Source organism: Plasmodium brasilianum, chromosome 11 (genome assembly GCF_023973825.1).
Source record: "Plasmodium brasilianum strain Bolivian I chromosome 11, whole genome shotgun sequence".
NCBI lineage: Eukaryota > Apicomplexa > Aconoidasida > Haemosporida > Plasmodiidae > Plasmodium > Plasmodium brasilianum.
The window spans coordinates 1,364,612-1,596,033 of NC_090124.1; the positions used below are offsets into that span (position 1 = coordinate 1,364,612).

At 27.5% G+C, this 231,422-nt stretch overlaps 51 protein-coding genes and 1 pseudogene across 52 annotated transcripts; 25 read left to right on the forward strand and 27 right to left on the reverse strand.

Annotated features, from left to right (window-relative positions):
* Positions 1 to 241: 241 nt before the first annotated feature.
* MKS88_003757 (ribonuclease P/MRP protein subunit RPP1) lies at positions 242 to 1,288 on the reverse strand (the record flags this gene model as incomplete). The annotated part of the gene is made up of 1 exon (XM_067216879.1): positions 242 to 1,288. The coding sequence occupies one exon, from the start codon at positions 1,286 to 1,288 to the stop codon at positions 242 to 244; it is 1,047 nt and encodes a 348-aa protein (XP_067072569.1).
* Positions 1,289 to 3,078: 1,790 nt separating this feature from the next.
* MKS88_003758 (inner membrane complex protein 1j) lies at positions 3,079 to 4,983 on the reverse strand (the record flags this gene model as incomplete). Its single annotated transcript, XM_067216880.1, has 1 exon — positions 3,079 to 4,983. One exon carries the CDS (start codon positions 4,981 to 4,983, stop codon positions 3,079 to 3,081), a length of 1,905 nt encoding a protein of 634 aa, XP_067072570.1.
* Positions 4,984 to 7,828: 2,845 nt separating this feature from the next.
* On the forward strand, positions 7,829 to 9,672 carry MKS88_003759 (protein SYS1; the record flags this gene model as incomplete). The annotated part of the gene is made up of 4 exons (XM_067216881.1): positions 7,829 to 7,939; positions 8,737 to 8,897; positions 9,083 to 9,198; positions 9,515 to 9,672. The coding sequence occupies 4 exons, from the start codon at positions 7,829 to 7,831 to the stop codon at positions 9,670 to 9,672; spliced, it is 546 nt and encodes a 181-aa protein (XP_067072571.1).
* A 686-nt stretch (positions 9,673 to 10,358) lies between these two features.
* MKS88_003760 (mRNA-binding protein PUF3) lies at positions 10,359 to 12,293 on the reverse strand (the record flags this gene model as incomplete). Its single annotated transcript, XM_067216882.1, has 1 exon — positions 10,359 to 12,293. One exon carries the CDS (start codon positions 12,291 to 12,293, stop codon positions 10,359 to 10,361), a length of 1,935 nt encoding a protein of 644 aa, XP_067072572.1.
* A 2,174-nt stretch (positions 12,294 to 14,467) lies between these two features.
* Positions 14,468 to 15,358, forward strand: MKS88_003761 (pyridoxine biosynthesis protein PDX1; the record flags this gene model as incomplete). Its single annotated transcript, XM_067216883.1, has 1 exon — positions 14,468 to 15,358. One exon carries the CDS (start codon positions 14,468 to 14,470, stop codon positions 15,356 to 15,358), a length of 891 nt encoding a protein of 296 aa, XP_067072573.1.
* Positions 15,359 to 17,711: 2,353 nt separating this feature from the next.
* On the forward strand, positions 17,712 to 21,725 carry MKS88_003762 (uncharacterized protein; the record flags this gene model as incomplete). Its single annotated transcript, XM_067216884.1, has 1 exon — positions 17,712 to 21,725. One exon carries the CDS (start codon positions 17,712 to 17,714, stop codon positions 21,723 to 21,725), a length of 4,014 nt encoding a protein of 1,337 aa, XP_067072574.1.
* Positions 21,726 to 22,474: 749 nt separating this feature from the next.
* Positions 22,475 to 25,051, reverse strand: MKS88_003763 (uncharacterized protein; the record flags this gene model as incomplete). The annotated part of the gene is made up of 1 exon (XM_067216885.1): positions 22,475 to 25,051. One exon carries the CDS (start codon positions 25,049 to 25,051, stop codon positions 22,475 to 22,477), a length of 2,577 nt encoding a protein of 858 aa, XP_067072575.1.
* Positions 25,052 to 29,991: 4,940 nt separating this feature from the next.
* MKS88_003764 (DnaJ protein) lies at positions 29,992 to 31,074 on the forward strand (the record flags this gene model as incomplete). The annotated part of the gene is made up of 1 exon (XM_067216886.1): positions 29,992 to 31,074. One exon carries the CDS (start codon positions 29,992 to 29,994, stop codon positions 31,072 to 31,074), a length of 1,083 nt encoding a protein of 360 aa, XP_067072576.1.
* A 614-nt stretch (positions 31,075 to 31,688) lies between these two features.
* Positions 31,689 to 32,585, reverse strand: MKS88_003765 (uncharacterized protein; the record flags this gene model as incomplete). The annotated part of the gene is made up of 1 exon (XM_067216888.1): positions 31,689 to 32,585. The coding sequence occupies one exon, from the start codon at positions 32,583 to 32,585 to the stop codon at positions 31,689 to 31,691; it is 897 nt and encodes a 298-aa protein (XP_067072577.1).
* A 1,085-nt stretch (positions 32,586 to 33,670) lies between these two features.
* MKS88_003766 (cleavage stimulation factor subunit 1) lies at positions 33,671 to 35,545 on the reverse strand (the record flags this gene model as incomplete). Its single annotated transcript, XM_067216889.1, has 1 exon — positions 33,671 to 35,545. One exon carries the CDS (start codon positions 35,543 to 35,545, stop codon positions 33,671 to 33,673), a length of 1,875 nt encoding a protein of 624 aa, XP_067072578.1.
* Positions 35,546 to 38,778: 3,233 nt separating this feature from the next.
* On the forward strand, positions 38,779 to 40,014 carry MKS88_003767 (merozoite surface protein 10; the record flags this gene model as incomplete). Its single annotated transcript, XM_067216890.1, has 1 exon — positions 38,779 to 40,014. One exon carries the CDS (start codon positions 38,779 to 38,781, stop codon positions 40,012 to 40,014), a length of 1,236 nt encoding a protein of 411 aa, XP_067072579.1.
* Positions 40,015 to 40,847: 833 nt separating this feature from the next.
* On the forward strand, positions 40,848 to 43,268 carry MKS88_003768 (uncharacterized protein; the record flags this gene model as incomplete). Its single annotated transcript, XM_067216891.1, has 1 exon — positions 40,848 to 43,268. The coding sequence occupies one exon, from the start codon at positions 40,848 to 40,850 to the stop codon at positions 43,266 to 43,268; it is 2,421 nt and encodes an 806-aa protein (XP_067072580.1).
* A 1,382-nt stretch (positions 43,269 to 44,650) lies between these two features.
* On the forward strand, positions 44,651 to 45,445 carry MKS88_003769 (uncharacterized protein; the record flags this gene model as incomplete). Its single annotated transcript, XM_067216892.1, has 1 exon — positions 44,651 to 45,445. The coding sequence occupies one exon, from the start codon at positions 44,651 to 44,653 to the stop codon at positions 45,443 to 45,445; it is 795 nt and encodes a 264-aa protein (XP_067072581.1).
* A 531-nt stretch (positions 45,446 to 45,976) lies between these two features.
* MKS88_003770 (ATP synthase-associated protein) lies at positions 45,977 to 46,499 on the reverse strand (the record flags this gene model as incomplete). The annotated part of the gene is made up of 2 exons (XM_067216893.1): positions 45,977 to 46,284; positions 46,421 to 46,499. The coding sequence occupies 2 exons, from the start codon at positions 46,497 to 46,499 to the stop codon at positions 45,977 to 45,979; spliced, it is 387 nt and encodes a 128-aa protein (XP_067072582.1).
* Positions 46,500 to 48,993: 2,494 nt separating this feature from the next.
* On the forward strand, positions 48,994 to 50,403 carry MKS88_003771 (PIMMS43 protein; the record flags this gene model as incomplete). The annotated part of the gene is made up of 1 exon (XM_067216894.1): positions 48,994 to 50,403. One exon carries the CDS (start codon positions 48,994 to 48,996, stop codon positions 50,401 to 50,403), a length of 1,410 nt encoding a protein of 469 aa, XP_067072583.1.
* Positions 50,404 to 51,126: 723 nt separating this feature from the next.
* MKS88_003772 (splicing factor 3A subunit 2) lies at positions 51,127 to 51,822 on the reverse strand (the record flags this gene model as incomplete). Its single annotated transcript, XM_067216895.1, has 1 exon — positions 51,127 to 51,822. The coding sequence occupies one exon, from the start codon at positions 51,820 to 51,822 to the stop codon at positions 51,127 to 51,129; it is 696 nt and encodes a 231-aa protein (XP_067072584.1).
* Positions 51,823 to 53,409: 1,587 nt separating this feature from the next.
* On the forward strand, positions 53,410 to 61,319 carry MKS88_003773 (uncharacterized protein; the record flags this gene model as incomplete). The annotated part of the gene is made up of 4 exons (XM_067216896.1): positions 53,410 to 53,625; positions 53,814 to 59,573; positions 59,799 to 59,861; positions 60,048 to 61,319. 4 exons carry the CDS (start codon positions 53,410 to 53,412, stop codon positions 61,317 to 61,319), a joined length of 7,311 nt encoding a protein of 2,436 aa, XP_067072585.1.
* Positions 61,320 to 62,680: 1,361 nt separating this feature from the next.
* On the forward strand, positions 62,681 to 65,278 carry MKS88_003774 (F-box protein FBXO1; the record flags this gene model as incomplete). The annotated part of the gene is made up of 3 exons (XM_067216897.1): positions 62,681 to 64,039; positions 64,252 to 64,741; positions 65,091 to 65,278. 3 exons carry the CDS (start codon positions 62,681 to 62,683, stop codon positions 65,276 to 65,278), a joined length of 2,037 nt encoding a protein of 678 aa, XP_067072586.1.
* A 424-nt stretch (positions 65,279 to 65,702) lies between these two features.
* Positions 65,703 to 68,487, reverse strand: MKS88_003775 (uncharacterized protein; the record flags this gene model as incomplete). The annotated part of the gene is made up of 3 exons (XM_067216899.1): positions 65,703 to 68,001; positions 68,080 to 68,345; positions 68,458 to 68,487. The coding sequence occupies 3 exons, from the start codon at positions 68,485 to 68,487 to the stop codon at positions 65,703 to 65,705; spliced, it is 2,595 nt and encodes an 864-aa protein (XP_067072587.1).
* Positions 68,488 to 69,288: 801 nt separating this feature from the next.
* MKS88_003776 (acyl-CoA synthetase) lies at positions 69,289 to 73,513 on the forward strand (the record flags this gene model as incomplete). Its single annotated transcript, XM_067216900.1, has 2 exons — positions 69,289 to 71,419; positions 71,505 to 73,513. 2 exons carry the CDS (start codon positions 69,289 to 69,291, stop codon positions 73,511 to 73,513), a joined length of 4,140 nt encoding a protein of 1,379 aa, XP_067072588.1.
* Positions 73,514 to 76,049: 2,536 nt separating this feature from the next.
* Positions 76,050 to 78,998, forward strand: MKS88_003777 (cell division cycle protein 48-like protein; the record flags this gene model as incomplete). The annotated part of the gene is made up of 2 exons (XM_067216901.1): positions 76,050 to 76,350; positions 76,840 to 78,998. The coding sequence occupies 2 exons, from the start codon at positions 76,050 to 76,052 to the stop codon at positions 78,996 to 78,998; spliced, it is 2,460 nt and encodes an 819-aa protein (XP_067072589.1).
* A 2,992-nt stretch (positions 78,999 to 81,990) lies between these two features.
* MKS88_003778 (uncharacterized protein) lies at positions 81,991 to 94,183 on the forward strand (the record flags this gene model as incomplete). The annotated part of the gene is made up of 5 exons (XM_067216902.1): positions 81,991 to 87,480; positions 87,545 to 92,585; positions 92,880 to 93,481; positions 93,656 to 93,742; positions 93,929 to 94,183. 5 exons carry the CDS (start codon positions 81,991 to 81,993, stop codon positions 94,181 to 94,183), a joined length of 11,475 nt encoding a protein of 3,824 aa, XP_067072590.1.
* A 553-nt stretch (positions 94,184 to 94,736) lies between these two features.
* MKS88_003779 (uncharacterized protein) lies at positions 94,737 to 98,433 on the reverse strand (the record flags this gene model as incomplete). Its single annotated transcript, XM_067216903.1, has 2 exons — positions 94,737 to 97,642; positions 98,004 to 98,433. 2 exons carry the CDS (start codon positions 98,431 to 98,433, stop codon positions 94,737 to 94,739), a joined length of 3,336 nt encoding a protein of 1,111 aa, XP_067072591.1.
* A 1,146-nt stretch (positions 98,434 to 99,579) lies between these two features.
* On the reverse strand, positions 99,580 to 100,873 carry MKS88_003780 (uncharacterized protein; the record flags this gene model as incomplete). The annotated part of the gene is made up of 3 exons (XM_067216904.1): positions 99,580 to 100,030; positions 100,250 to 100,499; positions 100,651 to 100,873. 3 exons carry the CDS (start codon positions 100,871 to 100,873, stop codon positions 99,580 to 99,582), a joined length of 924 nt encoding a protein of 307 aa, XP_067072592.1.
* Positions 100,874 to 102,213: 1,340 nt separating this feature from the next.
* MKS88_003781 (uncharacterized protein) lies at positions 102,214 to 110,478 on the forward strand (the record flags this gene model as incomplete). The annotated part of the gene is made up of 14 exons (XM_067216905.1): positions 102,214 to 102,395; positions 103,041 to 103,166; positions 103,453 to 103,586; positions 103,948 to 104,096; positions 104,306 to 104,411; positions 104,685 to 107,689; positions 107,925 to 107,999; positions 108,188 to 108,278; positions 108,461 to 108,528; positions 108,943 to 109,004; positions 109,140 to 109,290; positions 109,421 to 109,836; positions 110,117 to 110,219; positions 110,401 to 110,478. The coding sequence occupies 14 exons, from the start codon at positions 102,214 to 102,216 to the stop codon at positions 110,476 to 110,478; spliced, it is 4,746 nt and encodes a 1,581-aa protein (XP_067072593.1).
* A 767-nt stretch (positions 110,479 to 111,245) lies between these two features.
* MKS88_003782 (phosphatidylinositol N- acetylglucosaminyltransferase subunit GPI1) lies at positions 111,246 to 115,788 on the reverse strand (the record flags this gene model as incomplete). Its single annotated transcript, XM_067216906.1, has 7 exons — positions 111,246 to 111,371; positions 111,724 to 111,734; positions 111,828 to 111,944; positions 112,298 to 112,368; positions 113,101 to 113,202; positions 113,406 to 115,390; positions 115,636 to 115,788. The coding sequence occupies 7 exons, from the start codon at positions 115,786 to 115,788 to the stop codon at positions 111,246 to 111,248; spliced, it is 2,565 nt and encodes an 854-aa protein (XP_067072594.1).
* A 1,463-nt stretch (positions 115,789 to 117,251) lies between these two features.
* Positions 117,252 to 120,690, forward strand: MKS88_003783 (heptatricopeptide repeat-containing protein; the record flags this gene model as incomplete). The annotated part of the gene is made up of 2 exons (XM_067216907.1): positions 117,252 to 118,897; positions 119,220 to 120,690. The coding sequence occupies 2 exons, from the start codon at positions 117,252 to 117,254 to the stop codon at positions 120,688 to 120,690; spliced, it is 3,117 nt and encodes a 1,038-aa protein (XP_067072595.1).
* A 556-nt stretch (positions 120,691 to 121,246) lies between these two features.
* On the reverse strand, positions 121,247 to 122,441 carry MKS88_003784 (trafficking protein particle complex subunit 6A; the record flags this gene model as incomplete). Its single annotated transcript, XM_067216908.1, has 2 exons — positions 121,247 to 121,278; positions 121,559 to 122,441. 2 exons carry the CDS (start codon positions 122,439 to 122,441, stop codon positions 121,247 to 121,249), a joined length of 915 nt encoding a protein of 304 aa, XP_067072596.1.
* A 2,403-nt stretch (positions 122,442 to 124,844) lies between these two features.
* MKS88_003785 (rhomboid protease ROM10) lies at positions 124,845 to 127,008 on the forward strand (the record flags this gene model as incomplete). Its single annotated transcript, XM_067216910.1, has 8 exons — positions 124,845 to 125,104; positions 125,366 to 125,474; positions 125,646 to 125,692; positions 125,860 to 125,947; positions 126,144 to 126,256; positions 126,388 to 126,437; positions 126,627 to 126,705; positions 126,918 to 127,008. 8 exons carry the CDS (start codon positions 124,845 to 124,847, stop codon positions 127,006 to 127,008), a joined length of 837 nt encoding a protein of 278 aa, XP_067072597.1.
* Positions 127,009 to 128,131: 1,123 nt separating this feature from the next.
* Positions 128,132 to 129,073, reverse strand: MKS88_003786 (malate dehydrogenase; the record flags this gene model as incomplete). The annotated part of the gene is made up of 1 exon (XM_067216911.1): positions 128,132 to 129,073. One exon carries the CDS (start codon positions 129,071 to 129,073, stop codon positions 128,132 to 128,134), a length of 942 nt encoding a protein of 313 aa, XP_067072598.1.
* A 3,370-nt stretch (positions 129,074 to 132,443) lies between these two features.
* Positions 132,444 to 135,094, forward strand: MKS88_003787 (annotated as a pseudogene). The gene is made up of 5 exons: positions 132,444 to 133,688; positions 133,858 to 133,965; positions 134,162 to 134,275; positions 134,668 to 134,675; positions 134,863 to 135,091. Coding segments are annotated over exons 1-5 (1,704 nt in total).
* A 705-nt stretch (positions 135,095 to 135,799) lies between these two features.
* MKS88_003788 (60S ribosomal protein L27a) lies at positions 135,800 to 136,747 on the reverse strand (the record flags this gene model as incomplete). The annotated part of the gene is made up of 3 exons (XM_067216912.1): positions 135,800 to 135,905; positions 135,980 to 136,248; positions 136,583 to 136,747. The coding sequence occupies 3 exons, from the start codon at positions 136,745 to 136,747 to the stop codon at positions 135,800 to 135,802; spliced, it is 540 nt and encodes a 179-aa protein (XP_067072599.1).
* A 4,041-nt stretch (positions 136,748 to 140,788) lies between these two features.
* On the forward strand, positions 140,789 to 141,620 carry MKS88_003789 (uncharacterized protein; the record flags this gene model as incomplete). The annotated part of the gene is made up of 2 exons (XM_067216913.1): positions 140,789 to 140,792; positions 141,001 to 141,620. The coding sequence occupies 2 exons, from the start codon at positions 140,789 to 140,791 to the stop codon at positions 141,618 to 141,620; spliced, it is 624 nt and encodes a 207-aa protein (XP_067072600.1).
* A 637-nt stretch (positions 141,621 to 142,257) lies between these two features.
* On the reverse strand, positions 142,258 to 144,306 carry MKS88_003790 (uncharacterized protein; the record flags this gene model as incomplete). Its single annotated transcript, XM_067216914.1, has 1 exon — positions 142,258 to 144,306. The coding sequence occupies one exon, from the start codon at positions 144,304 to 144,306 to the stop codon at positions 142,258 to 142,260; it is 2,049 nt and encodes a 682-aa protein (XP_067072601.1).
* A 1,669-nt stretch (positions 144,307 to 145,975) lies between these two features.
* MKS88_003791 (uncharacterized protein) lies at positions 145,976 to 149,623 on the reverse strand (the record flags this gene model as incomplete). The annotated part of the gene is made up of 1 exon (XM_067216915.1): positions 145,976 to 149,623. One exon carries the CDS (start codon positions 149,621 to 149,623, stop codon positions 145,976 to 145,978), a length of 3,648 nt encoding a protein of 1,215 aa, XP_067072602.1.
* A 4,818-nt stretch (positions 149,624 to 154,441) lies between these two features.
* Positions 154,442 to 154,852, reverse strand: MKS88_003792 (histone H3 variant; the record flags this gene model as incomplete). Its single annotated transcript, XM_067216916.1, has 1 exon — positions 154,442 to 154,852. The coding sequence occupies one exon, from the start codon at positions 154,850 to 154,852 to the stop codon at positions 154,442 to 154,444; it is 411 nt and encodes a 136-aa protein (XP_067072603.1).
* Positions 154,853 to 161,553: 6,701 nt separating this feature from the next.
* Positions 161,554 to 161,955, forward strand: MKS88_003793 (histone H2A; the record flags this gene model as incomplete). The annotated part of the gene is made up of 1 exon (XM_067216917.1): positions 161,554 to 161,955. The coding sequence occupies one exon, from the start codon at positions 161,554 to 161,556 to the stop codon at positions 161,953 to 161,955; it is 402 nt and encodes a 133-aa protein (XP_067072604.1).
* A 4,123-nt stretch (positions 161,956 to 166,078) lies between these two features.
* MKS88_003794 (uncharacterized protein) lies at positions 166,079 to 167,190 on the reverse strand (the record flags this gene model as incomplete). Its single annotated transcript, XM_067216918.1, has 3 exons — positions 166,079 to 166,207; positions 166,557 to 166,736; positions 167,080 to 167,190. 3 exons carry the CDS (start codon positions 167,188 to 167,190, stop codon positions 166,079 to 166,081), a joined length of 420 nt encoding a protein of 139 aa, XP_067072605.1.
* Positions 167,191 to 170,370: 3,180 nt separating this feature from the next.
* On the reverse strand, positions 170,371 to 172,922 carry MKS88_003795 (BFR1 domain-containing protein; the record flags this gene model as incomplete). The annotated part of the gene is made up of 4 exons (XM_067216920.1): positions 170,371 to 170,444; positions 170,718 to 171,524; positions 171,837 to 172,239; positions 172,818 to 172,922. The coding sequence occupies 4 exons, from the start codon at positions 172,920 to 172,922 to the stop codon at positions 170,371 to 170,373; spliced, it is 1,389 nt and encodes a 462-aa protein (XP_067072606.1).
* Positions 172,923 to 176,915: 3,993 nt separating this feature from the next.
* Positions 176,916 to 181,944, reverse strand: MKS88_003796 (AP-2 complex subunit alpha; the record flags this gene model as incomplete). The annotated part of the gene is made up of 6 exons (XM_067216921.1): positions 176,916 to 177,003; positions 177,259 to 177,359; positions 177,597 to 177,797; positions 177,984 to 178,152; positions 178,425 to 178,928; positions 179,387 to 181,944. 6 exons carry the CDS (start codon positions 181,942 to 181,944, stop codon positions 176,916 to 176,918), a joined length of 3,621 nt encoding a protein of 1,206 aa, XP_067072607.1.
* A 4,304-nt stretch (positions 181,945 to 186,248) lies between these two features.
* On the forward strand, positions 186,249 to 187,370 carry MKS88_003797 (mitochondrial import receptor subunit TOM40; the record flags this gene model as incomplete). The annotated part of the gene is made up of 1 exon (XM_067216922.1): positions 186,249 to 187,370. One exon carries the CDS (start codon positions 186,249 to 186,251, stop codon positions 187,368 to 187,370), a length of 1,122 nt encoding a protein of 373 aa, XP_067072608.1.
* Positions 187,371 to 188,866: 1,496 nt separating this feature from the next.
* On the reverse strand, positions 188,867 to 193,720 carry MKS88_003798 (uncharacterized protein; the record flags this gene model as incomplete). The annotated part of the gene is made up of 1 exon (XM_067216923.1): positions 188,867 to 193,720. One exon carries the CDS (start codon positions 193,718 to 193,720, stop codon positions 188,867 to 188,869), a length of 4,854 nt encoding a protein of 1,617 aa, XP_067072609.1.
* A 425-nt stretch (positions 193,721 to 194,145) lies between these two features.
* MKS88_003799 (uncharacterized protein) lies at positions 194,146 to 195,396 on the forward strand (the record flags this gene model as incomplete). The annotated part of the gene is made up of 4 exons (XM_067216924.1): positions 194,146 to 194,160; positions 194,273 to 194,341; positions 195,065 to 195,130; positions 195,232 to 195,396. 4 exons carry the CDS (start codon positions 194,146 to 194,148, stop codon positions 195,394 to 195,396), a joined length of 315 nt encoding a protein of 104 aa, XP_067072610.1.
* A 726-nt stretch (positions 195,397 to 196,122) lies between these two features.
* Positions 196,123 to 197,796, reverse strand: MKS88_003800 (malate:quinone oxidoreductase; the record flags this gene model as incomplete). Its single annotated transcript, XM_067216925.1, has 1 exon — positions 196,123 to 197,796. One exon carries the CDS (start codon positions 197,794 to 197,796, stop codon positions 196,123 to 196,125), a length of 1,674 nt encoding a protein of 557 aa, XP_067072611.1.
* A 4,147-nt stretch (positions 197,797 to 201,943) lies between these two features.
* On the forward strand, positions 201,944 to 203,239 carry MKS88_003801 (ras GTPAse; the record flags this gene model as incomplete). Its single annotated transcript, XM_067216926.1, has 1 exon — positions 201,944 to 203,239. One exon carries the CDS (start codon positions 201,944 to 201,946, stop codon positions 203,237 to 203,239), a length of 1,296 nt encoding a protein of 431 aa, XP_067072612.1.
* A 1,365-nt stretch (positions 203,240 to 204,604) lies between these two features.
* Positions 204,605 to 206,689, forward strand: MKS88_003802 (uncharacterized protein; the record flags this gene model as incomplete). Its single annotated transcript, XM_067216927.1, has 1 exon — positions 204,605 to 206,689. The coding sequence occupies one exon, from the start codon at positions 204,605 to 204,607 to the stop codon at positions 206,687 to 206,689; it is 2,085 nt and encodes a 694-aa protein (XP_067072613.1).
* Positions 206,690 to 207,761: 1,072 nt separating this feature from the next.
* Positions 207,762 to 213,049, reverse strand: MKS88_003803 (TRAP-like protein; the record flags this gene model as incomplete). The annotated part of the gene is made up of 2 exons (XM_067216928.1): positions 207,762 to 211,980; positions 212,976 to 213,049. The coding sequence occupies 2 exons, from the start codon at positions 213,047 to 213,049 to the stop codon at positions 207,762 to 207,764; spliced, it is 4,293 nt and encodes a 1,430-aa protein (XP_067072614.1).
* Positions 213,050 to 215,059: 2,010 nt separating this feature from the next.
* MKS88_003804 (uncharacterized protein) lies at positions 215,060 to 215,404 on the forward strand (the record flags this gene model as incomplete). The annotated part of the gene is made up of 1 exon (XM_067216929.1): positions 215,060 to 215,404. One exon carries the CDS (start codon positions 215,060 to 215,062, stop codon positions 215,402 to 215,404), a length of 345 nt encoding a protein of 114 aa, XP_067072615.1.
* A 5,670-nt stretch (positions 215,405 to 221,074) lies between these two features.
* On the forward strand, positions 221,075 to 221,980 carry MKS88_003805 (uncharacterized protein; the record flags this gene model as incomplete). The annotated part of the gene is made up of 1 exon (XM_067216931.1): positions 221,075 to 221,980. The coding sequence occupies one exon, from the start codon at positions 221,075 to 221,077 to the stop codon at positions 221,978 to 221,980; it is 906 nt and encodes a 301-aa protein (XP_067072616.1).
* Positions 221,981 to 222,131: 151 nt separating this feature from the next.
* On the reverse strand, positions 222,132 to 224,958 carry MKS88_003806 (kinetochore protein NDC80; the record flags this gene model as incomplete). Its single annotated transcript, XM_067216932.1, has 5 exons — positions 222,132 to 222,198; positions 222,425 to 222,477; positions 222,824 to 222,946; positions 223,163 to 223,192; positions 223,456 to 224,958. 5 exons carry the CDS (start codon positions 224,956 to 224,958, stop codon positions 222,132 to 222,134), a joined length of 1,776 nt encoding a protein of 591 aa, XP_067072617.1.
* Positions 224,959 to 226,305: 1,347 nt separating this feature from the next.
* On the reverse strand, positions 226,306 to 227,698 carry MKS88_003807 (uncharacterized protein; the record flags this gene model as incomplete). Its single annotated transcript, XM_067216933.1, has 3 exons — positions 226,306 to 226,354; positions 227,034 to 227,272; positions 227,501 to 227,698. The coding sequence occupies 3 exons, from the start codon at positions 227,696 to 227,698 to the stop codon at positions 226,306 to 226,308; spliced, it is 486 nt and encodes a 161-aa protein (XP_067072618.1).
* A 715-nt stretch (positions 227,699 to 228,413) lies between these two features.
* Positions 228,414 to 229,896, reverse strand: MKS88_003808 (pyridoxal kinase; the record flags this gene model as incomplete). The annotated part of the gene is made up of 3 exons (XM_067216934.1): positions 228,414 to 228,487; positions 228,586 to 228,631; positions 228,955 to 229,896. The coding sequence occupies 3 exons, from the start codon at positions 229,894 to 229,896 to the stop codon at positions 228,414 to 228,416; spliced, it is 1,062 nt and encodes a 353-aa protein (XP_067072619.1).
* Between the last annotated feature and the right edge of the window lie 1,526 nt (positions 229,897 to 231,422).

Consider the following 231,422-nt stretch of genomic DNA (forward strand, 5'->3'; position numbering starts at 1 on the left):
GGGCACAAGCTACCTCAGTGCAACAATGGCTACAACAACTGTAGGGGCATGATAATAAATAAGATGTGGAGAAGGCACTAGTAAAAATTTCACGCAAGCAAAATGGATAAAAATGAACCAAAAAAAAAAAAAAAAAAGTTAAGCGCTTGTATTGATTTTTGCAACGGACTAGCACTAAAAATTAAAACGTAATAAGGACTTATAATCTCGTTATATCCATAATATTTTGCGTCCATGATAATTACTTGTAAAATACTGCAGTGTTAAAGGATTTTCTAACCGATGCTCTTTGAATACAAGAGAGGGGTACAGTTGTAATGCATGCCATAAGATCTTTACACGTTAAGGTATTGAAATTAAAAAAGAGTCTTAAAAAATTCAAAGGTTCTATTATTTCACTTTCTTTTGTACTTCCTGAACTGATAATAATTTTATTTAATGGAATAATTGAAAAAATATTATTTATATTTGATGAAAAAATAAAATGTTGATGATCTTCATTTATGGTATTTAACGAAGATACTTCAAAAAATATTCCTTTATCTAAAGCATTTTGTATATCTGCTTTTTTTAAAGAAACAAAAGATTTTTTCATATTAAAAAAAATTATATCACAATCAAATTTAGTCGCTGTCATATCTGCTTCCTCAGGAGAACTTATCTCAATTGCTATCAGATTGAAGTTATTTTCTCTTATTAATTTTTGGTAATTTCCCATTTTTACAGCATCGTCGTATTTTATATTCAGCCTTCTTAGTACATACGTGCTCGTGTTGTTTGATAGGTAAAAGTCTACTTCTTTTGGGGCACAGCTGCTATGTGTCTGAGCACCAGCAGTTGTTATTGCATCGCTAGACGTCAAAGCAGCACTGCTCAACAAATTTGCACGCAAACTTTGCAACTCCCCTTCTGTCATTTCATTTCGTACGTATAACATAAAATCATCGCATAAATTTTTGATGGATAAGGTATTAGGTCTATTAACTAAAATATAATTTTCCTCTATGCTGTTATTTATTCTTAATAAATGGTCATCCATTATATCTTCATCATTCATCTGATCAATGAAATAATTTCCTGATTCACTTTTTTTCGACTTATTCATTATATCAGCAATTTTATATCTAAAACAGTTTATAATTTTCCAAGATTCGTTAAAACTGTCATTAGTATTCTTATCATAGTCTGTACATATAGCAACTACACTATACCCTGAATGGAGCGCCTTGAATATCAACGCTTTTGCATTTTTCTTCGAGGAATATTTTAAGTGCAAATCTGCATACATTTTATATTGCTCAGAAGGGTTTGGGCGTTCTTACGTGAATAATACTGCTCTTTTCTCATTTTTTACAGAAGTGGGCAGGAAAAAAATAAAACGTTCCCTCAGTTAATACGCAGACATGGATTTTACTATATTTCGCTAACCCATTTATTCTACTGTACTGCTATTATGTTATACTTCTATTATACTATTTTGTTGTTTCACTGTTTTACTGTTTCTTCATTTTTTTTTTTTTTTTTTTTTTTTTTTTTTTTGGTACGTATATTTCTATTTTGGCGCGCAAAACAATCCTCTACCATTTCACATTCATAACTCTTCCCTTATGCAAAGCAGTCAAAAATGGCTTATCTCAAAAACATTAAAAAAATATTTTCGAAAAGAGATTAAAATGTTGTAGTTCCTTCGTAATATTTATCGTAAATATAAATAAATTAATAAAATATTGAAGCTTTTTTTTTTTTCGGTCCTATTTTCTCTGCTTAATTTGAATTAATTGTATCATAGAGCCCTAAATCGCAGAATTTTAGTACTCCTCTTTTCATTAAGAACACTGGAGAGCAAAATTAACTATGATAAGTGCATATATATTTTTGCACTTGTGCACTTGTGCACTTGTACATATAAATTTGTATATATGCATTTGTATATATACATTTCTTGCTAGAAAAACAAATTTATCTTTATATGCTTCTGTTTGTGTTTATGTTTAACTTTTTCTTTTTTTTTTTTTTTTTTGGACGATACCGTTTGAAGTGACGATGTTAAGGGAAAACCTTAGTTAAGAGAAAAAAAAAAAAAAAAAAAAAAATATACACCTTGTGAATATGTAATTAATTGCCTCCATAGAAGGGAACAAATCTGTTAGCGGCGAAATTAAACAAACAAACAAACAAACAAACAAACAAACAAACATACAAACATACAAACATACAAACATACAAACATACAAACATACAAACGTACAAACATACAAACATACAAACAGTGGACAAAGCAACGTAAAATAAAATTGGTCAAAGCAGAGTATAGTATATATAAAAAAAAAAAAGTTAGTAAAAACCAGAGGCAACATGGGAGGGCATGAGACAAGGTCAAAAATGTATATATATTTAGGTGTAACGAATATTTATATTTAGGGTTTAAAAAATGTATATATATATTTATATGTTTACAAAGCAAAATAAGGAGCACTAATAAAAAGCCAAAAAAATATATTTGCATATTCATTATGATTTTTAGAAGCAGTAGTAAAATGCCAAAAAAATATATTTGCTCATTCGAAATGATATTTAGAAGTAGTAGTAAAATGGCAAAACATATAATTGCTCTTGCGTCATGATTTTTAGAAGCAGTCGTACGTGAGATAAGTGCACATCATGGAAGGCTGTGCAGTTAATAGAATTAACACAAAGACGTGCATACGTACATACACATTTAAACATGTGCGTACATACATATATATATATATATATATTCATGGGGAAGAACTTCAAAACGAAGGGACGATAGAGGCTAAATTGAAAAGAAACCGTAAAGAGCTGTACGCATATATTTCTCTTTTACCCTCATTACAGTAAAATTGTGGTTGCTAGAGTAATCCATCCAATTCATTCCTTTTTCGTTTGCCTTTTTATATATATTTTTTGCTAAAAAATAGACATATTGTTACGCATAACATACATAGAATACACCATTTTGCAGCTAATCTGAAAAGGCGAAATAAAGCAAAGCGATACATATCCACGTAGAAGATGCTATTCTCATGTAGTGCTTAGCTGCCTTAAATAAAAATCTTAATATATTACTGCATCGTGAGATTCATAGTTTTCATTTATATAGTTTAAGGAAGAGTTGTTGTCATAGTTGATGTAGTCGTCTTGTTGCATGTGATCCATTCCACTTTGGTAGTCGTCTTGTTGCATGTGATCCATTCCACTTTGGTAGTCGTCTTGTTGCGTGTGATCCATTCCACTTTGATAATCGCCTTGTTGCGTGTGGTCCATTCCGCCATGGTAGTTTCCAACATATTTATAGTTATCACTATTACAGTTTTCACCTGGTATGGACGTGAAGGACTTGGTTTGGTTTTTATTATTATTAATACTGAGTTTGTTAAAAAAAGGACTTTGTGGTTGTACATTTCCATGTAAAACGTCATTCATCATAGGTGCAATGAAGCCAGTAATTTTAGGATCAACCCAACCCTCAGAAGTGGATCCAAATAAATTTTGAATGGACGAAATATCATTTTGTTCAAAATTTTCAGGAGGCACTAAATCTAGAAATTTAGGTTTAGGCATATTAGGTACAGGTATAAATTGATGTACTTCAATTGCATGTAATTTGAAAGATATGGAATCTAACTTTCCTCCATCTATTGGTGGCTTATCAATTTTACCTACATATTCAATGGTAGGATTGACAGGACTTTTCTCTATAAAATTACTTGATGCTGTTGATTTCGTATCAGTATATATACCCATTTGTTTTTTGACCTTATTTAAATCTTTTTTAAAAAAAGCAGAAAAATCTTTTGGCATAGATTTAGGATATCCTGTCTGTGGATCTATGTCATTAAGGGAAGTTTCTCCCCTTTGATCCTTGCAGTTGTTGAAGGAACAGAAAAGCCAATTTTTTTTTTTTGTTTTTTTGTTCTTATCCTCTACATTTTGACGTTGCCCATCAGGTGTTAGCACAATGTCGTTCTTATCCTCGTAATCATCCTCAACTTCTCTATAACCGACGACTTCTTTGTAACCATCGATTTCTCTGTAACTGTCTATTTGGCTTTTTTCCTGGTCGCCTTGGTGGCTTCCCAGCTTTCTATCTTTTTTCGATATCAACCGAGCAAATTCAAAGAAAGGCCTTTTTTCAGAAGCTTCCCTGTTCATAATAGGTGCCTGTTGAATATAGGATGTATTATTTTTTAATAGTTCAGGAGGGATATCTATCGCCTTTTGATTTGGATTAAGAACCTCAGAAATGTTTTGAAAATGAACTTCAGGGTATGGTACTATTAAAGGTGGAGGACAATCTAACTCAACATCAATTTTTGGTACATATTTACATACAGGTACATCTTGATATTTTTCTTTCCATTGATATTTGACTATATCAACTTGTTTTTCCATTTCAGTAATTTTAGGTACAATTTTTTCTTTTATATCTACAATGATTTCTTTTTCTACATACTTGTCTATATATTTTATTTGAGGTACTTCTACCTCTATAATCTTTTGCTCTCCTTCATATTTGGGTATAACTCTAGGTATTTCTCTTACATCCCATATAGGTGAATAGATTGGTACATAACCTATTGGTATATCTACATCAACCGGATTTTCCAAAATTTTTTCTTGAGGTATATTTATTTTTCTTTCTTTGTATAATAATTCAACTGTTGGTACATCATGTTTTGTTTCTTGACTATAATATTTTGGTTGTACCACATCTTGAATTTCATATTTTGATGACTCGATTATTTTATCACGCACATACTTATCTTGGTATACAGGAATATTAAACACAGGTTGATCTCCCTTTACATTTATCACTGGTCTCTCACTACTTTGATATGTATAATCATTTCCCTCTTCATACGCTTGATCACTCTCTATATTCATACTTATAACGGGGGCTGCATAATTCCCCTTGCAGCACTCACTGAGCAGTAGTTTGCACTGTTTATCCTCCATCATTCATACACGTCCCTTGTAATTCCTTCTCTAAATTCGCAAACTTTCCCTAGCGTTTGCACATGTATATGTGTACGTGTGTATATGTGTGTGTATATATATACTTGCGCATAGAAATATACAAACAACAGTTGTTTAATGCCGCGACTTCACTTAAAATATTTTTGTACCTACTTACTTTGCGCTCTTCCTAGCCCTCTTTTCACATTTAATGTTATATTTTTTATTTTGTTTTTTTTTTTTTTATTTACCCAAAAAAGGAATACTTGGAAAAATCATAAACTGCGTATTTCTACAGTCGTTTTAATTAACGTTTTGTGTATTTTATCGTAAAATATTCCAACGACTACTGAAAATGCAACTGTTACTGCTGCTCATGCTAGAAATACTGCATGTACAAAAAAGGGCAATGCTTGAATTCCTCTTAAAAATTAAAGATAAAAATCAAGAATATGTAAAAAGACAAATTAAAAAAAAATAAAAAAAAAAAAAAAAAAAAAAAAAAAAAAAGGAAGACCTTACATATGTATAAACATTACGGGTGTAAATTTAAAATGTTATATAGAACATAAACAAAACTGAAAAAAACAACACAATATAGTGTATATATCTGTCTGTTTGTCTATCCTTTTTTTTTTTTTTTTTTTTTTACGTTACTTATATTTGATATGTTATTTTTGTCTTCTTTATTTAATTCGTCCTATTTTATATTATTTCGTTTTGTTATATATTTTTTTTTTTTTATTTGGGCACTTCACTTTAGTATTGTGTGTGTATACAAAACAGAATAAATTGTTATGAACAAAAAAAAAAAAAAAAAAAAAAAAAAATAAATAATTAAAGAAAAAAATGGCTAGATAAAATAAAATAAAATAAAGAGTCGTATATGACTTAAAATGACAACATAATAATGAGATTAATGACAAACAAAACAACGGAAAAAATGAGTACCAAACAGTGAACAGAATGAGTAGCAAAACAGCGAGCAGAATGAGTAGCAAAACAGCGAGCAGAATGAGTAGCAAAACAACGAGCAAAAGCACTTGCTTAGTGTGTACTTACAACTCATACATCTTTCGTATTTAGAAAAAAAGAAATATGAACTTAAAAATTTCTTCTTTTTTTGTGAATCTTATGAAATAAATTATAGAAAAAAAAAAGGTATAAAAGTTTTGCCCAGTATAACTAATTGTGCACATACATGTAGGACTTATACCTTTTTTTGAAAGATGTATTTATATATATATGTATACACATAAATACGTATATACATATGTACAATAACCTAATTGCTTGCATTTTACGTTGATCTATTTGTGCGAAATGGTATTCACAGATAGTACGAGATATTCTTATCATAAATTTAACACAGGGACAATGAGATATATGCTTTTTCTTTTCTTTTCTTTTTTTTTTTCTTTTCTTTTTTTTTCTTTTTTTTTTTTTTTTTGCACAGAATAGAGCAATTGTTGTACGTTCTTTACAAGTTTTCACACATGAAAGAAAAAACAAAGATGGTTATATATGTTCAAATTACATCGACTATGCGCTCTTATGCACAATAAAAGAATACAGTTGATAAGCTTATAGAATAATATGCTTGCGTGTGGGTGTGTGTGTTTGCGTGCATATGATTCAATGTTTTCGTTGCTTAATATAGAAAATTGTTGAGCTAACAAAAATTTAAAAAGTAAAAATTTACTAATTAACCAGTTGAAATATGAATAATATATGCCTGGTGTGTTTTATTTCTGCACATTTTTAAGCTATTCATGAAACGGAAAAAATTAAAAAAATAAAGTAAAATATAAGGTAACAACATAAAGTAACAAAATAAAGTAACAAAATAAAGTAACAACATAAAGTAACAAAATAAAGTAACAAAATAAAGTAACAACATAAAGTAGCAAAATAAAGTAGCAAAATAAAGTAACAACATAAAGTAACAACATAAAGTAACAAAATAAAGTAACAAAATAAAGTAACAAAATAAAGTAACAACATAAAGTAAAAAAAATAAAACGAATAAAATAATTTTCTTTTCCCAAGTAGCAGATATATGCCAGAAAAAATTTTAGAAAAAAAGGGTACTAAAAATTTAATGATACTGTTTCTTTTTTGGTCCACGCAATTTAACGTCTTATGACTGCTAAGCAACATGGTTGTGCTAAACAGCTTATTGTGCTTATTTATTATAGAAATGTAAATATAATAAACAAAAAAAAAGACAATTAATTTGGTATGCCGTACTGCAATTTTTCTTGCATAATGAAAAAAACATGCTAAAAATGAATGAATAAATATATAAGTTAGAAACGTAGCTCGAAAAAAAAAAAATGCCCAATCTTAAGTCTTAGTTTTATTTCATTATTTAAATTGTAAATATTCTCTCATTCAATTTGAATATAAGGTCTTTCATCTTTTGAAAAATATTTTTTAATGGATTGATTTTTTTATTATTTTTAAATAAAAAGTTAATTTAAGGGAATAAAAATTTATTATATCAATATACAAAAAAAAGTGTACTTCTATTTTTTTGGCTTCACATATATGTATATGTTGTAGCATTAAAAACTGTAGTTGCTATAATCGTGGGAAAATAATTTTTTTGTTTTTTTCTATATTTTTGTTTTTACATTTACATTTTATACATTTTTCTGCCATCTGTGTAACAAAAATTACTTCATTATAATTAATTTTAATGTAATTAATAGAAGGAGGGTAAAAGAAAAAGTTCCTCTATGGTCTACTCCTTTTGTGCAACCTGTTATACTTTCTTATTAGATATGCGTGCTACTAACTCTGATAAAAGATTTTACAATATAGAGATCCATGATAACATTGGAACATGAGATTGGCAAACACGGTAAAGCAAAACAGTAATAATGGTGGAAATAATAGTGTCAACAGTGGTAGGAGTAGTAGTTGCAGCACTTGTTGCAGTAATGTAGAAGTAATGGTACAAATGGCATAACACTAATACTCATATGGGATTTAAAGTTTTGAGAATTAATATTTACACCTAATAATATTCCGCATCATATTACTGCTGCATACTAAATACCTATGACAAAACTTTGTCCGCAAACATTAAATGCGAATTTTATGGTAATGATATTAAAAAAGTAAGAATGAGAAAAAAGATATATTTGAAAATTAAAATTTTTCTTAAAAAAAAAAATGAAATAAATATAATATACATACATTACTTACGTAAAATAAAAATGCTCACAAAAAAAATGAAGAAATAATATAATGCAAACAATGAAATGCAATTAAATAATAATGAACATTTTTATAATAGTAAAAGCAATGCGCAATATGACGTCATGTGTATAACAGTCATTTCTCGCTTATTTAAGTAATTTATTCAATAAATAAACTAAAATCAGTTAAGTTAAAAATATGGAGAATTACGATGGCATTACTTTGGCTAAGGGAATACATATAGTAGAGCAATATTATGTCCTATTTTTTATATACTTAAGTTTCTTCGCCTTTAATATATATATATATATATATACATATAATATGTATGTATAAATATACATATTTTTTTTTTTTTTTTTTTTTTGGAATTATTCGGAATGAGCATTAAATATCACATATAATCATTTATTTGTTCTTATTCTATTCTTATACGGATTTTAAAAAATGAAAATATTATCTTACATTCAACAAGAAAATGGCAGATTTATTTTAGATACTCCAGAAAACCATGTTCATTTCATTATATGGCAAATATTATGTTTACAGGCAGTATTTTATGCTATTCCGAGTACAACTACTTTTTTTATTTTTACTATTGCTGGGTTCTTTCGAAATTTAATTTATATTTTTAATACAGAGTCCTATTTTAATGGAGATATTGCTTTGTTTTGTATTTTTTTTACAAATATATTAAACTCCGTTTTAATGTAAGGATAAAGGATAAAGGATAAAGAAAATGCATCCCTTTTATGTAATGATCCTTTAACAGTTAAAAGGGCTTACACAAGTAGGTGTGTATAAATTGCATATATATATGCGTGTGTAAATACATGTTCAGAAAAATACACACAGATATATTTATATTTATATATATGTTATTTTAATTATATAGATCTTTATTCATAAAAATTGTCGTCAAAAGATCAAAAAAACATTTAGACTACGTCACATCTTACGGTATAATTCATTTATGCCTATCTATTGTGGTTTCGAGATTTCCTGTCTCATGTAAAATAAGAAAAAGTATTGTGTGTAAAACTTTTTTTTTTTTTTTTTTTTTTTTTTTGTATATTGGTTAAATCCTGTTTTAGTTTAATTTATATGTATCCTTTTAATGCACATTTATATGCTCAAGTTTTTATGCGTTCATGTAACTACTTGTTCAAGTTATTACCTGTTCACGTTATTGCTTGATCATGTTATTATGTGTTCATGTTATTGCTTCTTCATATTGTTCGTTGCTCATATTTTTCTATACTGTTTCATTTTTATGTGCCTGCTGTTTTATGCTTATGTTTGTCATATGGAACTTTACGTTTTATAGATTTATGGTATCTAAGCTTTTTCCTTTTTGTCATGATAACTGTGCTTATAAGCGAGTGCCTATGCTACAAGGATAACATTGAAAGAAATTTATTTGAACAACACTACATTGTAAGAAGTAACTATAATGTATATTTTTATAACACGCAAAAACTGTAATAACTTGTGTGAGTATATCCATACTGTTCCTATATTACACAGTCAATTAAGTGCTTTTACTGTTTCTACAACCTACCATTATATATGAATAGATATACACATCGACGAAAAGCACAGAGTAGCTACAAAAACTAAATAAAATTATGCTCCAAGGAAGTCTATAATATGTTTCAACGTAAATGATATTGTTAGGATGAGGAATACAACCTCCTTTTGGTAATAACTGCACACGGAAAATTTAGACATTTGTTATGGGCTACATATGCACGTTAAAGGAAATTACACCTTCTTTTTTTTTTTTTTTTTGTGTGTAATTTTTAAGTGGTATTTATGGATATACACATATTTAAGAGAAAAATAACTCAAAAAATTATAAAATTTTTTTTTTTTTTTTTTATTTCTTACCATATAAGCACAATTTATTCAAATTTTTTAAAGATTTATTTTAAAATTTATTAAATGTTTGATACGTGGAAAAAAAAAAAAAATTGATACATACATATATATATATATATATATATATATATAAACATATACACAAATATGTATTAAATGCCGGGTAATACTCTCTTATTTTTATAACTGCTGTTTACATTTTAAAGCGCGAACAAATAGGCTTAATTAGCAAAAAAAATAAAAATACATGTGCAACACATAGCAACAAGGGGTTTGAAAATTGAAATAATTTATTCCTTTTCCATATTGATATCTACATTAATTAGTTCAAGATACTTATTAAAATACGTTAATTTTGGAGTTGTCTGTTTTAATTCGTTGTAAATTTCTCTATTATTTACCTGACCTGTACATGTTAAAAATTTGTCATACATGTTAATGTCCTTTTGTTTTACAAATATAAATAAGTTGTTAAAAGTTTTAATTAACTCGGATTTCAAAACAATTTCTATGTCAAGAAGAAATATGTTACATAACTTTTCATAAAATGTACAGCCATCCAACATTTTACTTAATAGATTATAACTTCTGGAGGAGGTGAAAAACCTCCTGAACAAGTCATTAATATGTTTGCAATTATACATTTCATTTATATTAGCCTCATTTTTATATAAATATATAATTTGTTCTATAAAGAACAATAAATTTTTTAGCACTTGTTCATTTTGAGTGTATGATAAAAATTCATAAATAATAAAAATATATCTTTTATCCTTTAAATATTTATTTAATTTATTTTTATCTTGGAATACAATTAGTAATTGTTCAATAATGGGCTGTATAATTTCACTTTTTCTTTTGAACCCATCTTTGACACTTTTCACTGCCTTGGAATATATCATATTTTTCCATGTAACATTAAAATATTTATCTTCATTATGTTCATTTATGTCATAAAAAAATTCTAAAATAACATAAAAACCATAGTAATCATTTAATAAGTTTTCAAAATCACTTACAATTTTTTGAACTATCATATCATTCAAAATTTTGGTATCATCCGTAATTTTTAAAAGCCTAATAACTAGCAAGAAGTTTACACTATTTTTACACAAATCTACTATATTGTTTTTTAATAATTTTATTAAATTTTTTTTATGTTTACTAGTACTGTACCCTAGTAAATATATTAAGGCTTTGTTACCAATATTTGTTGATATTAAATATTCACATCCTTCATGTATTATTTCCATTACATTAATTAACTCTTCTTCGTTTAATATTTCACATGCAGCTAGGAGGATATTATGAGAAACAATATTATATAGTAGTTCTTTTTCTACAATATTTTCAATAGTTTCCATCAAATATTTTTTAATCGACATTTTATTTTCTTCATTAAATGTTTTAATCATTTCACTCGGAGCCTTTTTTAAAATCTCAGGTGAAATATTCTTTATATCATTAATGTTTGGAATAAGTAAAAAGTTAATCATTTTTATCCTCATGGCTGTTTTTAACTTTTTAAAAACTGTGTGCCATAATCTTGAAGCAAATTTTGTTAGAAACAATTTCGAATGGTTTAATAACCACAAGAAAATATCATTCTTTATCTTTTCACTTTTTGCATGTTTGTAAAAACATTGAAATATAAGCGAAACAAAATTGCATGTACCAATATTGTTGAAGTGTGGAAATAGACCTTCCCATAATTTATTTTGATCTTCTTCTTCTGCATTTATAATTAAAGAGGACATTACATGATAACCAAGATTCGTACGAGCAAATTTGATAAGTTCAACTTTTTTTAATTCATTCCAAATAATAGTTATTCGCTTCTTTTTTTCAGCTTTATCTTTTGCTTGTAATAGTTCATTAAAATATAATCTCAACTTTTTATAATAATCATAATTTTCTATTACTACTTTTTTTTTACATTCTTTTATTAGTTTTTTTTTTTTGGATTTTGATAAATTTTCATCATTCATAATGTTCTTGCATTTTTTATCTAATATAGTATTATCAACTCTTTTCATATTTTGCTTCATTGTATTATTTTTTCTTTTTTCTTTTTTTTCAAAAAGAAATGTTCCTCCTGTTGTTTCAGGGTTAATCTTGCCTTTCTTCTTAATTTTTTTTACTATTAGCTGCTTTCTTTTTTTTTTTTCACCATTATTTGAAGCATGATTACCACTGCCAGTACTGCTATTATTTACATTATTCATATTTTCATCCCTCTGCTTCAAGATTTTTTTTTTTTTTTTTTTTTTTTTTCCCTTAGTTCCTTTTTGTTAATAGAACTCTTTTCCTTAATCTTTTTACTTTTCTTCATCGCAAAAAGTTTCGTCATTTTCACACTCTTTAAATGGATACCCTAAAAATTTATACAACAATTAATTATACCCTCTTCCTTTCTTTTTTCCCCCCGATGTTGCAAAGATCTCTTTTTTGTAACTATATATATATATATATATAAACGTACATACATACATACATACATACATACATACATACATACATACATACATACATACATACATACATACATACATACATACATACATACATACATACATACATACATACATACATACATACATACATACAGATACTTATATTGTTTTTTTTCTTCTTCAATGCAAAACTTTTTTCCCTTTTAATTGTTTGGGCTCATAACGATAAAAAAGTATATTAATTGTATAAATGTAAGTACATTATTAGAATTCATATTTTTAAGGTTTCTTCTCAATTTCATATTTTTCTCATAATTTGCACAATATACATCCGTAATTTTTTTTTTTTTTCCCTCCCATATTAAGTATCATATATCATTTTAAAGTACATATTTCGTGAACATTGTATATTGCAGATATAATAAAAAATAAAAAAAATAAAAAAATAAAATAATTTTGTAAAAACTTGGCTTCATAACCCCAACAATGAACATGAAAATTTTGGTGAAGATTTTTTAGAAAATTAGTTTACTCATATTATTTGTTGCCCCTGAAAAAAAAATATATATCCGCAGTAGGATTACCATATATATTTATATGTAATATTATAATATATAACACAAATTCATATACATCATCTATATATATATATATGTAAAAACAATCTTCATTCTAATTTTTTTTTTTTTTTTTTTTTTTTTTTTTTTATATTTGCACAATTTGATACCTATTTATAGTTCTCCTTTCCTTAATTCATTTCTATATTTTGTTGAATTTAAGCCCCCCCAAAAAAACTTCTTAACTTTTTAATGGAAGAAAAAATTAATATATTGTAATGCGGAGCGAAAGCACAGTAATCCATGGACCCACTACCCGCAATATATTTATATGCTTTATTTTGCGCCTTGTCATATCTGCAACAATAAATATATATCATCTATCTACATATAATATATATATATGTGCTTAAAGTTGTATATGTATAGGTATATATACATAAACATTATAGATAAATATATATACTTATATAAATATGTACATGATGGTACTATATCATTAAGATATTTTTTTTTATTTTCTGGAAACTATAATATATAAAATATAACAAAATAATTTTGTAGAATGCATTTAAATTTTTTTCTTTTTAATTTTTACTTTCCTTAATAGTGTTAATTTTTAAAGAAGAAAATTTATCCTAAAAAGGAAGAGATTTAAGCTTATAATTTAATATAAAAAATTGAAAGAATAAAAGAAAAAGTGTACAAAATAAAACATTTATTAAAAATAATTTTATTAGAAATTTGTCGTTGAATTATTAAATTGTAGTTCAATGAGTATATTTAATTAAATTGCCTGAACAAGCAATAAAAATATAAAAAGAAAAATATTAAAATAAAAAAATATAAAATAGAATACAAAAATAAAATATTAAAATAAAAAAATATAAAATAGCGTACAAAAATAAAATATTAAAATAAAAAAATAATAAAATACTTGTAAATTTGTCACTTTTACATTATAGGTATTAAAAATAAAAAAAGAAAATAATATTCTATATCTATATTTACGATGTAGTGAAGGATAAAAATTTTATAAAAGAAAATCTCAAAGTTATGCATATGTTATATGTATTATGTATAATGTATATTATATGTATATAAATATATATATATTTGCGTATAATTTTTTAGGAGTAATGCGAATATTTGAAAATTTTAAAAAAATAACTAAATGTTATTAAAATTGAAGTACCAATATCAGCTGAAAAAAATAAAATAATAAAATAACAGAGCAATATAAAGTAAATGTAAAGTAAATATATATGTATATGTATATATATATGTATATGTATATGTATATGTATATGTATATGTATATATATATGTATATGTATATGTATAAAAAAAATTAGGATAAAACGTAGCATTATGCAAGAATTGAAAAAAATGGAGAATCACAAAGAGAGCGACGCAATAGTACTAAAACACGGATGGTGTGAAATGTTGAAAGGAGGAGTAATAATGGACGTAAAGAATGTAGAACAAGCAAAAATAGCGGAAGAGGCAGGCGCAATAGGTGTAATGGTTTTAGAAAATATCCCATCTGAATTACGAAGCAAAGAAAGTGTAGCTAGAAGTGTAGATCCTATAAAGATAGAAGAAATTAAAAAATGTGTTTCTATAAATGTATTAGCAAAAGTTAGAATAGGTCACTTTGTAGAAGCACAAATTTTAGAAGAACTAAAAATCGATATGATTGATGAGAGCGAGGTTTTAACAATGGCAGATGAATTTAATCATATAGATAAACACAAATTTAAAACTCCATTTGTATGTGGTTGCACAAATTTAGGTGAAGCATTGAGAAGAATATCAGAAGGTGCTTCAATGATTAGAACAAAAGGGGAAGCAGGTACAGGTAATATTATTGAAGCAATTAAACATATTAGAACACTAAATAGTGAAATTAAATATGTTTGTGGCTTAGACGATAACGAAATTTACAATTATGCAAAGAAAATAAGGGCGCCAATTGATCTTTTATTACTTACAAGAAAATTAAAAAAATTACCAGTGGTTAATTTTGCTGCAGGAGGTGTAGCAACACCAGCAGATGCTGCCATGTGCATGCAGTTAGGTATGGACGGTGTTTTTGTGGGTTCTGGAATCTTTGAAAGTGAGAATCCCAGGAAAATGGCTGCATCTATTGTTACGGCCGTTAGCAATTTCAATAACCCAAAGATACTTTTAAATGTTAGTTTTAACTTAGGAAGAGCCATGTGTGGAAGTACCAAGATATCAGACAAATGGAAGAATAAAAATGAAGAACAGATCTAGTTTATCATTTACGGAAATTTTAGCTTTTATTATTATTATTATTTTTTTTTTTTTCTCATTTCATTGCGATTTTAATGTATATTTTGCCTTTTTTGTGTCCATTTTTTTACCTTACTTGTTGACATTTTATTCCTTATTTGTTTACATTTTTTTGCGTTATTTGTTTCCATTTTTTTTACTTTTTTTGTTTCAATCTTTTTGCATTTTTTGGATTTTTTTTACCCTTTTTTGTCATTTCGTATTGCTTTATGGTTTCCTTTTTAAAATCTTACTTTAATTTTTTTATTCATCTCTCATTTTTATTTATTAGAACTCATGTGCAGTGCTGTGTATGTCCGAAAATGTAGGGAAAAAACGGTATATGCAAAAAATAATGTAAATATATGGATACATAAAAATATTACGTATGTTCACGTATGTGTGTGCTTAGTAGTTGTATATGTACATTTGTATTTGTATATGTCTTACGAACCTCAGTGGGCATTCCATAAATTCAAAGAAGACATGTTCGTAAAACCGTACCTTTGTATACGCAATGGGGGAATTTTTTATTAGTTACATGTTGATGCCGCGCATATTTCCGATTTTTGCACGTAATACTCTTTTTCCCGTGTTTACATATTTTCATATTACTATTATTAATATCATTTTTATCATATTAATATTTGAACGTTATATAATTAGCTATATTTGTATCATGGAAAAACATGTGTTATGAAAAAATTTACGTGCAAATTTTTTTCAAAGGTTTGCATGAATGTAAAATATGGCCGAAAAATCTTTAAGGGAAAGTCTAGTGACCTTCTAACAATTACATATAAGAGGAACATAAAAAGAATGGTCATTGTGCATTTTTCCTTATATTTTTACCATCACATTGAGAGAAGAGCTATGCAATTCGAAGATATTCAGCTTTAACCTGAAAAGGTAAATATTTTTGAACGGAAATAAGAAAGGGCGTAAAAAACACACACACACACATACACACACAAAGAAAAAGGAAAAGGAAAATTTTCAAAAAATTGAAAATTTAGTCCTTTTTTAACCTTTTGCTATTATCACAACCTTTTGACATATTGTTATGCGTAAATGTTGAAGCACAAGAGTTTGCTTACGTGTTAAGAATAAGTATTTCACTGCACCTTTTGCTTTTTGCATTATTTAAGCATATATATGTAACTACAGCGAAGCGATAAACTGGGGAAGTTCATAGTATAAAAATTTGCATGTAAAGACTTTGTAAAAAAAAAAAAAAAAAAAAAAAAAAAAAAAAAAAAAAAAAAAAAAAAAAAAACAATGATCAATTAACAAAACCATGTGCACATTATGTATGCACGTATGAACATATGCACATCTGTTTGTAGCGCTTTTTAAAAGAATTAAATATACAAACGCGCATACAAATGCGTAAGGGGAGCTATTTTGTTTTCCTTTAAGATTTTTTTTTTTTTTCAGAATGAAAAAGTGCAACAGTATTTTTCTTGCACATTATATGTACACACATATGCACGCATATACACACACACAAATATATATACATATATATGTATATAATCGCGTATATATGAAAATACACATTTTTATTTGTCTGTATTAATTTTTTTGTACGACTTTGTTACGTGACAGTATTTTACTTTTAACGGTTAATTTTACTGAACAGTGCATAATGCTTTTTAATTTTTTTTTTTTTTTTTTTCGTAATAGTGTTAAATTAATACCTTTAATTTAATGAAGCGATGCATGCTTACAAAAAATACAAGATTATGAAAGAGGTATCTGTTTTAGCTAAATTTTGTGTAAGAACAGTTCACCCTTTGAATGTTACTATTTCTGATTAAACGATATAAGTGTGCATAAAAAATTTCTTGGTAATTAAGTAGTTAAATGTACCATTTCAAGGCACGTTACGCTTGTATCTACGCACTTCGTACATGCGTACGCGTACATACATGCATACACACGTAAGTATGTGTATGTAAATATATATACATGCGCGCATGAATGTAACATGCATGTGCTAGTATTTTTTATTTTATTTTTTTTTAATTTACATATGCACACTTATTGAAGAGCTTCCCTAATTTTTATCCTGTTTAAAATTGTGCACTTACGTACAATCACTCGATTGTATGTACGTATACATATACATATATGTATATATATACTCATACGTGTAAATATACGCACAAAGGTGTAAATATACACGCGTATGTGTATTTGTTTATACACCCATGCATTCTCATTGCTCGAGGAAACACTCGAGTGCACGCTTTTTCCTGAGCTCCATTCCGTGCTGCCATTTTTGTTAACACGAAAGGGGGGGGAAGAATAAAATCGGAAGAGAAAGAGGAAAATGATTGGGGGAGAAGTGATTGTTGAAAAGAATCCATCAACGAAATACTGTGTTGCTAGGAAGGAGTTGCTATGTGACAGTATAATATGGGACATGCTACAAAATTATTATAAAAAAGCAACTATAAATGCATGGAAGGAAAATGTGGTACCGTCTTTTGTAACTAGTAATAGCAAGCTAGCTAAGGATTATGCACGGGTAATAGTAAACTATATGAAAGACTATTTTAACAGTAGTGAATGTGATCGTAACGTGCCAATATATATATTAGAGATAGGTGCAGGACATGGTAAGTTTACTTATTTAATATTAAGAGCATTGTCAAAATATAAGAAATTTTTTAAAAGTATGAATATACCTGAACGAGCATTTGTTTATGTATTTACAGATATTGCAAAGGATAATATAAATTACTGTATGAATAATGAAAGGTTAAAAAAATATATAAATACAGGGGATAGTTATGATCAAACATATGTTAGTAAAAACAATTCATATTATGATTCTGAATATGAAAAGAATGAATTGATAAAAAATTATGACTCTTCTACAAATAGTTCCAATTATTCTTCTTCATATAACGAAACGAATTATTCAGATGAAAAGGTAAAAAATTATTCTAATTTTTCTATGCTAGATTTTGCATTTTTTGATGGAAATGAAACAAGTGATAAGATATATTTAGAAGTAGCAAAAAAGTATGTACCATCAAACACACCTATAGTGCTCATATGTAATTATGTACTCGACTCTTTACTAACTGATGCATGGATTGTGAATGGAACAAATAGTTTTAAAAGAGCCCTGTTATCTGTATATTCACCCAAAGAAGAAGAAGACAAAACTAATGCGGACATCATGCTTAGAATGTCCGTTACTTGGGATTGGATAGATATCAATATTGATAATGAAATTAAAAAGGAAAAAACAAGTAAACCATCTGATTATCTGCGCAAGTATGAAGATATATACACTGTTTTGAAATTATACTCTTATTTTAACCAAGACTTATCTTTTGTATTACCAGTTGGAGCATTTATTTTATTTAAAAGGATTCTAAAGCTTAGTAATAATAAACTACTTTGCTTAATAGGGGACAAGGGTTATCAGTCATATGAAGAATTTCGAGGATATAGAGATCCACATATAGTAGTTCATGGTAGTCTTTCTTTTATGGTAAATTTAAATGCAATATGCCTTTTTTTTCTGTCACTGGGTGGGTACTATATATATACCCCATACTCTGATACGTTTCAAATAGTAACTCTTCTGATGCACCCTAAGGGGAATGTACATGTACAGAAGAGTAATATCGAAACATCCACTGGGGCTGTTATGACGAATAGTTGTGGTGGTAGAGGTAGTGGTACTGCTGCGAAGGGTGCCAATGCTTCCAGTGGTGGTGCGAGTGACCCGAGTTGTTCTCCTTCTCATTATAACTCCTTAGCAGAACAACTAGATGATAACACAACCAAAAAAAAAAGAGATCCATACATAATTGAATACTTTAAGAAAAACTCAAAGGATTACCTAAAGAGCAGATATTATAAAGACAAGTGTAACAACTTAACAAGTACAATGACGAAAAGTAGTAAATGTGTTTCTGCAAATTATACAAAATATTGTGCAAACTCAGAAAAAGTATATAGAAAAATGAAAAAAATGAATTTAAAAAATTTGAATGATATGACTATAAAATTTGGAGGTACTATAACATCATTTTCTGATAATGTAGAACAATTTCCTCCTGACCTGTTAATTAGTTGGCAAAAATCTGTCATTCATAATATTAATAATAATACATCTAATGTGAATATAAAGGAGTTAATATCACTCCTCAGGTATTCGAATTATGACTCAGATGTATTCTTTAATATCAGAAAATCTTTTACCAATTTGGCATCATACCCGAATATTAATGGTAGAACCGAAAAAGATATACTACTAGATATAAAAGAATGTTATGATAACTATTATTCATTAAAAAATGATGAAGATATTGCTGATGCGTGCGGTCATATGTGTATGAAATTTGGAAAATTTGAAAAGGCTATTTTTTATCTTAAAGAAAGTTTACGTAATTTTAAAAATAGTAGACATTCATCTACATATATTAATATAGCATCATGTTACAAAGTACTGGGTAACTATAGAAAATCTCTTAAGTTTATCAGGTCAGCTATTAAATTATCAAAAAAGGAAAAGAAAAGGAAAAGTTATCCTTCTAATAATATTTCTCATTCTTATGATTTACTATATAGCATTCAACTATGTTCAAATCCAATTACGTATGCTATCATAGGACTGGGTTACTATATTCAAAATGATGGTCTCTACTTTCTATCATTTGAAAACAGGATCAAGTTAAAATATATTATCCTTCTGTCGAAAGAAGAAGAAAGAGTCTTAAAGTTTATGAACACAAAGTTTAAGCATTCAGATTATGACAGAACTAGCAAACATGTGGACCTTTCCCAAATAAAGGTTATTAAAATGTACGAAGGAAATAGAGTGTATTCGTTGGAGCATTTTGGCTTCTTGGATTATCCCACGAACAACCATATGGACTCCCCTTCAGAAGACAAAGTGGAGCCAGGATTAGAGACAACATCGTCATTAACGGAAGGAGTAGGGGAAGTAGTAGTGGAAAAATTAGGAGGAAATGTAAACAAAATACCGAACTGCTACCCACGCGCAGAGGAGCTTAAAACTAATTTGGTGGAAATACTGGAAAAGCATACCTTCGAATTTTGCGTAATTGATGCCCCATGGGTTATCAAAGCAGATATCGCTGAGTTGATGTTAGATAAGTCTAGACATATATTTACATATGGTACTTTAGCTGATACATCTAAACGTTCTTTAGAAGTTATTTCGAAGTATAATGAAGTTGCTAAGCAAATTAGTTGGGTAAATAATAACTATATTAATGATGAATGCTTATATGAAGCTAGGGAGGCTTTAAACTATATTAAAGATATCACTTCAATAACAGTAACACATTATAGTATGAACGTATATAATAATCAAAATGAATGCATTGCTTGTAGAGACATTCTAACGGATGATTTGTGTTGCATCTTAAATATACTGCAAGTTGTTCTTAGCTTCAACTTAACTGGCATAACGGCCAATTTCTCCAAAGGTGAAAATTTGCCAAGTGGGAATGCAAACAAAGGTGAGAAAGTGCATATAGGTGTGGAGGCAAACGCAGATGCAGAAGCAGAAGCAGATGTTGGTGCAAAAGGTAATAACCCCATAGAGCAATACGTCTGTCTCTCTGGAATTATCATGTTTACGCAAAATAAATCGGTATCAGAAGAAAGGAACATATATGGAAACTACTTACTAATGAACAACAAAAATGAAGAATTTGTCACAAGTATTAGTATCGTTGGGATGCTTGGTTGCTTATGTTTAAAAAAAACATTATCGAATTGGTCTATCCATGTATTTAATATTAATAATGAAAAAATATTTGACAAGTCTGGAAGAATAGCAGCTAGCCAAAATGCCAATGATGTGTTTATTAATCAATATTTAATAAAAACGAATGGAAGAAATAACAACATTAAACATATCAATGAGTATGATTTAAAAGGCTCTTGTAAGGGCTCCAGTGAATCCATTGACTCTGATATTGATATCTTAGAATTTTCTTCTTCCGATGATGATCATGATGATAACGAAAATTATTTAGAACAGGACGTGGAAAAGGAAAAAACTAAAAAAGAATATGACAAAATGAGATCGAAAGAGGTAAATATATCACATCATAAGGAAAATGATTGTGACAACCTGTTCATGGATAGAAATTTAGAAATACTTAAAAACATCCCTGGTAAGAGATTTTATTCAATCGGTAAAGACGTTTATGAAAACATAAATCTTGATGAAAATTTTGTTGACATTACTGTTAATAATATTTGCTTTTACTCAAGAATTGTGGAAGGAATAAACATGTCTTACAAAAAAGGAGGAATGATGATTAACTTTAAGTACAATGTGGTCTAACGCTCATGCGCAATTGCAGTTTATATGCGAACGGGCAATTTCCCATATATATATCCATTCGTGTATGTATGAACACATGTGTATGTTTTTGTGCATTGGAGGGGAGTTTATACACTCACACTTGAGAGCGTCCTATTCATCGTAATGATGCACACGTATCACACGATGCGTATGGACCATACTGCGCATTTTTTTTACCATCTAACATTTCTCACTTTTTTTTTTTTTTTCTTTTTTATCAAAACTTTTGCAATATTTTTGGGTACTTGTTATAATGCATATTTTACGGATACATGTGTAGTCCTAAATAAAAAAAAAAAAAAAAAAAAATGAACCCACAAGCACAAAAAAAAAAAAAAGAGCCAAAAGGGTCAATATCGGCAAAATTGGCAAAAATGAACATTCACAATTTTTTCAAAAAAAAAAAAAATTCTAATTAAATAAAGATGCGTACATATGACCAGGCAGGAGAGGCTGTTCTTTTAAGGAACATTAAACAATTTAAAAATGTACATGAACCAGCATGCGAATTTATAGACAAACGTACTAATATATGTACATTAGAACTTATATGTATTTATATTTGAACATATCGATGCGTTGCTAGATATGCGTAAGCGCAGACGCGCCTTTAAAAGCATACAAAATACTGCTCTGAAATATATACGTAGAACAACGCGTTTCGACGTGTAATGTAATGCAGTGAGCTACAAGTTGCTTCGGTACGCTACATGTATACCCTACGTGGCCTATACAAGTATCTGTGAGAAATCATTTCCTAAGAATTCGCATTGAGAAAGGTTAATATAAGAAATGAGATCGAAAGTGGAATCTAGAGCTCCTTTATTTTTTTTTATCTTTCCAATATAATTTTTTATTTCATTTAAGGAGTCTTGAAAATGCTTTTGGAATTTCTTCGTTGTGATTTTAAGTATTTCACAAATTTCCTCATCTGTATAACTTTTTTTTTTTAAAAAAAGTCCAAATTTCATAAAAATAATTAATTTATTAATTTTTTTTTTCAATGATTTGCAAATAAATTTTCTTAACCCTTTTATTACAATATCGTTGTACATGATATCATTGAAGCTGTTTATATCATCCGAATTTATTATTAAATCTTTATATGTATTTTTTTCTGGATATGCGGAATTGCTGTTTTGGTATGTTATTGGTTTTTCGGAATCAATTATATTAACAACTGAACATAATGCTTTTTCTACTCGCTCTACTGTGAATTTCAGACCATCACTAATTTCTTTTATATTAGGTTTTCTTTCATTTCTTTCTAAAAATTGGTCTTCGAATTTTTTAATTTTATTGTAATCTTTATATGTATGAGGTGAAATAGAAATAAATGACTTATGTTTTTGATAGTAATTATATGTACTATTTTTTGCCCACATATAAACATATTTTGTTAAATTTTTTATTCCTAATTTTTCGATATCATATTTTTTGAACCCATTTTTTACAGCCTCTAAACTTACTAGTAAAAAATCATCTTCACTTAAATTACTGCTGAAATTTACTTCTGCTTTTCTTATAATATTACTTATCAATGGTATAAAATAAAATACTAATTTCTGTGATAATCTTATTTTGTTCTCTAAATTTTTTACCATCTTTTCCTTATCATAATTGTATGCATAGATCAATTCTTCATATAATGGTGGTCTGTTTTCTAATTTTTCAAGTATATAAATAGAATTTTCAAAAAATACAATGTCCTTTATGCATTCCAAAAATTGCTGGACTTCTTTGTTTATTAAATTTTCACAGTCTTTATATAATACTATTTCGTTCTTACCAATTTGGTCAGAAAAAATATCGTATTTGTTACTCTCGTTCTTCTCTACACTAGTCACTCTGCCTTTACCCCCTTCCATATCAGTTTTATTCTGTTCTTTCGGTTCATTGTGTTTACTGTACGCAATCTGTTCACACTGCTCATTCGGCTCATTCTCTTCATTCCCACTCTCCTCCTTTCCATTCTCCTCTTCATTCCTTGCATCTTCTCCTATGAGTCGTTTAGCTTTCCCCTTTGCAAATTTCTTCTTTTTTTCTTTAGTTTTTGTAACCTCCATTTTGTCTTTTTGCTGTACATCCATTTGATTAATGATTTTCTCCTTTTCCTTCTCCTCTCCCGGAATAGTGAAGTCAAAAGTTATAGCATTACCATCTTTGTAATTATCCCTAAATAGTGTGTACATATTCGTTTTATTATAAAAATATCTTCTTACTAACAAATCCTCATCTTCTTTTTGCACTAAATTTTTCATTTTATAAATATATACAATTAATTTTTTTAAATTTTCTACAGATACATTAATTTCCTTTGACCATAAGTCTAGAGTTAATATCTTCTTTTGATCTCTTATATTTTCATAGTATTCTAGTAATGATTTATAGAATAAGTACTGCTTCACCTCCTCCGTTTTTATAGTTTGTCCATTTAGTAACAACATATTCTCCTTAATTTCTATGTCTTTCTTTTTAAATATATTCTTATCCTTTAGTGAAAATAAAATATAATTTAATTTTTTTTTTTCTCTTTCATATACCTCGTTAAGGAATCCTCTTTTAAGCTTTAGTCGAACTTTCTTCTTTTCCAAATCGTTGATTTGTTCTGTGTTTCTGTACTGTACCTTCTCCCCTTCAGTTATGCGTTCCACATTTGCACTGGAATTATCCTCCGTTTCTGCTTTTCCTATTTTGTCCATCCTTCCCATTTTTTCCACATCTTTTTGCTTTTTTTTTTTTTTCTCATTATAAGTTTTTTTCTCTCGAATAATATTACTTGTTAGGAAGCTTATGCTCGGATTTGAATTCAAAACGAAGAAGTTTACTTCCCCATCGTCAAAATTTACATTTCTATCCACGTTTTTATTTAACACATTACTAGAGCATAATGAATTGAAGTAGCTATTAATTCTATGTTGTCTCTTTTTATTTATTTCCCATTTTTCGATGTTCCCCTCAATAGCTTTAACATCATTCTTCATGCTCCCCTTAGCTGCAGGATGTTTATTAAGTCCTCTTCTTTTTTTATATTCAAATAATTTATTACCATTATATTTAAAATATAGCATTTCCCCCTTTCTTCTACCACAGCTAGTGATATTGACAAACTCACTGTTATGAACTAAACCATTTTTTAGTCGGTATGATTGAATAAATATTCCTTCTTTACAAAATAATACTACAATCAATAAACATACATAATACCAATATGGCTTACAAATAGTTTTCTCTCTTTTTCTAAAATTTATAATCGTTATAACTATTAGTTGATATAGAAAAAGATGGATTGCTTTTATTACCATTCCACTAAAAGAAATTCATCGTAACTCTGTGGGGAACAGAACCAATGGTTTGCCTTGCCGTGGGCCTCTACAACAATACAATGCGCGCGTAGTAAGTATACATATATATATGTACGTATATAACATATATCCTTGCACATATACCTATGTGTTCTTGTAATTATTATAGGGCGCTTATCCTTTTTATTTTCCTTCCCCCTTAACACTTTATCCTGAACTTTTTAATTATAATAAAAAAAGGGCTTTAAAAAAGACTCAGTTTCACAAAAAAATTCTCCCCTAATTTTTTTTTCATGTTTCTTTTTTTTTCTTTTTTTTTTTTTTTTTTAATTATTTTATTTTTAGTACTAAAAATTATGCTTTTATTTCAAGTTCTGTTTTGCTTCACTCATGTAACATTTTTACGCTCAAAATATGGTATTATCATATATTTTGTTCATATACCTCGATATTGCACCTTTCTACTAATAAATGCGTCAAGGTATATACTCACATATACACAAGCATATATATGACGAACAAATGCAACAAGTACTTTACAAAATATACAAGAGTTGTATATAACATGAGTTGTATATATTCAAGTAAATACATGCCCATTCACAAATATATTGTATAACTATTACCTTAACAAGTCCTTATTTCTTCCTCCAAAGATGTATACAACTATATGGAATGAGCTTAAAGAGAAAGGAGTCAACTCCTCCCTGTGTGAAATGTTATGTAAATATATATATGTACATATGTATGTTTATGCGTATCTATGTATGTGTATTTATGTATGTGTATTTATGTATGTGCATATATGTGTATGTAATTTTAGCAAATTCTTTTAAAACTCTTTTTGTGAATCTCTTCGGCAAAATGAGGTAATAATTTCATTTGAAAAAAAAAATTGACTACAAACAGGTGTATGCATATGCATGTACATAGGTATGCACGTATACATATATATATCCATACATATATGTAACAAATTATGCATTGGAGTTGCTTGACCATTATTTAAATGCTTCTTGCTATACATATTTAGAAAAGAAGCTCACAACTTCTAGCACCCGTTCAAGAAAAGTATACGATATAATTCTCATGGAATATATATGTACTATTTTTTTTTTTTTTTCTACTTAAAAATTTTGCTGAAGATTTGATAAATTGAGAACAAGAATTAGCAATGAGTGAAGATAAAGATTTTATGTATTTACTTTATATGTTATACAAAAAAAAAAAAAAAAAAAAAAAAAAAAAAAAAAAAATACGCAGAATAGGAAAAATATTTAGCAGTATGTTTAAATGTATGTAAATTTTTTTTTTTTTTTTATAAGTTGTAAAATATTTGCAAAGTAGTTACATTTATGCTCACATTTACCTTTTCTGTATGATGCAGTATTATACCTTTCAAAAGAGGATTTAATATTTAGTCCTCTATTTTGATTCTTCTTATTCATATTCTTTGGCATTGGTATAAACTACTTCATTAGTCTATGATTATAGTAACAATGTTTATTAAGTTTTCAAGTTACAAAATGCAAATTTGTGAGAGGATCGAATGGCCTTATGTTCTGGGTTTATGTGGTAATATGTCAATAAAACAATTGTATTATTATTATTATTATTATTATTATTATTATTATTATTATTATTATTATTATTATTATTATTATTATTATTATTATTATTATTATTATTATTATTATTATTATTATTATTATTATTATTATTATTTTATTTTTTTTTTATTATAAAATTATTTTGTATTTTTTTATAATTTGAACGAAGAGATAAACAACAATTAAAATTGTTCGACAGAATGGCCGAGCGGTCTAAGGCGCTACTTTCAGATGGTAGTCTGTATAAGGCGTGGGTTCGAATCCCGCTTCTGTCATTAGAAATTAAAAAATATTTATTAAATCTTCAAAGATATTAAATCTTCAAAGATATTAAATCTTCAAAGAAATTACAAAAAAATCTACAAAAATCTACAAAAATCTACAAACAAATAAAACTGAAAAGAAAAATAATAAAGTAAAAATAACAACATCATTTATTATTAAAAAAATATTAAATAATTTTATATGTAATTATTTAACGATTGAAAATGGTAATGTCGCAAAGTTTTAATTATTTCACACCAAAAAAAACATGGGTATTATATACTTTTTAAAAATATTAGTATATGAATCGTATGAATCTGTAGAATCTATAGAATCTTCGTACAATTCCGTATAGAAATATATTATAAATAATCTTCTTTTAAAAAAATGTTAAAAATTTGAAATTATTAATTATGTAATATGTTTATGTTCACGCTCATTTGTCATTTTAATTAATGTAAAGCATGAAAACTTACATAATTTGAACAGATAAATTTATATATGTATATTTATATACATGTACCTATGTAAGCGTTGCCAGCTACGTTTTCAATGTTTTAACTCTTACAGAACTTTAGAATTCCAAAAAATAAAATAAAAATACATATATATATATATATATACATGCGGAGGTTGGATAAAATTATAAAACTTTTATTCATATGAAAATATGTAGGAGTTACTCATTTTGAAGGTTGCCTCAAGTATCAGCGATTTTTCTTTCATTATAAAATTGTAAGAGATGCATTACTTCAACACATAATGAAATATTATTTTTTTTGAAGAAATGCTATTTTTTGGTAATTTAACTGTTCTTTCGCTTGCCCTTCATTTTATAATTAAATTAATTTTAAAAATATGCTAAAATTCAGTAAGTTTGTACAATTCAAAACAAATATACACAAAATGAATAAATGTATACTTAATTATGCTTCATCTGAAGGTGTTTTATTGCCTTTGCGTAAGGCTTTATTCTTTTTTCCATATTTTATATACTTTTATTTTGCAATAACGTTACTGAAAGTTTACCCCTAATAATAATTATAATTAAATATTACAATTAAACAACAGCAAATTAAGTAGCAAATTGCAGTGAATTTTTTGGTGAGCATACGATTTAAACGAATTCTGTTCATATTGTTTTAATTATATATTTAAATATATATTTAAATATATATTTTAATTATATATCTAAATATAATACTATTTTAATTATATATTTAAATATACTATTTTAATTATTATTAGATTCATTAGATTATTAGTTACATTCCAAATTCTCCGAACATAAAATAGTTATATTTCATATCAACTTTAGCAAATATATATCAATACATCTTCATCCATAACGCACATATAATATAAATACATTATTATATAATATGTATTTAAATACATTATATTATGTTTTAATTTATTTTCTTATTTATTCATGGGCCACCACCATGGACGATCAATCATGGACCAGCCGGGAATCGAACCCGGGAGCTTTCGCATGCGAAGCGAACGTGATACCACTACACCACTAGCCCAAACATTTCAAAAATTGCAGAATTCATATTTATTAAAACATGGAAAACGTTTAACATTAAGTATTAATTTTTTTTATACTAAATGTTACATCGACTATATTAAATTTAAAAGGGAAATTCCTTTATAAAAGGCTATTTTATTATCATTAATAAAAAATTTTTTCCTCTTCTTCTTCTTCTTCATTTCTTTTTTTTTCTTTTCTTTTGTCAATTTGTTTTAACTACTTTGCAGAAAACTTGCGCGGATTGAACATATTTGAAAAAATAATTATATATTTTTATGTGTAAAATTTTTTTTTTTTTTTTGTTCTATTGCCACTGAGACTTCTCATTGTTGGGAAATCCCTTTCCTAATAGAGAAAAAATTAGTTAAAAAATTTATGCGTAAATATGAAATTAAGTATATCCCAAGTTTTATCATAATTTAAATGGTAGTTACAAATGCTAAGCAGTTTTGACAATAAATTCTTGCCGAATTATAAAAAGTAGTATTAAATGTGTAGTCAGCACTTACTAAGCAAAGAGATGTATCTATTATGTGGCTGAGTGTGTGTGCACATATGCATATATTATGTGTGTATATATATATATATATATATATATATATATTTATATATTATTATATGATACTGAAAAGTTGACTACACACAGAAATATATTATATATATATGCTATTACCTCAGAGCAAAATATTTTATACCCATATTGTATATAAAGTGGAATGAAACAAGGTTAAAAAAAAGAAATAAAATAATACAAAATGAAGGAAAAAAAAAAAAAAAAAATATATAATATATATGTATATATATATATATATATATAACAAAACAAAAAAAAAAAAAAATATATATAACAGAACACAATAAAGCAAAATATAATACAATAAAAATTAATATAACACAATAAAAATTAATATAACACAGTAATAATTAATATAACACAATAAAAATTAATATAACATAGAACAAACTAGAAAGAATTAAATTGAACTGTAAACGATGTGGAAATAATATTGTCATGTTTGCGAATTGTGCAAAGTGAGTAGGTGTTTGTTTCGATTTATGGGATACTTGTGCAAAACTTTTTTGCATGAACAGGCAGTATATTTTAACTTAATTTTTTTTCTCCTTTTTAACTGTGCGCGCTTTTTATAAGGACAAAACTACGTTTTTTCGCTTAATTAATTCGCTTTATTTATTCTTCGCGTATTCGGCCGTGCATTTGTTTCATTAATTTAATTAATTAGTTTGTGTATTTTATTTGGTAATTCATTTGCACAATTTATTTGGGTTGTTCATTTGCACAACTTATTTGGGTTGTTCATTTGCACAATTTATTTGGGTAGTTCATTTGCTCAATTAATTTGGGTAGTTCATTTGCTCAATTAATTTGGGTAGTTCATTTGCTCAATTAATTTGGGTAGTTCATTTGCTCAATTAATTTGCTTTATCCATTTTTATCACCTATTTGTGGTATAATTTATTAGCTATTCCTCCTGTTTACCTGGTATTTGCTCGTTGTCCGACCATCCAATATGACTCACACGAGTGGACAAAAGGAAAGAACTAACGGTGAGGCACGCGTAGGAGAGGAAAGCAACAAAAGCATTATTACGAACGAATTTCCAGCTGATATAGACAGCAACGAAATTTTAAAACTTAACTCAATGAATAGTGAGAATAAAAAATATTTTTTGAATAATTATATAGCAAAAATAAAATATTTGAGTGAAAATTATGCTAAACCGAAATATTATGAAATACTTAATGTTAGTGTAAAATCAGACTATAAAAGTATTAGAAAAAGCTATTTATTATTATCGAAACTTTTAAGTGTTAATAAAAAGCTATCTAGCGAATATGAAGAATGCTATTATTTAATCCAAAAATCATATAAAATATTAACAGACGAATATGAAAGATTTTATTATGATGTTTTGAATAATTATATGGATGAAAATGTAATAGAGGAAGAAAGGAAAATATTAGAGAAGGAAGCTGATATTATATATACAAATAAAATAAACGAATTAAAAAACATATATAACAAAAAGCTTAAAGATGAAAAGGAAAAAAATGGCTTAATAATAGAAAAAGCTTTATTTGGTAACTTGACATTAAAAGATGAATGTATAAATAATTGTTTCAATATTGAACCAATTACAGAAGATCATATACAAGGGCCATTTTTAGATTTAACTATAATTTTACAGTCAAGAGTTGAAAATAGCTCTTTATTATTTAATGATGACTTTTCTTTTGCTTATTTTTGTGAAATTCCAAAACCATTAATTAAAATAAAAAGTGAAACAGAAAAAAAAAAGTATTCGCACATTTTACAAGATACAGAAATGTATTTATATATAAAATATAAATTTTTAAATATTTATCATGAATTAATTGTCGTAGATAGAGCAAATTATACATTACCTGAAAGTGCCCATAGAGTTTTTGGAAATCGTATATCCGGTCCTTTTTCACCTGTCAATGTAATAAAAATGAAACACGTGTCTAATTCTTTGATGGATAATATTTTTCAATTCTTTTCAAAAAATAAATTTTACATTACTTTATTTACAACGGTCATACTTTGTGCTCAGTCCGTTAAGTCTATCTAGTGAATGTACGACATCTAAGAAAAGAAGAAGCACATTATGAAAATACCAGGACAGGGTACAGTGCACGAGCAGAAAGATCAATACAAATTAAAATAAGATAAATTAAGATAAGTTAAAACGAGATATGTTAAAATGAGATAAGATAAAATGAGATAAGATAAAATGAGATAAGATAAAATGAGATAAGATAAAATGAGATAAGATAAAATGAGATAAGATAAAATGAGATAAGATAAAATGAGATAAGATAAAATGAGATAAGATAAAATGGGATAAGTTAAAGTACGTTGAAATATAATAAGCCGAAATACAATAGAGTGAGCTTTTTCTTTGCAAAAAGGTTTTATTTTTAACCACCCAATGACAGTTTTTGCATATGTGCATGTATCACTCCGCCCATCCATACGTATGTATGTACGCATGTACATGTTTATAATTTATTATTCTTTCCGTACCGTTTATTGTACACCAATTTGCAGCACCATGTGCAGCGCTCTATTATGATATCCTATATCTTCCCCATTTTGTATTTTTTGAACAACAACTATTTATCTACTTAATCCTGCTTGTATAAGCATTATAAATATGCGTAGTCATATTTGCATACTCCCTTCTTATGTCGGGTGAAACGCATCGTCGGTGAACTTATCAAAAGATAGATAATATTTTACAAAATCTTCTAACCCTTTTAACAGTTTATTCCAAAGAAGAGAATATTCTTGTGTGCTTGTTTTCTGCATTAATAAATCATGTAATTCGGTTCTAGTTGAATGATTTAGAAAATTTAAAAAAAGACAAAATGTGTCTTTTGTAAAAAAGAATGATGATATATCTGTGTTTGCATTTTCGTCATTTTCGTCATTTTTGTCATTTTTTTTAATTTTACTGAAAATTTCACAAGCACTAAATTTTTCGAATTCGTTTTTGAAAAAGAAATTTGCTATATCGTTACAACAATATTTTTTTTTAACATCCATAATTTCTACGTGTACTTCACTTATTTTATTAGCTAATTCTTCATTTCGTTTTTTGTAAAATAAATTTTCTTTTATTAAATCTTTTTTATTTACATCATTGTTGTCGCTTTTATTTAATTGAAAATAGTTAATAATATATTCGTATGGGTTTTCAATTTTCTCCTTATTATTTATTAGTTCTATGAATATATGCACAAAGGTAAAAAACACATTGCTTTCAGATAGGTATTTTCTGAATTCATAAATATTTTGTTTCTCTTTATCTTTTAATATTGATTTCAAGAATTTTCTCCTAACACCAAGTTCAATATCTGAATGGGACATTTCTTTGCCTTTTTCTTTATCGTAACGTTCTGGGGAAAAATGTGTTTCGTTCTCTTTTTCGTCTGATTCTAAATCTTTATCGTACAACAAATGACTTGTTTTTACACTCGTATCTGAACCAATTGTATCATCTGAGTTATCTGTGCTATTGCTCGTACTGGGAAGGTTTAAAAAATTTTCAAAAAAATCATCAATTTTTGCTTTACTCATTTTTCACTTTTCACGAACTTGAACGTTTATGCAGCTATGAAGCAATATAGCTTCCCTTGCGTCCAGTATCAAGTGGTCACACGCGCCTACATACACATATATATATATGTGAATATACACGCGGCACTGATAATTATTTACTAAAAGTTCCGTAGTTTGTCGAGTAATGTAGTAACCAATGAAGACTACCTCAATTTTGTAATATCTGCATATAGATGTAACGTTGGTGAGCTCTTCAAATTGCATATATATATATATATATACGCTAACGTTTTTTTTGTTTTACAATTTTGTAAACGAAAAGGTTAAAATAACGTTGCGCATGGTTCACATGCTTTTTATATTAATTTTTACAAAGACAGATACATGTGGTGCAAAAAGAGTAAGATAAATATGGAAATATATAAATATATGTATATACATGCAAGCATACTTAAGCAGTTTTTTTTTTTTTTTTTTCTTACACATATTTCTAAAATACCAAAATGGCTAGCTGGTCAGGTAAATTTTTGCTTTGCACAGTAGATTATAAAATTTGTATTTCTATGAAAAAAAGAGGTTTTCTTGTTAACTAAAACTTTTGACCCCACTCTTTCCATTTATTCAAGTATGTTAAAAATACAAGTTTGCTAAATAAAAATGCAAAAAAGGAAAAATTCAAAACTGTAATATGGTAAAATTAAAGAAAACAAAATGAATACTAGAAAATGTGGATAATTTAAAAAAAAAAAAAAAAAACGTTAATTACCAAAAATTTTAGACATTGGAGAAATTTTTAAAAAAGCACACAATATGGGTTAATTAATCAAAATGGGTAAAAGTGCGGCATAACTATATCCATGTGAACGCGTATATGTGTATGTAAATGTTTTCGTGTGTGGATGCATATTCCCACGTATATCTATATATATATATGTACATATTTTCATAATGAACGGAATTAGACAGAGTTTAAAAAAAAAAAAATTGTTCAAATAATAGTGAAGTTATGCATTTTTTTGCATCCACATTATTTACAAATTATACCAAATTCGGTAAACTACACCTTGCTCATTTTACAAAATTGCTAAGTACTTATGTTTTAGCTAATAATCGTGCACGTATTTCTGCTCAATTTTAATGGTCTTGCACACACAATCATACCCAGCTGTGTGCACATTCAACCCATCTTTTGCATTAACAATATCAGATATCTGATCTATGTGTATATCTTGTATGTTATGCTCTATATTTCCAAAATAGGAATTGTAAATATAAAATTTCGATGTAAAATGATCATTTGTTTGAATAATATTAGCTAAGAGCAATTCATCATTCATAAAGATACTTTTATTTGAAGAACATGATAACCCATGTCCAAAGGTAAAAAGGGATTTAAAATTTCTTATATCCCAAATTTTTGTTTGTCCATCAAGTCCTGATGTTATGATATAACAATTTGACTTGTTAAATTTGACTGATTGAATAGAGTACCCATTATGTGCATTTAACTGTGTATGTATTAAATGAGAATTATGACCATCCCAAATTTTTATATTCCCATCAACGGAAACGGAAGCATATATATTTCCATCGGATGTTGCACTAATATCATTAATGGATGAAGTATGATATGTGTTTTGATCAGATGACGTAAAACATGTTAAAGTTTCAAGGTCATATAATTTTAATATATTTTCATTTTTATTACTTGCATAAAGGAAATCACCACACGGATGTACACACATGGATATAAAAGGATTTTTATCTTGAATTATAATATTTCTGAACAGGTCATCATGTAATTTTTCACGTATATTTTTATTATATTTATTATATTGTTGCTTTTTCTTTTTTAAAATTTTATTTACATCCATAATCTGAATTGTACAATCATCGCTTGCTGAAAATAAAATATTTTTCATAGGATGAAATTTAAGGCAATTAATTTTTCCTGTATGTTTATTATCAATAGTAAAAATTTTTTTTTTTTTTATATCATTTATTTTAGCTATTTTTATAATATTATCTGAACCACCTGAACACAAAATATTATTTGTAAAATTTGTTGCACAACAAATACATTTATTTTTATGAATTAATTCAATACGATCCGTAACTTCATAAGAATATACTTTTCTCACTTTTCCGTTTTTTACATCGTAATTTAGAATGCAACAATTGTTGTTGGATATGTTTAATTTTTTATTTAAGATTTCGTATGACGTCAATTTTTTTCTATATTCCTCTTCATTGTTTATTTCAGGTTTTTTAAATATATTCTTTGTAAATAAATTGAATAGATAATTTTCTTCAGCAGTCTTATTTTCTTCTAAATTTAACTCCCTTTTTAAAATATCGAACGATTCAGTTAAATTGTCATCTTTAAGTTGTTTCAAAACAATTTCATAAAATGCAATTTTATCAATGTTCCAAATGGGTCTTTCCATCTTTACAGTGCTAAACGATTTGTTGTACTCCTCTTTTTTTTCTTTAGCCTCTTCTTCATCTGACACAACAGTTACGTCATTATAATTACTTGTTACACAGTCGCTGATTGGTGCAATGTCATTATCATCTATTAATTCATTTTTATATATGTTTTCACTATGATATAGGCTTTCCCCATGATATAGGCTTTTACCTTGATACAGGCTTTCACGATGATATACGTTTTCGCTATGACCTACGTTTTCATTATCATCTACGTTTTCATTATCATCTACGTTTTCATTATCATCTACGTTTTCATCATAACCTAAATTTTCACTATGACGTACGTTTTCATTATCATCTATGTTTTCATTTTCATCTACGTTTTCATTTTCATCTACGTTTTCATTTTCATCTACGTTTTCATTTTCATCTACGTTTTCATTATGCGCGATATTTTCATCGTTCGATATACTACTACCATTATTGACATTTTCATTACTTACAACATTTGGCAAAAAAGAAGTATTGTCGTTAAATTCCTTCATTAAAAATTTATTTTAAATTCGCTTTGTAGCTAATACATTAAAAAAACTATCGTGTGGTGGTGGTTTCCACTATTCCTTATTCTTTCTCTATCTTTCCTTATAGCTATATTTCGTATTAAAATTCAGATATATATAGGCATACCATCTTTGTATTATTCATAAAAATTAAAAAGAAATTATATATTTACAAGGTTTAAACATGAACTGAAGGAATTCCATTCCTCGACAGTGATAAAGAAAAATTATTACTTGTTCGAAAAAAAAAAATAAAGAAATTCCAAATTGCACAATCAAAAAGATCCTGCTTAACCTAAGCCATATATATATATATATGTACATGCACATATATATTATTTTTTATATATATAAAATCAGGTTATTTTTTTTATTTGCCATTTTATTTTGTTCACATATTTTGAACTTGTGGAAATAAATATAACGAGGAATGTATGTACTATTTCTATATTTTCAGATTTCTTATTCTCTTTTTTCCCTCTTTTTTTTCAATAAAAAAAAAAAAAAAATTAAAAAAAAAATAATTTATTGCATTATTTTTGTGCATGTGATTTACACGTAAGGAATATTAACCATGACAGAAAGTTTTGCGTTTACATTTAAAATATATCAATTTGTTTTCAGATATTAAACGAAGGAGCATTATTTTATATATGCATATAAACGTACATACATACATATGAACAAATAGCCATGTACATAAATATGCATATACGCTAAAAACACCTGTTAAGAGCGTGTGTTTCTAGCATTAAAAAACAGCTTCCCCTTTAGAATCGAGCGAATACTGATAAATATGGGTTTATATTATGGCGCATGAACCATAAGAAAATAGTTTTATTTACATATTTGTGTGTAAATTTTTGTATTTTTTTCTTTTAAAAAAAAGTTTTACATAAAATTTTCATCCATTGATTGTACCCAGTTAATAATTATAGGTGTCAAAGGCAATTTGATTAATGAATATATATTTAGCAAATTTTACAACTATATAGAAAAAATATTTTTTTTTTTTTTCAGAAAAAGACATTATTTAATTGAAACAAATTCACACCCTTATAATACACATTACAATTTTGTGTGTGCTATTTTGTTAAATTGAACAGTTGTAAACCTTTTTCATTTTTCATATACAAAAAGAAATTTTTTTTTTTGTTTAAATATGCCAGAATGAAAAACAAAGCTTTCGTAAGATTTTTATATACAAGTTGAAATGATTATAAAGTAATGGTACTACAAAAAGTACTCAGCATAAAAAATTTAAAATATGAGTCGTCATACATTTTATGGAATAAGCTCAATATAAAATGATTCCTCTTCTGTTTTATATTAGCAAGAAAAAAAAAAAAAAAATATATAGGTATAGAACTTAATGTAACGAAAAAAAGCATATATGTGCTTATTCATGTTATGCGTTTATCCAGTAGGGGAAAACTACATGATTACTACGCATTTTGTAAGTGTGTTAAACGTTATTTATATTTGGAATAAAAACGAAGAAAATGACAAATATGCAATGAAAGAATTTTTCCTTTTTTCCTCTTTTACGTTTTTCCTTTTTTATTTTATTTTACTTTTTTTATCGTTAATCATTTTTATATATTTTTTAAGCGTTCACTATTACCATTTAATGGTAAAACTTTCCTGGAAATTTCCTAAAATAAAAGCCCATTTACCAGTTAATTATGAAAAAGATACATATGTGGACAGAGTAATTGTTCTATGAATTTACTCTTACGCATTTTATAATTTTATTGAAACGGCAAACAAAATATGTAATAAGAAGTGAAAAAAAATAAGAAATGAGGAAATAATGCTGGTAATATGTACGTAAACACCACTTGTTTAACTGTTAAATAAAATAAAGTGTACACTATAAAAGTGTACTATATGATGATTATTGCTTTTCCATTTGTTGTAAAAAATAAAACAATTTTAATTTAATTTTAAATTCTTTAATGCAAAAAATTATAAAATGCTTAGTATAAATTTTTTCTCCATTTTTTGGAAAAACCAAAAATTAATTTTTTTAATTCTTTATATTATATGGTACACATTCGTAATTTTTACCATAAATTTTATATTTTTCTGTCCAGTATGGTTGATTTTACAAGAAAGGAAAAAAAAAAAAAAAATGAGTACATACGACCAATGTATTCATTTGGTAATACAATTATGTTGTCGCATTTGCGATTTAGTCGACATAATTTTTAAATTGCTATTTTTTTCAACTTTTTTTTTTTTTTTTTTTTGTTCTTTGTTTTTTTGTCCAATATGTACATGTATATATTTAAATGCTTTACCGTGCTCCTTAGTTTATCATCCAAGTTTAAATTTTTCTCGTCAAAATTTAGAATAATATTTTGGAGAGTTTATTTTTAATTTTTTCTGAACTTTTCTATCTTTTCAGCACAAGAAATTACAATTTTTTAGTTTATTTCTTTTTTTAGTTTATTTCTTTTTTTAATTTATTTCTCTTTTTAGTTTTCTTTCAACTATTTGTATTTGCGAGTAGAAAAAAACAGAAAAAACAAAAAAAACAAAAAAATTAGTAATATGGAAGGAAAAAAATGAGCTGGGAAAAAAATTAATTTTACAGTGCATTATTTGAAAATCGCGTATACACAATTTTTTTTATTTTTTTTTTTTTATTTTTTTTTTATGGTGTTCTTAGTGATTTTGTTTTCTCTTTCGTTTTTGTATTCATTATCCATTTAATTTTCATTTTCACTTTCTTCTTTTTTCATTTCCTTTTTGTTTTCCCGTTCGACTTCTTTTTCTTGGTCGATTTTTGTTTTTCCTGAATTGGTCATATTTTTACGTTTGTATTTTTAAATTTTTGTAATTCCCCTTGACTCTCTGTTAATGTTATTTTGTACTTCAGCACTTCTTTTAATTTTATATAAAATAAGAAGTGCGAATTAGTATAACATATGTATATGTATATGTATATGTATATGTACATGTATATGTATATGTACATGTATATGTATATGTATATGTATATGTATATATATATGTATATGTATATATATATGTATATGTATATGTATATGTATATGTATATGTATATGTATATGTATATATATTTATATATGTACATATTTTTACATGCGTAAACCCCCACGACACACATTTGCACGTGCACGTTTATCCATAATTTTTATTTTTTTCTGACCTTTTGACATTAACTTTTGCATGAACGAAAAAGGTAAAAGATGATTTTTATCAGGTGGAATAAGTCGATTTCCTTAACAATTTTGCTCCTATTATATTTAAACAATGTAATTTACATAAATACAAATGATATAAAAGATAAGAAAAAGGAAGACGTTTCGAACAAAGAAAATAATGCAGTTGATAATGATGATCATGAAAACTTATCAATCGAAGGAGGAAATGGAAATGATAATGATAACGCCTTTGCTGGAAATAACTCGGGAAAAATAAATATACAGGATGATGAAAATGCCGAGTTCAGCCCAACCGGTATATTTAATGCTTTTGAAAAAATTTTTTTAAGAAAAAGGAAAGATAATATAGACGAGAGTGATATGCAATCAGACAATTCGAATGACAACAAAAAGAATAAGAATTCTTTGAATGCATCAGATGATGATGATGAGGAGGAGGATGGAGAAAGAAGTATAAAGGACGAAATTTATCATGCATTTAATTATGTAAAAGATAAATTTGTTCCTTTTTTTTCAAGTAAAAATCAAACAATTAAAGCTGAGGATGATGATACTACAAATCCAACTGAAGATAATAAAGATATTAACAAACAAAAGCAAAAGCCCAGTGTTGACGATGCAGCAAAAAAAGACCCACCTGAATCAAAGGAATCAAACAGTAAGGAAGTTACTAGTCAGAAAGGTGGAGAAAGTATGGCAAATACGTCCCCATATAGTTATGATAATTTTTTTAAAAATAAAGAAACAGGAAAACCCAAACCTGAGGTATCAGAACATATTCAGAAAACATTGTTAAAAGAAGGGAACGATATTAAGGAAACCACTAGCCAAATAGATAATGTTGTATATAATTTTGAACAAGTAATTTTGAAAACAAAATTCTACACTAAAGCTATTAAAAATTTTGTACATTTCAAAATGTACCATATATGTGAATATTCAAAATGTGGAGCTAATGCTCGTTGTTATATTGTTGATAAAGATAAAGAAGAATGCAGGTGTAGAGCAAATTATGTGCAAGATACTTCCGTAGACTATTTTAAGTGTATACCTATGACTACAAAGGATTGTAAGAAGAAAAATGGAAATTGCGATAAAAATGCAGATTGTTCAACTGATAAAAATAATAATATAAGATGTCAGTGTAAACATGATTATTTTGGTGACGGTATATTCTGTGTTATGGGATCTCAAGCAAGGCAATCGGTGTACTTGCTCCTCTTAGTTGTTATTGGTGTTGTTCAGAAATTTCTCTTTTAACATGCTTTAAGGAATACTCTACATGTACAGATATATGCTCATAAATACGTACACATAAATACGTACACATAAATACGTACACATAAATACGTACACATAAATACGTACACATAAATACGTATATATAAATACGTACATATAAATACGTACTTATATATATGCATGTACATATATATATATAATTAAAAAATATTGCTGCATTTGTGGTTTTGTCAAAAGGTAAATATGTTTTGTTTTCCGTCAATGAATGTCATCATCTGTTATCTTTTTAAATTTTACATCTTAATCTCTTTCCGTTTTTACGTCATCATTGTTATGATTAATATTATAATTTCTTTGTTATGAATACTCTGAATAGTGCAGCTACTGCAATTATTGCAGTTATTGCGATTATTTTGATTGCTATAATCGTTATGACTGCTTTGAGTACTATGATTGCTATAACTGTTATGATTAATTTATTATTTTTTTTTTTTTTTCGCGGATACAAAAATCTGGGCATTTTTTTTGTTCATTTATTATGGATTATGTTCAACTTCGCGACTTTGTTTTTTTTAAATTTTCGTAATATTTTCAACTAGTCATGCAAATGACACACAAGTACATATATTCGTACATATAAAAATATGCATATCATAGAAAAAAGGTATACATCGTATAAGAATATGCGAGTAGTATAAAAAAGTACATATATATATATATACGTATATATGTATATCTATAAGTACATAAATATGTATATATATTTATTACGTACTTGCTATCATTGACACGAATGCTACTTACGAAGTTGCTTTCCATTGCCAAGCAAACCGACAAAGGAAACAAACGCCATGATAAAAGGCGTAGGAAGAATTATATATCTTTATGGAAAAAAAAATAAAAAATGTAACAACAGATTTTTCGTAGATTTAAAAAAAATAAATTTCTGCAGTAACACAGAAGGGAATTCTATTCACCATGGCAGTAGTAATTCCTCTTCTGCCCCCAAAAAAATTAGCCCTTTATTTCACCTTTTTCACACGAACATAAAGCCATACTCAACGAGGGCTATCAACGGCTTAGTAAAAGAAACGAAAAAATCAAACATCAATTTTGAGCACATTATAAGAATTTTAAAGTCCTTAAAGAGGGAATATGAAAACTATGATGAAAAGAAAAACTTAGAAGGAAAAGTAAATTTTCTTTTGCCTCACATATTTGAAGAGTCCGAACGGAACTATATCCACTTTGCTTGTATCCTACATAATTTTCATAAATTAAGAAAAAAAATTTCGAACAAGTATAAAATAAAAGTATACAACAGATTTAATAATATATTTCTTAACAATATTAATCTGTTTACCCTAAAGGAGTTAACGATTATATTAAAATGCTTGTCGGAAGAGAAACTTATAAACAGTGAAAAAATTGTTCATTTCTGCATATTTAAATTTATATATTTCTTAACTTTAGACATTTTACATAAAAAAAAAAAAAAAAATGACGTACTTTTATACAACTTTCTTTTTCTCCTAAGTTATAATTATAAAGAATGTGTAAAAGATTTTTTTATCTTAAGCATAGATACTATAAATACGAATGTTGATATGCATTACTTTTACGATTTGATATGTAACTTAAGTGATGAAGACAAAAAAGGTCAAATGTTGTATTTCAAAAATAAATTTTCCAAATATGAATATAACTCCTTTAATTTGCATGATTTGTCGACATTCATGTTTTTCTTAAAAAGTTATCCCCTAAATATAAGAAGTTTGTCTATGTATACATTTTTATTACATCTGTATTTATCCCTTAACTTTTTGGAAAGTATTATCACCACCTCTTTTCATGAGCACCTAGAAAACAACTTTCTGCGGTTCGAAAAAAAGAAAAAATTTGAATTTTTGGAAAAAAAGGCTCCGCGTGAATTAAGGAGCGAGGGAATAGTGAAAGTGGAACAGAACAAAGATGTACAAAAAGAAGCGGATACAGATGCAGAGGTAGACGTAGAAACAGAAGCAGAGGAAAAGGTAGACGTAGAAACAGAAGCAGATGAAGAGGCAAAGGTAGAACAAGGGAGCCGCTGCAATGGCGGGGAAAATAAAGTGGGGCACTTCAAAATGGACAGTGCGTCGGCAGCTAAAGACGAAATAATTGACCATATATCAGATCTAATTGTGAAGGGGGGTGAAGCCAGTTCTTCCCCTTCTACTACCTTTCCAGCAGTACTGAAAAAAAAGGATGATAGGAAAAAAAATAAGTGCATAAAAGAAAACGTGCATAGTATGTCTATCATTATTTATGTTAGCATTAAAAGAAAATGGAAAAATAAATTTCTGTATATTTTGTCAAATTATTTGCTATTGAAATATATAAATTTTATAAATTTATTTGACTTATGTAATATATTTGACCTAATTATATTTGATACCAAAATTTCAAGGAAAAATTTTGATATTCTTTTTGAAAGAATAAAATATTTAGTTTCAAAAGAAACTAATAGCAAAACATTTGCAATTTTTTGTATAAGCATTATGAGACATAAAGAGGATTTAAAAAATCATTTTAATGATATTATTATTTCTATATATAAAATTATATTAAATAAAAAAAAATGTGAAAAGTTGTTTTATCGGGAAAATACAGTAATTTTAGCTAATATAACAAATTTTTTAGAAGATCAAAAAATTAGTTCCTTATTTTATTTATATTATTTAACGAAGTTTACTAATTTTTTAAAATTCTTAATTTTGCAGAATAAAACGAATAACCATAATTTATTTTTAAGTGTAATTGATACGTATGATATCCTTAGAACTTTTATAAACATTTTCAAAATTTTCCAAAAAAATAAATATTTTCATCTATCTCAAAAAAAAAAAAAAGTTTTTATTAATTTTAATTTGTTACTGAGTTGTATGCTTTATTTTTTGAAATATGTATGCTTTAAAAATATAACAGCACAAGATAACTGTCTGTTAAATAATTCTTCACTTACTACTATGAACGATTTGAAGAAAATAAAAATATTAAATAGAACATGTTATCTTTTAAATTTATTACTTCATCTTATTAAAAAAATGCGTATGGACAACATTATTGAAGACTCAAATGCACAACTGTCTTACGAAATTTTTAGCTATTTTAAAAATAGTATATATAAAAATTATCAGCATATCCTTTTTAGTAGTGGGAACAGTAATAAAAATCATGTAAATCATATTTTAAGTTTTATATTCATTATTAGCAATGGAAGTTATATAAAGTGAGAATTTTCAACGTGTAAAAAATCCTCAATTTTGTTATACCATAAATTTCACTATTTTACTACATCAACAGGGGGATAGCTATAAATCGTAAAGAAGAAATAAAAGGAGGTGTATGTGTTTGAAATGTTCATCTCAATTTTGCTCCTTCACAATTTGGTCAAATATTGTCTTATACAAAAATTTATTTAAAAATATACCTTTTTGTGTGTGTGTGTGTGTTTAATTTTTTGGAACCATTCTTCATTTTATTATTTATAAAATTTCATTATGCTTTTTTTTTTTTTTTTTTTTTTTTGTTGTTGTTGACTTATTCGACGTTTGTTTGTTGATTATATACCATTCCCTTTCATTTGAAATATTTATCAGTTTGTTCATTATTATGTATATATTTTTCAAAAATATAAATTAAAGCATGTAATAAAATAACATTTAGACCTTTAGATCATTTTTTCTTTTGAATATTAAGCAGAAAAAGAATTTTTTTTTTTTTTTTGCGATTGACTGAGAAAATATAGTGGAAGCATTTGTTGGGTATGTTTTTTCTATTTTTCCTATTTTGTCTATTTTTTTCGTTTTCTTTTATTTTTTCTTGCACATCCTTAATTTTCTAACATATTTCCACTTTATTTTAGTAGATTTAATCTGTAATAAGCACCCTCATATATTTTTTTATTTTTTTATGAGCAAATTTTTGCGTACATTTTTAAAAAATATTATTTTTTTTAATTTTTCAAGTTCCTTTTAACATTACATATATGCAATTAAAAAGTTAGAAAAAATCGAATTTTTTTTAAATTGACTCTACTTGCATAAGAATGAAAAGAAGACATTTAAAAGATTGCTTATTTACTAAATAAATATTTTTAAACAGAAATAGGATGATTAAAAATAAGCCTAAATTGAACACAGTCTGTGTAAATATTAAGCACACACCTGTGTGTGGGCATGTATATGTAATATAGTACATACATATATATATATATATATATGTGTTAGCATCAAACAAATTTTTATTATTTAAAGAACCAGCATCATATAGGCTTCACTTGTAGAGGGTGTAACTCATAACATCCAAATTCTTCATCTTTATAATGTTAAAAAAAAAAAAAAGGAAAGAAAAAAAAAAGACCTAAAATTATTAAGCAAAGTATTTGTTACTTAGACAGAGTTTACTCTATATGTCGTATGTGCTATATATGTCGTATGTGCTGTATATACCGTATGTGCTATATATGCTGCATATTTGTATATGTCTATTTAATGTTCTTTTTTTCTTTCTTTTTTGTCGCAAAAGCTTTCCCCTTTTTATCACCTTGCCTGTTCATAATTTTTTCCGACTTTAATTAAAATTATCAGACAAAATGTGCTTAAAAAAAAACAAAATGAAGTTGAAGTTATGTATATTATTTCACACATTGTATCTATTCCTTTTTTCGTGCACTTGTAATGAAAATTTTATTTATGAAAAAATAAAAAGAACCGTAAATGAAGCTGAAGAATGTTCATTAGATGATGTGCATTTCATGGACAGCTACAGTGAAAAATTGTACTGGATGTGGACCAGTAATTTTTTCAGATATATAGGTATTAAAACATATATTTATGAAAATGATACAATATACGAAAAAATAAAAAAGGGAAACAATAATTTGTACAATATACTTAAAGATGATGAATTTTTTCATTATAACAATAGAGATGAATTTATATCAAATGCATTAATTATTTTATCAAATGAAAAAACTTTAAAAAAAAATATAGATTTACATATCTCTAGGAAAAAGGTAAAATTCTTTCAAGAATTGACCCAAGAACAATTAATGAATATATTTATTAACGAAAAAAATAATTTAATAAACTCATTTAAAAAATTAAAAATGTTTGAACAGTTTCGAGATGTTGCCAATTCCAAATATTATTATCATAAGAAGTTAATAGAAAATAAACAAGAGTCCAAAATTGATGATGCTATCCTTCCAGATATAAAGGACAAGCATAATAATAATAATAATGAAAAAAAAGAAGAAAATGCAAATATTAAACGAATAAAGAATGTCATCACTTTTAACCTTGATGATATACCTCAAATCAAGGAAGTGTATTTTGATTACTACGACAGGAATAAGTGGAATAAATATTTCTATTTTGATACTAATGGCCTAGAAGCAGATATGTAAAAATTGGTTTTACGCGAGTTTTTCGACCGACGGGGAAACGTATCAATCCTCTTACCATTAATATGTATATACATGTATTAATGTACATACGTTGTGTATGCACACAGCGAACAAGAGTGAACTTTTTTTTTTTTTTTTTTTGCATAAAAATTTAACGAATACTAGTACACATTTATATATTCTTATTTTACGCTTCCCATTCGTAAATAGTTGATATTTAATTTAAAACAAAAAGGAGCATTTCCCCTATATATTAATCTTCGAATGCATGCACTTCGTTATATGTTCACATATATATATATATATAAATATACGTCCTTAGGCGCGTACGCTTATATGTACATAATAGACTTGTTAGCAACTGCGCAATATGCTCTACATCCACACTTGAGGCACATGAATATTCAGACACTTTTTTAAATGGATAGTATTCAAGTATTTAAAAAAAGAAAAAAATAAAACAAAAAGGGAAATTCGAAATATGAAGTGCGAAAAGCGAACTGTGAAATACGAAATGTGAAATGAGAAGAATTATTTTTCCATTGGATAAAAAAATTTCGGAACCATTTTTTTTTTTAATTCAATCTGGTTCTTAGAAAAATTTATAAAAAAGTAATCCCTAATTTTTGCATACCATTTAATATTTGTTAATGCAGTTTTCTTGTTTTCCTCATTTTTATACGCCTCAATTAGGTTCAATGCGGATATTTTATATTTTACATATACGCTATACTTCAACGGATTGTAATCCTTATTATGTAAATTTGTGTTTTCGTCAATATCATCATAAATGGAGTTCACATCACTTAAGCTCAATTCTAAAACATTCTTATCCTTTCCTAAAATTAAAGGTAACAAAATAGCCGATATTGGGCCTATATATACGTACCTACATACACATATACATATGAATGTATTTATGTAACTATCAATCCCCCCCCAAAAAAATGTTTTCTCTTAATTTCCTCAATTTACCAACTCGGATCCTTTGGACTGGCCTTTTTCCAAAGAGCAATGTTTTCGATACTATTCTTTTTGGTATAAGATTTAACATTTATCAAAAACGGCAAAAAAAAAAAGATGGATATAATAAAAAAATGTACTCAATTATACTCGAAAATGGAAGGCGTATATACTTCGCCTCTCTATAGCGCTCTCAAATGTACAAATTATACGCATTCAAACTCGTATACATATATATACAAATACGTATGTATGTATGTAATAGAAAATGCAATTTTATTTCCTATATGTTTATTTATTCTTTGTTAAAGGAATACATGAGTATTTATTTATAACCCACATTTCAATTATGAATATATATTTTTATATAAAAAATTATTTTTTTTTTTTTTTCCATCGTAATGGTAAACATGTTAGAGTTTTCTTTTTTTTTCTTTTATATTGTATCTTTATAATTTACATTCACCATAAACAAAAGAAAACATATGATATATTTTTTCTTCTTCCATGAATTTGAGAGTTGAAAATTTTAACACACTTTTGCTTCGAACAAAATTACAAAAAAAAGCATATTTTTCAAAAAGAAATAAGAGAAAAGAAAATGAAGGAAGCAACTTAATATAGCATAATTTTACTTCAATTTTAGTTTAATTCAGTGTAATTTTAATTTCAGTTCAAATCAATTTGATTTAATAAAATATTTTTTTTTGTAAAATTTGTGCACTCCATAAAAAGGTATAAATCAATTTGTAGATTAAAAAGATGACAGACGTGCAAGGACTACGTATTTTGTTTTCCCAGTTTTGTTGTTGATGGTAATGTTTTAAAAAATGAAACCACTGAAACAGTAAAAAAATTTTTTTGTTATACTGTTTATATTAAAGAAATATATACTACACACACCTGTACATGTATTATTTATCCATACAAGTATCCTTACGAATTTCATGACAAAAGCATAAAATTGAAAACGTTCTCATTTGCATATCATTTATAAATATTAAAACATACAATTTCATAATAAAATTTGTTTTTTTTTTTGTCAACATATTAACACCTTTCATAGTGTAAAAATGAAAAAAAATAATAAAAAAAAAAATTCAAGAAGAGAGGAACCAGAAAATACTTTCATACGGCGGTATTCAACATATACATAATATGTTGAGTGTACAATTTATGCAGTTTACATATATATATATTTATTTATTTATCTATTTATATTTATATTATTTAAAAAAACTTGGAAATATATCCCCAATTAGTATTTATATAAATAGGGGAATATGAATAATTCGTATATTCAGAATGTTCCTTTTTTTACATAATGTTTTTAATCTTTGGGACTTGCTACTATATCTTTAAGACAAAAACGTACAACTTTAATACGTTATACTATTCGATAGTCATACAATTCAAATTGTCAACAATCTTGAAATTCATGCATATGAATAAATTTAGATATGACTATATATCAAAATAAAATAAATCCGTGTAAGAATATGCATTTACAAATATATACCAATGTATGACAGTATATATACCATACCATCGTATAAATAATATATGTAGATAAATATATGAACACACATGTATTTAATATACTTCTACAGTAATAAGTGCCTAATTTGTGTGCGGAGGCATCGAAAAAAAAAATATTATGAACATATATGCTATAAATTTAAAGAATATGTAAGAAAAACAGCCATTTCGTGCAAAAATATGAACAAAAAAAAAAAAAAAAAAAAAAAAATTATGAACATACAGCTATAAATTTAAAGAATATGTAGGAATAACAGCCATTTCGTGGATAAATATAAACAAAAAAAAAAAAAAAAAAAATTCAAATAGCCAAGTTGCAACCAAAGGTGATGAAATAAAAGAGGTGCCATAAAAATATAAGCGTATTCTCTACATACATTTTAAATAATCATTTTGCAACCAAAGAGATGAAGAAAAGAAAAAAAATAAATAAAAGCCAAACGACAACCAAGATACAACCAAAGGTGATAATACAGAAGTGAGGTGTTATAACAATGTAATCGTATTCTCTAGATACATTTTAAGATAACCATTTTGCAGCCAAGTAAAAACAAAATATAAAAAAAAAAAAAGAAAAAAAAAAAGCTAGTTATAACCAATTTGAACAAAAATCTATGAACGCATCTCTTTTCAGGAAAAAAAAAAAAAAAAAACATATATTAAATTAAATTGGCTATTTCCGAATTTTTTAATAAATTTTATTAATTTTAAACATAATGTGTTAGTTTTTAATTATGTTAATTTTTCGTTATTAGAAATATTTGCTTTTTCATTTTTCATTTACAACATATTAATTTCCCCTTTACTTTGGGACTATCCTCATTGACATATATTTATGTACATAAATATTACATATATATATATAAATAAATACATACATATATATATAATATATAAATACTATTTTGTATAATTATACATATCTTTCTAGTTACTATTTTTTTTTTTTTTTTTTTAAATATTAAAAAAACTGTTATTTAACAGCAGAAAATATTGGTTCAAAAGTCTTTCTTTAAATTAAACAGAAATTTTCTTGAAAATCCAAAATGGTTAAAACATGTTATTTCCCATTATTGTTCCTTATATATTTTTTTTTGAATTGTTATGTGATACTCACTGATGGTACTAAGGACAACATAAAAAGTGAACATCATTCATCTGCAGAAGGTAATGATGTCGTTGAACACAGTTTTGAACAAGGAAGGCACTATGATACTTATTATAAACAATCAAGGCAAGAACCCTCAACAGAAGAGGAAAAACGAAAAAGAAAGGAAAATGATCAAAAATGTACACTAGTTAATCAGGAAGACGGTAGTTTAAAATCATCATGTGAAGAACAACAAACCAAGGAAGTTAAGAAAATTGAACATCCTCTTATAGCACAGCCACTATCTCATGATCAACAGTTGATGGATGAAGTTGCACCATATAAAATTATGGATACGAAAATTGCACTTAATAAAAATGCCGGCGCCAAACCAGCAACATATGAATCCAACAAATTGGTAAGTGATGAAGAGGAGAAATACATAAATGATGATGAAAATGAGTTATATGACAGGATGGGTATGATGAGCAGGGGGTTTATAGAAAAACAGGATTTCTTTCATGGTGTTATTAAAACTTTATTTAATTTGTATAACTCAAATATAGACATAAGTAGTGCTAATTTTGAAAATGGTTCTATATTATTCTTTTTCACTTTTTCAAAACATACAAAGAAAGAAGATATTGGTGAGTTAAATATATCGTTTTATGGAAATGTACGAAAACATAATAGCAACGGAATTTCGGAAGGAAGATCAGACTTTACCCTTCATTACTTATTGGATGATATGATATCAAAAAAAAAAACGACTGACGATAATCATCTTGAGGAAATTGATGTCTATAATAGTGAAAATGAAAATGAGATGTTTTCGCAATTAGGTTATGAGAGTCGAGAAGAAATATCAAACAGTTCTACCGCTTCAACTGGAAATTCTTCGCAGGATAAAAGTGCCCTAATTGTACCTAGCAAATTTACGAAGATGTGCAAATCCATTTATGATAGCAAAGTCGATAGTTTTAAACATTTTCTTACGTTAGATAAGCTAAGCGAAAACGAATTTTCCGTTTCGAAGTTGGATGATTTCCTGAACATATGCATAACAAACGCCAGTGACGAACTGGAGGCAGAGAAAAAGAAGAAAAAACTTAAAAAATTAAAAAATTCTGAAGGCGAAAATAATGGTCAAGTGAGCGGGAAAGCAAGCGGACAAGGAAATGGCGAGACAAATGTGCCGAATTTACCTAAATCCAATATTATATTGCTTAAAGAGTTTAAACAGAGTTTAATTAACAAAGACATGGAAACATGTAAAGAAGCTGCCAAGCTGTTAATGGCTAATTCAGCAATTTCTAATTTAGTATATTTCTTTGTAATAATGACAACTGTTATTTTTATGTTTTAAATATCTATGCTTAATTTTTAATCTTGAAAATAATAGTATGTATAAAACATTTTATGAATTTTTTTTTTTTTTTTTTTTTTTATTATCATCTACATAACTACTTTAATGTATATGAATGTACTATGTGTATATATTTGTAAAATACATGCGTACCTAAATCATAATGCATAATTTGCAGTGCATGTATATATGTGTTGAGAAATACAAAAAAAAAAAAAAAAAAAAAAAAAAAAAAAAAAAAAAAAAAAAAAAAAAAGAAAAAAAATTGAATATGCGTAAAAATATAAAAATAAAAGAATGTAAAAAGCATTTGTATATTTTTAATTTTTTTACATGAATGGTTAAAATTTAATTTTTTTGAAATTATTTAGACTCTTTAAATGCTTATATATAAAAAAAAAAAAAAATGCGAAATGCGAAATGCGAAATAAATTATGCAATATGCAGAATAACATGTTGTAAAATTGCAAACATTTAAAAAATGTTACATAAAAAAAATACTTTTTTGTATAACCAAAAAATAAGGTAAAAATCGGGCTAATAATAATGGGGAGGGGGGAGAAAGTATAAATTGGGTAAAAATTAAGGTAAAAATTTGAGTAAATAATAAAGGCATATCTTTTCTGGAATAGATGGTTATCACATTAAAACTCCCTGCAGTCACACCGCTTACTTTTCGCAATGAAAAAAAGAACAACATAATTGCAGTTGTTTTATTGCAAATTACCACCTCATAGGGGGCGGTAAAAAATTTGGATGGTCTCGCATACGTAAATGATCAGGGGTATTAATAAAATGAATTTGCATCACAAATATTTTCTTTTTCTCAAACCATTTATAATAAAAATCTTCATTTTCATCTATATCTATATTTGGAATTTTAAAAGCAATAGTTTCATAAGGTTCTGCTGCAAATAACAGATACTGGTACTTCTTATCAGGCGGTTCAATTTTTTGCTCAAATGAGGACATAAAACGAAATTTTGGTTTCGTATTTTCTTTAATATTAGGAAAGGATAATTCAAATAATATTCCTCGTTGATTTTTTTTATTTTTCACTTTGGTAACATCATATCTTGGTTTTCCGATTTTTATAATTTTTCTGGGTTCAGGTACTACTTTGTCTATCTTATTAGCAGCCATTTCATTTTTTTCCTTTAATAATCTTTGTCCCAAATTCATTTGATGTTTTTTCCCTTGCGTATGACATAAATATGAGCTTTCATTATTATGTAAAGTTAAACATAGTTTACATTCATACATACCAACATTGTTTTTCAAAATATACGGATCTTTTGTAATATCAATATTTTCTAATGCTAATTGTTTTAGTCTTTCTCTTCTTTCTAAATTTATGTCTTCCCTCGTCAGTGGCATACCGCTGCCCGTTTTGTGCCCCACACGATTTTGAAAATCCATCTTTTTGCAACGATATATGCGTATAAATGTATATAAATAAATATATATATATAATTGAAAAATTAACTAATATGAAAGGCTAACTATAAAATTAAGCTAATATATAGCACACCCTTACTAAATTGACACAATAGGATAGACAAACACATAAAAAGGTGCACTATAAAATACCAAAATGAGGAAAGGAAAAAACAAGTTTGGAGAAACAATACATATCCATATATTTATATATGTATATGTTTTTTTTCAAGTATGCTGTAACGACACAGGAACTTCGTGGTGGTGCTATTTTTTCGTTTTGGTTTTCCCTTAAGCGTTTCTTCGCCCTCTGTTTCTTTCCTCTTTTCACTTTAATTCAACAAATGCACACATATATGTACATAATTTATTAAAGCAATTTTCCTACTTTGCTATACAGTTTCCCTTCTTCTTTATATCCTTTTTAAAGAAACAAGATGAATATAACAACTTCATCAAGACACCTTATATAAATTTTCAAAAAAAGAATAATTTTTTAATTTCATAAATTTCAAACTTTTTAACTAAATTTATTCGGTATTTTATTTCCCGTTTAGATAACGAATTACCATGGCTATATTCATTTCATATACTTGTTTTTGTTTTTTTTTTTTTATAATTATATTTTTTTTTTTTCCTTCTATTAAATAACAAGTATTATTACCTTACGAAAAACACATACGTACCATACACAAAATAGTACGTATAATATAGTACATACAGAATGTTATAGGTAAATATAAGTATATATATATATTTTACATGTACATGTATATTATACGTATATATATATATAAATATATATGTATAATATTATACTTATTATGCTAGTCCTGCAAATTATACATATTTTGCGCTTTTGGCATCCGCGAAAATAAGGCCAATATTTAATAAATTATTTTTCCCTACTACATTATGAGAATAAAAAAATTATGAATAATAAATATATAGCATTTTGTCATAATATAGAAACATAAATTATATGAAAAAACTCAAAGTTGCTAAAATAGTAATAATAAAAAAAAAAATATAATAAATGAAATAAATAATACAAAAAAAAGTAAACGACACAATTTAAAACAGTAGTGATATATATATATATATATATATATATACAAACCACTGTTAATCTTGTATTGTATGTATAGTGAAGAGGAAAATTAAAAGAATAAAATACGCGAACATTATTAATATATAACGTGTTAAAAAATAATAGTGAAGATGATTCATATTCAGTATTTTAGCAAGTAAAACATTAGAAGTCTTAGTACAAATCAGTCAAAATTTTAAAAAACGTACCAAATGGTGTATAAGAGGTGGATTAGCAAATAATAGCAGCAACTTCTACAACTGTGCCATTAATGTATGAATTTACATAAGTATTTAAACATATATATATATATATATATATTTATACTTACGTATGATGTACGTAGCCATATTATGAACGTACGTACAACTTAGCATTGTTGAAAAAGAGGCAAATAAATATAATGAAACAAAAATGAGCCATGGATGGCTGTACCACAATTTGACAGTGAAGTAGATTAAGATGAGCTGTATATAAAAATGAAAACATTTGCTTTTTTACACAAACTAAATGTGAACAAAAGAAATAAGCAAAAGGATGTTTTGTTTTTTTCCTTATATATGAGCGATGCTTTTATTTATATCGGATCTACAAATGGAAGGATATTCATTTTTAAGAAAAAAGGCACGCACTTATTTAGGAAAATTATTTTTGTTAAGGTCATTAGAAATTTTACCACCTCCGTTGTAACGAAGGTTAAAAGAGAAAACGCGACTGCGAGTGTATAGTTGCATGATTTTGTGTGTTCTTTTGTGTTATGTTTCTACGTACATATATACCCAAGCAAAGCTTTTTTAAGAGCACGATGTTTCTACTGCCAAGTTCATTATCACTTCTTATACACATTGTTACACATCTACATTTTTAATTTCTTCTCAAACAGATATGCGTCTTGCAAAAATTTAACCTACTAATTAACGGAACGGATAATGGAAATATTTTTCTAATAAACAGTAGAAGAATTCTAAAAGGGAAAGAGGAGGATGATGAAGACGACAACGAAACAGAGGAACATGAAGCGAAGGAGAATGACGTAGGGGAAGAAAATGAAAAACAAAAAAAATACAGAGTTACAAAGTTGACAAACGAATTCCATAAAAGTGCCATAACGAGTATAAATTACTTAGTAAAGGATGAGGAAAATTTGATTTATTTATTTGTTGGAGACCTAGAAGGTGTACTGACTTGCAATATTTTAAAAAAGAGAAAAAAAAAGATAAGAAATGAAGGAAGCATATTACTTATAGATAAATTGAATGGTTGTGTTAATAATGTTGAAATTTTACGAAACTTAATTTTAGTTACTTGTGAAAAATTTAATGTTATTATAAATTTTCAGGATATACTTTTAAAAAAAAAAATGAATTTAAAAAACATAGGGAAAACAGAAAACAGCAGTTATTATAAATCTGTGTTTTGGAATAAGAAGAGAAAGAATATTATGATTTTAAGTTTAAGAAAAAATGGTCGAGTGTGGCTGAGCAATGAGGAGAGAGTATTAAATACCTTGGTCTTCTACTACTCCTTTTATTATTTCTTCTACCTTTTTTTCTTCCATTTAGGGTATGGCGATGGGGGCGATGGGATAAGAGGCCATAGTGATAGCCATATCAGCAGAAGGCGTAAACCCACTTGTGATGAGTTCGCCTCGTTTAACTTGTATAAAAATTACTTCCTGAATAACAAGTACTTTGTCAATTTGTTGGAACACATTTTAGCAAAAATTTCAAATTACCGCATGCCTTTAAAACCAAACTTAAATGTATGCTATAAGATTAATAGCTCATATTTTGTTTCTTTTGAGCAGACAAATCCATTTATCTTTTTGAAGAACCTCAACGAAAATGCTTCTAGCAAAGCTGAGAATTATAACAAAGAAGTAGACGTAGATGATGATGCAAAATTGGAAAGATTGGAAAAATCCAATTTGAAAAAAGACATTAATGGAATTAAGAAATTTTTAAAAAATAAAATGGTAGAGGAAAAAAATGATGAAAATAAAAAGTGCTTATCATATATTATGAACAATTTTAATGACCCAAAAGATATATGGAATAAGTTAAGAAGTAAAAAAATATTTATTATTAATATTAAAAATATTCAAATACACGAAATTTTAGATATTCATGTCAATTTTTCATATCCAGTGGAAAAAAGTTCTACTCCTTTTATTCAAGCAGAAGCAAATAGTAATAATGAAAAACTATTAAATGAGGGAAGGAATAAAAAAGAAGAAACAAATAACGAGAGTGTTATTTTTCAAACCACATGCTTTTACTCACAGGGAGAGGAGTATAATGAACAGCGGATCAACAGCAGGACATGTAGCAAAGGAGAAAATATTCGAAGAAACAAAAATGACAAAGTAAGAGTAAACTCTAATGAATACATTAATAGTAATGAAAACAAAATGAATACCTCTGCAAGCGATGCAGTGCTAAACAGTTCGATTTATGAGAACAATGATACAGGTCAAAATGACAATGATCATGAGACCAACGGGAGCAGAGGAAAAAAAATTTCTACTAAAAAATATGAAGAAGGGGAAAATAACTACCTCAAAAGATTATTATATAATTCGTATTTCAGGCAAGATAGAATTGTCGACTCTTTTCAGTTAAAAAAAAAAGTGTTTCTACTATATTATAATGACAACCTGAGTGACGATTCATATTTTGCGCTCAACATGAATGATGGAAGCCGCATGTTCCCCTCGTTCAAATTCGTGCACGGCGGTCCGAACGGAAGTGGAGATGCGAATTGTAGAAGTGGTAATAGACGCAATGATTATAGTAGGAGTGATGATAGTTGCAATGGCGATGGTAACAACAGCAGTAACAGTGGCATCAGTGGTGGAGGACTCTGCTTTTATTTGTGCGAGGTATATTTCGAGGAGAACTTAGAATTATTTAAATACCTACGATTCCACATGGAAAAATTAAATACATTAGAAGAGTCATCCTTGCATATTTTATATTTATATGTAATTCTATTTCACGATTACTTGAGGGAGAGGAAAAGTATGTATGATAGTAATTTTTTTTTCTTCATTGAAAAAAGCTTTATTCAATTTGATGAAATGCAGCATATAGTTAATTTAAACGATATATTACTTAAAAATATACAGTTGATGAAAACTAATATAAAAATGGTCTTTTCCTTCTCAAAAAACGGAGTAAGAAGTAGCATTTTAACGGACAAAAATTATATATATAATATGATTTTTGCGGATGAAATATATACTAGTAGTAGCAAGCTTCATTATTTTCATTATAATATGAAAAAAATAAAAAAATTGTATAATATAATGAAAATTGTTATTACGAAGTTCAAGTACATATTTTTCAATATTATTAACCACACCGTGTTTGCAAATTTACACCCTATTCAGGGGGAGATAGAGGACAATGCAGTTGGACAAAGGGAGGAAGAGACAAAAGTGGAAGAGGCAAAAGAGGAAGAAGAAGAAGAAGAAGAAGAGGAGGAAAAGAGGAAATCCCATATCAACCTCTTGAAATTTATGATTTTCATTGAAAGTAATAATTATCAGTTGTTTATATTTTTATACTATTTTTATTTATTTTTAAATCTTGAGCTTGTTATTACTACGTACACCTGTAGAAACTTTACGCGATTTACGAATTTTCCGCTGTACCTGGGAAGAAGGGGAAACACTGCAGAGGGGAAGCAGAGTAAAGGTGAAAATAAAAATGAAAATGAAAAACGGAGTGAAATGCCAAGTGAAAGACAAATTGAAAAACCAAGTAAAATTACAAGTAAAATTACGAGTAAAATTACGAGTAAAAGTAAGAATGTAATGCAAGATCAACCACAGAAGGGACCGATTTCTTTCGACGAACAGATGCACAGCGACGGAAAATTCCTTGTAACAAGCAGATACCATGCAAAAGAGTTGTATCTAGGATTGGTTAACGTTTTATCCGAAAAGGTTTTCTGTGATAAGAGAAGAGGCATCAGTGTTAGGGGAGATCAAAAAGGAGATGAGGAAAAACCTACTGCTATAATCGGTTTAACGACAAAAAAAAATAAGACAATATGGAAGCAAGACGAAATGAAGTACAAACATAAAGCAACAGTATTAAGTAATTACTTTCTAAAAAATGAAAAAATATACGAATTATGTTTATTCTCATCGCAAATGTGTGCAAATAATTTACATAGGCTGAGTTTAAAATTAGAGAGAAGGCAGAATAGACAAATGTGTACTACACTGCTAAATCTCCTTGAGAAGGTTAAGAAGAAATATCTTTTTTTCAAATTGAATAAATCTATTTCTACTACTGGGTATATGAAAATTTGCCATAATTTTTTTCTTCTTCTCTTTTCTTTTTATATTTATAAAAAGAAGGAGCAACAACGCAATTTCTCGAAGTTTAATCGGGAGGTGATATTTTCAAAATGGAATAGAAATAAAAAAAAAAAAAAAAAAAAAAATATGATAAAAGTGAACAAAAAGGAATTCATCGTTCAGCTATGTAAAAGGGAATTATTCAAAATAATTTTTTGCAATAAACTAAATTTAAGTAATACATATTACTTTAAAAAAAATGAATATAATTATGATGTTTTACTTACAAATGACCAAGTTGAAAGGAGGCAGAAATGTGAACCAACGTGCACTACCTGCTGTGCAGATATGCTCTGTAAGGACGCTTTTTTTATGAGTGAAAAATATAATAAAATTTTAAAAACGTACCATTTAACTTACCATTTAAGAAAAGCGTATAACAGTAGAAAGTATTTGCAAAATGGGAAGGAAAAAATGAGTATTCATAAATTTTTAAATTTCACAAAAAGGTTATACTTATTTGAACAAGTGATAGAAGGAGTATATATCATAAATTTAAATGAGATTAATCAAATATTTGAATATTTGTTTTTATACGAAACGTTTTTCAAAATGATGAACAGTGATATGCTTTTATTCTTTTTGTATAAAAATTGTAGTTTCAACAGTGAAAGGGATAAACTTATGAGGAACTTATTTCATCATGACCACTGTGATGACCCAAGTCATGGTTATCATCGCCGTACTTTACACATCTTATCAAATAAAGAAATGATTTTTTTCGAAAAATTAAATAAACAGGTGCAAAGTAGTAACATATTACTACTAGATGTCTTGTTAAGTGTTTATCATAATTTATCAACTAAAGCAAATGTTGACTTTAAATTGCTGGTTAGAAAATTTTTAAATTTTACAAATCTGAGTGAATATATTGATTATGTAAAACGGGAAGTAGGAAAAAATTTGGAAGAGGCGGAGGAAGCGGAGGAAGCAAAGATAGTGAACAGGGTGGAAGAACGTGGTGCACAGGACCAAGTGATCAATGTAGCTGACTCTTTTTTGTTCAGCTTCGAGGGTAATAAGTACCACGAAAATTATAGTTATAGCAGTTGTAATAGTGGTGGATATGTAAAAAACGACAACAACGGGGAATGCTTGTACCAATGGAGGAGCAACAGGGTTGTAGTACAAGGACAACGTAGACATGAAAAAGTATATTCATATTTAAAAAAAAAAAAAAAGAAAAAAAATATTATAAAACAAAATGATGCCCATAATATCATGTCACACTACTTTAGTGGAAAATACAAAAAATTGTACATTTATAACCTCAAGGTGTTATTAGATGTATACGTTAAATTAAGCAGTTTGTACAGGAGTAATAATAAAAAAGTTGACCATCACAAGTTTGTTTTCTTTAAAAACTTGAATATTGTTCATTTTGTTAACATTGCTCATTACTTATGTAGGGAAATATACGAGTACAGCTTGTACCTAAAGAGAAGGAAGTTACAAAGAGAAAGAAACAAAAATAGGGAGTCATATAATAATGGTGGCAGTAGTTATCTGCATAAATATGTCTCTACTCGCTTGAGGAAAAAGCATTGTAGAGATAGAGTTATTAAACATAGTGGTATATTCAATTTAGCACTAAGAAACAACCATAATAGTCTTTTTAATTGCTCATATGTATACTGTTTGTATAGGAAGTGGAAATATATATACAGACAGTGCTTGACCCATAAAAGGGTAATGAATAAATTAAACAGTTCACCAAAAATTGGTATGGTGGGGAAAAAGTATGTCACTAAAATTTTATACAATCAGTGGAATGATCACTTATGTTACGAATTTTTACAATATTTGAGAAGACAATATAATTTTATAAATGGGTTGAAAAGAAAAAAAAAAAAAAAAAAAAAAGTCATTTTATATAAATTTATATTCTTGTTAATTTTATTAAAATGGAAGAAGTCCTTGTTTTTGTTGCTACATATATTGAGAAGAAAGCAGCAAAAAGAGATTATTTTTTTCCTGCTACTATTTATTAAATATCCTCTTCAAAAAAAAATAAAAAATAGCGGCGTTAATAGGGGTCTTAATAGCGGTGTTTTTGGTAACTTATATAAAAATAGTAGTAGCAGTAGCAGTAGCAGTAGCAGCAGCAGCAGCAGGCGCAGTGTAGCGTCCCGCTTGGAAAAGTGCATAGATCACCTCTATGGTAGTTGTATTAGTTATATACCTAAAAAAATGGTAAATTTTGAAAATTGTGTCTTAAGCTTGTTATTACGAGTAGGCAGTGGCAGTAGCAAGGGTAGCAGCAACTACTGCTTTGTAATGGTGTTAATTATATTTAACTTTTTTTTTGAAAAATCATTTTTTTTTGAAAATATGGCTTTATTTAGCTCAAAAAGGAAAATTCTCAATAAATACTTTTTGCTGCATTTTTTTTTTTTTAAAAAAGGTATCTTTTTAAGAGAGAATATTTTTTCAAAAAATTTTTTTAGAACATTTCACACGTGCGATAATTTTTTGTTTTCACACTATTCCATAATTCAGGGAATTTTACAATTTTGTTATAAATTAATAAATTTTGAAAATGAAGCAAATTATTTAATTATGGTAAATAATTCCTTATATTTCCATTTTGCAAAATTTTTATCCTTTTTTAACATTGATTGTATATATCTTTTGTACTATCACTTTGTTTTTTTTATGCTGATATCCTATTTGTATATAGGCTATTTTGTATATTTCAAATATTTTTTGCAATTTTTATATGATGCATTTTATTTGCTGCTATATAAGTTAAAAAAATTAAATCGTGAAAGGAACGTCTGCACGTCGGTAGATCATAATAATGAAGAAGTCAATCAGGTGGACTGCAGCATGGACTATATAAGTAATAACGAAAAGTATTTGTATATGAAGAATCAAAATAGTAGTGTATGTTGCGTTAATCACTTTGATAAGGGGAAAGAAAGAAAAGTACAGTGTTCATTCTACTGTCCAAATGTTGAGAACATAAAGGAGGTTTCCTTAGCCACTACTGCTATATCGAATGATGATTGTTCTTTTGTTTACAATGGGAAGGTGGGTGCACGAGTGAAAGGACGATGGAGCGGACAACGGATCGAACGAAGGAATGGACAATCGAACGAATCACAGTGGCCGACGGGGGATAAGTCCAATTACTTTTGCAAAATATTTAACATAAATCTTGAGAAAGACAAGAATAAAAAAGTCGACTTTTCGGATGAAAAGATACTAACGAGTGTAAATTATTTTATTAATTTTTTTTATGAGTTATTGCTAAAATTTTTATGTGAAATAAATTTCAAAGCATGTAATAAAAGGGTTGAGCTCTTTATATTACCGAATAATAAAAATGCAGATATATACATAAAAATTAATGAATTTATAAATTCCTTTTATGGAAAGTGTACCTTAATATATAGCAAGTATAATGAAGAAGAGATTAATAATTTATACCAAAACGGAAAGGCGGATATAAAAAGAGAGCATAGTTTTTTAATTGTACATAGTATTAACGACAACATTTACATATTTTTACAAATATTTAACGTGCTTTTCAGTATTTATCATTGTTTACTTTGTGTAAAACTAAGTTTTATAAAAAAAAAAATGGTTTTTGTAAATAAAAAGAAGCATTACAGAAAATTTATTTTAACCATAATATGTGTATTATTTTTTCATATTATAAAAATGAAGAGGAAAAAGTCGCACGAAAAAAAATATATGCTATTATTTTTTAACAATAGTTGTATTAACAGCAAAGGGGAATGTATTTTTCATATAAAAAAGGAATTAATCAAAAAGGAAAAGTCAATGAGTGTCCTTTGTTGTGTGTTATGTATTGTCCATTTTGTTAACCATTTTAAATATATTAAAAAAAATATAAAAAACAAACTTATTTTTATAATGAATTATTTTCTGACAAATCAGCATTTAATTTATTTTAAGCAAAGGAATAATCCCTCCGCCTTCCCACAAAATATATATCAAATATATAAAACGATTATAAAAAACCTGCCCAAAAATGCAAAATCATTAAAGTGAAGGCAGGAATGGGACGTTTTCCCCTTCTGCGGAAAAAAGCCAGTGCGAAGAAATTTTTCCTTTCGCATTGTGTGCCGTCATTTTGTATTCCCTCATTTGTTACCCCCTTCTTTGTTATGCTGTCCTATCATTTTTTGCACGTGTGTTGTCATTTGTTATTTATCATTTATTATTTATCATTTGTTATTTATCATTTGTTATTTATCATTTGTTATTTATCATTTGTTATTTATCATTTGTTATTTATCATTTGTTATTTATCATTTGTTATTTATCAATTATTATTTATCATTTGTTATTTATCATTTGTTATTTATCATTTGTTATTTATCATTTGTTATTTATCATTTGTTATTTATCAATTATTATTTATCATTTGTTTTTTATCATTTGTTTTTTATCATTTATTATTTTTCATTTGTTGTTTTTCCATTTCCCCCTTTCCCCCGTGACCCCTCAATTTGCACACTTTTACGTTGGCACAATTTTTGCTGAGTTCGCGAGGTATCAGCACATACATTTTCAATGTCAATATAATGCAATAAGAACAGATAAAAATTTTCGAAATCAGTCCCTAGCTTACCATATTTTTCCTTGTTAAATACATTCTTAAGTAGTTCCTAAAATACCTGAATAAATTTCCTTTTTTCAAAATTTTTTTTTTTTTTAAATTCGTACTATATGCAGTACACATGTGCATATATCCTGTACTCTTTAAAAAAAAAAAAAAAAAGAAAAAGGAAAAGGAAAAGAAAAAGAAAAAGGAAAAAAGAATAAAGCGGCAAAAGGTGAAATGTTAACAAGAAAGCCTTAAGGTGAAAAAAAAAGGGAAAAAGGTTACGATGTTAGATAAGAAAAAAACATGAAGGCGAAAAAAAGGAAAAAACGTTACAGCATAAGTAAAAGTAAGAAAAAAATATTACTGTGAAAAAAAAAGAAAAACAAGGTGAGAAAAAAAAAAAAAAAGTTCAGTCCATGAAGAAAACTTCTTTAATTTCCTAGTACAGTACTCACAAAAAGAAAATATTTGTTATCACTTAAAATTGGTGTTTCGTACAGTTAAGTATATATATATGTATAGGTACATATACATATGTACAGGTACACATACATATGTACAGGTACACATACATATGTACAGGTACACATACATATGTACAGGTACACATACATATGTACAGGTACACATACACCCACTTATACATACATGTACTCACATACACACACACACTGCCCTTCGATATGTCACATTACTGTATACCAATACGAGGCTAAACTTTGTGCTTTGCTCATTGTTACCTGTTTATAGCATACGCAGCATTACATACTTGCACACACATAATCTTCTATACCCCTCTACGATGGGAAATAAAATACCTGAAAATAAAAAGAGGCAGTTCATTTTATATAAAGATATAAAAAATAGAATTAAAAAAAAAAATCATATTGATATTAAGAGTAATATATATATATGTAAATTAAATGAAAAAGACTTACAAAATTTTAACAATGAAATATTTGATACGTATAACACATATGAAGAAAACCAAGAGCAGTATATTACGAGTGATCAGGAGGAAAAGGAAGGCACAGAAATAAAAATAAATTTAAAAAAAACGAAAGATAATGAAGAATTTTATAAATGCACACATATAAAGGGAAAAAATAGCTTCATTAAAGGAATATCAAATAGGAAAGAGAAAGAGATAGGAAAAGAGAAAGATAAAAGAGAGGATCTGTGGTATATAAAAAAAAAAGATTATGACAAGGAAAAGAATACAAATTATTTTGAATTAGATTATGGTTGTTTTTATAATTTGGAGGAAAAAACAAAAACACCGCAAAAGAGTTACAGTAAATTCGTAAAAATAAAAAAAAAAAAATCATTAACCATGTTAACACAGTTACAAAATGGGCAAAATTTAAAACAAAAAAATAGAGAGAAAAAGGAGGGAGGAGAGGAGGAAGAAGAAGAAGAAGACGAGCAGATGGTGACAAATAATGCAGTGGTTAACGAAAAAGCGAAATTTTCTTCATTAAAAATAAAAAATAATTTAACTGATGATAATTATAAAACATCTACTAGGAGAAACGAAAAGGGTTTATTTCAAAGTATCGGAACAGGAAATGTACATCCTACTAACAATTCACGCGTAGACGACAAAGAAGAAACGCTTAGGTCGTCTTTTAAGTCGATGGAAATAAAACTGCTACCAGGAGATACTTATACGATGCATAAGAAATGTAGCTCTGTGCACAAAAAAAATAATGCAAGTAAGTGTAACAGCAACAGTAATAGCATCATCGGTAGTAACAGCATCGTCAGTTGTAACAGTATCACCACCAGTAACCACATTAGGGACAGTTGTTCCAGTATTAACAGCGAACGGACAAACGGACAAAAAAGCATATTTCGCGAAAAGCACCAAACAGGTGCACTGATATTTTCGAAGAAATTTTTCAATTTGTTTAAAGAAAAAAAAATTCTACAAAATGTGTTATCATTTTTAAACTGTACTGACCTATTGGAATTTCAAAAAACATGTTCAATTATTTATATATATGTTAGCGATTTTTTGGATTATATATGTTTAAATATATACTCTAATTTCAAAAGAGCTTATGGTCTTTATTTTATACCATTTAATTTTTTTTACAAGTACGAGTACCTCTACACGGACAAGCCATCGTTCCGCATGGACTGCATCCTTATTGCAAAGGTAAAAGAGGAGTGCATGTATAAATACTTGCATACACACGTGCATACTTGCATGCGCCCGTACTTCCTTGCATGCATATATGCACCTTACTGAATGTGTTACACGAGTGCATTGCTGACAAGTGCATTATATTTGTTTTCCTGTTAACCCAATGGCATATGCCAACATGTGAATTGCTTTCACTGCGTTTTGACGCCTTCCCCTATTCGCAGATAGAGAAGGGGTGCATAGGTTATAACAACAGGTTTGGTTACAAGTACAAGTATATATATGACAAAAAAAAAAGCAATTACTATGTGTATTTTAATTTTAATGTACTGAAGAGCAATTCATCAAAAACTATAGAAATCCATAAGGATATTTCATATAATAATGGAGATGACATAAATGTTTCTCATATAATAAATAACGATGTGTGTTCAAATGATTATATATGTATACCTATAAATTTATACAACTTCATTGGAATTGTTGATTTTAATTCTATTAGTTTTATTTCAAATAAGTTGAGTAAATATTTATCTTATAATAATCACTTGGATGACCAATTATGGTATAACTCAGATGAATATAAAATATTAATAAAAGAAAATAATTTAATATCCGCACAATGTTTTCTTCCTCACTTAAAGCATATAAAAACCATTTATTCTGGAATAGATGTCACTGTTATGAAATCCACCTATAAAGCAGTCGAGCCTGGTATTTCAATGCCCACATATTAGTTGCCTTCGTATGAGCGACATGTATGTATGTATGTACGCCTCTATGTATGTATGTATGCGTGTATGTATGTATGTATGCCTCTATGTATGTATGTATGCCTCTATGTATGTATGTATGCCTCTATGTATGTATGTATGCCTCTATGTATGTATGTATGCCTCTATGTATGTATGTATGCCTCTATGTATGTATGTACGCATTTGTAGATTCGTACGTACGCATTAATCATTTTTATATACTCGTCGTACATCTCTGCATTTACATAATCGTATGCACCTTTATCCTTTTCTAATTTTTACCCATTTACGTCTTGACACCTTAACAGGAAAGATGGGCAAAAGAAGCTACATTTTATGGGGAAACTACTTTATAATTGAAAAAAAATTTGATCCAGTCTTTACATTTCTAAAGAGAGAAGGATTACAACACGACTATGTGTACCATAATTTTTATTTAAGAGTAGGTGATTCTATAATATTCTATTTAATTAAAGGAGGTAATAATGATATCTAAATTGTGCGTAGTATAGTTTTTATTGTTTTTTGTTTTCTGCCAAAATTGTGCTTCTCGCTTTGGATTCTTTTGTTTTTACTCTATTTATTTTTCTACTTTATTTTTCTACGTTATTTTTCTATTTTATCTATCATTTTTTTTTTTTTTATTTTTTTTTTTTTTTGTTTCATTTTGACTAATTTTGCTTTACATGATTATTTGATTTCCCATCTTCGTTCATACTACGTTATTATGTATTCACATCACCATGTAATTGCATCTCTACGTATTATTATCACCACGTAGTACCACCCCATTATCACCCCATGCTGTCATGCTAGTTTGCCAAGTAGTGTATTACCTAATACATGACTAACATTACATTTCTCTAATTACACTTTTATATTTCATGTTACTAATTTTTCCCATTTGTCGAAACTAACATTTAGCTGATAAACAAATACCCTAATGACTCCTTCTGAATATTTTTATTTCGGTTTAAAAAAAATTGCAAACTTTTTTCATACATGAAATAATCTAATAAGCTTTTCTGCTCATCATTTGTAAAGTTTCTTCTTTTTATTCCCTCTACGCTATTAAAAAATATTAATTGTTGTGTGTCGTTTAAGCAAACAAATTTGTTGAAGCATATCATTAATAATTGTTTATACAAAGCATCAAATGTTAAATTGTAAAAGTGAACGAAATGAAGAAAAACAAGAATGTCATTGATGTGAAAGGGGCATGCCTCTTCAATATTTTCTTTCGTGTTGTTTTCACTGCTCGCTTTTGAGTTATCACTACGATTGTCATTATGATGATTACTACTCTTGCTACTATCGTCACTAATACTATCATTATTGTTGCCCTTAATATTGTGATTTCTACTGTCCTTCTTTCCTTTGTAGCTATGCCGTGATGATAAATTTAAGAATGCATCAATTTTGTAATGCAGCACTGAAAACAATTTGTCGACTATTTCCACTTTGATAATTTTTCTTTTTAAAAAGCACGTACATATAAAAGCTATATCACCAATATCAAAGGAGTAGAAAATATTTTTATTATTTATAAAAAACCCCATGAACATATTAAACGAGTTTAAGTAAGATTTCAAAATGTGTAATTTTAAGAAGGGAAGTCTTAACATATAACTTACTAAAAAAAAATAATTTTTTAAAATTTTATTCATTATATAATGAAATTTATTTTCATAAAACATGTTTTCATCGTATAGAGTAAAATTATATATATACTGTTGGTTGTATAACAACTCTAATATATCATTCGACTTCTTATCCTTATTATATATTACATTTTCGTTATTATTTTTTTCGTCTAATTTATCCTCATTTTCGACATGTATCATATTCTCAAAAGACATTATCTTTTCATTTATAAAATTATATATGTCTTGTTCAGACAAAATATTCATACTTTTTATGTAATTAATTAACAAAAGTTCAATACTGATATTTAATTTCTTATTGTTATAATAGCATATTTTTTTCATAAATACAAGAAGTATTAAAAGGTTATTACATAAGGCATCATTGTGTTCAATGAAATAATGCACAACGACATCTATAAAATCTTTTATGTAGTAATTTTTTTCAGCTAGTTTTTTATCGTTAATAAAAATTGTTAATACTTCTTTTATTTCAAATGCGTCTGCTTCTCCTGTTTTTTCTGTATTTTTCTCTTCTACTTCCGTCTTTATTTGAGTTAGTAGCGCGCTTTTTAATTTGAGTCCTTCATTCTTCATTTCTTTAATTTTCATCCTTTTTTTTTCCTTTTTTATGTTTAAATTAATAAATTTTATGCTGTCTTTTGATATCAGCTTTTCGTACTTTTCCATATCCACATCTTGTAAATTTTCCAGTATATTTTCACATTCACTCTCGTCCATTTTTGTCAATAAATTATTGCTCTTGATATGTTCTTTTTTTTTTTCATTCAATTTTTCAGTTTTTAAAATATTACCATTTTGGCTATCTTGTATATTTTCTTTGCTTCCATTTCCTGTGATCTTTTCCGTAGTTTCGTTAGAGGAGATTCTTTCCTCTTTTTCCTCCACAACTTTATCGCCTGAACGTTCAGGTGAACTTTGACTTTTTTCATGATAACCCTTATCAGCACTATTAATCAATTTAATTTTATAAGGTAATGGTAAGTTATTTATAGCTAGGTGTAAATTATTATAAGGGGGAAAAAATAAATTAGAAATATTATATGAAAACAAATTATCGATTTTATAATAATAAATTTCAAAAATGTTTAAAATGCTACGAATTATATGCATATCTTTATAATTTATTCTGCATATTAAGTAGAATAGTATAAACAGATCTTCATAACTAAAACAGTAGTTGTTAAAATTTTTCATCAATTCAACAAACTTTCTTTTTTCATTATTGTATATATAAAATACACACAAATGTATAAAATATTTGCTACTATTTACATAACTACTAATGTGCTTAAGAACTACATTATTTAACTCTTTGTCAAATGTGTTGTCATTTATTATATCTTTTAACTGCTTTTCGCTTATATAATCATTTTCATTTAATTTTTTCTTATTATCTACTTTGTGTGCCTCTCCTCCATTTATTTGTTGTAACTTTCTTTTGTCTTCCAGGAATAAATTTCTTACATCCGCTCGGTCAATCACCTTGTATATTTTTTCTTCTAAATAAAAATACTCATATACAATTTTGTTAACCTGTTCTTTTCGATGAGCGCTGAAAAAAAATCTCTTTTCTATGTTTAGCGCACCTTTTAAAAACAATTTTTTTTTCATTTTCCAAAATCAGCTTAACCAGGCAAGGAAAAACGATTTTCCTAACTGCGCAATGCCGTTAGTTTTCGCCTGACCATGCAATGTTCCTAAACTCGCCTGACCATGCAATGTTCCTAAATTCGCTTGACCATGCAATGCTCCTAAATTCGCTTGACCATGCAATGTTCCTAAACTCGCTTGACCATGCAATGTTCCTAAATTCGCCGGATCACACAATGTTCCTAAATTCGCCGGATCACACAATGTTGCTAAAATCGCCTGATCATACAATGTTGCTAAAATAGCCTGATCATACAATGTTGCTAATTTTTGCCATACCGTGCAACATTGCTAATTTTCTCCTGACTATGCAATGTTGTTAATTTTTGCCTGAATGTGAAATTCCACTAATTTTCACCTGACCGTGCAATGTTATTTTCTTCACCATATTATGTGCTTTTTCCAATTTTTCCAATTTTTACCTGCTTTTGCAAGGGTATGTTCCTTTTAAAAAAAAAAAAAAAACCTACCAAAAAAGGCGAAGGTATTATGAAAAATTTCTGTGCATTTTGCATTCTTTACAAGTAAAATTTTGAAGTTTCCACTGTTGCGTATTTATACACATATATATATATATATATATATATGTATATATACAATTGGAAAAAATTATTTTCATATAGTGCAATGGGTGGAGAAAATTGAAATTGCGATTTTCAAGAGCCGCTTGGAGAGTCAACCCTCTGAAACTTTATTGAAAAATAGGATATGGATAAAAGAATCAAACAGTTAAAGGAGTAAACAACAAAAAACAAAAAAAAAATTAAATAAAAAATTGCATGTTACATATTACAAAAAACAAATAACAAATAACAAATTACAAATTGCATAGTACATAATACATAGCAAATAATACATAGCACATATTACATATCGCAGAATATGTATTACATGTTACACATTTAAGGTGTTAAACTGAAATGCCTTGAAATGTAATTCTTTCATTTTAAAAAAAGAGGAAAAAAAAATATACAACAAAAATTTAAGTAAAAAGTAGTCGCACAAAATTAGTAATAATTATAATACACACACATATAAATATATATTTATATGCATGTATATGCATATGAATGAATATACATATGTATACTCATATTTCCCGCCTAACCACCCATACCTCTTTAAAATAAAGCCAATTTCTTATACCCTTTAAGATATAGTAAAACGCAAGCTTCAATATTAAAGAATAATGGCTGAAAAATACACTTTGGAAAATTTTTTGGAACTGAAAAACGTGAATGATAGGTATATTGTTGACCTAAACACAGAGAAAAAACAATTTTCATATAAGGAGTTATATGAAGAGATAGAAAACTTCCTAATTTTTTTTAAAAGTATAAATATCATACCGGGTGATGAGATTTCCATAATTTTGTTTAATAGCATTGAATATGTGTTATCATTTTTAAGCATAAACTTTAATAAGAACATATGTTTACCGCAAAATACAAATCTGAAAAAAGAAGAGTATATAAAATATTTAGTTAACAATTGCAAGTATATAATTATACATGATTATAATGAAAATGATGAAAATTACGCTAGCATTAAAAATAAACATAGTTATTACAAAAATGTTTGTGCATATATAGAGGACTTAGCTGAAGAATACCAAATTGGTTTAATTAAAATAAAAAAGAACAAAACTAAACCGTATTTTACGTATTCATATACAGCAAATGGGATTGACAAAAATGATAGTAAAATGGTAGCTTCAAAGGAACCGCTAAAAGGGGTAGGTAACCCAAAGAATGATATTTGTCTACATTTGCACACATCAGGTACAACAAGTAAAGTAAAAATAGTACAATTAACAAATAATAATATTAAAACAACGATTAGAAATATTATAAATTCGTATTATATAAATAAAGAGGACAACACAGTTATTGTTATGCCTTTATATCATGTGCATGGATTAATTGGTGTGTTATTACCTATACTTTTTTCCAAAGGGAATGTATTATTTCAAGTTGGTCATACGTTTAGTGCCTCGGAATTTTGGGAAAATGTAGTACATTATAATATAACCTATTTTTCAGCTGTTCCTACTATACTTAATATATTGTTAATAAGATATGAAAAAGATTATATAATAAAAGGGAAAAAAAATGATGAAAAAGTACAGCACAAGTTGAAATTTATTAGAACTTCAAGTTCTTATTTAGACGAAAAGTTAGAAAAAGAAATTGAAGAAAAATTTGCAACAACAGTTCTACAAGCATATGGAATGACAGAAGCTTGTCACCAAGTAAGTTCAAATAAATTTATTATGAACAATTCAGAAAATGTTATATCAGGAGTAAATAAAAAGTATAAAAGTGTTGGGATACCAAATGTAGGAGTTATAATATATAATGAAGAGAAAAAAAAAATATGTGATTATAATGAGTTGGGAGAAATATGTATCAGCGGAAAAAATATTATGTATGGTTATAAAGAAGCAAACGATAATGATCATATATTTGTTTATGTGAATACAATAGAGCAAAAAACAAATTATATGATGAAGAACAAATTTTTAGAAATATCTGAAAGGGTTCCTTTCTTTAAAACAGGAGATATTGGGTATATAGATGAAGATAATTTTCTTTTTATTTCAGGAAGGATTAAGGATATCATAAATAGAGGAGGAGAAAAAATTATTCCAAATGAGATAGATGATGTGTTAAAAGGGAACAAACTGGTTAGGGATTGCTTAACCTTTGCATGTAAAGATGATATATATGGTGAAGTTATTAACAGTGCAGTAATTCTGGATGAACGGGGATTAATGATCGATGGTAATGGGGAGGTATATGCCATTCAGGCTGGGCAGAACAGTCAGACCAACCAAACCAGTCAGGCTTGTAAATCTAATCTGAGTATGACTTTAACAACTTCGAGCCTCTCTCCACATGTGAGTTCGGAAAAAAAAGATCCTATTAAGGAAGAGGGAGAAGTAGACGCACTGAAAGAATATGACATTAACATGTCCATAAATCTTAATTTGTATTATTACAAGTACAGAGAAGAATTAATGAGTTACGTGAAAAACCGTTTAGCAAATTTTAAAGTTCCCAAGAATGTATATTTTGTTAATAATTTTTTAAAAACGGACACAGGAAAATTATCCAGAAGAAAAGTTTCAGAGAGTACTGAAAATTTGAAGAAAATGGAAATAAACGTTTTTGATGTAATTGCATTAATTTTTAGAAAGTATGAAATAGATTATATATATGGATTGTATGGAATACCAATAAATAAAATAATCTACAGTTTTATTAAAAATGGTATTTATTATATAAGTTTTCGAAATGAAATAAATGCATCCATAAGTTGTAATTATGTTAACTATTTTGATATGGATCAGAACAAAAAAAAAAAAAAAAAAAAAAAAAATTGGTATTTTATTAACATGTTCAGGTCCAGCATTTATAAACACCTTAAGTGGTTTATATAATGCAAAAATTAATCATTTCCCAATGGTATTAATATGTTTTGAGAATTATATAGATGAAAAAATAAGTTTATTTGAAAAATATAATAATTTTCAATACTTTGCACAATATAATTTTTTGAAAAAAGCAAAAGAAATATGTTTTGAGTCATATCATGTAGATTCATTAGAATCTTTTTCTGAACAATTTCATAACTGTGTATGTACCGCTATTAAAAACAAATATCCTGTATATTTAAATATTGATTACAAGTTAATAGGGGAAAAAATAACAATAGACAATGCTATTAAAACTTTGGAAGTAAGTGACAGAAATGTAGAAGCTTATTTTGGCTATACGATGAACAGAATAGTACCGAATGAAGAGCAGTTATTGTTCGCTAAACTAGTGGATTCCTTTTGTAATATATATAAATCAAATAAAAAGGGAGTTATATTTTTAGGTATTAACTGTAATGAAGGTATTAAATATATATTGAAGATAGCACAACTTTTGAAATTGCCTATTTATACAACTGCTATGGCTAAATCTTTTATAAAAGAAAATTATGTATATAATGTTAATGCATGTAAGTCGTACCTATTTGAAAATATTGATTTTTGCTTTGCTATTGGATCTTTGTTTAATTTTTATTTTAATTTTGGAAATTTTAAAAATTGTAAAAGACAAAATATGATATGTATTGATTTGAAGAATGATCAATATGAACAGGGGAACCCCTCTATTTGTGATCATTATTTTTTTTTCGATTTATATTATGTTTTAAAAAATTTATATCTTAAAATTAAGAAGAGCCCTATCACAATTGATGAGAATGTGGATATAGATGCTAGGAAAAAATGGATAGCAGATTTGGGTGATATAAAAAAAAGAACTATAGACAAACTTTGCATGGATGTAAAAAATGTCTATTTTGGAAAATATGAAAATTGTGGGAATAACAAATTCACGATGGAACAAGCTCTGCTAATTATTCGGAACATTCTGATTGATTATTTCTTTTCAAAAAATGGCATTGATGAGATGTTTAAAAAAAAATATTTTATAAATTATTTAAAATATGTAGATAGTAAGTTAATAGCTGATTTTGTGAACACTGCGCATGATAACAAAAGTGTATGTTCTGACTCCATCAGAGGAGCCCTAAATATGTTATCCCCTTTAGCAACAGATGATGAAGTTCCCGAAGAGGACTGCGACTTGAGTGATAGCAGCTGTGATGAGTATCTGTCGGATGAACAAGTATGGAAGAGTTCTACAGAACGAAATAGCACCAACAACGGTGGTAATAATTGTGGTAGTAATAATCGTAGCAAATGTACGGCATATTCAAAATTCCTGACGAAGGACATAAAAGAAAGAATTATAATCACCAATGAAGGGTCCATAACGTTAATCCTTGGAATATTGTATTTGCCCAAATTTGGTCCATTCAATTATGTCATACCACAGATTAATGGAATGATGGGGATAGCAATGAATGCATCTATCTCTGCAGCTTTGAACAATTCTGGAAATATCGTTTTTTCTATATTAGGTGATTCTTCCTTTGGGTTCACGTCGAACGAAATTGAGACCATGTGCAGGTTAAAGTTGAAAATTGTCCTCATAATTTTTAATAATAATGGCATATACGGAGATAGGGACTACCAAGAGAAGGGGGTAAAGAAGGTGAAAGGAAACGAGAAAGATGACGAGAAAGGAGTTGTGAAAGATGCCTCTAGGGAAAAGGGAAAAATTGTCGATACCAATTTTTACTTGAAAAATCCGTCCTCTTTATACTTTTTCAGCAAATATGAAAATTACATTATTTCACATGGAGGATATGGTTGTTACATTGACAACAAAGAAGAATTTATAAAAAAAATGAAATATGTAACAGATGAAAACTTTAAGAATTTCCCTGCATTGCTTAATGTAATTATTCAAGACAATGGTTCTGTTAACTTTCATTTTGATAAACTTATACAATAATAAACTCACTTTTAGGTTTACTTCAAAGGGTGTAGTAGCGGAAGTAAAAAAAAAAAAAAAAAATAATAATAAAAATAAAATAATGCTACACCGTTCCTGCTACATTGTGCTTATGGCCAAATTATGCAGTATTTATTTTTTTACATATACATGGTCCGTATACACATTAGCTTATCCATTTTTTCTTTAATAGATCAGCAAAAGATGCTTGCATATAATTTTATTTTATTTTGTTTTTTTTTTTTTTTTTCAAACCTGTTAGAGGCGTCTTTTTTTTTTTTTTTACATGTGCTATGATCCTTATGCACTCTTTTTTTTTTTTTTGAATTTTTTTTTTTTTTTTTTTTTTATCTATAATGATGCAAACTGATTCGTTGTGCCATTCAACTAGGAGAGTTCACAAAGTATAAACAGCCGATACCGTGTTTGTCAGTGTACTCACAAATATTATGAATAAAATTATTATCATATTTCAAGGTGTGGACACCACTATGTGTCCCATTCAATGAAGAACAGTAATTGCAACGTCGTTATGTAATTTTAATTTTTTTTTTTTTTTTTCTTCACCTAGGTAATGGCAAATTGTGTCTATTGTGTATTATTTTAAAAAATAAGTAAAATATACAAAGGAAAATAAATGAAAAGAAAGAAAACTAAGCTAAAACGAGCTAAAATTGGTAAATACCTTCACGTATTTTATGAACATATATTTATTAATACGTAAACATTAACAATACATAACGTGTGTTTACAATTATACAATCATGAATTTCGAATTTTGTGTTTCCCTATATATAACATATATAATACTGCTTTCACGATTATAAAAAAAAAAAAAAAATTTAAACATTATGAAAAAATGGTGATAGCAGGTTGCTTCACTTATATAGTAAGAAAGAACACTATGTTTTTTATTTATCTTTGTTAAAAATGACTTGGTTAGTTTATGATTAAAAATTTGAGTAAAAAATATACAAGTAGAATTGCAAAAAAGGTACAATAATATATATATATATATACCAATTTCGATTTGCACAAAAATATTAAACTTTGTCACTTTTTATTTTTTATATTTTTACACATTACTGAATTTTATTACATTTTATTACACTGTACTTTATTTTATCATTTCTTTTCATTTCATATGATTTTATTTTATCATTTCTTTTCATTTCATATGATTTTATTTTATCATTTCTTTTCATTTCATATGATTTTTTTTTATCATTTCTTTTCATTTCATATGATTTTTTTTTTTTTTTTTCTTTTGATTTGATTTTTTTTTTCTTGTTCCAAATGGCAGAATGTGCTATAGCAACGAATATTCAATGTGCCTAGTATTTCGAAAAGCATAATTTTTGGTGAATTATGTGTTAATATAACTGTTTTATGGGAAAAAAAAAAAAAAAAAATCTTATATTAATTTATAAATAGTTTCTTCATCTTTATCTTTTTATTTTTCTTCTTCCACTTTTTCCACCTCTTCCATTTCTTTTTCTTTTTTTCTTTATAAAAGCTTCTTTACCTTTTTTATTCTCCTTATTTTATCATTACGTAATTTTCATATTTACTTCTTCATTTATGTATTTGTGTAAAAAATATTCGCTTAATCGTATTTACATACACATGTATATATATAACGTGAATACGAATATAGTACATACGTTTAAGTATACTTATGTATGTTTGTATGTATATAACGTGTACTATATGTATACATATATGAATATGTACTCGTATATAGGCAATTTATTATTTATGTAGTGAAGTACACGTTTATGCGTACATTCTTGCACAGAATTTTTTCGTTAATACACTACTATTTTGTGGCTATATTTTTTTTATTTTATTTTATTTTATTTTTATTTTTATTTTATTTTTTATTTTTTTTTTTATTTTTATTTTGATATGATAACACTTTAAGTAAATACTGCAAAAAAAAAAAAAAAAAAAAAATCATTCCTTTGATAAAATTTAAAAAGATTAAAAACGATTAAAAAACAGTAAGCATATTTTGACAGCTCAGAATAGTGTTTACTTGAGAAAAAAAATTTACTTGAGTGTATTTTAAAAAAAAATATGATCAAATATACCTTGTTCGTTTATATCTTATATAATACGCAAATGTAGTATATTCGTAAACACATAATTGAATGAATACATAATTATGTAAACATATAATTGCATGAATACATAATTGCATGAATACATAATTGTATGAATACATAATTGCATGAATACATAATTGTATGAATACATAATTGTATGAATACATAATTTCATAAATACAAAATTACATAAACATATTATACATTTGCACTTAAACTTATATTTACTTACCCCCTTTCGACACGGCTTATTACACATGTATTAGGGGGAAATATTTAGCCTTATAAATATTTCCGCATATTTATTCATAGCTACCGAAAAAAGGTGTATGTATTTATGTATATGTACATATACCAACATATATATATACATACATACCAACATATATATATATTTATGTGCATGTGCCCCTTTTTGATGAATTATAATGGAAAACAGCTCTGATATGAAAGCTTTAGCCGATGAAAATAATGGTGAAGGCAAGGTAACTAAAAAGAAAAATTTGAGTAGGCTAATTGTAGAAGAAGCTACAAATGATGATAACTCAGTTGTTGCACTAAATACAAAGAGGATGGAGGAGCTGAACTTCTTTAGGGGTGATACCATTTTAATTAAAGGGAAAAAAAGGCATTCAACAATTTGTATTGTGTTAAATGATAATGACCTAGATGAGGGGAAAATTAGAATCAACAAAGTCGCAAGGAAAAATTTGAGAGTTTGTTTGGGAGGTAAAAAAAAAAAAAAAAAAAAAGGAAAAATAGAAAAGTAGAAAAGTAGAAATACGAAAAACAGAAAAGTAGAAATACGAAAAATAGAAAAGTAGAAATACGAAAAATAGAAAAGTAGAAATACGAAAAATAGAAAAGTAGAAATACGAAAAATAGAAAAGTAGAAATACGAAAAATAGAAAAGTAGAAGTACGAAAAATAGAAAAGTAGAAATATGAAAAATAGAAAAATAGAAAAACATCAAGTAGAAAAATCAGATAAACGACAAACGAACTGAAAGGGGCAATAGAGCAAAAAGCGTTCAGGCGCATTTCCGTTGCTCCATATGTGTGTTCTCCTGCATACAGTTTTTCTTACCCTTTTTGTAATAATACAATAAAAAGAATGTGCACATATTTATATATATATATATATATATATGTATTTATTTATTTATTTATTTAACTGCGTATTTTTTTTTCTCCCCCCCCCCCATAACGCCCTTTTTAGACGTTGTTTACCTAAAGCCATGTCCCGAGATTCCATACGGAAAAAAGATCCAAGTGCTTCCCATTGATGATACAATAGAAGGATTAGCAAAAGATACATTATTTGAAATATTTTTAAAACCTTATTTTAATGAATCATATAGACCAGTAAAGAAAGGAGATTTGTTTTTAGTAAGAGGAGGATTCATGTCTGTTGAATTTAAAGTTGTTGAAGTAGACCCAGACGATTTTTGTATTGTTTCACCAGACACAGTAATTTATTATGAAGGAGATCCAATTAAAAGAGATGATGAAGAAAAGTTAGATGAAATAGGTTATGATGATATAGGAGGTTGTAAAAAGCAATTAGCTCAAATTCGAGAAATGATTGAATTACCATTAAGACATCCAGGTTTGTTTAAAACTTTAGGGGTAAAACCTCCAAGAGGTGTATTATTATATGGACCCCCAGGTAGTGGAAAAACTTGTATAGCTAGAGCAGTAGCAAATGAAACTGGTGCATTCTTTTTTTTAATAAACGGACCAGAAGTAATGAGTAAAATGGCAGGTGAAGCTGAAGCAAATTTAAGAAGAGCATTTGAAGAAGCAGAAAAGAATTCACCTGCTATTATATTTATAGACGAAATTGATTCTATAGCTCCAAAAAGAGAAAAAACAAATGGGGAAGTAGAGAGAAGAGTTGTTTCTCAATTACTTACATTAATGGATGGTATAAAAAGTAGAGGTCAAGTAGTTGTTATTGCAGCAACTAATAGACAAAACTCTATAGACCCAGCTTTAAGACGATTTGGACGATTTGACAGAGAAATCGATATAGGTGTACCAGATGATAATGGAAGATTTGAAATATTAAGAATACACACAAAAAATATGAAACTATCACCTGATGTGAAATTAGAAGAATTAGCTGGTAATACACATGGTTTTGTTGGTGCTGATTTAGCTCAATTATGTACAGAAGCTGCATTAACATGCATAAGAGAAAAAATGGATGTAATAGATTTAGAAGATGAAATTATTGATAAAGAAGTTTTAGAAAGTATGTGTGTTACACAGGATCATTTTAATATGGCATTAGGTACATGCAATCCTTCATCTCTTAGAGAAACTGTTGTAGAAGTACCAAATGTCAAATGGGATGACATAGGTGGTTTAGATGAAGTAAAAAATACGTTAAGAGAAATGATATTATATCCTATTGATCATCCAGATAAATTTGAAAAATTTGGTATGTCTCCATCAAGGGGTGTTTTGTTTTATGGACCTCCAGGTTGTGGAAAAACTTTACTAGCTAAAGCTGTAGCTTCTGAATGTTCAGCAAATTTTGTTTCAATTAAAGGTCCAGAATTGTTAACTATGTGGTTTGGTGAATCAGAAGCTAATGTTAGAGAAGTTTTTGATAAAGCAAGAGCAGCTGCACCATGTGTTTTATTTTTTGATGAATTAGATTCAATAGGAACACAAAGAGGATCTACTTTAGGAGATGGAAGTGGTGCAGGAGATCGTGTTATGAATCAATTATTAACAGAAATTGATGGAGTTGGACCTAAAAAGAACCTATTCTTTATCGGTGCAACTAATAGACCAGAATTATTAGATGAAGCTTTACTAAGACCGGGTAGATTAGATCAATTAATTTATATTCCTTTACCTGACCTAGCTGCCAGAATTTCAATATTAAGTGCTATATTAAGAAAATGCCCAGTTGCAGACAATGTACCTATAGATTTTTTGGCTCAAAAAACTGCCGGATTTAGTGGTGCGGATTTAGCAGAGTTATGTCAAAGAGCAGCAAGAGCTGCTATTAGAGATGCTATAGATTCTGAAGAAATGAATAAGAAATCGAAACTACAACTAAATCTGAATGAGAATAATGAAAATAATAAAAGTAGTGATAACCAAAATCAGAGTCAAAATAATGATGAAAATAGCATAAAATATGAAATTACTAGACATCACTTTAAGGAAGGATTAGCTGGAGCCAGGAGAAGTGTGTCACAAGCAGATTTAATTAAATATGATAATTTTAGAATTAAATTTGATCCCTTGTATAAAACTAAGACAGGTGGTGCAACAGAAGACTTCATTATAGATTGGCCTGATGAAGAAAATAATGAGGAGCCTCAGGATTACAATGTGGATGATGACTTATACTCCTAACTTGAAATATAAATAGTCTCTATGCATTGTGCATGTAAATCCTCTTCAGGCACTAAGCGTGTATATAAGCCATATGAACAACGTGCGTATAGTATTCTCCATTATATGTACGTGTATGTATTCTTATGAAAATCGCAGTTTATGTAGTGTATCGCATATATATGCACATTTAGATGTTTACATATACCTTTTTAATTTTTTTTTTTTTTTTTTTCATTTTTGTTATAATAAGAGCATACATTTTTTAATTAAATAGGGGGCGAAATATAAGGAAATTTTGCCTCCCACATTTTATAAAATAGGAAAAAAAAAAAAAAAATTAAGTCAAACCTATTATAATTTTAATAAAATATATAAGTTGATCGTGTGCTTTCTTAAACATTTTACATCACAACAAAATGTATAAAGTTGTATATAACATGGACGTTTACCTTTTAAATGTAGTTATGTTTTTTTTAAAATAAGTTTATTTGTAGTGAAAACCGCAAGACGGGTGAAAAAATGCAGTTACGGGGAAGTAAACATGCGCATGTATATGTACATATATATGTATGTATGTATATGGAGGAAGAATTATGTATTGTACATGCTTGTAACTGTGCAACACTATTCTTTTTTTTTTTCTTCCCTGACTACAATAAATTAAAAATAGAATGTTATTTATAAACAATGAACTTGACACTTTAGTGTTTTTATGCATTCATTTTATTGTTAACGTGCTAGGCAAAATAAAATAAAAATAAAATAAAAATAAAAATAAAATACATATAGTGAAGCTGAACAAGGTAAATTATTACACCAGGTTGGACGACCTTTTGCAGAAAGAAGTAAAAATATGGGTATTTCTTCACAGGGCATTATATATATTAATATATAAACAATTTTTTGTAATAGCATAAAAATGTACAAATGTCGTAATTATGCTGCCTAGGAATATACTACTGTATATATATATATATATATATATACATATACATTATATGTGCTTATACATGCATATACTTGCACATATATACATTCATGCGGTTAATTCTTATACTTGGAAAGAGGTAAAATTAAGTCAAACAGAATATTCTACTCAACATTTAAGTGGAGAAAAAACTGGAAAGAATAGCTCTATACAAATTACGCTCTCCTAGAACAGTTTCCGATAAAGAATATGAATAGTCAGTACAAAACTGTCCTGTCTTCTACACTCATATATATACACATAAACGTTAGTGAAATATTAATTAATTTTCTGTAAAATTTAGATTGCCTTAATAAAAAAAAAAATGAAAAATGTAGAAGTTATATAATTTCAAATATGATATAAATTGTGAAATATTAGCTAAAGGTAGACTGCTCCTATTTGGTATGTACGCATGATACAGCATACTTGCAAACGTTTATATTCGAAATATTTTTGCAATAACTTACAGGCGAAATAATTTGTAATTCTTTTTGAAACAACTTGTTTCTTTCCAAAATAATGCTTTTACTCTTCGCTACTTGTATTATTATATGCTTATACGAGTATGAAACTACATTTACACAATAAAGGCATATATGTTTTATTTTTGCAAAAAACTCCTTTTATTGTTTTTTTTTTTTTTTCCGAATAACACAAGATAAAAACAAGGAACTGTTTTTATTTTTCATTCTTTTTATAGTGTCATATTTTAAACCTTTTTTCAGAAAAGAGATAGCATCACACTAGTTTTATGACTTGTACATATTTTTTGCATTTTTTATGCATTTATTGTTACTTTTTTTTTATCTTTTTTTTTTTTTATTGCATGTTAATGCAAAACATATGGCTTTTAAGGAGAAAATATCTGTGTATATCTAGCCAAAATGTTAAAAAATATAAGGGAAAATAAAATAATAATAATGATAAAAATAATTATATATGTAAATACTTATCTTGTTCTCCTATATTCAGTGTAAAATGATGAAGAAAGAGTTATTTGTGCATTTCTACAAATGCATATTTGTACATTTGTATATCTGTATATTTCCATATTTCCATATTTCCATATTTGCACATTTGCGTATTTGGAAATTATACGCTTCTTTTAAACTCCCATCACGACAAACGTATTTCAGAAATGTCACTACTGTAATTAAGCTTCTTTAATAACAAGGCGCTCAGAATAAATTTTTCATTCTTTTTTGTTTTGAATAAACATTTTTGAACTGTCTATTTTTGACAAAAACATTTTTGCGTTATATTATTTTCCACTTTTTTTTTTTTTTTTTTTTTTTTCAATTTAAATATATAATATACTGAAACTTTTTTAAAGAGCGCATATATATATATATATGTGTATTTGTGTATGTATGTATGTATGTATGTATATGTATATATGCATATCGTACCTCCAAGTCTTATTTCTTAAAACAGCGCAAGATTAATTGTTATGCCTAATATGCGCTGTCCTGAATATTATTTCATACATATGGACATAAAACGAACTTTACAGTATTTCTATCATAAAAATAGGATCAAATTGATCATTTCAGAATATATATATTTACGTGTATTGTTTTTCCTTTACTTCTGAGTAAGACACCATTTGACCAAACCTAATTGTTATTTTAATTTAATAAAATATATATTTTTTCATAAACATGTATACTGTAATTCCTCAATCTGAGTTAATATTTCTTGCTTAATCGTAACAATCTTTTGATGTGGGAAAATATTCATTTGCAATAGTGCAATGTGTAAATATAAAAAAGGAGAAAAAAAAAAATATATATATATATACACATAGGTGTATACTCTGACGTATATGTAAGAATATATAATAGCGTATAGATTGGTGTATTGTGTTCCTACATAATCAAATACGTACGCTTATACATATGAAATATATGCAGTGTGTGCATATGTTAGATAAACCGCAGAAGGTACTGCAAGTTTGCAAAATTGAACAAGCTGAAGATAAGCAAAGCACAGCAGATCAATGAGTCCATTGCAAGAAAAGGACCACTACATTTCACCGAAATGGATCCTAATAACATAAAGTTTTCAACAAATAATGAAAAGATTTGTCCTAATGATGTTGTGTTTAATAAAGTAATAAGTATGTCACATTTGGAAAGTAAAAAAAATAAGGGTGTACTGTTACATAATCCAAGTATAAACAACCATGAAATGAAAGATGAACAAAATTTCTGTAGAGCGCAATATGTTCTTGGCGTAAATGGGGATAAGTACAGTAATTCCAACAAAGACTCTTCCGAAAACGCCATCAGTATGACAATCAATTTGCAGAATAAGAATGAGCCAAGAAGCTTGCATCATAAAAATGAGGAGACCAATATGCGAGGTAAATATAATACGGATAAGAAAAAAAACAAAAACTACGTGAATATGTTTAAAACTAATATGAAGAATGTTATCAACAATATAATTAATAGGAGTTTAATATCAGGGGAAGTAAATAATAAGGACATAAATAATATAGAAGTGAACAAAATAAGTACAGAAAGAAATAAAGCGGAAAATAGGATACTATACAAACATGAAAGTATAGAGTTGTCTAATACAAATGGGAAAGGAAACGAAGTAAAATTTACACCTTTTAGTTCTGTTAAAACAGGAGAGATAAAAAAAATCAACAATGTAAAAAGTAGCAATAAAGAAAAAGATCCTTTACTTATTAAAAGATCATTGCTTAAATTAAAAAATGACGATAAACAAGTGAAAGGAATAAATATAGGAAAATGCTTTTCCTATAGTACAAATAAGCATATGCTTTTAAATGAAAATGTAAGTTGCAAGAATAATTTGGAAAAAGGCAAAAAGAGTGAGGAGGATGAGAATGATAATAATAATAATAATAGTAGTAGTGCATTAAGGTACAATAATGCAGTAATTAACTATAATGCAATAAATAGAAGTAGTGCAATAAATAGAAGTGGCACAATAAATAGAAGTAGTGCAATAAATAGAAGTAGTGCAATAAATAGAAGTAGCACAATAAATAGAAGTAGCGCAATGAATAGTAGTATCGCAATATATAGAAGTAGTGCAATGAATAACAATAATGATCCTACTACTAAGAGTACTACACTAAATGGAAACAATATGGCAGCAAATGAAGCAACAACTAGCGAACAGAACAAAGTAATTTCACGCATTTCTCTCATTAAACATAACAAGATAAACGAACTACATCCTAATTTGAAAAGAATAGCGTTAGATTCGAACATTTTAAATAATAAAATTAACCCAGCTGCTTGTGCACAAAACAACAGATTAAAGAAGAACGGGTTAAGGGAAAAAGTGAAAGAAAAAAATAGATCTGTCCTATCAGGTATTAATAAAAATGAAAAGATTCAAAATAAAGCTAGTTTATATTGTCCTATGTATATATCAAAAAAAGAAAATTGTCAACGTCAAGAGAAAAGTAGGACGCCTATGAGTAATGACAGTTTTCATAGAAATCTAAAAAAAACATTAATTAATATTATTACGAACTCAACTAAAGACGAAAATGACAGAGATTATGATATAATTAAGAAAGCATGTCCTGATTTTGTAAAAAAAAGCGATAATACTTTATATAAAAGTAGTTTATTAAATAAAGAGAAAAGGAAACCAGAAAGTAAGTACTCTTCACCCTCAAATTTTATTAATGCAAATGAAAGAAAATTGCTACGAATAAACGAAGAAAACGTTGAAACAAAACAACAGTTAATGAGAAGATATTCATCCTTAGTTCACAAGAGAAATTCTATATTTAAAAAAAAAGGTGCTACCGAAAGGTGTAGTGTTTCTATTAATGAAAAAATTGAAAATGTAAGTGAAAATGTAAATGAAAATGTAAATGAAAATGTAAATGAAAATGTAAATGAAAATGTATGTGAAAATGAAAATAGCCAAAATAAACTAATCAATGAGAGGAGTGAATTATCAGCATGTAAAAAGGAGAAAGTCGCTGGAACCAATGAGAAGAAAGCCGAGGACGAAACAGGTAGATCTAACATGATCTTACCATTTATTACAACTCATAAATGTAAGCATGTGTCTAGCGTACTGTTTGAACGGAATAATAATATATGGGGAAAGAAAAATTCCCTATTCAGGAATAAAGAATCAGTGAATGGTAGTTCCCCTTTATCGCTAAAAAAAAGCACCATCGGTAATGATACTAGCATGATCCATACTAGTTCCGTCTATACTAGAATTAGGAAGCCTAGTAGTAATAATGTTAGAAGTGAAAAGCCTTGCAGTTATAATATTAGTAGTGGTAAATCTGATGGCAATCATGTTAGTAGTGGTAAACCTAGTAATATGCAGAGCAGTACACCTAGGGGTAATTATCGTAGTGGTAATATGTATAAACCTAGTGCCAGCCCAGTGAAAGCTGTACAGAATAAAAGTAATGCATTACCAACAAACATATATAAAAGAGCAAGCACAATGAATATGCCAATACAAAAAATGAATATTTTAGATTCAAATAAAGATTTAGCAAATGGTAGGGAAATAGTGAATGCTCCAATGAATCAGAATGCTAATGAACTAAGAAAATGGTTTAATGTTAAAGCTCAAAATAAGTTGACTGGAAATGTGAGGGAAAATTTTACCCCCCAGAACAACAAACGTGTGAAGGATTATTCGGACGCATTAAAATTATCTTTAAGCAAAAAATATGGTGGTACATTAAAGAATGAGCGATACTTGCAGTTAGGTATTAATCATGAAAAAATTTCGAAGCCTAAGGTTAGCGAAAAAATGAAGCATAATGCTGCTACTGATAATGCTGCTACTGATAATGCTGCTGCTGATAATGCTGCTACTGATAATGCTGCTACTGATAATGCTGCTACTGATAATGCTGCTACTGATAATGCTGCTACTGATAATGCTGCTACTGATAATGCTGCTACTGATAATGCTGCTGCTGATAATGCTGGTACTCATAACTCGGTTTATGAGCCAGATGATGACAAAACTGTCGGTGCTAAACATGGCGGTGATAAAATAGACACCACACCACTCAGTATCGATATAAATATAAAGAATTATGAACACGATGCAGTTCTAATAAGTGAAAGAAAAAATGGTAAATATAAAGGTGACATTTCATCAGAACCAACTAGCTTTCACAAAACGTATATATATAAACATACTAAAGAGAATAATTTAACTATGGTAAAAAACAGCCTGATTGAGCAAGGTAATTATATTACAGGAGCACCGAACATAACATATGGAAAAGAAATTGTAACTAATTCGGACCTTAAAAAGTATAACTCAAACAAAAAGTATATAAAAACAGATGATATTCTACCTTATGAGCAAATTAAATGTGTTACCAATATAATGGAAAATGAATTCAAACATGGTATGAACAAAACAAATACTGATAAGGTAACTACAAATTCTGGTGATATAACCAGTTATATAAACAGTTTAACTGATGAAAATTCTGCATTAATATATGATCAACAAAATGAAAAGACTATAAATCATCTGGACCTTGACAAAGCAAACGACGTGTGCCACAGAGATGGAAGTAAATATTCATCTAATGAGGAGCTTATATGTACATACGAGAACATCAAAAGGAAGCATGGGTCTACAGGCGCACGACAAGGTGGCACAAAGGGGAAGAGTTCTAGTGAGAATGAAAAATTGGAAGAAAAATTGGCGGAAAGTTTATCCAAGAAACTACACGAAAATATTGTAGATAACTCTACCCAAAATGATCAAATGAGCGGTACCAAAAATAATTTTACGCTTAATTTGGGAAAAGAAAAAAGGACGGATATTAACAACCTGGAAGCATTTAAATATGCTAAAGAAATAAAAAGTCATTATAACATAGAAGTAAAGATAAAAAAAGAACTAATTGAAAATGAATCAGCTAAGAATGATAACACCGATGCTCTAAATTTTGAGTGTCCTACTAACAATATGGACAAAAAAGAAAAGGAAAAATATGAGGAAAATTGTAACAAAATTGACCATGTATATATAAAAAAAGAATTTACAGTTGATGACTCAGATGCAAGAAAAAGGAAATATTTCATAAACGAAGTAAAAATCGATGAAGGGATAAACAAAGACGAAAAATACGATAAACACGATAAACAGTTAAAACAATTGCTTTTAAATCGTAAAAATAACTTAGAAAAAAAGCTTCAACAAAAGGATGATTTGTCAGCTAGTGATGCACATGTAAATAAGTTAGCTCCTTCAAATGATTATCATATGGAAGAGGTTGTATCGAAGGAGAAAATAAATGAAAAGGAGATAAATTTGTCCAAGGATAACAACAACGGCGTTACAGTGTTGCTCTTAGACAATGATGCATTGAAAAGAAAGAGCGAACAAGAAAAGGAGCAAAAGAATACAGAGAATACTTTAACTGGTAAAAACAAGAGCATTTCAATAATTGGGGGAAATAATAGAACTAAAAAGTTCTTACTGCACTATAGCATATGCAAAATTAAAAAAAAAAATGACAAAAAGGCATACACAAAAAAAGGGGTAAACAAAGGAAATAATGATGAGATAAATGGAAAAAATGCTGACGAAATAAATGGAAAAAATGCTGACGAAATAAATAGAGAAAATGCTGACGAAATTAATAGAGAAAATGCTTACGAAATTAATAGAGAAAATGCTGACGAAATTAATAGAGAAGATGCTAACGAAATAAATAGAGAAGATGCTGACGAAATAAATAGAGAAGATGCTGACGAAATAAATAGAGAAAATGCTGACGAAATAAATAGAGAAAATGCTGACGAAATAAATAGAGAAAATGATGACGAAATAAATAGAGAAAATGATGACGAAATAAATAGAGAAAATGCTGACGAAATAAATAGAGAAAATGCTGGTGAAATTAATAGAGAAAATGATGACGAAATAATTAGAAAAAATGATGACGAAATTAATAGAGAAAATAATAACCCGGTAGAAACAAATGAACGTAGTGAAATTGATGCTTACAGGGATAATATTATTATTCCTATCTCAGAGGACCAAATGATCGAGGAAAAAATTAGTGATTTAAATATGCCACAATCGTGTAATGAAAATTTTTCTTTACATAAATATGGGAACGTTGTGACGAATCCAAATAAGAGCAGTACTTACAATTTCTTTTCAAATCGCAAAAAAAAATATTACAATTTTAGTTTAATTAATCATAAAATTAATGTGGGCAAGAGAGTTACAAGGTTATGGAAAGAAAAACAAAATGAAATGAAAAAAGCAACTTGTGTCTTAAAAGATAAAGCTCAACTGGGAGTTACTAATACAGAGGTATTTCCTGCTAAGAAAAATAATGAAAAAGAACAAGGTAAATATAAGAAAAAACGAAAATTTGAAAATTGTATGACCAATATGACGACTTCACACAAGTTTAGGAAAAAAAAAAAAATTAAACTGAGTTACTATCCATCGAAAAAATGGGACAATGTGTGCAACAGAGATAAAAGGAAACACTTCAAGGAATGTGAAGCGAAAGAAGTGAATGAGGAAAGAAAAAAAAAAAAAAAAAAAAAAAATGTGTAATACCAAGTGTATGCTTAAGTATAAAAAGGGCAATAGTAATATGCAGCAAAATCGAATTTTATTAAATACTGATGAAGAGAATGGAAAGCAAAAAAAAAAAGAAAAAAAAAAGAAAATAAAAAAAAATGAAATAAAAATAAATGAATTAAAAATTAATGAAATAAGAATAAATAAAATAGCAAATGTACAGGAGGAAGTACAAAAGAAGTACACAGACAAGGGTAGTGAAAACATCTTCTTTTATGAACATGAATGGGTAACCATAATTTTGCGAATTATAAATAATAACAATTTCCATTTAGCAGAAAAATTGATGATTTTCATTTTTCAAAAAGAGGAACAGTTATATAGACAGTATTTTATAGAAGCTAAGGAAGAAGCGTTAAATAACAGGGAAGGTAAGAAATGTAACAAAAGCGACTGCACAGGGGTGAATGGATGTATAAACAAGAATACAAATAAAAGCTGCACCAGCAAGAATGGTCAAGATGAAAGATTCTGCATAGGAAATAATGATACTGAAGATGGATATTATGGAGGTTGCAATGATCATAATGGCGATAGTCGTGAGTGCAGAGCTGAGGGGAAGAGAAAGGGGAAGAACCTTTCTCCTTTCATGGAACAAATATTTGACAACTGCCCTCAGGAATGGCCTCTCTTAGATGTAGGTATTCTGATTATAGTTTCTCAAATCGTTTGTTACATTTTTAACATGAACAAATGGGACATATTTTATGAGGGATGTAAAATATTTGAAAAGTACTGCATTGCAATTTTATTAAATTCTTCTTTGATTACATCTAAAAAGGATGGAAGCAGACTATTAATGTTTGAGCATGACTTTTTCTATAAAATAATTACACCAAGGGGGGGTGAGCCTAAAAGCGGTATTAGTAATGTTGGCTATACAGGCTGCAGTGGACGTATGAACAACATTTTGAACTACCACATGAATTATCTAACGAATGACTACCTTATTAAAGAGAAAACCATATTAGATGTAATATTTCTAGCCTTGGCATATTATATAACTGTTAGTCAGAATTTAAGTGAGTACATTGAAAAGAACAATATTCTGTGCTACTTAAACTTTTTTCAAAAAAATGCAGGTGTGAGGAAAAGGGGATTAACGAATGAAGATAGCGAAAGGGGAAAGAAGGAAACAAAAAAGCGGGTAAATATGCCAGGAGATCGATCAATTAGACCAAATGGACCACATGGACCTGATGGATCTAATGGATCCAATGGATCAGACGGACCTAGTGAATCAACAAATAAAACAAAAGAAGCAGGGGGAGTGAACAAAATGGAACTATCCCTTGCTAACAGGCGGAGCATACAGAAAAGCAGATATGCCTTTTCCAGATTTTCCGAAAATTTGCAGAATAGAATAAAGGGAGAACCTCTGCAGCACGAAAAGAGCAAGATAAAAACGTACGAAAGGAATGTGAAAAGAAGGTTAAGCCTTCTTAGAACAACTAGATGTATAAGCGAAGTACAGAGGGGGAAGCATGTAAAGGGTAGTAGTAGTAGTAGCCGTAGAAGTAGCAGTAGTAGTAGATGTAGTAGTAGTAGCTGTAGTAGTAGTAGCTGTAGTAGTAGTAGTCGTAGTCGTAGTAGCTGTAGTAGTAGTAGTCGTAGTCGTAGTAGCTGTAGTAGTAGTAGTCGTAGTAGTAATAATGGTAGCCACGTTAAAAGGGGGGTATACGAAGGAATTGGTAGAGATAGTAGCATTAATGAGAGCTTATATGCTACAGAGTTACTTACGCAAAATGGGCATATAAAGAGAGAGGGAAACACCAAGGAACAGAGGAAATCTAAATCTAAAGGAGAAATGAATAGACAAAATATAGGAGCATGTGATATAGAAAACTTTTTCCTATTCAAGAATAACAAAATTAACACTATTGTCAAATACCATACGAATAGTGCCTTTGAAAAATTATTATGTTTAATAATTATCGAAATTTTTAACCTGATTTATGATACTAGAGAATACTCAGTGGAAAATATACTAATCATTAGAAAATTTTTTCGCGTTTTCCTTAATTATACACAGAAGAGATTTATATATTGGTCAATACAAATGCACTCTGTGGAAGTGAGTGACCTAGTGGAACGTTGCTCACTGGAAATGTTGAATACCATTTTTACAGAAGACATATTAAAAAATATAAATGTACAAAGTGTGGATGGAAAGGCTAGTATCGTTATGGATGAAGAGGAAGGGGGTGAAAAGAGTACAATTAAAAATTATAAAGAGAGTAATAAAATACTACCATTTCCTTGCAAAGTTTATGACAACTATTTTAATATGTGGATGTGGATTGAACGAATATTTAATGAAAATTTTTATGAAATTAATAATCTAATGTACAACAATACATATCATTTTGAAAAGAATTATATAGAGAGCGGAGATATATATATCAACTATGGAAAAATAGAATTAATTAGTCATAATATTAAAAGGTTTTCTTCTTTGCAAAAACATAATTGCGCTATTTTAAAAAAATACTGGATCATATTTGGATTAAAAGTAAAAAACAAAAAAATGGAGAGTAGTAAGGAATGGTTATCCCCCAGTTCATTACTTACATACAACAGTTTTAGGGATACTACTACTACAGCTTCTAATAATAATAGTAATAGTAGCAGTAATAGTAGCAGTAATAGTAGCAGTGATAGTGACAGTAATAGGGACGGTAATAGGGACGGTAATAGGGACGGTAATAGGGACAGTAATAGGGACAGTAATAATGATATTCTCCGGGTAGCTACGCAGGATGCATTTAAAAATAAATCATTTTTTACTTTAGAAAAAAAAGACTACAGGCACGACATACTTACGTTTCATTTCTTATCTTCCATAGAATCCATTTGTAACGTTTATCAATCGATGGAGGAAATACCATCATTCTTACATCTAAAAAATAAAAACCACTTGATAAATTGCATAATTAAGAAGAAGAGAGATGATGACAGTAGTATAAATTTAGTACGGGCGACTAGTACAAATGAGGGGAAACTCCTATCGTTAAGCAGTACCACTTCACTCTTCAACAGGGATGGCAAAGATAACCAAGATAACGAAGGTGACAATGATAACACGGATAACAGGGACCAACATATAGGTAGTACTTATCCCCTAAACGAGGAATCAAATGGCGACATCCTCTGGTTAAAGCAGTTAAAAAGAAGGCTAAAAATCTACGATATACAGTGGCATGAAGAATATGAAAAGAGATATTTAAATTTAGTTATATGTATGAAAATGATGAAGAATAAATTTAAAGACAACAAATTGTTTAACCATATTATGAAGTGTAATGTTTCGTCTATTTGGCTAAATAAGAATCAAATATATCTCCAGTACATTCAAATAGCTATTAACTGTAAGTTCCTTTTAGGATCCTCTTACCATGACATCTACCTGTTCATAAAAAAAAATTATGCATTTGTTCTCAATCTAGTTTGGCGGAGCGTAAATAAGCAGGGGTCGGAAAAAAATAAAAAAAATAAACTAAAATATAGCAATATGGGAGGAAGCAAAATGAAACAAAACAAAGAAACGGAAAGACTCACCAGTGCCAGTGACTTGTGTGCAATGGATGATGAGGCAAATACAAACCTTAACACATGCACCCAATATAAGTATAAAGAAAATTTGATCGATGAAAAATTTTTTGCTATGTCTTGGGAAATAGCTAATTTTTATTTCTGTATTCTTTACTACAAACTAAAACTAAGAAGTATATTAGTCGAGTTATTAAAATGGGTTGAATTTTTTGAAAAAGTAAAAAATAGTATAAAGTTTGAATCTTTTAAGTTTCGCTGCACTTCATATATCTTGCATATTTTAATTTTTATGAACGATTATAAATATGCTCATAAAGTTGTAAAGCATAACTCGAAGTATTACTTTAAAGAGAGTCATCTGAGGAATGAAAAACTAGATGATAGACAAGGAAAAGATGTCTGCTCCTATTGTGGAAGGGACCCACATCTGAGTAGTTACTCAAATTGGAGTAGGAACACCAATGTGTGTAACCGCCAATCAGGTAGGAAGGAAGCAAATAGAACAGCAGGTAATGAAATGGAGGAGGGCGTAAAAATGTACTGTAGTAGAAGTGTCTTTCCGTATGATGACAGAAAAAGCTTATACTATGCACATATAATAAACAAATGTTATTTATACGAAAAATGGATCAATTTTTTGCTGAAAAAATATAATAGTTTAATTACGTATTTACTAATAAGGAAAAACATTATAAAATTAATTCTCTTTAATAGTAAAAATTTACGTTTTCTTATGATAAAGAAAAAGGAAAACATATCAGTAAAGAGAGTTAGTGCAAAAATGGTAAGACTACAACAGGTTATATTATCACTTTATTATTTATGTGTCAAGTTGTATAAAAATTATTATTATCATTCATCTATATTGCATTATAATACATCAAAACAAATTTTAGATGCATCTAGATATTTAAATATTGTTATTAAAAAAAAAGAAATAACCATGAATTATATGAATTTATGTACTCGCCAGAAGGGGCAAAACTTGAAAGAAGAAGCAAACAGTGACAAACCAAGTTGTTCGATTCATCATACATTATCAAATAACTTGCTACATGTAGATACTTTATGTAAGGACAACAACAATAGAAACAGCAGTAAGGACAACAACAACAATAGAAACAGCAGTAAGGACAACGTCAACAATAACAATAACAATAATAATAATAATAATAATAGTATAACAACATTTTTGAAAAATTATTCCTTAAATTATGGACAACATGATTATACGAACCTTACCGATGAAACGTCCACATATTCGAAGTTTCATTCAGGATATTATTACCCAACTAATAGTAAAGAGAACAATGAAAATAACAATCAGGAAGAAAACTCCGACGATATGTTTTATATGCATGCACTAATTCTAAGTATACAAATACAATACATCTTATCTATTTGTATCATTATTTGTTCGGACTTGTTTAATTTTCCAAAAAAAGTAAAAAGACTCATAAAAATAAATGATAAAAATACAAGTATAAAAATTTCAAAAAATATGCACATGTACATGCTCTATGTCCCAACTTTATTTAATTATAAAATATTACGTAAACATTATAGAATAATTAATGGGTGTAATTTTAATAAGCACAAGATGCAAATGAAAAGAAAAAAAAAAAAGAAAAAGAAAAAGAAAAGTACCATTGCTTATAAACGAAATGGTCATTTGGTCAGTACCTATGCACAGAATATTCCTTGTACAGAAAAATTGAAAAAATCGAACGAACATTTCATTTTTGAAAAAAAAAAAAAAAAAAAAAAAAAAAAAGTGAAAGTGAAAGGTTATACTAATAGAATGTATAACGATACATTTGATAACAATGATGATTACTATAATCAGAATGACTGTACGAATCTCACTTTTGTGTCAAGTGGACAAAATATTAAACCTGCTGATATGGTGGTATCTTCAAAATATTTACTGAATCGGACGTACAACAACAGTGCTGATGAACGATATAGCAGGGGGTGGAACTCGGACACCATAGCTGGATCAATGAACAATAAGAAAAAGTTGGACAAATCAAACAGGTCGAAAGCGTTAAACAAATTGGGAAGGTCAAACAGGTCGGAAGCGTTAAACAAATTGGGAAGGTCAAACAGGTCGGACGCATCAAACAAGTCGGACTCGTCGAACAAATCGTACGCCATTTCCACCTTCAGTGACGTCGTTTCTGGTTCACATGGAAATACCATTCAGCCTCTTTTAATAAAAAAAAAAAATAGGGAAAAATATATACATTCTACAATATCAAAAGTAAAAAAAACAAATGAAAGGAATATAAATACAAAAAATGGCTATCACATTTTAGTTAAGATTTCTACGTGGCTCAGCAAAAACTCAGCTTGCCAGCTTACCTGGATAGCACAGGTTTCTTCCTATTCATTTACTGTTCATTCCTTTCCCCCCGTTTTGTTTGTATGTACATTCGCTGTTTGATTTTTTTTTTTTTTTTTCGCGCAAAATGAGTTGTATTCATATGTATATATATATATATATATATATGAGCGTACATGCGTGCGCCAATTTTTGTTTTCCTATTAGAAACTCTTCAAGATGTGTTTGCCCGAATTACTGTGCATCGCTCTAACTCTGCAAGCGAACATGTTTATGAGCAAAAGCATCTTAACGGTAAAAAAGGGGAAGAAACGGAGGAAACAAATATATATGTGTATATACATATATGTATTATCCGAAGCATAAGCACGTATATACATACATACAAACATGTACGCACATATATATATATATATATATATATGTATGTGCTCATACACAAACCTACCTTAATCATTTTTTTTTTTTTTCTTTTGTTAGAACATAAAACGAATTGACAGAATTTTGAGGCTGTGTGCAGAGAGTCCTCAGCTCGTGTATTTTGCTACGGAGTCGTTAAATAATTACAAAAATAAACAAAATTTTAAGTTGTACAGAAATTATTTTAATATAAACAAAAAATATAGAAAAATATTTCTGAAAAAAAAAAAAGACATAAACAATTCTAGAGATATTCTGTACAAATTGTGCGAATATTTTTTGAAGCCAAGCGAGAGCAACAAGCTAGCTAATTAAAAAGAGGCTATACACATACGTAGAGATATGGGTTTGTTAATGTATAAGTATGTATAAATATATATATGTAGGTAGGTACGTGTTAATAATATACATACGGACGCGTACCTAATTCTAGTGCTGTTCTTTTTATGTAAAGAATTTATTTCATTGCACTAATATATACTTTCTTTTTTTTTTTTTTTTTTTGTGTGTTTATTTTAAATTTTAATTTTTAAATCTATTTTTTAAAATTCATAAAATAATGGCGTAAGCTCTCAATATATTTATATGACACTTAAAAATAAACATAGGTAATTAATTTGAAAACGTTTGTAGTAGCCCTAATTCGTATGATTTTTTTAAAGAGAACAAAAAAATAAAATAAATAAACAGGTACATACGTTAATAAATAAATAAACAAGTGAGTGCACGAATAAAACAAATAATCGAAAAACATAAATTTGTAAATAGACGAATTCCACCAAGGAGTGGGCATATTGAAACATCTCCTTGTGTAGTTATCAAAGTGTTCCATATATATTTTTTTTTTTTTTTTTTTTTTTGTGAACTTTCAATTTGCTCCTTCTATAGAAGACCCCGCTAAGGTCATCTGCCCTACAGTATCTTTATTCAAAATGGCATTCAACAGATAGCATTTGATTAAGCTTAAATCATTGTCTATATTGTTTAAGTTGCTATCTAAAATAATTGGTATCAACTTTTGTGAGAAGGAGTAGCACAATTGATTATTTAAAAAATCAACACTTCTGTTCAATATATAAAATAAAGTTAATTCCTGTTCGTTATTCATTTCTTCACTATACAGAGGAATTATCTTGGAAAGGTACTCCCTTTTTTTGTTTTCATCTTTTTCATTTTTTATTTTCTTATATATGTCATCTTCACAATAACTATCTGTACTGTATTCACTATCTAAATTGTCTAGATCTTCATTGTGTTTGCCATTATTAGGATTATTATATTTGGCATAACTAGTACCACTGCTTATGGTAGTAGGCTTACCACTTAAAATGGGTGCGTCCCTTAAAATATTTTTTCTCAGAACTATCTTCCTAACACCATTATTTACCTCTCTATTTATGTTTACATATGGAGTTATCAAAAAGTTAAAATAATGTTCAAGAAGAAAGAAAGCATTTGAAAAGCATTGTATACTTGAATTCTTTAAAATAAAATACATAAAAGACTCACAATATTTTAAACCACCATGATGAAAAATATTGTAAAGTATTATTTGAAATAGCGTACTATTTACACTACCACCGTTTTTTAAATTATCAAATAATTCATTATTTACTTTTATTAACTTTCTTTTTGAAAAATATACATTCAAATCTGTGTAAAATTTACTCATATCTTCTTTGCAAAGGTATAACTTAATATCCGCATCATACAGCATATCGTCATTTCTTGTATTTGCATCTGAATGTGCATCGCACATGTCGTCCTTATCAGCACGAACACCACTGCTTCCACCATTGCTTCCACCACTGCTGCTAGTACCACTTCCAACATTACCACTACGTTGAACAGCTTTTCCTTCATGGGCGTGTCCTCCCTTGCTACAAGATCTAACTCCTTGCCCTTTTTTTACCCCCTCATTTAAAAAAACTTTTTTAATGTCAAATATAAAATGTTGCTTCCTTTCTATTTTGTTAATAATTTTTTCGCATTGCTTATCGGACAATCTTTTATGTTTATAAAAATCAAAATCTGCACAAGTGAAGTAATTACAAAAGTCGACCTTTTCGTTTTTATTCTTATTTTTGTTTTTGCTTTTGTTTTCAATTTCGTACTTATTTGCACTTCCATTTTCGTTTTCATTTTTCCTTTTCGTTTTCGTTAATTTGTGTTCACCCCCTACATAATCCGCATCATGCAAGAAAATAATTTTTGCGCGCCCCTTATCATAATGCCATTCTTTTTTTCTACTACTCATTTTTACATATTTTGTTTTTTCAATTGAATATGGATTTTCATTAAGTAAAAAATCTTCATACATAAACATTCCACCATTCATTAATTTATTATACTTATCTGGTATCTTGTTAATAATGACAAGTTCATCTTCATACACCATTTTTTTTATCTTCGCGTATTTCTCTTGCCATTCTTTAGTTGGATCGACTCTGCTACATGATGTAGTATCCCCAATTTTTTCTTCTTTATCTTTTCCATTTCTATGTTCATAATGTATTTTATTCATCTCATTCGTCAAACCTGAATTGTCATGTGTGTCTTTTGTCTTAACTAATAAATTTTGGCTTTTATGGATCCCTTTTGTGAAAACCGGTATAGTTGAAATTTTTGCACCGTTATCGTAATTATTACCATTGTCATGCATGTAATTTTCCGCACAACTTTTTTTATCATTTTCCTGCTTAACATGCTTCTCCTCATCGACGTCCCTATCAGAGGATAGATTCTCCTCCCCCTTGGCTTTGTTCTTACTCTTAAAAATGGTAAAGATGCTTTGTTTTTTCGCTTGAGTGGATTCAATTTTTTTCACGGACGCTACTTTGCACAAAGGATACTCTTTAACCTCAAATACATTTAACACGTTTGTAGTGATCGGTTGATGCAGTTCAACAATGTCATGACTTAAGTTAGGTAATAGACTTACCTCTTTCATTTCACATTCATTCGTATCCTTTTCATTATTATTAAAAGTAAAGTCCGAAATGTCTTCTAACTTAAATTGATCTAAATACTCTACAACTATTTTTTGATTATCTTGTAAAAGAAAAAAAACATTTGGATCTTTTAAAAATGGAACATTGCCTATTTTACTTTTTCTATATATTTTATCTACGTATTTTGTATACATAAATAATGATAAAAAGAAGGTATCTGATTGTCTTGTATTGATTTTATACCCCTCTTTAATGCATAAAATTTTTAAATCATTTGAATTTTTATTATTTCCGAAATGTTCATTATGTGTATAAATAATGGCCTCACAAGATTCTGATGAAAGAGAGACCAATATTTTCCATTCACTTATATACATACATTTAATAAAATTATTCTTATCAAATTTTTCAAAAAAAAAATCATTTATAGAATAATTAATTCTTCTCATTTCATTATCTTCTATATGTATGTCATAGGTAATACTTGTTATATCGTTCGAATCTTTGTATAAAACGACTATAAACAATTTTTTTTTTTTTTTTTTTTTTTTCTTATCAGCTTCTAAAATCTTGGCACAAATTATACTACAACTATCGTATGTTATATCAATTTCCTTGTTCAGTGGTCCCAAATCGTAAGAACAACTTTTATTTTCATCTTTCAAAATAAACGTTTCTTTATCCGAATGGGTGAATAGGAATACCCCGTTCTTCTCATCCATGTTATTTATTGGTCCATCCAATTCCTGACATTCGTACAACATCTTATCGTTCAAAAAATATATTTTTTCTTCTGCGCTTTGAACCAAGAAGAGAAACTTATCTAAGGGCAAACGGGGAAAAATAACGAAACATCACGGAAATGAGGAAAGTCAAAAAAAAAAAAAAAATTAAGAAAAATGTTAAATACACAAAAAATGCAAAAAATCAACCAAAAGAACGTATATGTAACGCACATCCAATCATTTCATGTGTTTTGGTTACGCGTCTGAATCTGTTTTCTCTCTTCGCGCATAGTTCATATGCTTCATGTAATTTTATTTTAATTCAGATGGGTCCCTTTTCCCCTTTTTATGGGAAGAACATGAACAAATACATACACATATATACGAATATACATACATATATATACCCACATATATATGCACACAGGCTTAGACGTATTCATGTCCATTTTGTCCTACCTATATGCTTCAACCTCTTAATGAGCAGGTCTGTTTTACAGTATAACTTCACTTCATCGGTGGTGTAATCAAACACATAAATGTTTTGCTTATCCGTGTATATAAAGGATAAATAATCTTCTTTATTATTTTCTATTAATAAAACATTTTCCTCAAATGGTAAGGATTTAATATTTATCTTTTCATTCTCATTATCAATTTTGTATAAAAAATCAGAAAGGGAAAATATATGTAAGTTTTTATTAAAATAATATAAACCCTTTTTCTTTACATTACTAATAGCAAAAATGGCATTACATATTTTCTTTTCTATATTGTGGATTTCCCTTTTTTGTTTTTTCTCTTCCTCTAGCATACAAAAGCAAGCCCCATGCTGAAATTTAAAATATTCCGTTTCTTCAATAAACTCAATTTCGTTAATTTCTACCATCCTGCTCTATCTTTTCATTTGATTAGTAGGTTTAGCTGTCACTCCTCATATTAAGAAGCCGCATATTATTTAATCGCATAATATATATATATATATATGCATATAGTTATACATACGTACATACATATAACTGTGTAAAGGTAATTACCATTTTTTAATTAAAAAAAAAAAAAAAAAAAAGCATAGATTCGCGGATTAAGCTTTATCTCCTACTTTCACCAAAAGTAATATGACCAAAGTACTAGTAATTTTTTATAACATAATTTTTTTACCATTTTTTAATAAAATAATGAAGATAAAAAGTATACATACAAATATTGCTTAATATATATATATATATATGCATACGTATATTTATTCAATTTATAGTATGAATTATTTTAGTAGTTCATATGAAAACGTTTTTCCTGATTTTTTCAGAAAAAAATTAAAAAAATAAAACTAAACAAGTGTAAATTAAGCAGAACAAGAAGCAAAGTAGGAAAAACTACGCAAACTAAGCAAAACTAAACAGCTAATTAAGCAAACTAGGCAAAACTAAACAGCTAATTAAGCAAACTAGGCAAAACTAAACAGCTAATTAAGCAAACTAGGCAAAACTAAACATCGCTAATTTAGCAAACTAAACAAAACTAAACATAGCTAAATGAGCAAAACTATATAAAACTAAATTAAATTAAACATGAGAAAACAAAAGAGTTGCAAATGCAAATAAAAAAAAAACGCAAGAAAAATATGAACACGTCAGGTATTTCAAAAAAGTAATTTTTTTTAAGTAAAAAGCAAACAAACACACATCAATGCTGCGCATACATATATGCATACATACATATATATATATGTGCAGCATAATTAAAGGAATGACTGCAATTATTAAAAAGGGGAAAAAATGTAAGAAAAAATATGAGAAAAAATATGAGAAAAAATATAAGAAAAAGTAAGGGCTTTCATGTTAAGCAAAAAAATAAAAATGATAACACTGTAAAGGCGCGATGTTGTTTAACCAGTACACACATATATGTATATATATATATATATATATATATATATATATATACACGCATACCCCTATACGTACATGTACATACTTACGTACATATGTATATATCTACTATGCGCATGTTTGTGTTTCCTAGTGGCAATCTCTTATTTCTTCATATGAAATATGTAATTAACGTTTCTCGATGGCAAAAGAAAAAAATTTTGATTACGTTCATAATATTTCAAAAAGTAATGTAATAAATAGCAGGATGATAAACTATCTCTTCTATTTTTACAATTTCTGTTATAAAATTTTGAAAATAAAGTATTATTATCGTCCTTTACTTTGGTTACCATATTTTTTAATGAAAAGTTTAAAGTATTATTTGCATTTTCTTTTTTTATGTCCAATTTTGTTCCATTCGAAAAAAATTTATAATTTTCAAAATAACTAATTTGTTCTCTTTTATAAATATCATCCTTTTTTAATGTAATTAATTCATCTCTTACTTCAAAAGAAACTTTTTCAGCATACTTTTCTCTTTTTCCGTTAATTTCATTCATAAAATAGCAAATGTGTCTTCCTATATCACTTGCCAGCTTGTTCATGTGCGGTCTACAAAGTTGAGGTGTAATAATGTGCATGAGCACGTATGTAAGACATGTTTATATATAAAGTGTATTTTGTATAAAAATATTTCGCTGTGCTTTGTTGCATCCACGCATTTTATTTTTATTTTATACAGAATTTCATAGGTGGATACACACACATACACAAACGCACAAAAGCACAAACGCATAAACGAACGAACGAATATGCCCACCCATGTGTTACATTTCTCTCTTGTAATTTTTGTATAACCCGTTGCACCCGATGATTACGAGGATGTTGCTATTATAAATGAATTCAAATAAATAATGAAAAAAGGAAAAGAAATTATAAATATAGCTTTTAAAGTAAACGGCATAAAATAGAACGACATTCTTCTTTATGGGTAAATCAAAATTATTGCTATATATTAAATTTTTATGTCTTGACATAATTTTTTCATATATGTACTTGCTTTTTGATAAAATGCACAATCCTATGTTAAAAAGTAAATGAATACATGCTAATGAGATGTACATGCAGGAAAATGCATGCGTGCGAATGTGCAAATGGAGTATTATTATGAATATATATATACACGTGCACACGTACACTTTTGCATATTTGGAAAAGGCTTATAACGTTACCCATAAAGCTATATCCATAGTCAATTGATATAATACTGTAATTATTTAGGGGGAAATTGTCAATCTCAACTGTATTCTCATTTATGTTTACATTTGAAAGCTTCCAATTGTTTGGTATAGAAATATTATAATTTAGAATGTTAGTACAAATTTTGTTTTTACTTTTTCTTTTTCTATTTTTTGAAACATTTTTTATTATAAATGTTATAAAAGGGTAAAACATGTTGTTTGATTTTCCCTTTTTTTTTCTACAAAATAATAATGTAGATTTATGCAAAATTAGATAAAACAGGGTAAAATAAAAAAACCCTTTGTTCATTTTTTTTTGTTTTCTTTTCTTTAAATTTTTTTTTGTCTTTTTATATCTTTTTTTTTTTTCCCCTTTTGTTATTCATTTTTCTTCTCATTTAGCTGAACAATTCTTGGAACAAATGATAAAACGCTCTTTATATCTGTTATGGGGAAACAAAACATAAAAATGCGTAATCTCTATATAATACGCGCGCTTGAATATGCACTTGTACATGTATTGTACAGGTAAGTGTACATGTAATTGTACAGGTATATGTACATGTAATTGTGCAGATAGTTGTACATGTAATTGTGCAGATAGTTGTACATGTAATTGTGTAGATAGTTGTACATGTAATTGTACAGGTAAGTGTACATGTAATTGTACAGGTATATGTACATGCAATTGTACAGGTATATGTACATGCAATTGTACAGGTATATGTACATGCAATTGTACAGGTATATGTACATGCAATTGTACAGGTATATGTACATGCAATTGTACAGGTATATGTACATGCAATTGTACAGGTAAATCTATATACATATGCTCACAAATGATTCATTCACAAAGACAGCTGTTCAATAAAAATTCAAAAAGTTGTCATTTATCATGTCTTTTTTCCTACTTGTGTTATCTTTTAAATCTTCATAGTTTCTCTTTTTCTGGTTAATACTGATTTTTTTACCTATTTTATATATATCAAAAACATTATAACATAACACGAACAAAAAAAAAAAAAAAATGTTCATATGAACGAATATAATATTTTGGTAAGTACGCATATGCATTAGGTATACATGTATTTGTGTATGTACGTATGTATTCACGTATGTATGAATATGATAACATGTGTATGTACTACTGTACACTCTTTTTTTTCCTATTTCAAAGTTACCTTGTTCATTTTTTTGTGCTACTTTACAAACTTCTTCCTTATTATTTTGGCTGTTTTTCATTTCTCTCTTTGTATTCATGAGTTGGTATTTAGCTATATTTTACATGTATAAATGTATGCATACATATTTACATAAACATAAGCATATATCTATATAAATTTTATATTCAATATTTTGTTATTTTGGTCCTTTTTAAATAATACATTTATCCTCATACAAATTCGCAAAAACGATACAGTTACTTAAAATTATAATTAGTGTTTTATGATAAAATGTAAAAAAAAAAAAAAAAATTAAAAAAAAAAAAGTAAGCAGAAGCAATAATGTTCAGTTCCGAGAAGAAAAAAAAAGCAAAATGAAAATGAGGATATGAATAAGGATATTAATGAGGATATGAATGATGATATGAATGAGGATATGAATGAGAATATGAATGAGGATATGAATGAGAATATGAATGAGGATATGAATGAGAATATGAATGAGGATATGAATGAGGATAAAAATGAGGATATGAATGAGAATAAAAATGAGGATATGAATGAGAATAAGTGAGAATATTAATCAAAATTAAAATGGGGATATGCATGATATTAAAATACATTTATGTTCATATTTCACATATATTTGTACTTAGATATATACATACATTTACACTTTTGTATTATGAATGTATGTACGTAAAAATTAAATATGAGGAAAAAAGAAGGAAAAAAGGATACGAAGAAAAAAAAGCCATATTACATACGACATTGTGTAAATTTATACATACATTTATGTATGCAGTATATACATAATTTATATCAAAATAGTAAAGGAAGGAATCATTAACAATTGTACAATAATTTTGTTTTGTTTTGTTTTTTGTTTGGTTCAGTTCAGTTCAGCTTTTTTTTTTTTTTTTTTTTTTTTTCCGTTTGTAAATATGTGGAATGTATTTAACTTCAACAATTTTGATGATAAATTAAAAAACCTAAAAAATGAAAAAGAAATATATACTCATGAAGACTTAAGGTATGAAAACAAAATGAAACAAGAAAAGTCTATACTCAAGTGTGTCATGTAGCTCCCACAGTACTATGTTTTGTGATCAACCGTGTGATATGTCTTTCAGTGTTGTACATATATATGCATATGTGTACGCACCTACTTATACATGTATTCACGTGTTTACCTGTATTTCCCGCTCTTTGTAGATACTACTTTGAAAAATTAGTAAGAATAAACTTAAATAATGTTAACATAAATAATTTCATCGAACTATTAAGGAAAATTACGCAAATAACAATATGGGGGGATAAATATGATGATCAAATTTTTCAGTAATACATAAATAGAAGGAAAAACAAAAACTTAATAATGATAATAGTAACTGTAGTGACAATAGTAGCTGTAGTGACTGTAGTGACTGTAGTGACGACAGTGACTATAGTAACTATAATGATGATAATAATAAAGTGCAAATGCTTTTTTTTTTTTTTTTTTTTTTTTTTCTGAAATCTATTTGTTGCATGGACGATATAAAAAATTAAAACATTGTACGGGTAAATATAAGAGTATATATTTATATATACTTATCTGTTCTTTTATTTTTTCCTTTTTTTTAAGGTACTTTTGTGAAGATAATATTTTCAATCATTTTATTTATTTACTTAGACAAAAAATAAATAAAAATATCAGGATTCAAATATATCAGTCCCTGACCTTGTTAATACAAAACCTGCAGAAGGATATATCATTGTGTAATAATTCAGGAGCGGAGAGAACATAATCATTGCACGGATGAATAAATGCGCATATGCATACAAGTACATAAGTGCAAGTACATACGTGCAAGTACTTACGTGCAAGTACATACGTGCAAGTACATACGTGCAAGTACATACGTGCAAGTACATACGTGCAAGTACATACGTGCAAGTACATACGTGCAAGAACATACGTGCAAGAACATACGTGCAAGAACATACGTGCAAGTACACACATGTATATTTATGCACGTATATCTGTGCGCATATCTACATATGAGAGCGCAAAATAGTGCATCATCAAGCATTATCGTAGGCACACAACAGTACATATGTTCATCCTACCTTTTTACAGACTACATATTTAGTAACAACAAAATAAACAATTTAATTTATACAACGTTCATTTATCAAGATGACGAAATAATGCCCTATTACATTTCAATTATTAAGTCCATCTCGTTTTTTCTTAACTACCACACGTCCAAGTTCTTTTTTAACGAAGTAAAAAACAAGGAAAAGTTTCTCTCCGCGTATTTGCATATATACTCATATGCATGTACATATGAGTATACATAAGTGTACGTGCGCAATGAATTTTAGATTCTCCAAGAGTGTTAATATTTGTGTTAATTTTGTTTTTTTTCCTGTATTTATACTTTTATTTTTGCATTTATTTTTATTTAATTTTTTTTTTTTTTTTTTTCATGAAGAAGAGTATGAAATTCCCCCTGTACACAGAGTCGCTACGGTTGTACAAATTCAATGATATAATCACAAGGACATACGTAAAAAATATTGTTCTGAACATTTTAAAAAGTATGTCCAGCTATGTGTGCAAATGCATGTACATGTGTGTACGTGTGTGCACATGTATGTATGTATTTATACATGCATGTACATGTTTGTGCATTTTTTTCTTCCTTTACGTTTATACATCTTATATATACATGTGCCTTTTTCGTTTATGGGTCTGTATGCTCTGCGGTTTTGCTGTACTAATAAATGGTAGTCGACATAGATAACAGAGAGTACTTGTTAGCCGATTATTTATCAGTAAAATGTTGATTGAATCCATTTTTCTTCTTACAGTTGAGGATGAGGGGATAGAAAATTTAATTATCTTGCGCTCGTCATTTTTCACTGTGCTAGTTTGCTATTTGAGGAACCATATAATTAAGATGAATAAAATATATGCAAAAATTAAAGAATCTGAAAAATTAAGAAAACAATTTAATATTTATTTAGATGAAATTGATGATGTTTTATATTTTTTTGAAGACATGCTTAATTGTGAAAAGAAAAGAATTAATGATATGCTAGTAGTAAAACTTTTAATTTATTTTTATTTCCCAATTATTGGTTCATTTCATAGTTCTATATATTTCGATGGAATAAATTCTGAATGTGATAAGAATTTGCAAAATTCTGTTAAAAGAGAAGAAGAAATATGTAGAAAAAATAATGCATATGGTGCTCCTAATAAACAAGTAAACTGTAACAGTATTGATTTTGTCTATTTTTCAAATCAGAAGTCTAGTGATTATGAAAAGGAAGCAAGTAATAAGGAGGAGATTATCATTTTAAAGAAGGGTTTGTCATGTGAGCAGGATGAAAATGGAGGGGTAACTTGTATCGAAAGTGGAAATAAAAAAGTTCAGCAAAATAGCACCCACCTTCAGGAAACAAAAGAGTGCAAAAATGATTCCAATTTGGTGGAAGAACAGTATATGGATGAGAACCAGTACGAAGCGGAACCGCTGCATTCGATGCAACTGGAACTACCTCAAGAAGAACTGACTCATGAACGGATAGAGAACCTTGAATACCTAGCGAAACAAGGTGAACAAACAACTGAGCAAGAGACAAGTACAGACGGAAAGGCAAATGAAAATATATGTCCCATTGCTCTAGATAGATTAGAAAGTATTAATTATGATAATAACATCCCCTTTTTAAAATTAGTTCATGATAATTTGAAGAATAACAAAAATTTTGATTTTTGTAAAAGTCTGTCATCAAATGAATCATCGGTTCACTCAAGCATGAGTAATATAGAAATCGGACAGGAATTAAAAAGTGAGGGGGGAATAGTACGTAGCAGTGGGGAACTGCAGAACTTGACGAACACGGGAGGAGAAAAGAAAGAGAATGAAAATATTGTTAAAACACAAAATACGAATAACAAAAAAAAGAACAAAAAAGGTGATAGTGCGTATGAGTTTCTCTATTTTAGAGGAAGAAATAGCTCAAAGAAAGGACAAAGTATAGAAATAGCAAGTGCTCAAGGAAATAAGAAAGATATAATGGGTAATGATAATGCTGATAATGTTGGAAATACATATGATGATATTGATGATGATGACACAATAAATGCTAACAGACAGACAGATACAGTAGTACCAACAGGAGATGCAACGGCAGCAGCAACAGACAGTAACAGTAATAGTAACAGCAATGATACAAGTTTTGTAAAGGAAGATGAAATGAAAATCTCTTATTGCAGGAGGAGGAAAAAAAAAATATACATCCAGCTAAATGCAACGAGTGGAATATTGCACAAAAAAAAAAAAAAAAAGATTAGAAGTAGTACGAACGACAATGATGGTGAGCATAGTAACGCTAATGGGAATGCAAGCGGTAATGCAAGCGGTAATGCAAGCGGTAATGCAAGCGGTAATGCAAGCGGTAATGCAAGCGGTAATGCAAGCGGTAATGCAAGCGGTAATGCAAGCGGTAATGTAGGTGATAATGCGAGCGATAATGCGAATGATAATACAAACGGAAGTGTGAATTACTCCTTTCTAAGGTATGATAACGAACTTTCGGAGTTAAAAAAATTACTAAACAACAACAATCTATTAGATGAATTGAAGAAGAAGAACAACGACTTGTGCGATTTATGCCACGTGGAAATACCAACTCTACAAAAAAAAGTAACATTAGATAATAATATTAATAGTGATATATATAAATACTTATTTAATTTTAACTGTTTTACTTTAAGCGTGTTAAATCATTACAATGAAAAATTAAGTATAACAAATATTTTTTATAATATATTTAAGGTAAGTTTGTTTTTCCATCCATTATGCTATATTAATTCCTTTAAGAATTTTTCCTTATTATACAATTACCTTATTAACACTACTTTGTCATTATTTATTCTTATTCGTTCGCTTAATATTCTAAAAAATGATAAGATAAATAAAATTGTGTATTCACTTATATTTGATGAATATATTAATGCACACTTTTTACATAAAATATTATCAAACGAGTTGAGAGATCCTTATTTTTACAACTACTTTTTTGACCCACACAAAAAAATGAATATTAACAAAAACCCAAGTGATGATATAGAATTTGAAAATATATACTGCTCCTCCATTGACCACCTATTGCCTCAATATAACAAAGAAGAGGAGAGTGTTTACTTGAGGCTTGTCAATAGCTATTACAATGAAATTGCGTACCAGAGGGGCGAACCTGTTAGTGGAGGGGTAGACGTGAAGGAAGTAAACGTAAAGGAAGTAAACGTAAAGGAAGCAGATGTGAAAGGGATAGACTCGAATGGAGTAGGCTCTAATGGGCTAGACCCGAATGGGGTAGACGAAATGGGAGAAGTCCAAAAGGAACAACAGGGGAGCGAAAATGGGGAAGGCAAAATAAATAACCCGTTAGAAAGAAACGATGATAGCTTGAGGAAGTACAACGAGTTAAGCAACCCTATACTGTTAAATTTTTTATTATTGACTAATATGCAAAAAGAAAAAAATATAAAAAAATGTGAAAAAGATAATATAAAAAATAAAATTTCAGATATATATCTCTTATTAAGCATTCAGTTTGTTCATAATTATATTAAGAATTTCGCTGGTGATATAAATAATATAGATATACCATTTTTTAAAGTTTCCGATTATAATTGTGTTTACGTTTTTTGGAGTATTATAAATGTTCATATAAATAATTTATATCTTCGAATTATTACCTTAAAACTGTTAATTAATTTGACCTTGTTATATATCGACAAAATACCTGACAAAAATTCGTGCATTAATTTTTCAACGCCTTTATTAAATTTAATAAAAAAGGTTAGTTAAAAAAAAATCATTGTTGAAAGATTACAGCGAGGAATGTGACTATGTGTATACAGAAGTTTTGGGTGGACGTACGCGCATTTACATACATACATACATACATGCATACGTACATGAACATATTTATATGTACGCACACAAGTACATATATACATACATACATAAGTACATGCTTACACATGTACACGCTTACCCACTTGCATATGTTCGTTTGCGAGAACTTTTACAGATTAAGAATAAACTGGCAAACAAAATTAAAAATATCATCGGAAAAATGGAATACAAAGTATGCCAGATCTTTTGGGTAATCTTGTACTTCATTAAATTCTGAACTGTTCATGTTTTTTTTGTTTTTTTTTTTTTTTTTTTCTTGTCCCATTTAGATACCTAATAATTTGTGTTCCCCAATTGGATTTTATACTATACTATTTTGTCATATTTCATTTTTATTTTTAATTTCTTTTTCCCTGTTTTTAAATATCATTTCGATAGGAGGAAAGCAAAATATATGAAAACTGTGCTCAGGAAAAAATTAATATTTGTAGGGATTCCATTTTAACAAATATTGTCAATGATATGGGAGGTATTTTGAGAAAAAAAAAAAAAAAAGAAAAAAAAGGATTAAGAAAAAGATGAAAAAATGGAGCGTTAATTTAGAAAATTTATGTTTACCATTTTGACGTTAATCTAATTTTCGATGTGCACACTGTGGAGTAGACCCAAATATGTTACGCTATAAATTTTTTTTTTTTTTTTTTTTTGCAGCCTCAGAAGACAATCACTTTTTATGTTATCCCGTTTCTCAAATTGAAATATACCGGCGAAATGTTCATGTAGGATTTATATTCATAGTCGAAAAAAAAAAAAAAACAAACCGCCTTTTTCCTATTTTTTTTATTTTTAACCCCTACATTGTGTATGCACATAAAATTTTTGTTACACTATCTTGAGTTGTTTTCCCGTACACATTTATATGTTCAATTGTTTATATGTTCAATTGTTTATATGTTCAATTGTTTATATGTTCAATAGTTTATTTGTTCAATTGTTTATATGTTCAATTGTTTGTATGTTCAATTGTTTATATGTTCAATTATTTATTTGTTCAATTATTTATTTGTTCAATTATTTATTTGTTCAATTATTTATTTGTTCAATTATTTATTTGTTCAATTATTTATTTGTTCAATTATTTATTTGTTCAATTATTTATTTATTTTTTTTTTGCCCTTTTTATAACGCGTTAGGCCTTGTTTGTTCTGGATGGACTGTCAAAGAAGTTGCAGCGAATAATCTCACATAGGAAAAGGTAAAAAAAAAAAAAAAAAAAAAATGTGAAAGAATAAAATGGAATAATAATAAGACAAAGCAGTAAAATTTTTTTTATTTTTGTTTTTTTTCATTTCATGTGTAACATCCTTTCTTTAATTTTTTGTATTTTCAGTGAAGATGTTAGTTCCATCCCGTTTGATTTTAGTTACAGTGACATAACGGCCTTGATTGATATAAAGAACAAGCATACGATTAAATGCTACTTGAAGAATAACAATAAAATTGTAATGCTCGATTTTGCTAACCTGCTCGCTCCTTGTGGGGTTATATATGTTCCCCAGCGTTCGCTCTACATACATACATATATTTGCACACATACATACATATGCATACATGCACACGTCAACACATATGCATGCCAATGTTCCCTTCTCTCTCGCTCACCTATTCCAGTTTAACTGCTACTACATCGAAGACAACTCAAACTTCTTGCTGTGTATCCCTTCGAATAGTCATGCAAATCAAGCCCTTATAATTTTTAGCTACCCGTTAATGTTAATTGATTTGTACATAGACAAAAATGATAACAAGAAATTGATAGTTCATATATACAGTTACAACAATGAAGATAGTAATAGCAGTAACAATAATAGTAACAATAACAGTAATTTTATGGATGATTCAAGTGCTGTTAATTTTAACAATTCAGAAAAAAATTTCAGTAATAGTACCTTTGATAGCAATAATATGAACACGGTCAGGTGCTACAGCTCAAATAATAATGAAAGCGCTTTAGACGAAAATGCAAAAATTCATAAAAACGATTATATACTAAACAAATACAGCTCGACTTATAAGAAGAACAAGACGTAAAAACAAAAAAAAACAAAAAAAACAAAAAAAAAAAAAAAAAAAAAAAAAAAAAATTATAAAAAGACTATGGGACATTTGTGTTTGTGGTTTTGCTATTTTTCCAATTCGAAGGCGTTTTACCTTTTTTCCTTACATGTTTGTGGGTGTACATGTATTAAGTGTATATATACGTGTATGTATGAGTACGTATAAATATGTACATATATATCTGCATATATATATCTACATATTTAAATATTTACGTGTACCTGTGTAAATTTTTTTTTTTTTTTGCAGCATAACCAATGTGAAAAAGGAATGGTGTCATAAGGAGCTAAATTTTATGAAGAACGTTTTAAAATTAAATTTTTATGATACTACAAGATCTTTAATCGTATACGTATGTTTGTCTTTGTCCCTCTTAAATATTTTAGTTTACACATATATGCATATATATATATACATATAAGTACGCATATGTATGCGCATACATGTGCATATTTATACATTACGATAATTTTCTTTCCTTTATGAGCAAATTTGGCATTTTCAAATTTTTTTTTTTTTTTTCTTCTTTTTAGAAAGAGCTAAAGGTCAGCATACAACACATAAATGACATATATAAAAAAAAGCTAGAAGACTATCTTAACACGTTTTGATTCGTGTTTTGTATTTATTTGTTTAAAAAAAAAAAAAAAGGAAAAAAAAAGTGCATATTTGTTCCTTATATGCTCAATTATCTCTTTTATTTCTTTTTCTAAATAATTTTATTTTACACTCATTGTTCTTCTTGCTTTTTTATTTAAGAAAAGATAAATTCTTGCGTTTTGAAACTAGTGGAAAATTGGATGTTTATGTTTGTTTCTTTTTTTCTTCTTTTTTATTTTTCCCTATGTTTTTTTCGTTGTTTTCATAAATTTTTAAAATTAAAACGTGCCTTATTATAAAACTTTATTTTGTGTGTGCTCAGTTACCATGAAATTAACTTTGTCTTTTTATTTATTTATCAAAAAAATAAAGGAAGTAAATGAGGTAAAAGCTGTAGAGAAGTAAATGAATAACAGTTTAAAATGTAATAAATTACAATCTATGATAAATAAATAGTAACGCGTACTGTACAAATATATGGACCATAGTGAACTATGGATGTGTATAGTACTTCCTCCTTTCATCCTTTTAACTGTATTTAATTTTGTTATATTTTTTTCTTTTTTTATTTTTGCTACTATAACTTTTTGAAAGTACTTCCAATGGATAAATGTAAATGAAGGTATGCATTGTATGTTTTAAAAGTTCTATGGGGGAACACAAAATAAAGTAATACAACATAAAGAAGCGAAATAAAATAAGCACAATATAACGAAAGAAAAGTCGAACGATGGGATAAGTGCGTAAGAGGCAAAAAAAAAAAAATGGATGATCATACTTATTTACAGCTTACATAATTAATGAAAACGTTCATAAATAATTTTATTTTATCACTAAATAAAAAATGAACATTTTCTAAGAGCAAGTAGTTTGATTTTGGAAAATTCTTCAATTCTTCATCCTCCTGCAATGGGAAAAAAAAAAAAATTTCCAAAATAATAAAAGTATTGCTCAAGTCTATTGCTTTTATATATATATAATATATATATAATATATATATAATACTTATATAATATATATATAATACTTATATAATATTTATATAATACTTATATAATATTTATATAATATATATATAATATTTATATAATATATATATTCTATTTATATATGTATATATATATATACATCCTCCACAGAAACATTTTTATGCATGTACATATGCACATGTAAATTTCTCCTGCACGGCAAGGTAAATAATTTTTTAAGTCAAAAAAAGGGAAATTAAAAGGAGGTTTGTGTAATTATCTTTTTACCACATAATGACCTTAAAAAAGGAAGTAAATAAAAAAATAAAAAAAAGAATTACATTTTTTTTTTTTTTTTTTTTATAAAAAAGTAATTGATTTTCTCATCTTACATTTGGTTAGCTTTATTCCTTTGCTAATATATTGGTTACTACTACACCTCAGGAAGAGAATGTAAAATGGGGAATATAACAGGATTTCCTTTAAAATAGACAACACGTATATAACCCCTAAAAAGCGAAAAAATAAAATTCCACACGATATACATTTTTTTTTACTTTTCATCTGTGTTGCTCTTGCATAAGCATGTCTCCCATTTGGTCTGGTTTTGTCATATATATATATATATATATATATATATGTATATATATATGTATATATTTTTTTTTCAAAATACTATTTATTATAAAGTAGATAATCCCAAAAACGCAAAAGAGTACAAAAATTGTCGGGTATAAAAATATTAGTATCGTGAATAAGATGGTGCCTGCAAATATGTTCATTCGTTTGTGAGTTTTCTTTTATTTATTTGTTATTCACTCGTCACTCACCCACTAATTCACTAACTCACTAGTTCACTTACCCAGTATAACCTCCTCATTGGTGTAGTAATTCGTGTCTACCCTAAGCTTTAATATGTTCCATTTTTTTCCACTGAAAAAATAAAAGAAATAGATGGGATATAGAAAAATTGATTAAATTTTTTTTTTTTTTTTTTATTATGTGTACATATGTTCCGTTCCATGGATATTACTTTATTTTTCGCATAGTTTTATTTTTTTGATTCCTTTTTTTTCAAAATTTAAGCTTACTTGAATAACAAATAAAGAGAATATATATTACTGTGAAAAATTGAACATATTTTTTTTAAGAAAAAAAAAATAAGTGTAACCTTCAAAATGGTAAAGAAGCAAAATTGTATGCATGTGACGTATGATAGTATGGTTATACAGATGTGTGTACGGATGTGGGTAAAGGAAAAAATTATAAATGGCTAAATTAATTTTTTAAAATGTAAAAGGGTAAACTGCTTTTTTTTTTTATTCTGTTGCCCCATTTTTTCACCTACATGCAGAGTTATAAGCCTTATGAAGTCAATGAGAACAGCGAGAAAAAAAGACAAGCCTAATAAGGATGAAGCTTTAAACATATATACTACTGACGGCATTCTCAGTGGAAATACATTATTGAAATAGTCCCTAGGAAGAACAATAACTCGAAAAAGCATGTTGTGAAGTGGGCTATTTATACGCATATGTACATGTACATTTATATGTATACCTATACGTACACTTATATTTATGCATTTATAAACGTAAATCGGTTTAGGGACAAACAGAGGGGCAGGTAAACTCTTCCTTCAACCATCTTGCTTAAGGCACTTACCATTTATCTAAAATCGACACAATGACGCTTCCAATGAATGAAGTAAAGTTGTTGTTCAACTTCACACCGAAGGGGTTCTGTAATAATGTACCTAATATAGACCTACCAGAAATAAAATATATATATATATATATATATATATATATATATATACATACATACGTATATACACACATATATGCACATATATATATATATATATATATAAACGAGTTCCCCGCGCTGCTATCTCGACCCAGCGCCCTCACAACATGGTTGCTTCATCACTACTTGAACATACATGTAAACATAAATGATTTCCTTACGTTAGTGTACTCGTATCGTATAATATCTTTATCCTTTCGTGAATAAAATAAATGTTAATTTTGTTAAAGTTAATAAGACAAAATAAGGTGACACCACAAAATACATCAACTAATAAGTTAAAGAGTCGAATCAATAATATCTGTTTATATTTATGATGTTGTTCCCTGTTTTTATTTTCAATTAAATTACAAAATATGTGATACCACTCGGAATGTAATAAAGACTTTTCTTTTATCATTATTAACGTATTAATTTTTTTCTTCTGAAAAACATATTCATTTAAAACGTTCGGTATGCAGAATGCGTAATACATTGATCTGCTGATAAGACAAATGATATAAATAAAAAATAAAGTCAATGAGAGGGGAGAAAATAGGTTTTGTTTTTTCCCTTTTTTCTCCTCTTTTACTTCCTCTTTTACTTCCTCTTTTACTTCCTCTTTTACTTCCTCTTTTACTTCCTCTTTTACTTCCTCTTTTACTTCCTCTTTTACTTCCTCTTTTACTTTCTCTTTTACTTCCTCTTTCACTTCCTCTTTTACTTCCTCTTTTACTTCCTCTTTTACTTCCTCTTTTACTTCCTCTTTTACTTCCTCTTTCACTTCTACTTTTTCGTCCTCCTTTTTTTTATAATTATTAGTATTACTATCGTTCCCCCATTTTTCTAACCCTTGTGCATAAACATATTTTTTGTTAATTAAGGAAATTATATAGCCTATATTCAAGGACTGCAATGATTTATTTTCTTCAATATTGTGGATCACTGATTTATTTCCTTGTCCTCCGTTCTCTCCCTCCCTCTCTCCTGCTTCATCTTCTTTTTTTCCTTCTGCTCTTTCCCCTTTTAACCCACTTGCCAAATTGGTTGTATGTAAATCGAGCTCGCCGGAACATGAACATGCTTGTTTCTCCTCTTTTGAAATATTCGATATACTATCCTTTGGCACCTCTTCACAATATTCACCATTCGTTTCATCCTTTATATTTTGAATACCCTTGTCATGTTCATCTGTGCTATATGTATCACTATTGTCTATGTCATAGTTGAAATGATCATTATTGAGATTGTCACCTCCGACTGTGTTACAGTTTACAGCTTCATTTTGATATGAACTTTCGTTAACATAGTTATATTTTTCTCTAATCTGTTTGCTGTTCTTTTCGCCATTCTTTTTGTTGTTCTTTTCTCCATTCTTTTTGCTGTTCTTTTCTCCATTCTTTTTGCTGTTCTTTTCTCCATTCTTTTTGTTGTTCTTTTCTCCATTCTTTTTGCTGTTCTTTTCTCCATTCTTTTTGTTGTTCTTTTCTCCATTCTTTTTGCTGTTCTTTTCTCCATTCTTTTTGTTGTTCTTTTCTCCATTCTTTTTGCTGTTCTTTTCTCCATTCTTTTTGTTGTTCTTTTCTCCATTCTTTTTGCTGTTCTTTTCTCCATTCTTTTTGTTGTTCTTTTCTCCATTCTTTTTGCTGTTCTTTTCTCCATTCTTTTTGTTGTTCTTTTCTCCATTCTTTTTGCTGTTCTTTTCTCCATTCTTTTTGTTGTTCTTTTCTCCATTCTTTTTGCTGTTCTTTTCTCCATTCTTTTTGTTGTTCTCTTCTCTAATCTGTTCTCTATCATTTTCCCCACTTTTTTGCCCCCCATTTTTAAAGACTCCTTTTCTGTTGAATGCATAGGCGACTAAGCTATCCACATGATCATCGGAAATATTGTAAGTATATTTTTTGGAATTATACAAAATAAATAAGGCACTTAGTTCCCATCCCTGATCTCTACTCCTTCTTATAAATACAGGTTTGTCTTTATAGTAAATCAGAAAAATGTAGTCAGGTACATTGCAACTCCTACAACCGTTACAATGGTAGCATTCTGAACAGTCTCTTTTCTGTAATTCTTCTGAATTGTTCATAAAAATTAACTCACCAAAAATTCGAAAATTTTTCCATTCCTCCTCCACCAAGTGTTCTTTCTTTACTTCAAATTTTTCTATCTGAAAATACGAAAAAAAAAAAAAAAAAAAAAAAAAAAAAATGATGCTATCCATGAACAAATGATACAGTTCTAATATACTTTTAAGTGGGAGTAACTTGAAGTATAAACAGAAAGATTAAAACAAAATGGAGGAAGTTCAACTTGGCAAAATGGAGCGTGGCAATATACGACTGAACAATGTGCAAATAATTCCCTCTTGTTAGTCATAAAGCTAGTTACATATTTTTTATGTCTTATCATTACGTGCTTAGGTGTTACATGTATAGTAACATATGTATCCTCCTGTGCAATTCCATAAAGGTAATGCTTGTCCTTTTTATTGATTATTTGAAAGTCATCTGGAAAAAATATTCTCAAACATGCACTTTGTACTAATCTATATTTTGTATCATTCATTTTGAAATTTTTTTTTTTTTTTCTTCTTTTTTGTAGCTTTAATAAAAGCATAACTCTTTGATAAACCATACACAAGAATTAAGTCAACGTCTTAGGCTAGAACACCCACTGGGCTTCAAAAAATTTGTGCGCATGATTTTGCATTTTTTGTGCACTTAAGGTTATGCTTCTTACACATTTTAATTGTTCTTATTCGAGATATTTTCCACCCAAAAAAAAAAAAAAAATATAATAAAATATAATAAAATAAAATTACGTGAGCGTATTCGCCTATATGCGTATGTACGTATGTGTGCATATAAATATAATATATATATAAATATATATATATATATATATATATATATATATATATATATATATATATATATATATATATATTATGTGCACTCTATATATTTTCTTTCTAAGCGAAATTTCTATACACATGTATATTTTTTATGCTACTACAGTGGATGAGGAAATAAAAAAAAAAATAAAAATACTTCCCCCATTAACGAGGTGCAAATTCGACGTATTAAAAAAAATCTAAAAAAAAAAGGGGAATTGGAGAGGATTAAAAGCAGAAGAGATGGCTAAACTAAAAAACTTACTCTTCTTAACGAATGAGCATCAACTCCTACACATCCGCTACATTAATTTAATGCAAAACTCACAGCATGTTTCAAACCCCATTTTGTTTAAGTATATCTCCACTTGCATAAAGCACTCGCTTCATCAAAATATATGCATTAAATACGTTCAGAAAAAATAAAAAATTTATAACTAAAATGTACATAAATATGGTAATCGCGGAAGGATAATGCATTAGATTTTTCGACAAGTGTAGATATATACATATATATATGTTTATGTACGTGTATGTATATTTATGTGTATTTTTTTTTTTTTTTCAAAGGGGTGAATAGGGGTTAAGCAGGTACCTCATTCTGTCGAGTCATTAATTATTTACCTGACCAGTCCATCTGTTCGTTTGATTAGTACATTCTTTGCCGTGTATGTATATATGTATTTGTATATATATATATATATATATATACATATAGAACCTTTTGCTTATTTATTTTATCGTTTCTATTACACCGGAGCGTACTGATATACGAACATTGAAGGGGAATTCTCCCACTTCCACCCAAACATTAATATAAAACATATGCTAAAAGAAAAACAAAATAAAGGAAAAATCGAAAAATCGAAAATTTGAATAATTGCAAATTTGCATGTGAAGATGAAAGGGCACAAACGAACATGCATCAATGAAAATATAATCTGAAAGAGTTATGGAGTGAGTGCATAAAAAATATAGCGGAAGGCAAAATTGCAGCGATTTGATGGATTGGAAGTGTATCTGCGTTATGTTCTTATCTGTTTTATGTTTGTATCAGTATCTGTGTTTGTGTTCGCATTTGTGTGTAGGAGCCCATATACATACATAAACTTAATTATTTATATTTATGCGTAGAATGCATATACTAGCAAACGCAGTGAGACCACACTATGGCAAGGGTTGGTTCTACAAACTTACGATTAGTTACTCCTCGTATATTATTTATGGCTCTAAGTATAATTTAAAAGATAGTTCGATAAAAGGAATGTATGATGGTACTAAAAGTAATAATGATGAGTTTCATTGGGTAAGTGAGAAGGGAAGTGAAGTACAAAGTAGTGGAACTAAATGGAAAGATAACCTTGGAGCGGTTATTTCAAACAACAGTGAGAATAATGAAGATAATTATGTAAACCTATTTACTGATAAGATAATAATAGAAAAAAATTTAAAGACCAACAAAGTGTTCTCTATATATACGAATAGTTATATACCTAAAGAGAGTGAACATATATTAATTTTAAGTCTTAAAAAATTGAAGGAATATGAAAAGATAAAAGATAAAGTAAAATTAAGTGTTTATATATATGAATTGCAAAATTTGAGTAAATCTAAAATAAGCTTTAACGTTTTAAAAAAAATAGAAATAATTAATAATCTTTTTGAACACATTAATGCAAACATAGAACATGCATCCCCTTCTTTGTTACTGTCAACGTCCATAAGTTACAAGCGAATACATTTAAACAAATATACATACTTTAAGAATATACTGCGTGCTATATGTAATAATATAAAAGTGCATAAAAGCAATAAGCTAAGTAAGCTTTTAATAAATGAAGACAGAGGTAATAAAGATGATTATCAGTACACCATTGAATTACTTAAAAAGGAAAAAAAAAAAAATAAAAATAAAATAAATATGGTAAATGTATATACAAACCATCTCAATAATAGCGCCTTATGTTATATATTGTACTCCTACTCCACCTTATTTACTACATCTAATGCATATGTACTGTATATATGTAAATATATCCTATTGAATGTGGGTAATCTCAACTGCTTAGACATGTTGTCCCTGCTGTATTACATACGTAGGTCCAATGTGAAAGTTAGGGGAGCAAATATGTTTTTATGCAGAAGTGAAGGATTGAGCGGAAGTTTTGGTAGTAGATTGAGACGTAGTTCGAGTGATAGTTCTAGCGGCATGGTCGAAGGGCACGAACAAAATCACTTCGATAAAGCGGTGGATGAGTTGTCAAGTAATAAGTTAAAATCGCAGTGTAAGAGCATAAATAGTTTTACAATGAGCGACGAAATGAATAGAAAAGCTGTAAAGAGTAGAGTAATTGAAACAAATCACAAGGGCAAGTACGATGAATACAAAAATACGTACATGAAAATTCTGAGAACCATTATTCACCTTATAAATAAAAGGAAAATCTTTTTAGAAAATTCAAATATATCAGTACTAATTTTATATTATTATTTTAAAATGAATTTCATACCAATCCAGATATTTTATAAATTCCATTATAAAATAAAAAAAAATATAAAAAAAATTGATATCAAATACTTGTCTTTATATCTGTACATTTTGAGTAGCATTAAATTTGACCTTGGCTACTACAAATTTATTTATAAGTATTTAACGTCAATTTTTCAAAACAGAGAAAAAGAGTTTAACATGTTGTCTTTGTGTCTATCCTTTTACTCGCTTTCCAAAAACGGATATTATGACGAGACCTTTGTGAGATGCTGTGTAGGGCTATTTCGAACGTAATGGAATTAAGAAAAAAAGAAAGAAAGAGGAAAAAAAAAAAAAGAGGAAAAAAAAAAAAAAAAAAAAAAAAAAAAAAAAAGAAAAAAAAAAAAAGAGGAAACAAAAAAAAGAGGAAAAAAAAAAAAAAATGAAAACTAAAAAGTGAGAACCAAAAAGTAAAAATTAAGAAGTAAAAAGCACAAAACGAACAGCACTTATGTTCAAACAAGCGGAGCTGCCCTTTCATTGTGTAGTGGTCATATAAGAGTCGTTAAAGATAAATGCTAATGCTTCTTTCATTTTTGTTTTCCCCCCCCCCTTCGCACTTCCAATTTATAGGTTTGCAGGAAGCCTGAATAATGTAAACATAACTAACATAATATACACACTAGGGAAATTAAAAATAAGAGACGAAGAATTGCTGGATATATTATGCGATATTTTAATGAAAAGACAAGACAACATATCAGCAATAAATTTAAGCTTAACTGTTCATAATTTATCAAAATTAAATTATAAAAATGAGATTTTTTTTAAAATGTGTCTTGAAAAAGGAAAAGAATTATTAAGTACCTTTACAACAAAACAGCTGGTTATATTTGGTGAGGGAATGATAATAAATAATACATACGATTATGAATTCATGCAAGTTTTTTTTAATCAGCTTATAGAAATGGAATATAAGGATACTGCTACTTTTGTTAATAATAACGATATGAATAATAACGATATGAATAATAATGATATGAATAGTAATTATATGAAGAATAATCATATGAAGAATAATAATAATATAAAGAATACTAATTACAAGAAGAAACATATATTAAGTACAATTTGCTTCAGTTTAGCCCTGGAAAGAGAAAATTTTGTGAATCAATTTCCATTATCAATTAAAACGTTCATATCAAAAAATTTGAATAATATAATCCAGAGTAAAAGTATAAGCAACATACATGACGAAATTGTAAGTATACTAAATTATTTGAATATCGAAAATTTTGAGATAGTAAAACAGAAAAAACCGTATGTGTTTGATATATTTATTAAAGGAGATCAAAACATATATATCGATATACTATCCCCGTGTAAATATCTTACAAATTCGGTATATTTAAATGGATTTATAGAATTAAAAAAAAGACATATGAAATTGTTAAATGCGAACTATTATTATTTCAATAAAAAAAATTATTTATCTTTGGAAAGCTTAGATGAAAAAATAATTTTTATTAAAAACTTTTTGCAAAATGTCTGTTCATATAATTTCAACTATGTGAATAAAATGAAAGAAGAGAAAAAAAAAGAAATTCAAAATTTCCTTCTTCTTAACGCGAATGAACATGGTCATCCTTTTGTACAAATTTATTATGAACAAAATGGACATCAAAAGAAAGGAAATATTACAAATGATAAGAAGAGCTCAATTAAAAACAGAGATTATTATCTGTTACCTTCCTATGCGAATGTGGAAAATATAAAAAAAAAAATTTTAAAAAAAAAAATGCACCAAATAAATTTTGAGCAACCGTTAATAAAAAAACAGCAAATATTCATTCATTATGATGATGATGCTTTGTTAAATCGGAGCAAAATGGATTTATTAAATACGACCATGTCTATTTCTGACTCAAATATATTGTATGATGAGGAACAGGCAAGGGAACAGGCGGGGGGGAAGCAGTCGCCCATTCCGTTTAAAAACGATTTTAAAGAAAAATTTTTATTCAAAAAAAAATGCCATGGGTTAAGCAAATGGGAATATTTTGATGAAAGGACAGGAAAAATTATAATCAAAAAGAGGATATAACAATGAGGGGGAGCCTCAATAAAAAAAAAAAAAATTGCGCATGTGTGCGGTGCAAGTGCGTATAGACGCATATAAGTAAAAGCGAAAGTACGTATAAGCATATGTACGTATTAGTAAATGTTACATATGTACTCTTCCCTAAGCACATTAATATAGTTAATTATGTTCCACTTCAAAAAATTTCACGAATTAAATTTTATTCTTTTTTAAATTTTGCAAAAAAAAAAAACATATCCTTTTTTACACCTTTTTTAAGGTGTTTTTTGTTTTGTATTTTTTTTCTTCTCACGTATTTTTTTTTTTTTTTTCCACTTTCATTCAAGCTTTTACATTTTCCTTTCACTTGCTCATTCGGTTCCGCGTTGTCTTCTTTTTTTTTCCGTGGATCGGCCCCATCCGGTGCTTCCTATTTTATTTTATTTTATTCAAAAAGTTCGATATTTATTGTGTAGCATTTTACACCCTTATACATTTTCAACGTTTTTTAAAGAAAATTATTTGCTTATCAAGTGCCATTTTCAAGCATTTCAAGAATTTGTTCCACCTTGTCTACGTGTTAGTCGTCAATTATGTTTATTTGAAAGGAGCCTAAAAAAAAAAAAATAAAATAATAAAAAAAAAAAAAATAAGCATACATATAAAACGCAATAAATAGCATTATGCAGAAGAAAAAAAATACCGTAAAATAAATAAATAGAAAAATATTATGTGCAGCTTGCTAAATATAAATCACATTGCTTGTTCATAATATTATGAACATAACATAACTATTCAACTTTTCGATGCTCCAAAATTTTGCCCTTTATGCGCAAAAAAAAATAAAAAATAACAAAGCAGAACAAATTAGGGCAAAACAAAAACACCTTACAGTGAGGGTAATTCAGGTTATAAGTCACATAGCCCTTTATCCTAAATCTCTTTAGTATTCCTTTAATAATGCCAATAATTAAAATTAAAAAATAATGAATAAAATTATTTTTCTGATTTGTCTCATCAATTAAAAGATGTTTCAAATACATGCCTATATCGTTATCCACAACAATATATACACCTTTTTTGTATGTTTGTATTTTATCAGCATTTTTATTAAATAAAATAAACCATATATCTCTTCCTATAAATTTTAAAATATCCTTAACATCGTTGAATTCATTTTTATATATCAACATGCGTTCAATTAATTTTATACCTATACTTTTACCCATATCTTTAAATTTACTTGATAAAATATTTATATAATTTTTTTCTTCATTATTATTTTCTAAATACATAAGATTATTAATTATTCTATCTCTCTCATTATAGTGTTGTCCATATATGTTATTATTGCTCATTTCATTGTTGCTATCAATATTGCTGTCATTGTTGCTGTCATTGTTACTGTCATTGTTACTGTCATTATTGCTATCATAATAATTATTATTACTATTACGATTACATTTATTGTTATTATTACTATTACGATTACCTTTATTGTTATTATTACTATTAGTATTACCATTATTGCAATTAGTATTATTATTATTGTTATTAGTGTTATTATTTATTTTGTTCCTTTCTTTTTCATTTTCCTTCTCCTCCTCATTCTCATAGGGTAACCTCTTTTCATTGCGGTCTTCTTGATGATGATCTGAGGAGCTACTAAAGCTGCTAAACTCATATTCATTATTTTTCAAAAGGTCAATATTTATATTAATTATTTCATAAATTAACAGTAATAGACTTGTCTTTGATATTTTCCCTTCACTCATATTATTTATTGGATTTAAATAATACCATTAAAAGATAGTCCCCCCTCAAAGGAAGGCAAAAAGGGTGAAATAATAAAAAATAAATTAAAAAAAAAAAAAAGAAAAGATAAATAAAAGGTACAGAAAAATAAATAAAAAAAAAAAATTAAAAAATTAAAACGTCAAAAATAAAAAATATATGGCAATGATAAAAAATATATGGCAATGATAAAAAATATATGGCAATGATAAAAAATATATGGCAATGATAAAAAATATATGGCAATGATAAAAAATATATGGCAATGGCAATGAAAAAATATATGGCAATGATAAAAAATATATGGCAATGATAAAAAATATATGGCAATGATAAAAAATATATGGCAATGATAAAAAATATATGGCAATGATAAAAAATATATGGCAATGATAAAAAATATATGGCAATGATAAAAAATATATGGCAATGATAAAAAATATATGGCAATGATAAAAAATATATGGCAATGATAAAAAATATATGGCAATGATAAAAAATATATGGCAATGATAAAAAATAAATAGTAATGATAAAAAATAAATGATAAAATGAATAATACAAAATAACTGTAAAAAATGAATAATACAAAATAACTGTAAAAAATGAATAATACAAAATAACTGTAAAAAATGAATAATACAAAATAACTGTAAAAAATGAATAATACAAAATAACTGTAAAAAATAAATGATAAAGTAAATTATTACATATGTCCAAAAAACTATACATATAAAACGATGAATTTTAAATTATATTCTCTTTTGTGATGCCTATTTTTCTGGAAAATATTTGCAAAAGGGGAAACATATCTGAACAGACAAGCAAGCTTCAAATATGACGGTGTCATACATGGGAAAAATGTTCTTTGCTCATAGGAATAAATAGTGCTAAGGTATGCCTGTGAAATATATTTTCATGCACACATACCTACAATCATACATAATAATACAAGCATAAATAATACAATATAATAATATATACAAAGTGTACATTACTTTTGAGCTTCATTTTTTCGCACTTGAAAATAAAACAGAAGGTACTAGACTGTACTGTACCATAGTGTACAGAATTGAAAAGAAAGTCCTTTTATTTTTCAAATTAAAAAAATGTTAAACTTCAACAAGTTTAAACATATATATATATATATATATTTGCATACATGTAAATACGCATTAATATGTACCATATACATACGTACATACATATATTATGCACATGTATATACAGTAAAACACATGCTATGGAGAGATAATAATAATGATATTCAGGATATACTCACATAAATTAAAATACATACATATATTTTCGAATAAATTATACTTTAAAAATTTTCTTTAATTCATGATTTCAACAAAAAAATAAAATAAAATAAAATAAAACAAAATGAAATGAAATGAAACGAAACGAAACGAAACAAAATAAAACAAAATAAAACAAAACAAAATAAAACAAAACAAAATAAAACAAAACAAAATAAAACAAAACAAAATAAAATAAAACAAAATAAAATAAAACAAAATGAAATATAGTATAATACGACATAACATAATAAAAAATTCGTTTTATAAATGCACACATAACAGCTACTAAAATTGCAATTTTGGATAAGGCAAAAAATAGGTAAAATATGTCATTCAAGTATATTTTTGCAATATAAGTATACTACTTATACATATATATATATATATGTATTATATGCACGTAACAATAATGGGTAGGTTATATATTTTTTACAAATACAGCAACAACTAAATAAACATATACATTTTATTAAATATTTATTAAAAAAAAAAAAAAAAAAAAAGAATATAAATGTAGATATTTTTCTAACAAATTCAATAATAAGTAGGTCTGTTTGTTCCGAATATTTTAAGAGCGACTTTTAAGAATTTTGTTTTTAAAGTAAAAAAAAAATGTTATCTAAGTAGTAACAGGAGATTCAAATGCAAAAATTAATATAAATATATAAATTTATATATATATATATATATATATATATATATTTATATATGTATGCAAATATATTTGTGCATATATGCAAAATCATTTATTTTGTGTTTATCTATGAATTATATATATGTTTGTAAATATATATATAAAATTTTAGGAATGAATATAAATTAAATATTTATAAAAAAAAATACTTATGAATACAGTTGAGTAGGCATGTTTGAGTCTGCGAATTACAATTTTCCTTTTGTTTACTTATATATAAAACTATTCATTGTTTATACTTGTTAATTTATTTCAAAGGAACATAAGGCTCTGTTTATAAATTTATTTATATTATCATATATTACTTTATTTTAAATCTAATTTTATCCTATTTTAGCTTATTCTATTTTTTTTTCTTCCTTTTTGACAGAAATATGTAGTTAAAAATGCGTTTTCTAACAAACATAAATAATAACAATAACAACGTAAACTCGAACTCATCATATGATTCGAGTAATTTATTAATTTACAAATATACAAGAAGTTTTAATATAACATTTAAGAAAGATATAAAATTTATTCAGATTTTATTCCCTTCATTTACGATTTTTTGTGTTACCTTTTTTTTTTCGTTACTTCTATATTTATGCTTCTTCTGTTTGGAGGCATTTTATTTTAACAGGAAAAACCCGCTGTTTATAGATGAGTAAGGGAAAAAAAAAAAAAAAATAATAATAATAAATGTATAAAATTAATTAAAAAAATAGAGCAAAAGAACAAGATAGAATAAGTGTACGAGTAAATGAACAGTAGAGTAAAGGTGTAAAACATGGTATAATGATGAAAGCAACAAGTGAAAGAGAAAAGCAAGAACACATTTATGACTTGAAAAAGTCATTCATAATAAACTGATTCTTGCGTGCATTTTCCCACGTTCATATTATTTATTACTGTTTTCATTTGTTAGAGATGTATTAAAACGTTTTGGGCTGAACAGATTTTATATTTCAAATAATTACCAGTACTACAAGTTAATAACTGCTACTCTTTTTCATTCGAGCATATGGAACTTAATAGTATAGTTTACAAAAAAAAAAAAAAAAAAAAAAAATTAAGCTAATAATGTCGATGTTATATTGATGTGTCATAATTAAGCACATATATTATTATACACCAACATTGTTAAAACATAAAATGTATTTTTTAACCCTTTTTTTTTTTTTTTTTTTTTTTTATTTTTGTAATAGATTAACACATATTATTTAATGAACATTGGAATAGTAGTAGAAAAGAGGTAACCATTAATAATAAAAAAAAAAGCACTACATATAACATAGAGTTTATTACACAGCTTATTCATTCACGTTTGAAGTGCGTATATGTGAAATCTACATGTGAACATGTACGTATGAACATCCACGTGTACCCATGTTTTCACCTTTTTCTTTTTTATTTTTAAAGCTATGGGAAAGTACAGTATATAATGATTATGTTACTAAGTACGTTGTGCGGACACTTGTTAATGCTTGCAACCTCACCATGCGCAGATGTAAGGAAACGAAAGGCTCTAATTTGAAATTAGTGCATATATATATATATATAATATATATATATATATATATATATATATATATATATATATATATTATATGTATTCTTGTATATATTCGTACGTATGCATGCATGTACGTACATGCATCATGTTATGCTTTTATATTTACATTCCCACACTGCTCTCTTTTTAGGTGCATATGGGAATCACTGCAATTCTCTCAGGATTTATGGGTTTGTTTCTTCAAGAAGTTGTAACAAATTATAAGCAACTGACTGATAAGTGGGACGTCATTGGAAGTTTCATGTATGAATAGAAAATAAAAAAAATAAAATAAAAAATTAAAATAAAACAAAACAGAACAAAATAGTACAAAGCAAAATAAATTGCTGTAAACTGAAAAACATTAATATATTATTTCGTTCTTAACTTTGTAGATTTGCAGTATTGTCCCTTTATTTGACCATATCAATGTTTGCCTATAATGGTAGGACAGTGATGTGCATATAATAATAATATATGTATTATATATGTTTAAGCACATGTTTATATTTCTGTTTTTACAAAAATGTGTTCTTATAATTTTTTTTCTAAATGTGTACATTAGATTGAAGTTGTATATATATATATATATATATATATATATATATTTTTTTTATCCCATCTTGTTTTGTAGGAAATTTTGTTGGAAATATAGGAGGAATATTTGGAGGGTTTAGTTATCCTTACATTTTTAATAAGGAATCATTTAACGGGTAAAAAAACAATTTTAGAGGCCAAAAAAATAGCATTTTAAAATGTCCTATATAATTTCAATGCATGCTTGAAAAAAAAAAAATATATATTTTATACATCGTGTTTGTAATTTTTGTATAGCTTATGTATTATATGTCTTTTTTCATTATTATTATACAATATGGTCACATGATAACATTTTGCACATTTCCAATTTTTATTAATTTTATAGGCCGCAGAAAAATGTAAAAATTACCTTTGTAACATTAACGCTTTTGTTAATAATTGGTACATTTATTAGTTTAATATTTGTTAAATGTTAGAGGGATGAACATGTGCACATGTGCGTGTGTACATAATGTTTGTACATGTGTGTGGGTGTACATACGTTTGTATATATTTGTGCGTATATTTGTGTATGCTTTTGTGTGTACATTTGTGTTTATATACAAATATGTTCATGTGCACGTTAAAATATGAGGGTATCCCTTTTATTGTTAAGCTTTGACATAATAGAATTTCCAAAGAAAACTACAAATTTTATGATTTTACAGTTTTATTGTATAATATTATTTTATAGTTTTATTATACAATTTTATTTTATGGTTTTATTGTATAATTTTATTTTATAATTATATTTTGTAAATTTATTTTGTAAATTTATTTTGTAGTTATATTTTTTTTTTATTTTAATTTGTATATTCATACGGTTATACTTCTTTACAGTTATACTTCTTTACTACTATACTTCTTTACTGCTATACTTCCTTACTGTTATACTTCTTTACAGTTATACGTCTTTATTGTTGTTATACTTCTTTACAGTTATACGTCTTTATTGTTATACGTCTTTATTGTTATACTTCTTTACATTTATACTTCTTTACATTTATACTTCTTTATTGTTATACTTCTTTACATTTTTACATTTTTTTTTTATTTTATTTTTCTTTTTAATCAACACCAATGTAAACTTAAAAATATAAAGAAATACCGTTAAATGAAAAAAGGAAATATTATACTTAAATCTGCATGTATATTTTTTCGTACGTTGTAATTCATATGCTTAATGTAAATAGTGCAAAGTAAAACGTATAGAAGAGTGACAAATATGCACATTCATACAACAGATCAGATGAGAAGTAAAAATGGATATGCACCTGGCGAGCATACTATGGAATACAAACTTTTCCTCGTTATCACGAATGCAGCTTAACATATATACACGTTAACATGTATGCAGCGTATCAGCTCAACTTTTTGACACATTCACTTCCGACCACCTTTGCGCATGCTGTCGTTCCCACATATACATATGTACATGTGTATATATTTATGTATATATATATATATATATATATATATATATATATATATATATAAACTTACGCAAAAAGAGTGTATGCTATGCTATACTGTACTTACACCATGGAAGTTAGTACACACTTAATTAATTATGTCAAATGCCTTCTTAACATTGACTTTGACATGCTCAATTGACTTATCGTACAGTTGTTGCTCCTCCTGCGTAAGGGGAAATTCTATTGGATAAACCCCTTTGTTGTTTATAAAAGTAGTTGAACCAACAAACAAATCAGAACATTTATATAAACCATTTAAATAAACTGCGCATGTAAATAATTTATTTTGATTATACAAAAATGATTTTATCATATTAACAATAGCAGCAGCAGGGGCAAAAGCAGCAGATGATTTAGCTAATTTAATAATTTCTGCTCCCATATCTCTAGTTTTTTCAATAACTTCATTAATATCTTTGCTTGTAATTAAATTTTTTTTTACAAATTCGGAAAGAGGTATACCTGACACAGAACAATATCTTTCTAAAGGTACCATTAAATCACCATGCCCTCCTAAAATGATTGCATTAATATTTGCTGGTGAAACATTTAATTTTTCAGCTAGTAATGTTCTAAATCTTGCTGTATCTAATATACCAGCCATACCACATATTTTTTCATGCGGTAAATTACTATACTTATGAAATACATTTACCATAATATCAAGTGGATTACTTACACATATAACAAATGCATTTGGACTATATGTTTTCACAGACTCAGCTACACTTTTCATAATTTTTCCATTTACACCTATCAAATCTTCTCTACTCATGCCCTCTTTTCTTTGCACACCTGCTGTTATTACAATTACATCTGAATCTTTTATATCTTCAATATTGTTCGTACCTGTTATTATCCTATTCACCCCTAGTATGGTACTAAGGTGTTTTAAATCTAATCCTTTCCCTTGTGGTACCCCCTGCACTACATCATACAAAACAACATCCCCCAGGTTGTCCACCAAGCACAACTGACCCACTAGGGCTCCTATATAGCCACTTCCGATAAGCGATATCTTCGGCATTTTTAAGAAAAAAGGACACGTATAAAAAAGAGGCAAAATGGGAGAAAAAGTGGGAAGAAATGAGAAAAAATGAAAAAAAATGAAAAAAAGAGTAAAAACGAGAGACCAAATGAGGATACGATATAACTAAATGAAGCGAGATAAAACAGAATTAAACGAAATTAAATTGAATAATATCAAATGGCACAAAATAATGGTAAAAAATAAGGCGAAATAAAATAAAAGAGGGGAAAAATACAATGATGAAGGAAAAAAAGATAAAAAAATTTGGAAATGAAATATTTTAGCAACAGAAGAGCAGAAAAAGATAATAAGATTTCTGAAACTTATATAGTTGTTCCACAAAAAAAAAAAAAAAAAAAATTAAATTAAAAAATAAAAAATAAAATAAAATGAGAAAAAAAATATAAACCTTAACATATAAAAATAAAAATAAAAGCTAACACATTGAGCATAAAAAATTAAAATAACCTTCAACATGAACGTAAATACAAAGGCACTTAATATAAAGATAGCAGGAACACACTGTAGAGGTGATAGGCATACAAAATGAAATAACACATTCACTTTGAGCGAATAGGGAAAGGGTGGAACAAGGTGGTTACTCAAAAATGAATGTTTTAATTTGTCCGTACTTTTTCCATAATTTTAAATATTCGTTCTTTCTTCTTTTATCACATTCGTGTATTTTAAATGAAGATAAATCAGGCATAGTGAAGGTCGTTATATACATATATATACATAGGTACACATGTATTTCAAGAATAAAATTGTAAGTTCATCCCGTTTTGCAAATCGCATGATTATGCAAGGCAAATTTTTTTTTTTTTTTATACATACATATATATATAAATACATGCATATGCATATATATACACATGTGCAGCTCAACGTTTTATACACCCTTCCTATTAAGCATTGATAAATAAAAATACTTACGTCATTTAAATGTAAAAAAATAAGAAAGATAAAGAAAAGTAATTTTTTTTTTTTTTTTTTCATATATAATACATATATCGCGTATATATTTTTTTTTAATTATTGTTTTCTAATAACAAAGGGGGAATGTGTGTACCTCTTTTGTTATACCTAAGTGGTCAATCAGAAAGTGAAAAAGATGGATTTTAAAATAGGCATATTCGTAAGAGAAAAAGAAGAAAATGAAATTACAATGCCACTATGAGTTGTCGCTATGAGAGCATAGTACACATATATGTATGTAGATCTCCATTAAAAATATACAAATGTTTTAATATATAATATACACACCTACAATTCGGACTTTTTTTTTTTTTTTTTTTTTTTTTAAATTCAATTTTCCACATAATGCATATTTTTATATTTTACGTGTAAACGATGAGGTACTGTAAGAAGCCATATAAATTTAAAATTCTTTTTCCCAATTTTTTTTTTATATAATTTTTTTAAATTACAAATTGCTACCAAAATGGTTAAAACTGTAAGTACACGTATGTATGCATTTGTGTACCCTCCTATGTACGCAATTATGTGCGTAGTTTTGCATGTATACACGTAATTGTTTACATATACATATGTATATGCGTATGTATATGCCTATGCATACGCCTATGCATACGCCTATGCACACATGTACCATGGGGAGAGGACCTTTTTAAACGAAGGTAGACATATATATATGTGCAAGCAGGAATACTGCCTTTTAGTCGGTTAATTCCCATGTACCCATTAATTCTTGAAAAAGTATGGGAAAAATATGTAAGTCTGTACGTTCATAAATTATATAAACTGTTACGAAAAAATATCACATTGAGACAGTATCTGTACAATTTTATTTTCATTTACGAACATTTTTGATAAGTTCAGCTTGCCCATTTTTGCACTTCCAATTTTTACAAAATTTTGGGGAAAACGATAATTACAGTATCCAACTTTTGGAAAAAATGAAAAAAAAATATTATGTAGATCTTAAATTTTTCTTCATCTTACGTGTGCTATATACCAAAATTTCATCAAATCATTTATATGAATAAAAGTGATATGCGGCACATGCCATCCCCTTATAAGTTGTAAGATAAAGAACGAATATCTTATTATTATGTATTCTCATTAATCTGTTACTGAATGTTGCATATAACCTAAGAAAAACGACTTAAAGCAATTTAGCCTTGCCCCAATTTTCCTATATCTGCGTAAGTAAAAATGTTATTTGTTAATTCAAAATAACGTTTTTTTTAAAAAAGAAGGAAAATATCTTAAAGAAACAAACGATAAAAAAGAGGAAGCTTGTGCCTGGTTTTTTTTTTTTTTTTTTTTTTCAAATAGCCAAATTAATTTAAGAAAAAAAAAAAAAAAATGCGTCGACTGAATAATTCTACCTTTACATGTGCATGTACAAATATACATATATATATATATATATATATATAGTACACAATACTTTGGGTGATATACAAATTAAGTTATTCTTTTTGAGGTCATAATTTTTTATTTTCTCTACATTTGGAATTCTGGCATTTATGTATTTTCAATTTTTTTTATTTTTTCGTTTTTGAAGTATATTTTTTTTAAAAAACATTTGCATTTTTCATATTACTGCTTAATTAAACGTAGTATTGCTTTACATACACGATGTGGAGCATTCAATCAGTATGGACATTGTGAAGAACGGCGAATAACTCTGAATTGAGAAAAAATCAAAAAAAGAAAAGGAAGTGCAGGAGCAGGAACAAGTTGATGTGCCCATTTCTCTGTAAACAAATGCGCAAAGCGTGCATTTTAGCTCTTTTATCCTTTAGTCAGTTACGTTTATTTGTTTGTTATTCGTTAGGTGTTATTTGGTGGATGTCATTTGTTTGTTGATACTTGTACGTTGTTATTTGTTTGCTTCTATTTGTTTGCTTCTATTTGTTTGCTTCTATTTGTTTGCTCCTACTTGTTTGCTCCTACTTGTTTGCTCCTACTTGTTTGCTCCTACTTGGTTGCTCCTACTTGGTTGCTCCCACTTGTTTGCTCCTACTTGTTTGCTCCTACTTGTTTGCTCCTACTTGTTTGCTCCTACTTGTTTGCTCCTACTTGTTTGCTCCTACTTGTTTGCTTCTATTTGTTTGCTTCTATTTGTTTGCTCCTACTTGTTTGCTCCTACTTGTTTGCTCCTACTTGTTTGCTCCTACTTGTTTGCTCCTACTTGTTTGCTCCTACTTGTTTGCTTCTATTTGTTTGCTTCTATTTGTTTGCTCCTACTTGGTTGCTCCTACTTGTTTGCTCCTACTTGTTTGCTCCTACTTGTTTTCTCCTACTTGTTTGCTCCTACTTGTTCGTTTTTTGCCTCCCTCCGAATGCCGTGCGTTTTGGCCCCTTTCCCCTATTTATATAGAAAAGTTGCAACAGAATGGACGAGTATGTATTGCTAGCTTTTTTTATTGGCTTCTTAATTTTATCAGGAATAACAGCGTTGAGAGCATTAGTAGTATACAGCCGTAAAGACGAAAAGAATCGATCTATTTACTTTTTTATAAAATTTCTTGTTGTTATAGGATTTGTTCTGTGTTGGGATACGGTAATATTACTTCCGATTGATGTTTATTATAATTTATCGCATGATATAAAAAAATATGTAAATATATTTACCTTATATAGATCCTATTACTGGGCATGCTTAGTCTTCATTTTTTTTTTAACACCAATTACAAACACTATTTATTTAGAGCCAGAAAAGCAGACTCGCTCCCATAGGCGAAATAATTATGACAACAATAACAATAATAATAATAATAATTATTATTTTGGCAGTAGTTATGGCAATACTAAGAGTAAGAAAGGAAGTAGTAGGCGTAATACAGGACAAGGCAATGAAGTGGACATATATAAATATAAGAAGCTTTTTTCAAAAATATTATCAGCCACTTTTTTCTCCTTTGTTTTAGCATTTTGCTTATTTTTCTTGACATACTTGGCTGTTAAAAAATTTACCATATCATTAGATGCACAAGATTGTAAATTATGGTACCCTTATATTGAAAACACAAATAAAAAGGACTTTTTAAAATATAATATTCGAAAAATCGAAAGTTGTCAGAACATTGTACATACAAATATCAAAGTGAATATAGACTTAAATTTTAACGACTATATTGTAATATTTATGTTATTTGTCGGGCTTCATTTTTTTTCATTTTACGTTGCAATCGGGTTGGCGTCCTTTCCCTTAAGCTTAATTAGATCATATATATACAGAAAAAAAAAAATAAAAGAAGATGATTTCAAATATGAGCTCTCATTAATAAATAGAAAAGCAACCAGGCTAATGAACATTACAGAAATGTTACAAACAGAAAGGAAGCAAATATATAAAGTGAACTACTGCATATCGTTTATTAAATATATAAGATATAAGAGACAGAAAAAAATTCTCAGTTATATGGTGCATAAACTAGAAAAAGACTATGAAAATCTATTAGATAACTACAATAACCCTACAAATAAAGTTTATTCATTTGTTGCTCTTTTGCTTGGCATACTTTTTTTAATAGTAAGTATAGCTATTGTTCTTCATATTATTTTTTATATTATATTAGACTTGACGGGAGGGAATAGGTTTTCTTTTAATCCCATGTTTTTGGACATTCTTCTAGAGGTGATAGGCTGCATATATGTAGTGAAATGAATTAGAGGGAAAGGAAATACTCAACTAGCCAATTATTTCGTTCTATATTTTGCTTTTTGCTTTTCATATAGTACATTTTACATTTTGTTTGTTATGTTATACATTTTTTTTTTTTTTTTTTTCCATTTTCCCTTTACAGCACTTTGTGAAAAACAACTTAATCGTAATTTCGATGATCATCTATACACTGATTGCGTCCTATATGCTTATCTGCGCATTGTCTGGGTTCATTTATTTCTGCTCCGAGGTAAGAGCAAACAAAGTGGAGGAGCTTACATTGTACATGGAATGAGTAAAATAAAAGTGGTTACACTCCTTTCTGCGCCGAGGAACATATTTTTCTGATACATTACTATTTATCGTTTATTATTATTTATTAGAACTATTTTATTTTATTTTTCCCTCTTTTTCTTTCCTTTTTTTTCAATCTCCCTTTTTAACAGCTCCATCTAGGACTTGTTTTTGCTTTAGAAAAAAAAGATACATATTTGAACTCCTTCCTTTTGAACATATGCCTTTTTTTTTTTGTTTCATCTGGAGCGGCGTTATTCTCAACGGTAGGAAGAAAAAAAAAAAAAAAAAAAAAAAAAAATATGAAAATGGAAATGGAGCGTCCACTACTACAACTGCTACTACTACTATTACTACTATTTTTAATAATAATAATAATAATAATAATAATAGTGATAAATGCGAATATGAAAATATTTCTCATTATCTATCTGCGGGCATTTGGGGGCAAAATGACAATTGTTCATGAAGCATTTTCCCCTTCATTTTGTGCATATTCGTCGTTATACGTTGCAATGTGTGTACATATGTAGTATGTATATGTAAGTATGTGCATTATAGGCACATTTATTCATACATAACTGTGTCTGTCTTAGAAAATACTTAACGCTTATTCAAGGCGCTCTCACGCAATTTTTTTTTTTGACCTGACCTTAAGAAAGCTTGGTATTATTGGGTAAGGAAAATTAATTTTGTTTTTTTTTTTTGCTCTTATAAATTTTTTTTTTTTCATATGGTAAAAATTGCAAGAAGTGCTTAATTGGTATTATACCACCTTACATACACAATATATGCCATTACGTAGCATCCGTACTCACATTAATTTTGTTCTATTTTTTTACCTTTTTAACAGACAAGCATATGCAAACAATGCGTTGTTATACTTCGTTTTAGTGATAAACTTGTTAACGGTCATCGTATTTTTCTTCCCAAAAAAGTGCAGCCTTAGTTGCTTATCTGTGCCTTCAAAATTTTTTAAAATTAGCGATGAGGTATACGATGGACAAGAAATAGATTTGGAAAGTAACACTGCTTCAGACAACATTGACAAGCAGCACTTCAAGGCAACAAAACTGTTCAAATAGGATCCCTAAAATGCCCTCATATGTATAATCGTATAAGGCGTACGTGCATACAGGCATACAGACATACAGGCATACGCATATACATATAGGCACACTCGCACCTGCATCCACATACACATACATACAACGACCGTTGTTATTCTAACAAATTTACTCTTTCCATTTAAACGAATGATTATATATGTAACGGTATTTAACTGCACTTCCTCAATGAGGACGCACTAATTATATGAGTACCTAAAATAGCATGTATATTTTATTTCCCAAGGATGATCTAAAATGTCAGTTTAATTTTTTTTTAGACTTTTTTTTTTTTATTTTAGCTAGCTATATTATTGTTAATTATTACTGTTCATAATTTTTCTTTTTTTATTTTATCTAGCTATGTTGTTGTTAATTATTGTTACCCTTTATTTTATTTTATTTTATTTATTTTTTTTTTTTTTTATCTAGCTATTTTGTTGTCAATTATTGCTACTCTCATTTTTTTTTTTTTGTATATATATTTTAATTTATTTTTTCATTTTAAATTAGTTTATATGTATGCTGTTCCTTTGTCCTTTCTGCTCAACCTTTTGAAATTTTTTTTTAATTTTCGTGCTTCGTTTCTGCACTTGAAATTTAAAAAAAAAAAAAAAAAGAAAAAAAAACAAAAATGCATTACATATATATACATATATACAACTATACACAACAAGCGTCCACTTAACATATGTACAGAAATTCGTTCAATTCTCTTTTCCTTTTATGTCTTGAATAATTAACAACTTTCACCAATTCGTCATTTCGCCATTTCACCATTTTGTCATTTCTTTATAAGGTGAAAATAAAAAAAAAAAAAAAGGTAGAACACCTTTTTGTAAACGTTAAATTCATGCAACTAACATACACTGACCTCCTACTGCTTTAATTTTCTTCTCTGCCCTTTTAGAAAAGTATCTTGCTTTTACTACAATGGGCTGACCACATCTTAACGCCCCATTTCCTAACACTTTAAAGTATCCTTTCCTTGTCACATCAATAACAGGAACAATATTTTTATTCTCACTAAATTCTTTTTTTTTTTTTTCTGGTAACAAACCCCACAATCTATCGATGTTTATTGTTGGACAAAATTTACGGTTTTTCAATAAATTGAAATGCCTCATACCGACCTATACATAAAGGTACACAAATACATTATTACATATACACTGAGCATACACATATTACATATATACTATACATACTCATATTCATACACTTTTGCGAATGCACATATACATCTCATTTATTTGTGTGTAAAAAATAAGCATATACGAGATGTCATTTGAAATTGGGGGAATACACAACAATGATACGAAAATTATCCTTTTTTAAAAATTAAGACAACATTTCCCCCATGGATTAACTCATTTAACACAAAATGTTTGTATACAATTATCACGTTAATGTATATAATTATGCACATGTGGTATACGTGACCATTCTCTTCTAATTTGTTCATACCTTTCCAAAGTACCCTGGGTGATATTTGTCGAAATTTATTCTCATGTGATGCATACCCCCTGCTTTTCCTCTTCCACCTGGATGTTTTCTGTGCTTTCCCACACGACCATGACCAGCTGATACATGTCCTCTCTTCTTTCTGTGTTTCTTAAATCTAGTTGCCATATTTTATTCTATTATAAAAAATGCTTTAAAAAAGGAGTGGGTGAAAAAAAAAAAAAAATAAAAAAAAAATAAAACTATAACATATGTTTACATATACATACTTGTATAAATTTTAATTATGCATAAAAAATATTTTCCATAAAATGAACTCAGTTTCATTTCGTTTTATCTTCTAAGGAATCATGCTAAAGTGCATGATATCGTTTTGTTTTGTTTTGCTTAGCTTTGCTTTGTTTTTCTTAGCTTTGCTTTGTTTTGCTTAGTTTTACTTTGTTTTGCTTGGCTTTGCTTTGTTTTGCTTAGCTTTGCTTTGTTTTGCTTAGTTTTACTTTGTTTTGCTTAGCTTTGCTTTGTTTTGCTTAGCTTTGCTTTGTTTTGCTTAGTTTTACTTTGTTTTGCTTAGCTTTGCTTTGTTTTGCTTAGCTTTGCTTTGTTTTGCTTAGTTTTACTTTGTTTTGCTTGGCTTTGCTTTATTTCTTTTGCCAATTTTGTATATTACATACATTTTTTACTGACTGCATTTTTTTTTCTTTTTTTTTAAATATACCTTGAGTAGTTAAGGCTCCTTTTAATTTATGCCTTTTGAAAGTGTCGCAACGTGAAGTTACAAGTTTGTACCTATATATATATGTTTATATGAACAAGCTAAATACCCTTACGATTTTATTTTGCTTATGATGAACTTTAACGTAATTTTCAAATTTACCCTATGTGTCAATTTTTAATTTTTTAATTTTTTATTGTATTTTTCTTAAGCTGTTATTTTATATGCATTTATATTTTTTCAATTAAAATGTGTTCATAATTATTTTGTTCAGTTATTTTTCTCCTATAAATACGTGTATATATATATATATACTATTTTTATATTCATAATGTACATTAAAAAATTGGTGCCATAAGGGGTAAACGGTACAGTGCTTTTCATTGTTTAAAATATAAACGAAAAAAAGAAAAAACGGAATATACAGAAAAAGCGGAATATACAGAAAAAACAATATATACAGAAAAAACGGAATATACAGAAAAAACAAAATATACAGAAAAAACAAAATATACAGAAAAAACAAAATATACAGAAAAAACAATATATACAGAAAAAACGGAATATACAAAAAAAACGGAAAAAGTTTTTACAATAAATTAGTCTATGCTAACGTATCATTTTTCAACGGAATAAAATTTTTGTATTCACTATTTATATATGTGAAAGTATATAACTGCGCATTTTTTGACGATCTTTTTTATGTTTTTGAACGCATAAGTTAATATGTTACTCCTTCGCGTATTGCCCTTTCCACCTTCGTGAAAAACATAAATCAGTGAGTGTGTATGAGTAGTATTTATATATATGGGAATTCATTAATTTAGTGCTAATTAAGTTTTTGCATTAATATATAGGTAATAAGAAAAGAAAAGTGAGCATATTTTTTAACGTACCAAATGCTCAAATGTTTTTTTTTCTAAGAGCATATTTAAAAAGATTTATATAAAATAAGGGAAAAAGACTAATGCCATTTTAATTTTAATTTTAATTTTAATTTTTTTTTTTTTTTTTTTTTTAATCCATTGGTATATGTTGTACAGCGTAGAGATCTGTCATGGGTATTATGAAGGCATATCAAGTTTAGAACAAACAGCTGCAGTCTGTGTAAAGATAATAATATATATATATGTATATGCGTACGTACGTATGTATGTTTGTGAGGGTGTGTATTTGCCCTCCCCGAATTTTAAACAAAAATGAGATAATACATATGTAACGTAAGAAAAAATAAAAAGAGGCAAACAGAACAATTAACGTAAAAACAGATAGAAAGGAACGGATTTTGTGTGAAATAGAAAGTAGATATGTGCCTGTTGAGCGTATTTATAAGTTCATTTTATCCTTTTATTTTCCAAAATATTATTTTGAAAAGTTATTAGGCATGTAACAAATGTACTAACATAAATGTATGTTCCTATATGTACATATATATATGTATGTGCATACATATTTTACGCGAAATCTACGAAGCGTAATATTAACTACTCAACAGAAAACATATAAACAGAAGAGCAAATTAGAATATGCATTCTGTTGTGATGGATCCCCTCCACATTCTTTGCTGTCGTTCCCATTTTTATGACACTAAAACGGGCTCCCTAAAATTTTAAATGAACAAATTTTTTTTCTGCTCGTTTTTTTCTGCTCATTTTTTTTTTTCGTTTTCGTTTTCGTTTTCGTTTTCCTGTTCTTTTTCTTGTTCTTCTTTTTGTTCTTTTTCTTGTTCTTTTTTTTGTTTCTTTTCTTGTTCCTTTTCTTGTTCCTTTTCTTGTTCCTTTTCTTGTTCCTTTTTTTTGTTTTACCTATCTGTTGTGTGAAGAGAAAAAAAGCGCCATAGGTATCTTATTTGTATGCAGGTACATCATCCGTAAGAAATGATTGTTTATACATTTTGTGAATGGAATTTTTAAAAGCATATTGGCATGAGCGATCTTTATAGAACTAATTTACATGTACCTTTCCGTCTACCCTTTTATTATTTTTTTTTTTTTTCCCTTTATTAAATACATTTCATATAAAATGGTATTAAGGTCGAGCGTACTAATATACATATAAATAAAAGGATACATAAATGTTTTAACAAATTCGTTCAATTTTTTGTTTCTACGTACTACTGTCAAATGAACATATGACAGTATAGGAGGTGTGTGGTATGGGAGTTAAGCAGTTTATTTAGGAAAAAAAAGAAAAGAAAAAGGAAATCTCATAACTATCCCTCTTTTCATTTAATACATATATGTCCTACTACCTCCCCCACTTTATAGAACATATAAGTATGCCACTATCACGTATAACATAATACTTTGATCATTGCCTATATACCATTGGGTTTAGCATTTCTAAATATATAAGGATTAATAAGGGCTTAATGTTGCATAGAACAGTCAAAAAATATGTACAGTTATATAAAATCGCCTATGGGAGTATATATATATATATATATATATATATATATATATATGTGTGATTATATATGTATGTACATATGTGCATATAACAATATGGCAATATGCCTGTAACAACTTTTCTAGCATTAAATATGTTTTTTACATATGGTCAGCTGAGGCATAAATAAGCGAAATTCTCTTAATGAAATATGTTTAAACAATGTATAAAATAAAAAAAAAAAAAGGATATAAAAGGGCCTATTTGCCTGTTTTATCTTAATGCATACTATACATTCCCACCTGTCCCATTCATTATATGTACAATGTACCAAAAGATTTTAACCACATAAGAAATAATTTTTTTCCTTTATTTTTTATGTGGTGTTCATTTTTACAACAATTAAAAATTGTACTAAATGTTATAAAAAATATATAATATTTAGATCAAAGGGGTAAAGCAAACCATATAATAATACAGTGGTAATGATACCATCGTAATAACACAAAACTATGCGTATTTCTGCCTGATCAAAATGCTAATGAGGAAAAGGATCACAGGGAAAACACATTGCTAATAAATTTAAAATAAAATAATACAATACAATACAAAAAAAAAAAAAAAAAAAAAAAAAAAAGGGCAAGTCAAATGATATGTTAATACAATATAAAAAAGAACAAAAAAAAACGGCTAAGTCAAATAATTTATTAAGCCTCATAAAAGAATTTTTGTTTTTTATCTTATTCGTTCAATAAAAAAAAAAAAAAAAAATTCAATTGATTTATCCACAGAATATATATGTTTCAACATTTAAGTATAAATATATATGCATGCGAGGGAGATCGCAAAATATTTTTTTTTTTTTTTTTTTTTAACTTTTTCGTGATACTACGTTTAAGTATTTTATCTCAAATATTATTCGTAGTATATATATATATATATAAATGTATAATATATATATATATATATATTTCCTTTTTAATGTAACTCTAAGATAGATTTTATAATCTCATAGTTCCAGGAATTTGGATTTCAGATGTTTTGCTTCGTAGTTCTTTCGTTGTAGATAAAGTTAAGTTCTTTTGATTTGTTTACCTTTCACTGTTATCATGGGTAAGTTTATAATTTTTTGAGCCCATGCGTTCTTTTCCCGTACTAGGGAGATTTCACTGCGCATTTGTAATTTGTTATAACATGAACACATGCTCTAACATATAAACTTATATATATATATATATATGTACACATGTATGTGGACCCACAGGCTTACCTGTATATGTTCGCTTAATTCACGCTGCTATTAATTTCCTTTTTTTTCCAGATAAGGAACAAAACGAAGTTGACGACTGGACCGAGTGGTTAAATGATGATGACGAAAAAAGGGAAGTGTTCAACACGGAATATACATCAAAAGACGATGCAATTAAAAAAGAAATATTACAAAACAACTTAGATGATATTGCTGATTTTTTAGATATAAGTGATAATAATAGTAATATTAAAATAAAAAACAGAACTAATAATGAAGAAAATGAAACTCCAGTTAAATCAAAAATACAAGAAAAAATAATAACATTAGAAAGCACACCATTGAATTCAATAAAAGATTGTGAAGCACTAGGTGAAATATTAGCATCTAGGATACAAAAATGTAAAGCTAAAAGTGTAGCTATAGAAAGATTTCTATCAATTATTCTTCAAGCATGTGATGGAAAATTAGAGGATAAAGAGTTACAATGTGTAAATAGGAAAATACAAGAAATTATTGAACAAAGAGAAAAGAAAAAAAGATATGCACAAATAAATAAAAAAAAGCCAAATGAAGTAAAAAATTCCATGAAAAATTATAAAGATGAAGTAGATATGATATATGGCGATTTATCATATGATGAAGATGAATACGAGAATGAAGGTGCTGACGAATATTTTGAAGAATATTAGATAAACTTCGAACAAACGCTCTTTTTGTTTCATTCTGTATTTATTATATATAGTAGCACAGCTGCTTCGTTTGACATTAACCTTCGCGCGCACAAGCACAGGCGCGGACATACATGCACATACGTGTACATTTACTTCCCCCTTATTTTGTATTCCTTTCTTTTTTTCTTTTTTTCTTTTTTTTCAATTTTTCTCCATTTTAAAAATGCCCAACATTTTAAACGTATTTTTTTTATAAATTTATCCTATGCATATACTTCCAATAAAATTTTGTGTTTCCCTTTATTTTTAATTTTTTGAAAACTCCAATAAAAGAACACTATTGATTAAGTTGTTGTAAATTAAAATTACAAACTAAAATATATGAACATGTACAAAAAAAAAAAATGGCCTACTACACGTCTATCTGTTTAGCATTTTTACCTCATTATGCAAAAAAAAAAAAAAAAAAAAAAAAAAGACAGCGATCAACTCATGTTTGCCACTTAATTTTTAGCTATACAAAAAAGTAGTGAAATGGAAAAAAGTATCATAAAAATACCACATTTAATACACATAAATATCATAGTTATTTATTGGCACATATATCAAAGTACGTTAAGTGCAAAGAAGCGAACAGGACCAAGCGGTGGGATAATCAGACACCCATAATCTCATAAATCAAGAATTTTTTTTTCTCTTCATGCGTAAAATTTTTCCACTGTTGTAAGTCAACCAAAATATATTTGATGTTTAAACATTTTATGTGTTGTCTTTTCATATTTGTGTAAATATCTATTTGGTTGTTTACATCATTACCTAGCTTATTTATATAAAAATTAATAATAACTTTTTGAGAATCTTTTTTAATACTATCCCTTTCCTTTTCTATGTCTAAATAAATATGACTTAAGTAATAATTATGCACAGTTTTATTTTTCCTTATATTTTTTACTTTAAATATTGTATCGTTAAAATCGGTGTTTAGTAAGACTTGTAATTTGTCTATTTGATCTTGTATTTCTTCTTTTAGATCCGTTGCGTCTTGCTCACTACCTAGTTCCATATTTTCTTGAATTTTCTGCAAGATTCCTTTTTGTTCTAATTTTTCAACAACTATTTTGTTTATTTTATATACACTGTATAATGCATCTCTGTCGCATTGCTTGTTCATATTGTCATCGTTATCATTTTGTTCAGTTGACAAATTTGTTTTCTCATCCTTCGTTTGATTTGTCTTTCTCATCTGATCCGTTTCCCTCATCTGACAGTCTAAATTTCCATGCGCTAACATGCCTACCCCTTGAGTTCTCTCATAATCATGAGTTAGTGAAACATAAATTTGGAACAGTTTTACTTTGTCCTCTTCATTTGTTGCACTAAAATGTTCAATATTAAATAGGTAATCAAACATACACACGTACGAATGATAATTGGAAATATACAATTTTAAGTAGGTATATAAATAAATTAATAACAATAAATCTTTACCATCAAGAGAATAAAATTTATTTAAAAATTTTTTTTCTAATATGGACAAAATGCACAATGGAAAATTAAAATCTGCTTGTTCTTTTAACGTAGCGATGGATAATAGTAGAGTCAATGAGCTAGACATTGGCAGCAATTCAATTACATTATACAAGTACGCGTTTAACTGATCATAAAAATAATAGTTAGTACAACCTAATGTGGCATACGATAGATATATATTCACTAGTTTCTTTGCTATATCAACTTCGAATTTTTTATCTAAAATGTTATCAAAATTTTTACCATCCAATATACCTACAATTTCATTGCTTACTTCGTGTAATAGCACTACATTTCGTACGTTCAAATTACACAAGGATGTGCACAGCAGCATATAACAATCCAGACTTATACACTTCTTTTCCCTACTATATGCTCCTTCATTCTGTCCAAGAACATTATTATTATTATTTTGATAGTGTCCTAATTCCCCCTCATTTTTAGCTTCTTCCTTTTTAATGTTATTTAATATTACTTGAATGTAATTATTTATAAAGGTGATAAAGTTTAAATTTACGGATGCATTTTTTATATTTTTCATATTTGATAAAATTAATAAAAATTGAAAAAATTTATTCATATCATCTTTGAAAAAATTATGTAAGTATCTTTCTTCTTTAATAGTTAATATCATTTCTTCCAACAACATTTGTGGTATAAACTGTATTTTCGAAAAGCATAATGCAAATAAAAACATTTCATGAAAATTAAAAAAAGACATTTTTAACTTAATAAGTGATAAGAAGTCAAGAAATATGGGACTTTTCCATATCGTTATTTTGAAATTATCCTTTTCATTTATTAAAACTAATATTTTATTTAATAAGTTTAACAATTTAAACATATCTACTTCTTCCTTTTTTGCTTTTTTAAAAGATATATCTTTTTCATCATATCTTTCTTTATTTTTAATATACACAAAAAAATTATTGTCGTTCAGAATTTTCTGAACATTGTTTAAAAGTTCATTTAAATTTTTTTCCGAATTATTCGTGTTATAAAACTTTTTATCAATTCTTATGAAACTACGCCTCACTGTAAAATAACAGCTGTATTTGTCAAATTGCAGGATATATCCCTCGCATTTCTTAACTTGTATTCCAAACGATCTGGGGAAAATTCTACTCTTCAAAGTAGCACTTGCATATATATTCGGTGTGCATATTATCCTCATTTTCTCCCGCTCTGATTTTTTACTGCTTTATTTGATTATTGTCCTGTATTTTTCCTTTATTCTGTTTTGCCACAGTTTACCGACTTATTTTGTTCATTTCATTTTAGCAGTTTATATGTGCAGTTTATTTGAGCAATTCATTCGAGTAGTTCATTTGCGCAGTTCATTTGAGCAGTTCATTCGAGTACATTTGCGCAGTTCATTTGAGCAGTTCATTTAAGCAGTTCATTTGAGTAGTTCATTTGGGCAGTTCATTTTGTGCAGTTCATTTTGTGCAGTTCACTTAATTTCGCTGCATTTTTTTTACTTTTTTCTGACCAAGTAAGGTAAAAACGAAGAAACGATAAAAGCGACGTTTTAAAAAAAATAATAAAACATAATAATAAAAAGAGCGAATTTTTTTTTTGAAAGTTACCACAATCGTATAGGATATAAAGATGTGTTTCTATTCTTAAGAGGTAACTACTTTTTTGAAAAATATTCCGGTAAAATTGCTAACCATGTAAATATGAAATTTTTTATTTTTAATGAGTTCCCGTTCTTGCTCGCTGGAAAAAAAAAAAATAAAAAAATGTAAAAATAAGAACAAGTTCATTTTGTACTCTTATATGATTATTCACTCCTTTACAAAAATTAATAAAAATATATGTGTATCCACTTGTAAGTCTGGGTTATATACAAGCATATAGTTATTTCCTAAATGCAACATATAGATTTATAAAGATATGACCATTTTATATAAATCCCGTGCCTCCTTCCACATTTGTTATTTTTAAGAGAACTAGCTACAACATTTTTAAGAGGCCTTAATTAAACAACGAAATCGCATATTACGTATATAGTAGTACTACATTCACTTACAATGTAGAAGGTGGTACTACTACCAATATGCAGCAAGAAAGGGGGAAGTTATAACAACATAAAGTACAAAATTATATTCAGTATGTGAACAAAAAAAGTGTTCTTCAATTATTTAGTGTAATTTAGTTTTTACATGCACACATTCATAAAGTTTTGGCCCTTTATTCTTTTATTTACAATTTTTAAGCTCAATGAGTATCGCTCTGGGGGGTGAAGTCCAAGCGTACACATATATATTTAAATATATATATGTATATATTGTTATAATGTGAAAAAGCGCCTCCGGATAAAATTAGGACAGCATATTCACTTGTGTATACGGTACATGCAAAAAGAAATATGGGTGTAAAAAAAAAAAAAAAAAAAAAAAAAAAAAAAAAAAAAAAAAAAAAAAAAAAAAACGAACAAACAAACAAACAAACAAACAAACAAAAGCTATAGAGGCAAAAACTCTACAAAAAACTAAAGCAAAAATGAAACACCTTAATAAAGGTAGTAATAAAAAATATATCTTTATATAGAACCAATGGTATCACTGCACATTTGCAAAAAATTAAACAGATAAATGCACACAAATTAATGCATTAAATCAGTGAAAAAAAAGTTCGACAAGAAAACAATCTAGTTAGAGGGAATTTTTTTAAATAAAAAAAAAAAAAAAAAAAAAAAAAAATTAATAAGAAGAAATTGAGAAAAGTGGAGGAGTTTTAAAAAGAATTAATAATGGTTGGAAGCAAAGTGAGGTCACAAGGTTTAGAAGCAAAATGAGGCTGCGATAATGTGGCTTAAATGCGTTAACGGAAACAGATTAGACGATTGACTCTTCCATCGTACTGCTCTTACCGTGCACGATATTTATAAATTTGCAAAAGAATAAATTAGAAAAAATTATTAAGATGATAGATGAACGAATTAAATGAATGGACTTCCCATCAATACATATATCTGAGCTTCCATCACTCTGAACACATAGGGGAATATTATATACACGGTTTATGGAAAAAACAGATGAAATTAGAGTTATTAATGCCAAATTTACCAGAACAAAAGAAATGTATTTAAATCTTTGTATATTCTGCACAGTCTTATAATGTAGAATAATATGTAATAATAAGCAGATGGATATTAATAGAAATATCAATATTACAAATAAAAGAATTTTATGAAAAGAGCCTGCCTTTTTTAATTTTTCTAAAAATTTACATTCTAAATTATAGATTGTAGGACCGAAAATATATTTACGTGTTAATACAAGTTTTTCGTCACTGAGTAGTCCAACATCTCCAGGATTTTTTAATGCTTTCATTAAATAATCATCAGTTATTATTTTTTTTGTTATATCATTCGGTTCATGTACTGTTTTTAGCATATTTTTATAAGCTAAGTCAAGTAAAAAGTTTTCCAGTTCATTTATACTTATAGCTTTACATAAATTATTATTTATTAATGAATCCATTTGCTGTTCTTTATCAATAGAAAGAGTTACATCCCCATTTTTGTCTGAAAGTTTTTGTATTCTTCGTATAGTCGTTGCACCTATATGTACTTGTACATTCTTTAGCATACTGACTGATTTTAATTCTAAATCATGTATTTTCCAAGAATCATAAAATAATGAAGAAAATATTAATCCAAAACATAATATATATAAAATGAAACACAATAAGACGTTATAATTAGAACAAAAAAAATTTACTTCCTTGCTTAGCTGAGACTTCTTTTCTATAAGTAAGCTTTTCTTATCTTTTAAAAAAGTGTTATTTGAAACAAAAGATTTAATCTTCTCAAAACTGTATATTTTTTTACTTATCGAATCTACTATTTCTTTTTTCTCTTCATGCGACTTATTTCTTTTTTCAAAATTTTTTTCACTCATATGCTCATTCTGTAATTCTAAAATGATATTGTCTTCTATTCTATGGGATTGAATATAACTACCTTCTCTAATAGGACTACTAATATTTTTATATTCCTCTTTTTCTTTTTTCGAATTTTCATCATTTTGTATATCCATGGGATTTTGTATATCCTTCACACTCTGCTGTATACTTACAAAAGATGAATTGTTATAAAAAAATGTGTTGTTACCAAAAAAATTTCTCTTACCATTAGTATGATCCACATTTAACATTAGTTCCTTTTTTCCTTCCCCTTCATCTGCCGCTGCCGAAATCGCACTGACGTTACCATTTATCGTCTTTGTATGCAGTGCGGATGAGGCGGCCTTATTATTACTGCAGTAACCATCGTTGTTCTCACTGCTGCGAATATCGTTATTGTAATCGGTGCAAATAGCATTCTTATTATTATTGGTGCAAGCGCTGTTATTATTATCGATCCAGATGTTATTTATGTCATGGATGAAAGCATTGTTATTGTCGTCGGGGCAAACGTTGTTCTTGTATTTGCTTCTAAGAGTGTTAATTTCATTAGTATATGTATTATTACTGTCAATGTGGCGTATATTGATATTTTCATTAGTACATGAATTATATCTGCCTTTACTGCAAATATAGTCATCGTCACTGCCTTGCACATCGTCATTTTTACTTTTTCCCTTAAGTTCCGCATTATCAGACGCATTCTCATTGTTTATATTTTCTCTGTCCTGCAAAATTGTATTAGGAGAAACTTTTTTTTTAAATAAAAGGAAAAATTTGTTTTTATATTTATTTTTGTTTTTCCCTTTACTTTTCTTTCCTTTTGCTAATTCTTTGTTCTTAATTTTGTGAAACTCTACACTGTTTTTTGTATTTTCGTTTGCTCCACTTTTTCGCCGTTTTTCCATATCCATATCCATGTCTTTATATATATGCAAATCCTTATCTATATGCAAATCCTTATCTATATGCAAATCCTTATCTATATGCAAATCCTTATCTATATGCAAATCCTTATCTATATGCAAATCCTTATCTATATCCATATCCTTATCTATATGCAAATCCTTATATATATGCAAATCCTTATCTATATCCATATCCTTATCTATATGCAAATCCTTATATATATGCAAATCCTTATCTATATCCATATCCTTATCTATATGCAAATCCTTATCTATATCCATATCCTTATCTATATGCAAATCCTTATCTATATGCAAATCCTTATATATATGCAAATCCTTATCTATATCCATATCCTTATCTATATGCAAATCCTTATCTATATCCATATCCTTATCTATATGCAAATCCTTATCTATATGCAAATCCTTATCTATATGCAAATCCTTATCTATATCCATATCCTTATCTATATGCAAATCCTTATATATATGCAAATCCTTATCTATATCCATATCTTTATCTATATCCATATCCTTATCTATATCCATATCCTTATCCTTATCCTTATTCTCTGTTCTATCGTAATTATGTATAATCAGAACGGGCTGGTTGTAATTGATTCGTGTGCTGTTGTTATTATTATCACATGCATTGTTACTCTGCATGACTCTGTCACTATCGTCGTGTTTACCTTTATCGCTATCATAGTGCCTATCTTCATTCTCACCTTCGTGCCTATCTTCATTCTCACCTTCGTGCCTATCTTCATTCTCACCTTTGTGCCTATCTTCATTCTCACCTTCGTGCCTATCTTCATTCTCACCTTCGTGCCTATCTTCATTCTCACCTTCGTGCCTATCTTCATTCTCACCTTTGTGCCTATCTTCATTCTCACCTTCGTGCCTATCTTCATTCTCACCTTTGTGCCTATTACCATTTCCATTGCCGTGTCTACCATCATCATCGTTACTGCGCTCACCTCCATCGCATTCGCTGTACATGTGGATTCTATCCTCATAATTGAACTTTTTATTTGCATTATTCACAAATGCGTTTTCACTAGAAATATCATTTCTTTGAATGACATTTATAATATCTTGTGTACCCTGGTTCGTATTTTCATATACCTTATTAATAGGATCATCTACATTGATCACACTGCTATACACACTCTCTTTACTCATTTTCATTTCCTTTCCTTCTTCATTATCTTCAATACTTTTTAATATATTTTGTTTATTTTTCAAATCTTCATCCAAATTATTAAAATTACTTTTTTTTTCCATTTCCTTGTTCATTTCGTGTTTATAATGGTCAGACGAATTCGTTTTAGAGTTATTCAAATAAAATTCGTTTATTAAACTTTCTTCAAAATTTACCTGAACGTTCAGGTTGTTCTTGTTGTTCATGTTGTTCTTGTTGTTCATGTTGTTCTTGCTGTTCAGGCTGTTCTTACTGTTCAGGTTGTTCTTACTGTTCAGGCTGTTCAGGCTGTCCATGCTGCCTTTTTCTGCAGCTTGTTCATCATATTTCTTACCCTGAAATTTGAAGTAGTCCGAATTATTATCCTCTAAATTTATGTTACCATTTACTGAGTCATCTATATCCCTATAATATTCAAGGGACTGTTCCTCAGTTAGACTTCTATCCGGTTTAGAGTTCATTTTGTTTAAACAAATTTTATTTAATATATCACTTTATGTGAGCTAATGAGCAATAGTTAAGTTGCTCCCAAAAAAAATTAAAAAAAAAAAAAAAAAAAAATATGCATAAATGTACATGCTCGTATGGAAATATGAACATAGTTATATACATATATTTGTATATGTATATGTGCATGTGCATGTGCATGTGCATATGCATATAATTATCACTCATGGAAAATTTTTGAAACCATTGTCTACCACCTATTTGCAACTTGCACACATTTTATTATTACACTATTGGCGGATTATTTATTTGTTCACTTGTTTGTTCACTTGTTTGTTCACTTGTTTGTTCATATGTTTGTATATTTATTTTATTTTATTTAATTTTTTATTTAATTTTTTATTTTGTTTTTAATTTCAATTTTAAAATAAATGAGTAAAATTCAAAAGTGGAAAAACGATTATTTTATTTATGTAATATAAAGCAAGTGTTTCCTCTTTTGGAAAATTCTGTAAAAACACATATCACTGATTTAACGTTACAGAAAAAAATACTAGCACCAATAGAACAAATAGACAGAATAAAAATAAAATCAGTCGAACGAAGTATGCAAAGGATAAGAGTTACTAAGTAGCAACTTCATTGAATTATCATAGTATACATATGCACATCAATCTACCACTCAGGAAAATAAAATAAAAAAAAAAAAAGGGAAAATAATAATGGAAATGAAAATAATAATTAAAATAATAATTAAAATAAAAAAAAATAAATAAAAGGGAAATAATAATAAATATGAAAATAATAATGAAAACTAAAATGAAAATAAAAATGAAAGTAACGTAAATTTAAGCACGTCCACATATATACATATATGTGAGTGATATTATATGCACATTTTCACACACTTGGACATTGCTATAAGTGCTATTTCGATTTTTCTACGCTTTTTTACACGTTAATGTTGCTTTTTACTAAACAAAAAATAATATCCATCGCTGTAGTGCACAAAATTTTGTCTGTTGTGTGTTTACGGGGAAATAAAAAATTTAGAATAATTCTAATTAGTCGTGTATGTTGTACATAATTTTTTTTTTTTTTTTTTTTTAATACGGTATAAAACTAGAGTTTTTAAATACATTTTACATATTTTACGAATTTACTTATTTGCACATTTACATATTTACATATTTACACATTTTACATATTTACGTAGTTACACATTTTACATATTTACATATTTACGTAGTTACACATTTTACATATTTACATATTTACGTAGTTACACATTTTACATATTTACATATTTACGTAGTTACACATTTTACATATTTACATAGTTACACATTTTACATATTTACATAGTTACACATTTTTTATGCGTCATATACTTCATAATGCATTATGCAACTACACATAAAGTTATCTTTTAAATACAAGGAGAGGGATATTATTATTTTCCACGTTTTACATTTATTGTGTATGAGTTGCAAACAGTGGGAAAATTCACTTGCGTGCAAACAAATAAAATTTTATGTTTTCAAGAAATTAATTGATAAGGAAGTTTGTGTATATCTTGAGAAAGTGTCGGAATAGCCGTCGATTTTGCCGCTTCGCCGCTTTGTTGATTTATCGTTTTATCGCTATTTCGTTTTGCGATATTCCTTTTACATTATTTCGTTTTGTGATATTCCTTTTACGTTATTTCGTTTTGCGATATTCCTTTTACGTTATTTCGTTTTGCGATATTCCTTTTATGTTATTTCGTTTTACACTATTCCTTTTACGTTATTTCTTTTTCCGCTTTTTTTGTTTCTCTCTATTCCGCCATTTATAAACCATGATATAAAAAAATTAAGGTAGACTGTTCAGAATTAAATCGTCAATAATACTTGTCCTCCGGATACACAAGTGCAAATTCAATTTTTTTATATTGTGTGTACAACTTCTTTTAAAAGCGTACCTGTATTTTCCTTTTCATTGAAAATTTGTATATTTGTATATTTGTATATTCGTATATTCATATATTTGCATGTACGTATGGATGGATGTAAATATGTAAATATATAGGTACGTACTCACTCACGTATGTATGTTTATATATATATTGATTTATATATGCATGCATACATGCAACTATATGAGTTCGCTCATGTAACACATGCACGTGCGTCCATTATACGATTACGTACACTCCGTAAAACAGAATAATTTAGAGTAATGTTTACGAGTACAGTTTAAAGACGAGAAAAACAAATTCGTACAAATGTTCACTCGTATAAATGCTTAACTGTTTATTTGCATGCCATTTGAATTTTTTACTTTAGTATTGCAAAATTATGGCATGAATTATTTTCATGAATGGAAGTAAATATCTCTTTTTATCTTTATTTATTATTTTTTTTTATTTTCCTTTCTTTTTTTCTTTCTTTCTTGCTACTTTTTGCAATTGATTATTTATTTCTATTCCTTTATAGGCTCATATCAATCGCATGCATAAAAAATTTGAAAGTTAAAAATAAATGTAAATTTAAAATGCACACATAATAATAGGTTAAAAATTTCGCTGCGTTCATTCTGCACTACCATTCTACTGTTTATGATGTTAAAAAAAATATGACCCAATATCCTATCATATTTTTTAAAATAAAAAAATGAAGTTGGAAAATAAGTAAAGAGTGAATCGTATTTTTTTACTACTACACAGGTTGTACTAGTTCCAACTACGAACATTTGCGCATATACACATAATACGCGTGTAGAAACATAAATATATATATATATATATATATGTATATGTGGGTATATGTGTGTATATGTGTATATGTGTATATGTGTGTATATGTAACATTATTTAAAGGAATTGAACAAAGCTGACTTTTTATAGTAAAAGAATAATCACTCATTAAATAATTAAGTTAAAACAAAAAATAAATTGCCTTTTTCTGTTAGTCATTCCCTTCAAAAGTGTATATGTAGGAATTCTCAAATTTTCGGACTATATATAAAAAAAAAAAATAATAATTATCCTATCAAAATGCATTATATACGCACATGCATATATACGTACACATATATGTGCATACATATATGCCCATTCATGTGTTTATAGCACCTTTCCACCTACGAATACAACAGTAATTGTACTGCGCAAGATACAAATAGAAGAAAAGAAAATGACCTTATTTATGAACATGTAATGTTATTTTAAGAAGTTATCTAATCTAACAATTTAATAAACGAGTAATGAACTTAACAATAACCTAATTTGAAAAAGAATATTTCGTTATTCTATACATATATATATATATATATATATATATACTTATTTATTTATTTATTTATTTATTTTTTATTTATTTATTAATTATTTTTTAAGAATAAGTTTATCTGTTTTGTATATGCATTTAATATATACCATGCCTCAGTATATATATAAAACAAGCACATAAAAAAAAAATACAATATATATATTTTTTTTTTTCATTGTATTATTCTCTTTTTTAACATTTGTAACATATATATGTATAAAGTATATATATATATAATATGCTACACCCAATCAAAAAAAAAAAAAAAAAATAAAAATAATAATAATAGCTTCTAGTGAAGCCTAAAAATAAAAAGAAAATAAGATACATTCAGCATATATATACACACACACACATTCATGTATACATGTTATAAGAACAACTGAAACGTGAAATAATTCACAAAAAAAAAAAAAAAAAAAAAAAAAAAAAGTTTTTCAATTGCAACTTCTTTTATTACCATAAATTTTTTTTTTTTTATTTTATTTCTTCCTTTCTAAAAAAACCCCCCAAGAAAAAAAAAAAAATAAAATAATAAATGAACAGCTTTATAAACTTCACACAGAGAAATGATAATAATTAAAACGATATAAATATACACATATAAAAAAAATTTTTAATCCACGTTATATCACGTATACATATATATACATATACATATATATATGCAAAAACGTTAAAATATTAAATTTTTTTTTTTTTTTTTTTTAAGAATAAAAATACTGCTTTTCTTATACACTTCTACTACATAATATACATAATAAAACTTCACTAAATAGTAATATACTTTGCCATTTGAACATACAGACATGCATATTATTGTTATACATATAAATAATAATACAAATTTAAACAATTGTAAGGAAAAAATAAAAAAAATACATAATTTCTAAACATCCATGGTTAATAATTTACAGAAATAAAAAACTACTACAAATTTTTCGAAATTAATGTATTTCTTTTAGCTTTCTCTCATTTCTTATATCATAGCTTTTGCGCGTGCACGAATATATATTTACTCATGTGTGTACACATGTATATATATTTATATGTACACTTATCCTGTTCGTTATGTATGCACGATGTACAAACCATGGGTACATATTTATACGTTTTGATATGCATATATACAGTATGTATACAATACGAACAAAATGAAAAAATAATTCAATGAATAGGACGGCATAAAAGAAATCATGTTTTCGCGCTCGTTACCGCTTGTATTCATATACATGAACGCATATGATGCACATGTATATGCTTCTGCCTATGCGTTACTCATGATAACTCTTTCTTGCCATTTTTCTGTTTCGTACGCCTATCCATGTCTCATTTTGTATAATTTTCTCTATTTTGTTTCATTTTGTTTCATTTCGTTTCATTTCATTTTGTTTCATTTCGTTTCATTTCATTTTGTTTCATTTCGTTTCGTTTCGTTTTTTTTTTTTTTTTCTTTTTTTTTTTTGAACAAAACACTGATTTTTCCACAAATGAAATATTCCCGTTTCATTTATATTTCATTTAAGATCTCTCCCCACGTATACGTCTAGCTAACTGAATGTCCTTTGGCATGATAGTAACTCTTTTTGCATGAATTGCACACAAGTTGGTATCTTCAAAAAGTCCTACCAAATATGCCTCAGCTGCTTCTTGTAATGCTAAAACTGCTTGTGATTGAAACCTTAAGTCTGTTTTATATTCTTGTGCAATTTCTCTTACTAATCTTTGAAATGGCAATTTTCTTATTAACAAGTCCGTTGATTTCTGAAATTTTCTAATTTCTCTTAAGGCAACTGTTCCTGGTCGATATCTGTGGGGTTTCTTTATACCAGTTGATACGGGAGCTGATTTTCTTGCTGCTTTCGAAGCGAGTTGTTTTCTTGGAGCTTTTCCTCCTGTGGACTTTCTTGCCGTTTGTTTTGTCCTTGCCATTTTTGCTTATTTTTCAAAAATAAAAACTTCAATATACTTATACGTATTTTAATATATATATGTGAATATATATGTGAATATATATGTGAATATGTATATATATATATATATAAAAAGGTAATAATGCTTTGTTGTGGGGTTTTAAAGTTAAAAAAAAAAAAAATGGGTATATATATATGGTATATATTTATCGAAAAAAATTTAAGTTTTAAGTGTATGATATTATTTTTTTTTTTTTTTGGTTTTTCATCAAATTAAACTTTCTTAATTTATTTTTGTTGAAATGTTGAAATACTTTAAATATAAAATTAAAAAAAAAAAAAAAAAAAAAAAAAAAATATTTTGCAAGTACATGTTTTTTTTACGTAATTTAGGGTGATTATTTTTAACAATCAAAAATTTATTTTATATATTTTATATATATATTTATATATATATATATATATATTTATATATATATTTATATATATATATTTATATATATTTTGTACATTTATATATTATTTAGTATGTACTACTTTTATATATATATATATATATATATATACATATATATATGTTGCTAATTTATAATTATTTTTGTCAAAACTGTTAAAGAAAATAATTATATATATGATTAAAATATATTTATATATATAATATATATTTTATTTTTTTTTAAAATGCATGTAACATTATATATTTTTTAATTTTTTTTGAATTTTGCCAAAAAAATATATCTTAGGTTGACACTAAAATATATATATTTAAAATATTTTTACAGCAGGTGGCAATTGTTTTTTTTTTTCTTTTTTTACAATTGTTATTTTTAAAAAAAAGAATAAATTGTTTTGTTTCTTCTTGATACGCAGATATATTTATGTATATATTTGTTTATTTTTAAATATATTTTTACCTGTTCGTATATTTTATATGATATGTATACAATTAATTATATATGCATTTATGCATATTTATACATTTATACACTTATATAATATGTATATATATTATATATATATATATATATATTTTTTTTTTTTTTTTTTCTTCCGTGTGCATTATTTACAGAATAAAACTCAATGATCGAGATTTTTTTTCTTTTTTTTTTTTCCTTTGCATTTTTTTAATTTTATTTATTCATGTTAAGGCAATATATATAGTATACCATTTACAAAAGCAGTGTTATATACAAATGGCAAAATGAACATTGGGACGAATGCAGTTGCGGTGTATGTATATGCGCACTATGCGTACTGTATGATTTGCCTTTTCACGTTAGCTTAATTTTAAATAGTTTTTAGAGAAGTATGTACTATTTAAAGTACCATATGTACATACATGTATTTATTTATATATATATATATATATATATATATATATATATGTAAAATGTGCTAAATATATATATACTAATGTACATATACATATAGTACAAAATAACGGCGAAACTAGGAACGTTACTACAATATATAAATAAATATGGGTCAACCAAAATTTGAATCAATATTTTTCCTTTCATTTAACTTTGCTAAAAATCACCTTTTATGACGTTTTTTTCTGATTGGTAATTCGTAAGACTTTCTTTAACCACTGTTATTTTTTTTGTAAACATAACAATTTTGTAAAACCCTACAATATTATTTCAAGTACATATGTGTACATATGCAGTACATCCCATTAGACCTTCGAGAGTGTATATATATATATATATATATATATTTGTGCATACATATATATATTATTTTGTACTATTTACAAAGCCATTAAGAATTAATATAATTATCAGTTAAAATGACGTTTTTAAAAAAAAAAAAAAAAAAAAAAAAAAAAAGGAATTCGATGATTTTTATTTTGCATTATATTACCTACCCATTTATATATCATATGAGTATTCTCCGATTGAACCTTACAATTATCAAAAATATTGTAGATATATGTGAAAAGTACAAATTAGCTTTCCGAAAGGGATACGTTTATTTCTTAGTTTTATTATATCACGTTATTAAATAAAGAGTTTTTTTTATCGATCGAATGAATATATATTTACGACGTAACGTGCTATTTTGGCAATACCTTATATCGAATATTTTCCTTTTAACATTTAACTGTTGTTGAAAGAAAAATTTATTTGCCTGAATTTGTTTTGTTCATAATATTTTTAAAACTGAGTTAAGGGGGAAAATAAAGCAAGGAATTGAAAGGACGTGAGAAGAGGTGAAAGGAAATGAAAAATTAATTTAAATCAAAAAAAAAAAAAAAAAAAATGAAAAAAAAAGAAGCTTTTACGCAAACATTATTACGTATAAACAGAAAAGTGTTCATATGAAGAAACACTAAAAAAGGAAGCTTTACGTCTACGTATGTGCATGTTTTTATATTTATATTTATATATATATATATGTATATATATATATATGCACCTATGGTGTGTAATTTAAAAAAGGGTCAGAACTAATGAAGAAGCTATAAATTTTTTTCCTTTTTTTTTATCTAGATGTTATATTTACAACAATTTAGCTCTAATAACATTGGGTTTTTTCTTTTTTTTCATATATGGCAGATCGGAATATATTATATACATTTGATAATAAAGCAATTTATACCCGTATTTATTTAACTAATAAGTGTATTTATTAATGTGAAAAAAAAAAAAAAAAATTTTTTAGTATGTACATAGGTCATCATTTTTATTGCTTTTTTTTTTTTTTTTTTTTTTTATTATATTATTGCTCTTTTACGTATATTTATTATGAGGCAAATATAGCAAAGTTAATTATAAGTGGAACTGAGCAAAATGAGCAAAATGAGCAAAATGAGCAAAAATCAGTTATATTGAACCTATTCACCACTTATTTAAAACATCAAAAAATTGCTTGTGTTAAATGGAATCATATTATTATCGGTGTGCGTCCCCCTCCTTAGTAATTATTAAAATAGGTGAAACAAAAAGAATATTAATAAAAATTGTTTTAGCTATATTGTAAGTAAAATTTAGTTTTTTTTTTTTTTTATGGATATTCATATATATATATATATATAAAATACTGAACATCCAACTAGCCAAACAAACTATTTTGTAACTATTTCTGTATAAAGAAAATGGTTATCACGAAAAGTTAACCGAAAAACCAAAAAAAAATTAACCCCATTTCTCACACCCTTAATGGATTAACATAAAATGGTATATTTCTCAATAAATATGAAAAAAGATAGAATAATTTAGTACGTTCAGTGTAATATAAGATTAACGCTAGTTACACTTTAAATATATGTATTTACTTCAAAAATATGTATTTACTTCAAAAATATGTATTTACTTCAAAAATAAAATACACATAAAAATTATTTAGGTAAATAATATGAATAAATAAAGCCTTGGAAAATTTCGTTTGTTTCTCTTGTACATATAAGAACATATTTTCATGTTTTCATTTTTTTTTTTTTTTTTTTTTTACTGTTCATGTTATATTTTTAATAAAATACAAATGTACTATTTGAGTTGTACAAAAATGATCTATACAGTGTTATTTTCATGAAATACCATAGTTTTTATGTACTTAACACAAAAAGGAACAACTTACAAGAAGGGAAAAGTAAACATTTCAACAAAATTAAAAACAACATATTCACGCGCACATTTATATATATATATATATATGCAGATCTTTCTATGCACACATAGATGTACATACGTTTTATCCTAATTTGACGAAATGAATTGAGGAAATCACTAACAATGCTACTTCATTACGTACACAATACCACTTTATGTAATTGTGTAGGATTTTTTTTCTTTTTCAAAAACCGCAAAATTTCACACGTTTGTGCGATTTTACAAATTCGTTATACGCATTAAATATACAAATATAATTATCAAAAGGTGAAACATGTTCATCAGTTACCTACTGATTTTCAATATGAAATGATTATTTTTTTTTATTTTTTTTTTTCCATGAATATAATCATAATAAAATAAGATTTGTTTAATTATATAATACTTTGTTCACACAATAAAATATATGAATAAACAAACATGTAATTTTATAAAAGTTTATATTAATCTGCTTCAATAAACAATTGCGTTTATTATATTAATAAAAAAAAAGTTTATTACACACATGGATATTTCAATTCATATAAATGAAAGTAATACCTTTTTTTTACACCAACAAAGTTGATTGAATAATCATAGGTAACACGACATATAAAAAATATGCAAAGACTTAAGCATACACAAATATATTATATATATATATATATATGTATACATATATATATGTATACATATCTACTTATGTATCGCACAAAATGATAATGGTACACCTTTTAAAAATTGTGTGCCAGGAGTATACAAAAAAAAAAAAAAAAGGCATAAGATCATGTACAATTAAAAAGTTCAAAAAAAAATAATGAAAAAGAAAAACAATAAAACGACTTAAGGAAAAATAGAAAAAGTTAAGTGGGTAATAGTAAATAATGAAACGATAATTAACACAAAACGGGCAATAGCAGAGAGTCAATGTAAAAGTGTATGTAAGCATTTATGCAAATATATACATGTATTCCAGTGTATATGTATAATATATATTATATTACATATATATATCTATACTCATAAAATTTGCATTCGTTCAATATGCAGTTTCGGCTAATTTTGGTGTATCATAAAATAGCTGACTGTATGAAAATACATGTAAATGTATTATATACATATATATATTTATATGTATGCATATGTATTAATATGTATCATCATATTTATGCATCTCTTTTCGTGCAATTAAAAAAAATTCAAAATTTTCAATTATTTTATGCTAAAAGCGCACTGTGCATACCTGTTTGAGCTGTAATTATTTTATTTTAAAAAGGACAAGTAAAGAATGGTATATCTTTTAGGGGTTTTGAAATATACATATATAATATACATCATACGTATTTATATATATATATATATATATATATATATGTATGCAAACATTTATCGTAGCTCTTTTTCCTTAGGCCTACGACAGAAATGTATTGTATATTCGCTATGCACTAAATGGGTACTCGAGTATAAATGTATATATAATATACATATATATATCCATACACATGTAAATGTGTACCTGTGTATGTACTTTTGTATATATAAATAACTAGGTAAGCGAATATGCATAAGGGGGGTATTTTGTAACTGTGTACATATGTATAAGTCATTTATTTTGAAACTGTACGTATGCACGTATATATATACATATGTATGCGCTACGTACTGCAACTATGTATACGAATACAAAATGAAGTTCAACTGTGCATTGGTATATTTACATACAAAAAAATAAATTACGCACATATGATACGCAATTTTAAGAAATATAAATAATTGAATTGATGCAAAAAACAAAAAATTATGCACACACAGCTATATATACCTTTTTCATATTTTATAGGTTATATATATAATATTATACATTTTATATATAATTTTGTACATTTTATATATAATTTTGTACATTTTATATATAATTTTGTACATTTTATATATAATTTTGTACATTTTATATATAATTTTGTACATTTTATATATAATTTTGTACATTTTATATATAATTTTGTACATATTAAATATAATATTGTACATTCTAAATATAATTTTGTACATACTATATATAATTTTATATATATTTTTTTATTTTTTTTTTACATTTTTTTTCATTTTATATATATTTCCTAGTGCGTATGCATATATCAATTCCCATCCATCCATACACTTGCATTATATAAAACTTGAGTCAATAAAATAGCGTACAGGAAAAATATTCAAAGGTATATATATCATTTTTGTGTATGATCAAAATGCACGATTTTAGTAAAAAGATGAATATTATTTATATATAAAATACATTGTAAATCTATAAAAAAAATACCAATTCGTTATATACTTTTTTTTCTTTTTTTTTGCTCATATGAATACAATTTTGTTGCACATACGTATATATATATGTACACAAGTTTATATATATTTATATATATACATATATTTATATATTTATATATATATATACATATATTTATGCATATTTGTGAATGTTTATATATAAATATGTATTTTATATATAAGCGATACCTTTTCTTGAAGACAAAATAATTTCATGCATCATTTTTTTATTTTAAAAACTGATTCATTTTTTTCTTAAATATTAACAATATGTGTACATATGTATATATATATGCATGAAAAAAACGCAAATATATATATTATATATATATATATATATATATATATATAAATATACGCACATTATTTTATAAGCATATATATATATATGTGTATACGTGTACAAGATATAATATTTTTTTATTGGCAATTTTTTACAATATATTTTATAATTTTTTCGTTTTTTTTTTTTTTTTTTTTAATTCTAAACAATGATATATATATATATATAAAAAAAAAAAAGTATTTTGTAATAAAAAAAGAAAACTTACCCATCATATATAAATAAGTAAATAAATAAATATATTATATATATATATATATATATATATTGCAAAACTAATTGACAAATTCACTTTATTTTTTTAAATTTCGCAAACACATTTTTTTTGAAAAAGTAATTCTTCATATTTTAAATCAAAATAAGAAAAAAAAGAAAAAAAAAAAAAAAAAAACCCAAGTACAAAAGTATAAAGTTTTATCTTATTTTATTTTTTTAATTTTTTTTTTAAAAAAGAAAATGTCAGCAAAAGGAAAAACTGGTCGAAAGAAGGCTGTGAAGGGAACCTCGAATTCTGCAAAGGCAGGACTACAATTCCCCGTTGGAAGAATTGGAAGATATTTGAAAAAAGGAAAATATGCAAAGAGAGTAGGAGCAGGAGCACCTGTATATTTAGCAGCAGTTTTGGAATACTTGTGTGCAGAAATTTTAGAACTAGCTGGAAATGCGGCAAGAGATAATAAAAAGTCAAGAATAACCCCAAGGCACATACAATTAGCTGTTAGAAATGACGAAGAATTGAATAAGTTTTTAGCAGGTGTTACTTTTGCCTCAGGAGGAGTATTACCAAATATTCATAATGTATTATTACCAAAGAAATCGCAATTGAAATCTGGTGGAACTGCAAATAATGACTATTAAAAAAGAAAGAGTCTTATATAACCTACTTATGAACACTTTTTTGCTGATATGTATAACTTTATATGTGCACCTCTATACATATACATGAATACGTGTACATATACTTGTATATACAGATACATTTTTTTTTTTTAAAAAAAGAAAAAAAAAATAAACTATTTACACGAAATTTGTACATGTATATGCACAAAATTTAGCCATATATGTTAAAATGGAGATATACATATGTACATGAAAAATGTACCAGTGTGTGTACGTGTATATATATATATATATATATATATATATATATATGTATATATATATATATATATATGTGTACACGTATATACGTATATGTATTAAAAGAAAAAAGAGAGAATAAAAGAAAAGACCCTTTTTTTGTTTGATTTTTTTTTTTTTACCAAAATTTTTTCCCTATTCGCTTTATTATAATCTTTTTTTTTTTTTTTTTACCAAATTTTTTTACGTTCTGTTTTTACTTTTTTCCCTTTTTTCTTAAAAAGAGAAAAAAGGGAAATTTTTTAAAATAGAATGTATAAAAAATATTTATAAGAAAAAAGAAAAAAAGTACAAATTTTTTTTTTTTTTTTATATTTTTAACTCGAAACATTTAAGCACATACAAAGGTTTCACTAGAAGCCATTAAAAAGGACTTTACTTTGGCATAGCTATTATAATTCTCTATGTGTCTACTAACAATATTGTAAGGTTGGAAGCACCTGCGCAGAAGGAAAAAGGAGCTGCTTAACAGGATGCACGTTGCTAAATACACATGCATATGTACATATATATATGTGTTCATACGTGCAGTTGCACCATATAGGGAAAACTCAGTTTGTTCACATGTTGTAATTTTATTGAGGCTTCAAAGTACATACGGAAGGAGTAATACCTTTCCTTTTTTGCTTTAAATGTAAAAAAATTGCGGAATGACGTAGAAAGGGGCCATTCGTGTTTCCAACTTTCAGCGCGATCTGTATACCACACATGTATATATGCGTACATGCGTACATACGTACATACGTACATACATATACAAGTACACATATACATACACACACATATACATACACACACATATACATACACACACATATACATACACACACATATACATACACACACATATACATACACACACATATATATACACATATGTGTTATTTCTTATTTTCTCACAAAAGGAATGAGAGTAGCAGTAGCCTTAGCGACTAATGAACACTTTGCAAAGGCGAAAGTCGTTCATTGTACAAAAGGTCGGAATGAGGGGGATGCACACAAGGATGTTCATGCATGTATGCGCATATGAGTACATAGATATACATATATATGTATATATATATATATATATATGTTTTCATGCAAATAATTGTATATCTTCTTTTTTTGCATATAGTGAAATAACTGCTAAAAGTTTTTCAGTGAGACAAGGGGAACTCATACACATTAACCACTAAGTGTTTTATTTTCCTTTCACTCAAAAAGTCCATTACAACATTAAAAGGAAGGAAAACAAAAGAAAGGAAAACAAAAAGAAGGAAAAACAAAAGAAAGGAAAATAAAAGAAAGGAAAATAAAAGAAAGGAAAACAAAAGAAAGGAAAACAAAAGAAAGGAAAACAAAAGAAAGGAAAACAAAAGAAAGGAAAATAAAACGAAAAAAGACAAAATAATATACTCCTTAATTCATCAAATTATTTTAATAAAAAAAAAAAATATATAATAAAATAAATTATTTTTCCTTTTTTAAGAATTAACAAATGACTTATTATTTGCAATTCCATGAAAACATACGAATGTAAGTAGCTTCAGAGTAATTGTCAAGATCAATACTTGTTAACAAGGCAAACTTGTTTTTTCAATTGTCCTGATGATACGATGAGCCGTTGAATATTTTAGTCCAAAGAGAAATGTATTGCCTGCTAGTACGCGAAATGATGTAGTTCGCGTGTATTATATATATATATATATATATATATATAATGTGCTCGTACGTTTCAACTGCAGTACGCATTGGATTTTACTACGTCTCTTTAATTTGCACAAGGACAATGGTTCATTGATAACATTACCATGCAATATTGCATTGATTATATTTCCTCTTTCAAAGCTCCAAAAAAAAAAAAAAAAAAAAAAATTGCGTTATGCGTTCATGCATGCTATATTGCATACAAAGATATACATGTGCGTAAAGGTTAGTATATACATTTGCATGTGTCAACTGAGGGGAATAATTATATACGTAGTTCTCAGTATTAACTTGTTCTTACCTTAAAAATTTTGGAAGAAGGAGGAGTAATGCTGCAAATATAGCGTTAATAATGTTCCACTTATTTTCGGAGCAAACATATGTAGCATTAACTGTCGTAAGCGCATTGTCCATTTAACACGCATAAAAATGTAAAGGTGTGCAAACATCAGTATGCTTATATTAATGGGTATATTCTTCGTTCTCTTCATAATTCATTACTAAAATAATTTTTTCAAAAATAGAAAAGTAAATGAAGGTATAGCAATGGCTATAGCGGCAGCAAAAATGAAATACCATTTACGCGCAAAAAAAGTAGATGGTAAGTATATAACTCGACTATTAAAGAATTAAGCCTTTTTACAATGAGAGTATATTGAAACTTGACAACAGTGAAAAATTATTCAAAATAAGGCGCACATTTACTAGCTTGAACGAAACCTTTTTTAATATATAAGAGTTAATGCATGAAATAAAAGTACATCTACATATAATGACAACCTACATTTTGAATTATGAAACTTAAATTAATTTTCCGTTTTCACCTGTGCAGTGGAATATCTTATTAATTAGCTGCTCAATTATACTAATTTTGTAATCTCATCATGGCGATACTCAGAAAATCAAAACGTAATGTGGTTTGCCTGCCACATTTGTATATTGAAGAAACAACAGAAAAGGAATAAGACTGAATTGATAACTAATATCCTTTTTATTTGTTCCATTTGCTAATGTATTACCTTTTCGTATTTATGATCTATTCTTTTCCTTAGAAATGAAAGTTGCTCTCCTTTTTATTCAACATTATCATGAGTTCATAGAGCACATTTATATATATATTACCCCTATTTTTTCACATGATATAATATTGACTATTACTCAGTTTTACTTATAAAAAATATGTTTGCAAAGAGAAAAAAAAAAAAAAAAAATAGACCTATCAAAAAGAGTTGTACTAAAACGATAGCATAAAATTGTTGAGCCATTAATGCGCTTTTTTTTCTTAAGCATATAAAAAATTATAATCTTGGTAAACTAGTAGAATTATGAACACATATATTCCAAGGTTTTTATTTCATATGCTACTTCATTTCGTATGGAACTCTCTTTTTTTTTTTTTTTTTTTTTTGAATTGCAAAATTGGGTTATTGAAAGAAGGGTTTGGGAAGAAGAAAAAGATAAAAGTGTAGAAATATATTAAATGGAAAAATAAAAAACAAGCAAGAACAAGTTAGAAAAAAGGAAAACATTACATGTTTGAATGATAAAAGAGTTAATATGATAGTTATAAAAATCTACGGCATGTATAAGGTACATAAATTTATTCATCAAATGCAAAAATGTACTCTTTTCATTGGTAAACATATGTATAAAATGAGTCTATACATTTGTAGAAATATTCATAATTAACAAAAACAAAAGGGATGGTAAGTTTTTATGAATGACAAAGGTGCATTTGAAATTTTTTTTTTTTTTTTCCCGAGCTATACGCTTTTTTTAAAATTAAAAATTAAAAATTAGTGCGTCTTCAGTGATGCAAGCGGCATATGCACATGGTATACATTCTGGGGTAGTTCACATGTAATTGAAGATATGTATGTACCTAAGGGCACATACATATATATATATATATATATATTTCCATTCGTACGTGTATGCATGCATGTATATACATGTATATATGTATATTTATATATGTACGTGTTTGTATATATTTACGTTTAATATATCCACACAACCAAACAGGACCTGAAGGACATGATTACCCCCGAATAACCCGAATGGCCCTCCGCTTTTTCTATGATTTAAATTTCTCCCCAGTACGTAAAGTTCCATGAGATACACAAATTGTAGTTGTTATTTCCTACTTGTGTTATGAAAAAAAATTAATGTTGGTTGAAATTATGTCGTTAATACTTTTCCAAAGAGTTTCACGCTTTTCCACTACTCTCGTAAATAGTTTTGTTTTATTTTCATACAATAACGGGGTTTCCAGTGCTATCTGAACAAGCAAAAAGTACGAAATGGCAAGATGTACGAAATAAAAAAAGTGTATAAAAATGGCATACATCATATAAAAAAGTACAAGTTTTTTTACGGTACTATGCACGCTATTCATAAATGAGGAACTGAACGACTTGCTCCTTTTTCTAAATCGTTCTGGTCAGTTAACCATTCCACTGAAGGTTTGGTAAAAATGCACACAACAGCGTACAGCACGAAGGTAGAATAGGGGATATACATACATACATGCTTGCATACATATATATATATATATATATATATACATATATCTAACTACGCATCTGCGTATTTATACATATGCATTTGTAAACATTGTATCATATCACCTTTGCAAAGTAAGGACTGCAAAAAACGACAAGGTAATTGCTCTCCTGGAGAAACGATGGTATTTTCTCTACTTTTATGACTGGGCCCAACCATTGCATAAAATTTCTGCAGTCATTTATTGTCGTTTTTTGAGGAAAATTACAAACAACTATTGTCGAGTCTTCATCAAAGTCCTTCGGCTACGTACACAAAATTGTGAGCGTGTTAAATTTGGAACATGTGCGGTAAGGTGTGCAAAGGGGTATAGTACATACCTAAATGTATACATACATACATACATACGCAAATGTATACATACATACATACATACGTAAATGTATACATACATACATACGTAAATGTATACATACATATGTATGTATGTATGTATGAGCGTATATACATGTTACTACGCATATATATGTACATTTCTCAACATGCGCACGTACATGCAAAAAATAAATCCCTGTCAAATACACACAGACACATATATATATGTATATATATGTAAATGCAATGGAGGCTCATTTCTCTTTACCGTACCGCAAAAACATTTGTTAGCTTCCTTTCAGATATATTTGATGGGTTTTTTGACTGAGTAACTTTTCTTTTTTGCAATTCCACTGTCCTTAATTTGTTGTAGGACGGGTCCATTGTTAAAAGAAAGTGAGATGAAAACACACAAGCACGAAAAATTAAAATAATTATATACACATATACGTACACATATACGTACACATATACGTACACATATACATACACATATACGTACACATATACGTACACATATACATACACATATACGTACACATATACGTACACATATACGTACACATATACGTACACATATACGTACACATATACATACACATATACACGCACATATACACGCACATATACACCTACATATATGTTTTCATTTATATATTTGAGTGAAAACGGCCCATTAATTTTTTTTTATTTTTTGTTTGTTCCACTCTTTTCATTTTTTTTTGGTATTTTTTATTTCCTTATTGTAACTTGTTAACATTTTTTTTTTAATTAAGTTATCATGCATTTTGCAAATTATGTCCGATAATTTATGGGCTTTATATTTACACATGAAATTTAACACAAAGGGAAAAAAGTGCAAAAAAAAAAAAAAAAAAAAAAAAAGAAAAAATGAGTAAAAAATGGGGAAGTGAAAACGAACACATGAACAAAAAAGTAGGACCAGAAAACCAGCAAATGCATAAAAAATGATTGAGGAAAAAATAAGAAAAAAATTCCCAAAAAAAAAAAAAAATAACACAAAAAAGAAAAGGAATAGAAAAGGAGTAAAAAGTTAATAAACAAAGAACAATTTATACTACATTTCTGAAGAATTGTAATAATTTTACAAATATATATATATATATATATATATATATATATATATGTATGTATGTATGTATGTATGTGTGTATGTTTGTGTGTATGTATGCGTGTATGTATGTGTGTATGTATGTATATATTTATGTATACATTCATATTGTTTATACATGGTAAAAAGAAAAAAAACTCTCCTTTATGAACTCGCCTTTTTTTTTTGGTTTATATGGCACTGCTGCTTTCTCATTTAGTAAATTTATAAAAACTATTTTGAAAAAATGAAAGTTCTTCATTTTCATGTACTCGTTCATAACAATTGTCTTTATTTCGAAATAAAAAATTATTACGTCAGTTAAATGGATATATAACCTCACTTAAGAAGTGTGCAATAAAAGTTGGATGCAACTGGGGAAGGGAAACTTAAGGGCACGTGAAACAAAATATGGAAAAAGTACTAATACACGTATATATGTATACGTGTACTTATACATATATGTGCGCATGAATATATATATATATATATATATATATACATACATATTTATGTATGCACATATATTCGTGAGTAGGTAAGTACGCCTTTGCAATTACTGCAACGTTTGAGACGCTTGTGAAACTCATAATATTTGCACATTCCATTATAATAGTTATATAATTTGGCCCTTGCATTTATTTTCGTTAAATGGCTTAATTATTTTACAACGAAATGAAAAAGAATACTTCCAAATAAATTAAGAATATAATTCTACTGACAACTGCCCCATGCTCTGTTGAAATAGTAACATCCTTTTGATAGTACACGTTTTGCGCAGATTTATGGGTACCCCACTAATGTACACAATCGTACATTTGCACAATCGTACATTTGCACAATCGTACATTTGCACAATCGTACATTTGCACATGCGTACATTCACTAAGTAATATTGAAGATACAACTATGTTTTATTAAATAACATCAGGACATGAATATATACAATCGACATTTTTTTTTTTTTTTTTTTTGTTTCTCCCTCTCCCCTATGTGCTACTTGGTTATATCCAATATACTAATTTACAACAGGGAACCAACTCCTTTTGAATATACATTTCATTTTAATTAAAAAAAAGAAAGATTATTCAAAGGTTACGTGATGATTGTCTTTTTTCTTTTTTTTTTTTTTTTTCAAAATAAAGTAAAATCAATTGCGCTATTTAAAATAATGCTTTTTTATTTTAATTTTTTATTATATATTTTTTTAAAGTTTTACATCCTAATAAAAGTAAATACTTTTTTTTTTTTTTTTTTTTTTTTAATTATGAATACACCATATCAATTTATTTTTTATAATATTTAAATAAAATCAGCATACATACATGTATATATAAATAAATAAATATATATATTATATGCATATGCCTTGGTATATACGTTCATACACACCTACATATGCACCCACATATACACACGCATGTACCTTTACATGTATTTATAATCATGATCATATACTTATACATAAATATATATATATATATATGTTTATATGCCCATATGTATGCGCATTTATCCGTATATTTATAAAAAAATATTAATATAATTTATACATATATGTAAGTGTATATGTATTTATATGTAAGTGTATATGTATTTATATGTAAGTGTATATGTATTTATATGTAAGTGTATATGTATTTATATGTAAGTGTATATGTATTTATATGTAAGTGTATATGTATTTATATGTAAGTGTATATGTATTTATATGTAAGTGTATATGTATTTATACGTAAGTGTATATGTATTTATATGTAAGTGTATATGTATTTATACGTAAGTGTATATGTATTTATACGTAAGTGTATATGTATTTATATGTAAGCGTATATGTATTTATATGTAAGTGTATATGTATTTATATGTAAGTGTATATGTATTTATATGTATATGTATATATATACCTTTTAAAACGAGAAAAAAGGGTGAGCAGGGCTTGAAATAAGAAAAGAACAATATAGGTAAATAATGATACGTTTTAAATAAACACAATTATTAAGCATTTAAATAACTCAGACGTCAATATATAAATAGAAACTGCCTTAAACAGCATTTAATAAATAGCTTTTTTTTTTATTTTGTTTACCACCACCCTCCCTTCTTTTCTTTTTTTCTTCGTTTTTTTCCTTTTTTTTTTTTTTTTTCTCTTTTTTTCTATTTTTTTAATATAATTTATAATAATTATTGTTAAATACTTGATGAACAAAACAGAATATTCAAAAAAAACTTATATTAAAAAAACAAAAAAAATACGCATACATTTATGCACATGCAGATATATTGTCGAATACGCGCACGTAACACGCATGCATGGGAATGTGAAACACATATATGCATGCATAATATGCACACACATATACATACATATACATATATATATATACGTATGTGTACATACAACTATAAACTATCCCTATATCCTTATCATATTTAGATCTTCACAATAAACGTTAAGCCTTGGCCTTGTTTGCCTTCATGACCTTTGACTCATTTTGTTTGTATGAGGAGAGCTTCTCTTCAATTTCTACAAATAAAAAAAATAAAATAAAAAATGAAAAATCAAAATCGTGCTAAATACCCATTTTGTTAATTTAAAAAATTACAAATGCTTCTACACATGTTACATACGCTAACGGATAGAGCATCAGGTATGCATATATATATATATATATATAATATATATATATATTATATTATATATATATATATGTATGTATGTATGTATGTATGTATGTATATATGTATGTATGTATGTATGTATTTGCCTCATGCTGCTTTATGTCCACACGGGGCTTACCCTTTAACTTTCCCGCCAAATCAGCCCTTTTGTTTTCCACGTTCTTGACACTCTCATCGCGCTTCTGCTCGTACATAGCTTTCTTTTCATGTAACTTTTGTATACACGAATCTACTTCATCAAAACTCACAGGCGGGTCTATCCCGGCTGTTACAAAATAACAAAGAATGTTCATGTCTAGTTTAAATATTTTTTGTTTATCCTTTTTATTTTTTGTTTTCTTATTTTCGTTTTTTTCGTTTTTTTCGTTTTTCTCGTTTTTTTCGTTTTTTTCCTTCACATCTGTGTTACTGTCTTGTTTATTATTATCCTCGGAAACTTGAACATTTCCATTAACTTTTTTATTTGATGGACCATTTTGCTGTTTTTTTGCCTCATCCAATTTAGCTTCATCTTGTATTTTTTTCAAATAAGCTAGCATATTTTCTATTAATGCTAATTCTTCTCTATATGGCAATAAATCAATATCCTCTAAGTCTTTCTCTAATGATTGTTTTTCCAATTCAAGATTTTTTCTTTCTCTATCTTCTTTCATCTTTTGTTGTTTCTGTTGTAATAAATTTAATTTATAACTCCTATATTGTTGTTTCTTTTCCTCCATCTCTACTGTTATATTACGTCTTTCCATAAAATAATGATTCATTTTTTTTGAATAATTACCACGTAAATTATTAAGTTCATTTAGCTTGTTATTTTTCTCTTGATAACTATTTTGCAATTCTTTTAATTTATTTCTTTCGTTTTTCTTTTCATTTCTCAATTTGTTAATCTGCTCCCTGATAGCATCCATTCTGCTCTTCAAGGGAACTGCAAGGATGGATGTGTGTAGGGGAAAGAATAATACACAAAAGACAAAAAAAAAAAAAAAAAAAAAAAAAAGATTAAGTAGTTTAGATGCTTCTGTGAGGGGAATGGTACAAATAGGGGAGTACCATAAACAATACGCAAATTTACACACCACATAGATATGCACATATGTGTGTATATATACGTACATGTATTTATGAACGCATGTATGAGTGAATAATATATATATATATATATATGTATACACCACATGCACTGTTTTGAGAACACTGAGCAACATCCCATAGTATCTACTCTCTCTTTATGCCTTACCTATCTCCTCGTCGTCGTACTTACTGGCTGCGTTTTCAATTTTGCTGTAGGAAGAGAGGAGTGGCTTGTTCTTATTGAGGGTTAGGATTTGATTGATTAATAATTTTTCTTCTTTTATTGATATAGTTGAAGTCATTAATTTATTTTCTATTTCTCTGACTTTTTTTTCAATATCTTGTTCATTCTCAAATCCAACTTGTTTTTTTAAATTCTGTGCATTTACTCTTAACTCCCTTTTATGTTTTTGTCTTTTTTCAATATCGTCTAAAATATTTCTTCTTTCATTTTCTAATTTATCAATTTCATGTTGAAAAGAATCTATTCTTGATACTATGTCCTTTTTCTTTTTGTTGTACTCCTCTCTTCCTTTGCTAGCGACTTTTATTTCCTTCTGCAAGTTATCCTATAACGGAAATGGGGAAGGGGGAGGGGGGAAATAGTACAACAAAACAATGTAGTAAGTGGTGAGAGTTTAACAAATAATCAATAAGTTACACGGTGAGTGGTAATACTAATGCAATGCACCATGAACAATAAACAACATGTATTACAAGCAAATATTTAAAATGTGGAAATAAAACTAATACGCATCAAAGAATACATATGAAATGTGAACGCATGCAAACAGTCAAACAGTTATCATTAAAATGGGGGTACAATGAGTGAAACAAGAATAAAATAAAAACAAAAAACAAAAAGAATAACACCTGTAACTGTAACGACAAATGCTGCACAACACCTAGGAGTATGTGCATACTTTCAATAATTATTGAGCTTTCAAAACTCGACAGTTTTGGTTGTTACACATTTACCATACGACTTATTCGTTTGACACATGTACAAATCAGAATTAACGAAAAAACAAAAGACTTCACACAAAAATGGGAGCACAATATATATGCACATATATGTATGTGTGCATACAAAAATACGTGTGTACGTATGCTTATATGCACAAATACGCGATTCTTAACACCTTACAATTTTCTTTTTAATTTCATCGATGGACTCCGATATATTCCCCAGCTTTTCATTATAGGCATCGAAATCGGGTTTCTCTACTTTTATTTTTTCTGCTTCCGTCATCTTTTAAAATTATTATTTCAAAGAAAAGAAGCCAAAAGAGGAGAAAAGGAACGAAAAGAATAGAAATGAAACAAAAGCACACGAAAATGGAAAAAAAAAAATTTGAAAAAATAATCTTTCCCTAAAAATACAATATTTCACTACAGAAGATTTTTTCTTTATTTATCAAACACATTGGTAATTTTTATCAAACGTTATGTCGACAATGTACTGAATGCAAATCGTGTGAAAGTGTTAACGTATATGAACTTCTTTATATAAATATTAGCTGAGAAAAAAAAAAAAAAGAGAAATTTTTTTTACAAGTAAAATTAAAACAAAAATACATTCATATTAATGCACGAACAATTAACACGAACATATAACACTAACACATAACACACGCATATAACACTAACATATAACACACGCATATAACACTAACACATAACACACGCATATAACACTAACACATAACACACGCATATAACACTAACACATAACACGAGCATATAGCACTAACAATTAACACGTCATTTCACACGATCATTTTTAGCTTTGATCTTGAACAGTTGCTTCTTATCACGCTGTGCATATACTTGTATGCACGTACATATGTTTATAACGTGTTTAACTGGGGAATCTACAAAAAATGCGCACATACGTTCGTTCTCTTTTATATTACCAAAAACAAAAGTTAAAACATCCCTTTACATTAAAAAAATATAAAAATCATAAAATAATAAACAATTATTCTAAAATGGTTTTATACATACATACATATATATATATATATATATATATATATATATATATATATATATATATATATATATACTTCAATCAGTGGATAAAAATTGCTTTCTCCTTTTCTGTTTTACTATTATACATATATATATAAAACATAATTATGTTTCGGGGATATGTAACACCTTTCATAGAAAACAGAAATATACATACTTTTTTTTTTTTATATATTTTAATACAAATAATTAAAGAAGTAATTGTTATTACGCTTACAAAATTTAAGTTCACATCATATACATACATACATGTATACATTTAAATGAATATATATATATATATATTAACATGTAAACATAAACGTATATATGCATACATATACAAACGATTTATTAAAACATTTACAAATATATATGTATATATACGTATATGCATATATATGTGTTTATATAGTCATATACAATATTACTGCATTAAAGATATATGCGTACACGTAAAAGTATGCAAATGGGTAAGGGGGTAGTAGTGGTAAGAAAAAATAGTATACGGGAAGGGATAGCTTAAGCGAATATAAAAATAAAAAGGTGTTGCTATATAACATTTTAAAACAAAACATTAAGTAAAAATTCTATACAGTTAAAAAAAAAAAAAAAAAAATTATAATTATTTGTATTATATATTATATAAATATATATGCATATATATGCGTATATGTACATGTGCATAATTATTATTGAAATAAACTTCGACAATTTTGATGTAAAAAAAAAAAAAAAAAAAAAAAAAAAATGTTAATAGAACTACAGCATAAAATTAGCGCAAAATTAAACTAATCGTGCATAAAAATATGCATACATGCATAATACGTACATACATACATACATATGAAAGTATATATATTACAATATTTTTAAAAAATTTAATATTATACCTTTATACATATCATACAATCATATATTGTTATACACTTGTGTACATATACTTATATATATATATATGTACATATATATATATATGTATATATATATATATATATATATATATGTATTCGTATATGCATTAAGTTATACTACTTTTGAATTATGTATATACTCCTAACACCCGTATGTTTTTCTACCCAAAAATTTTTACTCATTGGTAAAAAATTTCCTGTAAACAAGGGGGCAAAATGTGTACATAATAAAATATATACAAAAATATATACATATATATAAATATATATTCATGTAAATATACATATACAAATACGTATACATATATGTACTTATATATACATACACAAAAACATATACATGTACATATACCTAAACGTGTATATTATTTTATACTCATATCTCATAATGTACAAACAAATAATTTCAAGTGCTTAGCTATATACTCTTGTGATAATTTTTCGTATCATTTTAACTGAACAGTATTTTAATAAAATGTACAAAATTGATATGCAGATGAATATCAACAAATTATTTTTTTTTTTGAAGTTAATTATTTTTTTTATATGTTTATTTTATTTTATACAAATTGCACTTTTCTATGTAAATGTAAGTACTAAATTTTGATTTAATCACTTGGTAATAAATTTCAGGGGACAATATAGTCTATAGTATTTTTCCATTGTTTCAAATCGAAATGACTTCTTCTAATTACTTTATATATACATATGAAAAAAATTAAGAAATACATAAATAAAAAAGGAAAAGAAGAAAAAAAAAAAAGAAAAAAACAAAAAAGAAAAAAAAAAAAAAAAAAAAAGAAAAAAAAAAAGGAAAAATCTTTTAGCTAAAATTTTTACGTGAAAGAGCAAAAATATGGCCCATGTTCTGTAGTATTATACATTGCATAAAAATGTTTTATGTCCACTTTTTATGCATTTTGGTAGTCATTTATACAAAGGAATAATACATAAGTACACGTACATATGTACGCATACATATGTGTATGTGCATATATACATACATATATATATATATGCCTATGTATTGTTAGCATTTTTCTATACATTTAATACATAGATCATAACCCAAGAAGAGGCCTTAAAAAATATAATTTATTACCTTGTTATTTGTATTTTTTAAAACATAAATTAATGGATGATAAAATATACGTACTTGAAAGCTCCATTAACTTTACCTTGTATGCACGAAATTGTACAAGTACAACGAATATATAGTAGTATACATGTATAGAGATTTTTTTTCGGATTTAAAATTAAGAAAAAGAACACCTTGTCGAACGTACGTCCGTGTATACATATGTACATGAACACATAAGTGTATACATACCTACAAACTTACGTAGGTACATACATATGTACATATATATTTATAATGCAGAGGTATTAGGCTTATGTGCAATGGTTATCATTTTTTTTTAATCTTCATTTTATAAATTGCTTGGGGAAAAAATAGTATAAAGTAAAACGAAAAAATGAAAATAAAAAAGATTACGAGTTAAATTCGCCGCAATAGTATCCATTCATTATGCCATTAATATATGAAATTCTGTCATATAAATGAAAATATATAAATCTTGCTAAAAGAGAAAATCAAAAAAAAAAAAAAAAAAATGAAGAACGAATTTAAACAAATGTGAGTAGTACACACCTTTGTATGTCATATCCTGTTTTTAATTTAATCAACGCAAAAAAGAAAGAGGAAAAACCATTTATTTTACAAAACAGTACATTCACATATATATTATATACATATCTATATATAATATATATACACACGTAAGTAAAACTAAGATAGTAAATATTGCCATTTTGTGTATGCTCGTAAACCCATTATATAATTTTTATACTGCCATTTTGCATATGCGCGTAAACCCATCAAAATAATTAACGTAGACACACGCAGTATACCGAGCAATAACCTCAATACGCATTACACATTGTTAACCGTGTAAAGTTATGATGAGACTACAACCTTTTACCCATTCTACTCATTCCCTTTGTGGGAAAAGGACAAACATTTGCGATTAACATTTTTTTAGAAGTCATATATTAAAAATTTGTTTTTTTTTAAAAAAAAAAAAAAAAAAAAAGACAAAAAAAACAATGAAAAAAATAAACAAAAATGTCAACAAATGATACATTAAAAAAAACGATACTTTAAAACAAGGGGTTTAATTACATATCAAAATTTAATTATTTTTAAAAACGTAAAAACTTGCAAGGGGCGGAACGTATACATATACATACGAAAACGTATATATATGCGATATATGTGTGTGCATAAATGTATGTTGTACATATAATGCTTGCAAGCTTTATTTATTTTTTATAAGATATATCTCAAATATTTTGTTCAGGTAATTATTTAAATGTTTGATACTGGACACAACTGATATCTGACACCTGAACAGGACAGGAAAAAAAAAAAAAAAAAAAAAAAAAAAAAAAAAGACGACATATAATGTGTGTGCATGTGTGTATGCACACATAAGAATATTATTAAAGAAATAAGCATACAAATAGATGTACAATTAACATACATTGTATATAAAATAAATGCGCACGTTAATTCCATCTATGTGAAATAGTTATATATCAATTAAATATATCACTTAAAATGTACATGTTCATAAACATTACATCATCTAATAAACATACCCTTTTACTTCGTGTCGAATCTTTACTAAAATTAAAATTTTGTTTTCATTATTCGTAACTGGAAAGTGTATATATCCCGATGCGCACAACATTGATCCAATCTGGGCATAAAAGAAAAGAAATAATAAAATTAAATATAACTAAATAAAACAAAACTAAACAAAATTAAATATAATTAAACAAAATTAAATATAATTAAATAAAATAGCACAAGTAATAACTCATGCACGAGTTCATGCGTACAATAGGTACTTATATGCACATATTTTACACTATGCCTCTGACTTCTCCCTTTTTTTTTTTTCTTCCTATTCTCTATCATATTTCTCTCTTATTACCTTCAAAATGTAGAAATTAAAAGCGTTAATTAAATAGTTTAAGAAATATTTTTTGGAAAATTTTGGCACACCCATAATAATATCTTCATTATGAACTTGTGTAAGTGCCTTCCAATAAATTTTAAAAGTTGCCTCATTCATTTTATTCTCTCTAATAAATCTTGTAATAAGGATTGGGAGTTTCACAGAAAAGCTCGCGTTCTATATCAAGAAATAAGGAGAGAGGGGGGGGGGTATAAATAATTGCATATATGTGTCTTGCGCGTTTGTAGCATTAAAAAGTGTATGTGCATAGGTATGTATGTACGTATGTATGCACGTATCTATCTACGTATGTAGTATGCACGTATGCGCGTACATATCGCGCATTTACGTGCGTGCCCTCACCGATGACATAGGCGTAATAATGTTGAAGTAAATACTGGGAATATTGTAAAAAATGTCTGATATGGTAATAATAATTTTATAAATGTACACACTATGGCTGTCTATTTTTTCATTGTTTGCACTCTTTTGTTCCTTGATACTCATTTGTTCACAGTCTTCTATATTGATGCTGAAGAAAGGGGAAAACGGAAACGCATAACGAGAATGTTTACGTACACATGTACTGCATTGTGTGCGTTGCATTATGTTCGTTGTATGTATCTGTTATATAGATGTACGTGCTGTGTATATGTGTTTGCGCATTCGTCGTGTACAAACACATTCGACTGCGGCAAATTGCACACATGCGCAGTGCGCAAAAATATAAACATATAAGACTGCACAAGATGAACTGAAGGCATTTTTCTGAACATGTTCATAATTTTTTCCCGCACAATATACCTGCTCAAGTTAACCACGGCTTTCGAAATATTTTTTATATAAAAATTTAGTACAGCTTTATTTTCTTGATATTTTTGCTTTACCAGAATTGATATGATGTTATTTTTAAAAAATAAAGATTTATCTAACAAGCATGCATTAAACCATAAATCATTAATATTATTCGCTTTTTGTAAACACAAAATTTTAAATAATTTTTCATTATCATCTGTATTTTCGCTCGAATATTTAGAATTATGACTAGAGATACTGGATGATTTTTTAGAGTTATACGAAGAAGCATTTGATCCCTTACGTACTTTTTTCTTATTATAATTCTCTTCTGATGAATCATACGAAAATTTATTATTTGAATAATCATCACTTGCACTCTCATTATCATTGTCATCTTCCTCATTATCCTTATAATTTTTCTCGTATTTCCATGCTCTGTTGTTTCTATCGCGATGCTGCTTTTCAAATTTGAGAAAATTCTCTTTCTCGTTGAAGTCAATGACTGTGTGCCTAAGTACCAAAAAAAAAAAAAAAAAAAAAAAGGGGGGGGAAGCAAAACGACATGAACAGAAATGAAAAGGAGCGATGATATGATAATATGGAGAAGATATGATAATATGGAGAAGATATGATAATATGGAGAAGATATGATAATATAGAGAAGATATGATAATATAGAGAAGATATGATAATATGGCGATGATATGATAATATGGCGATGATATGATAATATGGCGATGATATGATAATATGGCGATGATATGATAATATGGCGATGATATGATAATATGACGATGATGTGGTGATATGACGAGTCAAGTTGTTCCCACAGGAAAATAACACACATGTGCAGACATATGCACAACACACATAACCACGTACATATATGCACATTCACATCTGTATATATACATGCAAGTACCCCAGCAAACGAGTACCCACATAGAAGGGGCATGTTTCCCGCTTACTTGTTCTTCTCTAGAAGGCGCTTAATCAGAAAATTCTCGTGCACTTTTTTCACGTTATAGAGTGGCATATTTTTGAGCAAATAGTTAAACATGCTAACATTGTTGAGGTTGCATAAATTTAAGAATTCACAAGCCCTAGTTTGTAATTCCAAATCTGGATGGTTAATGCAACTATTGAGTATTTTTTTAATATTGAGCATAAGTGTATTATCATAAAAGACCATTTTCATCATTGCCATTAATATTACACATTTGGTATGGGAAGAGCCGAAAGCGAAATATTTTTCTAAAATTTTTAGCTGATCCTTCATGGGTATTTTGTCTTTAATCAAATATCCAAATGAACCAATAATATATGAACATAAATGAATAAGCAATTCTATTTTTATAAAATTATCGGACAGATATTTATAGCATTTCATAGCTGCATATATCTGTACCTTTTGCTCTCCTTTATTCTTACCACTACTCGGGCTACTACCTATATTGCTATTACTGCCGCTAGTGCCATTAATATCGTTAATATTACTATTAATATTATTATTGTTATTACTGATACTGTTACTGTTACTGTTACCGCTTTTGTTATTTCCGCTTTTGTTGTTTCCGCTACTATTAGCTGCACAACTGCTACTATCACCGGAAATTTCTCGCTTGAAGGATTTAAAGTTTTTTTCATTTTGGACAAAACCTGTAATAATTTGAACCAAACGGAACCATACCTCCTGAAAAATATACTTATGTGTAATCTCGATCATCTTATATATCACATCGAAATACCACGTAAGATCAGGCGAGAAATTTTCTGCAAGTATGGATATTTTTATTATTATTTCGTTTTGTATATAGGGATCGATATAAGGTAAATGATGAAGAAAAACATTAATTAACAATTTCCAATTGTTATGATTACACATATTAAAAAGAATATTAAATGTTTGTAGCTTTATAGTTATATCATCATTGTTTAGTAGATTTACTAAATGCATAACATGTGCTTCAAGCATTTTATAAATTTTTAGATTCATTTTTAATTTTGATAAACTATTTAGAATTACATAATTAATATTAGATTTCTTTGTATCAAATGAAGTTGTTATTAAACATATAATAATATCTCTATTTCTATCCTCTATTTTGTCATCCAAGAAATTATATAAATTTGAACATTCATATATAATTCCATATTCTATATATATAGCACTTTTTTCATTTCTAAATTCTTCTTTTCCTTTTTTATTATTTAAATAAAAATTATTTTTTGTAAAACTTTTTCTAAATATATTCTTACTCCCACTCACATTGTAGTTAATACTGCTACTGTTCTGTTTCCTCAAGTGCACATTAAAATCATCGTTAATTTTTCCCTGCAACTTTTTATACGGCTTACTAATAATTTTGTATAATATATCGTTAATATTGTTTATAGTTGTTTGGGATAAGTTATGAATGTCATACAACTGTATCATTTGTAGACATTTTATTAGTAAAAATGGATATCTAAATTGACTATAATAAAATCCCTCATCAATTTTTAAATTATCATCAAGTATTAAATACAATACATTTAAAATGTAATGAATGTATTTGTTGATATATTTTTTTATTTCATAATAATTAACTTCTTCATAATTAAATGAACACTCAGATTCGATTTCTAAAATTTTGTCCACTTTTTTTAAATCATTATATACAAAATTTTGCTCATTTAGTAATGACGTTGATTTATATTTTTTTTTTAAATCATCTTTAATATTTAATGAAAACCGTTTACTACTTGAATTACTTGAATTATTACTTTCTATTTTTAAATCATCTTTATTAAATAAGTCATCACTTTCATCATTCATACTTTTTTTCTTTTCTTCTTTTTTTCTATAATAATATAAAGATTCATATTTTTGAAAAACTAATATAATTACATATATTAAATTTAGATATGCAAATACATTGAACATATTTATTTCGTTTAAATTTTGATCTAAAAATTTAAAAATTTCCAAATCATTTTTACTATCAAGTAGTAAGTCATGCCTCTTTTTATATATATTAGCTAAACAGAGAAAAGCTTTCTTCCTAATATTTGGTTTATATATATAATTCGATGTTACTATATGGAATATATCATCATATAAATTTTCTACTATAAGCCCATTAATTTTTTGACTAGCAAAATGTAAAGCTAAGAAATTTACTTTCTCATCATTATTTTTTATATCTAACTTTACAGTACTTACCATCATATTTAACATTTCATTATTTTCATTTATTAGTAATGATAAAGCTGTGTAACCACAATACTTATCACTAAAGTTGTTACTACTTATCAATTTTATTATGTCCAAATAGGATAACGATATCCCATACCCTAATATATGACAGTATATTAATTTCCATATATACTTCTTCCTCTTATAATTTGTTATATTCTTTTCATTAAATTTCTTTTTTATCTTTATAATCTCTTGCAACACTTTCTTCTCCTCTTCCTCCCTGCACTTGCAGTTCCGTATATCGTCAATGAAACAGTATAGCCCCTTTATGTTGTGCTTGATCATTTTATCCCGTTACTTGTTTGATGGATGCCTCTGCTGCGGTTGCTTCCAGTGCGACTGTCTATACTTATGACTGTCTTTACCGTAACTATCCCTTCCTACTTTGTTATCCCTATGGCATTATCATCAACCTTCTTCCAACTACTCGTGGGGGCGGATGCGTTTATACATTTGCACATGTGCGCATATAAATGAAATGAACAGGCAAATAATGCAAAATGGGCAAAAAAGGCAAAAAAGGCAAAATAGGCAAAAAAAGCAAAATGGGCTAAAATTTCCTATCACATTTGTACGTGCACACACATACATATATTCACGCAGAGTTACATATGTATGTATCTACTATACTGCGGAGGAGGCAACTCCAATATTCACAAAATCAATAAACTTTCAAATTCTTACAAAAAAGGGTCAACATGTACGACGTAAAGGTAAAAAAAAAAAAAATATATATTTACTTTGCACGCTTATGTAATTTAAATACACAAATATAAATACACACATATATATGTATACGCACATGAATATTCTCGCATAAATATACATACATGTAAGCAAATGCTCGGAATAAGTCAGTAACGGATATAAACAGAAAACATTCTTTAAAGCAAAACGTTTTAATATAAAAAAAAATAATAAATAAATAAAAAAAAAAAAAAAAAAAATCATATCAAAAACATATTATTATATATCATAACATATCATTAAAAATCATATCAAACCATATAATACCATAACATATCATACCATTACATGCAATAATTTGTGTGTGAAATAGTGTGTTACTATATATATATTAATGTAAACGTGCGTTAAAGAAATTTGTCAAGAAGAAAATAAAATTAATCATGGATCTTTGACATAATAAAAGAAAAACAAAAATATATATATATATATATATATATATCAAAATTTTTACCTTTTACGAATAAAATATACTCATATGATCATATTTGTTCACATGTATACACACATACAAATATGAATAATATACCCTATAAGTACTCACACGTATATATTTATACTACGCAATTACATATATAAATACACGGAAACACATATTTATTTGTTAATAATGACAGGAACAATATGTATTTAATCTTCGTTTGTAAAAAGCGGATGCATCTACACCTTTTAGAACATGTAGCACAAAATTATGAAAAAAAAAAAAAAACATGAAAATATAAATATATATACAAATAAATAAATAAAATATAAACAGAAAAAAAAATACATTCTCAAAATTCTTTCTATTTAACTGTGCTGCGAATGTATTTGTCAAATTAATTAGCTTTATAAATTATACATATATTAAAAATATATATATACATTTTTGACTATAAAAAAAGACTGAACTCGTTTTAAAATTTATCATTTTGCATAAGAGTGTATAAAAAGGATTACTCAAAAATTGCTATTCTAATAATAATTTCGCACCAGTATGGTACTTCCTCAACATAATTATAGGAAAAACGTCAGTAATGAAGAATAAACAACAAATACATAAAACGAAGCACAATAAAGCAAAATGAAGTAAAATGAAGCAAAATGAAGCAAAGTGAAGCACAATTAAGCAAAGTGAAGAGCAAAAAAATTATCTTTTTATATTATGTTTTTTTCATTGTTCATTTTATGGCATCCTGTTTTTAAACGTAGGTTAACAATAATGTACATAAAATAATTTTCATTTCGCTTTAATCGTAAGTAAACACGTATAAACAATACTTCACTTCCTATAGCATAATATATTTTCATTTATAGCAAATAAGAAAGAAAAAAAAAAGAAAAAAAGGACGCTGTAAAACATAGGCAAATTCTTTCATAAACAGTTATAAAAAAAGATTTTACTATTTAGTTTCATTTATTTTTATTTTATTCCTTTTTATTTTATTCCTTTTTATTTTATTCCTTTTGTTTTTATTCCTTTTGTTTTTATTCCTTTTGTTTTTATTCCTTTTGTTTTTATTCCTTTTGTTTTTATTCCTTTTGTTTTTATTCCTTTTGTTTTTATTCCTTTTGTTTTTATTCCTTTTTATTTTATTCTTTTTTATATTATTCCATTTTATTTTATTCCATTTTATTTTATTCCATTTTATTTTATTCCATTTTATTTTACTCCATTTTATTTTATTCCATTTTATTTTACTCCTTTTTATTTTATCCCTTTTTATTTTATTCCTTTTTATTTTATTCTTTTTTTTCTTTTTTTTTTTTTCTTGTAGAATTAATTTTTCAGTTCATCCCATTTTAAATCTCGTTGCATTTTTCCCAAAAAGCAGGGCGATATAACTTACTGTCGAAAATGTACATTTATCATTTAAATTTTAACTGTTGTATTAACAACTTTTTGTCCTTATGCCCTGTATAATTCGCATTAAAAGGGGCATAATGGGAAGGCAAGGGTACACGTATGCATATATGTTCTGTCGTTAAGGCAAAGTGAAGAACGCGATAATATTCAATGTAAGGTGTATGTGAAGCCTCAAGTGATATTAACACCACATAGTTGCTTTACCATCGAAATTATAAAGTACGAAAAGAGAGAATAATAATAAAGGTGTACGTAAAAATATGTCTTTTTAAATTATGTATTCTTGCCTAATAAACAGACTACTCACTCGGTCAGCTTATTTTAAACGAAAAAAAAAAATATATATATATTTGAGATTATAAAAAAAAATATATACGCATTTGCTTAATTGCTCATCCTTGCACACACAGTATATAAATGTATACGTTGTAACGAATCGTGCAACAAGAGAGATAAAGGAGTACACAGATAGGGTATATATTATATGTGTACATAATCGTAATGACGAAATATTATAGCTAAATAAATATATATATATATATATAAATGTAACTTGCTGAAATTTGTAGAAATAGAGAAAACCCCTGTACTTGAGCTCACATAAAAAAAAAATTTTTTTCCATCCATGATGTTATACTTTTACAAATACACCGGAATTATGCACTTACACAAATTTTTAAAAAATCGCCATTTAGGTTGTATGCCTTTTTTTCCTTAATGCAAAAAAAAAAAAAAAAAAATAGAGAACTTTTAAAAGTGCTTAATTTACGTTTTCTTTTTTATGAACTGGTCATTTAACCTGACCTTAAAAAAAAAAAAAAAAATTAGGATTGTTGATTCAAGTAGATTAAAAAATAACAAAACAAAAAAGAATATTGACATGTGTTGATAAGAATTAAAAAAAATTAAAAAAGTCTCTTTGTATGTTTTTGGTAATAGCTAAATTAAATACGTGTATTTTATCTTTATATTTATATGTTATATATTATGTTCCTACATGTATCCCACGTACATATACATATGTACATAATTATGTACGTTTTGTTATATGTAGTATCTAAAATTATGAATGGTTAATATTTTTTAAAAAACGATTGTACGCCATATAATTGTATGTACTTTTTGTTAGTTTTTTTTATGTAGGCAGTTTGACAAAAAAAAAAAAACACATTTTTTCGTTATCTAATTTTGTACATACGATGATATTAAAAAAAATCAAAAAAAAATACATAAATAATAAAAAAAAAGTAAAAAACAGTAAAAAATATGTAAAAAACCATAGTATGAACCTCAGTGAAAACCATAATAAAGATAATAGCCAAAATAATATTGTAAAAATGAGATTCTACAATTCCATAAACATGTACAGTTTATGCATGAATTTATGTACAAATTTATGTACAAATTTATGCACAAATTTATGTACTAATTTATGTACTAGTTTATGTACTAATTTATGTACTAATTTATGTACTAATTAAATTTATAAAAAAAAAAAACGACTCTTCAATATATCGTTATTGTTTTCATAGCAAATTTGTTACTACCCTTTAAATATATATATACATATTGTGAATTTCCAAAAAAGGATTTTTTTTTATTTTTTATTATCGTTGACATGTTAACTTGGCGCTCCCTGTGAACATAGCCTTCCATTTTATATTAGTTAGTACGTTGTTAGAACAGGCATAATCGAATTGCGTAAATACATAGTTATATATGCATGTAGGTATAAATCCATGTATAGATGTATGCATGTATGTATGTATGTATGTTTATATGTTCGTATGTTTATATGTTCGTATGTTTATATGTTCGTATGTTTATATGTTCGTATGTTTATATGTTCGTATGTTTATAAATATATATTTATATAAGTATATTTGTATATATGTATATATAGGTAGATACACATGCATGTATTTGTACACATAACTATCTCACGTGGTGTAAGAACAAAATAATAAAAAAAAATAAAATAAAAAAAAAAAATATTATGGAGATAGCAAATATTTTCAAAAAACTGTTAAAACAAAATATAGCATACACAGAAAATAACTCCGTTTTTGATGTTTTTAAAAAACAAAATGAAGGATCACAAAATGTAAGTGAAAAAAAGCTGGAGGGAGAAAAGCTACTTGAAGAAAAAACTGATACAAACAAACCAACAGAAGAAGATAAATTAAAAGAGCAACACCTTTTACAATATACAAATAATTTTGATGCTCCTAATGCATTATTATTTGAAAATCTAAATAAAGAATATAAATTTATTACTACACAAGATAATTTTGATGGATTTCGTTTTGAAGTGGATAAAAATGTGAATAAATATTTACAGTCAACACATACCTTATTTCTAGGTACAACCCTCAGAGATGTTGGTTACTTATATCAGTTTGGAGCTAATTTTACGGATAGTGATAATAGTTTATTGATGATTAGTAGAGTAAATATTGATGGTAGTGTAAATGGTAGGTTTTGTAAAAAGATTAATAACGCAATAGATTGTAAATTAAATTTTAATACATATGCAAAAAGTGATACAAGAAATATGTATGAAATGTCAGTAGAAGTAAATAAACCATTACATACGTATAATTTTAAGAGTATATGGCAAGGGGCATGGATATTTAATGCAACATATACTCAATTACTAACCAAAAAATTTCAAGCAGGTGTTGATTTAACATATATTGCATCAAATTGTGCATCCATCGGTTCCTTTGGGTTACGTTATAATCACAAAAATAATGTTTTAACAATGCAAGTAGTTAGACAACCAAATTTTAAATCACCAGAATTTATGCTAAATCAAACTCATTTATATAAAATACAATATGCTAAGAAAATATCAGATCGTTTATCTGTGGGAACAGAGCTTGAATTAACTCCTCAGACGAAAGAGTCCGCCATGAGACTTGGTTGGGATTATTCTTTTAGACATGCAAAAGTTCAAGGCTTAATTGATACTAGCGGAAAAATTTCTGTTTTTACGCAAGATTACTCAGGTTTTGGTGTTAGTGGTTACATAGATTATTTAAACAATGAATATAAATTTGGATTTATGATGCACATCTCACCTTCGCAGGAGCAGCCACAGCAGGCCCCGTCATAGTAAGTGTGCTTGGTGGAAAAATGTATGAGCGGAAAGATGTATGTGCAAAAGAATGTAGGAGCAGAAAAGTGTTAGAAGAAAAATGTGAAAGCTAAAAAATGTACGTGCGAACAAAAATGTATTAGAAAAAAAATTGTAAATAAAATAAAAAAGCTAGAAAAAAAAAAAAAATTATGAGCAGGTCATGCTGAAATAAATTTTTACAATTTCAAAAAAAAAAATATCCATAAAAATATACATAAAACTTTTATTATTTTATTTGAATATGTATAGGGGTAAGAATACATGTAAGAAGTGTGTGTTACCCTGACATTTTATATTTAATGTATTGATACAAATAACGTATATTTTTAATTTTTTAAATATACGCATGTGTATATATGTGCGTGTGTTTGTTTGTGTATTTGCATTCGCACGTGTGTGTCTACTTGCACACGTTCTTTTGCTTGGGGAAATGTGTTCCTTTTAATTTTTAATTAATTATGAGCTTTTAATAATTTTTTTTTTTAATTCAATTATTTATAAATAGCTATTTTGACAAATATGAAAGAAAATAAAAAAAAAAAAAACAACAAAAAAAAAGTAAAAATACTTGTTAATTTTATGACCATGTCAGGTTATACTTAACCACTGCTTGATAAGTATCATAAATGCAGAAGAAATTTGGTAAAATAAACACTCTATAAATTTACATAGCAAAAGGAATGTAACCCCGCTTAAAAGTAATCACACATGTTGTTTATTTTTATGTAAAAAAGTGCATAAAGGTATAACTTTCCAAATGCAGAAATATTCTTAAAAATGTATTATTTATTTTGAAGAATTGATTTTCTAAAAAAAAAAAAATAGTATTTCATAAAATGTACCACAGATTTTTAAAAGGATTAAAATTATTAATAAATAGGACCAATATGACAAATATAACCAACGTTATAACTGCTTGTGGCTCTTGGCAAAGAGTAGCATTTTCAGTTGAAATGATGATAGTGAGGATACCCGCTGAATATACAACACGGGCAAAGGTAAAGAGGCATGTTCACACTTTGATAAAACGAAAAAAAGTATAATGATTGAACATGTGTACAGAGGGAAAATTAGTGAGGAAAAATTAAAAAAAAAAAAGTAAAAAAAGTAAACATACCAAAAATAGTTGAAAAAAAAGATTATTCATTTAACAAATCGCGCACCTAATATCAGTAAAGGGTTAATTCATAAGGGATGAAGCTACTCAATGATGGCAACTTTCAATTGTGTTGTGTGTGGGTTCTCTTACCATGAACTATTATTCCTTAATACAATAAAAGAATAAGCGTAAAATAAAGCAAATAAGGCAAAAAAAAAAACAAGGAACGCAAAATAAAATAAGACATATTACACAAAATATGGTATACAAAATAAAACGTAACGGGGAGCGACAATAAAAAGGGGCATTTAGTCAAAAATTGAAAATTCCCCTGGTGATACATATATATATATATATATGTATACACTTCAAACTAATTTTCCATCTTGATCCTATCAGCATCAAATTGATCTGATTTTAATTTTGTCATAACTTTATTCCATATATCCATAATGTCCCTATAAAAATTATCATCAATTAAATTATGATTAATCCCACTGGCATCATGTGAATTGTCTTCACCTACCTTGTTTATAGAAATTATTATATGTATTATTACGGATAGTGTTAAATTATGAAACTTACTAGAATAATCATAATTCGCTAAAACATAATCATAAAATATTTTCTTAATAATATCATATAATTCTTTGTCATTTAATAATAACACAATATTTCTTATGGACTTCAAAATTTTTAAGCATCTCATTAAAAAAATATATTTTTTTTTTTGGCTATTATTTGTATTTTTATAGCATTGCAAAAATGTGCATATATAGCAGTTGAGTTTCTCTTTTAATATCTGAATTAGTAATACTCTCCCCTCTTGATGCTCATCATCATTATTATCAGTATTACTACCATTACTATCATCTTTATTACCATTATTATCAGTATTACTACCATTACTATCATCTTTATTACCATTATTATCAGTATTACTACCATTACTATCATCTTTATTACCATTATTATCAGTATTACTACCATTACTATCATCTTTATTACCATTATTATCAGTATTACTACCATTACTATCAGCATTACTACCATTATTACCACTATTATATAACACATAATCTCTGATTATGACATATAAATTGTAGCTCTGTTTAAGCGATAACGGGCTCCAGACGCCTATCAATTCAAAAACACGCTTGTTAAGAATATAGTAATATAGCTTTTGTAGAATTTGTTTTTCGCTACAAGTGTCATATATAATCCTTAACTCATCCATAAATTTGTACCACTCAAAAGATTTTATGCATGGGTTATGATGAAAGGAATTTCTTTCAAGTTTGTATTTTTTTTTCCTGAAGTCGTCATTTTTAAAAAGGGAGGGACGTCTATTCTCACTCTCGCTTCTTCCATTTGAGCTTCTTTCGCTGCCATCGTTTTTTCCATTTGAGCTTCTTTCGACACCTTCATCTTCTTTCACATGCACGCTTTCTTCATTCTCAAGGTTCGAACTACTCATGGAAAAATTATTTTCCGATCTTGATGAGGAGGAGCCGTAATCCTTGTCACTTTCACTTCTTGCATGCGTATTAGTACCGTAATTTTGGGTAGGGGTTCCGGACGAATATAATAAATACAGTTGCTGTTGTTGCTGTTGTTGTTGTTGCTGTTGTTGTTGTTGCTGTTGTTGTTGTTGCTGCTGTTGCTGCTGCTGCTGTTGTTGCTGCTGTTGCTGTTGTTGCTGCTGTTGCTGCTGCTGTTGCTGCTGTTGTTGCTGCTGTTGCTGTTGTTGCTGCTGCTGCTCCTGTTCCTGCTTCCTATAACCTGTGTGCATGTTTGTTAACCTCCCGTCCAGCTTATGCACATGCTCATTCATGAAAAAATTTTGATCAAAGGATTTATTTGTCATTCTATTTTCATAAAAATGCAGAATGTCAATTTTTTTTTTTTTTTTTAAAGAGAATTGAAAAAGAGGATCCCAATATAATAATTCACATCTTACAAAAAAAAAAAGTATGTCATCAAAACAAGCAGCACAATTATTATTTTTATAAAATTCATAATTATACAACTTTAGTAAATAGAAATATTTTATAACATTTTTAAAATTTAAAAAATAAATGTTAACATTTTCAAATATTTTTTTAATTGCTACCAAAAATTTATTTTTTATGTCTTTCATTTTTACTGTTTGAAAATATTTCTCTTTTTCTAATTTTTCCTTTTTCTCTTCAATTTTTGCGTGTTCACTAGCATTTCCCGCTTCTCTTTTTAGTTGCACAGTAATGTTGTGTACCTTTTTTTCTTTTTTTACCCCCTTCCTCTTATCCGATTTACCCATTCCTCTGGAACTATTCAATGATGAGGCTGGAGAAGTAGCCATATCGAGTGATGTAAGACTGGAGGAAGATTCAATCCCAGTAGACGAATCAGTTGAATAGTTACTTGAAAATCCATCAAACATGTATTGTAAAAATGAGTTGTTAAAATGCTGATGATCAGTTACCTCATTGACAATATGTTCATTAACTAACATGACTTCATTAACACATTCATAATTATTAATAATTTTATTACGCATTAACAACTTTAACTGATCACGTTTACTTTTTTCCTTTTTATTTATATAATATTTGGAGTTAAAAATATAATCCTTTATAAATGTAAGCTTGAACTTTTCATAATACTCTTTATACAAATACAATTTGAGATTATGATATATTAAATGAAAAGTGCTTTCCAAATTATGCAATGATATTAATGCATCTTCGACATATTTATATTTATCAAAAATAAGATTTGTTAAATTGATAACAAAATAGAAAAAAATAGTGCACGTAATTATTTCTCTTTTTTTTCTTCTACAAATAGTTGTTAGTTGGTTATGCTCATTTTGCATTGTACTCTCTAATTTTTTTACTCGACTGGACTCTTTCATTTTAGTTTTATACTCACTAAATAATTTTTCTATATAATTATGCATTTTTATAATCTGCAGGTTGCATACTGCTTTGTTATCAAAAGCATTTTTAATTTTTTCAAATAATTTTTTATTTTCATTAATGTAAAGGTAATTACTTGTAAGATCTTCCTCAAATGAAGGAATGGCTGATACATTTAGGTCCTTCTCGATAACACTTTTTTTTCCATTATTCGGTTTACAAGAATCGTCTTCCTTACTTACATAATTTACAATACCGTCTTTATTTATGTTCGTTTTCGTACAAGTAGCAAACTCCCCCTTTGCTACATCGAACGAGGAATCATACTTTATGTTAGTATCTTCATTCACATAAGGGTCTATCACATATTCAATATTGTCCTTCTTGTACCTCTTTATCTCAGAAACAAGTTTCCTCCCAACAATTTTGTTAATCTTATCGTCTTCATGCTGATCATAACGACCTTCTAATTTTATATCACTATATATGGCATTATCTATTTCTTCCTCTTCTCCTCCGTTTGACCTTAAATAATCGTAGAATAAAGTATTTATGTCTGCATCGTTATTCCCCTGTTCATATAAATTTTCTATATTTTTATTTCTACATTTTTTCAATAACAACCTTTTTTTCATTTCATTCACAGTTTCGTAATTGTAAATGTCGTCAATGTCAAAATCGTCCTCCATCGTACACTTCGTTTGCTCATTTGTGTAAATTTTAATTTTTTCTTTTTTTTCAATACCGCAAAGAGGAGAGAGTCCACCATAGCTATCATCATAGTTGTAATCGTCGTGGTGGTAATCACCATTGTTGTTTTCTTCGTTAATGCCATAGTTGTCCTCTCCATCAAAGGGATAATAATTACTTTCGTTAATTTCCTTCTTTTTCCTTAGTATTTTCTTTTTTAATTTTATTTCTTCAATTAATTTTCTTTCTTCCTCGTTTTCCGTATCATCACCTTCGTCTTCCATGTTTATGGCGATGATTTCATCGTCAACATTTAGGGATGCATTCATCGATAGGTTCTCATAGCCAGCATCCATCACTACATTCTCACTGCTCGCACTTATGGCAGCACTTTCGAAATTTAATTTCTCTTGAGGGGGGATCACCTTTCCGTCGTTCCCTTTATGGTCTATACGATGAGGATCCTTCACATCAGTCAAGTGCACAGCCTGTTCACTCAAAATATTGTTAACCCTTTTCAAGTTAAACGTGCACTGACCATAACTGCTTCCATCTGAAGAACCAATATCAGTTCTAGATACATATCCGTCCTGTTGTACATATACATGATGTTTTATATTGTATGAGTTAACATCATTTTCTTTGTTGATTTTTCTATATGTCTTTTTGTTATAAAAGTGCCTTTGCTTAACAGATTGTTCGAACTTTAATTTTTTTTTTTCTTCTTCATCATCTACATCATCTACATCTTCTTCATCATCTTCATCATCTACATCTTCTTCATCATCTACATCTTCTTTATCATCTACATCTTCTTTATCATCTACATCTTCTTTATCATCTACATCTTCTTTATCATCTACATCTTCTTTATCATCTACATCTTCTTTATCATCTACATCTTCTTCATCCTCTTCGTAGATGACTGGATGACCATTTGAAACATCTTCTTCATTAGAATAATTTTTATTTTTCCAATTTTGATCCGCGTTTCTCTCCAGGTTAATACTTGTAACAACGTCTATTGTATCTCTAATCAAATCTTTCGAAACGTCTACTTGTTTAATATCTTTTTTTTTGTTTTTCTTCTTCTTAATAGTTATGTAACTGTCCGTGTCTTCATCACTGTATATGTGAAAACTTGTGTTCATCTTATTTACTCTATTTGTTTCTTCCTCCTTTTTTCTTTCTCTATAATTTATCTTTTTTTTTTTTTTTGTTTTCTCTTTCTCATTTACCTCTTTTTCCATAGGATTGCCATGTTCACATAGTGTATGTTTATCTTCGCGATTCATTCCCATGTGTTCTTCCTCAGGATGCTGCTTATGGCGCTGCTCATGATAGGACTCACTCCTGTTCACATATGTAGCACCTCGCTTATCATCAAGTTTATTATTATTTTTTCCCACTTCAGCGCATATCAGCTCCAGTCCTTCCTCCCTTAGAGGTTCACGTAGAGACTTACTTGAACTTATATTATCTCTATCGTTCTGACCTTGTGCATGTATATTTGTAGTAAATCTTTGTTCTTCCTTCGTTAACTGTCCATCTGCATTTTCCTCATTATAATTACAATTCAAATCGTCGTCTAAATTCTTCTTGGTATTTTTCTTTCCTATTTTTCTCTTTGTAAACATAATGTAAGGAAAAATACCGGCTTAGTTTCTATTTTTGTTTTTGTTTTTTAATTTATAATTTTTTTCTTTCTTCTACTTCTACTTCTGCTTCCTCTTTCTTCCCCTTTTTTCCTTTTTTCTTTTTTCCTTTTTTTTCTTTTTTCTTTTTTCTTTTTTCCTTTTTTCTTTTTCTCCTTTTTTTTCTTTTTTCCTTTTTTCTTTTTCTCCTTTTTTTCCTTTTTTCTTTTTTTCCTTTTTTTTTTTTTTTTTTTTTTTTTTTTTTTTTTAATGATATATAAAATATACAAAATGGAAAAAGATATATTATAACGAATCGTACATTTGAGTAAATGTTACTTGTTATTCCCCTCGTACATAACAAAAAATAAAAATCTCTAGGATATACATTATCCGTATGGCGAATGTACAGAACGTATAATCTTTTGATGCTTACTTCGACGGTTAATACTGCGTATGTATATAAGTGTATGTGTATATACATACATACTTGCGTAAACATACGTATGTTTTACGCAAATGATTACCTTATTCACATAACTGCTCTCACCACAGCCACACATAAGTATCAACATACGATATACTGCCAATGGTAATAACCATGGAAGTAATAGTGGCAATACTGTCCTATTAGCTACAACAAATTCTTTTCATTTTCCACCTTTTGCTAGTACCATCTGCTGTTGTATATCCTCTTTTGCATATCGTTGGGCTCGTGCGACTTATCATTTTAGTGCTCTTAAAAATAAGGGAAAGAAAAAAAAAAAAATAAATCCCTTCAATTTAAAACTATAAGATGGATAAGCATAAATTTTTCAAAAAGATAAATTCTCATAAATATATATATATATATATATATATGTACGTGATATATTACGTGCTTACATTAGTGCCTTAATATATTTCCTGTCGTATTCATATAAAAAAAAAAAAAAAAAAAAAAAAAAAATTTCGCATATTTGTATATATTTATGTATATCATATATATTTTGCACAAATTGCAGGAATTGTATGTGTGCTTAGGAATATATGAATTTTAGTAACACGTTTCGAGTAACATACTTATTTAATTTGAACAAGTTAAGGTTCTTCGTTGGTATAATAAATATATATATTTCCCTTTTTTTCACACCGCGCTTTGCTATTATGTACATATATATATATATGTATATATAGCAAATGAACGACCGATTAAATGGAGTATTTCCTTCATTAAATAAAAAAGTGCTTATATCAAAAGAAATTTAGAGAAAAACAATTACCCATATTTATTACATGATACATAAAACAATGCAATGAATGGTTGGCACAAGATTTTGTGGCACCGTTCTTTTGTGCACTTTAAAGGATAAAGAAAATATATTAGCTCGAGCTGACTGCTGCTATTCCATTTGTACCTTCACAATTACGTATGTACGATCATAGGAGTATAAGTATGAAAGTTTACAAAACAATTTTTATACGTGTATAGTGATAAATGCTTTTAAAATTATTTTCCCCCTCTACTTGTGTAGGGACCTTTTTTATTTTTTTCTATCCAAATATTTATATTTCGTTTCGAAGAATTTAAAAATGAGGTAGTGCAAAGTTTAGGGGTTGCCCAGGTGAACCAAGAGCGGCAAGAAGTGAACCATGAACAAGGAACAAGGAAAAATGAACAGTTAACAGCTAATAGTTAACAAATTTGTGGAGATTTTTTTTTTTTTTTTTTTACAACTCACTTTGATACATTATGAGTAAACATTTTCAGTATGCACCAACAGGAAAAAAAGAATTTGTAATATGTATCCGCATTATGTGGCAGTTAAGGTAGCTGTCACTTCAAACGTAGGGCAAAAGCATTGTACGCATGTGTATATGTATGTATGCATGTTTTTACATACATGTGCATATACACATAAATTTTTAACAAAAACAGGAGAAATACCATCTAAAAATGTACTACTTCTAACTGGAAACGTAGGGGACTTAAAATGCATATAAAAAAGAATAAACGAGAATTAAAAAAAGAAGACGATCATTAAATGTGTTGTAAAACGAGATGTTAAGAACTTTTATGTAAGTTCCACCTATGTATATCTTTATAATTCGAACAGTCGGCATGTTACTCTTGAACGAGTAATAGCATACCTGTGCAATGTATATTTTGTCCAAAAGTATGTATAGACATGCTCTTCCAATTGCTCATGTTTCAATTCACGTACGTATACATGCAAGTATGTACAAATGTACATATTGTTTGTATATGGATACAATCTTCTTCCCCGTCGCTTACATTTTCGTGGGTTAACCTTCATAATCCACTTTTTCGTCATCTTCTTCATCTTTATCACCTTCTTCTTATTTGTATCCCCACCCCACGACTTATCAACTTAATGGCTTAACCGATGTATCCCCTGAAAGCATCAGAGATAATCAACGGGGTACTCACCCTGATAGAGGAACTTGTTCACTTGGTCCTTGTTTACAGTCGCATTTAACCTTTCACAAATAGTGTTCATGTCAAACTCACCATTACCTAAGCAGGTTGTAGCACCAGGGGAAGGAGTAATATTAAATATGATATTTTTACCCGGATCAATTTTACCTTCTCCTAATATTAGCTTTCTACTTTTTTTGTTTATAAGTTGAGGTCTAACCCCTCCATAACCAACACAGTATGTCAAATCATTAATTGTTAAAGATGGTATAATTTTCCTTACATCTTTTAGAAATATATATTTATTTAATATCGGTATTTCAAACAAGAAATTTCGACAAATATACTTTAACATAGTCATATCTTTAAACAAATTAAAATAGACATGAAATAAATTTATATCTGGATTCCATACTTTTAAAAAATCTATTATTGTTTTTTTATTATCTCTTTCAAGTAAGGGTAAAGGTAAAGCAGTTGGACCAAATCTTGTTTTTCCATTCTCAATAATATCCGGATCGCCATGTACTGCTGCAAATGGCAATGCTGGATTTTGGATTGTATATACTTTTCCATTTAATATATTATCAGTGAAATAAAAACTGCCTGCTACTGGCATACAACTATATTCCGTTCCATAATTCATTTTTTGTGCTATAAGTAGAGAATGACCACAAGCACATACTACAACGAACCGTGCTTTTATAACTCCTTTACTTGTATATATTTTATACAGACTGTCGTTTATCTCCTCTATGTTCAGCACTTCCGTCGACAGGTTGATGGAGATGTTTTTATTGTTACTATGCCCACTTTTGCTGCTGCTACTATGACTGCTGCCGCCACTATTACTACCTCTACCACTATTATCACTACTGTTGTAGTTAAAATTAATGCTAGCACTGCCGCTGCCGCTAGAACATAAAGCCGATTCGACAAAACTTCGCGATAACTTCTGATAGTCGCACGTAGTCAACTCTGGTGGCATGTATAAAGCATATAGCATTTCATTTCTGAGTGTGTAATCATCCTTTAATGCTACCTTTGGCTCCACTTCTCTTATATCTTCCTTGTTATATAATTTCATAGTTTTAAATAACTTCTTAAATATAGGATACCTGTCCTCTAAAAATTGACATTCTTTTTCCCCTACCCCTAATACCATTTTTTGAGTTACTCTAGATATATCTTGTCTCTTTTCTTTTGGTAAATTGGATAAATAATTTCTTAACAAGTCAGCATATCTTTTTATATATTTTGCTTTTTCAAATGTATAATTTGTTTCAATATCACCACAGTGTATTGTCTGACTGTTATTCTTTCCATGGGATGCTACTAACGCATAATCATCTCTTCTTTCTATTAAAGCTAATTTTTTTAAATTTGTAAATTTTGATAGTAAGAATAGTAATGCTGTACCAGTTACACCTCCACCTATAACCACTGTGTCATATACATCATTATGTAATTCTTGCTCTTTCATAATATTTATTTCCATTTTTTTTTCTTCCTTCTTCTCATTTGCTGCTTTTAATGAAGAAGAACTAAATTTTCTTTTTCCTAATATTAAATTTTCACTATTTCCATAGTCATATGCAGGCCCCTCTGTGAAGTGCCCCTTCGTTTTATACCTGCTCAAAATATTTCTAAGTCTTATCATCTTGCTGTTATATATATATATATATATATATTTTTTTTTTTTTTTTTCTGTACTACGACAGCCTTTTCATATATTGAATTATATTTGCAAAAAAAAGGAAAAAGCGTGCGTGGGTATTTGCAGAATGGTGTTGCTAAAAATGTGTGCTTATCTATATGGTCTTTTAATTTATTTTATTCTATTTTAATTTATTTTATTCTATTTTAATTTATTTTATTCTATTTTAATTTATTTTATTCTATTTTAATTTATTTTATATTATTTTTTTTTTTTTTCCTAAAAAATCTCACAATAATATATGTACACGCCTTTCCACAATAACAGCGTATTAGTAAAATTTTCGTTTTTTGTAATTGCCTGATATGATAAGCACTACCTCTAAAAGTTCAACATTTTATGTATGCGCAAGGGTCGTGCTTGCGGAATTATGTATGTATGTACCTCTTTATGTGAGTACCCCTTTATGTGAGTACCTCTTTATGTGAGTACCCCTTTATGTGAGTACCTCTTTATGCGTGTACCTCTTTATGTGAGTACCCCTTTATGTGAGTACCTCTTTATGCGTGTACCTCTTTATGCGTGTACCTCTTTATGTATGGGCATATGTATGCGTATACGTATGCTATAATAGTGGCACTGTGGGACTTACGAAAATACGTGAGCTAGTAACTGAAACAAAGAAAACCTTATGAGCATGCCAAACTTGCGCAACAACAAATATTTTTTATAAATTTTTAAAATTATTAATTTTTTTTTCTTTGAGTATATATTATCCTTGTATGGCACGTGAAGATGTAGGGGGTAAAAAATTGCGGGATGCAGAATAAAATGTGTAGAGAAAGATAAGGTGGATACGCTAATGTAATAGAACATACGTATGTATATATGTATGAATGTACATATGTATGAATGTACATATGTATGTATGTACATATGTATGTAGGTACATATGTATGTAGGTACATATGTATGTATGTACATATGTATGTATGCATGCGCCTCCGAACATGTAAGCATACATATGTTCTCTTATAATTTCCGCTTCTTACCTACTTTCAGTGTCACAATGTAATGTTTATAAACAACTTTATTTTATTTTGTTTTATCCTACTTTATTTTACTTTAATTTTATTGTTTTATTTTTTTATTTTATTACTTCATTATTATTTACTTTTTTTTTTTTTTTTTCACTGCTCCATTAAATGTTCTGCAAAATATTCCAAAAAAAAATTTAAACTGAGAAGAGGTACTTTAGCAGAAATCTTCTTTTTATCGTTAGGGGGAAACATTTGAGTAATTGTATATACATAGGTATATGCAAGAACGTGTATTTATTTGTATGTACGTATATAAGGACGTATGCATAAATGTATGCGTGAATGTATGTATGCATGTACATGACCTCTTTACTTTTTTTCGTTTTATATTTTATTCTCTCACCGTAGCTCAAAACATGTTGTAAGGACTTCTCTAAGGTAAACTTTGCGTTATATTTTATTATCGGAATTTTGCGCTAGTTTTCCTTACTGTATTTGGATTTTTTTTCTTTTTTTCTTTTTTTTTAAAAAAAAATAGAAGCCTACATATATTCTCTTGGCACATTTTAAAGTTGATAAATATTACTTCATACTTTTCATTCCAAGTAATAGATATTTTTTACACCATTTTTTCATCATTTTTGCTACCCTTTCTTGTGGTATATTTTGTTTTTTGTTAAACCTTCTTTTATATTTTTTGCAGTATTGAAGATTAACAAATGCAGGAAACACGGTACTGACAAATATGTATACACTTGAATAATGTATTTTGGACGGATTTCCAAAAAAAAATAGAAAAACAAGAGATACGTTTTATAAATTATAATATTTTTCGTTTTTTCGCGTCTGTCGTGTTTTTTCTTTTTATAATTAAACAAGTAATTTTTTTATTCTTTTTTTTTTTTTTTTTTTTTTTATTTTTTGAAAAATATTTCCACATCATTTATTTTGCATTCTGCCATATGTTGTTTATTCTCTCCTTGCCAGCAAATTAGAGAAAATTTGAAGGACGTACCATAAGTACATTTGTTTTGTTTTTTTTCTTATTTTATTTTTTATTTGTTTTATTTTACTTTTTTTTTTATTTATTTTTTTTCATTAAATAAAGTAAATAAGTAATTCAGTAACGGAGTTATTAACGATGTAATCTCGTCCATATTGTTAAGCTAAATATGGAGAAAATCATATCATTTGTTATGAATATATATATTGACTTTTTAAGTTTTTAAGGAAGAACAATTGAAAGATCGGTATTTTTATGTATTTCTTATTTTTTTTATTTTTCTTATTTTTCTTATTTTATATATATTTCATATTTTTCCTCCTTATTTTACTATTTAAAACAAAAAAGAGAAAAGTACATGTTTTAAATATAACTACTCCCATCATACACTTGTCACAAGTAAAAATAAAATTTGCAAAATTTCTGAAAAAAATTTCGGCGTTCGAAATATAGGATGTGTTAAGAAAATAAGGAGATAGTGGAGCATTGAGTGAGAATAATTTATAAAAGGGTGGTATATATATATATATATGTGTGTGTGTAGATGTGTATATATATTTATATAAACGAAAAGTAAATGCCAAAGATAAAATAAACGTAGCATATGTGATAGTATGCACTTTTCATATCCCTCTGATATGTGAAGAACAACTGATGTAACATTATTAGTATAAATTATGGTAATAACTGAAGGTGTTTATTATATATATTCCTTTTTTTCCCCTTTTATTTTGTACACCCATAAGCGTACTATACATATATATATATGTGTATATATTTGCACATATATCATTGTCCAGATATTTTTGAATGCCCAGGCATGGCATAAAAATGATGCACACAATTCTCTATAGTGTATAAAAACAGACGAAATGAAAACAAACTTTTTAAAATTGTAAAAAGCTATCAGTTGGAAGGCACAAAGTGTAATGTAGCGAAAGGGGGAGTACTAAAGAGTCGGGAACGTAATATACACATGTGTATATATATGTGTAGGTATATATATATGTGTGTATATATATATGTGTGTATATATATGTGTAGGTATATATATATGTGTGTATATATATGTGTAGGTATATATATATGTGTGTATATATATGTGTGTATATATATGTGTAGGTATATATATATGTGTGTATATATATGTGTAGGTATATATATATGTGTGTATATATATGTGTGTATATATATGTGTAGGTATATATATATGTGTAGGTATATATATATGTGTAGGTATATATATATGTGTGTATATATATGTGTAGGTATATATATATGTGTGTATATATATGTGTAGGTATATATATATGTGTGTATATATATGTGTGTATATATATTATGTGTATATATATTATGTGTATATATATTATGTGTATATATATTATGTGTATATATATTATGTGTATATATATTATGTGTATATATATTATGTGTATATATGTATTTATTTATGTATGTATATATATATAAGTATATAACGGCGAATGCCATTCGAAATTGCACGCGCAACACAGTACTACGTAGAAGAAAAATACATAATTTAAATTAGTCTGAGATTAGATGAATAAAGGATATCATAAAAATCAGCGAGTTGACAGATTATAAATACATATAAAATAATTTTGCAGGGCATGTAACGCACATACGTATGTGTAAATATGTATGCATTTAATATGTACATATAGATATACATATACGTATACATGTGTGTACGTGTGTATGTCAGTGTGTGTGTGTGGGTTTACGCAAAATGAAACCGTTCTCTGGGTATGTCGCCCATTGGAATTATCCTTGCTGCTTCCAATACACAGTACTAATGTTATTTTCACAATATTAATTTTTTTTGTCCAATCATTTTATTTCTCACATAAAACACGTTATCGCGTTTAAGTAAGCACATTTCTGAAATGCAAAATATATATATATATATATATATATATATAAGTAAAAGGCGTATGTAAAAAACACAAAAGAAAAGTTTAACTGAATGTTAAATGACGCAGAAGGGAAAAAAATAAAACAAAGCGACACATAAGAGCGTCAAAAAAAATATATATATATATATATGCATGTATATATGTTGAGGTAAAGAAAAAAGGCAGATATGGAGAGCTTGAAAATCCTCGTGCTCGGAGATCTCGGCGTGGGAAAAAGTTCATTTTTGAAATTGATAAGCGAAAGGTTTAACGAGATTTACCCAATTAACGTCTTCGATTATTTCATGTATTTAGACGAAGAGGAGGAAAAGAAACAATTTATAAATGCTCGAGATTTGGCACAAAATAATAGTACAAAACAGAATGTAGAGACTATAGTAGAGTCGATGTTTTTTCAAGCAAAAAAAAATTTTCTTGAGTTCATTGAAAATAAAATGAATGCCAAAAATTTTTTTTATGAAGAAAGACATAAGTACACCTATGGCTTTGAAATATTTACATTCTTATGGAATAGAAACAATGACTATAACAACAATATTTTTGAAAAAAATATTCCATTAAATATAATTAAAAAGGAGGAAAATCTTACCAGTAACACAGTGTTGTACGGTAATAAGAAGGATAGTGGTAGTATTAACATTATCCATAGCAGCCATCGTGGAAATAGTGACAGTAGTGATAGCCCTGCTAATCTTGACGACGTTTTACTCGTTGAGTTTTTTGAAATAGGAGGTGTTCAATCTTACTCTTATATTAGAAACATCTTTTATGAAAAGCATGATGGAATTTTACTAGTATACGATTCGTCGAATAATAAATCTTATCATAACTTAGTCAAATGGCTATATGAATTGTACATAAATACAAAACCACCTTCTGACATTTTCTGTAGAGCCAAAAAAGAGCAAAATCGAATTTGGGAATTCTTTCAGTATACAGAAATAAATAAAAAAAAAAAAAAAAAAAATAGTGATGATATAATAATATCACCAACAAGAAAAGAAATAAAAGAGAATTATGAAAATTATTACAATATGAAAAATAAAAAATACAATGAGGAAGAAGATCTTTTCTTGTCTGATGAAATTTCAGATATAGAAAAAGGACATATTACACATAAAGAAGATATTTTAAAAGGGGAAATACCTATAGCTTGTATTGCTACAAAAATTGATAAAAAGAATTCAAAACAAAAACCAGCATTTGTTAAAACACCAAAAACGTCTTATTTTTATAAAATGTTTTTTTCAGACCCCTTGTCAAATGAATCTATTTACGGAAATAGAGATAATTTAAAAATAAAAAAAGAAATTTTAAAAAAATTAGAAGATCACATTAGTCAAGCGATAGAAATCAAGGCCAGCTCCATTGATTGTGTTGTTGATATAGAAAAATTTATCAGCTTTTTAAAATGCGTTTACAACAAGAAGTACAACTCACCGAAAACCCATCTTTACCGCTAACTTGTGACACATGAGAAAAAAATTTCTATATGGATATATGGGTGTACAAATGTATGGGTGTACAAATACATGTTTATATGAATATATGTGTATATGAATATATGTGTATATGAATATATGTGTATATGAATATATGTGTATATGAATATATGTATATATGAATATATGTGTATATGAATATATGTGTATATGAATATATGTGTATACGAATATATGTGTATATGAATATATGTGTATATGAATATATGTGTATATGAATATATGTATATATGAATATATGTGTATATGAATATATGTATATATGAATATATGTGTATACGAATATATGTGTATATGAATATATGTGTATACGAATATATGTGTATACGAATATATGTGTATACGAATATATGTGTATATGAATATATGTGTATGTAAATTTTTTTTCCATTTACTGTAATGTGCATGTTCCTACGATAACTCTTTTGAGTGACTAGGTTTATTTAATCAATTATTCTTCCCATTTTCAGGAGATAAATGAGCTTTTGTTTCAGTAATATTTTCACATGTTAGGTGAATGAATATGTGCATACGTACATATGTGGGTATTAACATATACAAACATATGTGTGTATTACATATGTATTGCATATTCATACTTATACATACATATTTATTCGTATATATATATTAATATATATATATTTATATATATATATATGTATATACTCCCATTTACATTCACAAGTGCATAATATTTTTATCCTCGTATGTGTACTTACATAAACAGCCATTTTTTAAACACAAAATGGGGCATATATTGATGCATGTGCTATTTCTACCCTTGCATTAAGCAGTTTAACCGAATACAGCCCTTTTCACTTTTTGCATAAGCAACTGTTTTTTCCATTTTATTTTGTTTCCATTTTATTTTGTTTCCATTTTATTTTGTTTCCATTTTATTTTGTTTCCATTTTATTTTGTTTCCATTTTATTTTGTTTCCATTTTATTTTGTTTCCATTTTATTTTGTTTCCATATTATTTTACTTCCATTTTATTTTACGTCCTTTTTATTTTGTATCCTATTTATTTTTCTTCCTTTCTATTTTATTTTTTATTATTTATTTTTTTTTTTTTTGTTGCATTAAGTATCCAAAATTTGAACTTACTTTAATTATGAAAAATTTTTTCCTGACATTCATAAAATGTGATGACAATAAAAAAAGAAAAGGGAAGAAAAAAACAAAAAAAGTGTGAGATTCGTTACAGCTGTTTGTTTAAAGTTGCGGTACAATGTGACAATTTTACCTGACTGTTCATGTTTTTTTCTGTTTTTTTTTTTTTTTTTTTAAACATTTATTCAATGGGTATACATAGCGACAATTATGCTTGATGAAAATTTGTCATGTTTGTTAGACGAGAGCGATGATGAATGTGTTAAGAAAAATAAACTCAAAAATAAAAAGAAAGAATTAGATCCCATCAGGAAAGACATAAGAAGTGAAAGCCATACAAATTTATCAAATTCTGTATTGAACTTTAACATTCGTAATATAAAGAATTTGGATAATTTTTTTAAAAGCACAAACAGTGAGAATGCTAATGTGAAGAATAGTAATAACAATCAGGATGCAGTAAATTATCGTAATTATGCAACTTATCTCCATTCAAATGATAACCCATCATTTAGTGAAGATGAAAATAACCAGGAAAGGCGTACCAGTGCGATTAAGTATGTACAGGACAGACATCCACATACTATAGACTATGAACTAGTGAGACATCCGCATACCATACGTTATGAACAAGACAGGCACCCACACACCATAAGTTATGAACAGGAGAGGTATCCGCACACCACAAATTATGAACAGGACAGGAAAAAAAGTGTTACAAATTATGAACAGGACAGGAAAAAAAGTGTTACAAATTATGAACAGGACAGGAAAAAAAGTGTTACAAATTATGAACAACCCAGGAAAAAAAGTGCTACAAATTATGAACAACCCAGGAAAAAAAGTATCACAAACCGTGGTCCAAGCGATAAAAATCATGAACAGTTAAGGAAAAACTCAAGCATTAACAAACTAGGGGTTAATAATGAAAATGCAGGAAATGGTGAAATTAGTGAAGGAGTGAGCTATTCTTATAACCATACTCTGTTAAATAAAAATGAGGCAAAACAGAACATTAGAGCAAAAGAGAAAATTATTTTGCATCCTCCTCCTGTAAAAGATTTAAGTAGTTCGATTAAAGAAAAAATTACAAATAGCTGCAAATTTAAGAAAAATCATAATGAAAAAATACAAAATGAAGGAAAGAAAAGAAAAAATTTTATCTGTAAGGAATATCTACTCAAAGAGAAGAGTAAAGAAGATATGATGGTTGTTACTACATGTAATGAGGGGAAAAAATTTTCAGAGACAAATTTTTACAAAGAGTATTTCATAACAAATCGAATAAATAATGATGAAACATTGCAAGAAAAACAAATATATAATAATAGCATAATTACGGACAAATTTAACAATTCAAATAATTGTAATATATATAATGATATGGAAAATGATGCACCCATAATAGCGCATGATATGAAGAAAGATAAGTGTATATCAAATATAAAAAATAATGAAAATTTAAATGTACAGGTAGATCATAATATAAATGAAATATCTAATAGGAGTGCTAATTATAATAACCCTAGTACTGATAATGAACTTTTAATTAAAGAAAAATGTAAAGGTACGAATATACCTTTATTAAAAGGTGATACAACTGAATCAACTATGTTAAGACGATATCCTTTAAAATTAGCATCAATAAGAGGAAATTCCATAGGCACAAACACTTCTTTAAATATTAATTTACCTTCATCTAGCACTTGTATGGAATCAACAGAATTGGAACTCAAAATTAGAAAAAATAAAAGTCAGAAAAGGAAAGAATTAATTTACTATTTCTCTTTTATTAAATATAATTCTTGGGTAAAAGCTTTACAAATATTAGACTTGCCCCTTGACCCATTTCACCTGAGTATAAATGCACATAAGTATATAGCGGCTAACCACTTTAATAACAAATGCACAGCAAATAACCCCTCTAACCATAAGTCATTTCTTTATAAATATAATATACACAACATTTTAAACAATAAACAGTTTTCTAATTATAGAATTGAGCGAATGATAATTATTGTTAAAAGCATAAGATGTCGAAGTCATGGGTTCTTCATCGTAGCTATGGATCCCTCAGGTCATATGCCTGCTTCTGTACATAAAGAAGTTGAAAAGGAATATAAAAAGTACATTGATGTTGGTTCTACTCTAATACTAAAAGATGTAACTGTATTTGAAACGATAGATAATTTTCCTTATTTAATAATAACATTAAGAAGTCTTGTTAGAGTTATAAAGGCAGAAGAAACTGATTATGCTACCATGGAAAGAATATATAACCGTATGTATCAGTGATACCCTATTCATTTCATTTAGGAAAATATCACAAGTGTTCTATAAAAGGGATTAAAAAAAAATAAAAGGGGAAAACTGCTTCCAAGGTCAGTCATTTCTGTGTATTAATTGTATATTTGTGCCTGTTCTGGCTAGCGCATTGGCAGTGCACTGCTTAGTCCATCTGCACTGCTTAGTCCATCTGCACTTCATTTGCATATTTCACGCCATTCATGTATTTCACGCCATTCATGTATTTCACGCCATTCATGTATTTCACGCCATTCATGTATTTCACACCATTCATATATTTCACTCCATTCGCGTCTTTTCCCTTTTTTTCCTTTTATTTTGCATGAATATGACACGTTTATAGTCCTTCTTATAGCTCACAGAAAATCAGTAAACAAAAAATTATTTTTCACTTTGATGCTTTCTTTAAAAATGAAAAATATTTGTTTTCTTATGACCAGGTGTTGAAATGGAAGATAGAATGTTTTATAAGTAGATAATTAGCATGGTGAATTAGTATGTAAAAAAAAAAAAAAAAAGGCGAGAATTATACGCATACATAAATATATGCGTGCACACACAAAAATATACGTGCATGCGCGGAACGTGCTCCGTGCTCCTTTTTTGTTCCTCCATGAAATTTATTATTTACAGGTTCTATGTTTCCTATTAAATATATGCGCTCATAGGTATATATACATATCGCTGAAATTTCTCCCCTCGCTCTATCCTTTTACATTTTCCCCTCCTTTATTTACTCTTTTAAAAAGCATACTTTAAAAAAATTGTAACGCTGCAGTGGTTTAGTGGTATTTGTGAGTTCCTTTTTATATGTAGTGCAATAGAACACATGGGGAAAGGGACATTTGTTATTTAAACGATAAACATTATAGTTTATATATGGTTTATAAGATGTGAATAAAGCGAGCAATGTGTTAAGAAAGATTGAATCAATTTTAAACTGCGTCGTATTAACGATTTGTTTTGCACTCCATACAGATCTATACTACGCTCCTTATATATTGCCTTATTTTTTTCTTTTCATTTTTTCGCGTCATCTTTTGTTTGTTTTCTCTTCCACTTACTTCCACGACATATTATTCATTGTGTCAATGATCTGATCCTTAGTTTCTTGATGTTTTGGAGTGGATGTTATAATAACAAAATCGTTAATATCTGTAGTACCTGTTATGGTGCTATTTTTATTATTTTTTTTACTTACATAATACATTGAAGCAGTTGCAAGTAAAATAGCAGCTAAGATGAGTGAAGCAGCTGATTGATACACATAAGTGTATGTATTTTCATTGTCATCTTTACTCTCTCTATTATCTTTTTTACCCATATAACTATTCTTAAGGTCTTCCATTTCAAACTGCCACTGGAGATTCATACTATTCCATAACTCTGAATCTTCTGTATTATTTATGATATTACTTTCATCCTTATCATTTTGTCTATTCATTTTTGCAATTGTATTTTTCCTAGATAGCGTCGTATCTTTTTTCTCGTCCAAAAGTTGTGTCTCTTCGTTCGCTGTGTCTGCTGAACTTGCTACGTTTGCTACTTCCCCTAGTTGATTTTTTCTTTTTTCATATTCTTCATTTTCATCAGACGACACAGGGGCATTCTCTCGAGTAGGTGATGCTTGATCATTGTCAAAGGAAAAGTTTATAAAGCCATTTTCCAAATTCCGTTTGCGTCTGAACATGTTGATTATATCATATTTAGAGATATTTTTTTTTTTCTTGCAATTTTTTCCCTTTCTGCTGAATGGCTCTGTGCACGTTGAGTCATTGGGAGAGCCGTTACCATCAAAGCTCGTACTAGTACCATCATCACTTGTGCTCTTACTTGCAGCATTATTGTTTCCCCCCTGCTGCTCACTGCTAATATCTTTATTCTTGTCCATCTTTGTGTCTGCATTGGCTTTGTCCTTAGGTACATTAGACGAATGATTACCCTGCAAATTTTCGACGTTTTCTAAATTTATGTGTTCACTTCCAGCTGTACTATCTGTAGCAGTATTTTCCTCTTGCTGGTTTGAGTGTGCATCAATTCCTTTTCCAGTATGTAATACATGCCCTTCGACATCCTTACCTTCCTTTTTTATGATATTCGTTGAAAAGTTATTACTACTAGTATCAGCTACGGTGTACTCCTTTCCCCTCTCAATGGGGTCGTCTAACCCCTCTTCAAAATTTATAGATCTTTTCCTTCTACGTACATACGTCTTTGTGTCTGTTAAATTATCATCAACTTGACTTGGCATGCCATCCTTTGTCGTTTCGTCTGAAATGTTTTTATTTTTATTTTTATTTTTTTTTTTTATTTTCTTTTTTTTATTCTTTTTATTTTTTGTTCCTTCTTCTCTAATTTTATCATATAGATCGTGCATATTGGTTCCAAGGATGTTTATATCTGTTTCTGTTTTTTGCTTAAATTTGTTTTCATAGTTATCACCTTTGTTTTGTATGTTTCCTTCTTGTATACTGTCTATATTGAAAACTGCATCTGGATTTATATAGTACCAACTATGGGATACACTCCCCTGCGGATGCGAGTTGTAACTTCCATCTACTGAAGGGAAAATACTAAACTGATTTGATGAATTATCATCATCGCTATCATCAAAACGATCTAGATTTGTATCTACACTCATACCTGCCTGGTCAGAATTTTTTCTTGCATTTTTAAATATATCCTCTAAAAGAGAATGAAACTGGGTCATTATTTCTTTTTCCTTTCCATCTCTTTCTTCATCTGTTCCGTCCAATTTTTTTATATTTTCTATAAAGTTTTTCATCTTGTCTCTATCATCTGACTGCACATGTTTAATACGATATTTTTTTTTTTTCCTGAACAAGATTTTAAATAATTTATTTATTAAATTTTTATTTTTACTTTTATTTTTTGGTAATGGGGCTAAGTTATATGCAGATTTGTACTTCCTCAGAGGGATGCTGTCTCGATAACTTGTTGAAGCTCCCTCATCACCATCATCATCATCATAGTCATAATAATTATTATTGCCGCTAGTGTTATTACTACTGTTACTTCTATTATTATAATCATTATTGTTATTGTTCTTATTGTAGTTGTTTATTTTGTCTATATCGTTTATTGACTTAAACATGTCTCTACTTTTTTTGAATTGTATACTGTCATCATTGTCCTCATTAAGAGAATAAGAGCTTAATGCACTTTTCATCATGTATGATTTTATTTTTTCTAAATTTCCTATCTTATCAGTTTGGCTCTTTTGTCTGGATTCCTTTTCATTTTCTTCAGCTTCAATGGTCGGACCATCCCGCTCTCCTACTTCGTCACTGGCATCGGTAGTAGCAGCAGCATCGGTAGTAGCAGCAGCATCGGTAGAAGCAGCAGCATCTGTAGTAGCAGCAGCATCTGTAGTAGCAGCAGCATCGGTAGAAGCAACAGCATCGGTAGAAGCAGCAGCATCTGTAGTAGCAGCAGCATCTGTAGTAGCAGCAGCATCGGTAGAAGCAGCAGCATCGGTAGAAGCAGCAGCATCTCTAGAAACAGCAGCATCGGTAGAAGCAGCAGCATCTCTAGAAACAGCAGCATCGGTAGAAGCAGCAGCATCTCTAGAAGCAGCAGCATCGGTAGAAGTAGCAGCATCTGTAGAAGCAGCAGCATCGGTAGAAGCAGCAGCATCTGTAGTAGCAGCAGCATCTCTAGAAGCAGCAATATTGGTATTGCCAGTAGCATCACTAGCCTGGGGGGGATCCTTTTCTGCTTCCATTTTCCTTCTCGACGGAGAAGTATTGTCGCTAAGTTTCTGGCAAATTACTTTTTGTAAATCCATAATTGTGTTCTTTATAGTGAATAAGTTTCCTTGGGAATAAAAAAAATAATTTTTCTGACCATCTTGTGAGGGGAAGCCCCCATCACCACCGCTGCTATAACTACTGGAAGCGCATGACGCATCCGCACTTTGCCCCTGCGCGGTGCTGAGCGAAACGTAGTAAATCTGCGCATCGTAGCGGTTCTTGATTTTTTCAACTGTTTGTCGGACTTGTTCTGTGGTGCTGCCATCCATTTCTGCAGTGCTGATAACAAGGAGGACTTTCTTGGCATTTGGCCTTAATACATTTGTGTTTAATACCTTATCATGAACAAAGTTAAGTGCTTTATTAATATTTTTTGAATAGCCACCTAAATTATATCTGCAATATTCTAAGAATGTGAGTAGTTCATCTCTATTTCTAGACATACTACTAGAGAAGTCAACCCAGTTATATACATCATTAGAAAACGTAGTTAAAGAAATATTTACAAGGTTCTCATTAATATTGAAATGTGCTATTAATTTTCTAATTGGCTGAACAATATATTTTAACCAGAAGCTTTGTAATATTTTAGAAGAATCGTCTACTAAAATGGACAGATCAAATTCAGTGTCACATACATCTAGTGAATGATCACAACTAGTATTGAAACACTCTTGTATAATTAAACTTCTTTGTTCTAAACAAGATTTACCTGTTCTTTTATATAATCCCTTTTGTGGGTTAATTATATTATTTAGTGTTTCTCTCTTAGTATAATGATATCCCATGTTACATGTGACAGAACATTTAGACCATTCTGTCCATTCACTACATACAGCATTTTTAGGTAAATCATCATAAAATTTTTCAAATGTATGTTTTAATACTTTATTACTATAATATGAATTTTTTAACACACATCTTAGTAACTCATTTGTATTAGGACCAATATTATGTATATAATGACAACTGGATATAAAATTTACTTTAGTTATTATATTCAGTGTAATATTTTTTCTATCCAATAAATAATGAACTATATTAAAATCTGTCTTATCTTGTGAAATATTATCTCCATCTGAATTTATAAACATTATCACCATATTTGTGGACTCTTCATCTGAATTATAAAAATGTTTTAACCCCACATAATTTAGTGCCTTCAGATGTTGGGAGCCCCTGTCCGACTGCATTATGCTAGTGCTCAACACTTCCCTTCTGAAATTTTCAAAGCTCGATTTGCTACCACTGATTTTACTAATGTCTTCTCCGACACTACTGAGCATTCCATTATTGCTTACACTTATCATCGTTTCCACACTGATGTTGTCATATACAATGTACGTTAGTTTAACATTCCTTTCACTCTTGACTAACAACTCTTTTCCTAAGTTCACAATGTTTTTTAGAGCCGCTACATGGTTGCTATCTTTTATATCTTTAACTACTACATCAAATAATAATACCAGATCGAGATCTCCCTTTTTCGTTACCTTCTCGATTAAACTTTTACCCCCAACAACAGAACAAAAAAAAAAAAAAAAAAAAAAAAAGAACAAAAAAATGCGGGGGCAGAGAGTCTCATTCTTCCTCGTTCTATATGATGACGGCTGTGCACACGAAAAACGAACAAAAATCCTCAGAAAAAAGAAGAAGAAGAAATAATGAGAAATGATAAACAGCAAATAATACTAAATACGTAATAATATGCAACAATACGTAACAATACGCAACAATACGCAACAATGAACAAAAGTTTTTGAAAAATTAAAAAATTTGAAAAAAACACAAAAAAAAAAATATTTATAACAAAAAATTATGAATTATTAGGAAAAGAAATAACAATAGAACCAAATAAAAAAAAATAGAATAAAGAATAATGAAATAAACTAAAAAAGGACAAGCTGGTAAAATGTGCTATCATGAATGAAAAATATGAGGAACAAATAATGTTCGGTTCATTGGTTAACTATTTAAAAAAATTACAAAGACAGAAAGAAAAGACGGAAAAAGAAGGAGAAAAGAGAAAAGAGAAGGAAAGAAATAAAAAAAATATATTCTCTATGCTTTTTACTTTTTGCTTTTCCCCTTTCATTATCACCAATTTCTTAGTGTTTTAAAAAATAATTGCTCTTCGATATTAAAAACTTTGGCTACCCGTGTATGTTTTTTTTCCCGCACAACTACTCAGAGGTTTCCTTAAAATTATAGGCACAAAGAAATGTATACAAGCATTCATATATACGTATATATATGAATATAAACAGATGTATGAACATTTGAACACGGACAAATATATATATTTATATATACTTAAAACAAATATGCATTTGTGTTTACACACGTGTGTCAATTACTTCAAAACAAGCAGGAGCATAAAAAAGAAAAAAGACAAAAAGATCAACATATATGAAAAAGGTAAATAAACATTATTGTAACAACTCTCATTATTTTTTTTATTCTTTTTTTTAAATCAATGTTTTATATTATCATATGTTCACATTAGAGCCAATGAAAAACACACATCAGGTGCTTGTTTAAAAAATGGCTTGCACTTTGCTCTATCCAAACTCATATAAATTTATACTTTTTTCAAAAGGAAAAGGACAATTGTCTGAAATGTTCAAATAGTGTGTAAATATATATATATATATATATGTGCATATGTTTAGGAACATATTTACACCTTTTTATTGACAAGGAAAAAATAAAGGTGAACGGGAGTAAAATGTTGCAACAAAAATGCGCAAAAAATTAGGAGAGAAAAAGAAAAAAATTGCAAAAATAATGCGCAAATAGCTACAGACTTAATGCGGAAAAGACTGCAAATAATTTGGGTAGCTATTGCATAAAGACAAAACAACAGGAAAAGCTCAAATTAAATGTTCGGTTAAGAAAGCATTCTCAGGGAACAAAAAAATTAAATCAATTATTAACACGCCTGTTTTTTAAAATGTGTAAAATGAAAAAATAAAATAAAACGAAACAGAACAAAATGAAATAGTTTACTGTAGGTACTTAATACATGTTTATTTTCTAATTATTATGTATGACATTATTGAAAACATCATGCAATATTTTCTCTAAAGAGCAGAAAAAAAAGCTTGAAAAAGTGTTCAAAATATTTAATTTTTGATTTTTCATTTTTTTTTTTAATGTTTTATATATTATATTTAAGCATGCTTCTTTTGTTTAACTCGTTGTTCTATACTCCGTACAACAACATTTTTTTTTTTTTTTTTTTTATTTTCTCTCTTTTGAATGAGACCATTACATTTAAAACTCTATAGTAATTCACTTCAATAAAAATGCATGAATATTTTAGTGTCTTTCCGCCTTTCTATATATACATGTAATCAAATAAATGCAAAAAGAAAAAATAAAATAACATGCAACAAAACACAATACAAAAACCAAAAAAAAATAAAAAATATAAATAAATAAAAAAAAAAGCAAAAAATAAAAAATAATAAAAAAGAAATATTAATAATAATAATAATAAAATAGGTAAATGAATTTTTTCTTTGTTATATTTAAGTGCCTAAATTGTCTTCGGGGTGTCATACTTCAATATTACTATACTAAGTGCTCATTTTGTCAAAATTTCTCTTTCCGATTTTTCTTATTCAAGTTGAAAATTATGTGCATTATAGACACTTTTGCATGTCCACAGTCATACATACTTACGTCTATGACTACACACCTACACACGCTAACACAATTTTGCACACTTGCGCGGAGAGGTACTTATTTATGTGTGTATTTGTGTAAGTACGTATGTGTTTATGTATGCATGTATATATGTACGTAAGTGTTTATGTGTTTATATATTATGTATATTTATATATTATGCATGTTCTTCTCGTCATTCACAGCCCATGCTTATTACAACTGTAAAATAAATCTTCCAAAAGGTTAAAAAACAATATTTATGCTTAACCAAAATTTATTGTGTAATATAAGGTGACAATTGAGTGGATTGTATAAAAAAAAAAAAAAAAAAAAAAAAGGTAGAATAAAATAACGTTTTACAGGAAACAAAATAGAGTGGACAAGAAATAGAAATGAACAACATAACAACAGAATAATAACTACTACTATTTCTTTTGATACTGATATTTAGGCACCCACATGGGAGTATCCTTCCGTATGTTCATAAATTAAAATCTTTTTTTCATTTAGCTAGCTAAGGAATAAAAAAAAAAAAAAAAGAAGAAATGAAAAATGAAAAAAAGGAAAAAGGGAAAATTATTATACTTAAAGAAAAATTAAGAATAATAAGTGAAAAAAAAATAATAACAGATTACAAGAAACCTAGCCCTTTTCTACGTTTTTCAATCTGTTATACAAAATTGTGAAAGCACGTGTAAATAATTTTTAAAGTAAGTGCGAGTCGCATAATTAACACAGGTGCCACAATTCACCTATTTCTCACACATTACTTAAAAAATCTAAATGTTGCCTGACTTGTTCATGTAATTCGAACTGCCCTTCTAAAACATATAATTTTTGTAATAAGAAAAAAGAAAGTTTTCAAAAAATTTTTGTAAAAAAATATCACCAAATATAGCTCGAAAAAAATGTTATGAACTTTGAATATGAAAATAGCAATAATTATAACGATAAAATTGATGATAATAATAATAATAATAATAACTATTACTTTAAAAAAAATTCTGAACAGGACAGAAAAATATTTACAGCAACATTTAAAATATCTCTGCTACTTTTAAAAAGGGTTACCAGAATGTGGACTAAAAAATATAAACAAATTATAATTCAAAATTTGGGTAGTCATAAACATACAACTGCACAGGAATCATATTTAAAATTTTCGCAAAAGTCAACTTGTACCAGTGACAACAGTATAAGTCATACTGGCACATCACAAAGCGACAATTTGTATTTTCGCTATAGGTGTTCAAATTAAATAGGAAAAAAGTTAAAAAATAAAATAAAATAAAAAGACCAGTAGCAACAGCAACAGCAACATCAACAACAAGCAGAGCGATATAATATATATGCTCGCGGAAATGCCAAATACTAGTTGAACGCGTTCAATAATTTTTCATGATTGGTAAAAAATTTACATACTCAGAGTAATAAATTATAAACATTAAAACATACATATATAAACAAATATAAATGCAGACAGGCGCAAAAACATCTGCTCTGTAAATGATCTACTTCAAAGTAACTATGAATGCATCTTTAATATTTTTATTTGCACAAATATAAAAGCTTTTATAATGGGTATAAAAAAAGTGAAGAATTTTTTTTTTTTTTTTATACATTTTCCATAAAATATGACAAATTCAGAAATGTTGAAAAAATTATCGTGATTTAATATTATTTCTTCCTGACCAAGGAATTTTAAAAATTTGTCCTTGTATAAAAATGCAAGACTGAAGAAGTATTCTAAATTCATTAAACTAATGAAAATCTTTCGATAATCAATAAAAAAGATAAGATGTGTTTTAGTCTTATACTTGACAAATTCGTCTATTCTTTTTATAATTTCATAATAATTTAAATTAAAAATAATCAGCTGACCTTTGTGCATAATATATATATCAACTGGTGCAGCTAAATAATTTCTTAAAATTTCTATTCCCGTTTTGCACTGAACAAGATGATTATTTAAAAAAGAATTAATAAAAAGATAATTTTTACATGCTATATTTTGATTTAATAAAAGAGTTTTTTGAAATTTATCCATATCATCCATTAGCAAACATGTCTTCAAAAATGTTAAAAAATTAATGTTCGAAATTTTATGCCTCTTTAAATAGCCTTTCCATGTAAGGTAAAAGTATAAATATACGTACTGAACATGCAGATGTACTCCTTCATTCTTACTCGTCCTAGTTACTTCACAATTCAGTGTTGTATTATTTTTATATAAATAATTCATTAACCCGTTGAAAAGTAATGTATACTCCTTTTCACTTACCAGGGTATATATTTTTTCCAAGAAAAAGCATTTAAAAATTTTACCGTCTTTTAATTTTTTAATATTTTGCCTATCAAAAAAATTGTCCTCTTCTATTTTTTGTAGTTCCTCTTTCATCTCCTCATTTTCACCGCCCTCTTTAATTGATTTCGTATATATTTTACACTTTTCAGTTTTGAGCTTTTCAATTTTGCATTTCTCACTTTTGTACTTTTTTATGAAGTAATTAAATATATATAAAGGGTTACGGTAAAAAAAAAAAAATTTTTTAAAACTTTTCATATAATTTGCTCCTTCTGAAAAATGATAGGAATTATCCATACGCAAAGTAGAATCAAAATAAATGAAAAGAATTTTTTTGCACAAATTATATTTTTCTTTGATTATTTTATTCCATGTATTTTTCTTTTGCTTTTTTTTTTTTTCGACATGATGTTATAAAATGACTTCTTAAAATGCGCATATTTCATAATGTGCCAAAACAGATGAATAATTTCATTATGCAGATTATAATTATTTAAAGAATAGAAAATAAAAAATATCTGTTTTAAGTTCAGCGCTAAAATGGGTGTCTTAAATATTCTTTGAAATATGTCTGTATTTGTTTTATCCTTATTCATTAATTTTTTCATTAAAATTTTGATCTTTTCCTTATTGTTACATTTAATTATACTCTTATAAATACTATAAATAGTGTTATATTCAAGCAACACCTTTTCAAATTGAAAGATAAATTTATTGTTTTCTTCAATTGGGCATTTCAATTTTTTAAATCTGTCTACTATCATTTTGTGTATTCCTCGTTTTACACTCTTCATAAATTTATTATTTTCGTATAGAAGGTGCAGAGCAAGTGTATTAAAATTATATGTATCAAATGTGGATAGGAGCATAAAAAAAAAGCATATATTAATTTTGCACATGGATAGTATACTTTTCACATTGAACATCAACTCAATAATCATTTCGTTGCTCTGCCTTAGTGATTTAGATACTATGTCAGTTATGTAATTCTCCATGAACATATGTAACTCTTCAAAGGTGTTATTGTACATAAGAATTGTTTCATTTACTGTTTTGTATGTGCTGCTTCTTAAAATTTCTTTATACCCTTTAATGATGATGGAAAAAATTTTTTTTCTTTTTTCTGTACACAGCAGAAATGAGTGAAGCGTTTCTTCTTCTTTTTTGTCTTCTTTTTTTTTCCGTAAAAGTGATCTCAAAAGAAAATTTTTAGTATTATCAAAACTCCCTGCGGCATATTTTAAAACCCCAGAATTCTTGTTTCCCTCAATAGTGAATGAACTATTTTTTTTCCTTTTCGGGAGGAGTTCATTTTCGTGTGCTGTTATATTCTTAAGCTCTTCAATTTTATTCACTTTCTTCTTCCTCTTTGTTATATTTTCATAACTGTTATTCATTATCCCGTTCTGAAGAGGGTCATTCGAACAATGGCTAGCGATATGGCTAGTAACATGGTTTGCCATATTATTTGCCATATTATTTGCCGTATTATTTGCCGTATTATTTGCCATATTATTTGCGAAATAATACGCAGATTGTTTGTTCACAAAATCAACAGTGTCAATGTTCAAGTGAAGCAGGAAAACGTACTGTAACATTAGCAAGAGAGAGAACGATTTGAAAATGCCGCCTTCCCCGGAAATACTATTAAGCTGAGCAATATTTTGTTCTATATACGATATTATCTTACTGTTCAAATGTTTGCAGTGGGAAGTATTATAATTATTCGTATTCGTGAAAATGTCTTCATTAAATATATTAATATGATTTATAAAAGGGTTGTTTTGATCTTCTATTAAATTAGTATGTTCATAATTTATCACATGAAACTTTTTTTTTTCATAAAAAATCTTCATTGAAAAGGATAGTGTTATAAAAAAATAGTACCAATAATGGTCATATAAAATATTTATATTTTCTGAATAGTACAGGCAAAATTGCTTCATAAATAACTCTAAAAAATAGTAATTTCTTCTTTTTAAAAAGCATTTTAACATATAGACATAAGTCAAAAAATTGATATCTGAGTATGTGCAACGTTTGTTCTTAAAATATACCTGATCTTTCATATAACTATTAAAAAAATTAAATTTATTAACAGGCAATAATTTTATTTTATACTTGTCTGTATTATTAGTGTGTAATAATGAGGTACCACTGAGTAAATTGTTATATGTAAAATTAGGGTTTATTAAATAATCACTTAAAATATTTTTTTTATTTAATTTATTAATAAAATTTATGATAAATATATTATTTATACTAAGCATTTTGTATACATAATTTTTGAAAAAAAGCAATAACAGTCTATATTCCTCATTACGGTAAAAATAATTTAAAATTATTAACCGATCATAAAAATCATAAAACGTGATATTTCTCTTAACCTTTTTGTACATATTGTAAATATTATTTTCCTTATTTATACTCACAAAGATGATGTTCATTTTTTTTCGCATTTTTAAATGAATATCTATAATTTTGTTGTACGGGGGGGTTGACCTTTCATCTGTTTGTGTCTCCATTTGTTCGACTTTTCCTTTAAAAAATTGTTTCGAATTTTTCTCCCCCTCCTGCTCCTTCTGCTCTCTCCTCATTTTCTTAACATACTTCTTTAATATCCTTGCATGATTCAGGATAAATTTATAATTGTCTTTTTCAAGTTCCTTTAGTAGCTCTTCATGTTGATCCTTACTACAATCCTTTTTCCTACTTTGGTTTCCTGTAAGTAGATATCTAAAACTTAAATGATATAAAATATTTTCTTTTATAAGCAAATCGTTCAAACTGAAGGACTCTAACATACCCTTTAAGTATGCCTTAGATACATTTGGTAAATAATAAAGACATAATAAATTATTTAGTAGACTCCTGTTTCTACATAAAAAAAGCTCTTTTTTTAGTTTAAAATTTAATTTGTTATTGCTGTTGTTAAGAAGGAATAATGACGTATTTTTTTTATTTTTTGTTAATTTTTCTTTGTTCAGTTTTTGCCCAATTTTTAAACCAATTATTGGGGATTCCAACGTACTTACAAAACCATCTTGATAAGAGTTATAGCTGCATTTATCACCATAAATTATTGCATCATTCTCATTATAACCATCGCTAATACTACTACAGTTACAACTGCTATAGTTATGATCGTTTCCCCTTGTTTTAAATCCCTTCTTATGCTTACTTAGAGCATAATTTATGAACAGTTTTTTTTTTCCAATAAATGGAAAATTTTTTTTTTTTATGAACAAGCAATAATTTATTATTAAATTATATATTATGGTAAGTACTCCATAAAAGGGCAAAAAACGCATGTCCACAAAAGGTGCCAAAGCCCATTCATCTTATAAATATGCATATATATATATATATACTTGCATACATACATATATATATGAATGTATTTTAGCTAAATTACCTTTTTTACCCGCTGTAATATATATGATTTTTGTTTTCACCATGTATATATATATATATACATACATACATACATACATACATACAGTTATCTTCTCATTGTATCGAATTTGTCCTTTTCACTGCTTTAACTACGAAGTGTTGTTTCGGTTAGCCCCTTTATACTATTTTATTTTACTTCTGTAATGTCATAATTAGAAGTTATATTGTACAAACGGGATTAATATGAATACCCATATACATATATATATATATATATACATACGCATATGCTCGATTTGCTTAATCTTTTACCGTTCGATGAACGCTTTATTTAATTGTTCAATGCCTTATTCTCTTTCCTCATTTTGTCGCTTGTTTGTTTTATAGTTGACTGTCCTCCCTTTTTATTTTTTTAAATTTATACGTATGTAGCATACATTTTTACAATTTTTAAGCTTCAAAATGAAGTAAATCTATGTACATATATATGAGCAATAACCCATGTGCATAGAAATACATGTACACGGAAATATAAATATACATACAAATTTGTAATTATAAATGTTTATAAAAAAAAAAAAAAAAAAAAAAAGGTAAAATTTTGCATAATATTGTATAATGGTAATATTTACGTTTTACTAGCCTTCGGCGTTTTATTTTTTTAAAATCATCATGTTGAGCTAACGAAGTTGAAGCATTTTGTTTTACCTTCACCAAATTAATGTAAAATTTAAGCAATTTCCAAAAAGTATAACAAAAAAAAAAAAAAATAAATAAATATATAAATAACGTAGCATAACATAGTATAACGTAATACAGTACATTATGGCGTAACCTATATATGTTTCACTTTAAATTTTCCCTTTACGCTTATTATGAAAGAGGAAGAAATATTTGTACGTAATTTTCTTTCTTCACAGTTGTTTAACAGCACAGTAGCTTCTTAGCAAATATTTATATTTCATCATATTACAACATCTCTTCTTATGATGCATATCTGTATGTTGCGTATGTAACCTTATGTGAACATTTTTTACGAAAAGATTTTTGTTTTCCCAAAATTAGTGCAATTTATAAAAAATAAAAAATGATATCAGATGAGGAGAAATAAGAGCCTATACACATATGCTGAGTACATGTAAATATATGTATATATGCATGTATGCTCATACGCGCGCAAGTTATACTCTAAAGAGATTGCAAGCTTCCCCTTTTTCTTAAGAAACAATGGAGAATGCTTTTGCCGGTTCATGCGTGCAGAGTCTTTTCGAGCCCAAGGTGGACTTTGCTGTTTGTATTAATAAATCAATCAATCTGTTTGTAAAAGACACAAATAGTTTAAAAGATGTGGATGAAAGGAAGAACGAATCGACTAGCAGTGACAACATGATAGAAACAGATAAGAGCACTAAGAACGATAAGAATGATAAGAACGATAAGAGTGATAAGAATTATAAGAACGATAAGAATGATAAGAGCCATAAGAACGATAAGAATGATAAGAGCCATAAGAACGATAAGAATGATAAGGGCCATAAGAACGATAAGAATGATAAGGACCATAAGAACGATAAGAATGATAAGGACCATAAGAACGATAAGAACGATAAGGACCATAAGAACGATAAGAATGACGAAAAGGAAGTAAGCATACTTAGTGATGATACTTCTCTAATTGATTTAAAAAAACAAAATTTAATGGATGAAAATTTGTCCCTCTTGAATGGATATCTTTACTTCAACAGAATTGAACATAATATAAATTTATTGCTTACAGAATTATCATCAGTAAAGAAAGATTTTCTTTTTTTGAGTAAACAAACGAGAGTTAATGTAAAAAAAGTACGGAAAATTAAGAAGAAAAATAAAATTTACAGAATAATACTTGAAGAAATAAAAAAAGATAGAAAGAGAAAAGAAATTTATGAGATGTTAAGTTTAGAAATTCAAAAATTAGAAGATGTAAAAAAACTTCAAAAAAAACAAGATACAGAAAAGCAAGAAATTAATAATTACCAAAATAAAATACAAAACATAGAAAATATTATTAAAAAGAACAATGAGAATATGAATAAGACCATTCATCAGATCGATGAAGTCTTATCTGCAAATTTGCACCTCGATATGCAGTAGCTTCCGCAGAGAGATGATATGATATGATTTATTTTTCCATATTTCTTCCATTTTTTTGCATCTTATTTGTAGTTTTTTTTTTTTTTTTTTTTCGAGCTATGCAACCGGTGCTTTGTTTCATACCATTTGCCTCCACTAACAAGCGTTCATATCACTCTGTTACGATTTTATGAAGATCTTTGTACAACTCTAACTCTCTTTTTTTTTCGTCCAACACGCTACAGCATAATAAATATAAAAATTATATATGTATATATATACATGTATATATACATAATTTGTACATATATATGTATGTAAAAAATTAAAAAATATGCCAAAAATGTAAAGCAAAATTTTAAAAATCCGGAAAAAAAATATGAACTGTGCAGGCAGGTGTGACATAATTCGCAAATGTATGTGTACATTTTTTGTGCACATATTTGAGCGGTTTTCTTTAATTACATGGATATATATGACTTGCTGTAGCTCTTCAACTCTATCAAAAGGGCGCAAGCCTGATTGAAAAGGAAATAAAATAGAATAAAAATGTAAAAAAAGTAAGATAAAATAAAATAAAAGAATAAAAAAAAAAATAAAAAAATAAAAAAAAATTGAAGAAAGACCAACAATGATATAGAGTGTGCGAAACGTGCCTTTGTGCAGGGGCGCACAACATGTAGTACATGTGTACTTCATATCATACGTACAGTTTAAAAAAATTTGCTTTACTACGTTATATTTTCTTATTTCTAATATTTTTTTGTTTTTAATTTTTATTCATCTTTCTTTTCTTTTTTCTTTTTTTTTTTTTTTTTTTTTTTTTTTTTTTTTTTTTTTTTTTTTTTCGACCACTTTTCTTACCTTTTGAAGCGCGGATAACTTCTCCTTAAACATTTTTTCATTTTCCATTTTGACTTGGTTAAATTCGTTTTCCTTTTCCTCTTTTGATTCGAGCACTTCTTTGAGTACTTGATTAACCTTATTCTAAAATGAAACGTTAAGAAGTAGAGGTAATTATGTTTTGTTAAAATTAATTTGGCATATTGCAGACTACGCACGCAGGTATATGTTTATGCATAACGATGTGCGCATATATATGTATGCATCATGCTTGCACTTTTTGGTAATTTCAAATTATTCTAATGTCAACAAACGGGTGTAATGAGCTCCACGGAAAGTTTTGCTCACTACGTTGCTTACATTCTTTTCCTTTGCATCTCCTAGCATTTTCTAAAAAAAAAAATCCAAAAGGAAATAATTGCGATAGTAAGGTAATCATAAAAATGGTTCACATATATATATATATATATACATAAAAGGATAGGCAGCTGAACAGGTCAGCTCAATCGACAAGAATTAGGCCTCCAAAATGGGTATATATACGACAGTGTACGTGCACGTGTACATATATGTATATATATACATTTACACATATGCATACGCATGTAAACACATCTCTGCACTGTTCTTTTTCTTCTACTACTCCTCTTTACCTCATTTTGCGAAACAATTTGGTTCAACTTTTTCTCGGACATGATCACAAACTTTGCAATTTCATCTTCTAATTTTTTAACCGCGTCCTCCTTCTGTGTAATGTTTGATTTAAGCTCGTTTATTTGGTCTTGCATTGTTGTAATGTACTTCTCATATTCGTCAATTAAGTTTAGGGTATTCTTTAATTCGTGTTCATCTTGCTCGATATAGGTTTTTATGTCTGCCTTTTTGTCCTTCCAATTTATGTTTAACATATTATCAACTGTGAATGCGTCTATATTTATATTAATGTTGTTTATTTTGGTCCACTGAGAGATAGATATACTTTTGTACATATTAACATTTTGCATAATTTCATTTAATTTTTCGTTAACATTTTTTGCTAATTTTTTTAAGTCATTATTTTTGTTATTTAATTTTTCACTTAAGTTGGGATGTTCATTATTTAAATTTTTGATTTCATTTTTTATGTGTTCGATTTTTTCTTTATTTTTATCAATATTTTCATTCATTTGTAAAAACTGTGCTTTGTTTAATGTTTGTTTTTGTAATATTTCTTTTACTTTATTAATTTCGTCTAAAATTTTTTCTGTTTTGTTTTTTTCCTCTTCATTATTCTTTTTACACATTTCAATATCTTTTTCTAATTTTTTTGTTTCATCTAAACTATTTGTATATAATAATTTTATTTTTTTATTTTCTTCACATAACACTTTATTTCTTTTAATTAATTCATCATTTTCTTTTATGTGAATTTTTACTTCTTCAATCTTTTTTTTCTTTTCAATAATATCATCATTTTTGGTATTTATATCATTTTCAAGCCTACTGATCTCTTTATCAAGTTTTGCATTTAACATATCATTTGCATTCCTCTCTTCTTTATTTATGTGTGTTTTGTAACTATATAAAATAAAGTCATCCATCTTTATATCATTGTCTTCACTTAAGTCATCTGAAAAATTCAAATCTTTTTCTTCATTTATATCATTAAAACATTCCGCTTCGAAAATTAGTAGTTGACATAACCAAGCCAATGCAGTTAAATGTGTATTATATTGAAGACCCGTCGTAGGAGCAACTAATGTAGACTTTGATATGGTATATGGGTATCCTATGTCTTTATAAAAACTTAACACGACTTCCCCATAATTATCTTTATTCACTTCAATCATCGGGTCGACATGTTTAAATATAAAATTCCATATATTTATCAAATCTGTCATACTAGGGTTTTTAAATAAATTTGGAGATATACTACCACTATAATTTTTCCATCCCAAGTACCGAATTAATGTTTTCACATTTTCTTTTTTGTCTGTTTTATCTACTTTTTTTACATAAACGGAAGCATTCGATTTGTAAAAAGACAAGGCGTTCAAGGAGGTCCTTGACTTTGATTTCTTATCCCCCGAAATGTAAATGCTACTGTTCAAATTAGCATTGTTGTTAAACACAGACAGCGTTGAACTGAATTTATTGTACACGGATTGATTGTTCATTTTGCGGGCGAGGGTGGCATGGGACAGAAAACCGCTTGACCAGAATGCAGGCTGAAAATTAAAACAGTTTTATTAAATATCACTAATTTGATGAAGTACGATTAAAATGATGAAGTACGATTAAATTGATGAAGTACGATTAAATTGATGAAGTACGATTAAATTGATGAAGTACAATTAAATTGATGAAGTACGATTAAATTGATGAAGTACGATTAAATTGATGAAGTACGATTAAATTGATGAAGTACGATTAAATTGATGAAGTACGATTAAATTGATGAAGTACGATTAAAATGATGAAGTACAATTAAATTTGATTAAATTGTTATAATTTGGTTTAATTTGATTAAATGTACTGCACTTTGATGCAATTCGCTTTTATGCTCTTCCTATTTTTCCAATAAAATAGGCAAGAGGCTAATAGGCAATAACGCAATCACTAAAAATACATTAAACAGTAAGAGAAGCACTCATAAAGTTCAAATCTTAAAGCTTAAAATAAATACGCATATATGGGTAATACACAGAAGGAGGTATGCTTTTCCATTATGCAAAATGGTATAATCGTTATATTATTCGTTATTTTATCATATATATATATATATATATATTTTTTTTTTTTTAAATTATGATAGAGAAGTGATAATGTTTATTTAGCTAATTAAAAAAAAAAAAATAAAAAAAATAAATAAATAATGAACTGTTCAGAATAAAATAATTAATTTTTATTATATTTATTATTTTTTTTTATTTTCTCACACTAAGTAAATGCGCAAAATTTGCTGAACATATTTCGCAAAATTATTACCTGTTCATGCGAAAGTTTAAAAACAGATGAATGTTCGAACGTTCGTATGTACGTATATGCGTATGGACGTATGTATATGTCTCTATACATGTACTCAATTTAAGCAGCCATTTAAAAAAGTCAAATTAATTTTTCCAAACAACATAAATTCATCCTAATCATTTTTAAATTTTATAGGATCACACAATTACACAAAATCTGTTATGAAGCAAACTGTCAAACGTATATTATAGCGATAGAAAGGCATAAACGTAGGGGATACGCCTTCAAATTAATCGCAAGCAATATAGGATGCATATACACATATGTATATGGAAATACATACGAACATACACCAACCCACACACACAGACCTACACACACACACAGACCTACACACACACACAGACCTGCACACACATCGTATATTTTTCTCAACATGTACCCCCATTATAATCACGTCTAATCCTATTAACCTCTGCTTTTGTTAATCGCTAATTTTTTCAACTTGAACTTGAAATTCAACTTTTTTTTTTTTTTTTTTTTAATGTACATTACTAACCAATATTCGAATACAAGAGACGAATTACTTCTTTTTCCAAGTATCTTTAATAAAAGAAAAAAAAAAAAAAAAAAAAAGCGTTTAAAAGAAGTTTCAATCATGTGTTTTAAACTGTTTTTACGCGAATTCAAAAGATGCGTTTGTCATAACTTTCTTAATTGTTGAACTTTATAACAAAAAAAAAAAAAAAAAAAAACTCCCAAAATGGTAAATAATAAAAATAACTAGGGGAACAGAAAAAAGAAAAATGAAAGTCATGGATTAATAATCGTTTGATATCTCTATGCATATTTCACAAGGTTGCTACCACTATTTCAACCACTACCATCGCTGCTATAAAAAAAAAAAAAATTTTAAACAAAATAATAACGCAAGTAATTCATTCAATTGGTTTAATGTACGTGTCAATTTGTCCATATTTGACTTTCAATAAAATCAATGTTTTATTTTTATTCATTTTGGTTTTCTTCATTTCTCTTATTCATTATACATTTTGAATTCTCAAGTATAATACTTTTTACACCCTGGGACAACAGAATAAAATAAATATTACCATTTTTTCGTGGGGCGTATGTAATTATGCATTCCCGCGAATGTATATAACATGTACATACATGCATGCATATATATATATATATATATATATATATATATATATACATATATATATATACATCATGCATAAGTTATTTATTTATAACCCCAACACCCTCAAACAGCTACAATTGTGTTCCTATTTTCTTTTGCCTCATCTTTTGTATTTCTTCCAACTCCTGCTCTACTTCCTTTTTTGATTCGAAATTTACTAAGCATTTGGGATCATTCTGTCCTTTTTTCTTAAGCTGTTCATACTTTTTCACTTTATTTATTTGTGTTTTTACTAAGGAATTTTTCTTATCTTGCTTGTTTCTTCTATCCACTCCTTCGTTCTTGGCATTGTACAATTTATCATGATAACTTACCTGAAGGATATAAGAATATATCATGAGAAGACAATACACTTACGCATAATGGGTGCAAAGGAAACAAGGGGGAAAGATATGGTGCCAGAATATTGCGAAGATGAAACAGAATTGTTACAATTATGCATATACTTCTTTATTTGTTCGTGTGTTTCCTTTTTTTCTTTATACGCATACATGTTTGTCGCTGTGGTATTCCATTTATTTTTATTTTTATTTTTGTTTTACCTTTTTTCGCCCTATTTGATTTTTTTTATTCTCCTTTATATTTTGAAGGTAAGAATTAACCATGCCATTCAATTTATCAATGCTACTTTCATTTTTGTCATTACCTTTATTTTCATTAAATAATTTATCTTTGTTTAATTCAATGATTTCTTCTTTTTTTCCAAATAATGTGCTTTCAGTCAACCAGCCATAGGACATTTTTTTTTTTTTTTTTTGCGGGCGGGAGGGGAAATTTACATTAAAAAAGGGGTATAATTACGTAAATGACATGTACGGTTACATACATATGCGTGCATACGCCTGTACATATTAGTATACATAAATATACATGCAAACATTTAGCATTAATGAATTAATGTATGTACGTATGTATGTACGTATGTATACATGTATTTATGTATGTACAAAAATATATGCATAAACATATACATAACATCTTCACTTGGAAGATACATATACTATTTTTTTAAATTTTCATTTTTTTCTTATCGCCGTTTTGCTAATTCTATTTGCCTTAACAAGTAAGAAATTAAATCCATATAATTTAAAAAAAAAAAAAAAAAATATACATATATATATACATATATATATATATATGCATATATACCTATAAAATGTACACGCGCAATATGCGTATAAACAGGAAAAACATTTTGCAAAGAGAACAAAATGCATATATATTATTATATACACAGAAAATTGTTTGAAAAATTAAAAAAAATGAAAAGTTTTATATAAACTCACAACGATTATAAATATACATATTAAAAGATTTAACCATATGTGAATAATATAAAAGTTGAAAATAAAGTGCAATTTTAAGCGTCTTCATTTTGTTTTTTCTCATTAATAAACACGTTAATTTAAATATATACTATCAGATGAATCATAAAAAAAATGGGACAAACGGAAGTTATAATAAAAAAACAGGCTCCTCCTTATGCATAGTACCGCATAACCCGTCACTTGCAATTATATCTTGATTTTCTGAAAAAAAGGCGGAAAAATGGAAAATGAAACAAAGGCTACGTACAAAATGAAGAGAAAAACAAAATTATATCAAAAATGCCCTTTTTAATAGCTACCTATTATGTGCAACTCCAACGAATTTAAGCTGTTCTTTATAACACACTGAAAACAATAAATAGAAAAAAAAAAAAAATACTTGTGCAATGTTTTTTTTGCGAAGGAGGATATATATTAAAAAGGAGGGCATCTATTGGACAAGTGCACGGGCACACAAATAAATATGCTTATACCTCCGTTGTATGTATGAATGCAAGAATGTATGCATGTATGCATGTAAGAATGTATGAATGTAAGAATGTATGAATGTATGAATGCAAGAATGTATGCATGTATGCATGTAAGAATGTATGAATGTAAGAATGTATGAATGTAAGAATGTATGCATGTATGCATGTATATATACTCATATCCCCTTTTTTTCGTACATGCAGAATATTTAAAACTTTGGAAATAATGTGAAGAATATTTCCTCCACCCCTAATAATGAATGATAGTAACAGTGAAGAGAACAAATCACCTGAACCGCTCACGCAATAGTCATATCTGTATATTTTATACTTAAAATAGGTTAATTCTTTTTTCTTACTTAAAAAACCGACGTACAAATATAAATGATCCATATCAAAATTATACTGAACAGAAGTTACTATGACAAGTTTAACTCCACTATTTAGTAACAGTGTTAAGCCTTTTATTGTATCATTTTCATTATTTATTTTTGTATCACATAGTAATTCTAACTCATTCTGATTTGGCGTAATTATATCTGCAAATGAGGCATACTTTTTATAAACATCAACAACGTCCTTGTGGACATATAGCTTTCCATAATCTGCCATTACGGGATCACATAACCAAAAAAAATTAACTTCTATTATATCTTCAATTAAGTATTCGTCTTCTTTTGTTTGGCATTTTTCATCTTTCTCTTTCGTTGCTGCTGTCGTTGTTGCTGTCGTTGTTGCTGTCGTTGTTGCTGCCATTTTTGCTACTGTTTCCGCAGTTGATGCTCCTGTCACCCCTGCACTGTTCAGGTTGATATATTTTTTTTCCTTTTCCTTTTTCAAAGTTATAATATTTTTGAGTACCACCTCAACGCACTCTTTCGTATTAATGTATCCTGTTAAGAAATATATGTTGTTACAATCTAAACTTGACACATTATCTTTGATAAATTCGGATAAAATTTTGTTTAATTCCTCGTGTTTTGTTTCATCACCTATGTGTTTGTACTTTGAATAGTAATGAACGGTGTTCAGAATTTTTGGTATATGTCCTCTTCGTCTTAACACAAAAGAAGCAATATTGTTTCCACAAAATCCATCAAATACTTGAGACTGTATAGAAACGATATTTTCTTTGCTCATCTTTGTACGGACAAAGAAGGAGCAAACACTATGTGCAAAGTATATAATGTGTATGTTTCTGGACTAGCAAAGGAATGGAATGGAAATAAAGCAAAAAATGGGAAAAAAAAAAAAATTGTTAAAAGGCTAAAAATTGCAAAAAAGCAAAAAAAGCTTAGAAAGCATAAAAACCGAAAAATTGTAAAAAAGCAAAAAAAACAAAAAAAAGCAAAATTTGTAAGCAGTAAAATCTACGATGTGTGCATTTGAAGAGAGAAAAATTTTCCCTACAAAATGTACACGTTAATGAAGGGGATTATGGAGAAATGATTCATCAATAACGAACAGGCAGGAAAAGGGGGAAGAAAAAAGGAAGAAAGAAATATTATACACCGAAAAAATGGTTCAAGCAGAAATTCATGCTTCATATAAATTTACATATACTCCTTTTTTGTCAAGCATTTGTGGTAAAAAAATTTTATTTCAAAATTTTATTCCTTCTCTTCAAAAAGAATAAAATATAATAAGAATGTACATGAGTTACTTTTTACAAGTGTGAGGCGCTTAAATTGTGTATGAGTGGAGATAAAGGGAAAAAAAAAAAAAAAAAAAAAAAAGCAGAGCGAAGGGAAAAGGAAAGAGAAAGGCATAGGAGTAGGAGTAGGAATGGGGAAAAATAATATTGCGTCGATATTGTAATAGCTGATGAACTTCCCTTCTGCCCTCTAATGCGACGTCCGGTTACTATTAGAAAAGATAATTTTTTGAGGTGTGAACTTAAATTTATAATAAGAACGTACGAATGTATGTATACAATACATATGCACAGACACTCAGGGGTATATAAAAAAAAAAAAAAAAAAGAGGAATTATGTTTAACAACCAAACCTATGCTAAGAAAAATATATATTTTTACATAATATTGTCGTGTTACCAAAATAAATAGAAAATAACGATGCACTAAAATAAATGAAGCAGGTCAAGGGCTTGTGACAAATCTGCATAATACTATTTAAAGGGAACAGTATTCCAATCTTCAATTTTTTTTCACAAAAAAGAACGATCTATTGTCTTTCGTCATGTGCATGTTGTATATATATATATATATGTATATATATACGTACGCATGCGGACGTTCATACGTGCATTCATGAATACATACATATACAGAAGTAAGCTATTAATTTTAATGAATGTATCAGGCTGATTTTGAAAAGGAAAAGATATTTCATATCAGCAAACTGTAAAAGTGCTTACAATTGCGTACACTGCACAAGTGATAAATTGCGCATTTGTTTTTGTTTCTAGTTTTGTTTCTGTATATGCTTTTGTTTTGCTTTTGTTTTGCTTTTGTTTTGCTTTTGTTTTGCTTTTGTTTTGCTTTTGTTTCGCTTTTGTTTTGCTTTTGTTTTGCTTTTGTTTCGCTTTTGTTTCGCTTTTGTTTTGCGTTTGTTTCGCTTTTGTTTTGCGTTTGTTTTGCTTTACCTTGTTTTGCTTCTTTTTTTTTACGCTTGACGAATGTTTAAAGGCACACGAACATGTAAACA